Genomic DNA, 288,358 nt, shown 5'->3' with positions numbered 1-288,358 from the left:
AAGTATCTTCCACTCTTATTGGACTTCTATCATCAGAAGAAAAACAACAGGTAGCTCTTCTAGTAACTCAGTTATTTTAATACCACAGATCGATAGCTTGATTCCTGCATTTCTCAAAACTATGAAACCTAATAACTATAATAAATATTAGCATATGTCTTCTAAGCTATAATGGAATTTTATGAAGGTTTATGTGCACTGCTGTAATATGTAAGAAGAACTAGCTAACAAATGTCTTTTAAATCCTTACTTTCTGTTGAACAATTGTTAACACCACAGCTGCTCCAGTGCTGATTGTTGTTTTGAGCACTGACAACTATTTTCCAGATAAGCATTGCAGCAAAATGTAGGTAAAATTGGACATAGATTTATAGGGTTTATCACTATGTATTAGACCCTTCTATTGAATCTGGACAATAATGGAAGCTCCTGAGACAGACGAAAGCTTTTCTGAGATAGTCAAAGCAAGGGAGGGCTTAATACTGGCTTTTCTTACAATTGCCTCCACTAGTTTATTGTGTAACTTTGGGTAAAGGCCCATCTTGGCACTGCCACAGTTTCCCCAGATGTGAAATAAGAATAACTCTTAATCAGTTTTTTGTGGTGTTTCAAGATCCTTTCAGAAAATTGATGTGTTGCAAAACCACACCTGAGAAAGTTGAAGGAATTCACTCATAGAATGATCACTTAATTTCCTTATTTGTATAGTCTGAGGAGTCCTTATGCTAATGTATACCAGAAATTTTTCCTATACCCCTGTAGTGTTTACCAGATAGAAAACTGAAGTACTTGGTCTATGCTTCTTAGAAGTGTTTCTGTTCTTGTTATTCTTAAGTATTTTTGCCTTGCTTTGGTTTTTGTTAAATACTTTTAAGATGTAGCCTGTTACCAAAAGATTATATCTTTTCCTGAATTACAGAATAGAAAATTAAATTATGCTAAGTGCTAGCAATTCATATAATCTTTATATTGGAGTGAAAATAATTTTAAGAACACTGTGTGCAGTCTGGTCAGCAAGGTAATGGTACAGTGCTGCAAGATTCTTATAGGTGAAGGTATTATTTCAGTTTCGTGGGCATGTGATAAACTTTCTTGAGGCCTTGAGGGACAACTAAGGCTTGTTCTTACTGTCATAATGCCTGAAGACATGGGCAACTGCTTATTTCACTCCTCAGTTTCCTAAAACTTTTTAAAGTGAGCAGCCCTTTTTCAGTGGGGAGTTTTGCATGAGTGTCACTCCCAGGTCCTTCTTCCAGCAACCAAATTAGACACACATGAGCCAAAAGGATTACATTTTCTACAAATCTCTCTACACTTTTCTTTTTTTAACCAGAGCAGACAGGTTGACGCTGAATTGTAACACTAAGACCTTTTTTTGCTATTTCACGCATAATGTAGCATATCAACTTCCTGCTCATAACAGATTTTTACAAAACATGGGTATGTAATTCTAGGATGAAGGAAAAAAAAAAAGAAAACCAGGGAATGACTAGCTTTTGGTAAAAAACTGGCTGGATGTCTGAGCCCAGAGAGTTGTGAACAGAGATAAATTGATAAATCCAGTTGGCAGCTGCTCACGAGTGGTGTTCTGGTGTTCCGGTGTTCCCTAGGGCTCAGTATTGGGGCCAGTTCTGTTTAATATCTTTATCAGTGATCTGGGCAAGGGCATCAAGTGCACCCTCAGTAAGTTTGCAGGTGACACCAAGGTGGGCAGGAGTGTTGATCTGCTTGAGGGTAGGAAGGCTCTGCAGAGGGCTCTGGGCAGGCTGCATCGATGGGCTGAGGCCAATAGTATGGGGTTCAACACAGCTAAGTGCCGGGTCCTGCACTTAGGTCACAACTACCCCATGCAACGCTACAGGCTTGGGGAGGAGTGTCTGGAGAGCTGCCCGGTGGAAAAAGACCAGGGTGTTATTGGTTGACAGCCGGCTGAACATGAGCCAGCAGTGTGCCCAGATGGCCAAGAAGACCAACGTCATCCTGGCTTGTATCAGCAATAGTGTGGTCAGCAGGAGTAAGGAAATGATTGTCCCCCTGTGCTCAGCACTGGTGAGGCCACACATTGAATACTGTGTTCAGTTTTGTGCCTCTAAGTACAAGAAGGACACTGAGTTGTTGGAGTGTGTCCAGAGAAGGGCAGTGAAGCTAGTGAAGGGTCAGGAGAGCAGGTCTGATGAGGAGAGGTTGAGGGAACTGGGATTGTTTAGTGTGGAGAAGAGGAGGCTGACGGGAGACCTTATCGCCCTCTACAACTATCTGAAAGGAGGTTGTAGTGAGGTGGGGGTCGGTCTCTTCTCCCAAGTTACTAGCTATAGAATGGGAGCTAATGGCCTCAAGTTGCACCAGGGGAGGTTTAGATTGGATATTAGGAAAAATTTCTTCACCAAAAGGGTTGCCAAGCCCTGGAACAGGCTGCCCAGGGAAGTGGTTGAGTCACCATGCCTGGAGGTATTTGAAAGACATGTAGACATGGCACTTTAGGAGACATAGTAATGTTGGATTAACGGTTGGACTTGATGATCTTGAAGGTCTTTTCCAACCTAAATGGTTCTATGATTCTAGATTGCTTCAGTTTGTTGAAAGGAATATTTCTGTATGGGAGTAAATACTTCTTAGCTCCTGACAAGTAAGTCTGGTTCTTTCCGAAGTAACCTATACCCTGTTATCACATTGACTCATTCTTTTTGTGCCAGATCAGGGCATCATCTCTGTAAGCCTTAGTAATGGCATGAGTGTTATATTTTCTAGGGACATTTCTTGGTTATCCAATATAGCAGTATTTTCCAACACGGGTGTTGGATGTCCACAGATATACCTGCAATGCTGCCTTTCAAGGACATCTAAATCTATGAACATATTTACCCCCATGTGTGCCATTTAAATTTCTCTCTCTGAAGAAATTATTCCTTTTTACTTATATAATTCCAGTTGGGCTGCATATGAGGTAAAAAAAATTAAAATATGTCCACCTATAAAGTCAGTGCATTGTCAACCCCAGAAAACTTTGATCTGCATGGAATGACTGCACGATGTAGCAAATTTAACTTCCTTGTAGAAGGTTTGTCCTAAGTTTTCCAGTAGTCGGTGCCATTTTTGCCAGCCACAGCCCAGGACTCACAGCCTCTTTGAACCGTGAGGCTGAGGCAGTTCAGACTTCATTCAGTCAGACTTTCTATATTTGCACTTTCCTTTTATAGCTGAAAGTTAAAAATATCTTACATTTCTATGTCAAGTACAGCACTCAAACCCCTGTAATGCAGTTTTGCAGTTAAATTACTGTGTCTGGATTAACTGCAAACTATTAATTTCAGTAAAAGTGCAGCAGAACTTGCTATTGTCAGAAATAAATCTACCTTTTTATGATCTTGCTTTCCATTGTCATCCATTACTTTCACCGATGATAGATGCACCATTGAAATCTTTTCCAGTTGTCTTCTGTATTTCCAAAAATACCCGATCTAGCAGACCTTTGCGCAGCTCTCGTTCTTTTCATACGTTCTGTGGGTTTTATTTACAACTGATGCAATGGGGTGTTACATGTTCACTTTGGGCCTACAGTACTTCAGATAAATTCTCCTTATTCAGTGATGTATTTTCACCTGTCTCCACATAATAGAACACATTAAACCTTAAGTGACAGCCAGGTTATTATTTTTGTATTAACACTTTACCTCTCAGAATGTCAAAAGCAGAAAACAAAAAAAAAGTAACTCAAGGAAAAAAGAAACAAGTGGTAAAAATTTACAGCTTATGCACTTCTGGCATAAAAGTCTGAAATTATCTGTCACTGGGTTTTATTTATTTGTAGCAAAACCTAATTTGAAGATTATGACAAATACTGTAAGTAGGAAGGCTAATGATACTTCTGTTGTTATTGTCTATGTGTAATACATTATGGAGACTGTGGAACTACTCATTACTGAGACATGAAGTAAAAGGCAAAGCAGTAGGGTTTGGGACACTAATCTTGCAAACACTCACTGTGGGGCATTGTGCTTTCTGATGTGTTAGGCAGTGAAACGAATACAGGCAGACAAGTACTTACATGTGCTTGGAGTCACCACCCTTCCTTATTCTTTGGGTCATATACCAAAATTGGATGAGATGCACATGACAGGTACTGCTTAGAGGTAAGAGGGGAGTAGCTTTGGGATCAGTTCCCAAGAGGTAAATGGTGTTGTTTTCCCTGGGATCTCATCACATAAGAGCTAGTCAGGCTGGTAGCCTGGTAAGCTTGCAGTGTTACCCACATTTGTCTCTCCCATGGAGACAGATTCAGATGACCCCAAACCCCTGCTGTCAGACACCCTCCTGCTAATCTCATCAGCACGGGCACTGCACTTGAGCTGCTCAGTCCTGAAATGCCTTGAAAACTGTCCAGTTACAATTCTTGTTGTAGACATGGAGTAAGTTTATATAGGAATCAGAGAGCAGGGCACATGCTGTGGAGGCCACATTTGTCTGAGCCTTTAATTTCTTAATGGAAAAGGATGATGTAGCTTTTCTGTTCTGGAGCCATGGGAGAAAACCTGGTACTGCTAATAATCTTTGTAAACAACAGGATTTGCATAATTTCACCGATCATTAGATGGTTTAATTCCTGATGATAAAGAATGTTAAGAATTCCCTTTGGTTAAAAATAGTTTGCTCCTATGACTGGTTATTAATAGTTTACCCAGCGCTGATTTGAAACATTTTGATAAATGTTCAGAACTTATATTTGATCATTCTTTTTTTTAACTAAACTACTTAGTATAGAAGTAAGAATTTCTTCAGAGAAACAGCTTGTTTAAACTCTATCTACATAAGTTATTAATTAGAAGTGACTTGTAATCTTTTGGTATAGCTGGTTTAAAAAGTGTTCCCAAAAAATCCTTGCTGCATTTTTTTTCTTTTTCTTTTTTTTTTTTTTTTTTTAAACAAGTCATGCTTCCATTCCTTTTGGTTCCTTTGGAAAAAGGTCTCTTTCTTTTATGAACAGGCCTTTCTTTACCTTGTTTATACTTTTAAAATACCTTTTCATTTTATGTTGGCATAACTTTGTCAAGATTTCTGAGTAGGAATTAAGTAGCTTTACTTAATGGTGCTTTGCCTTCAGGCTGTTTATATGATAACAAATTTCTATTATTTATTTTTGCATTTCCTCCCCCACCTTGCTTTTCCTTCTGAATTAGCCACATATTTAAGTAAAAGAATTTTTGTATTCTTTTGCCTGATGTTAAATTCAGGCAACTTTCCATGCTTCTATGCTCAAATACAATTCCCCAGTAATCCTGATTCTGTGTCATGTGAGAGTTCGGATTCCACCCTTTACCCTACCACTGTCTTCTCATGCTTTTTTTTGGGAGGAAAACCCAGCTGCCCATTCCAGAAGGAAGCAACAGTGTGCTTTAGCCAGGTCCCCAACCTGAACAGACAGGGGCCAGGACCAAAGGACACCCCCAAAAAGGAATGGTTGCATAGTCCTCACAGAGCCTGAGTCTCAATTTATGCTGCTAAATAATTGTAATAATCAATTTCTCAGTCTGAGTCTCGCATAATCACAGCAGGTTGGAAGGAAGGAATTAAACTGGGTTTTTTCAAAGGTCTGTAAAATGTCATCACTCTGATAAGAAATACTGTGCTGTTTCTATCCCTACAGTCAGCTTCACACTCTGGCCTCCATTCCCTGAAGGACTGATGAGTTTAAAAGAGCAGTGTAACAGCCTTTTAAAGATGTTTGATTTAATATGACACGATTCTTTCCTTAAAAAAATGTATGGAGCCATACAATAGCAATAAAACAAATTTTCAGTTAATACAGACTTGACTAACAGCTCTCTAAAGAGCTGTTTCAAAGGAAATCACCTTACAAGGATCTCAGAAATCAGGCCTAACAATATTAAGCCTTATCATTGATGATTGCAAGGAAAAAATTTGAAATTATAATTAATTCATGGATACAGCAAACATTCACAGTGTGGTAAATAATGATGAGGTCAGAGTAAATAAAGTGATCTCACTTTTAATTTTTTGAAAGAACATTACTATAGTCAATGTTAAAATTATACACGTTGATGTAAGAAGGAAAGGTCATACATTTAGGCTATGAGATTAAACAGACTTTGTTGAAGGTCAAGGAGTTCTGACTATGTAGCTGAAAAGAAGCTAACATAACATAACCTTGGATTTAAAACTAGAGGGATAGGACTGTTAAAGAGGTGTCCTCATCTCTGTGCACAGAATAGACAAGATAAGCGTTAGGAAGACTGACAAACAATTCAAGGGTGGTATTGAAGAGAGACCCAAGAATTATCCTGTGCCAGAATGTGGAAATGGATTCAAAGAGGGGATGCTCCATGGTCATTCCAGGCACAGAGACAAGGGTGGCTGGTGTGTAATTCCCCAACACTTTCTCAAAGGTTTGTTAAAGTTAGCGTTCTCCAAGTCATTCCAGAAGATTGCATATACTACCTTTGCTAGGTCCTGGGGAGCTTGGTAGAGAAGCTTAGTTTCTATTAGCTGAATCAAGAAGTCAGAAAAGGAGTGACAGAATTAAAACTTTGTTGTCAGTCAAAATGAGATAAGAAAAAGAAATTGTAAGGCTAAATGGTCCAAAAGGTTAATAATAGGTTAACACAGTGACTAGTGAGTCACACTAACAATACTGTAGGGAAAGCAGATGAAAAGTGAAGGGAGAAATCCTTAAAGATAGCACAAATTTATTCAGGAAAATCAAGAGAAGATAGATTTCAAAGAGAACTAACAGAGCTGGATGAAGGTATAGCACAAGGGAAGGCAAAATTCAATACTGACAAGTCCAAGTGTTCTTGGTAGCAAGAAGTCTAAATTTATTGTGTGGGGGAAAGACAGGGACAGAACAAAAAGCCCTTATGGAAAACCCAGTAGGAAGATTTGCTCAACACTGTTGTAGCTAAAAAAGTAGGTAGAAAAAAATGTAATTTTTGAGACCATATAAATCCGGCCTAGAGTACTGAAAAAAATTTCTGATATTCATCTTGCCAACACGAGGCAGAAACAGAAAGATTTTTGGACAGAGGAATTAGAACGAGTTAAAAGATTTCTTTAGGAAAAGACAGCAAAAAGAATGGATTAAGTTTAGGAGCAACATATACAAAACTATGGGTAGAAATGTTACTGTCAAGTGCTCTAGTTAATACCTTTATAGTGCAAGAATGAAAGACTAAAATGACACAGAGAGGCAATAAATTCAAAACTGATCAAAATATGTGATTTTTAAACAGAGTAAGTTGCATATGGAGCTCATTGTCACAAAACAATCTGAAGGTCTAAAAGATCAAAAGGAATCAGAATAAAGGTAGACATTTATCTGAAGGTATATAAATCCTCGAGCAGGAAGGTATAATCCAAATGTCTACCTGACAGGAGTTAGAAAGTTAGTTCCTACTTACAGGTTATTCTGTAATCACTCATTATGTAATTTCATACATTTTCTTGTGAAACATTAGGGATTAGACCTTTAGTTGAGACACTATGATACCAGGAGCCATAAATTCAAAAATGCACCTCTGGACAGCATTGATGTGGAAGATTAGGAAAGAGGGGAGTGTTTAGGTCATCACCAAGCTGAAGACAACCATATCAGTGGTAGCCAAATATGGAAAGATACACAACATCCATTCCATACATTTTTGCAGGGCTATTCCAGCTTTGAAAACGCAAGGATATAAACAGCCAATGTTTGCAGGGCAAGAGAACTTCTATTGGGCCAAGTGGTACTGCTGGGGAAAGAAAACAACAACAGCAAAGCCTCTTTATGTGTTTAAACCTTTGTTTCTTCCAAATAAAGTCTCAGGAACATCATGGATTTTCTGTTCGTTTCTCAGAATGTGCCAACCAGTGTAATAAAATATATTAATTCTCCCTATAAAACTTGACTAGCTCATTTCATATGTGCCAGTTATTGCTCTAAAGAGAAAAAAAGCGGCTTTGCTTTTTGAAAGAATGATCCGACAGCATGAAATATTTCTTTCTGAGGGTTCATTAGGCTCCATAGTCATAGCCAGGCTGCTAGACTGGCCTCACTACAGCCTGAAGAGGAGATGATCCTGACAGCCCTTTCTAGTGATGTCTGAAGTACAGGCTTACAGGCAAATCCTTGCTATCCCCTTCGGTTTAAGAGACGAGTGATGTCATCATCTACTTGATAAATACTAATATCAGACTGGAAGTTAAAGTGACTTCTCTACCCCAGAGGAATATGTCTGTTGGAAGAAACTCTGGAAACAGTTGAATCAAATAGCAAAAATCACACAGAGATCAATAGAGCCAGAATTTCAGTCTATAAATTTAGCTACCTTCCCAGCTGAAAAAGGACATCAGAGGATGGGCTTTCTCCAACTGGCTCTGACATTTTCCTACAGCGTATGTGAAAAAAAGGGTCCTGGCATGTTGACTGTCATTATGTAGATATATTAATATTATATACCAAAATTTCTATTTTTACTGCTGAGCTTTTTCTTTTACATTTATTCCCAGATATGTCATGGAATCATAGAATACCAGGTTGGAAGGGACCTCAAAGATCACCTAGTCCAAATTTTGCTGGCAGAAGCACAGTCTAGACAAGATGGCACAGCACCCTGTCTAGCTGAATCTCCTTTTTAACCCTTTCACTATTTTAGTTAGTTATCTTATTCCTTTTCATTTTATGCGTCATATGAATTTCTTGATTCAATGAATTCTTTATTCTGCCACACCAGTGACAGTGACTCTTTCTCTGGTTCTTAGTGGCTCATGTTTACATTGCTCAAAGGAGAAATGTACAACAGGATGAGATAATAATATTCTACCATGAGGTTCAATTCTCACTGTGACTTTTTCTTTTTTGGACATCCAGAAAGCTATTTTAAGAAAATACCCTTCCATACTTTGTAGTTGCTTATATGCTTTATTGTTTAGCAGTCTGCCTGTCCCCAGTTTATCGGGCTGAGTATTTTCTCAAGCAGATTTTCAGCACTGAAATCCCATCTACATTGATACAAAGCCTTTGGCAAATGTATAGACTCCCTTTGTTTATTTCTGCACAAGAGCAATTTAATGCTCTATATCATTGCCATAGTCAGGCATAAATGTTTTACAGAAAAGACACTGCCTGCGATTTTGTTACTGAGTCCAGCTCCTTTTGTCTCTGAATATTTCAGTACTTTGTTCTTTTCGTTTTTCTGTATATTTTTAATATTAGGAAGCACTTTTTACAAACTTTGTTTTACAGATATCAATACAGAAACACTACAACACAAATCCATCTCCTTACTACTCCCATTGTCACCCAGAGAATGAGTTGAAAAGCAAGATTTGAGAAGCTAGATGAAATGGAGTCCTGAACCACAGCAACATCTTCCCTCATTGATACAAAAATTCAGTTTAAATGGAAAACAAAACCTTTAACAGACCATAGAATCATTGAATCATTTAGGTTGGAAAAGACCTTCAAGATCATCAAGTCCAACTGTTAACCCAGCACTGCAAAGTCCACCACTAAACCATGTCCCTAAGCATCACACCTCCATGTCTTTCAAATACCTCCAGGCATGGTGACTCAACCACTTCCCTGGGCAGCCTGTTCCAGGGCTTGGCAACCCTTTTGGTGAAGAAATTTTTCCTAATATCCAATCTAAACCTCCCCTGGTGCAACTTGAGGCCATTAGCTCCCATTCTATAGCTAGTAACTTGGGAGAAGAGACCGACCCCCACCTCACTACAACCTCCTTTCAGATAGTTGTAGAGGGCGATAAGGTCTCCCGTCAGCCTCCTCTTCTCCACACTAAACAATCCCAGTTCCCTCAACCTCTCCTCATCAGACCTGCTCTCCTGACCCTTCACTAGCTTCACTGCCCTTCTCTGGACACACTCCAACAACTCAGTGTCCTTCTTGTACTTAGAGGCACAAAACTGAACACAGTATTCAATGTGTGGCCTCACCAGTGCTGAGCACAGGGGGACAATCATTTCCTTACTCCTGCTGACCACACTATTGCTGATACAAGCCAGGATGACGTTGGTCTTCTTGGCCATCTGGGCACACTGCTGGCTCATGTTCAGCCGGCTGTCAACCAATAACACCCTGGTCTTTTTCCACCGGGCAGCTCTCCAGACACTCCTCCCCAAGCCTGTAGCGTTGCATGGGGTAGTTGTGACCTAAGTGCAGGACCCGGCACTTAGCTGTGTTGAACCCCATACTATTGGCCTCAGCCCATCGATGCAGCCTGCCCAGAGCCCTCTGCAGAGCCTTCCTACCCTCAAGCAGATCAACACTCCTGCCCACCTTGGTGTCACCTGCAAACTTACTGAGGGTGCACTTGATGCCCTTGCCCAGATCACTGATAAAGATATTAAACAGAACTGGCCCCAATACTGAGCCCTGGGGAACACCACTCGTGACCAGCTGCCAACTGGATTTAACTCCATTCATGACAAGTCTTTGCACCCAGCCATGCAGCCAGTATTTTAGCCAGCAAAGAGTATTCCCATCCAAGTCATGAGCAACCAGTTTCTCCCCACTGAATGCTGCTGGAAGTGGTGTCAAAGGCTTTACAAAAGTCATAGAATCATAGAACAGTTTGAGTTGGAAGGGACCTTTAGAGGTCATCTAGTCCAACCCCCCTTCAGTGAGCAGGGACATCTTCAACTGAGGTTGCTCAGAGCCCCATCCAACCTGACCTAGAATGTTTCCAGAGGTGGGGCATCTACCACCTCTCTAGGTAACCTGTTCCAGTGTTTCATCACTCTCATCATAAAAAACATCTTCCTCTTATCTGGTTTAAATCTACCCTCCTTTAGTTTAAAACCATTAGGTTTTGTCCTGTTGCAACAGGTCCTGCTAAAAAGTTTGTCCCCACCTTTCTTATAAGCCCCCTTTAAGTACTGAAAGGCTGCAATAAGGTGTCCTCAGAGCCTTCTTTTCTCCAGGTTCAACAACCTCAACTCCCTTAACCTTTCTTCACAGGAGAGGTGTTCCATTCCTCTGACCTTTTCATGGCCCTCCTCTGGGTCTGCTCCAACAGGTCCATCCTGTGCCATGCACAGCCTTCCCCTTATCCACTAAGCGGATCACCTTGTCATAGAAGGAGATCAGGTTAATCAAGCATGACTTGCCTTCCTGATGATCTGCTCCATAGCCTTCCCTGGCACTGTATTCAGACTGACAGGCCTGTAGTTCCCTGGATCCTCCTTCTGGCCCATCTTGTAGATGGGCCAGATACTAAATATATTTCAGGTTATAGAGCTTAACAAATTGAGTCTTTATCAGTTGTATTTTCTTTGCCTTTTTCATCAAATCAGTGCAGTAATAATATAGCTCTCCTAACTGAAATCGGATTAGGAATGCAATTGTCATTGCATGAATTTTTACGTGTAGTGCAGTTACACTATAAGCTATAGGATAGATGGAGGTTTAAACCCCAAACCTCCACACGTGAGTACAGTTAATTATTTTTGCAGTACTAGGGTTCAAGAGCCTTACTAAAGGTCAGAAAGGAAATGCCAAGTAGTTGAAGGAATCGAAACCAGGTTGCTAACATCCCCTTCGCTGTTTGAAACACTAGCTCCCTTTTTAGTTGACTTCTTAAAAGAAAGTCACTATGTCTTCATTTAACCTTGACTGCAAAGCCCGCATGTGGTGACACTATTTATAGAGCATTGCTCATTAATTTATTAGGGTCCTACTCAGACGATCCTTGTTTCTCCAAACCTGTGCGATATTCTTGAGTCTCTGCAGGTGACTGTCCTTGTTCATTTCTATGCATTTGTCTTCCTGATGCCCAAACCTCCCATTCACCTAGTAGTGGTGGTCATAACAGAGTTTTAAAGATGCCCAGCCCCTTTGAAATAATAACAACTGAACAAACCCACTCTCAAAACAGCAGTTCTGATGGCAGTGGAGGAAATTCCCCTTGACTTTCACTCTCTTTCCATTTGTATCTCCCTTAATAAGGACAACCTGGCTGAAGTCACTTTGATGTGGCCTGCTGAGTCTCTTTCAGTGCTACTTGGCAAGGGAGAACCTTCCCTGGCCTGTATTAAAGTCACTTCTGCTACAAGCACTCAGAGTCCAGTGAATTTCTGTTGACCTCTGGTGAAAGAGAACAGTTCTGTAATGCCTCCATAGCTCAGGAAAGGTCAGAACCTCTCTGTTCCCCACCTACCTTTGCCAGGTATTCATCAGAAAACCATTAGCCTAGCAAAGAACTGGAAGACACATTATTAAGGCAATAATACTCTCTTACAAATTTAATCAGTGCAACGTGATATGTTTGCAGGTGTAGGCTGTCATCATTTGATACCTCCCCATTCTTATCCTCTCTATAGCCTTTTGGTAGGCTCTCCTTAAGTTTCAGTTCCTTTTTCTTGTCTCAGTGGCAGCCACCTGGGCTGTGAACAGAAGACTGACTGACCTTGGTCAATTGCACTGGTTCACATGTGGTCTGTGGCTCAGAATCATTCGGGGTCACAACGGAGGACAGTCTGATAATGTGTCTGCCATATAACAAGAAATCAAACAACTTCCCAGATGTTTGAACAAGTTTTACTGTTGTGCTAAATAATGATGCAGGCATTAAGAAAGAAGAATCTTCTTGAATAGAGAAAAAAGATATTTCTTTACAGTCATGAAATTCCATCATCTTTTTTGCTAGTTAAGCAGTAGGATAAAAATAAAGAAACATTTTAGTCCTGTTTATGATCTTGTTTTTTTCACTTGTAGATCCAATTTGTAAAAAACCTTCATCTTGGACCATTGCAATTACCATCTGACTGGCTGTGTCTACTGTCAGCACACACGAGAGAACTCACAGAAAGAAATTTCTTTGCCTTTGCAGTAACTTCTAAAAAGATACTGAATGTCAGAGCTCCATACAAGCACACAATCAGGTGTCTGCAATATTTCTTAGCAGTTTCAGAAATCTAGAAGATCTAGATGTGCCTGTTCATAATTACTCCAAAAAGGCCATAGTCCTCAATTTCAGAGGACTGATCCTGGAGGATCCTCCACCACTTTACCATAGCTTTGCTTACTCATTAACATGCATAGAAATTAGTGGCAGCTCTTTTCAGTATGCTTTAAATAGAAGGAAAGTTCCCTTCCTTCTTGCACTCAAGAGCTCAGTCAGGGCTGCTCCGGAGGAGCCTCTCAGATGTTTCCCTTCTGTTCTGTCATCTCTTTTTTCACTCTAAAAGAAAACCAATCAGATATTCTGTCCACAAACAGTCAGTTGTCCTTCGCCTATAAAAGCAATAAGGGGAAGCCTTTTTCTTCTTGGTGAAGCCTCTATAATGAATGTAATAAAAACCAAACTATTGAGATTCTATGACACTTAAACAATAATCAGTAGAAATGGATGAGAAATGCTATCCTTTGTGTAATTATCACAACAACAGAGACTTAGTATATATGTGTTCTTTATAACACAGCTCCACATGAGAAGATCCATTTTTATTAATTCCAAGATTCCTGAGAACCTATTTCATACCGTTTATTGTCTTTGAACTCTTTCGTCTCCTTAGAAAACTATGGCTCAAGGGGGAAAATCCTTTTTCAAAATCATTTGTGAACTCTCCTCCTTATTTTTCAGAAATCTGGAATTTCAGTCCCTTCCAACAAGTTCTGCCTGGCACTATGGTCCTTCCTGCTTCATTCATTAAAAATAGCAATGCAGCAGCATGAATTTATCCTTTGGGATTTTACATTAAATACCAAGTCTTGCATCCTGGGCTGGCTTACATCTGTGTAGCCCTTCCGATGTCTCTTGACACACCACCGCAGCTGTCCCTCATAGTAGGCATTTGAATGGATTAGCACTCTTACTCCTTTTTTCTATCCCTCTTGCTCTCATGGCTGTACCCTGAAAGATTTACTGCACTTCAGAGGGGTGAGGCACTCTGTGGATGCTCTGAGGACAACATAATTGCTGAATCAAAATCTCCCATGAGAATGTGAGCTTTGAACTCTGCTTTCAAGATTTAAATTCTCTATTTCTCAGCATATGTATAACAGATTGTCAGAGAATAATCTCCTAATAAGATGCATGTAGATAAACAGAGGAAGAGAGAGAAAAAGTACCTTCAAAATATTGTCTGCTAAAATTCAGACAGTAAATCTCCAGTCCAGCAAGTAATTAAATACATAAATAGTCATCACATGAAGTTCACTGGGACTACTCATGTACACAGTTCTGTGTATAAGCATTTGCACTACTGGGATTTAGTAATGAAAATCTAATTAAACATAACAAAAATTGTTAGCAACTCAAACTGGGTTGAGTCACTGTTGGAACTGTGCTACAGTTGCAGACTGGTGCATTGTTATTCTGTACTGGAGATATAAATCAGAATTCCCTATTTCATTAGGTGTGGGTCCCAGTGTTTTATTTTGCAATATCTAGTGGCATTAACATATTTTAGGGACTATCAAAAAGAAGATTCTTAGAGGATCTGTGGTTGCTAGGAGACTGGTACTTCAGTCCTGCAAATCTTCCACACTGCAAAGAGCAAACTGGCAATAATCAGGTTTTCCTGCCAGACAGCACTCAAACTGAAGTTTACGGTTTATTTTTTAAAAATTATGATTTAACCTTAAATTTGTAGAACAGGAAAACTTAAGAGTTGTTGGATTTCTGCAAGTAGGTATTTTATTCTGTGTCTGTAATATGCCACCCTTAAATCCTTTTCTTAGTCAATAATAACTTGGGTGTCCAATAACTCTAAACTTTCAGTGCACTGGCAGGTTTCAATCAGCATAGAAAGTGCCGAGCTCATTTAAAACAGTTCAGAAAGAGATCTTTGCCACCCCCAGGCCTGCCATCTCCTTTCAGGTACATGCACATGATCTGCACCCTGAGAAGCCTCAAAACAACACTTTTACCACCTGCTGTGCCCTGCATCTTTGGGGGCTCCCAGCTTACAGCTACAGCAACCACAAGTGCATTTATCTCCCTGACACCTAAACATCTTGGGATCCATACACCCAGTGACGGGGTTGCCATTGTGGAGTTTGCACCACATTGACTGCATTTCCTAATTTTAACTTCATTAATGTCAATATCATATATCTTCTATATCAAAGTGGTTTTGTTACAGTGTCTGAGAGGGCACAGTATAAATCCTGGAAATTGCTGAGGTCTATAATTAATTCAGTGATCTTTAAAATTCTGTATTTTTTATGATCCAGGAGCTATGCTAAGCAGAAGAGCACACTATTTTCAGTGAAATAACACTTGTGATCAGAACTGCATATGGGTTTGGTGCTTTGCTGGATCATTGTCTTTAGTACTGTTTAAATAGGTTTACATTACAAAGGTGTTCATCTATGAATATGTCTATTTTCTCATTCATGACTTTTCAGTTTCTCAGTGTAATGTCACAATATTAAACTCTGACCTATAGCCCACTGGAGTCAGCCTTTTCATGGATTTTGAGCCTGATTCTGTTTAACTGCAAAACTGCAAATGCCTTCCTTTCTTATCATGCACCAGGATAGGATAATGTTCTGATCTCACCCTTCACTGTCTTCATCTAACACCACAGCCTAACTCTTTTTTCTTTCATGTAGCAGTAAAGAGATATGAAAGTACTCATGGGGACACAGAGGGCAGGGGAGAGGGAAAAAGGGCAAAATCCTAGCTGAAGTCAAAGTGTGGCGGTCTGCCATTCCTTTCAGGAGAACTACAACTTCCCCCAGAGTCCTTTGATAACCTTCTATTTATTCTGTAATGAATTCTGTAATATTCTATTTATTCTGGTTTGTAATTATATTTATGCATTTTATTATTTCAATCTAAAACCTGCCAGCGCCATGCAATTATATGTCCTGAATGTGGTATTTGTCCCCCACTATGTTAAGATTATATAGTAATAGTAACAACGAACATGGCTGAATCATTGACAAATTCAGCCTTAGCTATCTTCTATTGCTTGCCTTGACAACTAGACTATTGAATTCCAACAGGACGAAAATCTAAAAATAGCACTGCGTGAAGAAAGACTGCAAGCAAAGCCACTAGATAATACAGGCTCAATGCTCCTGTGAAATGTGACACGTGCAAAAGCCAGATGTAATTTTAACAATACAGCTTCCTTTTTGACAAAGGAATCTCCAGAGTCTGATTTAATGTCTCCACAGTAAAGCCTAACAATTCCACGTTTTGTGTGGGAGTAAGAACAGAGTTTAAACTTGCAGAAAAGAACCCCTGAGAAGAATGCTAATGCACAATGCAGTGAATAAAAAAAGAATAGACCTCTTATGACCCTGTAACAGTTAAGACACCATCCAAGTCCAGCACAGAAGTCACCTTATACTTAAAATTATTACAATGACACAACTGGACTCAGCAATGTTGACAGAGACCAGTACCACGGTGGCTTTGCATAAACCAAAATCACTGCAGCTAAGGAAGTGTTTTACTTTATTTAGTAAACAATATCAGAGTAAGAATCTGGGTGGCTTTTATGCAGGACAGCAGAGATGAGCAGGCAAAAAGAGCTTTTCTTGCTTTCATACCCTGCCTAAAAAGAGGTTAAGAAAGAGGTAGATTAAGTAGTTAGCAAATTAGCTGAAGCCTTGGGACAGTAAGGTTTAAGTCTCTTCTACCTCTTAACATCACCATCTCACCTCGGGACTCCCTTAAGGAACTCAAGCACTCTATAAAATAGGTACATCTCTAAGCCCTATCTTATTTCACAGATTAATTGGATGGTAATTAATATTCACCATCTTGATGCTCCCATGTATCTACATGTTATATAGATATATATTATGAATACATAATGGTCCCTCTTCATCCCTTGACCTCCAAGGTGATAGCAGAAGACACTAACGGCGAAAAGCTGAGGCATGCAACTTTTCAAGCCTGTTTTACAGATGCATATGCTGCATGTACCCTAACACCACTGAGGGCTCAGACATACAGAGTAGGTTTTGCACTGGTGGCTTGTGGTAGAAAGAAAACCAGCACCAACCAAGAACACTTCTAGGAACATGGTCTCTTTTCTACCCCATACTTAAATTTTCCTGGCACATAAGCCAAAGTGGCAACTGGAACCAGTTCCTTTGATTCAAGTAACATTCTAATTCCCTGATAGTCTGCTGTGGGTTTGGGGAGATTTTATTTTTTAATCTCATCCATAATATTATTAGGAAGATTCTATTCCTTTGGTGAAGGGAGAGAATGGTTTGAAGGAGGAAGATCAAAGCTCTCCTTAATATTATTCTCTGGCCTCATTCTTTTATTTCTTAAGTAAAGTTCTCTTCTTAAACAATTGCAGGCACAAATCCAAATGATCTGTCATAGGCCATGGCTTTTTATTCGCTGGAATAACCCTTTTTCTAGAAATAGATATAGCCCCACCCATATAACTTTGAAGAACCACACATGTTGGTTGGAAATGGGAAAAAAAATAAGGTGACTCAATAAACAGATATTGTTTTCCACCAGTGCTGTGTGGCAGGAGTGAAAGCTTTGAAGTTTGGCTCTTTTTTCAGGGAAATATCAGTGACATTGCCTGGTATATCGCTGCACGTTGTTTATTTTACTCTTCCCTGTCCACAGACAATCCGTAAGTGACAAAAACATGAACACAACTAACCTATTTTTAGGACACTCACTCAAGCCTCCAGTGCATGGGTCCCAGGGAACCAATGGCTTATGTTGAAGGCAGTAAAGCAGAGAACACATTCTGTTTGTTGGAAGAAATGTTTGCCCTGGTTTACATTGTCCTTTCTTTGGGGTAGCAGTCATAGTCAGAAAAGTCAGAAAGGACCATGAAAGGTCTCTAGCCTGTCCTCCCACCCCAAGGCAGGAAAGTTGTATGTAAATCTTTCCAAACTTTATGGAACATCCCACAGCTATTATGGACAATCCCCTCAGGTCATAACTATCCCCGTGATTAAAATATTCCCCCTAATATTTTCCCTAAATCTTTTGGCTCCACTTTGAACCTGTTACTTCCTATTCAGTCCACACCAAACATGGTAAATGGTTGGTTTCCTTTCTCTTTACAGCTATGTCTTCCCTGCTTGAAGACAATTATCTTTACCCATTTCAGTCTTGTTTTTGCCAGGAAGAGTTTTCCAGCTCTCTTAGCATTCTGGTTGCCTTCCTCTGAATGCTTCCTTTAGGGGTGATGCTGAAAACAGGGCACAAAACTAGTGACCATAATAAAAAAAATGAAAGATGAAGCTTTGTTTAACAGGACCACAGGTGATTATTCCTATCACCTAGATAGATGTAGATTTAATTAGATCAGAAAATGCATGTTTTGTAACAAACAGAGCTCTACAAGTGTAGGATGTAGGAATTTTGCAGTTCTGCTCCCCCTCTCATCTCCCTCTCCCACTTCCCATCACCAACATTAGCTAACAAAACATCTCCAGTACATAGAGACATATGTAGAGATATAAAGATGGAAACACAGAAATGCATAGGATCAGCTATGTTAGAATTCATATGCCACCCTGGCTCATGATGACCCAGGCTTTGGTCCCACTCATTACATAACCATCCTTAAGAAGTCAGGAGTAAGTGCTCCAGGATTTTGCAGTTACTCCTGTCTCAGATATCACTTTATATTAACTATTGACAGACAGGAGCTTTCGAATGGCAACTGCTGTGGCTAAATAATGTAATGTCAGTAATTGCTGTTACCAATGTCTGTAATACAGACACGCACATAGGTGTACTGGCAATGTGTAGTCAGTAGCGCCACATATTAGTTTAAGACACACAGACTCCAGTTAGTCAATTAGATTGCATTTGCCACTCACTCTCAGTCTCCGCTCCCTTACAATATTTACAGTTATACTGCAGCTGGTAGGGCCACACTGGAGTCAAGCTAGCTGGAAGTGAAGTGTACAGAGGGTCAGTTGGACAAGCAGTGTGGTTTCACCTCAATATTTTAACCTTTTGTAATTCTATGGCATTATACAACGCTGAACAAATGTAAAGAAAACATAATTCATCAATCCATTCTCACAAGACAAAAGTGCTGCTGTGCCTTTGCATCACATAAGAAACAAAAAATACTGCACGTATCTGTCTCTATTTTTTAGCTGATCTTATTGTCCGAGAAAGGCTTTCATTTTTGTATGAGGAGTTTGTACAGCTCCTAGCACCATGGACCCTCATCTCTGCTAATGGCTACAAGGACTATTTAATATAAATAAGCACTTTAATCACATTCATTATATGCACAGGTTCAAATCATCTAAGGAAAAGAGTACTGAACAATTTAAGCAGAGTCTTAGCTGTCATTTTAAGGCAGGAATCTTCCTGTTTTCGGTAGTCTTTGTTCAGGTTTCACCAGATGGTTTGCCAAGCGACACAGAGAAGAGGTGTGGGTTCTTTTGGGACTGTTTTTTGAGAAGGACTATGGCATTTCATGCTAGCTGAGAGTACTGGGTATGACAGTAATCGGCTTGACTCACCAAAACAGCCATTTAAGAGCAGACCCTCTAGTGGTATAAATCAGCAAGGCTTGACTTCACTGGAGCTCTGCTAATTTACCCCTGTTGGGAATCTGGCTCTGAGACTTTATAGAGTGAAAATGAAACTAAGGAAGCAAAACAAAGATCCTAAAATATTAGGAAATAAAACAGCTTGAGACTGCTATGTTTTCCCAAGCATGTGAAAGAGAAGCCTGTAGGTTATAGTTTCTATTTAATTTGTGATTATTTGATATGTGCTCATGCATGCAGTATGTGCCATGGAAGACTTAAAGGCCTATAGTGAGAAAAGTACCCAAGATTTCTTCTTACCTTATTTCTGTTGTGGTTATTCCCCAGTCTCTCTCAGCAAAAATTTAGTGAGGTTGGACCTTGCCAAGGATTTTTAAAAGACTAGTGCTGAAAATATCTTCAACCATACAGACAGAAAAAGGAAAAAAGAACAAAAATCTAGTGTATGCTGAAGGTCACACAGAAGTTGAGTACTTAGATGTGGTCCAGTTATTAAAGGGATACTTTGCCTCATCTTTCAGTAAGAATGCTAGTGAACATCAGAATAATTGTAGGATATCTGATTAAGAATGAGGAAGGTTTAAGAGACACTGCCATAATTAAAGTAGGATCAAACTAAGCCTATTCACCTTGGTGGTATCAGGTAATCCCCAGCCCAAAATCCTGATCAATTGACACATGAAGTGGCAAACTCAGAAACAAAACTTTTCACTGTGTACATTGGTACAGGAGTTGTATTTTAACTGGAAAAGAGAAAATGTAACATGAAGTGGAGCGAAGGCTTCATGGTCAAGCAAGCTGAGAAATCAAGGATGCAGAGAAGTGGCATAAAAGAGAACAGTTCTAGCAAAAGTAACTTTTTGTTAAGAGAACTGATTTCATACTCAAGAAACATGTCCTGATCTATCTAGATTTGCATGAAGCAGTTCATAAAATGCTCAGCTGATAATTACTGTCTAAAACTGGTATAATGGAGAGTAATTAAAGATTATTAATCTGAATGAAAAGTATGTAAAAAAAAAAAAAAAGTAGCATGTTAAAAAGAAAGCCTGTTGGGTTGGGAAGAGGTTATTGAACTCTGGAAGAAGTTTTTGGACACATCTTGCCACAGATACTTGTTACTCACCTTGAGTCAATAAATAGGTTTGCCTAAATGATAAAGGCATTCAGAGGTGCTGACAACAGTTAGGAAGCTCCTGTAAAAACTGTTTCATTTATAAGCAGAATAATGGAAACAGGATGAAATTGAACACAAAGCCATTCCCTTGAAGACTTCATGCTGTGGAGCTTATCATTTGGAAGCAGCAGAGAAATGGAGATCTAGGTGTATTGTTAGACTGCAAAACAGCTACGAGCCTCCAATGTGACAGAACCATGGGAAATCTGAGACAAGACTAAGATGCGCTGCAGATAGATTTTCTTTACGGTCACTGAAGCATTCATATTATTATACAAGGTACTGCCAAGGTGTTTTGTACCTGTTATACAGCTCAGAGCACCCACTTTCAAAAAAGATTTAAGTTAACTTGGAATATATCCAGAGAAGGGATACTGAAATGACTGAGGGAAAGGAGTATAATCTTCTGAGAGCAGTCAAAGAATCATGTCTTGTTTTCCCTCTCAGATAAAACATCTCTTGATAAATGCTTATGGGAATTTAAAAACAGGGTGGGAGTAATAAGCTTTAAACATAAAATTGGTACAAGACCTAATAGAGATAAACTGGTCATAAAAAATCTAACATGGTTAGAATCACCCTCTGATTTCAACCAGTTTAGTTGTGTTTGGGAATACACAGAGGGAAAAAATTCTAACTCTCTGAAGATGGAGCCCAGCAGCCTTACGACCACTGCATGACAGAGTAGTGGTGTTCTGGAGATGCACATTCAGGTATGGTGTGAAAATTTTGGGTGTTGAACTTAGTCAGCTGCTCTAAGAATTAAAAAGACAATTTATCTATTTTATTACTGAGTTGGGTCCATTTATGCCTTATCTTTGTTGTATGCAGTTAGTCGTAAACATCTGAGCTTTGGAGGATTTCTTCTTTCACCCTAAGTGTCAGAAGTTGGTCTCAGGTGGGGAGGGAAAGCTGGGAATGCTACTTTTTGTGGTGTTGAGAGATTTGGTATGTCTTACTCATGGATACTTGTGTCTAAACTGATTGACAGACGCTTTTCCTCAGGTCAGACATACAAAAACCCCACAGCTTAATGAAACCCTCCCATTCTTTCTAATGTGTGTGATCTTCCTCCTTCCAGGGTGAAAATATCCCAACAAGTTCTTTACTATTGCAGGGATATAGGATGTTAGTCTTAGCCTCTTCTGCCTCCTTCCCTCAGTGTTAACCCTCTTCACCTTTTATGTATTAACTGTCTTCAGATGGTCTGAGAATAGAGGAGGTGTTTTATGCCCATGGTGTGGAGGTATGCTTGGAAAAGGTGCTTTCTGAGGAAAATATCCCTTACAGTGGCAGCTGTGGAGAACTGGACTCAATTTTCTTTGTACCTACATGACAATTTCAGGCAAAAGTTTTACAGAAAGATTCTTATTTCATAAACATCTGTTAGATACATTCAGTACATGAAGCCAAATCAAATGCAGCCAAACACTTCCTCCAGCTCTATTAAAGTTTCTATAGATTAAATTTTAGTCTTTCTTCAGGCATCACTTGAGTGGTACTTTAAAGCCTATACAAAGAAATCTCTAAAAATTGATTAAGAGTCTAATTAAAGATTGATCCTATCAAATTATATAGTCTGTAAATATTATTAAATCAAATCTTTTACTCTTGTACCCTGTAGGGAAAAAAAGGGAAAACAGCCACAGCAGTTCCTATCCATAAAACTTTAGTACAACTGCAAGCACAAAAGAAATGCTGAAATGAAATACTTGTGATTGAAGACCTGTGGCAGTTTACAAATGTGCCAGGAGTCCAGACTACCTTAGTTGTGAGTGAACTCTCGTTTACAGCTTTCCTCACCACAGAAATAAAAGCAACTCCCATAATACTAAACAAGTCAGAGTAATAACAGGCAGACTAAATGAATGGGAGTAACTTCCTGCTAGTCTTTCTTTTCTCATATATTTAGTAGCAACTAGCCAACATGCCAATCCAAAGTCCACCGAACTCAGTGGGAAGACAGGTGAGCACTAAGCCAGGCTCCTCCCTCTAAAATGAAACATCTTTCTCCAAGAAAAAAAAAAATTTTAAAAAAAGGCACCTCCAGAGTATTCCTCCTTTTCCACATATACATTGAGAAGATGCAGAAGGATGAAAACTGTCCTTAAGGTCATGGGGAAAGGAAATTTCATTAGAAGGAAAATTCATTTGTTGCTTGTCCTTCAGAAAGTGATAATACCATAAAGGAAATAAAACATAAGCATAGTATTTTACCAATGCAGTCACCACGTGAACTGAATAAAAATTATATATAGACTATCAACATGAGTTTTTATTTTATTTAAAAAGGTTTTTATTCAATAATCAACACTATAGAATGACCATATAAGAAAAAATCAAATAATTGAATCACTATGTTAAGTTTTATATACGTCAATTACTAAGAATGTTCTGCCTTTGTTTTGAGGTTTTTTGACTTTTTAATCAAGCATGGGGAGATAAAAATTTAGGGAATTACAGTATTTTTCATTCACTCTGCTGCCTTGAAAACAACTGAGTTTGTTATACTGACTGAAAAACAGTAACCATACTCTAAAGGTAAAAAAGCCACAGTAAAATTTCCTGGGGTTTTCATTAGCTATCTTTGCTTTCATTCAAGCCAGCCAATTACTTTGTTCTCAGAGAATACCAAAGAATATCAACTTGCAATCTAGAATAAGCAGGGAGTGAAGGCAACTGATTTGCCTTTTGAATACCTGCTCCAAAATGGACTTTTAAAAGCTCAACACTTCCAGAAAAGGAGAGTTTTGACAGTTGTTCTGTGTTTTACACTTGCATTCTTCAAATACTTAGAAGCAGGTCAAGTTTCTATCAGTACTCTTAGGCATTGCCTGAAAGTGCTTCCAGGCAAAGTTGCCACACCAAGTACTTCTGTGAAAAGGAAAATCTTCAAACCAGCCCCAGTATTTTAAGTAGGAGACTGTATATGGAAATGTAGGACATTGAATTACTGAGGCCAACCTTTTTGCTCAAAGCAAAAAAATTGTTATTTTTAGGCTGATTAAATAAATTCTTTAGTCACACTGCATTGATATTGTTTAAAAAAACCCAGGTATTTAAATCACATCTGATATTTCTGTAATTAAAGGTAATTACTGATCTTAATTAAAAATATTTTATTAAAAAACATCATATGGCTTCAATCACACTTCCCAGTTCAGGCATCAAGAACCACCTGAAATGAATCAACCCAGAGCAACTTATGAATGACATACCATGAAGGACATACTTATACCAACCTTTACTTCATTCTTTCTGCTTGAAATAGGTCCCACAAGACCTTCAGGACAAGATTGGTCCTTAAAGTGGCCAATTCAGGACTGTTTAGAATATATTTTAAAATCAGTTCAGTAGGATATTTCACATAGGAGCCTTCACAGAGAGCAGTGGGAGGATGATGTAACCTCTAAGCTTCCTCAGGCTAAATCAATGGCAGGGATCTGGCTAGGAAACAGCAATTTTGCCTTAGTAAAAATGTCACCTTGTGAAAACATAGCTGTTTCAGAAAACCACAGACTTTTAAAATAATTTTGAGTTGCTAAGGCTTTTTTTTTGGAGGGAAAAGAAATGAAGAAAAACTTAAAAAGGAAAATGAAAAGGATGAAAAAAGGACCTCCCTAAAGAACAAAATTATCTGAAAAAAAAAAACTGTTTGGGATGAAAGCTACATTTCTACAGACACTCCTATCTTTTTTTTTACCATCTCAAGTTCCTGTATGCTCATTTGACTTGTCTAGCCTGAAAGCCAGGGCATTCCCCTGAAACACACTCAGGTTCTAGTCCTTTCATTTATTTACTAGAAGTGGATCCCCATCAAAAGAAGTAATGGAGCGTTGCAGTGTCACAGCCCAGAAAGGGCTCTGACCTGGGCCAGAGCATTCTCCTCAAGGAGAATTGAGCTGAACCCATTGCTCCCACATCAGGAAGGAGCCCTCTCTTCACTGCACAGGTTATGAGGGAAAGGCAGAGGAGAACATCCTTGCTGGTGCAAAGGAAAATTGGCCATGTTACACAAAACAAGCAGCTTTTGCTGTGAGGAGGGAAAAAAAATTAGCCCTACCATTAAAAAAAAAAAAAGTTAATAGTTCATACGGAAGTAATTGCAGCTTGGTTTAGTTTTCTGGTTTGTTTTGGTGTCAGGCATTTGCTGTGCTTTTTTTCCCCACTAATTTCCTGTTGGGATTGGCAGCCAGTGACTCACCTGCATTCACAGATGAGTATAGCCAGAAAGCCAGCCTACAGCTTCTCCATCCTGCACTTTAATCACACAAAACAAACCCCATCCTGACCCTGTGAGTACAGCAATATTCAAAACACTAGGCAGAAGAAAGGCCAGGCAGCTTCCCCTTATGTCTGTAGCTACTGCCATAACAGAAGGACTGAAATCAGATATTCCAAGTACTCTGTCTTCATGGGTGACTCCCACAGTTCAAGGCAAAGTAATAGTGAGTGATCCTGGAGAAAACTAGTTCCCGCCTCCCCAAAAGTACAGGAACAAGATGATTAGGGCAGTTTTTGGGAACTCATGTCTGGAAAACTAAACTGGCCTCTGTGGTTCATTTTCTGGACAGCAGTATTTAAACTATTTCCTGCATACTACAAAATACACATAAATTCAGCGGGTAGATATAAATTAAAGAAAGCAATTATGGGTCCCTAGGTTAGATTTTTAATCTCAAAATCTAGGATTTATCATGGGCAACCCTGTGCTTCCAACAGACAGGCAGGGACCACGTAAGATGTATATTACATCGAATACTGGGAAGCTGAGGAGGCCTTTTCCTGCAGCTGGCTTCTTGTGTACCAAGTTATCATGAATGCCTAAAATCCTTAATGTATGTCCTCAGAAATTATCATGCAAACATCAGCCTGACAGACAACTTATCTAAGGGGCAAATCAAAAGTAGATGAGATGAAGAGAAGATAGGTGACCCAATGAAGAACCAACCATTTGTCATTTGGGATGTTTTATTTGTCAGTTTGACAAATTTCCTGCTCATTAACTGATTAAATTTACATTTCCCTATTTTTAATCTTTATTTCACACTCAGATATGATTGTTAGCCATTAATCAATAAGGTTTAAAGTGCTCATGATTAATGGGCAGTGCCTTCAGTATAAATAAGAGATTTTATGCTGCTGGGGTTTATCTGGCTCTAGAGACTGCAGGATTGTTCCCAGTCCTCATTCCTTAGTTACAATAAAGTGGGACCAGGAGGAGTGATGAGCTTCTGTGGCAGTGGTGTGATAAAATGAAATGGAAGCAGCTATTAAGGATCTACGTGAGCTAATGATGAAAAAGAAACTAAAGGGTTAGCAAGACGATGCTTTTGATATAAGTAGTGTCAGAGAGATTAACGAGTCTCCGTGCTATAGATAAGTAGGGTTTTGCAGCATCTGTGCGGTAAAAAGAAAGCAGACGGAGTAATGAAATCACCACCTACAGCTCTGCCGGGCTGTAAAGATTCAGGGCTCCAGGAGTGCCAAGCTGCTGTCAAAGGGTTAATGGGAGCCTGGCTGCAGCAGCAGGCAGAGTTACTGGAGTTGTAAGCTGCAGCCTTCATATGTAGCAGCGAAAGGGTTAACGAAAAGCCTCCATGTATTGAGATGCTAATTGTCAAGATAGTGTATTACTTGAGGAAAGTCATTTGATTACTGGAAACTCCCACTAAGGAGGCAAGCTTGTGTCCCTTCCATCTGTCGGGCTCTGTGAAAGATGATGAATTGAACTCAAAATTCACGTGTGATGAAGTCACTGTCATTTCCCAGCCAGCAGAGCACTGCTGCCATGCCCACCGTGCAGAGGGTAGCACTGCATTTCAACTTTTTCTCTGAAACCCAGGAGGCACAGTAACCTGTTACTTGCTGCTGCTTGCTTTTTTTTTTGTTCCTCCCCATTTTCTGCCTCAGCGCTACAACTGAGTCATTCTGTTGCCCATGGCTCGTGGGTATACAGTGCTCCTGCAGCGTGCTGCATTATTCCCCAGTTCATCTGTCAATGTTATTTTCGGCTAATGCAGATGTGGGGTTCGCTTACCGCCGCTTTGTAGACACTTGTCGAAAACCATTTGGAAAGCCTTAACTATGCATAAATCTGCAGAGTGAATGTTTTCTTTCATTCACTTGCTCCTATTATTTGATTTCTTGTAGGCCTCTGCGGCAGAGATGGAGAAAATAAGGTAAGTGAGACAGTTCATTTACATCTCATTATAGAGAAGAAATGTTCTGTTGCACAATGGACGATACAGGCTCTTGGAAAATATTTTGCTTAATACAATCAGTGTAAAATACTGGATTGCATGGTGATGCAAGGGAAGCTGTGTTTTAGAGACAAAAGAAAAGGAATGTGGTTATTCTTGTAAATCTGTTTTGCAGGGATGTCAGTTCAGAAAGGGTGTTTTACACACAAACATGTTTTATTGCCAGATGCAGAGGATATTTGATTATATAAATGTTGTAGTCACTTGTCCATTTACTGCAAGAGCCTGCCATTCCATTTAACGAGGAAAGTGGATCAATAATTCATGAAAAAGCTGAAGAAAATATAGGCTTGACTTCAAAGCATCTAATTACTGTGGCTTGTTTCAATATAATGCTGTAACATTGGTGTTCAATTTTTGTTTTATATTGTATACCAACCAAACAAATCTTGTCTCCTCTGTGTTTAAAATGTTGTCATACTGTACCAGTTTCTCAGCACATCTCTCTGCTTTAAGCAAAAGGAGATGGCTTTTATAAACATAAGTTTTCCATCTCGTGTCTAAGTGCAAGTCTGCTTTGGGGGATATCACTTTTGTGTATGTTGTTAAGAAAGAAAATGAAAGAAGAAAGCATTCTAGCCCTTTTTTAAAAAAATGAATTTAAAAAAATTTCAAATCCTGTCTATTAATAAAATCCCCAGGTATTATCAAAGTGATATGTAAAAGCTGAACTTTTTACTACCCTTTAAATGCTTTATGAATCTTATTTTAATAACCTAAAACACTGGCCATGCTTTTATTTGGTTTTACTGGACAAGCCCAAATTCCATCTCTGAACTTGGTGATTGAGTTTGGTTAGTGACAACTATTTTCCAAGCACAACTTTTTAGATTCCTTAACTTTGGACTGGCCCTCCTGAGTTATTAGAAATGCAGAAAAGTTCTAAAATTCCGGAAATAACTGGGGAAGAATTGGCAAATATGAAAGAACAGAGATTTGACTGAGTGTTTAATGAATTCTGGGCTGGAAAAAAAATCCTGTTTTTTATCTGAGAAGAAGGAGGAGGTCAGGTCTCTTAGAGTAGACTTGAAGATACATGTCCAAAGGCTTCTAATATTATTTATAAAAAGCTTCAGTGGTATATTTTTTTTTGTACTGTCTCCTGAAAGTATTGTAACTTTTGAGCTGAAAGAAAAACCCTGTGCAAGGTATTATGGTTTTGATGTATATAAGCACTCTAATGTTAAAGCTGTGAGTTTTTCCTGAGTAAGAACTGAGAAAGCACCTCGGTATGTGGTCCTGAATTCACTAAAAATTCTGAAAAAGGTCACCTATGGTATGTGTGCACTAATGTTATGAATTACTCTCTTAGAAGATGCAAGCAAATATATATTTACACGTTTGCTTGATAAGCATGTGTGGACAAATACGATACAATACTTGTAATACTTTTCTGAGCGTGCCTTGGCCTCTGCTTTTAGCAGACAAGCTCTTGCCACATTTGCAATAACGGCTGCAGAGCCCAGGAGAATGAGCTCAAGAATGTATTGAAAAAGAAAGCATATGCTTTGACAAGAGTAAATAACCATAAGGCTCCATTTTCCTAGCACTCTAGTTTTGCACCTGTCAGGCATGCAGCAGTCCTTACCTCAGTACTCCTTGAGCACTATGTAGATGGAAAAGTCCATATCACCCCACTGAAGGAAGCAGGAGTTTAGCTGTTAACTCCAACAAGAGAAGGGTCAAGCAATGTCAGGAGTTTGTTAATTAAGTTTTCTGCTTACAATTCTTGTGTGTAAAAGTTGTTTGACGGACATTTGTCCCCATCAGCTAAGCCAGTGCAAGGCCAGTGCAAGGGCTCCCTGTGCTCCTGAGCAGAGCAGCGGGCCAGGCTGGGGGAGGACCCAGCACAGAAGCTGCGCTGCTCCATCCTGAACTTTTCCAGGCTCCCTGTCTATAGTCATTGTCTTGGGTGCAAACTGACAGAACCCTCAGCAGTTTAAAGAAACAGTTATCAATTCTGGACTCAATATTTTAAATACCCAGTGAACCCACAGACCTGAGAGAATTAGATTTTTCCTAAACCTATCCAAGCCTGGCACCCAGGTAAAAAACAGATTACCTTGTTTTTTAAGCACAGTGGCTTCAGAGAGGCAGTGAAGAGAGACAGCCCGAAGCCAGGGGAAGGAAGAAAGAAACAAGAGGTAAAAGGGCCGGCCAGGAGGATAGAGGTATTTTTGGTTACATGTAGAAACCAGTGTAACGGGAGAAGCCAGTCCCATGTAATATTCAAATATGTTCTGCCCTATCACCTGGGCCCAGCTCCTCCCCCACTCTCCTTTTGTAACCAGCTGAGGATGTACCATCCTGTATCAGCTGGCCCAAGGACTAGGGGGTGAGCCCGCATCACCTGTGGAGCTGGGAAGCACAGAGGGTACAAGACTCTACGAAAGAGGGAGGAAAAGGGGGTTTGGAATTAGCAACAAGGAAACAAACCAAAGCCCTTTTGGACAAACAGGAGAAGAGGGGTAAGTCAGATATCTATAGGACAACCTATGCAGCCGCAGCCAGGTTGAAAACCCTCAGAGTTAGAGAAATCCAGGTATGCATTCCACAGTCCACTTCAAGATAAAAAAGTCTTTTAAGTATGAAGAACAGGCCCTGTTCTTCAGATAATCACACTTTTCAGAGGAGCTGCTCCACACTGACTGTCTTTGGGATCCCACAGGGCCAAACACTTTAAAAAGGCAGGTCTGGAAGTTTTTGGGTGAGCTTTGCACATTCTCCATCCCATTGCATCTGGGGTACCCCCAAGAACTGGGGTGGCCAGGCCCATTCAGAGGGGCAAACAGAAGGAGCCTGCAAAATTGATCCACTGATGACAAATGTTTTATTCAGCCCTGAATTCACTGAGACAGGGCAGCACGAGCAATGGTGCAGCAAACTAACACACCTCTCAGTGTTACATTCCTGCACTCAGAATCTAGCTGGAAAGATGCAATTCATCTCACGTAACACAGTAATAATTCCCCTTGCAGACCAAGGAGCCGCTGTGACCTGCAATGTAACGTCCTGTCCTTTTCAGCAGCCGCTTGCCGTGACAGCATTACAGGTGGAAGGAGCAGTAGGAAGCAGAGGTGGGAGGTTATCAGTATTTAGCCTGACACAGGGACGACTTCCTCTAGAAGTGGAAACATGCTATTTTGTGCTAAAACTTCAACTAGAAGAATCAGTTACTGCAATGAAGTCTTCACACTGTGAACAATTCTTAGCAGTACATAGTGTTTATAACATCTCAAGGTACCAATATATTAGGCAGGAAGTAAGGCTAACTACTAATCACAAACCTCTTGAGGATCTGCACTTATGTAGGTTGGCTGTGTATGGTTATACAGTCACTTTAAACATTAATTACTTCTGACTACAACCTTTTAAATACAGTCTTCTGGATCTGGTTCTTTTTCATGTCTGTAAACAAGGACTGAAAATCTCAGTTAAGTAAAATAAATTTCAAATATACCTATACTATCTTATTTTGACTCTTAGCAGTGTGCTATCTTTGATGCATATACTCAAGAGAAGCACATTCCTTCCAAGTCTGAGGCCTTGCAGATCTGTGGTGGCTGGCACACAAAATTGCAAGTACTTTGGAAACTGTTCCTTTAAGCCAGATTGAATCCATATCATGGCTAGATGTGCAGAAAGACCAGTTCTGCTGCAACTCCTGTACAAACTCCTGGTAGCTTTTCCTTTCCTTTCATTTAATCTTGCTTGAAATACAGGCTATAACACACAACCTTCCAAGAGAAAATGTTGTAAGGTTTGACATAAGAGAGCTCCAGATATATTTTTGTACACAAATATTGACCAGATTCTGAGTGTTTCTTACACTGAAGAGTAGCTCACTCCAGAGGAAAAGTCAGCCAAGGTGAGAGATACTGGTCAATAAAGACTTCTCCTTTTTTTATATGCCCTCCTAAAATTTAAGTGACAATTCAGAAACTTTATAAATCAATATTCTTAGTTCTAAGCTTTCAAGATCCACAATAGGCTGAACTGTATATCTAAAAGTACAGAAAACAGAACACATCATCACCACCATGAACTGCTAGGCTCTCATAATTAGTGCTTGTAAGGAGGCTGACTTTCTACTCTGCAGTGTAGCCATCATATTCCCTAACTAAGGATATTACTTTGTTTTGGTAGCATCAGTAGTAGCACTTTACTAATCATCCAGGGATCTCTGTTAAAAGCGATCCATGTCTCAAGGAATCTGTGAGGCAACATCTTCATTTCATTGTAGTTCTTGCTTCAGAGCATATGAAAACGAAGTGATTTGTTTTGCACAAACAGCTGGTAGTAAGTCAGCAGCTCGATCCAAGTCTCTTGAATTTTCAGACTTGGACTTTTCTCAGGCATGTTTCTGTTCATCTGTGGTAAAGAAGGAATATCAGTCTCTTCAATAGGATCATCAGAGACATATGCAGTCCTAGGGAAAAGCTTCTCCTGTAGTTTAGTGAAAATGTGAATACATTCCCAAATGCCCACTAGATCATGCTGCCTTTCTTGTACTTGGTATAAATTTAGCCCTCTTCATATGCTAATGAACCCAGTGCAATTTCCTGTCATCCCCACCTTGTCCTTGTTCCTTATGTCAGCTTGTACCTACATTAATTTTACCATAGTTACCTGAACACAAGAAGATGATTTTTTTTCCAGAAAGTTAACCAACAAACATGGTTTACTTTACCCTAGGTCATGTCTTCACGTCCACAGCTGATGTGCTGGGAGCCACTGCTTTGTACAGAGGCACAACGCCACAGGACAGCAGCAGGGTTGTGCAAGTAGCAGCTCCAGCATCACCTGTGGGCTCTAGCTGATGCTGGGACTTGAAACCCCAGCTAAGGACACAGGCAGAGAGATGTCACGGGGCAAGCTTAGAAGAAACAGAGTATAGGGAAATGCTGGCATGAAAGGGCCGTGAGTTTGGGGTCATTAGCTGTTATGGTAGAAAAGTCAGCTAGCTGGGTGGATGTTGGGCCCATTCTGAAAGAGTGAAAAAGAAAAGGAAGAGAGCTGCCTACTCATATTCAAACAGGTAAAGCAGGTTCTCATTTTTCTCTGCTTTGCAAGATGTTTTAATCTCCCAGGCAGTCCCAGCAGCAGTGGCAGCCATGCAGTGCTGTTTTCAGCACATCTGGTTTGTTCATGCTGCCATCCAAGGTGTGACTGCAGCACATCTAAACCACACGTCTGTCCGCCCCACAGACTACGTTCAGCTTTAAGTATGGTGGTTGTCAACCATAGCAATGGGAGCACTGTACACACAAGGATATATTCACAGCCCCCAAGGGAACTATAGCCCTGGAACTGGGATCAGTTGGGGCACAGAGCCATGCTGATTGGCCTATACTGGTACCTTAAAGAATTTTGTTAATGCTACCAGGGGCACAGTACACTTGTGGAGCTTGTGCTGAAGTTCATCCTACTTCATTTCCACTGTTACTCTTACTTGTGCTAATCAGTCAAATTAGCACTACTTAGCGGAGGCGGGGGGGGGGGGGGGGGGGGGGGCGGGGGGGGAGGTATTGTTCCTTTGTTCTACAGCCCTGTGCCCTGAACTGCTCTCTGCTGCTTGGAAGAATGATCTAAAAGTTAGTGATGCTGGTATGGAAGGAATAATCTCCACTTACCTGCTGTAATAAGTGTTGTGTTATAATACCTTTACTTAGGTAAATATTGAGTGGAGTAAAAGTGTCCAGCAAACAAGAAACATGACAGAAACAGAGGGCAGATAGATTCAGATTGAATGAAACCAGGTATAGCTGCATAAAGTGGCCCGCAGGGACAAGTGGGAGCTGAGCAAACATCTGAAGAGACCAAGGAAGTAGGTAGGAGGAGATGAGCCATGCCATCAACCAGGAGCTGCAGTGAGTCATGGGGAAGAGGCTGGACCTAAGTAATACCAAGCTTACAAATAATGCTCTGCCTACGTCTTTCTTGCAAGTCAAAGTGCATCACTGAGCAATACTCTAAACCCCTCAGGAAAAAAAGTAGGGGGCATTTTTGATAAATATTTAAGAAAAGAAAAAATAAAAATGTCCATTTCTTATAGTGTTTGTGATTAGTTCAAAGACTTTGTAGCACAGAGAGTAGAGCTTCCAGAAGAGGGTTTTTTGATGTTGGGGTTTTTTTTTATTTTATTCCCCAAAAAAGTTACAATGATGCTTGATGGTCAGAAAATTCAAAGGTAGGAAAACTGGATGCTCTGTATTGCTAACAGCAACTAGATTTCAGTTTATGTAAGTGCTCTGACCAAAGCTATTGGGGAAAGTGTGCTGACCGTGAAAGCAGCGACTTACAAAGCAAACAGTGGCCATGACTGCAGCAGTAACAAAACAATCTTATCAGCTGAACAGTATAACAGGTTCCAAGCTGGAAATCCCGGATGGTTCAAGGGCAGTATAGTTTGCGAACCACACTTGAGTGTGCTCTGTAGTGAAATCAAGTACAATTTGAATGCTTGCTGCTGCTACAGTGCACAGACTGATGAAAGGAAGGAGATAACTTGTCTGCAATGCTTTATTACAGGCTTTTGCTATTGCCAGCTTCACTGCTGCTGGCATGGCTTAGGCAATTTAATTTACCAATCAATTCTTGATTTACACACAAGTGACTTTAGAATGCATTCCAATAAAAACTGTATCACCACATTGGATCCAATGTTCTTTAAAAGTCAAAAGCATCTGAAATATATCAAAACTATGAAGCTTTTCACATTAAAAAAAAAAATCAAAGAGGCTGAGTTGTCTTAATGTTTTAGTGATGACCTAGAGCCAGCTTAGCATGAAGTACAATGTTCTGAAAAAGAGGCAGCAGATAGTGAACTATAATAATGTTTTTTGGAATCCATTAATACACGGGTTGTATAATTTACAGAGCCCTCAAACAGGATAGCAGGATCATAAATGATTGTAGCTCCTTGCTAGATTTCTCTCGTGTGTGACCATCTTACTGCTCATGTCAGCTGCACAATTCTTATTATTCAACTCTTCCAGGAGTTACAAGATCCACCTCATTGAACAGTGCACAGAGTTTTTGCCCATGGCTTGGTGTCTAGTAATGTTTATACTGGAATAAAAAAGGCCTCCATATCAGATACAGTTATATTGCCTCTTAGAGCGTGACTTTCTTCGTATATGCATTTGCCAAGCTCTGAAAAGCACTGAGAAATCTAGCTTTCATCCTGAACTTGCCCAACAGTCACCATGTCAGGCAAACCATAACTGAGAAGCTGTGAGTGAGAGAACATACACACACCCCCCTCATGCAGCAGACTTGCATTGAAGGCAAATGGTATTTGAGGGCAATATTGTGTCACAGAGGCAACAAAGCAGTATTTGACTGGCTTATGTGATATACTAGGAAATCCTGACCACACAAATGCCGTTTCAGCTACTCAGACGAAAATGCAAATTTTGACAGCCTCGTCTTGATTTTACCCATTTTTAAAAGAGGAAAAGGAGGAGGGTATCTGTAGGGGAATAGACAGGGATCGGCGACCGGAAGATTACAGGATGTGACGGAAAGATAGACTCCTCCCCATAGGAGTGGCAGGAACAGGAACCGCAAGAGCTATATAAGCGTGTGACGCAGCTAAATAGACGGACATTTTGTATCCATCATATTGGTGTCTGTGCATCACTGTCCCCAGGGTGGGTAGAGCCCTGTGTCCCGGAGGTATGCGGCCCAAGATAAGTTCTCCCGTAGAAGTGTACAGCTACAGGTATCCTAGAAGAAAAGAGGAGCTTCAGACTTTTTCTGGAGCAGCTGAGTTCTTCAGGGAGTCCCTGCTCTGCTACAAAGACTCTCATGTTCACAAGAAGCTCTCATGATTCAACAGTTCCGAATTGCTGCCCTCTGTTCGAGAAGACCAAGTTTCATATCCAGTCAGAGAAAAGGGCCTTAACTTTGAAGTCTCCATAAAAATCAGGTCAAACAAATGAGCTCATTTTATGTTTCTGTTAGCTTTAACTGTCATTTTGACAAGAGGATCACCTTAAGGAGCTGCTCTATTTTTAAGACCTTCCTAGAGCTATACTGGAATTCCCGGCAATGAATGGCAACTTAACCTTTTCCCTCACCATCCCCCCAAGAGTTCATTCTTGCAGTAGACAATTTGAAGAGATAAGCAATCAGCACTCCTCTTTTCTGGGTGTTTCTGTTGAAAAGATGTTAAATCTTTGTGCTGCCATTTAACTCAGGGATGCTGGCTTAACCAAGGTACTGCACAAATTAATATATTTTTCAATGCCTCACTTGTACAGAGCAGTCCACAGATATAATTGTCTATGTATCTGTATAATTGGTCTTACTACCAAGAAGTCTTACAGATGTATGTGCTTGAAATTACATTTAAGTAGCACTAAATGCATGGCAAATGACTTTGCACACACATATTTAACTAAGTTTGTAATTGTTGGGTCACTTGTCCATTGAGATATCATTTCCTCTTGGTGTGAATCCTATTTCTGTCCTGTGACAAGGAAGTAGTATTTTCAGGGAGTTCATCAGAAACACTCTAGACCAACATGTACCAAATATATTCCAAAACTTAATGCAGATCCATGAATGGATGAAAAATAAATGTTTTGCAGCTCTACCCAATATTCTTAACAACTTAGTGGGGGACTAGTAACAAAGTACATTCATGAACAGAGGCACTTCCTTGATCATGGGGAAAGTGCTGCTTTCTATAGGGAAATAAAAGTTTTTTAGACTGCATACAATCTATAGCACTGAAACAGTTCTATCTGAATTCAAAATAAATTGTATGCTTAATTTTGACTCTCAGCTTGTGAATAGCAATGATGCTTTTATTTGTATTTGCATTCTGATTTAGATTGATGAGAGACCAACAATTAAAGAGTGAAAGATCAAGCAAGTGAAATACTCTGAAGGCTGGATAAAAATGAGAAACCCAGCAAACTAGCCCAAAGCAATGCAAGTAGAGTGGTGAAAGACAGAGCAGCAATGATATTTAAGAAAACTACTTGGAAAGCAGTAGCAAAACTCAACACACAGGGAAATGTGATTGTCCTAGTGAAAAAAACCCCAAAAGACCAAGAAGTCTTTACACAAGTCTAAATAGACCTTCAGTCTTACACCTTTCCAGTGCTGAATTCAGAGACAGGCTCTTGCTAAAAGGGGTCCATGATTGGCCTGACTTATTTTTGTCCAAATCTGCACAGCAGCTGGGCCTAGGTCACCCACTCTGCCATCTTCTTACAGCCTTGCAAACACAGTGCCAGGCAGAGCCACACAGGGAAGCACCTGGTTTTCAACCCACGTCATCAGCGTGACCTTGCCCATCTAAGCCACCACAGTTCCACTTCATTTCTGACCCCTCACAAGCCTTTAGGTTGAGGTCCTTACTGTACCAATGCCACCAAGTGCAATTGGTGTGTGAGGCAGGCTTCTGAGTGGATTTTCAGCCCACAATTTGAAATGCAGTCTAGGATAGCCGAGTTAATGCCAGTCTTTGCTCTGGAGCCTCTAGATACGTGGCAAGTTTGGAGGAGGGGGGATGCAGGGCTGAAGAAAGTCCTGTCATTCACTTTTCTGCCCTTTTCCCACTTGTGGAAGGCAAAGCAATACCCTTGTACTGCAGCTGGACTGCTGCGGCAGGTGCCAGAGTCCCCTTGCTAAAATGACATTCCCAGTTGTGGAGTCTCCTGAATGGTGTTTTCACTTTTCTTTGGTCCTGTTTTATTTCTTTACAAAACACACATTTTGTGTCTTGCTTTTATATTGAATGTTCTTTATTAAACTCTTTACTGCTGGAGAAACTAAAAGCACAAAGGCTCTAGGAGATACACAGTCCTCCCCCGTCCCATGTGAAGGAAGGACCAAATTCAAGAGTCTTGGCTTTTCCATAAGGAAGGTTAATTAGCCCTTTTTATAATTCAAGGGATAGGTCTGGTAACAGAGCATATGGGCGGGGCAGGGAAGAAACAAGTCACAGATAGAGAAGATTGACATGAGTTTCTTTGGGCCAAATTTAGCTGGCCTATAATGATGGGTAACAAAGAAACTTCCCCCCCCCCCTTCCCTCCTCCCTCAATATATGAGAGAAACCACAATCTAAAAGTAATGACATTTTTTTTTCAGATAAACTAGAAATACATGAAATTATAGCACTAACAGGTAATTTGTTAACGTTAGTTTAGAGGAGTAAAACTGTCTTGTCTATTGCATATGATGCAAAAAGTTCTAGGTACTGGCAACAGGAACGTTTTTTTTTTCTCTACCTTGACAAAGTTGCTGATGTAGATTTTTACAGTAACTGTAGGCTTCAACTTGCTTTCCTTTAACTGTGCTATGCTTTTTAATTTGACAAAGCCTCAGTAGATTCAGTTACTAGAACTGACAGGTTTCACATGCTGTGAAGTTCTGGTGGGTTTTCTTTACAAACCAGGACTTAATATCACCTAAATGTAAAAGAAAAAACCTCTGAAAGAGATGTCCCATTAACTCCAGCACACAGTGCACTGGAGCCATTTCAGAGACACAATGCTAATCTAGCCAGCCTTGTTGAATATACTTTGCTTTAAAGAACTTCTGTTCTAATCTAAAAACATTATTATTTTTTTTTAAATGCAGCAATAACCTTCCTATGCTTCACTGAGGAAAGCAACTTTTATATGTAGTAAATAAGTGACAACAGCTACATGTTACTTGGTTTCAAGGAACGTGGAAGGTTTCAGTTACAGTTTTAATAATAAAATTCTAATGAATGCTTTGTTGGTAATACAACGTGGGCTGGACTTCTCTGCTGTGGCTTTGCATTCTCATCTCCATCCCCTGAGCAGCTCTCCAAATCCTACTGCACAGTAAAAACAAAGTTTACCAGGATTTTCATCTTAAGGTTCCTATAGCACTGAACTACTAATTATCATGGCATGCTGAGCAAAGAGTTCCGATTAAATTGCCAGCCTGGATTTGTAGACCATCCCAAATCCTTATTCATCATCTCTATATACAGAACATTGGGAGACCATCTTAAGATACAAATAGACATAGATATGGTTACATGCTGAATTCTAAGTAACTGAATGAATCCATTACTGCACCCTTAGAGGACTCCAATTTTTCCCAGAACTACAACTCCTTTTTGAGTGTTATCTGCCTCATTATGCATAGATTAGTTACATTACGTATGGGTTTGCACAGACCACACAGAAGCTGAAAACAGTTAACTACAGTCTTGCAGAGATTAGTGGAATCAGAAAGAGACTCAAGAAAGCAACATATTCTTTTATCTAAAAGGCAATGTTGTTATACTTTTTTACATTCATGTGAAGAACAAAGCTCTCGCATGATACTTCTGTCACTCGTATCTAGAGTGTTGCCTGCTACAAGTCTGCATTAATTGGAACCGTAGCTGGTGTACACCTGCAGCGCGGATTCATGGCACAGTGCTACTAAACTATTTAGGGTTTTCCAAATCCATTTGGAACTTGTTACCTTGTACCTTTGCTATGAGCCACTGAACTGCAGACTAGTTAACTACAACTTTCACAATGACAGAAGGCATTCTTTTTAATAGCAGAATCAGTAAAATCAACAAAAACTGTTATCCCTTTATTAGTGACAGCTTTTTTGCAGAAAGCTATTAGTTGCATTTTCTATTCTTACCCTGACTATTTTCTTCAGCCCTAGAAATTAGGGCATTGGCTTGCAGAGTCATGCCCTGACTGCCAAAATTAAGGGCAATTATGCCATAAGAAAAGGCAGTATAACAGGTCAGAGACTGTACATCTGCTTGAAATGCAGGTTGTGAAGGTGCTGCCATTACCAAGTTGAAAACATGGACTGCGGTCTAAAGCTTTGAAGGATCTGACAGTCTTGTACTACAGACACGGGTTACAGCCACAGCCATTAGGATGCTCTCTGTAGCACTGTCAAGGTTCACAGGATTTTATTTTCCCCCTCTCCCACCTTTTTTTTTTTTTTTTTTTTTTTGAGCACTCTATAAGTCACAAACTTCCATCTCCTCAGGGGAACACTTACCACCCTTTCTAGGGTAATGAAGAGTTTCAGCTAGAAGCTGGCAATCTTTCATGGGCAATGTGCCAGACTGTATTTTTTGTTCCTAATTTAGAGCTTAAACATGCTGGTAGACAACATTGAGAAGCTGGGAGCCTCTGCTGCTCACAGATGCTTCTCTCAAGATGCTGTGGATCCCAAATCCTAGCCCTATGCTGACCCTGTCAGACTTGCAGAAATCCCCCAATTTCTGCAAACCACTGGGAGCCCCTCAGAAGGAAAATTTTATAAATGTGCAAAATACTGGTTTTTCTTCCCCCTGACTCACTCATTCTGCATCATTTGACATTTTAACATATTGCCATATTAACCACCAAAAGTCTGATCTGTGAGGATGACTTCAAACTTGTATTTACAAGAGCAGAGATGCAGCGGCATATGGACCACCAGCTGGTGAGAAGTAGGAATGGTACTTTGTGGAGCTTGAGTCACTAAGTGAATTACAAAAAAAAAAAAAAAAAAAAAGAAGAGGGAAAAAAAGGCCATCTTCTGTACAGCCAAAAAAGTGTGAGAGAAAAGCTTGGCTTCTTAGAACTGGAGTTGTTTGAAAGGACAACTGCAACAAGGCCAGTACCCAGAAAGCACAAAATCTGGAGGCATTAAATAAACCAGAAGCTATGTGTTTTATTATACGAAGTATATGGAAACAAACTGCTTCCTGCTAAGGCTGCAAGAAATAGTACCACAGAGGGAGTGATGTGAGACAGAAAAAAAAAAAAAAAAGAGATGGCAGTCTGTTTCTCTTAAACAGGAGGAATAAAAATCACTTTGAGGGTGAGGGTGACACTGGGGGAAGTGTCTTTTTATTGAGGTTATAACCACCTACATTCAAATTCAAAAGTCTCCAGCCTTTTTCCCCCACCTCTCCCTAGCCTGTGTCTATTCCTCAGGTGTTTGCCACCTCTTCACCTTCTGGAGAGATCCTCCTCATGCTCCATTGACAGCTTCACCCCTTCCCATCCCCAAATGGTGACTAAGGTCTGCAGAACGTCACCTCCAGACATTTCCCACTCCAGTAGCTTTTAGGAAATTATTTGCTTATTTAAGCTACCAAAGCTCAAGTCCTCCCAGGAAGTAATTCAGTTCTTCCTCACCCTGGTTTCTACCCTTGGACTGTTGGTTTTCACTGCTGTTACTCCAGGAACAGTTGAAAACTCTGTGCCTAAGTTCATGCAACATTAACAAAGATTTTCATCTAACCTCAGAGACTGAGGTTCACTATCCTCCTCAGTGCCAGCCCTATTTCATCAACCTTTTGACTTTACCTATTGCCCTAGAAGCCCAGGTGAGGAGAAACCCAGGTTTTAGAGGACAGTCCTATGGTCTCAGTCCATAGCACTGCCGAATGCTGCTCTCCCCTCACCTGCGCTCCCTTGCCAGCCGTGCCTGTTCAGGAACAGTTCCTGCTGCTTTCTCTGAGAGACACAAGAAGAGGGAGTCTCCTGCAGCTCCATCAATGCAGCTGCTAAGTAGAAGTTGTCTTTCAATAACTGGAGAAAGTAGTAAATAGAAAAAAAAATGCATTTGGCAAGGGGAAAGATTCATAGATGAACATTTTTTGTATGGGGGGGAAAATATAGAAGGAAAGGCCTGTTCCTTCAAAAAATACAATATTGTCTGGGAACTATTAAATAACAATATAACTAATTACCAATATAATTATCTTCATGCTAGAGCACCAAACAGCTGAAAAACAGAAGCTACTGAGAGCACTTACTATAGTAAATTACTGAAATGCTTCTCATGGTTTATTTTGCTGAATTGGGGTACGAAAAGAAGTGTGCTACATTATTTCTCTATTGACTCTTCCACATGTGATTATTTATTATTAGATTCATAAGTATGAATCAGACAGGAAGGTCAAGTTACTAATGATTCTGGAGCCTCGTCAGCTGTACCACACTATCTGCACTGTAAAGATAGATACATTGTTTACCTGCATAATGAGTGATGCAAGTAATCATTAAATTACTTGAACACCAGTCATGTAAAAAGAAAAAAAATAACCACTAGATCAGCATGCAAAACATTAAAATTGTAAATGTTGTATTGCAGTTGTAATGTAAAGGAAATACAAAGCATGTCTTTTTTGCCTGTCCTTCCTTGAACAAAGAGCAGAAGCATAGGAGAGAGACAGAGAAGTCTGAAATCATTACTTTCTGCCTCTGCACTGTGTAGGTTTGTTTGGCCAACAAAGGAACATTTGCACTTCTAGATGTCGACCAAGTCTCAAACCCTCTGTGGCTTCTGCCTTCTTAAGGGAGAGACTGAGAATGGTTACATGACTTCCCCAAGTTCTTTGAGAGGCTTCTGTCAAAGCCAGGGGAGTGCCTGCAAGTTATTTGCCTTAGCACAAAGAGGACAGAGAACGTAGAGCAAGTGAACAAGGTTCTTGCTCCAGGAGCAGAATAACCATTTCCAAAATGAGTACTTCCATTCAGCCAAGAAGCAGGGACAAGTTCCAAAGCAGAACATCCCTCAGCCAAATCAAAACTCTCATGGCACTGCTTGCTTCTTCCCTGTTTCACAAATTATTTCAAAACTTATCTGTGACTGCTTTTTCCTCATCACTATTTGCTTTCCACACCATGATAGCATAGACCCCTTGTGAGGAAGGATTCAGATACTCAGACTTGTCCTTAACTTGTCCCCAAGTATAAATAATCCCCACAAATCCAGTGCTACTCATTGCACGAATATGGGCTCTTAACGTCAGTTAGGGACACCGGATAAGCATCACTGCATACATTCCTGCAAGCAAAGTACTACCAGCAGTAGTTCTAAGAGCTAAATCCACCACCAGTGTGAGCAGACTCAACCGCATTCAGATCAAAATAGTTACTACAGTTTCTACAGGTGATGTCTTTGATTTATTTTTGTTTTCCTGTGCATTATAAAGAGATCAGCCAATAAGGAATAACAATCATAGTGTGAGATGAAGGCAATTAACATGACCTCAGTTTCAATAGCAGGTTTTTCCCCTCTGACATCACCCAGCTTCAGAGAGAGAAGCCCAACTCTAACTATCATTTCTATGCCCTTTTCAGCTTATGGTAATTGCTGTTGTGTGGCATCACAGTATTGGGGCCTCTGCCCTATCCTTCTCCCCACTTTGTGTAGGCAGCAGCAGGAGAATTTTCTTTTTGTTTTTTCTTCTAATAGCTTCAGTGATGTCAGAATATTAGAGCTGCCTGTTATCTAAAGGTTCCTTTGCAAATCCACATTAAATGAAAATGTAACTTTCCAGTCATTAATGCTCTGAAGCAAGTTGTGGTTAAAGGAGGAGATGGATGGTTTGGAAGCTCATCCATTACTTCTAAAAGCAAATTATCAGTGACAGAAGCTAGGCGAAACAGGCAGCAGGAGAAATCAAAAGACAGATTGAGATATCAATCAAAGAGACTTTCAGAACGTTTTCTTCTTCCGCAGGCCACTAAAGGAGGCATTTAGAGGGATGTAACAAAGCAAAGAACATCTTCTGTCACATGGGAAAAACCTGATGCATTTTTGCTGCCCAGTCACTGATAGTAATGCATGCTGCACCCACACAGGAGGAGCAGGAGCAAAGCAGCAGCTGTTGGCAGGAAGCTGCTGATACCATAGGGTATGCCACACAAACTCCTCCTTACAGGTCTGAAAGGCAAAGGCTGAAGAAACGAAAAGGGCTGTTTCTTAAGTGGGAACTTTGTACCCAAGCTGGAAACATCTTTGCAGGATAATTCTTGAAACAGAGGAATTTAAGAAATTTACCTTACCTCTCAAAAGCAACTAAAATGCAAATAGATACTGCAAATACCTCAGAGGGGATTCAAGATTTGAATGACCGTATGGATCTGACCTTTAACATTTTCAGGCCTCAGTTTTCATCAGGAAGATTCAGATCTGCAGAACAGTCATTGCACAATGAGTTAATGTTTGCCACTTGATGCTACATCATTAAAAGTTTATGACTTAGTTCAGTATTCATTAGATGAATATGGTATTGCAGTAGTTTCTGTGTAGTTTTTCATATCTTAAGTTATACACTTGCTTTGACTTGGAAAGAAAGAGTGCATTAGACTTCCTGCGATTTTTGTATCTTTTGCTCCCATTCTCAGAAGTACTGTTTGGACTACATGTTCTCAATTATAAACTGAATTCTTGATATGGATCTCCCATATTTAGGTGCTCTGATTGTTCAAAGGACTCTCCAGCTGGGTAGCAAGACTATTTGAGTGCTAATACAGTGATTGTAAAGAATGGGACATCAGTTCCCATTTTAGAACATAAATCTTGGCAAGTTTGAATGGAGTATATTCAAATGGGAACAAATGTACATTTTAAGCATGTAATTTAAAACAAAACATTCAGCACTTACTGAACAAGCTCAGTAACTGCAGATCCCCTAGCCCAGCATCTAAGAGCCTATGGGTGACAATTCCAAGCTCATAACCATTGGGTAGCCCATGAGAGCATCTGGTCCTGGGGTTCAGCAATGGGAACCTTGCACTCCAGGTCACTTTCTGTAGTTACAGCCTTCAGCTCTGCTTTCTAAGGCACTCACCTTCCTTCTTCATCTGAGGCTTCAAGACAGACACTCCTAGCTTCTTGTGGTTTCCAAGTGAGAAACTATCCCAGCTCTGCATCTATTCAAGCATCAGGCTTGGGTACATAGTAAATACGTATAAGTGCTTATACACACATCCATTTCCAGCTGCCGCTGGAGTCTTTCTAAAATGCACTTTAAAAAGTTTTTCCTAAAAATAACACTAAGCCAGAGCTGCTAGCACTCTGCAATGCTAACAGTCAGCCTTACCTTTCCAACCGGGAGAAGGACAGGAAAAAAAAACAACCAAACAAACAAACAAAAAATTTTTTTAAAAGTCTATGTGGGATTGAAGTAAGTCATTTGCAGATCAGGCTGCTTTTCCTCACAAGCATGCACTTTGTCTGCTTGTGGCATTTTGCTCTACCAGAGAAGGTGTCATGCATCCAATTAAAAAGATAGTGAAGGAGACAAGATTGAAATGAGAATGAATAAATGCTGCAGCTGTACTGGGAAAAGTTAGCTGAGAAGTACACAACCGGGAGAAAAACTGATCTCTTGATCATTCCTACAGTCACGCCAGTGATGATACTAAAGCACAAGAACAAAACTGGATTGTCTACTGCATGCTACAGCTGTCTCATCCTTAATCCAGTGTATTTATTGCGTTCATTGAATAAATTTTACATTCACTGAAAAAGTAGAGATTTCCAGCCTTTCACTATGCAGCAGCTCTTAAAGGCACTGAGAAAACAAGCATACAGGGATTTTTTTCTGATTCCCATTTCAGTAGTGCTCCCATCAATGCCTGCATAGTCAGATCCTAGTAACCACCTCTGTTATGCAATGGGAGAACCACCTCCACTGGGATCTCATGATAGTAAAGTTGCCACCCTCCCCTCAGTAGGGAAAAAAGCTGTAAGCCCTGCAGAAACTATTCAGACTGTCAGAGGAGAAAGCAAGAAACAAGCTCAAGACCAGATAAGTTGTTCTGGAAGGTTGAGTCTGCTCAACTAGTCATAGGCTGAGCGTGCCCTGTTGGAGTGTATCCAGAGCAGGGCCACAAAAATGATCAGAGGGATGGGCACCTGTCCTATGAAGAAATGCTGAGAGAGTTGGCTTGTTCAGCCTGGAGAAAAAAAGGCTGCAGGGAGACCTTATTGCAGCCTTTCAGTACTTAAAGGGGGCTTATAAAAAAGGTGGGGCCAGACTTTAGCAGGACCTGTTGTGATAGGACAAGGGCTACTGGTTTTAAACTAAAGGAGGGTAGATTTAGACTAGATAAGAGGAAGATTTTTTTTTTATGATGAGGGTGTGAAACACTGGCACAGGTTGCCCAGAGAGGTTGTAGATGCCCCAGCCCTGGAAACATTCTAGATCAGGCTGGATGGGGCTCTGAGCAACCTGACGTAGTTGAAGATGTCCCTGCTCACTGCAGGGTAGTTGGAGTAGATGGCCTCTAAAGGTCCCTTCCAACTCAAACTATTCTATGATTCTATGTCTACACTCAAGGCTATGAAGAATCATAGGAAAAATGAGGCTGGAAGGCGCTTCTGGAGGTCATGTGGTCCAACCTCTTGTTCAAACCAGATTCAGTCAGATCAGGATACTTAGGAGCTTGTCCTTTATACACTGGAATTCCCATTGGAGGGAACTGGAGTTTGAAGGGCAACATCTGTATCAACCACAGATGTATTTCATTTCAGTAGTTCTTCTTCTACATGGTTCAACTTAAGGACATAAGTATTTACTTTCCCCCCGTGAAAGATGGTGTTTTTGCAAATCTATTTTATTTAAAGAAAAGTGTTTACCAAAAAGAGACAGTGGTTCTATCCAGAAATCACTGTGGCAAGTTCCCTACTTTCCTTTAGAAATTTTAAGTTTTGAGCAGAGGTAGGCAGACATGAACACACACACATACACAATATGTGTGTTTGTAACTCTGGTCAGTTAGGTGACTCATTCATGTTCGTACATACCAATATTAGACTTCTGTGTAGTTCCTCATCATCATTGTAAAGATGAAGAGCCAAAAGGCTGACACTGGCAATGTAAGTCGACCCCTATTGAAACCAATACACTGTAAGAATATAGCTGAGAGCCAGAGTATAAACCTGGTAAGTAAATACCAAAATACCTATATAAAAGTTTTAATCACACAAGACATCAGAATATGGGTTGCTTAACAAAAGCAATTATTCAAAGTTATAACACAATTGAATGCAGTCTGTTTGGATGTATTCTGGCAGGACTCTTAATACTTGGCAAAAGGCAGGCTAGAAATAACATTAGCCCATTGCTTGATGAGAATGGTCACCTCACAAGCAGGGACATTGATAAGGCAGAGAGGTTTAATGCTTTCTTCACCTTGGTCTTCAACACCGATGGTGGGCTCAGGGTCCCTGAGAGCTCTGGGCTAATGAACCATGACTGTGGGAATGATAAACTCCTAATGAACCCTGAACCTATGCACTACTTGCTGCTCCAGCTGGATCCTTGTAAGTTGATGGGGCCTGATGAGATTCTTCTGAGGGTATTTAAAGAGTTGGCTGCTGTCATAATGAGACCTCTCTTAATGATTTTTCTTTTTTTCAGTGCTTAGAGACTTCTGTTGCCCTCCTCACTGAGCATCACGGTAACCGAACAGATTTGCAGGGAGAGCGGACTACTTTTTGGCCAGTGGTTTGCTGGCCAAAACCACTGCCTGGTTGTTGTTCAGAGTCAATGCAAAAAGCAGTGCGAAGGTCAGATGAATACTTTGGGCAGCACCCTCTCATAGCAGGAGGTCTCAGCAAACAAAGAACTTGCCTGGCCCTAAGGCAGTGTTCATAATTGGGATGAACTGAATGAAGGAAAGGAATGGTCTCAGAGGGGTCAGGAAAATCTTTTCCGGGACTGTAGGAAACCAAATGAGGGGGATGAATGCATGTACATGTTATTTTCATAGAATCATTTATGTTGAAAAGACCCTTAGGATCCAGTAAACCTAACTCTGCCAAGTCCACCACTAAACCATGTCCCTAAATGCCATGTCAACACATCTTTTAAATACCTCCAGGGATGGTGATTCAACCGCTTCCCTGTGCAGCCTCTTCCAGTGCTTAATGACCCTTTTGTCCATGTTATGCTAATTAATTAAAGGGTAATAAGTTTAGAAATATTTAGAAAAATCTTCATTAATCTTTTCTTGATCTGATACCTGTCTCTCAAGGGAAAATGTCAAGAGAGTGCCTCTACGAGTGCAGTTGTAGGTGCTTAAGATAACTATATGGAGTATGGGGGTCAGCATTTGTCCAGGGTAATGGGATATATTGTCTGACCCAATCTGAAGGCTGCTTTCTCATCTGGGGACTAGATCTTAGGGGCTTTAGAGAAAATAGCAAGGAACAGAGTAGCGAACAGATCACAGCAACAAACTTGGAGCCTCAGAGAGAAGGCTGCTCCAACCAGACAGTTTGGAGAGCAACTTATTCTCTGTCCCTCTGTGACAACCAAGGATGGAAATAGTCACAACAGTAAATGCCCAAGAAGCATCTAAAAGTCAAAAGCTGCCCTTGCTCTTGCTCACCAGTGCCTCACAAGAACCCTCCTGTCCCATCCCTGACACCACCATCTCTTGCAGTCCCTACCCAGCGTGCTTCCCATTCCCTAAGCACACTCTCTTCCTCAGGATGTACTTACATGGGAGCGGAAAAAACCTCCATTTGAGACCCACTGCCCAGTGGGAAGTGCTTTTCCAGCTGCCAGAAAAGCGCTGCTGCTGGGCACATTTGTTAATTGCTGTTCCCAAAAAGCCAGGTAAGCCAGGCCCCACTTTTCCCATGAACATGCAGGAGTCCTTTCTCAGAGACTAATAGGAACAGACTTGTGGAAATCTCTTGTGCAAGGCACATCAGGCTGTGCATCTCAGCCCATTACACATCACTAAATACTCACTGAAATAGCAGCTTGTACTGAATTGTACAGAATGATTTTCATTGATCATAATTACTCAACAGGAAGCATAGAGCATAATTAACCTTACTGTGGAACTCCATTTTAACTTAGTTGATCTAGTACTTCAGAATAATGTGGCTACTTGTCGATTAATTTTTGCTCTTTCATTTATGAATATGGATAGTTGGTATTTTCTCCAATTAGATAAATGAACATCAAACATTTCTAAACACCAAATCTGGAAATGTCTAAATGTTGCAGTAATAGGTATGCTGCAAATACATAGATTAGTTACAGCTCAGAGCTGGGGATAAAATTAATTGATGTGTAGCGTGCAGTTGTATAAAATAGTTTTTTCTTGGAACTGAACAGTGGCATTATTCATATTAACACAGACACCTTTTCCAATCACCTCTGCTAGTGTGCTAGTGCTGCTAAGGCACTGCCTTTACTACTAATAGACAGGCGACAGTGAGATTCAAAGCAGGGTTGTGAATGGTGTGGTTGCAGGCACATTTTTAAGTGCCTGATGCTGCAAAATAAAATAACAATAAAAAAACCTGCTACCAAGCTGTACACACCTACCCAGAATAGATTATTACTTGTAGTACATGGTGTTTCTTCAAGTTCAAGAATCCCTCAGAGCCCTTTGCTTTTATTCCATTACCCACATGCGCAGGCAAGAACCGTGCCAAATCATGGCTATAAAGCAGCCTGTGCAAAGTGGAAAATGATTAAACATACTGAACTGGATGCACTGCCCCATCAACAGGTCTTCCAGTATAATGTAGTCAGCCCGTCCATCACTGTGCCTTCTTTCCCTCTTCTCACTGTAAGATTTTCATATGGATTTCAGTTTATAAGAAGCACCTATTTGGAAAGCCAGAGGCTTCAATCTCTTCCTAAAAAGATCTTACAGTAACCCATACTGATTTAGTATTGTGAAGAAATTTTAACAATCCCTGCTCAGTATCCCATAACCCCTGCCAGCATATTTCAGGCTGCTTCAGAAGAAGTAAGTGTTTAGTTTGAATTTTGTTTAATAAAGTTTTCTCTTCACTCTGTGGCTTCACAAAAATGCTGTTTTCCCAACATGAAAAGCTGAACAACACTTTCAGTCTGTGAACACCCTAGTACTGGATTCAGCCTACAAGAGGAAAGAAGGTTACTTGGTTGTAGCACTATAAAAACACCTGCCAGAGGACTGAGAGTGCTACTAAAAACAAGCCCATATGAAGACCAGAGAGCAGCCTGGGAAAAAAAAAAAAAGAAAAAAGTCACAGGCACCAATGCCAAGGAGAGTTGTGTCACTGAGCACAGCAGTCAATGGGACCACTCAAAGCAAACACGTACAGCCCTCCACTGCCAGAATTTTGAACCTGTCCCAGAGGACTTCATTTTACCAGTGAAGGCAGAGAACTTAACACTAACAAAGGTCACAACACCACAAATTTATTGAGAGTATTTTGTCCAGCTCATGAGAATACATGAGAAGATTAAAGCTTTTCCTTAGGTCTGGAAGGGATTAAGTCACACAGAAGTACCTGCAAGGCAGAGAGAAAAAAAAAAAACAAAAACAAAAAAAAAAAAAACAAACCAGAAACAAACCCCAAAACCTCAGACTTTCCTTGTCAGCTCCTCAGCCAGGATGTATTACTTAAAAGAAACAAAATTGTAGCCCAAGCTATGAACAACACAGCAAAATACAAATTTTCCAGTGATTTGACATTTACAACACGTGTTCCTGCCATGGAGCAGGCTTCTTCCTTAGAAGTGCCTTAGCTCAAGCCAAGGGATGGATTCTTCTCTTCTGGGGGATCATGCAGCCTTATTATGCAGGGAACACGTTACTGTTTCAGAGGAATGATTTCTGATGAAACACTTTTCATTTCACTGCCACATCCCCAGGCCTGCCTGCAAAGCATGGCAAAGTCACGGACACCTGGGGAAAGGGGCACATCAGCATTTCATGGAGAATTCGGGGGCAGGAAGACCTTGGCTCCCACCCTGCCTCTGACACTGGGCCTTGAGCCCCGATCTCTTTGGCTCAGTGCTCTCATCTTTACCAGGGAGATGGTGCATTTAAAAGCCTCATTGCATTGTTACTGTGGTGATAAAGGCACTCTGAATTTGGGAGCAGTAAACAAACATTTACACCATTCATTTGGAGAATACGGGAAGCAGGGTGCCAACAGCAGCAATCAGCAAACCCTCTTTCAAAAACTGCTAAAATAACTATCCAATATTTATTGAAATTATGAAACTGCTTTAGTGACAACAGCAACCATCCAGAGTTCAAACAAAAGAGATCATTCTTCAAGATGGAAACAGAGCAAAGGTGCTCTTCACATCTCTTAACTCTTGGTCAGCCCTTTCCCCCCCGTACCCTGTCCTGACCAGCTCAGTCCCCTCTAACCTCACCCCATGAGATGTTAGGGTGCTCTTGCAGGCTTTCCTTACATTTCCCTTTGCTGGATTTATGTGATTCCTTTTTTCACAGAGCCAAATCTCACAAAGCAGTCGATATAACTGACTTAAGCCAACACTAGAAGGAAGACAAGGGGGAAGAAAAGGTCAATCTCCAAATTTACCAAACACCTCAATTACCTGGAGCTTCCTTGTTAAACTTCAATTATTCTCAAGTAATTTTTCTGGCTGCCTCCTCCCCAGCCCCCATCTTGTTCTTTATAAGTAGCCAAAAGGTATGAACAAGCAGAGATGGAGATGAATGCTTTAAGTTACAGGGCAGCACAGGTATAAAAATAAATGAGCATGAACTGAGTATGCATACATTTAGCCTCTCAGCTGAAAGACTATTTCTGACCATCAAAATGGGGCTAAAGACTAAACCTAGATTAATTTTAAGAAAAGTCCTGATCAGTTGATTAAAAGGGTTTATAGAACAGGATAGCAGAGAACATATCTCTGTAGCCCAAAGTACTCATTTCAGCCTTGTATTACTGTAAAATTTGTGAAACCTTCTTTAATTGTTTCTTTGTGCCTTGTCTTCCATTTAGATTGTCTGTGAGAGTTGATTAGGTGAGAAGCTGAGGAAGAGAAAAAAAGATAAGGTGCAGTGGCCAAACAGCATTTGATGGCAAATAATCTAGCACAGAGGGAGATAAACTATATAGCCCACAGTCTATTCACACTACACAATAAAAGGCAGATCTGATATACCTTCAAGCATGATCTTTCTTTACTCTGAACATTAAGAGAGAGGGAGATTAGGGCAATAAACCATTTACCTTTAGCATTGGCAGCAGTACCCAAGTAATTCGCTATTAAGCATCCATTAGACATCTATTGCTCTGCCTCATTCATGTAAAACAACAGGTCAGGAAGTGCTCATAGTTTGGGATCCTAATATTTGCCTTCCTTGCATTAGTTCTGGAATTTCAAAGCCTTAGTTCAACAACATGGTGGAGATTGGAAAAATGAAGCAGCCCTCTTGCATTCTGCAAATACTACCTGTGATATTTTTTGTAATTCACGAAGTAAAAGGATGAAGCATACTCTGCTATACTATCATACAGAAACAACCATAATTTGCTCCTTAGTGATTATAAACTACTTTTATGTTTGAAAAATAGGTAAACATATCATGCTGTATTCATTTTTAATAGCAGCAATATACTCATTCACTGGCCAACACACCAGTGCTAATTGGGCCCAAAGACCGTGCTTGCAGCCTATTCACTACAGTGCATATCTGAAAGTGTTTCATTTAGCTCATTTAGCATCTTCACACACCCAAAGAGCTTCAGGGCCAGAGAAGAGAAACACCAATACTGCATCAATCTTGTTAAGTACAGAGGTTTCCTCACGGTGTGACACAAACATAGCTTCCATGAAGAGTGAAAAAAGCACATAAATTGGGAAAAAAAATAATTAAAAGTCCAGCAAAGGACATCATTACTTGATTAAAACCTTTGTGTCTGACATTAACCACAAGAGAAATATTTTCTATCTGCCATCAACACTTCAGTATCAAAAACATAAATTTTACCTAAGGTTCTGCACATGGCCCTAATTTTAATCACCCAAAATCAAATACAACTTTTTATCTAAATTAGGATACTTGAGTACTTCACACCAATGAAACCTCATTGTAGAGTTATTGTTCCAAGACTACAGATACTTAAAATATCTCTACCTCAGATTTTTCTAGGTATTCGCAGTCACACTAAATAAACAGAATTAAGAACAAAACCTGAAGCCATAACATAATCCTTATTTTTAAGACAGCATGAAGTATCATTAGCCAAATCCTTACCTGGTACAAGTTACTGGAGGTTCAATAATGTCAGTCCTGCAAGTTGAAGTTTCAGCCAAAGATTTCTCTGCACAGGACCTTGGGTTTAGATTTTACTGGTTGTGTCAGGCTCTACAAGGGTAGAGGTCTCTGCTTTAGGAGGGATGGAGTGACCGATGGGGCTCACTCATGGCTCCTTTCCCATCTTGCAGAGGGCAGGTGAGGTTACAACTGCCCCAGGCAACAAAAACTCAGCTGTCATGTACAAGAAGGCACAGATACCTAGCAAATTGTTGGAAAAAGCCGTGTGTGCTCTTTTTCTGTCTCCGTATCTTCTCTCCTGTCCTTTAACCTTTCTACTTCAGTCCAGGCTCTCCAAATAGGGATTTTTCAGACCTTTCCCTATCGCAGGTCATCTGGAGCAGCACAGCCTGTAGGCTGCTGATAGCCTTCTCTGGAGCTGTGTGTCAGGCACCTCTTTCTGCAGCCTCCCAAAATCCTAGTAGTATCTCTCAAGAACTTTTCAGACAGTCTTCAGCAAATGCTAGAGGGAAACAATGCTGGGAATAAGCCTCTTTTCCTTGGGGTCAGTATCTACAGCACACCTGCACCAGGTAACCTGCAAGTCAAAGCCTCCCGGCAAAGCACTCCTATAGCCCATTGCTGTCACCAGAGTCTGATTATTTGGTGGCCATGTGTGCTGCTGGGACCGTGTGCCAAGACACTTGGCCTGCATTCTACCTTCCCAGCACTTGTGGTAGTTCACCTGTCTGCTCCTTATTTGTCTTTAGTGGTGTTATCTGTGTGTTTCCACTTTCTGAATTAGTAGGACTGTCCATTTTAACTAAAAGCTGTTATATTTCATATTTATATTTAAAATCAGTTTACAGAGGAAAGAACAAGTCTCTATTCAGATTTTCAGTATCTGTTATTCTGTGCTGCAGCAGACCCACTGATTTTAGAGTACATAATTTCCATTAACACATTAGAAGGATTTTTCTTTTTATTCATTTATGTGGTGTTTGACATACACTAGCAAGCCTGAACAGAATAAACGGCTCTAAAAGTAATAAAAAATAATTTCAACACCATCAAGTCTGCTCAAGAAATCCAGACAACTGCATTTTCTTTGCATCTACCTTTCCTGTTTCACTTTTATTACCAATTTACCTTGTCACATCCAAATGAAAAGTGTTGGGATACATACAAAAAATTGTTGCCTACCACAAAAGCATGAACCTTGTGTTTATAAAAATCTAGAGACACCTCACCTTATTTTAAATAATTTTTCTGACTTGTACTGCCATCATTCAACCACATTTGGAGGAGAGAAATGGAAATGGAACATATTGTTAATTGTAATCAGATTGACATCAACTTCCTAAGAATTCCTTCAACAAGTTACTGTCCTCTAAAGAACTGCAGAGCTGGAAAGAACCTGAGATTGAACATCAGTGAGGTGAAGATAGAAAAATCTATTAATGCTTTTAGCCTAGCAGTTAATCAGAGAGCAAGATTTGTCTGAAATGAAAGGACTTTTCATACCAGGATGTAAAACCCTTACAAACTGAAATAAAATATTTATTTTCCATAATGCTTAATGAAATATTTAGCAAAGGTTCAAATGGTCACACAACTTTCTACAAGGTGTGTAAAGTTTTCCTTTTACTCCCTCTGTTTCCTATTTTTGTAGCCTTATCTTGGTCTAATTGTCCAAGACAAATAGTTTGGTTGAAATGTTTCTAAAATATGTTTAGAAAGAAAAGAATGAAAAGGGGCCAAATATCAGAACATTCTAATATGTGGGGTCTTTTGCTAAGACAGATTTGATTGATATGAGGTAATAAAGCTTATCATCTACCTGGATTAGTCTTCAGGAGTCAGAAAGTAGCAGCTCATGGCTCTGACAGGGTATAAATATGTAAACTATTAGTAGGCAGTCACCAAGAGCATAAAGCTCTTGTCATATCATGAAACAGAAGCGTTAAGTGCTAACTTTGGCCACAGGTCTGGCCAGAACACTCACAAGAAATCAGAGAAAAAACTCAACCCCAAGTTCACACTGGCTCTTCAGAATTGCCTTCACCAGGGTAAGAGTTCATCCTAAAGTAGCCCTCTACAGCTACCTGAAAGGAGGTTGTAATGAGGTGGGTGTTGGTCTCTTCTCCCAAGTTACTAGCAATAGAACAAGTGGAAATGGCTTCAAGCACCTTCAGGAGAGGTTTAGATTGGATATTAGGAAAAATTTCTTTACTGAAAGAGTGGTCAGGCATTGGAACAGGCTGCCCAGAGAGGTGGTGGAGTCACCATCCCTGGAGGCGTTCAAAAAAACTTGTAGATGCGGCACTTCTGGGCTTGGTTTAGGAGACATGGTAACATTGAGTTGATGGTTGGACTTGACGATCCTACAGGTCTTTTCCAACCTTAATGATTCTATGATTCTAAGTATCAAAAGGTGCCTTGAAAAAGAAATTGTGGTGCTTCATTGCTAGATTCCCATGGAGCTCTCCCAGATATTGGTCAGTGATGCAGGCAGAGGGCAGGGCTGGGCCCATACCATTCCACCCTCTTACTATCCAAAGAGTTTAGCATGTCTGTATTCCCAGAAGTGCAGGAACTGCCATTTCTGTTGCACTTGAACAGAGCAAGGGAGAAAAAGAATAGGATTTTGCATTTCCCTTCCATCTCATTCATTTGACAGTCCAAGAAATACAGATACTGAGTATGCTTCTGCCCTCCTGCCAAGATGTCTGGAGCTGTTAAAGGTAGATTACATGAAAACAAGACAGGAACAAGACGCTGAGCATTAGACCATGAAAGGATGTCACTTCTCAGCAAAGAGGTAGTTGCCAGTAGGAAGTTCAGAGATGATGCTGAAATATACTTTGCAAAGGAGGAAGAGAGTCAGGAAGAAAAATGTCGCTCAGAACAAGCTATAAAGACCTTAACTGGATACTCCTATGAGTATTCAAGAAGATTGCTCATCTAAAGGTGTAAAACAGCTGCCAGGATCAAGCCTAAGCCTTTCAGTAGCAATGGAAGAATGCAGCTTCTTTCCAAAAGAGGATGGATAGATTGAGAGAAAGTGACTAGCAGCTGCTGAAATAACTAACAAGATGCACTGTTTAGCTATACTTAGAGGCAAAGAAATAGAGAAAAAGATGTTGTAAAAAAAATCTGAATTCTATTACCAAGAGTTCACCAGTTGCAACGGTACAGCGGTTAGCAGTGAGTCAGAGCCCCCTAGGATGATATTCAAGGTTGTCACACTTCCTGCAGAGTAGCTGCTTCTCAGAGAGAACAGAAATTTCAGTCCTTTCTGTGATCTTGTGCTGTACATAGGCAATATAAGGACATGGGAAAGTTAAACTTCTCTTAATTTTATACTCACAGAAAGTAATGTGAAGAAGAAGAAATCACAGGGTTGTTAGGAATAAGCAATGTACAAGCAAGGCCAATGAAGCTGAGGGGAGGTAGCCCTTCAGCTCCCAGAATTCTCTTTCTATAAAGCAAAGAGGAAAAGTCACAGCAAAAACAAAACCCAAACTGTTCTAACTACCTAGTAATTAACGTACTGTTTACACCAGAGCTACCTTAAACATGGCCATAGGGTTGTTCAACTTATTAAATGCTTCTTTCTCCTACAAACACTTCCTTTCCCATCTCACATTCCATGGGGACCCTTGCAGACTATAATGTTATTAAGTAGTCACCAGTTTCTTTAAATACCACCCAGCTGATTGGGGTGAGGGAGGACTATTACCTGTTAATCAACTGCTACCTTATCCCTGCCATTTTCATTAGCTGAGTTGTGGTGTCTGTTTATCAGGCGTGATGCTTTCTCCAGTTCAAAAGTCAAGCAAGGTAGTTGTTTTACCTGGAGACAACCCTTTAACCTACCCTGGTTTACTACAATACCTTCTACATTGTAGGAGCCAAGAGGCTGAAGCTCTGGTTTGGAACTGGCAAGAGCCTGAAGCTGGTATTTTGCAATGAGACAAAACACGTTACTCAGCTACTAAGCAGTAGCACATTTCTGGCAAAGCAGATGACAGCTTTTAGCAGGGACTGTAGGAAAGTTAGAGATCCAGAATTACATGAGAGTGAAGGGAGTACAGTCTGTTACTAACCAGCTCACTTGATCTCTACATCCCTAAAATACTTTGCTATATGTGCCAATACTCTTCCATCTCCTTCAGGACTGGCCCAGAGCCTCAGAATACATTAGGCAGGTATTACAATACTAAACTTTGGCTGAGATGGGAATTTGATTCAAATCGCTTATGGCAAGTAAAGCTTGCACAAGTAGGAACCATATTTCTGTGTCTTGGCCCCGTTATCATGCTGAAAATTCTGGCTTAGTATACATGTTTTTGTTTTGTTTGAGGGGATCATCTACCAGATCAGGCCTTCTGGTTTCCATGTTTGTGCAGTAACAAGTTAACGCTGTTACAAACCTCAGGCCCAACTAGCCATCAGTTGCATTTGGCAGCCAAATCCAAAGGAATGTATTAAAATTTCAATTATTTGCATAGCCTAGTTAGCATTTGCATGCTGCACTAAAGTCACACATACTTGCTCTTCTGGTATCTGAGCTAAATCATACTCTGGGCACAAAATGCAGGCACTGCATTGCCTCAAGAAGAGATCCCTTTGTCCAGAGTGGTCTTTCAGACTGCCTGAACAAGGAGCCCTGAGTCCTTAAACAGCTGAAGAAAGAGAGGAATATCATATAGTAATGGAAACAAGAGCTACAGAACTGATTTGGTTTTTTCTTTCTTGCTTGCTGGCTTCATGACTTCATATTCTTTGTTATCCAGTACCAGGTTTCAATGGAAGGCACAGAAATCTGTGCCAATAACCAACAAGGAAGGGTATATCCTGAGAAAAAGTAGAAACAGGTCTGAAGTCTCTCAAACTGAAACAAATCAGTGCTCCTGTACAAACCACCAAAAGCATGTGAAATATACCAACACCATCAGGTCCTTAAAAAAGGAGATGACAGCTGCTGGGCTCTGTGCTAACTCTGTACCGCCTGTCCCTATGGGCCAGGTGGGTTTGAAGCACGGTGAATGGGTCAAGTTCCTCCATAGGCCTGCACCTCTTGATCCGCAAAAGAATCACAGCAGTGCTGGGGAGCACAGCTGCACAGCCCAGGGCAGCTTGGTGTCTGTCCCAGGGCACTCCACGATCCCAAATGCAGGTGTCTGTGAGACTGATTAGAAAGAATAACCTTTCTGTATTCATGTTTCAAAAGCAGAACCTGCATTTCAGCCAAGAACTACTTCAGAGCCTGTCTCACCTTTAGTCCTCAATGCCCTTCCATTGAGAGGTGTATTCCCTGTCATTAAATTCTCACTATTATGCATTATTATTAATATCTCTCTAGTATTAAAAGTATACATGAGTTTGCTGTTATCATAGTTAGACATTGTCTATACTGAATAAAGCAATCTCGTGCCTGTGACTCACTGATGTACATCTGGATGAAGACTGAGTCTGTTTTCTGTAAAACAGCCAGTTCTGGCAAAAGAAAGTATGAAGAAGCACATGACAGGAGTTAGCCAAGCAGTAACAAGACTCACCTGAACGTGTACATTTTTTTAATTGCTAAATAAGACATGTTCCACAACAGTTAATATTTTTTAAAGGAGATAATTCATTCCATTCATAATAGATTTAATTGTGTTCTGATTGCTCACACCTGGCAATTTTGGTTTGCCGCACTTTTTTTTCCCCCCAAAGCACTTTCAAAGCATAAAATGGGCCTTGCGCCAGGTATAGTATATGAATCAAGCCCTGAAATAAATGGAATAGGATTTGCAGAGCCAGCTCTAGACATAGACAAAGTATGCAGTTGCTGGGGCAGCTGCCTGCTTTGCCTCTGCCAGAGACCTGCCACTGCTACTGCCAATGGAAAGGATGCTGTGAGTAGGCTGAAAACTTGCTCATCCCCCTTGCAGAAGCACCAGCCATGGCCCCTTGCTCTGGCACAAGCAGGAGCACCATGCCTGCTTCATCCCAGCACTGTCCTCTCCCCTGGCACCGCTCAACCATGGAGTCATAAAATTCTGTGTTATCTTTCCCTCTCTGCCTGCTCTGCTTCCTGCATTATTCTGGATTCAACCTTTTCAGTGATATTTGGCTGGTTTAAGGTGATATTGAGGATAATGAAATAATTTTCAAACCCTCCCAATAGCTCACCTGAAATTTAACCCCAAACAAATCTGAGAGTATTGGGATGTCTAAAACATCTCAAGGACTGCCAGATATTGTTCTTTCTAGCCTTTTTCTCGATTTCTCAAAAGACCCTCCACTCAAGTGATCCCACCAGGATCATCGTCTCATTTTCTCTTTACTGTAACACTTAAAGTCCCACCCTGAAATAAGGATTCATTATACTGCATGCTGTTCTCCGAAAATCCTGAGGGATTTCCTCTCCCTCAATGAACTCATACAGTAAATGGATAAGAAGGGGAAAGTGTAGGAGACCAAGTCGAGTGACAGAGAAGTGAGCTGATTTTGTCTACATTGGGAGCCATTCTGTTTATTTGGCATACCCAAGAGTCTGATGTAGCAGTGCCTGGCATAAATAAGTGTCTTCCAAATGAAGGTAGTATACCCTGTGACAACAGAAAACCTATCCTTTATAATGGAAGACAGATAAAACTATGAAGAATCCATTTCAAATAGCCCAGCAGAGTACAAGATGGACTGAGAGGACCCGCATGGATATACAAGGGGTAAACTCCATGCCAACAAACCCAGACAATTCCACTGAATTATTTCATCAGAGGTACAGTCAGTGATAAACAACTTCTTCACTAAAAGCAGAATTTAGCAAAAATAATCTAAATATATGGTGACAGGCAGGAAAGGAGGATTCAACTGGGTGTCTGAGCAGACAGAAAAAGAAAAAATTTCTGAACTGAAATCTAATCTCTCTTTTTTTAATTAATTCCTTCTTCTAACCTACCAAACTATAACACAAAAGTAGCTCAGATTATACTCTAGGGCAGTTGTTTACATGCATATTTACCAATTCTCCAGTGAGCAGATTTCTGAAGCAGATCACTCAGTGCTTAATTTTCTCGGCAAAAGGAACGTAGAAATCTATCCACAGTGAATGCACCCATGCTCTTCAGTGGCAAAAGATAAGGGTTATGCAGACAAACCAGAAGCAAAATATGAAGAAATGTAAAATACTCATCATTTCTGTTGATTTTAAGCTGCCTGGAAGCATCTCCTGGGAATATTTCTCTAGATATTATCTCTGTAATCATAGTATTCTCAATGGAAAATACAACTGCTCTGTTGCAGTGAATTTGTATTGTAAGGATGTGGAAGTGTTGGACTGCTAAATGCATTGCTAGCAGAGATCAAATGACAAATTCATTAGCTGCATCAGATTCTGAAAGGTAGAACTGGTTTTCTCAATGAGCTTTCTTCCATTTCTGACTCCTGTCATTGCAGTACTGAGCTGGTGCCTGGTTCTGTTCTCCCAAAAGTACCAATTTACTTGAATGTCACTGAACACTGAAGGAAGTAAGACTGGAAACGCTGAGATCCATTGTTAGAATAAATCTATTGACAATAGCCTTTTTGTGGAAAAGCAATTTAGAAAAAAAAAAAGACATTTAGGAACCTGGATATTTTGGAACAGTTATCTGCAGTTACAGGCAACCAGATACTCCATCTTCTAAGTGGTTTTCTGTCTGCTGATCTTACTGGAAGGTTGTTCCAGAATCATGTTATCCTGACATTAGAAGTCTTCTAATTTCCAGAGGAAAATGTAATCACTATCAGTTCTGTTCACTTCCTTCTTAAGCAATTGTCTTTCTCTAGAGGAGATATTTTTTCCTCTCCCTGTTAGGTTTAAAATGGCAGACATATCCCCACTCAGTCTTTCTTTTCTTGCCCTCATCTAGACCAGCTTTGCTTTTGATTTTGTTTTCTAAGATGCCTCTTAAGTCTCAGAAGAAGTCTTTTCTGTGCATCTCTCTGAGACTGAATCCCTCTCTTGAAAACATGTGACCGGGATTCTGCATAGCTGCCCTTTCCCTGGCATGCCAGCACTTCCCCTCTTGCTGAAACAGCTTGCACTATAGTTTACTGGTGCTGCTTAGAAAACAGATCTTTAGCCTATATATTCAGTGAGTAATGAAAGTTGTTGAGCTATCAGATATAATTTAGGATACTTCTTTGGGGTGAAAAGAGTATATTTCAGTCTAAGTGTTAGCTTTATTCTACTTACCATGTAAAACGTGCCATTTTAAAGGGGTGTCTTGTAATTAGTTCTTTCAGATTCTCTGGAGGCACCAGGCATGGGTTGCTGGAACCATGCAAGCACAGAGCTTCTCAGTAAAGTTAATTTTACTCTGTATTCAGTATGACTTTATTCAGACATTCACATGCCTATTTAAAAACAACATAGCAGATTTTGGGAAAGGTATGAAATATAAATACAAGCACAGCTGATGTCTGCAGTAAATACATCCATATATTTAGAAAAGTCCTCTTACATAGTCCACTCCTAGATAACAAAATGAGTCAGTGATTATCCAAAGCTCCCAAACTTAGAGGCTCCAAGGAAGACTGTGGAAAAATAGGAAAAAGGGAGAATTACACTGACAATAACGGAGCTAGAAGGTAGCTTTTAATGTATTACTAATTTATGCAGCTGGTACCTTAAGCCTTCTAATATTCCAAAACATCTTTTCTAATTCGTCTCATTAAGACTGACAAATATTCACTTCTAGACACACAAGTCTTCTTGGCCAGATGCTTACTGCCAGCTACCCCATAATGTTCCCCATGTTGAAACAAAGCTTTGTTAAGTTCACTCAGAGGGCAGTTGGAGCTGCGTAAAGTTGCCTGAAGTCAAACCATAAAAAAGGTGAAAAACGGATCTTTTGTTGGGACACTGGAGCAAAGCATTTATGATAGAGAAGATGTAGAGGGGAAATGATTCACAATGGCCTAATTATATTAGAAACAACACTTATTCAGGTAGTTGAAGAAAGAACCCAAGGGAAATAGAGAAAAGGATGGCCCTTAGGTCAGTCCAATATTTGTTTTCCTGAATGCGGAAAACCGTTCCTCATGAAAACTGAGTTCTGCCATTAAACAATAACTTATCATCAAAATAAATGCCTCATAGAAGCTGTTGGATGTCATCATTGGCAGCACTGGAGAGCCATTACTAATACTGAAACTTCATGAGACATATAAAACATATAGGCAAGTATAGTTCCAATGGGAAATGTTTACAGACAACAGGTATATTTTGGCACCTATACAATGCATTTATGGCTATTACTTCCCACAGGAAATAACAAAATGCATTTAAGCAGTATACAGACTATCAGTTGTCATTGAATTATATTGCAAAGATGATCTATAACCCTGAAAAGTGTGACTGTTTTTATTCTATAGCAATAGTTTATAAGCTGCAAGACAGTAAAGCTAGCTAATGCTTTTCACATTATGCAGATGATCAGTTTCCCAAATAGGAGACTTAAAATGAAATATTATTAACAATTTATGATTATTTCCATGCAGATACTGAATGACTAATTCCTATCATATTTTTCTGGAGTTGCAGGAGGGAGTGTTTCTGCACCTGTTTCTCTTCCCCCAAATCTAATCATCAGTAAAATTGTAGTCAACCAGCTGTTAAATTTCAGATCATTTAGTATATTTCATGCATTTAAAGACTGACAAAATATGCAGTCATATAGCCACAATAAAACACCACAGTGATACCAAGAAAAGTGATCACCAAGCTTGCGAAGTCTTGGATTTTGTTGTAATACCTAACTAGATTCAAGCCAATGGTGGAAAAATGAGGTCTGTTTCCACAGACTCTTTTCAGAGCTTAAACCAGTTGTTAATTATTAGAAATGTATGTAAACTGATTAGTTCATGTCATCTCCTTATCCACAGAAGGTATGCTGTCTTAGCATTTTGAGAACAGAAAGTTCATTAACTCAGTCATAACTCCTTACATTTTGTTGATACACCTGTATTGAACCAACTGCCTTGTGTCTGAATGAAACATAATTTGTATTTTGGCTACACAAGTATTTGAAGGCATCAACAAACAAAATCAAACATCACAAGTAGCTCCAATCCTACCAGAACTGCTTTGTCAACAGGCCTAATACACTGATAATTATTCATTCATTCATTTATAGTCTGAGCATGGAATTTTAAGGACTTTATATGCTATTTACCACATACATTTTCTGAAAATAGTGGATTTAAAGTATGTACATACATACATACAGATGTGTGTGTGCATAGACATACACATTTACTCCACAAAAGACTGCCCACCTGGTTTGACAAATATAGGTAGATAAATAGTTAGGTAAGGTAGATACGACAACCTGGTAGCATTACTGATTGTTGAGGTGACCCCAAATTTTCTGCTGACAGATTGCTTAGCACTTTGCAAAATTTTGGCTATATCAGTTGGAATGTTGCATGACATTATTTTTATGTTAAAACACCTTAGACATTCCTGAAAATATAACTAAGGAAAAAAATACGGGTTTCCTCATAGCAAAAAAAGAGCCAATGATTTTTTTCATTAAGAAGCCCTCAACCTACCTGCTTTGGATTTGGGACCTAAAATACTTCAAGGAGCTTTCCAGAGTGCCAAGAATTTGCACTATAACATTTTTATAAACATTCAAAGTTGCACACTTCAAAAGCATCTGGAAAAATAAAGAAGAACATAGCTGTTTAACAGAGACATATTAGTTTGGCAACTAAATCTCAAATAGGTTCGAGCTCAGTTAAATGTTCTTGATCAGAGAGTTTCAAGACTGAACTTCCTCCCTAACTCTGCCTGGCAGATGAAATTTTCTGTAGTGTCTGGTTTCCCAAGTGGGGCATGGAAGTGGTCTTCCACCTTCAGCACTGCAGCAGCTGATGCACCAAGAGGATCCAGTGGCCATACCACAAACATATTAGACGGGTTTTGCACAGATGGGCAAAGCTGGAGATGAAGAGAAGCCATGGCGGGAGCTTGTTAGAAGAGTGGGGCAAAAAAAGACAAGCAATTGGATGAGGAAAAAGGGTGGATTTTTGTGCCTGGTGAGAAAGATACTAAGAGGTGGACGAGCCAGCAGGCCTTTTGCCAGTGAAACACCCTCTCCTAAAATGTGTTAAACTGAGCTGGCAAAGCAATATTTCTAGTATTCCTGTACTGTCAGAAAATAGGTATTAACTTCACTGATAACAGGTGTCCTTATCTTCCTCTCTTCTGCTTGATGGACATTCCCAGCCTCCGTATATTCCCAGGTACTGTCAGAATCTGTGTCTGCACTGTGGAGCTACTGGTCCAGTCCCTGCAGATTACCCCAAATAGGGGGATGCACAGTTTCATAGGATCCTGTTTTTCAACTAGGGGATTATATTTAAAATATTCATTAAGATATATTGTTGCAGTCCCTGCAGCAGTTTTACATTATTTAATGCTGTGGTCATAGATAGTTCTGGGTAACTCCAGGAATAGAACTGCCACCCCCTCACAGATAATGGATTGTTTGACATTTTTATTACCTCCAGCCTTTGTTCTGTGGAGATGTCAGCCAGTTACCTACACTGGCATGACTGGTAGGAAAGTAGGTAGCAAGCACAGCTGACAGCATCTTGCAAGTCTGTGATGCTAAATCAGCATCACTGCCACGTGCCTCTTCAATGAGGACAGGATGTGGAGGTAGAGTCGTGACTGTATGTTCCAAGGTGTCCCTGTGGCTCTTCCAGCTTGCTCTGTCAACGTTTCATCTGGGGTTATTAGTGTTTATAAAAGCATGCCCTTAAAATAGCTGTATAGTGTTAATAGAAGCAAAAATAGCAGTTCTTGTCCTTAACTTCTTCATACTGGGGTAAAATAGGGCTAAATTGGGCAAGTATAAAAATCGTAATAGCACAGCCCAGTTTAAGGGTGACTTTCAAATCCCCTTCAGGTCTTAAAGAGCACTGATTTTAAGCTAAAATCAGACCAGGACAAATTCTTTCCTGCTCTACAGAAAATCCTTCTCCGTTTAACAGATGCAAGATTTCAGGTGGCTTTTGCTTAGAGATTGCTGAAGTCTATTCACTAATTGCTCCACTCACAAGTGGAGCAACCATGAAATTCTCCAACTTCTGAAAAATATATTACTTCAGAAAAATCATTCAGATTTGCGTTGGTATTTGTAAAATAACCATGTGTATCCTACTGTGGTGATATGACCCTGGCTGGACACCAGGTGCCCAGCAAAGCCGCCCTGTCACTCCCCCTTCTCAGTTGGACAGGGGAGGGAAAACATAATGAAAGGCTTATGGGTTGAGATAAGGACAGGGAGAGATCATTCACCAAACACCATCATGGGCAAAACAGACTCAACTTGGGGAAATTAGTTTCATTTATTACCAATCAAATCAGAGTAGGATAATGAGAGATAAAACCAAATCTTAAAACACCTTCCCCCCACCCCTCTTCCTGGGCTTAACTTTACTCCTGATTTTCTCTACTTCCTCCCCACAGTGGCACAGAGGGATGGGGAATGGGGGTTGAGGTCAGTTCATCACATGTTGTCTCTGCTGCTCCTTCCTCCTCAGGGGAGGACTCCTCACACTCTTTCCCTGCTCCATCATTGGGTCCCTCTCATGGGAGACAGTTCTTCACAAACTTCTCAAACGTGAGTCCTTCCCACAGGCTGCAGTTCTGCATGAACTGCTCCAGCGTGGGTCCTAGGGTCCAGTCCTTCAGACATAGACTGCTCCTGCATGGGTCCCCCACAGGGTCCCAAGTCCGGCCAGCAAACCTGCTCCAGTGTGTGCTTCCCATGGGCTCACAGCCTCCTTCAGGCACATGCACCTGCTCCAGCATGGGGTCCTCCATGGGCTGCAGGTGGATAGCTGCTGCACCATTAACCTCCATGGGTTGCAGGGGCACAGCCTGCATCACTATGGTCTTCACCATGATCTGCAGGAGAATCTCTGCTCCAGTGCCTGGAGCACCTCCTCACCATCCTTCACTGACCTTGGTGTCTGCAGGGTTGTTTCTCTCATATAGTCTCACTCCTCTCTCCGGCTGCAGCTCTGCAGGGGTTTCCCCCCCCCTTCTGAAATATGTTACCCAAAAGACGTTACCTCTGTTGCTGATATGCTCAGCCTTGGCCAGCAGCGGGTCTGTCTTGGAGCCAGCTGGCATTGGCTCTACTGGACATGGGTGGAGCTTCTAGCAGCTTCTCACAGAAGCCACCCCTGTAGCCCCTCTGCTACCAAACCCACCACAAACCCAATATACCCACCATAAAAAAAAAAGTGTTTTTGTGAAATAGCGTGCAGACTAGGGATCTTTATATGTATCAGATACTATAAATTTTACTTACCTATGAAAAATGGAGAGGGGAGTGTAAGGGGCATAGTGTTTAATTTTCTCATAATGGTATTTCTTAAATAGACAAAGCAGTCTGTATGAATCTACTTCAGGCACAGAGGATCAATCACCGTCTGCCACCAAAACTGATGAATTATTAGTTGCTCTTCTCTAGGCAGTGAAATAAAGTGCCGATCGTGTCTCACGGAGAAATCCACCTTTTTTTTTTTTTTAAATTGGCTATGGGTCTGTAAGTATCCTCTGTGATTATTGTCAGATAAGCTTCAGACAATATTTGAAATAACATACTGCATGTTCTAGGACAAGACAAGGGAACACAGACTATTATAACAGTATGTCCAAATTTGAACCTCACTTGACACTGGAGTCAGTCTCAATCACATGAGTGAGGAATAAGGGAAGCTCTGTAGAAAGAAGAGGAAAATTAGTTACTTTATCATGCTATTGCATAATAAAAGGTAATTTTAAAATTTGATAATATGAAATACTTTATCGTCATTTTTTCATGATATTTTTTCTAGAGTAAACTGTTATTTGTATTCTGTGACTATACAATATTCTTTTTGAATAGGCTTGGTTATTATTTTCAATACCTAAAATGTGTCTCACAACTGTTGTTTCAGAAAAGAAACAACACAGTAACAGAACTGGGAGCTTTTTCCATTTTGTTTCCTTTCAAATTTACAGTTGCTTTAGATGAAAATATGTGTATGTTTTTCTGATTTCTGATTTGCTAATGATAAAACAATATCCCATGTAAATTGCAGAAACCAACAAATTAATTTTTGTGTTTGTATATCAGGCAAATAAATAAATCTTACAGTTACTAATTATTTTTCAACCTTGCACATGAGAATGTGATTAGACTGTCTACAACTGACACTGATTATCTGAGACAGGATGTTATTAAATCCCTTTGGGGAGCTTTTGAAAGACCCACCACATTTAGAGCAGAGAGCTTTTCTCTGCATTAGCTCATTTATGGAGCAATTACACAGGACTTAGATGTCAGGGAAAACACTGAGCAAACAGCTAGAGTGGAATCCATACTCCTCCCTCCTCTGTTAAAACATGTCACAACCTCATAGCCTTAAAATATTTTGTCAAGATTATGCATAGCAAAGCTATTTGATACATATCGGTAAAGGTATGAGATAGGTTAGAAAGACTATGTGGAAGAGAGCTGGTAATAGGTCCAAAGACAGCAAAGATTTCTCCCTGCTCAAATAACTTCTTTGTTCCAAGAGCCCCAGTTTAATTAATTTTGTGGGCTTGAAAAGCCCGATGTTTTAATTTCATCCATCTCAGATTTTGCAACTTCAGTTATTTCATTAGAAAACTACTATGGAGGGTTTCTCAGTGAAGTGTGGTGAAATATGCAAAATGCAGTGGTTTGAAAAATCTTCACCGGTTCTGGAAAAAACTTTTTCCAAATTAATATTTCAAAGACTTGATTTTTAGGAGCAGTTTACAATTTTGTACCTAAAAATTTGCAGATACAAAATGGAGACCCAGGTAGAGACCATTTTTAGATCTGTAATCCTACAGTGGACTCTTTTCTGACACCCATAGTTGAGAAAGAATATACATATTAAGTACCACAGTACTGGTATGTATTAAATAAAAACATACCTATCGATTATGAGATTGGCAGTTTGAGAATATTAGCAAAGCTGTGAGATACATAATCTGAAGTAATACTGACAGTTCACTGAAGAACCAACAATACTGAGGTATTACAGATTGCAGAGATTTATTCTCATCTCTACTTTGATTTTAAAGCTAATATTGCTATAAATTCATGTGACGACAACACCTAAACCTCAGGCCATCTCATTTTTTCTGTCACCCATGGGTGTCTTCACATGCTTAATCCAAGTCCATTAAGGAAGAAGTTAAAAGATACTTAAATGTTCTTTCCTTATTTAGTGAACAGCGCAGTGGTACAACTACAGAAACATGCTGGAATTCACTTAGTGTTTTTCCTCAGAATGCCTTAAAGAGCATCACCTTGCTGCCAGTAGTTCTTGACATGAAGCTGATCCCAGGGTGGACTTAGAGCAGTGGCAAGAGACTCAGCAGAGTTCTTTTGTCCCATAAACGTTGACATTCTCTGCTGCTCTCTGTAGCACAGTTATCGCTCCTGAAATGTGTCCTGTATGTAAAGATCTGTTCACAGCCCAGAAGGTCCCTGCTTTGCAGTACCCACTGGTAACTGATGGTCAATACTGGAAGGCAGGATTTTCTGCATGTGTAGTGATCACTGATGACAGGGAAAGCTTATGCAAAAATTGTGGTTCATAGATATGGCTCTGCTTGAGTGAAGAAAAACTGATCTTTTATTGAGTTTATCCTTCAAGGCATGTTATGTTGCATTTCTGATATTGCAAAGGAACATAGCAATACTGTATGTGGTAGTCTGTGCAGCCAAGTACTGTAGTCCTTACTCAGATTTTACTCAGGAAAAACCACCTTTGACTTGAGTGAGAATTTGCTTGATTAAGGGCTGATCAGAATGTTTTGAATCTCACCAGCATTTCTTGATGCTAATGTTGGGCAACAGTTCTCATTGCTAATTTGTCTGCCTCCTTGGCCTTCTCCTGGGGTCTGGATCTGCTTTTGCTGTGTGTTATTCATAGCTTACATTGCTAGTTCAGACTCCTTCTCTTTGTGCTTTTCATTTCCAGCAAATATTTTGCAGCTATTGTTCTGCTGCTGGTAGATGTGCATGGAACCTGGTATGTGGAACTTGAACCTCAGCCCAGATTTAATTAACACTGTTAAACATGATCTCACTATGGTGCTCAGAAGGAATTTTGCTGACCCGCTTTTAATGAAGCATAAATTTGTTTAATCTGATGTTTTTACGTTGCAAAAATATAAGGGCTTGATTCACAAATCTTAAGACCAAATGCTTCCCCAGTAAAATAGATGGGGTAGCACCCATTTACAACGATCATAAGGTCAATTATAAATGCTTATTCTGACCTACAATAATCATCCAAGAAAATCACTAAATGTGTCTGCAGTAACATCACCTTGTTTTGTAGTCTTAATACTGCTTTAAAGTAAGATATCCTGAATAATAATTAGTACCAAATTATGCCATAGCCTTCTAATATGCAGCAAATCTAGCTAGGTTATCACTCGTATGTCTTATGAGCCATACCTAGCCATGGTTTATCCTCTATTCATGCTGCAGGGTACGAAATTCCTGGGTGCCAACCTGCCTATGGCAACCTAGAATTCTCCAGGGCAGGCTCGCAAAATCTTCACCTACTCTCTGGGACAGGTAACTAATAAATGATGTTATGTGAAGTTTTGCTTTCTTTCTAAGTTTCTGATGTCTGTAAAAATGTTTCATTTCTTCATGTCAGTCTGTAGTCTCTCATCATTCAGTTGTGCTACATTTTCTGAACTAGTGGAATAAAAGCAGATCTGTTTATTATAGTACTCTAGATGCTTGCTTCAGCCAAGCCTGTAATAATTGTTATTAAAGTGTATAAAAACTGAAAGTTGTTTAAGAAGCTACAAAATCCACAGCTGCCTACTATCAGTTAATATTTTTTTCTGATGGAGTAGTTCTTATAATAAAGATTCATTGCATTTCATTGTTGATGCCACAGATATCTGGGCAGCTCACCCACCTTTCTTAATTACTGGTATGTATGTATTCTCTCTCTTGTATCAGGTTTACATTAATCTTTGGTCTTCTGAAGTTAGGATTTTTTCAATCCTGTAGGTACAGGGATGTTGAAAGGATGGAGGAGTTTTGACTAATTCTAGTTTACATCCCTATGCAGCACATAATATAAGTTTAAGTAGTGACTCATTTTTCCATATTTTGCTTAGATTCTCTTCTACTTTTCTCCTGAATATACTCTTTGTTCTTTATTGCCTGACTTTATTTCAAGAGGCAGGTATGTAGAAGAAATGTCATTCACTGATCCTATAGTTTTCAATGACATATGAAATGCTGAAATATATGTCAAAGAATGAAATTAATTAGATAAAAAGTAAAGACAGGCTAAGCTTTAGATTGTCTTCTTTCAGTCTATTGATTTTCTTCTAATAATTGTGTGAATTTTCATTTTAAGAGTGCCACCAGCTTAGGGAAAGACATAAGAGAGATTCTTTTGGTATTTTTTGGCACAGCCTACACTCCGTGGAGTGAAAAAAACAACAATCTTGTAAAAGTGGTTTGCATTCCTGTTTTTCAGTCCCGTGGGGCTCTGCACATGCACTCTACTCTTTTCTGGGTTTAGATGAGCTTGGCGCAAAAATAGCTTTGCTCTGCTGCTTGTCCTTGTTAAAAACAGGGGATGACCAGTGAAGCAAAATATAATGAGGGCACATAAAACTGTTTTTCAAAATGTCTGACCCTGATTCCAGTTTGATTGACTATTTGGAAGTCTTTTAAAATCAGAACAAATTCACACAGCCACAGTGCAATCACTGAATTTGATCTTATGTGGTGGTTTTAAATGGATGTCCATGGGGAAATTCAGAGTCTTGGGATGACATTTATTAGCCTTTCCATAGGGATGTCTAAAAAAAAAATCTTTTTCTACCATCGCTGTCTATTTCTAGTTCTTACTTTCAAAAGAAAATAAGCTTACTTTTATGGAGGGTTATATCACAGTTTATCTCCAAGTATACCAAAGCTTCAAATGCACCAGTCCAGGATTTTAGCTCAAGTTATTTAGCCATTTCATAAAAAAAAAAAAAAAAAAAAGTCACCGAAAGATAATTTTCATTTCCCTCTCTGCTTTTTAAAAAGCTCAAAATGATCTAAAGTTTTAGAGAGATTTTAGTATTTCCTGAAAGCTTGCTTGTTTCTTTCCTGTTGATTAACTCAAATCTTAATCATACTGTTGCAACATATCTAGACTTTAAAAATTTATCTGGAAACTTGCTTTCCAATTATATTGACAAACATCAGCTTGCTGAAGAAACTAAAAAAACCCATTTGTTTGTGAAAATGAAAGACAGTGAGTATGACAATTGTCAGCACTTACAAAATGAGGAGAGATTCTATTTTATCCAGCCTGATGCACCTTAACCTTTAAAAAAACTAATGAGAAAGCAACAAAAATTTCAGCAAGAGAGTTTAAAAAAATAAAACAAGATTCAATTCACCCAGAATGCTAAAGTAGTTGATTTATAAGGAAAAATAAAATGTTGCCTGTGTTTAGGTAATCCACATCTCAGGGCACAAGAGGAATTTTTGGGAAAGTCTGTAGCAATGAAGCTGCTTCCTCACTCTGCATGGTTCTTCAGGGTGCTACATCTGCAGGGTAGGTGGAAGCAGAGGCCTCCTGGGTCCCCTCTGAAGCAGCACGTTGTGTATTCCTTTTTCACATGAATAGTGCAAGTGTCTTTTCAGCTGAATACCTCCTGCCTGATTTGGTCCCTCCACAGTTGCAGAAGCCTTCTTCATTTACTGTCTCACTAGAAAAACTACAGAAGAGCTAATGCCAAGGTGCTGGACTGCTAACGCAAGTTTGGAGGAATGCAGTCCTGTTCCCTCTCCTTCCCCATACATCCACCAAAAAAGGTGACAAACAGTCTTACACTGAAAAGCCAGTTCAGCTGAGGAAGCAGGATAAAACAGACTTGACTGAACTAATAAATCATGACATTAGTTTGGGGGGAAGGTTGTATGAAATGACTTCACAACATGCTGAGCAGTGGGGAACTTGCTAGAGGTGAACTCATTTATACTCTTGCAGAGTAGAAGACTTCTCAGTTAACGAGTCCTAAAATAGTGTGCTGCAGTGTATAAAACAAGGTAGGGCTTGAAATAATTAGCCAAAGATGACAGATGGCAATTCCTTTCTCTTTTTTTCCTTCTCTTCTTTTGCTGTAATATCAAGTTGATCAAAGAGCTGAGGATCATTTGTTATTGTTGGAAAACTAAAAATATCTTGAAATATTCAGGCAAAATAACTTCATTCAGATAACAGCCAGTAGCTCCCATTGTTCCTGTTCAACATCTTATACATGACTCTGTGTGTAGTAACAGTTTCCCTCAGGATCTGAACTACATCTGCACAGCTGAGAATCTGGGTGCCTCCAGGCTAAGGTGTATTATTTAATAAATGTATCAAATCAATTTATTAATTTATTTAATTTCATTGTTTATTGTGTTAACAAACCAATGATCTATTCTACTGCCAGAAAACCTCCCAAAGAGTCCCTAAAGCTCACCTGTGTGGCACGTTGCTTTAGTAGTGTCATACAGCTGTGTGTCACGGGGGAACTAAACGATAAACAAGGACTGCAGCTGAACTGCACCAATGGCTACTGAAAGTGTCTGAGTGGTCAATGGTGTGTCTCAGTCTAAGCAATAGCAGCATTCTCTCCTATAGTTTTAAGTAGTAATATCTGGCAAACGTCAGCATTTTTTTAAAGACAAGAACCTATGCCTTCAAGTTAGAGACACAACACAAGCTTCTTTCTCACAAAAAAGGATCAGAATACAACTGTGACCACATATAATTAAAAAGCAAATCCAGTAATTTACTCAAAGCAGGTAATATACACTCTTAAAAAGGAAAAAAGTAGTGGCATCCGCAGTTCCTCCTCCTCCCACGCCCAGCAGTAATTCCATCTAACTGGTCCTGTAGCCAAAAGAGTGTATTTAATTTTTTCAACTACGTAGCATAACCCTTCTGATGGGAAGTGCTAAGCCAGCCCACCAAAATGAGTCCCTTGAGCCAGACGCAGATGAATTTCAATCAGAGGAAAAACAAAAGGATTGGGAAAGGAAGGCAATAGCTATGGTGAGAAGAGAGATAACCTCTGTCCATCAACCTATATCTGGATGCTTTATACAAAAAGAAAAGGGAATAAAATTCATTCTCTAGTACTTAAGCACATTTCTTTAGGACTCCCCTACCCCATCTCCAACCTTAGTCCTTTAATAGAAAGAATAAGATAAATTTCAGCTTCCCTTTGTGCAGGGGGTTTCACCATTCTCATTACGTGTCCTGTTACAAATAAACAGCACAATTCAGGAGGTACCACATTCCTCTTCCAGCACAGCTTGATCCAGATGAATCAGGAAGGTAAACAGACAAAAGCAAAAGTGAGAAAGGTTTAATAACACAATTAAAATATAACTTTATAAGCTTGTGAGCTGATGTGGCAGGCTGCTTTCAGTAATTTCCAGAGGGAGTGCTTATCCGTGACTACAAACCAAAGCAATCTAGAAGCTGGCCACTCGAAGCTGTAAGGAGATCTGCTGCAACCAAAGGCGGTTTGCTCAATCGTCTGGAGAGCTCTTTTTGGCTTCCAAATCATAAATTGAAGTCTACCTCTAATTTTGCTACCTCAATTTCTCAGTACCTCTCTCTTTTTTTTTTCCACTCCTTTCTCATCACTGCTTAGTAGTCTGGATTCCCCAGTGAGGTGCAGTGCAGACTGCTAGGACTCTGCCAGACATTAAAAAGCAGGCAACGTCTGTTCAAAAACTTCAAATCACTTTCTGTGGGAGGCAGCCCCCCCCAACAGCCTTTGTTACAGCAAGAAGTGTTTCAGCCTTTTCTGCTGCTTTTCTTATCCTTCCATACCCTGCAACTTTACATTGTAACTCACCATTTCTCCCAGCCAAATGTTTTGTGGAAACATATCAGCCTCTGGAAAGCCAGAAAATATTGTCTCTTACAGACATGAACCTTCTTCTAGAGTCATGTCAAGAGGAGAGTCTGGGCAGCAAGCAGTGTGAAGATCCCTTCAACCCTAGGAATGGTCAGCATCATTATGCCTCTGCTGTCTTTAACAAACACTGGCTGAAGTTTACCATGCCAGAATTTAACTCCCTTCTCTCCCAGCTTTGCCAGCAGACACATTTCAGATGTGGTCCAGAGCACTAGGCAACATTTGGACAATGCAGACAATTTGGAGTATGGCATAAACATGAGCAGAGTCCTCCATCATCATGAGAAAATCTGACCTCTAGAGACTAAGTCAGAAAACATATATTACTCCTTGAATTGCCTGCTATTTTTCTTCACTTGCAACCTTACCTGTTAATCCCTTCATCTTCTTAGCAAGACAGAGGAACGAATAACAGGGAACAGTCCTTATGAAAACTTCTGCTTTTAAGCCACTGACTCTGAGAGTCTACCTGCAGGAGCTGAAATCAGTTGGTCCCCACAGACTTCAGGGATCATAACAGCTTCTACTGTTTGGCTCTGATTTAGTGACCTTTGAATTTGGGCACAAAGGTCCTGCTTTTTTGATGTGCACTGCATTCATTTCTCACATACGGCCAGCCTGACTACACTCAGGTATTTAACCACAAAAATGTCTCATAAGCAAAAGTGGTCATCTTGTTAATAGGAAACAGAAATGTATTTTGAAGACTCCAGATCCAAATCAAGTTAGCAGAAGTATTAAATCAGTCCTCAGAGCTCTGGCTCAGCTCTTCAGGCTCTGTGCAGCCCTGTACGAAGCCCAGCACTGGGCCAGCCAGTGCAGCTGCTCATGGTGGATGGTGCACATCTGGTTTGTAAGTCGTGTTCTTCCCTCTCCATGAGCTGCACTGCACCATTGATTTCTTAGTGGTCTGCACAATAACATGCTCCCTAGATGCAGGTCTGGATTTTCACTGTTCATTTTCATTTGCCCTTTATAGTTTTCAAGCACACTGGGGGAATCACAATCACCTGCTGAAGAAACTTCATTTTAAATTATCAGAACATGTTTAGTATTGATTTCTGAAAGCTGTGGTTTTATTAATGGTATTTCTATTCAATCCGTTCAGAGCCTTACATTATGGATGCTACCTTTAAATAAACCACAATTTGTATGTCTTTATTATAAGCATATTTCAAAAATTTTACCATATTCCACCAACAATATGGTATTCACTTAAGACAGCTCAGTGCTGACAGCTCTCCTCTAATGGATTTTTGCATGTCAACATGTAACTAAATTTTCATATCTTAATCACCTCATATTTTGGTTACTATTGAATGCTCTTGGATAGATATGTCTACAGGCTTTGGATATTTGTTATAGAAATCACCCCTACTGCAATGAAAGGCTGTCAGGTCAATATAACCAAAATATAATTCAGTTTTAATTTTAAGAGAGATCTCTCTTTTCTACCTCTTATGAATAAGCCCATCACAGTTTAGAAGAATTTACCATATAATATCTCTTGCCTGGTCTGAATTTTTAATTGTGAAATTATGCAACAGTCAGATACTCACGTACTAGGTAAAGAAAAGCTACCTTCCAAAATCCAGAGATACTTCTGTTTTAAGGTAGCTGTATCAGCTCTCCAGGTGCTGTAAATAAGTTCTAATGCAAAGGATCTGTCCCACAGCACTTAGAACTTCAACTGCTAAACATCTCTTTCTTCTTCCCCACCTCCCTTCCAAATCTTTCTCTTTAATGTTTCTGATAAAGCATCCTCTTCTCTGGTTTAAATTCTGCCAGAATGCCTGGAACCTGAGAAAAGGATTCTGTTACTTGTTTTATGTGTCCATCAGTCATCTGGAAACTATATGAGCTCCAGATTTGGATCACCCACACATTTGTTCTGAAACATATGTACAGGCCTTCCCTCTCACAATCCAAACCCATCCTCAGGTTGTTTATTTTGAAAATGAGTACTGGAAAGAAAATTCAATTGGTTTATTACTTGAAAAAAAAAGCCCTCCAAAAGCTGTCTATCTATATATGTGTGTGTGTATGTGTATATATATCTATAGGAAGGAAAGATCTGCATGCAATTTGACAGACAGACTGTTCAGACTCCAAGTGTAGAATATTTAACAAACTTCTTTGAAAGTAATGGAGAAATTTGGTGGATGTGCCGTAGTGAAAAAAAAACCTGAGACACCTTGGTGAAAATTTGCAAAAAAAAATAGGTGAGCTGAACAAAGGGTGTGTGAGCCTAAACTTGTAAGAAAATGCCTATTGGAGAACTTCGATAAACATTTGCCGAGGCATTTCTTTGGGTACAAATGAAGCTGCCTAATAAAGAACACAGGAGCCTTGGGATTTGTCGACTGGCTTCTGGGTCTGAGCTGCCAAAATGTAATCTATTTCCCCAATAAAACAAATTTCAAGTCTGTAGTTGGATTCTCAGAATCTGGATCTAGACTTTGTAGTTTGATCCCATCCCCCTCCTAATCAGATGGGGTAAGAGCAAGGTTAGCCACAAAAGCTGCAGACAGGGAAAATAGTTTTGGCATTACCCTTTTGAAACGGTGACCCTGAGCGTGTAACACAAAATCAAAACTTGATTAACATAGAAATCCAATTACTGCTTCATTAAAGATCTTTCATCAATCTAGAAAACACTTGTAAAATGCTTGGACTTGATTTCCCAACAACTATAAATCTAAAAACATTGTTGGGGGGTCAGATTCAATGACACAAATATCATCTCAAAGCTATTACTCCTAGGCCAAGGTATGGGTGCCTTTCTTGCAACATTTCCACCCTGGGCAGCATGTAGATCTAGTGTGACCCATGCCAGAGACATGCCCCGTGACCAGCAGCAAAGCTGTTCTGGAATAAAATGTCCTGGGTAATGTAGACCATCAGCCATGGCTCAGCAGGAGCTACTGAAGCCAAAATTCCCTGGTAGCCCCAAGATTAAGTTGGCAAGACAGTCCAGCACCATTGAGTAGCAATGCTGCTCACTGAGGACATGTTGGCATCTCTGCTAGCTGCAAATGTCCCCAGAGTTCTCTGCCACCAGCTTGCTGCTCCCTGGCATGTGAGCGCTATGTCGGGAAGAGGTCCCACAGGGCCTTGGACCTGGCTGACCGCCCTCATCTCTGTGATGATAGACTCCATTCAAAGATCAGAAACAAAACCAGGAATGTGTCTGTTTTCTCTTCCTGAGCCAAAGAGGCCATCTCTTTGCAGAGGCCCACAGCAGCCTCACACCTTTGGGAAAGTGCTTCCAGAAAAGCAAGTGCACAAACCTGGCCCCAGGCTCTCTGGCTGCCCACCTTGTTGCTGCTCCTGGCTTTCCAATCAGTGGTCTAATTGGCATGACATGGCTGGGCTGACAGGCAGTCCCTTGGCCCTTCCCAGAGACCCTCTGCTGCTCTTTAGATTTCTTCACAACAATCACCTGTGCAGGGCTGACCATTTTTTACTTTTCCTTAGGTAAAAACCCACAGGGTGGAAGAAGAAAAGATGCTATTTGAAATTCTGTTCCAGAATATATTTTTTACATTTCCGTCAGTGCTCCCAAATTCTGCTCCTATGAAGACTTTTTTAGAATGTGACACATCGCAGACATGAAACAGATATGATAAATGCTTTAAAAGTATTTAGTCTTTCTTTTTTGTGGGCCTCCACACAATCTAAGCAAACAAGAAAGGGAATACTATTACCTCATCTCATACATACGGTACTGAGTCAGGAGGAGGGGGAGTTATCTGGTGAGATGTGGTTGTCTACATCTGAGCTACTTGACTAGATTCCCTCTGTAATTAATGGAAATGGGTACTTCCAGATTTATGTCACCTCATCTAAAAGTAAGCTTCTAAAATGGGTCAGATTAATCTCATCCTGATAGTGCCTGCTGTCATGACTGACTGAGAATGGGAGCCACAGCAGACCAGCAGTATTGACATTCTATGATTTGCTTCTGGTCAGGTCAGTCTTGCCTTAACTCACTCGACCTATATTAGACATTTGGCAAAGCCAGGTACCAGACTCAGAGTTGCAAACCCCCAGACCAGGTTAGTCCCTACTTACATGTTCCTTCTCCCAAGGCAGGATGTATACCCACAAAACACAACTAGTTTACTCACGATTTCACAGCTTCACTAAAACATCTGTTTCACTGCCCAGAATTGAGAACGTTCAATATGTTTTTTCAGTATATTTGACATGGGCATCTATCTAGCCCTCATTTTGCATTCCTTTCACTGCTAATTTCCTTCCTAACGCCATTAATCATATCTTAGAATCATAGAGCCATAGAATCATAGAATCATTAAGGTTGGAAAAGACCCTTAGGACCATCGAGTCCAACCTCTAACCTATCACTGCCAGGTCCACTGCTAAACCGTATCCTCAAGCACCATGTCTACCCTTCTTTTAAATACCTCCAGGGATGGAGACTCTACCACCTCCCTGGGCAGCCTGTTCCATTGTTTGACAACCCTTTCGGTGAAGAAGTTTTTCCTAATATCCAACCTAAACTTCCCCTGGTGCAGCTTGAGGCCATTTCCTCTCATCCTCTCGCTTGTTACTAGGGGGAAGAGACCAACCCCTGCCTCGCTACAACCTCCTTCCAGGTAGTTGTGGAGTATGACAATGTCTCCCCTCAGCCTCCTCTTCTGCAGACTACACACCCCCAGCTCCCTCAGCCGCTCCTCATAAGATTTGTTCTCTAGACCCTTCACCAATTTCATTGCCCTTCTCTGGACACGCTCCAGCAGCTCGATGTCCTTCTTGTAAGTGAGGGGCCCAAAACTGCACACAGGTACTCGAGGTACGGCCTCACCAGTGCCAAGTACAGGGGCACAATCACCTCCCTGCTCCTGCTGGCCACACTATTCCTGATACAAGCCAGGATGCTGTTGACCTTCTTGGCCGCCTGAGCACACTGCTGGCTCATGTTCAGGCAGCTGTCAACCAACACCCCCAGGTCCTTTTCCTCCAGGCAGCTCTCCAGCCACTCCTCCCCAAGCATGTTTTACTCACTCCTAGAGCTGTGTGAAGGAATGTAATCAGTCCATTAATGGAGAATTTCAATAGTTCAAAAAATGGGTTTGCTCAGAATTTAAACAACATTGCAGAACCATCTACAAAGCACAGCCTTGGTGTGGCAGGCAGACATGAAAGAGCTACTGAAGCAGTTTGACCAGTCAGGTAGAGACATGGCGTTTCCAGGACGTTCCAGTGATGGGGCAGCTGCATAGGTGTTTACTCCTAGGGAGTAACAGCTCAGGGAGCACCCTCTTTGTGGGCTCTCTAAGGGTAATAATCTCTAGAAATCCTCTGGCACCCAGGCAACTGAACAGCCCCAACTTTGCATGCCAGCACTCCTCTGTCATCAGGCCATCTGCCAGGCAGATAAGCTGGCAGAAGATCAGACAGGTAAAATGAAAACCTGCTTGTTTTCTAGCACACCTTTCTCAGAATAGAGCCATTGCCACATGGATCCTAGCTTTGCCTGAAATGCTCTAGTGGAAATATGTTCACCTGGAGCTTCTCCAGCCAGCACTACAGATGAATCTGACCGATGGCTGCAGGCTGAGGGAGGCACACGGTGTCTGTCTGCATTCTGCTTGTCGGCCTGCGCACACTTCTCTGGGGATGAAGCTGTGCAGAGTGGCACTGATGCTCAGTTGAATGTACAGGCTCGCAGAAACCTCTAGAATAAAAAACTCAATTTTGACCACTCACTGCCCTTTGTGGACAGATGTCTACTGGAGAAGGGGAGGTGACACCAGGAATGCAAACATCTCCTTGCTTCAACTCTTCTGCAAGCTGGGACGGCAAAATTTTAAGGCCATGAAAGTAGCAGGAGTATTTGGTGATACTTGAACGTGCCTGTACAGCCTTCTCATCTTTCTCCTGTAAAATAGACCTCTTTTCACTAACACTGTGGGAGTGTTAACTCCCACTTGGTAATACCTCCCCTGAACAGCCTCTAAATTGTTGCTGAAGATCAGCTCCAGCAACAGGATTGAAGAGTGAGGCTCGGCATCTCTCTGTAGGAACGCTGCTTAAGGGAAGAGGGCTTCAACTCCCCCAGCAAGGAGCAACTCCGGAATTCAAACCGGCAATTACTGAGAGCATTACAATATTTGCGGGCACAAATTTCTGTGCCAATATATGTTTTCATATCTATTTTATATTTTCATTCGCATAAAGAGAGATAATTGGTGAATATAATACTTTGGAAAGTCTGAAGACCTGTTTTTAATAACCTTTAAAGCAGCTTCCCTGAGAGGTTTTCTTTCATCATTCTAAATATTTAATATTGTACTTAACTGTCCTTGTTTTTAGAGAAATATTTTAATGAAGCAAAATGGTTAATGACTTGCAAACCACTGGCTGTAACAGGAGCAGGACTTTGGAGATGATTAGAAGAAATAGAGAATCGCCCATGCAAAACATCCCACTCCACAGGATTTTTAATCCCGTCCTATAATTCCTCACTTCTCCCAGCTGTCAGAGTTTCAGGAAGTTTGCAAATAAGTCCTCTCTTTTCTCCTGGCTGTACTTTTTCCATCGAATTTTTTTTCTTAGTCTTTAAACTAAACAATTAATAATTATATACATATACATAAAAAAATAAACATACTTGCTGAATGCATATATATTCTTTATTTTATATATATAATACAGAACCTTGAGGGATAACTAACCATATAATATAAATGATGAATTAAAATATATTGATTTACCAGCATTAAAAAATTTGTGCAGTAAACTTCTAATTAATTGGTATGTGACAAGCAGAAAGAAAATGCAACTAGTTTGTGGAGTTTGTTGTTTTGGAGAAAAGGCAAAATGCAAAATGGTTGACTTCATGAATTTTGACTCTTTTTTTTATCCCTCTTTTCAACCCTGTCTAAATTACCACTACCAAATCTGCAGGGGTACACAACAAAATTAAATACTCCTTATGAAAATCCCAGCCTTCTAGAATAAAAAACAAAACACAGCATAAGAGAATTCAGGCATGGCATTATGTAATACCACTGGAAGCTAACAGTAAGGGGAAGGTTTTCAGAGGAAGAATATCTATTTCATGAGAAATGAAAAAAAAAAAAGCTCATGAAGTACCTTAGATTTGTATAAAACAAAAAATAAGCCTCTGATCCTGCTATTGAAGATACTAAATTTGACACATTGAATGTTTTCCTTCTTTCTACTGTTTCTCTTGCTTGCCTTGCCTTTGCTTCTTAGGTGTGCGTTCATACGTAACTGAACGCAAGAGAAAACAACAGGCTTTACCTTAAACCAGTAATATATCCAGATAAGGTTCAATTCATGCAGAAATCAAAACCATCCTGGGAATCCTGGGAAATCTGCTTACAGTGTTCCAGCTATTAGCACCCATTCAATGGTTTTCAGTCCCAGATTCAAGAAAATTTCCCTATTTGTGCCAATCATAAGCAAAAGTTTTCTTGTGTCATTGCTTAGTTATTATTTTTTCAGAACTTGCTTCCCTTAAGAAGGCTATTAAATGGTTTAGTGCTTTCCAATTGGGGGTCTTGTCGAGAGAAAGCAAGGACGGCAGGCGGGGCGGGACGGGCAGGGCGGCTTTCTTTTCTTTCTTTCTTTTCTTTTCTTTCTTTTCTTTCTTTCTTTCTTTTCTTTTCTTTTCTTTTCTTTCTTTCTTTCTTTCTCTTTCTTTCTTTCTTTCTTTCTTTTCTTTCTTCTTTCTTTTCTTCTTTCTTTTCTTTCTTTCTTCTTTCTTTCTTTCTTTCTTTCTTTCTTTCTTATTTCTTTTCTTTCTTTCTTTCTTTCTTTCTTTCTTTCTTCTTCTTTCTTTCTTTCTTCTTTCTTTCTTTCTTTCTTTCTTTCTTCTTCTTCCTTTCTTTCTTCCTTCCTTTCTTCCTTTCTTCTTTCTTTCTTTCTTTCTTTCTTTTCTTTCTTTCTTTCTCTTTCTTTCTTTCTTTCTTTCTTTCTTTCTTTCTTTCTTTCTTTCTTTCTTTCTCTTTCTTTCTTTTCTTTCTTTCTTTCTTTCTTTTCTTTTCTTCTTTCTTTCTTTCTTTCTTTCTTTCTTTCTTTCTTTCTTTCCTTCCTTTCTTTCTTTCTTTCTTTCTTTCTTTCTTTCTTTCTTTCTTTCTTTCTTTCTTTCTTTCTTTCTTTCTTTCTTTCTTTCTTTCTTTCTTTCTTTCTTTCTTTCTTTCTTTCTTTCTTTCTTTCTTTCTTTCTTTCTTTCTTTCTTTCTTTCTTTCTTTCTTTCTTTCTTTCTTTCTTTCTTTCTTTCTTTCTTTCTTCTTTCTTTCTTCCTTTCTTCCTTTCTTTCTTCCTTTCTTTCTTCCTTTCTTTCTTTCTTCCTTTCTTCCTTTCTTCCTTTCTTTCTTTCTTCCTTTCTTTCTTCCTTTCTTTCTTTTTGTTTCTTTCTTTTCTTTCTTTTCTTTCTTTCTTCCTTCCTTTCTTTCTTTTCCCATAAAAGTGGCTATAGGCTTCCTGCCATTCAGCATGTTCTTGTCAACATTATTTCTTTGTTTCTAAATTTTTACCTTTCTCTCTAATAACTTGTATTTTAATAATTTTTCACTGTTACGTATCTACTACTACATCTTAAATAATCCCATCATAAACCCGGTGTTATTTTTCCTGTCTAATAATAATAAATCCTCTTTAAAACAGCCAGCCTGTTTTGCGTGTATCAGATGAGTCAAAGTAGTGCTGGGACTTGTGGGTTTGGGAGGGTTTCAGGTTGCCACCCCATTTTTCCAGCTTGGGTGGAAATGAGTAGTGCTTTTTCTGAACTATGGTTTGCTGAATGAGAATAACTTTGATCTTTGAAGTTGCCTAATTTATGGCTTAGCCACTGGGGGGCTTTCTTATTTTCAACGAAGTTATAGCTATGCTTTACTACCCAAAGCATTATGTGGCAGACTGCATGTAGGTAGACTGTTTCAGTAAAGCTCATTAGAATAGGCTTGAATTTAATGAAATGAATAATCCCATTCTGAAAGCAAAGAATTAAGAAAACAAACATTTCAAAGTGAACTTCAAGGGAAAAAAAGGCTGAGCTTGAAGTTAAGTTTATCCTTCAAAATTTTGCTGAACTGGAGCCCTAACACAAGCTTCTGGCTGACAATGCCTGCTAAACCATCCAGACCTGAATCCCAATGCACATTTTGGCATCTCAGACCAGCACTGCCTTCCACCTGATGATCAATATTTACCCAGAACTCACATTTTGAACCCCAAATTTCCCCATATAGACAGGTATAGGCACACAGGTATATGAAAAAGCAACTTCATTTGAGGAGTCAAGTGCTTTTCTCCTACCTAATCTTCACACAACAGACCCAAAGCAAGAAGGTACCTACATGAGATAAAGTTATTGGAGGCCACAGACTTTCCTCTTTTTCCTCTTTTGTTAAGCAGTCTCCAGCTATTACTGACTTAAACATTCCTGACATTCCTGCTATATTTGTATCCCTACAGTCCCTCTTCCTCCCAGAGGTCAAACTCTGCCCGTGGCCAAGACTTCCCAGTGCAGCAGGATGTTGTAACCTCCCCTGACCTGCATTAACTGCACTTGCCCAGCATAGAGCAGCAGCCTGGGCATTTTTATCCAAAATCATAGCTGGAGGACTTTCTTTCTACTTTTTGTACAAACCCTAGTGGTTAGGTTTTTAGAGCAGCAGAAGACGGGTTCAAATCTTTTATCACTCTAAACAGTTTTAAAACTGTAACTCCCACTTCACAGAAGAAAATCCAAGTTGCAGGTTACAGGAAGAAAAACTGACCACTATTCTTTCCCAAGATGACTAGATGAGTAGCAAGAACAACAGACCAGAAGCAGAGCAAGTGAAAGGCAGTATGGTGTGACAGCATCATGAATGAGGACAGGCAGAAATGAGCAGCATGGGTTCAGATTCTCATTTCCCTAGATAATTTGGGGGGGTTATTCACCAAGTGAAATATAAAAACTTAAAGATTGCATTAACTGGAGCTGCATTAAATGTCTGAATTAGAATATATTATTTTAAGAGAATGAAACTACAAGTGGTAATCTAAGTATAACTGTAACCACGCAATATGTGTAATTGAAATAGAGCACTGTGTTGGCAAAACATTAGACTGTTTCCTAGCTCTAAGCTGCATGGATCAAGCAAGAAGCAATTGTAAAGCTTTTACATTAACTTACTGCAGCTCCTATCGCAGCTCGCAGAGGAAAAGACAGTCACACTGAAGACAGCTCAGATAAGTGTTGCTTGAAGAATGGCATGTTGTTCCCAACTCCATTGTCTAATTAAAGACCAAAACATTATTCTACTGAAGCTGATGACAGTACTCCCTTGACATCAAAGGGAATCAAGATTTGCCATTCTTTTATGAAAATAATTTTTATCATATGATTAAAAACAAGCAAGGCAATTCACAATACATCGCATGGTAGCACTTTCGCCTCAAGGTGATGGCAGACTCCAGCTCTGTAGTGCCTCAGAGGTCCTACCTGGATCCAAGAGATCAGCTCCATATTGAGGTTGCAGTATCTGAACCAAGTTACAGTCACCTCCAGAGATACCAGCTCTAGTCTGGAACCCCGTCCTGCTGTGCAACTGGCAGACATGCTAGAAGACTGAGGAGCTTACAAACTAAACAGACAAGGATAAAAGATCTCCATTGTGCAGATAAGAACTGAGGCAAGTGTAGACTGGCTCACCTGAAGTCACATAGTCAAGCTCCAGTAAAGCAAGGGAAGGATCCCCAGGTCCATAGGGATTATTTGGGTGCAGATGGCACTTTGACCTTCATAGTAAAAATTTTGCTTGGATCTCCTGGCTTCATGCTATCTTATGTCACCTCTAAAATAAATAGAAAGCAATAAAGTGAAAAACCTCCTCTTTCCAAATCCTATGCCTAATGCTTTCTTTTGTCAGTGTAACCGAAGCTAGCTTACAAGCAGGGCATGAGTTCTTTATGAGTGAAAGAATTGTGAAAAATCAGGGGACCTGAGTCTGGGAAGCCTTTGCTCCCAAATAAGTGGAAATAAGGGGAAAGAGTCATAACTTTAAAATTACTATGATATTAATTGATTACCATTCTCTAGATGAAATACCGAGTGACATTTCTAGCAGCTCTATGGCCAGGGATTTGGGTGGAAATTGAATCAAATAAGACAAAACTTTATTTCTCCACAAAATATATTATAACTTGGATTATTGGCAAGGAAATATTTTTGAAGTTTATTTAAAGTTGCTGCTGTACTGATAAGTGCTACTTCAGTCATAATATTTTAAGATAACTCTAAATGAAAGGCCCCGTGTGAAACCAAACTCTAGACTGTATTTTGTATTTTAATGAGGATTCTTTCACAAAAATATTCCATTATAGCTAATGAGATATTAGCAATGAATGCGCTAGAAAGGACAGATGGGAAGACAGTCAACTGTCGAAATCAGAAGATTTTCGAAGTGCAGTAAACAAGTTATTAAGCACACTTCTCTGGCTTAATGTCAACCTATACTGTAGGGAATTGGTCAAAGAGTGGATCATGAAAAGCTTTTTGTGAGCAACTAAATCCTACAGCTGTGGTCTTTGTTTTTCTAGTACTTTGCAAGAACAGAAGGGGGAATTACGAAAGCGTCTATCGTACACTACTCATAAGCTGGAAATGCTTGAAACGGAATTTGATTCTACACGTCAGTATCTTGAAATAGAATTGAGACGTGCTCAGGAGGAACTTGAAAAAGTAACTGAAAAACTGAGAAGGTTAGTTACTAACTTTTTGAAATGAACAGTTATTAGAAATTTACAGGTGACTGTGTTAAAGATATGTACGTAAGTAAAAATACAAGCACAAAGTCTCAAATATATATAATTTATTATTTATTGATTACACATTGTGTTTTCACATTGAGTATATATTTTCACTTAATATGTATTACATACAACAGGAAGTTATTTACATGTGATATGAAAGATGTGTCTGTATTGAAAGTAAACATAGAAATAGAAATATATGTACATAGGTACATATATGACTTTTACGTGTAAGCATACCGGTGGGTTAGTGCCACGTTGTGTTACACATAGAAAGGTTATAAACATACTACATATATATATTTTACCATATATATACAGATAGATTTTTTAATGCATTTGGCTGCATATTTTTCTGTCGTTACTCTCCATTGCACTGATAGAAGAAAACCAAATTCAGACCTCCATCACTCAAAGCTGAGACTATGTTCAATTCACGTAGTATTATGACATTTTGCATTATGCTATAGCAAATCGTTTGCTTTTTTTGTCCCAAGTAGAATGGAATGATACTGAAAACCTATTATTTAAAATTGTTGAAGCTGTGGTACAATGCTATTGTGAATGAGGGGCCCAGTTAATGTTAATGACAAATTATAACAAGCATGCACTCCTGACATTCCTGGCACTGATTAAAATGGTCTGTAATCTAGCTTTAAATTTATCAGTGATACTTAATATCCATTTTTTCATTTGTCTGCAAAACTTCTGAGCTTACAATTATCCATTTATGCAGGAATGTATTTGCATTTCTTGTAAGGACTTTCCTAAACTGATGTAGATAATTGAACTGTTTGATTTAGTTCATTGGATGAGTCAAAATGAAATTCAGAATGAATCATTCCAGGGCTATACCCAAAGAAATATTTTCAAGTCTTTACAGAAGCAGAAACCAAACCAAAACAAAGCCAGAAACCACCAACAAACTGAGTCAACCAAACTATTTTGTGCAAATTTTAAACAGAAAGTGGATGTAACACCTCAAATTAAGAAACATCCTAGTGTGATCTTATAATTTAAATGCTTCCCTAACTGGGGAGGTTTCTTAAAACAAGGCCAAAATCAGCAGGAGTCATGATGATATTGAAATCTACACATATCTATTAAAAGCAGTCTGAAGATTCTCCATATTGTTTTCTTGACAACAAAATTTTTCCTCTCACTTCCCTTAGGGCAGAGCTATTGAAAGTAACTTCGTTCTTGATGTAGTGTTGTTCCAATATATTTCAGCTTTAAGGACAGGGAATGCTGGCACTTTTTTCTCCTGAAACATTATTTCAGGCACGGCTGCCATAAATCCTGCATCTTATTTAGCAGAGGGGCTGACCATCCCACTTCTGTTAAAAATAAAAAGGGGCTTCCTAGTCAGTAGGAAGCCTCATATCAACTTCATTCTACACTGATGAGTTAAGCACCCTTCAAAACTTAGGCCAGAAAGTCATTTTTTTGCTCATGGCAAGGTCTAGCACTTGTACCAAACATCAGATTAGTAGAACTGACTTTCCAATATTCTAATGGAGCATTGTACCATATTATGAAGAAAACTTATATTAAAAATTATGTTTCAGGCAGGTGATTACTCCCCTGAAGACATATCATATTGGAAGCCCAAAATATTTTACGAGGTGAGCTTTAAAAATGTTTCTATTGAGAATAGCAAGGCATACCACAAGTTGAACAAGTAGATTTCTCAACCTGGAGAAGGATAATGTCTGAAACAAAACTGTTATCCAAAAGTGTGTCAGCAACACGTCACAGAGGAAGATCAGTGTGAGAAAAACAAGGAGCTAGAATTAGTTTCAATAATGTGCCTCTTGCTTTATTCACTGCACAGGGAGAGAAATTAAATCCCCCCTAATAAATAAGGCCTGTGTAACAAGATCCCACTTGCATACTAGAGAACATTTCTGTTTTTAAACTTCTATTACTGTTAAGTGAAGAATTCTTCCATGAGGCTGAATGGCCATCCTTTTCTGTTCTTTTCTGAAAGCCTTTATTGACTTAATTTATCCAGAATTACCTGTGTTGCTGCTAGGCCTCCCCTCTCTTACCCAAGCAGGGAGTCCATTTACATGGCTTGCTGGTCAAGTTTTCAACCTCTCTACAAATATTTAGGGGTGGCCTTTTCTTTTGGGCTCAGTGGGAGCAAGATCAGGGCAGCACTCAGTGGGTTTGAAAATATTAACTGTGAAGCATAGGTTCAGCTTTGAAAAGTGACTGAAAACAGATTGGGGATTTCATACACCTCACAGTGATCCCCTACCTGACATGATCAACATGGCTTTTTTAAGGTAAAATTTAAAAACTATTCAAATATCAGTCTTGGAACTAAAACTCATCTCCAAATATCACTCTGGATTTCCTGCTTTAGACCCCAGCCTGGGTAGCAACTTGTCAAGGTCCCCACCCTAGCTTATACCAGAGAGTAGAGTTATTTTAAGACATGAGAAATAAGCCCATACAAGCATGTATTTAACACTGAGATTAGCCCCCACAGATAATTGTTTCACCAAAAGCAAGACATTTCATGGATTGAAGGGGTGTTCCAAACAGGAATTCTGTACCTGTATTAGCTTTGGAATAAATGGGGAGAAAACTCTTTTGTTTTCATAAGGAAGATGGTGCAACTTGTGATAACAGAGAGGCAAAAGGTTTTCTGAACAGGAAGTTACTATTTTAACAGTCACCCTTCAAATCTAAACTGCACTCTGGGTGAAATTCTCTTCTTTAGAGAAAGTCAGCCCAAGCCTGTGCTTTACTTCAGATATATTTCATGGCCTTAGGAGTGCTTGAGACTGAGTGGAAGCAGAGAAACAGAGGCTTTTGCAGACTTCCTCTTTAGTGGTGATCTGCAGCCTTAGAAAGAAGTATGTTGTCTGCTGGGTTAGAGCACAGATATGTAATGTTCAATTTGGTCAGAATACTTTTCATCAGGCCCTAATTTATTTGAGAATCTAAACATTCATTTAATGCATGCACATATATGCACCTGGAGGCACATGGGTATCACCTAATAATATGGACAACACAAAAAGCTATCAAAAATTATAATAAGTTATTGATTCACAGGAGTTTATTCTTAAAACAGTTCCACAGAGTAGTGAAGCTGACCTATTCTTCACTTTATTTACAAAGAAGCCAGATTTACAACATTAAAATTTGTTTCATTCTTCACAAGGTTCAGGTTATCGAGGTGTATTTTTTCTGCAAACAGGGTTAAGTTACCATTTGCTCATGTGATCATTTTCAAAGTGGAATAATTTTCCCTACTCCTCCTTTATTTTACAGTGTTGCTTAAAGATTGATATGATTACCCTCTTCCTCTTTTATTCCTTTAACACTTTCTTCTGTATATTTCTGGGTCCACTTCTCTCCTTGCCACCCACATTTGCTGACACTTCTTTTGGCACAGTAGATTTCCAATTTGGGTTTTATGTGTATATGTGCATGTGTATGTGCTTGTGTATGTGTGCACGTGTTTGTGCTTATTTTGACTTCCTTTGCATAATGTTCTCAATAGAAACACTTTTTGAAGCTCAGCTTCCTACTTACTGTGGATTTTTTGTTTAGATTGGATTTGATTTTACTGGGAAGCAGTCAATTTTTTTCAGTGCAAAATGAATGTGTTAGAGAACTAGGGTTTGTTGGCTACTTTCACCTAAGCATACAACAGAGGAAATTTGATGGGCAAACACAAGAGAAATTACAAGGAGAGAAAATAGATTGTAATAAGCTTGTGCAAAATCCCTCTACCATCTACTGCATAGAAGTGTTGCCAGCCAGGAACATTTATATTAATGGTAACTGATCTTCCAGTTACCCATATCAAAACAGTGCCAACAGAAGCTGAGAAGCAAACCCATTAATGCATTGCCACCATCATAAGCCAGATATCCAAGTAACAATTACTGCTGGCAATTCATGATCTTAAAGATATGGAAAGGGAACCTTCAATGTCCCCTTGAGCTCTCCACATAGGTCTATATTGCAGAACAGACTGGGGTACAGAGAGACCTGAGCTAGAAAAGTCCTGAACCAATATTTTTTTCCCCTCTTCTTTCAGGAATTTATGCAGATGCTTTTGAACCTATGCAAACTTTTAGGAGGTTGCAGTTGCTAAAAGTTTACATCTGTTTTACACCACCCCTAGCTAAGCCACAAGCTGCCTAGGTGCAAAGTGTGCTTAACCCGTTCTATTTTGCCTTACTAGCGAAAAAGTGCAGCCTGTAACAAACAAGGTATCAGGGCACCTCTGGTCTCAGTCAGCAGTTCCTATCTTATTTTTCTAAATCCTTGTTCCCTGCGCCATGGCACGCAGCCTTACCAGCAAAACATAACTATGTTAGTGCTAAGTAGCTGTTTGCAGGCAAAGCCAGTTTTAAACCTCCTTGCTTCCACTGGTTTACCAAGATCATCTCTGCCTTCTCCTTTGCCATGAAAAGCTGGGTACAGGGTACCCTAAGATTTCTTTCTGTTGTGTTGACTCTGCTAAATAGCTATGAAAATCCCAGGAATACCTCGAGCTGCAGAAATAAATGTCTATACAGAGGCTTAGGAGCAAATGCTGCATGTAAGAGGAGCATGGACTATGCAGAGATCCATAAACTTCAGTTAATCCTTTAAGTCACCTGAACATCTATGCAATTTCACTGTGAGAACTGGTCAGTAATGACTAAGCCGTAGGTTAGTACAAGTCTCATAGATTTTCAGCCTATTTGTGTCGCCACCTTAGCAAACACTTTTTACCACAGATCCTCCTTACAGGGAGGAAATCTCTGCTCAGCAGCCCTGTAAAATGTACGCGACACTGAAACTTCCCCCCAGGCTCATAGTGCATGTTCGAAACGGCTGCCCTGAGTCTGGGCTGAACCTTGGTTACTCTGGGGAGTTACACCTGTGGGGATGTCATTATTTATGCCTACAGAGCAGCTGCTCTCAACATAGACCTCCCCTCCCAAGTCCATGCAGCAGATGTTATGGTATTACTGGGAGCCCCAGCAGGAGGTCTGCATGCCTCAGGAGGGACACCATGAACCATTGGCCTGCCCCTGAATGGAGAATCTTGATCATTTAACTGGAAAGAAAATCTCCATGGCAACAGATGCATGGAGAGGCCTGAACCATCACATCACTTCACTGCCATGAAGTGGAGGGCTGGACCTCTCGATCTGCAGCCATGGCAGATCTTGGTTCTGATTTCAACAGCCACTCCTAGCCATAGGATAAGCCAAAGAGATTTCTTTAATCCCAGTCCCTTCCTGATCTTCACAGAAACTACACCTGGATCCAGGCTTCTTGGAGGAAGTGGTTTTCTGCTGAATGAATTTGTAATACATCTCACACATTATTCCATGTATTACATTTCACTCTCTCAGTGAAAGTACTTGCCCATTACCTAAAAGCAACTCACCACTGAAAATACTTTAACCTACCCACCTAAGATTCTTGGTACAAACATATAGATGTGTTCAGGCAAACTTTTCACAGCTGAGCTTCTAACATTTGCTTTACATTGGTTATAAATCCTGCTGAGGTGATATGGTCAAACAAGAACAAGGAGGTACCCTCCTTACCTTCTGTGAAAAGAAAGGCACAGCTACTACCAAAATAGCAATGTTTTTCCCATAGGCTATGCAGCTTGTTCATTACAAAACCAGGGTTACCATCTAAGCAACCTAAAGATGTACAGGCTGAAATTTTTCTTTGGTGTATCGCTCTGGAATAAGGAGGGAAGTTTCATTTTTGTAAGTCCATTCAATCTCTCAGTGCTGATAAAAATAAATACCCATCTTTTCCAGGCTAAGCTATCTAAATGTATTTCCTGAAAAAAGAGGATATGTTTAGCACTAGAGAATAGGCAATTCTTTGCACTTCTGTCAAAAGAAGGAATATTCTAAATTATGTTGTGATGGTGCCTGCATGTTGCTTTTGCTACAGTCATTAGGTTTCTGCTGCAATTATCCTTATTAAGGGAGCTCCATAAATCTTCTTCTGTACTTCCTAAGCATACGGCTCAAGCTTACTCTCTAACATATCATTCCTGAGCCTGATGTAAAGCTATAAGCTCTTTGTGCAGGTTCCCATGCTGTGATGCATGTCTGCACACAGATGCAGACATCATTTCCTGACGGAATTTGCTGCTAAATCTAGCAAACAAACATGACAAAGAAGTTTTGCTTAGGAAGTAGGTAGTAATTACTATTTCAAAGGCAACCACTGACTGGCCACAGGAGTGATAAGAAAATAGACTTCAAGTAGTGCAAGCCAAGGTTTTGTACTGATGTGAAAATTACAGATTAAAAAAACAACATGAAAAACAATGCATTAAATTACATGATATCATCTCTATTTTAGGATACAAAACAATTACCTAGCCTTACAAAGAATTAATCAGGATCTGGAGGATAAACTTTATAGAATGGTAAGTTATCATAAGTGAACTTTTTTTATATATTAAATGTGGTTTTATGGTTCTTAAGTCATAGGACAAACACATACGTAGCTGTCACAAAAACCCCTCACTCACCAAATGCAGTATGCTGAAAAAAGATATATAACTTTATTGGTATCATGATCTAGAGCTGAAGCTGTGTATGACAGCATAGCTCCATCAATTTAAATGGAGATTGCATTGGCTGATGATCTGGCTGAGAAAATTGTACCTTTAAAATAATTCTAGTTAATTTAGTTAATAACTTCATGGGTTTTAAATATTTATGTTTTCATTAAGTAACAAATTTAAATAAGGTAATCCAAGGCTTTCTCATTCTTCTTAGAGACTTTCACTCAGCTTTTATTAAGTGATTTAATAGAGCTTGGATGGTCTGACTGTTATATGCTGTCATAACTATCAATCTCAATGTATTAATTCTGATCTGCATGTGTCTGCAACCGCAATGTCAATGTCACTGTCACAGGCCAATTAGTAATGGAGTGAGGAAATCTCTGTACCATTTATGGACTCCACATCTAGGACTAATATTACAAGACACAGCACCATTCATTCAAAATAGTTTGATATTAAAAAGAAATGGCAACGCCTTTAGTGCCCTGGCTCATTGCTAATGCTGCTGGGACCTCATACTCACTGTTGGGAGAAAATTTACAGAGAAATGTGAGGGCAATACTTAAAGAGGAAAGAACAACAGTTTTGAACTTCCACAGTTCTTTAGGTCATGAGCACAGCCTGAGCTGCTTCCTTCTCTCTCAGCTCAGTAGGATCAGTCATCCCCTGCTCCCCTCCTGCCCAGCCCCATAGTCAGCGTGGCCTGGGCAAGCACAGTGCATACACACAAACAGTCTATTGGTCCAGGCAGAGTCCTGATGTACAACTATAAGATGTTAGGATAAAACTACATTTTACATGTCTCATAAGTAACATTTGCACGGGTGGGCAGCTTGGAATGAGGGGAACAGATTATTGTGCTTTGAGAGTAAATAGGGACTATGGCAACATACTGGAGAGACACCAGCCTTTACTAAAAAACGGGAAACAAATTTTTGAAAATGTCATCATTCTTATCTCAGGAGCCTGTTTAAATAGGTGACAATGAATAGAGTACTCATGCTTTTGTAACTGGTTAACAGCAGGGCAAAGTTACAGCTGAGTTATAGCTGATGTTTGTTCATAAATATATGTATAAACACTGTACAAGCATAAATCACATTTGATCTCATGTTACTGGTTTTTTTTTCTCCACTCTTCTTTTGTTATTTTCTTTTTCATTTTACCCAAATCACTTCGGGATTTTGTCTTCATCTGTGGCCTAATATTTATTACATTTGCGCTACAAAAGGTAAATAAAGTAGAAGAATTCTGACTGGTAAATGAAGTAAAAAGATTAGAATCAGATAGAAGGACTGCAAAAAATCCATTCTTTTTCATCAGATATTTCAGATTAAAACAAGGAATATTTGAATGATATTTCAGCATCCACTTCAAACTCTGAGCAATGATTTCAGAGCACAGCACTGAAAGAAGGAAGACTGGTTCCATGGAGCACTGCACCTTTCTTTATCCCACTAGTATGACAGTCATTGAAGGTAGTTTTAGAGGCTTGAGGAAGATCAACCAGGCTCTGTACACCACTTAACTCCAGACTGCTTTGCCTTCTGAAACACTGAAACCAAAGGCACAAAACAAAACCAAACTGTCAGGTGGAAAATCTATTAAAAACAAAAAGATGGTGAAAATAGTACCATATTTGATTTAGATAAGACAAACCATTTGATTTTCAGGGCACTCTAAAAACCCTCAATACTTCAGAGAAAGTTGGGTTAAATAACAGCTGGTCTGTTTAATCAACAGCTTATGGTGGACTGGGCTCTTCGATACCTTTCCCTTTCCTGCTTAGGAGGAACAGCTGTTTTTTGGGGTTTTTTTTGGTCTAATTTAGTCAGTTTGTCATTCCAAAACCAAATGCCTTTCATTTCTCTACTTTTATACAAATTCAAATAATAAACCATGTGTTTACCTTCTCCCTCTCTCCTGTACCCTATCCCTCTATAGACATACGCAGCCATGTATACATGCACACACACATATACACACACCCAGATCCTTACACAAGTTTTGACCATTTAGTGTGTCCAAATGCAACAAGTAGGGAAAAGAAGACCCCTAGGGCAGTAGTCCGTTGCTCCATGTACCTGTGGGTGAGCTGGGATGCTCCCAGAAGACCCTTTTCTCCCTGTCCTTACAGGTGACCCACAACTCCCCCTCTCCCAGTGACTGGCCCCAGATCACCACCACTAATCTAGGACTCCACCTTGGTTTCCTTCTTCTAACGTTTTTGGGCATCCTGGATGTTAAAGCCTTTCATGTCTGCTAGTATAAGGGATATAAAAAATAATCATTAATTCATCAGCAGTCACAGAAAAGAAGCTGAAGTAGCAGTTATTTTTCGTCTAGGCTCTGCTTCTTTTTGAGTGCTAACCTATAAAATATTTAAAAATGTTTGAAAGCACAGTTCTGATCACAGCAAATTGTATCCAACTGAAACCTCTACCACATCAGAACTCAAAATAAAAATATAAAATACAAACAACAGTGTCTGTGTTGGGTAAGAGCTAAAAAATGCAATCTTGAAATCAGTGGAGAGTTTGCTTGCTATATTAAATGGGCAAGACTAAACACATGACACTGTAGAGGCACATGTAGCACAGAACTAAAATTCTGCTGTCACTACTGATAAAACTCCTGTTCTTACCACAGCTGGGGTCTTTAACTGGAGAAGATTTGTTTGGTCTTGTAAGCACTGGTGAAGCAGGGGAATATACAGGCTGTATTCTTAAATAGTTTAGATTTATAATACTTTTTTTCATTAAGATGTGGGGAAAGGCTAAGCAGAGCCCTTAAATTTTGCACTGTGACTGCATCACAGGACTGTTCAATTAAATAACTTTTTGTATCTACTTCTAATTGTCTTCACTTTCCCTGGCATTGGTCTGAGTTTCCCAAGGATGCTCTGCCATAGTCTTGCTGCTCACAAACAGCAGTTATAAGTAGATTATGCAAGTCATCCCAACCACATGTTAAGAAATCCTTTATATGATCTCAGTCCAACTGTATGGCACATGCAATCCTCACTGGAATTAAGCAACCTGTTTTAAAAAGCTTCTAAAGTTTTAAGGTTTTCGGTTGCGGTTGGTTCTGTAATTTTACCTTTAAAGCCATAAGCCAGATTTTTAATGGTGTCTACATTTAGGAATAACTGCTAGATACCTAATAATAGCTGCTTAATAAAGCTAACTGCTAATGAAAATCGCACCAATTTCTCCTCCCTCATCTGCATTTTGAATGTTCTCAAAAAACCTGATCTCAGAAGTCCAGCTGCAAAGAGCTCAGGAGACCATACTCTCCAGAAACATCCTAAAATGTTTTCTGTAATTCAAAAATAACCATTTGACAGAGGGACAGTGTGGTGGTATAATGCAGTCCCTCAAGAGGCCAGAATGTAACCTCTGCTTGGTCTAAAATGCATGTTGTCTGCATCTAATACAAAAGTACGCAGGCAGCACTGGAGGTGGACAAGGAAGGTGACAGCTCTGTGGTAAGGAACATAGCCCTCTGATGACCGGGGCACCAGCAGATAAAACAATGCACCCACTCTGTAAACCCTTTCTCCCACATAATCCTTGGTCTGCCAACCCATATCTCTCAAGACTGCTGCCAAACTGAAACCTCTGGTTCTTCAAAGTGTCATCCCCCAGTCCTGTTGGGTTTGGTTGCTGTTTTTAAGGAAGGAAATTGCTTTCTTCTCTCTCAGTTCAGGACCTTTCGGCAACATAAGCAATGCTGAATGCTGTCAGACAACAACAACGTGACTGGACTCCTACACTCTGCAGTGTAGGAGATGTTGGACAGCAGCTCCACCAGACGGGCCAGGCTCCCTGTCACAGCCTCAGCCACTGGGGCTTTGGTTCCCGCCTCTGCAAAGCCAGCATCATCCCTCTGCACACAGTGCATTATGCATTTTATCATCTGTCAAGATGAAACCGTTACATCGCATTAATGCCTGATTTTTCATTTACATTAAGGCAGGCTGGGGGGTGTGACTCAGCCATAAAGTTGGAAGAACTTCTTATTACATAAAACAGCAGTAAAAAGGGATTTCTCTTAAGGACGATCAGGTCTGAAATGCTGCACTATCTGAGCACTACACTGGTTTTTATTTTGTTTCTTCCTCTGCCTATGAGCTGGAGGAAGACTAAGAGGTACAGCAAATACCTTATGCTCAATATTATTAAGAGTTATTTATCCAGCTCTTGAATATCTGGGGCTTTCCAGTCTGCTGGCCATAATATATACCCAAGCATCTCCAGCTGGTGAAACCCAAAGTTGAATTAAATATGAGCTGAGCAATTTTCAGTGGTGCTCTGAGACTTTGTGTCAGGGGCATGTTATTTTAAAGGAAGCAGCTTGCTGGGTGTCCAGGCCAGCAACATAAAGAATATGGAAAGTGGATGAACAATTTCAGTAAGGTATTAAAAGCATCTAACTACCAGCACTTTGGCTTTGGAATTTAAACCAGTCATTAGATTGCACCTGAGTCTCCCATGACAGCTATCAGTCACCCCCCAATATGATTTAAATCATAAGTGAAAGATGAAGGCAATGGAGAAAAAGCCTATTTCTGACACAAACCTAAGGAAAGCAGAAGCCCAGCATGTTTAGGTTCCTGCATAGAAGATGACGACTTTGACAGTGACTTTGAACAGAGTGATTTAAAGCACATCTTTTTCATTTATGAAGAACAACTTGCTTTCCCCCCCTACCGTATGTACCACGAAAATCAAATAGAGATGACCTAAATATTCTTAAAAGGATTTGCATCCCAAAGACAAGAAAAGTTTAGTCAGCTCAACCTGACAGGCTCATTTGCTCACATTCAGTGAAGACAGCTGTGAATTTCAAGAGAAATTTATACTGATTGGTTAGTTAAGACAGAAGCCAGAGAAGGTCCATGTTTTGTGGACAAAAACAACTGCAAAACAACATTTCTAAGGAAGGAAATGACCATAAATGCCACAGAAACAAGTCATTTATAAAAATAACAGTTTAAAAAAATGCATTTCTAAGAGGCCTTTAGGTTTCATCTTTTTATGCTTACAGGAATTTTATACTAAAGATTTCCATCTCTCACTAACTGTTCCCACACTCATATCCCAGGTAAAAAAAAAAAATATTGTCAAATAGGCAATAAGACCAGCCTTTTAAACCCACACACATTAACACACAGGCTCAGACTGGGTAGATCCATCAGTTTTGCAGTCAAATAAATGAATCCTCCTGGGTAAGTTGGGAACACAGCTCCCCATTGCCCAAGCACAGCAGCGCACACAGGCTGTTGGACATCCTCAGCCCTTTCTCTCCCTGAATGGAGATTCAGTTCCCATTGTTATCCCATTGTTATGTGGCTGACATGGTCACCCTTCTTCCTGACGTAAGGCAGTCCAGCCTCTTCCTAACTGCTGTAGACGACTACATTGTGAGAGACTGTTCTGGAAACTACTTTCCTTTTTCCCAAAGCCATGGGAAAGCTTCTGCTCTGTCTCTCCCTCTTAGTAGGACATTTCCACAAATACCAGCAGCCTAAGGAAGCTGTAAAGTGACAATGGACATTTCTTACTCCAACAACCTGTCTGTTGCATGACAAAGCTCCAGAGCTCTTTCCTTCTCAGTATGTGTCTCATCTCTTGGCCACTGGTATGAATTTCCTGAGGTTTATGATCATTTTCTTCACCCTATTCTCAGTGGTTTGGCCTCTGCTTCTCAGGACACCTCCCAGAGCTACCACCTTGACCAGCTGGGAATGGAAAAAGCTGTTGTTTTCAAAGTAGCTGAAAAGAATAGATACATACTTCTGGGATGTGGGTATCTTTGACCTGCGCCTTCCTCGTATGTGCCTTGGCCTTTTGTGATTATTTGTCAATTCACCACAAAGAAAGGGAAAGCAAGAACAAGTAAGAATAAGCCTGAAAAGGTGTTGTGTAGCAAGCACAAGACATCTCAAAGTCCTTCACGAAAGCTGGCATTATCTGTGAATGTGAAAACAAGGCACAGAGAGTGAACTGTCTTGGCCAAGGTTATCAAGAAGCAAGGAGCAAATTTCCAAATCACTTCTAGGTCTTCTTTATTTAAATCCATTGCCTACAAAATGGATCGAAGGACTTCCTAGGTTCTCTTAGATCTAATTTACGATGCCAGCTACTTATCTCCTGCTTACAAAATAAATAGAAAATGACAAAGAGAGGCCTTATCACAATTAAAAAAAAAAAAAGGAAGAAAGAAAAAAAGCTTATACAAATGGACTATTGGTCCATTCGGTTTAGGTTCCTATAGGGGTTTTCTGTCATCCCTTTCTGTATTTTATTTCTAAATAAAGAAATTTACTTTTTGGAAATAGTATAGCATCTGTAGAAGTCAAACCCATATAATTTTGTCTGTTTAGAAGGGAATGTGGAATTAATTGAGATAATAAGACAATGAGTAGAGGGATGGAGAAAGACTGATTTGTATATTGTCTTGTTCTAATTGCATCCCTTATGCTCACAGAATAGTACTACAGATGTGTAGGGTCATCAACATCAGAAGACCTTTGGTCAATTTTATTATCACAAGTGGCCTGTACCTCCAGCAGAGTCCTCTTTGCTCACTAGATATGTAATATGTAATCTTGTACTTTTTTCTTTATCTTCCTTCCTCCAGAAACAAACATTTCTTTTTTCAACTTACTGTCACTAACACAGCCTCAGAAAATACTATTACATTGACTTCAGGGAATAAGCATCAATCAACACCATCTCTTTTCCCTCCAGCTATAATTTATTTAGCATTTTATTATCCAGCAGTGTTCTACCCTGGCAAGGCATGCCGCTGATGTGAAATGTGGGAGATGATAGGTACATAGAAAGGCTATAAGCACATTTTGTCAGCTTCATCTAAATTGATAGCAGAAAGAGCACAGGCTGTGAAGCTGACTAGCCAGCTTAGAAAGGCTTTTAATAAGCTGATAGGTAAGATATTTTTTTAAAGCATAATTGCAATGCTGGGAGACCAAGGAAGGTGATGGCATGTTAACCCCTCCCTCTGGCTTCTAACAAGTTGGTCCTGCTCTCAATAGGGTTCAGCAACAAACTGATTATGTTCAATTATAAACAGCAAATCCTCAGTGCTGCTGGTTTCCTAAAGAACTGATTCTAAGTCAGCAGGATAAATGAGTTAGAGACTGCAAAGAAACTTTTTGCCACATAAGATATCTGGTGCCTGGAGTAAAGTCCTGAGCACTTGAAAAAGGCGAGCAGCAGCTAATTCATGTTTAAAGGAGCAATCAGCATGTGCAGTGATACCCTGTTCAACCATCTATTATATCAAAGAGCATATCTAAGCAGAACCCAGGCCAGGAATGACATGATTTTTCCCCAGCCTAGGGGCAGGTTTGTTTGCACTCACTGAATTTAGATAAAGTATCCCTGTTTATAACTTAAATTTGGTGCTTAGATTTCAGTTCCAAAAGAGCTGGATAAGAGATGACAGCTGCCTTTACCCTGAGTTCATGAAAGGCAAAGGGTATTAATTGAACTGAAAACCTCAGGAATATTTCCAGTTGTCACTGTGACAGGAGGACCTTTAGCAGTAGGTGCAGATGTAAGCAGGTTTTATTATAATGTCCTTTTACAGAGTGCATGCCATGTAGGTTGGCTCTATTTCAAATAAGGAGCAAAACCCTACAGCTGTCAGTGATAAGTCATATGAACTGACATACTCTGCTCGGAAAGGCAATATTCCTATTGACCTTAGTCAATGCATGCTTGCCCCCTTGAAGAAACATTAAATAACAACACTAGTACTTTTTGTGCTGGGAAGACAAATAATCATCCTGCTTATGTTTTACAAATCACTTGCAAAGAAAAGCATGCCTTTACTTCACAAGCAGCACCTTGACAGCATGTCACTAACCAGGTTTCTTTCTGTGATACGTTATTAATTATACACCGGTGTTGATTTTTTTTTCTTTTGCTGTGATGGAATTATGTTTCAAGCCTGTGACATGGGGTAGTCAAGGAAACAAATCTTCGCAAGCCCTTTGCTGGTACAAGGTAGAATACGATATTAAGAGCAAATCATTCTTCAAGTGAAATGCCATAAAGCATGAGATCAAAATCCTCAAACAAAACACTATAGCCCCACAATGTTATCTTTAATAACATTATACTGTTTGGAAATCAAGAGGAGAAATCAGATTCTGCTCCAGGTCATTTTTTTAATCAGCAAGCAGTGTTGTTTATTAAAAAAAGATAAATCCTATAATTTAACTCTCATGGACAAATTAGATCAGGTCAGTAATTTAGATTTGAGGGAATACATGATTTATCAGAGAAAAAGATGCTGCTTATTTCCATAGCTCTGTTTTGCAGAATAAATCTTTTAAAGTGTTACAGACACAGAAGATGCATTGGTAGCACATCCATACATATAATTCCTGTGATCTATCATAAAAAGAAGAAAATGCCAAGCTTGAACATCCCACTAACTGTTGTATTCTTGTATTTTTCTTATAACAAAAGCTCCACAGTAATGAGAGAAAATTTTAAAAAGTAAACCTCTGTATGTCTAAACTACTCTCCTCCTCTTGCAACTCTCTTAGTAGAGGGGCAAAGCAGATTATAATAATTTCAGCTGAGAGAGAAATTTTTTCCTGACAATGCCTTTCTTGCTTTGTCTTTCCTTTAGTTTGTCTTCCTGAAATCCATCCCCAAATCTAAATAACTTTCCTCTCTCATACCAGACAGATGTTTTAGTCCTTTATGGCTTAGAATCTCCTTGGTGTTGGACTTGCGTCTTGGAAACAACTGACTAAGCATACACAAGCACATCAGAGCGTCTCAGTAATTTTCTCATTCTTCTCTTTTGTGATTTCCTAGCTATATCTTGGCTTTGTTTGCTGTGTCTTCTCTCTGACAACCTTGTTTAATTCTGCGTCGTCAGACAAAATATTGAGGAACAGGTAAAAGCAAGTGAATGTTCCTGAGCAATAGTACCCTCTCCTTCTTTGTAAAGGTGTTTGAGAGCAATTGTCTGAAATAGCTTGCTGGTCATGTAATATGTGGATTGCACTATCTGCTATATGAATCTGCTGGATTTTCTTAAAGCTGTTTCGTTCCTAGACATATTTTCAGTCTCACTGCCTTTACATTCTTAATTATTACAGAAGATATGTATCGAAAAATACATTTCTTTTTTTGGAAAATGGTGAATATCCCAAACATTCACAATGTGACTACAGATTTTTTCAATGAGCTTAAATTAACTAAATTCACACTTTTGACTATTCTTCCCTGATGTATCATAGAATAATCTGGCATGAGAAGGATTAGAAAAGACTTGATTTAATTATATGGTCTGTCTGAGCAAATACAATTCAATTAAGGAGGATGTGATTATTAAATCTAAAATGCATTAGCATGCATCAATCATCTGTATGAGCTTTATATTAATAAATAGTTCTTTTACAGTTCCCCAACTACTAGACAGAGAATCAGAAATAAAACCACTAATAAAATTAGCCCAAGTCTTTCAGTGCAATTTTTAAAGCATAATTTACTGAATGAATCTTTATGCACCAGCTCAATATAAGCTCAATGAAGTTTGTTCCAATGTTGGGTCATGTTAAAGTAGTAGTGGATTCAAAATGTATCAAATGTTTTCATTTCAAAATGTATTTTTTTGTGTTGCGGGACTAACTGAAGAAAGCACAGTACAATACATTGGGAAGTCTTTGTCTCAAATTACCTGATACTTTAAGGTTTCTTTCAAATTTCTACACTTTCTTGTTTAATTATTTTAGCAATTTCTCCTTCTGATTTCTGCTGCAGATAGAGAGATACCAAAGAATGCAGTGCACTCATAGACAAAAGTCATCAAATAAAGTAAAACTTCAATTTCTCTACAAGGAAAGCAGATTAAAGGCTATCAGAGATGTCTAAATTATCTATTATTCTTGATGAGATAGATTTAATTCCTTCCAATAGGGTGCAGTCATTCAATACCCAACAGAAGATGCTAATATGAGGTGTCTTAGTGAGGAATTCAGTTTTGTTAGATCTCCAAAAACAGCTGGTAAGAAAATGTAAGGAGGACAAAATATGCCCGTGTCAACCTGCTGTGCTAACATCCCCCTGGCTTTCTGGGGTTAAGATGAGGAGGAAGGTGAGTGAGCAAAACCGTCCCTTGGAGCCACCCCAGGAGTGGCGATACCTTTGTCCCCGGCTGGAGTCCTGGGACAAGCCCACCCCATGAGCAGGAGAGAACCCCCCACTGGATACTACCAGCAGGTCACAGAAAGCAGAACTTTTTCTCCTCAGGCTGAATGTCTCTGCTTAATCACTCCTCTTTTTTTCGAGCTGCATGTTTTTTCTTAGAGTGGAATGGGGAAGGAAATAGCTTGTAGGCAGGAGAGATGTCAACAGCCCCATGCTATGCTCTGTGCCAAGGAAAGCAGCTGTCTCCTCTTCCCTACCCAGGGCCACAGGAGAATTATCTCCCCTTTAGATGCCTCCCCAGTACCTGGTCTGCTCCTCAGTGAATTTTCATACTGTTATATTAATGTATCTATATCTCAGTGTTCCCAGTTACAGTGATGGAGGAGCTCAGTAAATATAATATCGCAGGGAGAATACTCATTTGAACAAGGCTTATTTTACTCTGTGGTGACACACATAATTGGCTTTATCTGCTGCAATGAGATTTTGATAAACCCTCACTACATGGTCTTGCCCAGCTTTCCATTGCTTAACTTCCAGGAATTTGTCTTCCGGGTAAATAGCCAGAGATTAAATTAAAGAGTATCATATATTCCATGAGGAAGAAGAAATATAGCCCAGAAGCCCTTTTGGAAGAGACTGCTAAAGCATCATACATCTGCCTGCTTCTTCCAACATTTTAACTTCATATACTCTTCCTTAAAGTGATTTAACACAATTCTAAAGGTTCAGAGATTAGAATGATGAATTTTTCTCATAATTTCCCCACAGGGGCTAATGTCAGCTAGATTTGCTGTCTCCAAAAGAAAAGATCCCAGTAGACTGCTGAAAGACAGGAGCCATCCATAAAATTCCTGGTCAGAGAGCATTCGTCTCTTACAAGTAAAATAAGATAGAAAGCAGGATGCCCAGGAAGAGAGCTGCGAACTAAGCATGTGGTTTTAGGTGGCAGATTTGTGCTCTGTGGAGTCCTCATCCATTTTCTACGAGGAAAAGAAGCTGTTTGGTTTACCCGTATTCTGCTAAAGCAGATAGGAAAGTACCTGCCACAGAAGTGGCAAGCTATACTACCCAGGCGACAACCTAATAAACAAAAAAAGGATTGAAAAGCAAAAGTAAAGCATACTCATTTGCCATAAAATCAAGGTGTCAAAGGTAAAACTGATCCAGTCACCAAGGGGTATGAAAAGACACTCTCTAGCTGCCTATATGCCAGCACTAAGAATCTATAAACTAGAAGAAGTGGAAACAATGCATGTGCATTGGTGCCAGACTACAACTGAAGGATTGTGTGACTAAAATTCTTAAATCAGCTTGTTTGGGATAGATCAAGTGGATTGCAGAGCTTGGGAATGACACTCTGTATTGTGCCTGGTAACTCTAAAATAGTAGTCTTGAATATTCCTGAACTATTAATAGAAGGCAGAGGCAGATCACAAGCTGGTCTGTGCCTTCTACAGACCATCACACTACAATGAGTTGTGCAATATGTCTATAAACAGCTATTTGTAACACACAGGAGAAGAAAAATGCCATCATCTTTGCCTTTAATGACCCAAGCTGGTGGTCACATACAGCCAGTATAAAACTCTTTAGAAGGGGATAAAAAAATTTAATTACTTTAAAATTATTAATAAGATAATTATTTTGAGCCAAACCATCTGGGAGAAAATATTTTAAACTCTTGTCAATCATCATTTACATTGTTTTGCTAAAACCAGATCTCACATTTGGGAATAAAAGAGAAGAAATCTATGATTAAAAAACTTTAAGAGAAGAAAAAATGGCTACGTAAATGGAAACCGTACAAGTAGAAAGTGGAAAAAAGAACTGATAGCAGTCAATACCAATTACAAGTCCTGAAATATAGAGAATAGATGAAGGAAGCAAAAAGATTCAGGAAAATAATTTGTAAGGTATTAGGTATAAGAATGCAGCTGAAGTTCACATATCAAGAAGAAATTTAAACAATCACTTTGGTATTTCACCTACTTGGCATGGTGGAGTGTGCATTGGTCTTAGTACTGAAATGGAGGAGAAGGCAAAGAGCTTTTTGTATTCAGGAAGATAAGGTATTTTTATATCATGAGATGACAAAATATTTTGTATTTTGTAGTAGTAACTGAGGATAATAGTAAACAGATAACTAAAACTGGATGGTTTTAACTTAGCAACTCTTTATAAACAGTTTCATGTTTTTAAATGACCATATCAAACATGCGTTTGAGGTTTTAATATATATTACTAAGAAATCTGAGAACCATGGAGAATTGCCAGAAGATTGAAAGAAAACTAATCTATATTAAAAATGGAAACACAATGAGCAGAGGTCTCATTATTTTTTCCTAAGAGCTTCACTTTTGGCCACCTACTGGATTTTCAACAAAGGAAAGTACAAGAACACTACAAGGAAGAACTAGTTGGAACTTAAGAAAAAAGGTGTGCTTCATGTCACCTACTATTAACTTATTGATTAAGTATAAGGGCTCAGCTAGTCCCTGGGCTCCTCTCTGGTCAAATAAGAGATAGGAACACCTCTACTATGTAACTGTGTCATCTTAGAACAGGTGCCTAAGCACATGGGCATAAACACCCTTTGGACATCTCTTCCACTGAGACTAGACAAGCAGCTTTATCCAGTGCTTTACTTCTAGATGGTGAGATGAGGTTAAGTTGTGAGAGATTAATACCGGGCTCCTGTGACTGCGATAATACTCTGTCATTCAAAGCTATGAACCCCTTCCTATGTTTACCCTGGATATCTATGTTTTTTCTTTTGTGTTCTAAAAGAGTAATACGCTTAAGATGATCCTTAAGAAAAAAAAAGACTGAAAACTTCAAAAGTTTAAGTAGAGCAGAAAAAAAGACAGCCCAATCCATTAAAAAGTTGTGCCATGAAATCTGATTTTCTTGAAAGCAATGTATCAAACTGGGAAGTATAGAAAAACAACTATTAAAAACAAGTCAAGAATCATTACTTAAGTATGCAGAGCTTTCCCCAAGGGCCTGAAGCATACTTCCTTTTCTAAACACGGTTTTCATATTTGCTGTGCTCTATTAAGCCAGGAGCATTGCAGATTTAGCAGATAGCTACCCAGTGCTAGGGCATTTATGATGAGAGTTTCAGATGGGAGGGTTTTTTGCATACATTATACATGCATACATCTAAACATTATACTCATATTCCTGGCATAATTCTCTAAGTTCAGTGTCAATAACTGTTTGGCAGTATGTTGGCGTGAGAGGATATGCTCTTGTATGGATGACTGTACAAGTAGCATCCCTAAATATCATTCTGTGTTTAGCAGGGTACAAAATCTCCTATTTTATTCTTTCCTGGCTTTGCTGTTCCTGTTGTTCCAACACTGTTTTTTAAAACAAAACAGTTCCTTTACTAAGGCCTGAGGGTTTTAAAAGCTTTGATTCATTATAAAGGGGAGATCAGATCTAACCTGAAGCGAACAAAGGCTTTGCACAACCTGATGGGAGTCTCTGCAGCTTAAAGCCTGTGGGTTTTTAAATCAAAACCTGATGAGTTCTAAGGGCTTAGATCATCCTCTCCTAAGGTCTCAAATGGTGGAGAAAGCCTTAGAGGAAGGTCATTTTTACAAAGATCCTCTTACATATTTTCTCAGCCTCTCCACCTACTCTCATCTTTGCTTGCAATCCTCCTTCTGCCAAACACACTAAAACCAGATCAGCTTTGTAGCAGCATATTGGGTTTAGAAGAGAGTTGCTGTATCCTGTGCTGCGTCATGAGTTTGCAGTGTGTCCACACATCTTTTCTCATCCTACTCAGGCTTTGTTCCCTCCTCCTGCATCAACAGCAGATGCCCTAAGTAATTCTGCAGAGATTTCCAATACTGCAGGATTGGAAGTTCTTGGTCATGATGATAAAATTCGCTAATGCAATTGAGAGACAGATTCCCGACACTGTCTTCTAAATCATTGACTTTCTTAGGACTTTCTATTTGTGCCATTACACTATCAAATGACTTTCAGGCAAGTATTCACCTGAAGAGGAAGAGTGACAAGATCAGGTTTAATAGTGTCAATGTAGGTGTCATAGTATAAATGCAATAGTTATTTTTAAGCATAACCTTGCATCCATAGAATTCAATAGCAAAACTCCTGGGGACAGATATAGGTACAAAAGTCAACTCTTAGCTGCTACTTTTTCAGGTTGAAAATGCCTCAGTAATTGGATGAACTTCTTTTGGACGAAAGCCATGATTTTCTATACAAAATACAAAGCTCCACCCTACACTTCTCCTTCTGGAGTATGAAATGATCTTATTGGCATATAGCTGCTGCAGAAAATAGTAGGCTGGGGGTGCTGTTGGCAGGAGGTTGTTGCTTTTTCCTGGTTTGTTGGGTTGTTTGGGTTGTTTTGTTTGTTTTTGTTTGGTTGGTGGTTTTTTTTGACAATACAGTTTGTTTGTATAGGCTCAAAAATCTGTAAATCCTTATAAAGTTACACCACTTCTTACGGAGTAGGAAACACTGTATTTTCACATGCCTCCTAGATCCGAAATGTATGCTGTATATTTGTCCTGGTAGTGCATAAAGAGTCATCTGCATAGAATACAGCTGAAGGTAGAGCATGAGGTACACAAGAAAAGTGGCCTCAGTAGTTGCCCAATTACAGAATAAGACCAGCTATTGTCCTAGAGAGGGCAGGGTGGGTACAAAAGTAAAGAAGTCATGCTTACAGTGGGCTGAGAGACTAGGATATCACCAATGGGGAAGAAAGCTTTGAGTCCAGACAGGGGGGTTAAATCCAAGAAGTCTTCAGATGATAGACAGCCTTAATGGGAGCAGGCTGGTGGTTGGAAAGTGATGGCTAGAAAGAAAAGAGGAATCGTTTATCCAGGACCACAGTTTGCCAGTGGGAGGTCTGGTCTTACACAGGAAGAGTGCAATAGATTGTGAAGTGGAAAGAAGTAACAGGAATTGACGGCAGAGATGAAGAAGGAGCAGAATGGTGGTATAAACTGCTGTCTTTATAACAAAAAGGGACCCTGGAGAATAACCTGTTTTAATGGATTTTCTACTAGAACTCCTGAAATACAGTCAAACACCTGCACCAAATGAAAGGTGCCAGGAGGAAGGGAAAATACTCTTTGTTGACATCTTCTATTTCAATGTGCTTAATAACTGTGTAGATGACTTCTGCACAGCTTGGCTCTGGCAGCCAGGATTATTTAGTACCATAATAGACAAGTTAACTGACGATTTCATAGAAAATATTAACATTGCAAATATATAGATTAGCAAGTTTGGCAACTTTGATAGAGGCTGTATCAATCATTTGTATTACTGTTGCACTTAAACTTTTCTGCCCTGAATCCCTGGGTACAGTTCAAAGAATTAAAATTCAGCAGTACAAATATTTAAGCATGAGCTAAGTTAAACAGAGGGAGGTCTTAAAACAAAACCTTCTCAGTAGGACATTGTTGTACTAGGAGAGAGTTTTTAAACTTGAAGGAAAAGCTCCTAACCTAAGGGACTTTATACAAACAATTAAGGATAACCAAAGGGCAACATTGATAGATATTAAAGCATAGCTTATTACAGCATACACTGCATAAGAAATTCTGAATTATATTAAATTGGGATGCCAAGAATTTTAGAGGAACACAGATTGTTTCACAGGGAAAGGATATGAAAAGTCAGTACAAGCAAGAAGGACTGGAGATATATCTTGGACATGGCACTTAAAAGAACTTTGAAGGCAAAATTTTATACATGATCTAGCTGGGTTCCAACAATTCTGTAAAGCTAAGCATATGAGCTAAATATAATAAGTCCCTCAAGTGATCAGAGTAGGGATATTATTTAGCACCCAACTGAGGCAGACAGAGTACAAAGTCTAGGAACATAGCTGCTAAAATATCACAAGCATCTGTCAATCCTGTCTTCTCTGCTGTGTCCATGGACAGCAGAATTGCTTTTCCTCTCTCTGCTAAGGTATCTTATAGCTATCTCTAATTATATTTATTGTAGGAAGACAGATGGTCTGACTTTTCAAAAATACATATCTCCCTTATTACATCACAATTGGGGAATCTGCTGGTGGAAGGAAGAGTTTGTATGCAAAACAGTCTGGATGAGATTCATTCCTAAATAAAATCTCTTCTGACAATAGTAACACAAAAGCAGATCTTACCCTTCTGAGCTATGAAAAACCTTGAACACACTTTAAAACTTGCCGGAGCCCTCCCCATTAAGCCTAACACATGCTAACACTATTCCAGTTAATCAGCAGATTCTGCCATCCATTCTCATTAGACTAAACCGGTTCCTTGGGAGATATCCCAATAAACTGGTGATCCCAATTAAACCCTTTCCAATTAATTTGCACTTCATGGAGGTTTTAACATTATTTCACTTAAATCCAGCCTGAGACTTTCACTATCCTTTGTGTGACTTTAGCAGCCTTTTCACTATAAATAAGGGCTACGGAATGCGCTCCAGAGAAGGGATATATCTTATAGAGATGCTAGTCTCTTTCTAAAGCACTTTCTGATATTTCAAAGTGTGGGTGTTGAATGGCAAAGTGCTTAACTGAATCTGAAGAGCCACAGCCTCGCTCACCAGTCCCATGCATGGTTGCCCTATCACTCCCCTGGACTCTAGGCTTAATTCTCCCAGGCAACTTCCACCTTTCTCTGTGTCCATCAGATTTCCTTCCCAGAGAAGACCTCTCCAGCTGCTGTATGCTCACAAAGAAAAATTACAACTTTTTCAGTACTTTTCAACTAGACAGTGCTGTGCTTACACCTCTGTTAAATGTGTTATATACAAAACCTTCATCCTTTTCTTAAGCATAACAGCGGTTACTCATAAGTCACTGTCTGTATGCTTGCAGCAATCTTCTAGGTTTAGGGCTGGAACTCAGACACCTGCTTTGCCATAATGAAGAACAAAAAATGTCCAAGATGGAAAAGGACAGTTTCTTGCATTTGCCAATCCCACAACTCTCAAATTTGTTTTTCAGCAATGGCTGATTAATTTAATATATAATTTTGGATTTTTTAACAAACAAGTGTAGAAGTCAAATAATTCAAAAGAATAAGCAGCCACGTGTCTACAAGATCAATTTCTTCATGGTAATTGAAAAAACACCTTACATTTGCACTATGAAAGAAAAGCATAATTTAAACATATTTGTACAAAAGACAAAATAAAGGGCAAGTAAATCTTATATTTCAGTTGTCAGGTTAACATGAACGTGTAACTGGGAAAATACATGAACCCATTAAGTATAGACCAGCTAAGGCTCTACCAAAAAGGCTTTTCTCTTAGGCCAGTAGTTACCATCCTTTACTCCCTGTAGCAGATGCCTTCTGTATCTCTTCAAGCAAGTATTGACTGATTCAGATATTACTTATGGCCTGACTGTAGAACCAGCTACCAGTGAGGTGCTCTTACTGGTGTTCCTTATACCTGGATCCTGTTACGTTCAGCTATACTCACAAGTGTATATTTTATTCTGCTATCATGTACATACAGTAACCCAGCAAACGTGGAGTATCTTTAACCACAGAAGCAGATTTACTGAATTTGCAGAATAGAATGACAGTTAATTCAGTGAAGAACAGCTAGAATTACAACAGAAATGTGTCTGAGATACACATGGCTTTCAGGTATATGATGTAACTTTTCCCCAAGAAAAAGGAGGACAGAATGGGCTTGTGGGATGGCAGATTTGGAATAGAATAAATAGATTTGGGCAGGTTTGGAATTGGATAGACTTGGAAGGGTAGACACAAAAGTCATTGAAAAAAATGATTGCATGATGTACAAACAAGAAGTTAAGTTAAAACAGCTGACTAAAAGAGAAGATGCCAGATACATTCTGCACAGGGAATAGAAGGAAGTTACATATACATACTACTGAAATAAGAAGGAAAAGGAAAATGGACACAGTAAAAATGAATCAGCAAAATGACTGGAAGTTAGTACCACTGACTGGAAATTAGTAAAGTCCTGCTGTCTAGAAAAGATTTGAAGTTTTCTGGCTTAGGAGGGGAGAACAAGCACAGTAAACAGAAGGGGACGTGGAGGGCATACATTTACAGTATGGCTTGCACAGGACATGGGACAGTAGTCACCACATCACTCAAGTAGCCATAGAATCCCTGCTGCAACTTGTAGTACCAAGATCACAAAGCCTTACTTGCCTGCACTCTCCACAGCTTCCTTTCTACTCCCCTTCCTGGCCTTTGTCTCTTCCCTCACAGTAGGTCCTGGCCTTAACCTCCTCCATCTTCCTTTTCCTCTCCCAGGAGTTAGTAAAGGAAGGAAGGAGACCAGGGTGGTTCCTGTGGGAAATGGTAGGGATTGTCAACTACATGGTGAGGAGAGCTGAAGTCCTATACTCCAGTAGAATGGGGGAAAGAGAGTAGGAGCCTCTTGTGTGGATCCCCACTGAAAACATCCTTGCCTGTTTCTACCCCATCATCTGCAGTTCCTCCAAAACCCCAATTTGGCCTACCTCAGTGAGATGCTTGGGCCAGTTTTGCCACTCGAATATGAGACGGGTCTCCAATTCCCAAAGGGAAAGGATGAATAAAAAGACAAGCTTGATGGTGGCTCCAGCTCCCTTTCTAGAAGTGTTATTCTCTCTCCTCCCTGTAATATCCTGGCTGGGAGAAAAAAATTTGTTATATTGTCAGCCTGGGAGAAGACGACATCAACAGAAAAACAGATACACAGAGACTTTCACAGAGGAATAAAACTGATGAGAGATGTGGTAGCAGATGGGAGCCAAGTCTGATAACTGCCCAGGGATGATGATAAATGCTCAAAATTTTCAGCTACCTTAAAGTTCTGGGGGCTGAGATCAACCATACATAGGGGGGAAATATAAACAAACAAAAAACAAAAACCCCCAAAAAAGAAATACACACAAGAACCCAAGGATTATTTTGACAGGAGGTACAACCATATTTGCATACATTATAGATGTTCATCAGCCAACACGTATTATTGGTCTTAGTGCAAAACTGGAATTCAATGAACTGATTTATAGATGAGATTATATTAGCTGATTTAACACCCTCTTTAAACCCTAAAATCTATGACTCAATCAATCTTACATATCCTTCATCCAAAAATAAAATATACTTTGTTAAAATATTTGCTTATACTTAAAGTTTTTCTTAATAAATAGGTTAAAATTGCTCTTTTGTTGTAGTTTACCAGAGAATAGAAGCATCAGTTCAATAGCCTTGTGATTTTTCTGCCCTTAAAGCAAGAGCTTGTCTGCAGAAATTATCACAGAATTTCTCCCTGAAATTATCCCCTCAGGCCACAACTAATGTAAACCTAAATAGATAAATCACTTATTTTGTGCTTTCGTATTTTAGGATGCACCACAAGAGAAAGAAATAAGCAGTTGTTGTGAATTTCAGTGACATAAACAAAGCTTTTTTGAGAAGTCCTTGCAATACAGTTTTAACTGCTCGACTTTAAAGTAGTGGTAGGGTAAGCAGACAAAAGGAGATTTCATTACCAAAGTCAAAAGAATTATATAAGATATTAAATTACAGAAAAGGCAATTACAGTACTATATTGATATCCATGGGGGTTTATACTTCATTAGATGTGCAGATTACCAAGGTAGTGCTGACATTTTTCAGAAGTCTTTGATCCCCATCATTTTACATTTACCACCTTTACCTATTTTTTGTAGAATTACACAGATCAGATTTATTATCATTTTTTACAGTGCTACGAAACAGTATTGTAAACCTTTGAATGACCTTGAAGACCCTAGAGCTTGTCCACTCATTACTGAAGTGGTTCATTCCATCAAGTACTGAGAAGATGCTTAGAGCTATTTTGGTACCAGATATGTCTCTAGGGCTGAGGATTTCTATAGTGAAATAGAAACACTCAAATACTCTATGTGGGAAATACACTGCACAAAAGCCTCATATACAACTTAAGCTCCACAATGATGATTAAAGGGGCTTGAAGGCAAAAGTAAACAGAGCTTTGTGCAGGCTCTTTGCACCTGCATGAACATTACTCTAATTGCTTAGGCTTATTTACTTTCCCTTTCACAGCCAGAACGTAGAGATAAGCTTCCACTGCAAATCAGTTTGAATAAAGCAGTCTGCACCAACAGCAGAAGGAAGTGAGTCCATGAATAGGTTCATTTTACTTTGCAGGCATGAACAGTCCACTATTACAGCCAATTATTCCTACTTCTTCTCCAACCAAACACTAAGCAAAACATGAAAATTAAAGCCTTCAAGTTGGCAGTGCACATAATCAGAATGGGATACCAGGCAGATGACTGGTGGATCCAGGAGCAGTGTCATAGCCTTTGCTTTCCAAGTTGTCTTCAAAAGCTGACGATAAAACTTCTCCAAAATAAAAAAGAATGGGAGTGGGGCAGGGAGGGTGGCAAATGACTATTATATGTCTAAACAAACTTGCTAACTCCAGATTCATATCTTCATACTTATTATTTGTAATTGCCTGCACCAGAAATATATTATGTGGAAGTCAAGGTACGTCCCTTGTAGTGCTTACTGACAACCAGAATAAATGCACTGAAGTTGTTATTGTTATAAACTTACTGTACATTAAACATATGTTCGATGTAGAAAAGGTACAGAAGACATGAGTGGTTAAATTTAAATTTTGGTATAACTGATAATGCTGGACATAATTTGGTACTTTCCTATTATTAAGCGATATTAAATGGTGGGAAATGAAATGTAAGTTTAAGTGGTCCATTTTGTCAATGAAGAAGAATGAGTGGCAGATCTGATCTCAGGCCTGTGCGTGTTTAGAGATTACCTGTAAGGGAGATGAACAGTGAGATGAGAGCATTCCCTAGTGGCAGTGAGCTACTCAGGGCTGTGGGGGTAAAAGGAGATTGCAACAATCCGCAGAAGGATTTCTGAGCAGAGTGACTGACAGCATGTTGAAAACCCAGCACTAACTTCACACATGCCCTGTGAGATTCAGAACTATTACCACTTGGGGGTTTGAGTTATAATACATTCTTCTAATAAAACACCAGCTTAAAACTATTCTGCATGTTATAAAGATTAAAGAGCAGAATAGAAACATCATTATGCCATAGCAAAAGTCAATGATGCATCCATAAGCTGACTATTGTATGCAGCTTAGGTTTTTCCATCTCAAAAAAGATATAGAAGAAACAGAAAAAAAATACAGCGACGAGCAACAGGATGAGAAAACTGTGGAGCGCATTCCATGCAAATACACAAACAGGACTCTTCAGCTTGTAGAAGAAATGGAAGAGAGAGGAAGATCCTAGAAACAGGAAGGATAGCTGAAAAACCATGGACAGCAAGGAAAAAGCAAACAGGAATGATTTCTCATCCCAGCCAATAAAAGAACCAGAGGGCATCAAATGACAGCAGCAACTGATTGATTCAAAACAAAAAAAAGAAGGGATGGCACTTTCACACAGCACCTAGTTAAAGTTCTTCCTGCCACAGGATATTATGGAACCTGTTGCTAAAATGAGAATTAGATTAAGAAAGTGAGAAAAAGATACTACTTTAGTATAGTATCACCTGTAAGTCAGGAAGACCTTAAATGGCAGGTTACCAGAGGCTGGGAAGATATTCTGGGAAATTATCACAGAAACCCAGGTTGGAAGACCTCAGGGATCATCTAGTCCAACCTTTCTGGGAAGAGCACAGTCTAGACAAGATGGCCCAGCACCAGCACTCTTAAAGGTGTCCAACGTGGCCGAGTCAACCACTTCCCTGGGGAGATTATTCCGATGGTGACTGTCCTCACTGTGAAAAATTTCCCTCTCGTGTCCAATCGGAATCTCCCCAAGAGCAACTTGTGTCAGTTCCCCCTTGTCCTCTCCATGTGACTCCTTGTAAAAAGGGAGTCTCCATCTTCTTTGTAGCTGCCCCTTAAGTACTGGTACATGGGGATGAGATCCCCTCTGAGCCTTTTCTCAAGGCTGAACAAACCCAGCTCTCTCAGCCTATCCTCATATGGCAGCTTCCCAATCCTTTGATCATCTTGGTGGCCCTTCTCTGGGCCCCTTCCAGCCTGTCCATGTCCTTTTTGTATAGCAGGGACCAGAACTGTACACAGGACTCCAGGTGTGGCCTGACAAGCGCTGGGTAGAGCGGGATGATGACTTCTTTCTCTCTGCTGGTGATGCCCTTTTTGATGCAACCCAGCATCCTATTGGCCTTCTTGGCTGCAGCAGAACACTGTTCACTCATGTTGAGCTGCTTCTCCACCAGGATCCCCAGGTCCCTTTCCACAGAGCTGCTCTCCAGCCAGGTGGATCCCAGTGTGTGCTGCACTCCCGGATTATGTTTTCCCAGGTGCATGACCTTACACTTCTCCTTGCTGAACTTCATAAGGTTCTTGCTGGCCCACTCTTCCAGCCTATCCAGGTCTCCCTGCAGAGCAGCTCTCCCTTCTGGAGTGTCTACTTCCCCACTCAACTTGGTGTCATCAGCAAACTTCATCAGGCTACGCTTGATGCCATTATGAATTACTCTGTTCTTGTACATTACTCTGCACACCTCTGCTCTCAAATGGGTAGTAGGCTAGATGCACCTCTAGCCTGATTAGTACAGTTCTTGTGTTGTTTAGACCTTTTATCCGTCTCAGTAAAATATTTAGTTTGGAAAATGTGGGCTGACGCACCCTACCAGAAGGGTAAACCATGAAAACAAAATAAATCTGAGAGAGTTTCAGCTTGAATTTCATTCCTTCCTGGTTAGAGACTTTACCAGGATATTTTATATCCACTTCTCATGGCTTTTCCTGCTCCATTCTTTTCTACCTAGCCCATTAGCAAATTGCTAACCCATTTATACCAGCAGTCTGTTAGGAGCTATCCCCAGCTATCTGTGACAGGGAAACACATGAGTCAAAGTATCAGTAAAGATTGAATAGACTTCAGATATGATTTAGAAATGTCCAAGACAGACATCCACAACAGTCTTTACAAGAGTAGATAACTTCAGCTTAGTAGAAACAGAGAATAAAAGCCTATAATATCTTCTATAAGACTGGTAGAAATTTTTTTGTTTAACTTTTTTACAGTGGAAAATTACCAAGTCTGATATTTGATCTCCAATATTATGATGCTGATTTTTTTTTTCTCAGGTGGTGTCAGATTTTTAAGGGCAACCTTCAGCTTTTTATTTAGAAAGTAATCAAAAGGTCCTCGGTTTGTAACTGCAAACTCAACTGAACACTCTGTGTCAGAAATGGCACTGAAGTGTCTCAGGGATTTGTCATTTGGGTCCTTGTCTCACTGACTTCTCTGCACCATCTGCCCTGAATGAACAACAGTTCCCATGAGGTACAGCAGTGATGCAGAGCAAAAACAGACTACAGAATACATCAGCAGACCAGGGATCCCATTTCACAAAGCAGAAGCATGCAGGAGCTATCTACACTGCAATTCTCTGGAGGGAGCACTTCTGAAATTACATTTTTGGCCAAAAGCAGGGATTTCACCTCTCTTCCTCATCTTTTATTTTTGCAGCACAAGTCCTGAATCCATAAGAGCCTAAATAGTTTGTCAGTGCTGCTAGACTTTTCTTTAAAACTTTGCAGAGTCTGGGTGAAAATCAGTGGCAGGCATAGGAAGAGTTAGAAGTGTATCTAGCAAGATTTCTCCACAATGACTGAGAGTCACAACATCCAAGCTTTTTAGAGCAGAAGGCATGTTTCAATGAAGCTTTATTCCTGTTACATCTTGCTGTTTTAATGCAACATGAAATCATAAAAGTCAACATATTTGAATCTGGAAACATCTAACAGCTCAACATGCTGAGCCAAATGTTTGTGTTTAAGGTCTTCTTCTCCCCACCATCAGGTTTTAAATATTGCAGTTGCTGATTCTGAACACTGCCCTTCCACTTTGCTTTATTAGTTAACATTTAGGTGCTAAGTAGCAAATAGAATTCAGTCCACTGGGGTTTGTCACGCTCTGCAGTTTAGAGCGGAAGTAGCTGAAGCATTGTTCTCAATAGTAGCATAAGTCCTTGTATGAGCAATAAAAGCTGCCACTTTCTTTATGAGGCAAGCTAAATGCTATTAAAATGATGAATGAACTAGTTCCATTTTATTTGTTCAGCCTTTCCCAGTACTATTCCCACAACCCTATTTAAATCACCAGTTTGTATTCTACAGAAGTTCCTATGTGCTTGAAATGCACAGACGCCTGCATAAAAGCCCTTCAGAATGGCAGTAAAGTTTTATTTTCTTTTCCAGTGAGCAAACAGTTAAAGAATTTAAATGGAGCTGAAATAGACAGGCAAGATTAGTCCCCATGTTCTGAGCAGCTTTTAAGATAATTTTCCAGGTAGTTTAAGAGACCATTCTGATTTCCAACCAGTGCCACTGGTTGTCCGTGGGAAGTTGAATTTCAGGCTGACCAGTCCCACCAAACTGTAATACAGAACAATAATGTTCAGATCAAAAGCATCTCAATCAAATAACCTAATTAAAAGGTACATAGAATTGGTGTTGTAGCAGATTTTTTTCCTGTCCTATAAGGATGAAAAGTCTCCAAATTTACCTTATTTTCAAAATTAAGAGTAAACATTTGCTTCCAGTGACATGTTGAAATCCCAGCCCTGCTTTAACACAATTCAGGGAGATAAAATCACCTTCAGCCAAACATCCCAAGGTAAAAATGAAAGAAATGTGAAAGAAATCAAACATGTCTCACCGAACTTTGGCTGGGTGATCCAATATGGATCTCCAGGGTGCTAGCTTTAATGCCAGTGGAGAGGAGGAAGGGAATAAGGAAGAAGGGAAGCAGAGGAAGAAGGAGCACGCAAGTGAGCATACCCGAGGAATTAAACTGTCAACCAAATAAGCTGTCAACCAAAGTCCATAACCCATGCTTTATTTTAAATGAGCACTTGAAACCTAGTGGTCAGCATGTGCTGAATATCACCAGTCTGCTCCAGGCCTTACCTGTACAGGAGGATTTTTAGCTCAGGTCTTGAGTTTTAAAGATCTTCTGATCAGTCTCTGGTGTATTAGGACAGACATATATGCCTAAGGAATGGGTTTAATTGGATAAGAAATAGTAAGAAAAAATAGAGCTCGGATAGTCATTTACTGTGGATAGCAATATAAATCTAACAAGTGAATCCCTAAATTTTCTAAGTTCTTTTGCTGTTACACACCTCATAATTTCAATGCAATTAGTTTAATCTAGTTGAAAGTCACCCAGATAGATGAACAAGATCTTTATAAAAAAGCCCTATTTTTTATCTCATTCTTCGCCCACAAAGCCAAGAGGTACAACTTTGTCTAGAAGGAGAGTGGAGAAACTGATGTTCAGGATAGCCCAAAAAGACGTGAAGCAAACACTCATGAAGAACAAAGCAAAAGGAATAAGTTGTACAAATGAAGATACGAAACAGAAAATTACCATGTGGAAACAGGACATGACCATGGTAAGGGAAAAGGCAGATGAACCATCGACATACTAGGGAACAAAAGATGCAGTTTTAAGGTCAGAGAAAGCCAATATAAGGCCTTTCTCCAATCAGTGATCATGTGCCCTACATAGTTGCATCAGCTGTGCTGCCATAGTGGGAACCAGGAAGCATACGAGAGAATGGATGCCCCTGAACCATTTTTGCAGTGCACACTACAAGGTATGTGCTGCATGTTTTTGGCCAGACTCAGCCCACCTAACCAAGTAACCCAATTTAGGAACATGAAATTCCTGTGTTCCTTCTATATTTAACAGGGAAAGATGGGTACTTCTAGCATCAGTTAGAACATGTATCCATCACAGCAATTGGCTGTGTTACTCCACTGACTACATGAGCGGCAAGGGCCCTGTGCTTCAACAGTTTGCTCACATATGTGCCCACCCATACGCAGGCCACAGCTATGCCCTCAAACTAATGAAAAAAAATCTGTTATAAATTAGGAATCACCCACTGGAGGTGCAAGAAAGGAAGAAAATTCTGGTTTGATTAGTCAATCATAGCTGTAAAAGTCATTTGGTTTCAGATGTCCCTTGTGAGGCATTTTTAGAGAACAAGGCCATCATGAGGCCATCTGGAATACAATATGCAGTCCAATATGCATCTGGGCATCCAGATGCAAGGAAGATTAAGTCAGTCTGTAACAGGACTGCGATAATCAAGGAAATGAAGAATTTATCTTCTGAAATTAGATTAAAAGATGCTGGCTTGTTTAGCCTAAGGGAATAAAAGTTGTAGGGATTCTGACTGCTTTCTATAAACTCATCAGTCTAAGTTTCTATAAACTTAGCAGAGGCTAAGAGCTATTTAAACTAAAAGACACCGCTGCTAAAATAACAAATGGATAGACACTAGCCATTGATAAATTTAGCCTGAATATTAGACAAAGGTTGCAAATCCCCAGAGGACTAGAACAACTTTTATTAGGGGCAGCTCCACTGCTTAGTTACATTGATGCTGAAGTGTGATCAGTTTACGGCTAGGATTTACAGCACAGCTGCCTGCGATAGAAAGGAGTGGGACTCATTAACTCACAGGGTCTTTTCTAGTGCAATGCACCCTTGGCTTCAAGCATTTCTCTTTCTGAACTGAGCATTTTCTCAGCATTGCTCTGTACTCAATGCATTTATATGTGTAGTGCCAGTTTTTCAAAACCTTCGTGCCTCATAGAGAGGATGGCCAAATTTTAGAAGTGAACCACAGTCATAGGGCTTCTCTGCTTGGATACACCTACCTGAATGTGTTTACTCCTCAGCAGATGACGACTTTTCCTTCTCATCATGTACTCTTTCAGGGGCCATGCTCTGTGCTGGAAATTAAAATAAAGGCTACCAAGGGCTTGCAACCAAAATAATCTAAGCCAGAGGGAAAAGGTCCTTTGTTCCTTGACACTTCACAGAAATCAGGGAGTCAGCTGAAAGCCAGCTGGCTGCAGGCTGGGTCTGGCTAAGGCAAAAGCTGGGGGTTTGCAAAGAGGAGGTAGTGGGGGTAGAGAAAGCAAAACAATGACAAAGACTAAGAGGACATACTGTGACTTGCCAACATACTCAGTTTTGATACTGTATTATTATATCCAGACAAAGACATAGAAACAGTGCCTAAAATAGAACATAAAAGGTAATTTCTCCTCTTCTGAATACCACCATGTAACCACATTTTTAGGTAAGCATCAGTGTCTCCTGTGCAAGACAGCAGCCCCCACCTATCACTCTTTGAGCATTGTTTATATAAAATGCATATAACTTAGGTGACATGTTAGAAACCTGTCAGATTTTCCACCAGCTGAAAAGATCTGAAAATGTGTGTCTTTGGCAAGAGTAATCTTTTAAGGATGAAACCAAAGGGATGATGCAGATGGAACAACACGAGTCCTAAAGTGTTCTCTTAATAAATGAAACCAGTCTCCTTTATACAAGAACATAGTATTTGGCTCAAATATGTTTAGGCGGTTCAGGTCTACAATGATCCCCACTGATGCTGGACTCTCTTCATTTTTCTTCTCTGCATGGCATTTTGCTCTTGATGGGGTCCTGGTCGGTGAATAAGGCTCCCAGGCACTACTGCAATACTATAGAATGCAATAATACCTCAGCAGTAAATTTCTATTCATTTCAGTGAGTGATCATTCTTGCAGTGCTTGTATATGCCATAACACCATATGGCACCTGCATTTTTAGTTCCAGTATTAGTGTCATAATTGACATTATTTTTAACTTTTCCTAAAGGGCAAAATACATTTTACTAGTCCTGATCTCAGCAGGCATTTGAGAAAGTAGGAGCAATAAGTAGCTCCTCAGCACTCTCAGGCCATTCATTTTCCAGATTTAATCACTAAAGTTCCTTTGTGCTCAACCTGAGGGAACAGGAGCATATTCAGTACTTGTTAACCCTTGGTTTTTTCGTAGTTAGAAATGCCAGAACTGTGGGCTTTTCAGAGTCCTGCACAGGTTAATATACAGAATAACTTAGTGTAACTTTGAGAATGGCTCCTGGTAGTAAATATCACCAAGAAGTACTGTTGCACGTAGTTGAGAAGCTGAAAAATAAGCACATTTTGTATTCGGACACAAGTTTCCATTCTGGTCTTATCCAGCAGTTCTTCCCAGTAGTCAGGAGGCGGCAGCCTCTGCAATCACTATAGAAACAGCCAGTCGTATTTTTTCCCCCACTTCCAGGAGAATTGAAAAGTGCCTTTAAAAATGAGATTTGGGAGAAGAGAGAAATTAACATCAGTGTTATGAAGAGGTTCAGGCTGGAGGGATTTTACTTACACACACACTTGGCTCTTTAATTTGGAGATTCCTGCTCATCTTTACAACAAGTGGTATGATAATAAAATGGTTCTCTCATCAGCTGTGTTCTGACACCGTATTTCCCAATGAGATTATTGGATTTTAATCCCCTTTTAAAAGAAATGTTGTGCATCTCATTCATGTTATGAGCACAGAGTAATGCTTTTTAGTTTTAAGCCCTGAAAGCAAATTCTATTTTAAAGCTCCATTTTGTCCATTGTATTTTGAAATACAAAAGAGAGTTTTTATAGTGATAATTTGAAGAAAATTTTTTAGCAATCCATGAATAATGGAAAATGGACTTTAGAGGGAATCCCTTAATATTTTTAAATGTTCAGCCCACTTTACTTAAGCAACACTACAACAAGAGACATACACATCTTCCGTAGATGTAGAAGTTGTTGAAGTGGTATGACATATGTTGTTTCTGGTCTGTGATATTCTGATTGAAGCTTGAAGAGAAGCCATAACTCAAGGTTTTTCCTGCATCTGCATCACACTAACATTAAAACAGCAACCCGAGTCAGGGTATAGGGCTCTGTCTTGGCAGATAGTTTAAATTCTTGAAAGATGCTGCTTCCACCTCTTCCTTCCTATTCACAAAGCACTTGAGCATCTTAACCTGCTGTTCTGATGCTACTCTATCTCTTCCAGACAATCCACTAGCATAGATCTTAGATATTCTTGAAATGTCTTTTCTTAGACTAGAAATGCAAATACAGTTCCAGCTTTCATTCTCCATAATTAGAAAGAAGTCACCATCAGTTCTACTATATTTTTAAAATACTGCTGGAGGCAGCCACAAAGCTAGATGAAGAAGAAAGCATACTGCACAAGTCCTTTAGTAGGACTCTTTCCAATGATTGCAATTAGAATTGGGGATTTGTAAAAACACGCCAGTGAAAAAGGGTGGTATCAATTGCAGTTACATAGCAGCAGACTGATATCACAGGACTCTTTAAATAATGCATAAAGAAGCTGAGTCACCTGTAATAGGAACACTTTAGGCTGCTGCATAATTCTGGAGCTTTTGTTCCTATAAAGAATACATTAAGATTTTCAATTCTAAACTTCTAACAGGTCCATGGTCACTTGACAGTGATAAATAGAGACAATTAACATGTAGAGTTTAAAGATCTCACTGTTTGACTTTCATTTTTCATTTCTATTTCTCCTACAGTCCTCACATTCCCATTTACCCTCATGTCAATGACCTGACTCTAGGCCCCCCATTCAATGGCAGCCTTTCTTCTCGCTGAGGTTGTTGTGGGGTGACCCCTGCCAAGGTTTTCCCAGGGAAGACCAGACAGGCTCATATGGTCATTCAGAGCAGCCCACCACAGCTCAAAGCTTTCACAAAATGCCAAACCCAAGGAGTAGGCAGGCTTCTCTAATAATGACCTTCAGCTACATGGAGCAGTGAGACACCTCTAAGGTGGTTCTTACTGCACTGGGACACACAGGCGACATGTACGGACACAGCCTTCTTCAACTAAGCAACAACCATCTCATGAAATATTAGCCAGCTTTCTACAGGATCTTTGGACAGTTACTCACCAAGGGAAAAAAAAATGGATTCTTCAAACACGGGAATTGCTGATTGAAATGTTTATGGCATGAGCTAGATGGATCAGATGAGTTGCTCATAGTGGTCTTCTTGCTGGAATAGAAAACCTATTAAAAAAACATGTTGTTTAGACTGTGTTGGCTAAATAATTTATGTATGCCTGGATTTTCGCACAAGACAGATCCAGGGGACCTAAAATCTGACATGGCACCTCATGCCAGCTCTTAAGTTCCATTTTTGTTAGCTATCAAATAGCAATTAGGACATTGCTTAGAATCAACCTCCTGTATCTAATCTGCTGGAAGATATGGACTTTGAAATCATGCCAGAGTGGTACATATTGTTTTTGTACCTTCCAGTAGTGCCTAGTTTTTATCTCCAGAGCAGTTAGCAGAAGCTGTGATGAGGTTTAAATAGTATAGATCTCCAATTGCCTGCAATGAAAGGGGGTTTTCCTCCTACTTGCCTGTATTAAATTATACCTTAACATATTTTTAAAAATCTGTATTGGTTATTTTTTCCTACAGCTATAAGAGGTAAATTGAGGGGGAATGAGCCACCTACTGGAGCTAGGTTCTGGAGCACACTAAGACTTTTCCCTACTACAGCAGGTGACAGAGGGTGATTTTAAAAAGTTTTGATTCAGAATGTATTTGACCTCCTTACCTCTAAGAATGACTCCAATGACTTCTGCTGAAACTTGAGACTAGTGCAGAGGCATCCAACATAATTTCTACCTGTCAGGTTGCCTGAAGGTTAGCCTCTTACTCCCCTCAAATATACTCACACATGGGGACAGTATTCATTCTCTTATTTTGGAGTGGCAGGACAGAAAGGATGTTTGTTAAGATTAGAAGCTAGAGCTAAAAATTAGGATAAAAGAACTTCTAACTTTCAGAGATTTTGTCTAAATTCTTGTCACAAATTTCTTATCACTAATGAGAATCAACACAGCTCTTCACTGTCCTTCCACATCAGCACATTTCTCTCAAAAAACAGACCTCAGTAGCTGAAAAGCAAATTATATCTCTACTCTTAAAGCATAAAATGTTATGACAGGAAGCCTTAGAAAAGCACCAGTAAATTAGATGTCAATTCTGAAGACAACTAGTACAGGCAATGTACTATGTTGTGTGGAAGATGCATTCAAACAGAACACTGGAAATACATGGAAAACAAAAGCTGATAAACTAAGTCATAAACAGAAGACATAAACCAAAAGTTGAGGACAAAGTCAGACTAATTAGATGAAAAGTTTCCCTGAATTTAAAACTATGTTCATATAAATATTTTTGAACAACAGCTAGATGGAGGGTAAAAGGAATTGGAAGGCAAGCAGCAGAAGGAGAAGGATACACACTTTTCTAGAGCAGGGCTTTGGGTTTAGCCTCCAACATTTCATTTTGGGGGTGTATTCTTTTACTAATATTTCCTGTTCCTTCCTAAACTTTATGATTAAAAAGAGTCCCCCTAAAGTTCCTTCCGAAGATCAGAGCTGTAAGCGTCAACCAACAGTGCTCTCAAGCACAAGTCTATTCTTTTTCCTTCCTTTTCTGACAAGTTCAGAGGCCTAACATCCTGCCCAATTCTTACATTTTCCATAAGCCAACAAAGTCTTACTCTTCACAGTGAGAGAGAATTTGGTTATGGCATCTAAATCTGATTTTCTAAATGCCAGATAATAGTTTACCTACCAGGATCCCAGGGCTTTTCATATTCCCTTGGCAGGAAGGAAGTAGCTGTCAAATGATATCAGCATCCATGACTGAAGGACCACCCCTTAGAGAAGGGAAAATCCAAATTACCAAAAGAGCAAATTAAAAATAATTCATTTTATCATTGTGCATTTACCAGGAAGTTCTGTGGTATTGTAAGGGTTTGGGTTTTGTTTTTTCTTTTTCCCAGAGAGCTGTGTCTGAAAGTAAATGAATTAGTTATAAGCAGTAATTAACTTTCAGAGCAATGTCACTCGACAAACAACGCAGTGAAAAAAAGAAGACAAGTGTGTTAAGGTCAGACTGAAAAGCTCATTATAAGCACAGTTTCCATCTCTGACGCTTTGCAGAAGAATTTTTCAAAATCACTCAGTGTAGCACCCAGAGATATACTAAATACTTCTGCTGTTGGGGTACCTCAAAACTCAGGGACAATAAGACTGGGCAAAGTGCCCCCATCTTGTCTCTGTGGCCCTGTGTTGTCCAAATGTGAAACAGCTCCCTCCTGGCTATACTATAACTGTATAACTGAGCTTCTTATACCAGTTTTGCAAAGCCACTATTGTAGGTTGCCTGTGTCAGAAAATGTCTCCTTCTGACCTAACTGGGGCATTTCATGTCACTTCAATTCCTTGCCTTTCCACATGGGCCAGAAAACAGATGACCGTCTTTCCCTCTTCACTCAGTTACACTTAGCAGGAGGCAGAGCTTTTGTGCCACACTTTGCTTTAAGCCAGAACATTTTTTTACTAATGGTTGCAATCCAGCTTTCAAATTCAATGGAAACTACAGGCAATGTTAAGCAATATTTCTTAGGGAACACCTGCAAAAATATTTTTTTAAAAACAGCAGCTTACATAACCTTCCACCTAACAGTCCTAAAAGAACTGGCTGAGCAGATTCCCAGCTTCCTACTCCAAGCTAAATTAAAAATACAAACTAATGTGTTAAGCTGGTGTTTATTTTAAATAAGTCTCTGAACGTTGGGATAATTCTGAGAGGTTGAAAACAATGTTTGTCTGTACCAACATCCAAGAGGTCAAGCGTAGAATAGGGTAAACAGAGGCTGTACAAAACACAAAGTGGTTGTTTATGATATTCAGCTACTAAAAAACTATATCACAGGAGTATAAATAATGGAAGTCAACACATTTTTATGAAAAATTGTTAAATAAACCACAGGTTTTTTAGCAAAGGCAATATTTGGATAGTGAGACATGATGAGTACCACTTCATAGGACTGAGATTATAAAACGACAGTCATGGTATCAAAAGCAGTTGTAGGTGGGTTGCAAAATTACTAAAAGCCATCTCAAAAAGTAGCAGGCACTGGGGTATTTCCATTATAAATGAGTCTTTTCAGGGGGCTGGATCAGGACAGCCCAGTGATTGGTAGAGTTCTCAGCATTAATCAATATTTACAATAGTGTTCTAAAAGTAAACAGAAAATTATTGCTGATGAAATCAGATAAAAAGGGTTAGCAACATTGTTAAATGTTGATATTATTCAGAATTTTGAATTCTGAATTCAAATGTTGAAATTATTCAGAGCAACCATCGCCTTTCATAAGCAGTGCCCATTCAGTCAAAATATCTTTTCCCACAGACACCTAGAAGCATAAAATCTATTAAGGTGCTTTGCATATCGAAAAAAAGGGAAGGGGGAAGGGGAAGGAGGTGGTCTTACTCTGGAAAGCAGAAACTCTGGACAGGTCAGTGACTCTGAAAGTCAGACAATTCAACATGAGCTCCCAGCAGCGTGCCACGACAGATGACAAAAGCAGTATTTGTATAACTATGGAAAAAGTGAATAAAGTGATGATTTTGCAACAGTTTCAGACAAGGGAAAATCCAATTTGAAGACAGTGGCTGAAGTTCTGATACTTACCTTTTTTGGAAGGGTATGGAAAATCATTCAAGTTGCTCGACAACTGAAAAATAAAGAAGCTGCCTCAGCAAGAGACACAAGGAGCTCTCTTATTTAGTGTAGCGGAGATGACTGACTTGTATAAATGTCTACACAGGGAGAAGATGCTAACTATCAGACAGCTTTTTAATCAGACAAAACAAGACCAATGACTACACTCAGGATCCAGACCTGTTCAAATGAGGAAAAGTGTTTGCAAATGCAGAGACATAGAGCTCCTGTTACCCAGAGAAGTAGCATATTCTCCATTTCTTGAGGCTTTCTTATCAGCACTGGCAACAGGTCATTTCCAGTCAACTTACAGCAAGCCTGTCTCAGCTAGATTTACATTAGTTGCAAAACCCCTTCATGCTACTTTTCCCTGGGGACAGTTACAGACCCAGAAAAGTGACCTTCCCATGACTTACAAGACTTACATCTTGGGAGATATGGATTCAGTCCTTGCCTCTGCCAAAAATGATTTGTATGCCATTGAGTTAGTTAAAGTAAGCTTCATTTTACATAGTTTTAGGTATCTAAAAGCTAGATGTCTGTTTAGCATGTAAATGTATGTCTGAAACATTTTTATCCTCAGCATCTCTGTCAGCCAGTGGAGAGAAGCAGGCACTGTTGGAGAGCTGTTCCTCTGACAGTTCTCAAAACAATCACTATACAGTGAGGAATTTAATGCTTTCAAGAAATCTCTATGCTAATTGAAGGAAGGTGACGGGCTTAGACTTGGACTGCAACACTCTAGACATAAATAAGGGAAGGTCTGCCTTAGCTTCTTCTGAAGAAGATACTTATTAGCTACTGTGAAAATAATACCTTAGAGACTTAATATTATTAAGAAATATATTAATAGCTATGATAAATGGTATCAAGAAATCACTGTGTTCAAATTTTTACAAAGCTCTAGGGTGAATGAAAACTGAATCTTGTGATAGTATAGGACAATATTCAGTCTGTGAGCCAGATCTCTGAATGCCATGAAGAAACACTGAGGGTATTGAATCCATGTACATTTTCCTTAATGGCAAAGATAGCTTAAAAGAACTCTTTCCCAAACAAGGGGGGGTTTTTTCCATTTTAAAGGGTCATTTCTCACCAGCCAGGCTTTCAGCGTGGCAACAAAGTCATGCCAGCACAGCTGATGGGGCCATGAACTGCTGTGTGGCAGCAAAGGTCTTTTAAACCAGATTCATGACTGAAAAAAATGACTATGGAGTTACAGTATAATACAGAATAGTTAAGGAGGCAAAAGAAATTCCAGCATAGCTCTGAACGGGGGCAAAGGAAAGTAGAGCTGATTCAAGTAGGACAGTTGATCTTGTGACATGGAAGAAAAGTTATGACATTTCTCATGACCAAGAGGTAGGGTCTCTCTCATCTACACAGACTCTGGAGGCACCAGTGCAATTGACCACCCTGAATAGCAACATAAGGAACATACAGCAGTGAGTTTCCTAGCTGCTTGTAGGAGCAGATCCTTTCATAAAAATATATCCGTGTGTTATTTTCTTTGGATTTGATCCCAGCAGTCAGATGGGGAGGAAGTGTTGCGCTTCCTTTATAGTAAAGCTTAATCAGTACATTGAGAGATCCGTTCTGCAGCCTTTCCTTATACCAAGAGAATTTACTCCTCAAATGCTAGTCAGCAGAAACAGTGGCTCTGATATAAGGATCAAATATGACTATATCTAGCAAAACCTCATGTGACCACAACCATGCAGCAAACCACTCCGGCCCTCCAGCACACTCCTGCCTCTCCCTCCACCTAAGGTTTCTCAGCAATTCCAAAGAGCCATAAAAAAGCACTACAACAACAACCTCCAAAACAGCTCTGCCGAGAACTGCATTAGGAGGCAGGGGAGACTTCAGTAACATATTAACACAATTGGAAGCAAAATTCTCTCTTTGTTCAAGCAATTTACATAATGAATCTTCTCTTTTTTTAGACTTTTTTTCACACTACTTTATTAATATAGTCATTATACTTGGTTATGGCAGTTTGAATTGGGATGCTGCCAAAAAGACACTGTTTAGCAGGGTCTGAGGGGCTGGATATTTAGATAGAGCATTTTACTTTAATGAACTTCCCCTGCTCTGCCTTGAAAAGAGCTTATAGGGATTTTCTCACAATGTTCTCAAGGAGCTGGGGTTGACTGGGGGCAAAAAAAACCCCACCAAACCTTAAATAGCTTTACTCAACATGAGATCTTACAAAGTAAATAGCAGGGATACTTTTAATAAAAAAGGAGGGACTAATTCACAAAGGAAAGACACAAGAGCATTATGCTTATGCCCTGTACTACACTTAAAATTTTTCAGCCAGCTTACCAAATATTTCCAATCAATATCCCAGTTGATGTTTCACTGCATATTAAACAAGTTTAAGAGATGAGGAGAGCAGAATATAAAGGCATACTGATAGAGTTAGAGCTGTTGTGACTAAAACTTGTTGCTCTGGGGGAGTAAGAAAGGCTTCAAGACAAGAAGCACCTAAACAAAAATTTACGACAACAACATTTGACCTTAGAAAAGCAGATGTACAGAACCATAAATATAAGGAACTGCAAAGCAAACACTAAACCAGAACAGATGATCCCTCAAAGACAGTGTATATGTGATCTCAGAACTGAGTTTGTGTGAAAGCAAAAGTTAACTAGCGGACAGAGTGAGGAAGAGTATGTCCTTCATCCAGAGACCCCTGACAACCACCTGGAGGCACCAACAGGCATGCACAAAGGGCATTTGCATATGATAATGAGTTCTTGGAAAATTGATGAATACGTATATATTTTCTCAGAAAACTAATGAATATGTATGTAAAGCTTGTATACGTTATGCAACTAGCCCTGTGCGGACACGCACATTAGGAGGAACGATCCCCTGTGCATCCAGTGCTGCAATAAAAAATACCTGCTTAATAGTCATTCAGTCTATTGGGTCCTGATTTTGGCTTTTCACAGCATCAATACACACATTAGATGTGAACATGTTTTTAAGGATCAAATTCAACAAGAGGAAGAGCCCTAGATATGAACTGGGGTGGTCAGGAGGCAGAAGCCTATATGATAACAGTAATACAGCAATAAGACTAATAGCAGGATTACTATTGTGACAAGACTGCAGGGAGAGCAGGCCTGCTGGGGCTGGCTCTGAGCTGGCCAGGCACCATCAAGCAGGGCTTGGACACAAATCTCGCTCAGCACAAGTCTTCGCAGTGAGGATGGATCTTGTGCACTCAAGTGCAAGTATAAACCTAGAGAGGAAAAGTCAGCCTTGCCACAGGAGCGTGATAAATCAGAGCAAACCTTTCTCAGAGAGAAGTGGCTTAACTCCCAAGAGAGACCATTTAGCTAAACAGTTATTTTAAGACAGCAATTACAAGGGGAAGGGGAGGGGAGTTTAATTTTTCTTCTACCCAAATAATTATTAAGAAAAAATGTCAAAAGGTAACAGGAAATGTGAACTTAAAAATTCCTAGAGCAAAACAAAATATTAAAGAGCAAAGTACTGTAAATAGTCTAGCACTAGTTTTGTTATTTGGTTGGGAAATTGCCCTTGCTTAGGTAGCCAACTCTAGTTAGAATTCACTTGCATATTAAAATGGTCTGCAGTTAATATGAATGAATATTAGATTCCAAAGTTTAGAATTCCACATTTTCTTTCTTAGGCCATATGAATTCTTTACTCAGAGAAATTAATGCAACTTTCTCTTACCAGTCCATTTAAGTAGAGTCGAAGCAATATCCTGTCTCCAGTAGTTTCTCCATTTCTACAAATGAACCTGTGTGGCTAGAAAGTTTGAGCACCAATCAGTTATTAGAGTGACACCTTCAAGCTGCGAGCCTCATGAGCCTTCCTTGTGTGGCGTGCAGTAATGGCACTTCTCCTTTTCCACCCACTCGCATAACTTCTTTTTCTTTTTGCAGAATATTTCACTCCTTACCAGTAGCTCAGACCATATAATTCTTTTTAATTATTTTGATGAGCTCCTAGGTAAAATTACAAAATCAAAAAAACTTAAGCTATGGCAAGAGCAGACAATCTAGTCTCTTCCTGAGCCAACCCAAGGCTCATACAGCTGTCACTTCCTTTTACCCCCGTGTTCGTCATAAGAAAACCCTGTCACATTGGAATAATGTTCTTGCCACTATCTTCTTCATGTGGAAGAACTCCAACATGACATAGATTTTTGCAGTAAGTAAGGCCTCAGGCACAAGACACATCAACAACATATCTTCTCTGACCCTCCTAGAAAAGTAACCATTTTAAAATCCTTAATGCCATACATTTTTCTCTGAAGAATGCAGTCTTGCCTGCACCCTTGGCAGCTTAGGAACAGAAAATCACTTTAAATAAATATCTAATACACCATGGAATAAATATAATGAATTAGTCATTACTCCTTACTGTAATGTAATGGCATTCCTGAAAGCCAGGCTCTGGTAGCATTATGAACAGGTGTTGAGACGAGGATGGGTGTCCGGGCAATTACTGTGGTGGGAAGTAAAGATGAGACAGTGGTACATCATGAAGTGCAATCAGGGTGCTGCCACAGCCTCTGCATCCGTCCCTACACAATCCTGTAGTTCTATTCGTAACATGACAGATAATTACCTAAAAAATTAGGTAAGCGTTTGGCTCTTGTTCTCCACTTGCTTGTAAAGATGTACATTCTTAAACAGACTTGTAGGTTCAGTGAGTCTGTAAGTGAATAATTCCTTTGGATAATCATTTTACTGTTAAACCAAAATAAGATTGTTATACAAAGAAGTAAAGCCAAAAATGCTACATGTATACCATGGTGCTCTCAAGCAATGATCGGCACCAAACTCTGCAGCCCAAGGATCATGTCATGAACTGGTATCATTTGATACGGTTTCATTATTTATTGAAATGTCTTTCATCGTTCCTACTTGTTGTTCACATCTTGTCAGGTCGCTGTTTTTATTACAGTTTCTGCCCATGGGTGCAAGCATGAGTAGGGGATATTCAGAGCTAGGGTCTTAACTGGCACATAAACTCACATAGCTCCAAAGAATCCATAACCATGCACATACACAAATGCGTAATCTGTCATAATAACATGAAGAACTGCAGAGCAGAAACTAACATGCAGTAATGCTTAACATCATGAACTACTACAGAGAATAGCCAATAATATCTGCAAATCTAAACCATATTTTGCCTTTTTATGAGCCAATTGATAAAACATATGTTATGCATATGGTCTACGGGGAAGTACTGTAAATAGAACAGCTGTTAACTTTAAGAGTTACAATAGGAAAAAGGTTTTCTTTCCACCACAAGTTTTCTCATTCGTGTTTTCTTTACATCGTCAGATATGCCTTTAGCCCAGTCATCCCTCCCCTCCCACCCCCCACCACCTCCTATTTAGGACTCTGACAGCAAGCTAAGAGGTCCCTTGGTTCAAACACTGTATTTCAAAACTGTGCCTTGCTCAGCAGATACCATGACACACCTGGGTTGGAAGAAGAGTACATATAAAACTTGAACTAAGCTACATTATTGCCCTCTGCAACAGTGAAAAGTTTCCACACCAGGTGGAAGAGACTATTGCATATTCTCCCAACCTTCAGTTCCACAAGGGATGACTGTTTTTATTTATTTCTCAACAGGATATGAGATATGCCCTGACAGATGCTATAAAACAAACTCATCCTCACTCATCATTGAAGTATTGTCATTGAACAACCACTGAGAACGTATGGAGCATCTGAGTGTCCCTTCTTTGTGATAGATAACACACTCTCATCCTCCATTATTAATGTAATTATCAGCAAGAATTAGATGCCACTTCACTGACTCCAGAAGACATGCATTCACATGCACCAAGTCTAACCTGAGGTCTATTTGAAGTCTTGATGGAATACCAGGGAGAAACATACATGAACTTCTACCATATTCAATGCATACTTGTTCCCTATTTTATTAGAACCTAGAGATGTGTTAATTATATATTAAATCATCTTTCCATAACAATAGAAGCATTTACTTCTATGGCAGTATTTGCTAATAACAAGATTTTAAAATACCATATATCATAACAACCCCAGATGCTGCATGCCAGTTATCACAGCAGTCAAGTGAGGTATGGTAGCCATAATTTGTTACAGAACTCCCAGAATCACAGAATGGTTGAGGTTTGAAGAGAGCTCTGGAGGTCATCTGGTCCAACACACCTGCTCAAGCAACTAAAGCAAGTTGCCCAGGACTGTGTCCAGATATTTTTTTTAATATCTCCAGGAATAGGAAGTCCACAACAACTCTGGACAACGTTTTCCTGTGCTCAGTCACCCTCACAGTAAAAGTGTTTCCTGATGTTGAGATGGCACTCTTGTGTTTCAGTTTGTGCCATTGCCTCTTGCCTTGTCACCGGGCACCACTGAAAAGAGCCTGTCTCTGTCTTCTTTGCATCCTCCCTTCAGATATTTATACACATTGACAAGATCCCACTTGGGCTTTATCTTCTCCAGGCTAAACGGTCTTCCTCATAAGAGAGATGCTCCAATCCCTTAATCGTCTTCCTGTCCATTTCTTGGACTCTCTCTCCAGTGTGTCCATATCCACCTTGCACAGAGGATCCTGAACTAGACACAGTGCTCCAGGTGTGGCCACACCACTGCTGAGTAGAGGGAAAGGATCACCTCCCTTGACTTGCTGGCAACACTTGTCCTAATGCAGCCCTGCTTATCTTTGGCCTTCTTTACAGCAAAGGCACACATTGCTGGCTCATGTTCAACCTGATGTCCTCCAGGTCCTTTTCTGCAAAGCCACTGGGTGGCCACCAGCATACCTTGGTGCTTAAGGTTGTTCCTCCCCAGGTGCAGGACTTTGCACTTCCCCATGTTGAACTTCATGAAGTTCCTGTCAGCCCATTTCTCCAGCCTGTGGAGGTCCCTCTGGTGACAGCACAACCCTCTGCTCTATCAGCCACTCCTCCCAGCTTTGTGATCTGCAACTGCTCTGTTTCATCCTTCATAAGGTGATTTCAGTGAGATTATAAAATACCACCTTAAAATATACAGATCTTGTTTCAAAAGTATACCCCCACAAGCACTTTTTTGCCAACTACAACCCACAGAACAACAGTAAATACATTCCAGTTGCTTAGCAGATACCTTACAGTACCTATTAATATTTGCAATGAAAAGACCATGACTGGTGTTCTGTGAGGAAAATATTGGGTTAACAGTGTTACTCTGGTCCAAAAAGGTGGGAAATTTCTCCAGTGGAAGTGCTGTCTTCCTCCTGGACAAGCACAGTAGTAAAGAAAAAGGGGAACAAAGATCTGCCTGTATACCACATCCAAAAACATCGCAGTAAACCTCTGTCCAGGCATTCAGGGTGGGATACCAGTGCCACTTTGGTGCCATATGTAACAGAACAAGTCTCTCTTTCTTTCCATCTGTCACTCAGACATTACTTATTAAGCAGTGTTTACAAAGGAATGCTGTTGGCCACTAATACCTTGATGGTCACCACTACTATTATATTATTCTCATGGTAGGATTGGAATGCTATCCATTGAAATGTTCCTTATAGGAACACCAAGAACACATTTACTTTGCCATGTTTGAAAGGCTGACATTTACACAGACCAGCACTGCTCATTTGCAAAATTGAGGCTGATTTCAAAAGGTCTATACACTTCTCAAAACTCCCACAGGACAGCAGAGATGACAGTAAGCCTAACCTTGACTAATAGGCTGACACTGCTTTATGGTAGGACACTATCCAGCTGCTGGAAAGCACTGAAGGGAGACTGAAACATTACCAGAGAGGCAGCCGACTTTTAGGCTGTTCCATTTCTGCTGAAGAACTAGAGTAGAAACCTTTGTGGATTAACTAATATGCAAGAAAAGCAGATCTTCTCACGCAGCTTTTGTTACTTTCCAAAATACATTTACTATTAATTATTTTATGCTGTATCAACCTACCAAAACTCTTTTTACCCCACTTATACCACAGAGAACAGATGCAGGGACTAGATGCTACCAAACGCTTTCAAAGTTGACATCTTATATTTTTATAGATCTGTAAATATATGAGGGATGTTGTCACTGTGATAGATACAAATTATAAGAAAAACAAGGTTCCAGACAGAGTTGATATCTTTTATTGTGTCATTTGAGCACTTTGTGAAGAGCAGATACCCAATTCCTTCATCAGATTTGAGAAGAAAGCAGTGAGGCTCATGCTAAATCCAGGCTAGGAGCAACGGCTCCAAGCACTTGGTTCCCCCAACATTGATATCAGCGCTGTGCACTGCTGGAGTCACCCAGCAGTATGAATTCAATCTGACTCAGACGTGGGAACATGATTGCAGTTCTCTTGCATTAGTCAGACACTATGGAGCTGTATTCTTTTATGCTGGCTCTGTCCCTGGGGAGGAGGCAGGGGCAAGATGCACTGAGCTGACTCAACAAAGATTTCTGAACAAAAATCCACCAGAAGCTCAGCCTGTTGCAGCCTATAGCTATGGCATTTTGGATTGCACTTCAGGAGCCCTCAGCCCCGCTGCAAGATATTGGCATATCAATAATGCCATTAACTTAATCTGTTAGTGAGTTTTGAGAGATATACAGAGCAGAAAGCACTGCTAAAAGGAGAGAGGAGGGGTCACCAGCCTTATGGAAGAGCAGGAGGACCAAGCATCTAGAAGCTACCAGAAACAGAGGGATCTTCCAAAAGCAGTAATAAGTAAAATAAGTATTTCTATTTGTAAGTCACAATTACAGCATTGATATTATGATTCCCATCCTCCTTTCATTCCCACTCGGACATCTATACCTGATGCTGAAAATATGATTGTCCAACTGCAACTGGAGAGCTCAAAGTTGCAGTCCCCCAGTAAACAAGCAATCTTTTTAATGCAGTGATCCAGCACTAGCATACTATCTCTTCCAGCTGCACCATTTTCTCAAGGTGGTGGTGGTGTCAGGATTAAACCTCTGTATTCTTGTTGCCACCACTGGACCACAGTAACATCTGGCTGAAGCCCTGAACTCTTGAAGATAGACACACGGTATGTGGTCAATATGCCAAAACCTTTCAGGGTCCTGTCCACTCTTATTTTGCCACAGTGAGACAGACTCTTTGTTCATGTCAAAAACAGTGATTTCAAGACCAAGGTGTGAACATATACTTGTGGAGAAGACTGGGACTGGCTTTTCCTTCTCATTCCCCCTCCTCCACAGCACTGCTGAGATGTTTATTACTTCGGTGTTTTTCTGCTGAACCGTGTAGTATAAATTTGGACTGAGGTAAATTTTACAGTTCAACAAATATAAAATATTTTTTAAAGTCACACCTGGTCTGATACAAGATCTGGAAAACATCAGCCCAAAAGTTATCATAACTGAAATAAAATGAAACCATAATTCGGTCAGATTCAGCGTTACTCAATGCAATGGAAAGTACTACTTCCAAAGCCTGAATCTGCTGCCCTTTTATAAGTTTCTCTCAGCTGAAGACTATAAATCCTTGATCAGATGATCTTTCCTGAAGTGTAAAAATATATTGAGTTAAGTTCAATTTGGCTAGGCAAGAGCAATGCTTACTGAAATCAGAGACTTCGAGCAAAAAGGGTCCTACAAATCAGCCACCCTGGCATTGACAACTTGTCATACAAGGATTGGTAAAATCTTCAATACAGATGGTTATTTGGAAGATTAAGTCTGTACTCAGTGGACCTGGTTCCTTCAAAAGCATGAAGTGACTTGGAAAATTGAGGGAACTCATTTTCCCTAGGTACTTAGGTAGTCACTTGTCTACCTCATTACACAGCTAAATACCTTTGAAATGTAATCTTCAGTCATACTCTTAAAGGAGACAGATTTCTAGAGGTCCGCAGATGTCCAGGAGGTTTACAAAGTGCCTAGTTGTTTAGTTCACAATAAAATCAATAGGAGTTAAGGGCTTCGTATAAAACCACATAGATCTGCCTAATTAAAAAACACAGCCATTAAGATCATGTGATTTGTCAAAATTATTGAGGTTGGAGTTCTTGCAAGCTCTCAGAGCTACACATTGGCTTTCCATGGTATAGTCCCCAGGCAGCTAGCAAGCTAGCAGGAATACCTAATCAATAGGAATGAGGACAGGAGACGTATCAAGCCTAAACCAGCCTCCAGGCAGAGCTAGGCTGTCAGGATGGAGGTCTTGCAACAGTGGGGAACAGAGAGTCTGTAGAAAAGCTGACATTAAAACAGGCCAGTCCAGACTGGCACAAAGACAATTCAATTATATCTGTGCAGTTTAAAGCAAGCCATGGGTTTGTTTAGACCATTTGAGAAGGTTTTTTTCTTTATATAGTGACTTAGGATGAGAGTTGCCACTTCCACTTTAATCACTTTCCTTTAATATAGCCTGGTGCTTTGCAGTTGGATAACTAACCTTGATATTCATTCAGACCTCAAAACACACAACTCCCATTGCTGTCAATTAGCTGGCAATGTCGAGTGTGTATTGCAAGATTTTTGTGTGACCCAGACAATATGGCATTTGGGAAATTTCAGTAGCTAATACAATCATCCTGCAGGAGAAAGTCCTTCACAAATTACTCTAGTGATTTTAGAATGGGAAGTGAGATTGTGAAGTTGTCACTGGATTAAGTTCACTAAATAAAACAGATGTACATTGAAGTTTACCCTACTTTTTGTTCTTATTGCAACGCTGCTTTCTAAAAGATCCCTCTAGATAATTGGCAAACTTCTTGTTATCATGGCCTTTTACAGCTCTGAGCGCAAGGAAGATGCCTTGATCTCAGCCAGAGCATTCAGAAGCTACCATATTTTTTAATACTAACGTAAGGCTGGAGGCAGGTTTATGAATGATTGCTACAAAATATTTATTTATATATGAGGTGGCGCAAGAAACACTGCGATATGAAAATGGGAAACAGTATGGGAAGGGCCAATGGCACTTTACTTTTCCCGTTTATTTCTTTGCATTTATAATAAAGAGTTGCAGCCTTCTGATAACAAGATTAAGTTAGTGGGCACCAAGAAGTTTGAATCAGACTATTTTCCTGTTATCCCACAGTGGGTCACCTTCTGCTAATGAGTGTTAACCCTGCACTCAGGCAAATATTCATGTTTAGAAATGAACAACTTCATTCAGGGCTTTTAAAGCAGCCAGCACAGTCAAGAGCTAAAAAGAAATTAGCTCAAACACACTTACCTTCCTTTTTAAATGTTGTTCTTCCTCTCTGATGAGAATGGGAGCTCATGGCGTGAGTGAAACACTCTTGTATCAAAAGCCGAGAGTAGCCCAAGTCCCTTCCAAGTCAGAAACCCTGCCTTGTGATGAAGAAGGAATAGCTGGGACTCAGTTGAATGCTTTTGCACAGATTACCTAGAGCCTTTTGTGAAAGTTCCTAACATGAGATGAATTTGACCTCCATATTTTCAGAGTACATTGCCTCATCTGTTGAGCGAAAACAGAAAAAATAGAAGAAAACAGAAAAAGAAATATTGGTCTGTTGTGCTTTTTCCTGGATTTGAGAATAATATCAACTTTTGGTCCTTTTTCTGAAATATTCTGACAGTAGAAAAAATAATGACTACTCCATTTTCTACACAGGGTCAACATTATGAAGAGGAAAAACGGGCATTGAGCCATGAAATAATTGCACTCAATAATCACTTAATAGAGGCCAAGGTGACAATAGATAAGTTGTCAGAAGATAATGTAAGTATTTAATCATGGATACATCTTGAGATTATATTCAGAAATGAATTATGCCATGCACTTCCCATGGAATTATAGAATAATTTCTTATTGTTTACATAAAATGTAACTTGTCACCTTAAAAGTTAAAATTCATGCTTGATGTTCCCATCATTTTGTAAGTTCAGCTCTCATTAAGCTATGAGGTTGGGGTGAGACTTTTCATTAATAATTTTTTCCTTATGTCTAACTTAAAACTTCTTTTAAAAATATTTTAAAACATGGCAACATTTCCACACTGATTTTGTAATCAGTTTCAGTCTAGTACAGCTGACTGGTGGAAGCACGCATGGAGTGAGGCTTGATCATAAGGACTTTAGGCCTAGTGTAGAGCCCTACATTTCCTGCAATTCCTATGATCTTTTGGTCTTTGCTTACCGAAATGGGATGCCCAGCACATGTGAGCTCTGCTAGCAGAAGGTAGGATTGACCCAACCTGGTTGCTCAGATCATTGCAGAGAGTGAGAGCCAGGTTTTCCCCAGCTGTGGTTCATGTGTAACAATTTACCTGTCTCTGTGTGGAATGAAACAGGGAATATCTCTGGCAATTGTCACCCTGCATCTCATTAAACACTGCTGAAAACTGGCATGCGTACTGCAGCTGGCAACCGAGCCTGTGAACTCCTTCCAGGGACAAACCTAAAAAGACAGCAAAGGAAGGAAGATTGCAGGCATCTAGTTCATTATTGTGCCATTCCTTAGATAGTTAATTAAAAATCCATCTATAGAAGACATGCTTCTGTTAGCACTTACTTTTCAGCATCTTACATTCAATCTTCCCATATTTCATATGAAGTCTTACTCATAGCAGGGAGCATTGATCCCATTAATAAGCCTGTTGATGTGAAATGTGCCTATGCGATTAATAGCTTTCCAACGGAAACAAAGAGTTCACTATCTGACCCTCTACTTTTACAGAAATTGTGCTGAAACACCAGTTACTTCATAACTCTAATAGATGTAACTAACAAAACGTGGTAAATGCAATGGGTTACATTTAGGTTTTAGAAGCACAGGCATGCATCCAGACTAACTCAGCTGAAATCATTGGAGTTATTTCAGATTTAAAATAGAGGGGGGGGAAATTGTAAACCTCCCCCAATAAGCATTCATGCATTTACACTTCTTCATGGAGTCAGGTTTGAGCCCACATTTGAAAAAGTGTTTTCAATATTCACAGTTTTTAAAAGGCAGCTTAGACTGCACTGGAGTACTGAGTACTCTTCTTCCAAGAATTATTCTGAACTACTCTGAACATTAGAATATGGTCCAGAAGCCTCAAATAAGAGTGCCAGTTATGCATACTTGAGGTCGATTCACAGACAAAATTCTGCCCTTAGTTATGCAGCATCACTAATGAAAATAAAGGATAAATTCCAAATTTTAAAATAAATAACTATGAAACAAACCATTAATATTTTATCTAATAAGTAGAGGCGGTGTTAAACTGAAGAATCCTACAGGGGGAGAACAAGTTTTTGCCTTGCCAATATTTCTTCCTTCAATTATATTTCCCCGTACTCTTCTGGCAGATATATCAAGTGATGCTTTTGATGCAAAAACATATTTTAGACTATCAGATGTACTTTTGGCATAATTTGCCGATTATTGTTCTAGTTGCCACAGATGTGGCTTGTTTCTATTCAGCTAGACATTAAAGGACAGAAAGTCACTCCAGTCGCATGGCCATGTCCCAGCATTATGACAACACATGGGACATTTAACTCATGTAGTTTTTCTGCAGTAATTTTTAAAGCTGCTAAAAATAAAGTGTCAGAAATGCTTTTTGTATTCTCCATGACAACAGCTACACAGAAGCAGAGGCACAAAGCTTTTGAAGAAAGGATTAGATTTTGGAGTGACTTCATTTTTTGTGCCTAGTAATGTCATATGGGACTTGGAGTACTTGTCTGTGCTATACATTGTGCAGCGATATATTGTGTGTTTAATGCGCATGTAATATGTCAGAATCACATGCATATGCAACAAATTTTGCTTCTAAACTGAATTCTTGGATTACTGCTCTTTGCATATGTTTTCAGGAATAAAAATAGTGCATACTAATATAAAATGTAAGACCTACATAAGTGAATGTATCTCCCCAGTACATTTAAGGCAGAAGTGGCAAGTATAAAAGTTCAGGCAGGCACAGAAAAACCCCACAAACCAAGAGTATCTAAAGATCCTTGAATATGAAGATATAATGAACTAATGCTCATAGGAAAACTACATTTACTACCCCCATGCCTCACAGACTCTCAGGAACATCTTGTTGTACCTGTTATTACAGAATACCCTTAAAATGGTATTTCAAAACAGGGAATTTCAACCTTTCCTTTTCCTAGAAAATGTCTTTAACAGGTTTTAAGAGGACAAGTGGAACAGTAAAATTCTGCATGCAATAAAATTATAACATTAGTGCCACAGAGAATTCAAATCATTTCAGTATTCAACACCTTTTCTGTATAAACAGTTTCTAATTTTTACAGGTTAACACAGCCTCGTGTCTATAGTACCTTTCTTTGTCTATCTTATCTATGCCCACATATAAAGTCAACCCTAGAAGCCAACTTTGTTTTTAATGGCATCTAGATCAGGAGAAGCAACATACAACTCTTACTTCCAGGGACCCAAAGATACTGGTTGAAGGATACAGTTACAGTCATGTGCACTAAATTAGATTTAGATGAAGGGCAAATCTATGTACTGAATTTTCCCATTAAGTAGGCTGTGGGAGCCATTCAATACAAAAATAGTATAAGCGACTCGTTTAAGTTCTTTTTTTCCTTGTGTGGAATTCTCATGGTAATTTCTTACCCAGCAAAAATATCCTCTTCTGCAGCATCAAACATTTGCAGTGAGATTTAATATATTTGTATAGATGCATTCTGTAAGATACGAAAGGAACTAGGAACCAGCAGGAAAATTTCATAAGGAGACAAAGGCCTTCCTTTTAAAAAACTATACAATTTATATCTCTGCAATGAATTTCTCCCACAGTCTCATAAGATTATTTAAGCATTTTCTAAGCAGTATCTTAGTGCTAATCTGGATAATACTCAGTAAAAATTGTCTTTTGTTACATTTTCTTTTTGCCTAAAAGATCGTGTTTATTTTAGCCTTCATAGTATCATGCATGTTAACAGTATAAAGTCCAGTTCCTAACGGTAAGTATCCATCTTTTGTAATGCAGATTACTCTTCTGTAGTAACAGTTCTTAAAATTTTCTTTTTGGTAATTTTATCAGCCCTCACAGAGCAAAAGGGCAAACATCTCAAGACCGTGCAAGAAACACGGAATCTTAATGGATTTAGAAGTTAAAATATGCTCCAAATTTCCCCAAAGTCAATTTTTAAAAGATTGCTCAGGCATGGGAGAAAGGCTGAAAACCACAAGCTATTTGAAAACTTTAAAAAACAGGCTATTTTTTGTTTTTCTAGGAGCTCTATAGGAAGGACTGCAATTTAGCTGCTCAGTTGCTCCAGTGCAGCAAGAATTACGACAGGGCACATAAGCTTTCTGAGGTAATGTGACCGAACTTGGTGAATATTCAAAGAAATAAATATTTTATGGAAAACAGGTTATTTTACATGTATCAATTCCAGAACTTGTTTGCCCTTAAGGCTTTGATTTCCCCCCAGCCCCTTTAAGCAACTGGAGGGCTTGTGCACCTGCTGATATTCTGTGCAGCTGAGGGAGGTGCTGACAAAAATCACAGCCAGTGTGAGAACTTGGAGGTACTCTCTTCCCTAAAACCTCTGCTACCCAGTAGAATGGGCCTGTGCTGAACATATGAAAAATAATAGTTTTAGAAAAATCAAAGTGCTGAGAACTCTAGACTGTCAAATGTTGGGAGGGAACGGGGGGAGAGCAGGGAAATGACAGGCTGCAGGCATCAGAGATTCTGAACAATCAATTTTCCTCCTGAAGCTATTTTCCAGTCCAGCTAATTTCTAAACCTGAATTTTAAAATGGACTGACAGAACAAATACCTTTTTCTAAAGCAACCAGAGCACTGAAAGATTCATTTCCAAGGTGTAAACTTAAATTAATAATCCTCGCTTCCAAGGAAACTAGGATTGAGAAACAGACTCCTTAAAGGGGAGGCAAATATTATCTTAGTGAACAAGACTGTCTTTAGGGATGCAGGCCCTACACAAAGTAATATCAACTTCCTCACATGCATTGCTTCAGTGAAGGTCATGAAGAAAAGCCTTCTCTTCATCAATCCCGTCAGGCCCATGTCCCCCTCAAATGGTCGCTCCTGTGCAGCTCTGTGATGGCATAATGCAAAATTGCGTGTGGAATGTATAAACCATTTCAAAGCCAGTGTATTGCTTCAGAGCATTAAACAGCCCTGGTAAACTAGGACAGGGCAAGACTCTTCTGTCAAATGGGCAATGATTTTCTGGAACTGAGACAGAACTTCCAAATTGACGTTTATCCTGGTCCTGTTATTTTTTCCTAGTAACTCAATTCCCTTAGCAATTCATACCCAGGAGTTACCATGACATTATACTTGAAAGCACCCTACCTGATAGCAAGAATGAGGACCTTAAAAGTACTTAGTGGTTCACTTGCAGAAAACTATCACAAATGTGGGATCTTTCCACAAGTTCCCAAGCTGTCATACACTCAGTTAAATAGGCAAAGTCTCCACTCATAAGTCCAAGTATTTATTAATTTAGCAAGTGTGAGTGTGCTGTCACAGCTAATAAGTTCTTTACAAATGCAAATAGTGCCTGACAAAGTATTGTGTATTATCCAGAAGCCTAAACTATCGCACAATATAGCAATGTGACAGCAATACCATTTCAGTAATTTGTTTCCAGTGCAATGCTCAGAAAATAATGTTCTTTTTCTTAACACATTTCATAATCTAAATAATGTATATAAAACAGATCAAACAGTGGTGTTACAGGATACTAAAATAATAGCTGCCCATACAGCAGTTTCACATTAAATTAACTGTATTTCTTTTCTTCATTTCTGTGGCAATTTATAGCAGCCCTATTTTGCAACCTGTTTAGTTAATCTTTGTTACATCTGTATTTACTATGACTAATATTGCTGTCTGCCAGCAGGTTGGCAATCATACTCTTTATTTCCAATGGAAGACATATGAGTTAATTAACAATGTAATGATTAATCCAAAATATCCTGGACGGCCTGTTGGTTGAAAAAACACTCATCCTACTCCACATTAACAAGAATGCCATTTCACAACATGCCATATTTCGAATACATTGAGTTCTGGGGATTAAACCAACTTTAAAAACTTTCCAGTTAAGCTAAAAGAGGAGCTCCATATCTTGTACAACGTGAGATCATTAGAAGGAACAGGGACCTTAAATTTCTCTTGCCTAAAATAGAGGAGGCAGGGAACACGACTTAAGTATTTGTAGGGTTGTCTCCTCTACAGAAACAAAGTTAAGGCAGGAACGAGATCGTTAGGGCTATAAGGGTAACAACCAATTATGTCATAAAGAGGAACTCGATTTCTAGTTATAAAATGAAAGCACTGAGTAAATCAGAGTTCAGCCAAGAATTCAGGGGCTAAATTCTTAAGTGGTGTAAATCACCATGGATATCAAAGGAGCTATCGCAGTCACAAACTCAAAACTTGGTCCAAACTTGGGTTCTTTTGATTTCCAGTAGGAAATACTGAGAGAAAATCATCATGCAGCACTCTCTCATATCCCTGTCCGATCATACAACTCTGAACTGAGCAATGCAGATAAAACCTGACTGGCAAGTATGCTTGGTGATACCTGCGTGGGCATTACTTACCAGACTTTTGAGCCACACCAAGGAATGAGGGCTCTCATTCTCTTCTGGTCGACATGATAGAATGGCAGGTGGAAACACCATCCATAGAGCTGATCCTAACTTCTCCAAAAACTATATGTCCTCTGATGCATAACAGCCATGTTGATTAATTCTGACTAGTCTGTCACAGGAATCATAATGCAAATTCAGGTCTTAGCTCTTATTTCTGCCAGTGTAGTAAGAAACTAGAAAAGCCCTCAGGTAGCAGCTGCTGGAAGAGGGGAGCATGTTGAGGTTTATAAGGACAGTTGATCTGACAAGCAATGTCCAAGTGCTGGGGCAAGGTAACTGCTTTGATTTGCTTCTTCCCAGCACAGGAACACTCCTGTTGTAGTAGCCAGTACCATCGCTTTAAGTGTCAGTGAAACCAACTTTCCTGCCTCTCCAAAAGGCATTGTTTATCAAATGTATCGCTGAAGGGCAGGAACAAATTTGGCACTGGGTTGGAGGCAAGACAAGCTTGAAGGAAGGCAAAAGAAGAACAGAATAGCTCTGACCTCTTACTCCTCCTTCCCGACCTCAGCAGGGACTTCTGCACCCCCCGACTCCAGCTGCAAATAACACCCATGAATGCAGTCTGGAAAGTGTTGCTGTAGGCTGTAATTTCCTACCTGCCTTTTAAAGACTCTTGTTTGCTGCATTCTTTACATCATTCCTATCCAACCTGAATTAACTTGGAAGGAAATATTTCACTTTCGTAGTGTTTACCATGAGGGGAAGCAGATTAAGATTCCCAAATGTTAATAAATGAAAGTCATTTGATTAAGTTTGTTTTCAGAAATGCACAAATATTGTGGCCATCACATTAGTTCAAAGAGCCATGTAGTGTCATAAACAGCACTCATCTATCAATGTTGTAGAAGCCCAAGCAGACACCAGTATTGACGTGCACCCTTTTCTCCTGACCCCTTTGCCACCTTTTTATGTTACAGTTGCCATCTGACTTTCAGGAAAGAGTCAGCATCCATCTGGAAAAACATGGGTGCAGCCTGTCTGTCCCCTTGTGCCACACATCTTACGCCGATACCATACCCACTTGTGTCATTGCCAAAGTACTGGAAAAACCAGATCCGAACAGCTTGTCTTCACACTTGTCAAGCCCATCTACAAGGGATCTCAATTTTCTGGACTCTGCCGGAAAACTCGGACAAAGGCCCCAGTACAAGTCAGACATCTACTGCAGTGACACCGCCCTTTACTGCCCCGAGGAGAGGAGGAGGGAGAGAAGGCAGAGTGTGGACACACAAGTCAAAGACGCGGGGTTCTTGAGGTCTCAGAACTCCATGGACAGCACTGTCGAAGAAGACGGTTTCCATTCCAGCTTCTCTCACGAAGCCTTCCCAGAGTACATTGCCTCTCTGCCGACCTCCAGTTCCTATTCCAGCTTCAGCGTCACATCCGAGGAGAAGGAGAACGCTCAAGCCAACACTCTGACAGCCTCTCAGCAAGCGATCTACATGAGCAACCGAGACGAACTGTTTGAAAGAAAGTCACCTGCAGGTTACGAGCATCAGGGAAGTCCTAGGTTTGCCAAGCCCAAACCTGCGCAGCACATGGAGCTTGCCAATGACAATGAGAACTCGCCCACTTTTACTAGGACTCTGCCTCCTTATGCAAATGAACCTTTTCATTTCTCAGCCATAACACCACAGCAGGCTTTAGCAAATCAGAAAATGAGGAACGAGTGCAGGAGCACCCACCTTTCAGAAGAAGACTTGCCTGGGCGATGGAGGCAGCTGAGCGTGGAGGACATTGGTGCGTACTCTTACAGGAACACTGGCAGGCTGTCACCCTGTAGTTTTTCAGAGCAGTACTACAGCAGCCCTATTAAGAAGGAAGATAGTCGAACAAGCCCCATCTATGCTAGTTACAAGGCAGATAGCTGCTCAGAGGGAGACGATATCTGCCAAAGCAGACTTGTGGATTCTTGCTTCCTGAGAACAGACAGTGGCCTGAATATTGACATCAGCACTAGCTGTAAACAGGACAAATTGCCCACTTACAAAACAAAAGAATCAAGAGACCAAAAAAATGAAAGGATCACAGTCCAGTTATGCAGCAGCAAAAACATCGAAAATAGCCCAGTATTGAAAAGAGAATACGTGGACGTGAGCCCCAACAGCTCAGCAGAGTCCCTCAATCAGAGTTCAGTGGAGGCTTCAGAAATCCACCAGTCTTCCATGGAGCAAGGAAGCCATTTGGGTATTCACAGCAAACAGCAGCAGTTTCAGCGGACTGGGAGTACTGGTTTGAGTCGGAAGGACAGCCTTACAAAAGCACAATTATACGGAACCCTTCTGAACTAGGCATCTTCCAAAACCGCAATAAGACAACAAAGGGAAGTGAACAGCATTTGATACTTCTAGTGAACAGTAAGGTTCTAAGAAACAAGATTATTATAAAATATATATTCATAATGGTACTATATGTTTAAAACAAAATCTCTTCAAAAATGTTATACAGCACTTTTCACTTAACATTCTTTCCACGTGGGAGACCGTCCCCTCCCCTCTTTTATAAACCTGAAATATTTTTATAAACAAAATGGTATTTATTAGACTATCCTAAGCTATTTGAGCAGAATTCTTTTCCCTTCAAGCAGGTTTCTTATTTATTTTTGTGCATGAGGCCATCTGTGCCTAAACTCTTGGAGGAAAAGGGTAAAATCATGACGGCGGTGACAAAAAAATAAATCCACCTGATAAAATACCATAAAATGTCATGTGAAAACAAAACACACAAGAATGGTGAGTTTGAAGAAGTAAATTTTTTAATAAGAATGGAATTGTATCTTATTTCATACAAATGTATTTATGAGTGACTAATGTATGCACAAAGTGATACTAATATTTTGTTCTTTTAATCCACTGTGTTTCTGCTTTCCTATTTTACCTTGTATACTACCTCAAAAGTAATTGAGGGTTTCTTTGTCACATTTTCTGTAGGCTTGCATTTATATTGTCTAAAATGCATGCAGTGTCATAATTAATACTGTATTTTGCATTACTTAATAAAAGACACCAGTGGAGATATTTTGAGGGTTTTTTTCCTTCATTAAATCATACCCTGGATGATAGAACATGGGATTGCTATGGGTGGCATCAGTCCAGCAAAAGTTAATGAGTAAAGCTCCAGCTTTAGATTGCTCTCTAAAGGAATCTTTTTCTCTGTAAGCTCCAGAACAGTGGTTCTCAGTCCCCGGCCCCTGGGTGTTGAAGGACAGCTTCTCATCAGCCTGTGAAAAGTAAATGAGGAAAACAAACTGTTTATCAACAGGCTTAAATTCACTAGGCAGGGCTATGAACACTGAAAAGAAAATTGAAAACTTGTGACTTAAGCTCCTCTTCCATTACACACTTATGTGACACAATCTTTTAGGTCTTTATGACTGTTACCTTCCACAGTTCCACTTTTTTCATATGTAGCTTAGTATTTCTAACAAAGAGATTTTTCCAAAGCTTAAGGAAAGTCTGGCCTTCTATAGCATATGGGAATTTCACCCCTGGCTCTGAGAAGCCACAGTTTTACCTGTAGTTTTTGCATTTCCTCTATAAATTTTTCTGTTTCTCACCATTTCACCACTAAGGAGTGTACAACTTGGACAGCAGCAGAAGGAAAAGAGCAAAAGGAGGAGAAAACCAAAAATTCTATTTTTATTGCTGCTTGGTAACAGGCAGAATACAGCAATAAATATTTAATAATTCTTTTAAGTTGTGTTCATTGAACATGTATCCTATACTTGAAATACTGACTTCTACTAGCTCATGCATGGGGAAAGACCTTACTTAGTGCCATATGTGGTAGTAATTAGTGAGATAACTGTGGAAGTCTAAAATAGTTCCTTATGAAGCTAAAATAATGGCCTGCCAGTCAATATGTGTTAAAAACATACATACTTTCTGCTGATTCTCTGAAAGCAGTCACCTGGTGAGTAAATATGAACCAGGAATATAGAACTGTTCATTCCTCACATACGTATGGGGATACCTAAGTATCTTAAATCATGAGGCCACAGATTCAATGCATTTGACATCAACAACTCCCACTGCTTTCCATATCCTTCATGGATAATATAAAAACCGTTATTGATGTGTGTAAGTATTTACTGTGCTGTTATGAAGATCTGGCATCAAGTGCCTACAGTTCCCCCAAGATCTGTAGCAGCGCTGTGGAGGATAATGGTAGTTAATAATATCACACAGGTAAGGCACAACATAACTCTAAAGAGAGGCTCATTTCAGTACAAAACCTATAACACACCTTGTGCTTTTACACTCCCATGTTTGCACACAGTGAGTGTGAGTGGCAGGTCATGCCACAATAATTCCACGAAGTCCATAAAGAACACATAGAATAAAGTTCCCCAAGGCCAACTGCTTCTTATTGCAGAATCTGACCTGCAATAAATAGACTTGGAGATCCAAAAAAGTTGTTATTTCCCCTTCAAAACACCAAGATAGAAAACAGTTGTGAAAAAATCTCACTGTTGACTCATTCAGGTATACAAAATTTAGACAATCTCTGAAGCAAGACATTCATTTTTCTGGTCAATTAATACAAGGATTTGTATGCAAGAAGTGAAAATTAACTGTTATCTCACCTAAGAAAATATGTAAGCTGTGGAACAATAAATCGTGACATCTATGAACTGGAACACAGTATCAGACTAATCCTTTTATAATATCATTCATTATTTGACACTAAACTGCTATTTTGGCAATTACAAAAAATTAAGTTTCTGCTAGATGTTATATATCTGATTATTTAATATCCTGTTCTATTATGTTCTTTCATACTACTGCAGTTTCAAAGTCTGCTTCTATGCTTCACTTGACTTTTTCCCAGTTTATGTGCACTAATACGTAGATTGACGCCAGCCTTTGCAGCCAATTAGTGTGGGGTTTTTCTTTGTAAAATACCCTATATCTTCATAACATTTTTCTGTAACAAATTCTGCTACAGAACAATATGTAACCCTGTAATGATTTTCAGCTGAATCAATCAGAATGGCTACAAATTTATTCAACTTCATGTTCAATTTCTTCTTAATCAGAAAAACTGATGGTAAGTTTCCAAATTTTCTTTGAACATGAGAAAAATTTTAAATAATTCACAAAAAATTTATAAGATTTTCAGGTTTAACTATGGTTTGGTTTAATTTTTCAAAACAAAAAGACATTTTAAAGATTATAATAAAATATTCCTTCTTTTTTTTGGCACATTCTGTGTTGGTTTATTGAGACAACCGCAGAGAGACCTGAGGTATAAGACTAGAAAGACACTATGTGTTTTCACAATAGATTTATGTTTTCTCTATGGTGGTGTTTTAATTTTTTGCTTACCTTCAGTTTTCACACTGGGAGACAATAATTCAGAAAATCCTGTCATGGAGAAGATTTTTAGAGTATGTCACCGGAGGTGTTTAAAACTGACTACTCACTTTCCTTCACTTGCTCTCTCCAGACTTGCTAAAGTGCACGGTGACTTTAGGGGGGCTCTGTTGTGCCACCAGACATGTTTGGCCTGAGTACAGATTTGATGGTCACTGGGGTTTTAGGAAACTGGACCTGGTTAAAAACAGACAAAGTAGTAGAGGGTGGGAAAGCAAATCAATACTATCTTGTTCAGAAGGAGGAGATATGCTTTGATCCAGCTGAAAGGAGTGGTAGACCTGTCTTCCACAACATTCCTCAGAGCATTTATTTTCTGTAGGACATTTCCAAGGAAGAGCAGCATCTAAAACATTGTCCTCAGAACAACTTACTTACATTTGTCATTCAAGCAGGTGTGGTTTGATGAACTTGACTCTACTTTCATGTTCATTTAATGACAAGTGACTCCAGAACTGCAAAACAACAGACCCTCAGCCAAAGAAAAGTGCTGCAGAGCCCTCCACTCCAGTGGCTGAGAATTTTCCTCTAAATACCTTTACCCAAGGACATAAATGCCAAATTTTCTCTTAAGCATTACAAAAATAACAAGGTGTCCTCATGTTGCCACAAAACCGCACTTTTCCATGTGACATCTGAAGTAGTCAAATTCTGTATGCAGGGTTTGTAGGCAACTATAGCAGGATTTTTGCTTTGATTAATTATTTCATTTGTCAAGAGTAAGAACAGAGAGGGTGAGGAAAAGAAGTGGCAAGTCCTCAACAGTGCAGTGAAGCAGAAGATGAGAAATGTCATTTTAATGAATGAAAACTGAAAGCAAAATGTACATGACACAGAACACTGATCAGGGAAAAACAAAGGGGGCTGGAAGAGATCGGAGTGAGACATATTAAATCACATACTAAAACAGATAAGAATACAAAAGAGATACCAGGGAAATAGGATACAATTCACTAGGAAGAAATGTGCATAAGTATTATGAAATCACAAAAGGCAAATCCATTTTTTGAGATGTGAAAATAGTTTTCTCATTCAAATTAAAGCTAAAAAAAAAAAGCAATGTCTCAATAATTTTGAATAACACATATAATTTTCTTTTAAACTTTGTAGAAGTCTAGAAACAGCTAAAATTTCTAAGTTTAAATCATGGCAAGCCACAAAACAGGGAGTTTTCAATTCAACAGTTTCTAACTTCTCCAAAACTAGAAAATTTATCAAATTAATCCTTTCCCCTTCCAGCATTTTTAATTAAAAAGAACTTCCACTCCAACATCTGTCACAGAGCATGATTATACAGCTACTTAGATTAATTTCCCCTTGTTTAATTGTAAAATACTAATTGACATCCTTTGGACTTTCATATAAAATTATTATCCCCATTCATATTTACAATCTTGTAATCCTTACAGACTATTATGATATCTCTCCTTAAAAATTCCTTAAATTGTGCAGATGTAGTCCTCTCAGTTCCTTGGAAGTACATTACCTTCAGGGCTCTTTTTCTAACTCTTTTCAAGCAAGGAACACCCTCATTTCTACTTCTGAACACCAGAATATTTTAATATGAACACTGAGTTGTTCAAACCCACTGTACAAAAAAGCAGCACAAGGAAGGGAGGGGATTACACAGATAAGAGACAATGCATGTGTGATGCTCCCAGCACTGAAATTCTCAATAATTGTAGGTAGTTGGTCAGAGACCAACAAAGCAAAGCCTCACTCAAACAAAATGTATTTTCATAGAGCCAAATTTAAAGGTTTGAATTTGGATGCAAAGAATGCCATGAGATGTTTCTAGAATGGCAGCTTGTCTCCTGGAAATCAGTGCATTTGAAAAACAAGTATTTTTCATGTACTCCCTTTTCATGTTGTCTGTAATTTCTTCGCACTTATGCAGGTAGCATGCTAGGTGTTCGTGAGGAAACTTTGGGTTTGCTCATGATGGACTTGAGCCCTGTAGGGCTGATTCTCATTCTTCATCTTCCATTACTGGAAATTTGAGGATTTGTTTTCAGCTACACCATTTTCAGGTCCTGCACAGAGTTTCAGTTGCAGGTTTGCTAGGCTCTAATGTCTCTCCCAAAACCAGTAGACCTGATGCTCCTTAGTACCACGTTTTCTAAACCTGTAATCCCCATAGAGCAGTTCCATTTCCAGCCTTAGAGATTTATGTCTATGTCACTTTTCCCAAACTTTCCTCCATGTCTTTTTTAAAAACCTCATTGTTGTAAAACAACTTAAGCAATTCAGTCATTCTTTAATAGCCTGTCACTCATTCCAGCTCCTCTCTCATGTTATTTTCCCTTTGGTATTTTCTTATGACTGTATTAACAAAGTTATTCTTAGCTGCTGAGAGTTTTTGTTTAGCTGAAGCTAAAAAGAATAACGTGAATTCTCATGAAATGAAAGGCTTTGCTGCTTGTGCAGTGAATGCACTTCCACTGACATTTAGTCTTGCCCTTTTCACTTGCTGGATGTACACTTTTGTTCTGTGGAAAAATATGTTTTCTCTCCCCTTGCTTAAGAAGGCTTCTACTGCGATTCGTCTCCACTTTCAGTATAGGATCTTTCATAACACTTGGATCCAAGGGCTGTCTCCCTTACAAAGGCACAATTACCACTTCTCAGTCTATCTTAATTCCTTCACATGTGTTTTCTAAATGAAGTAATAAGTGTTTGAGGAGAAACTTGACCTTAAGAGTGTATACTTAAGTGCTCTGCTGAACAAAGTCCTATATGATGTGGCTGGAGAGTGTCTGTAGATCCACTATGTGCCATGAAATTTTGCCTAAGTATGAGCAATATACTCTAATGCTTTACAACAGTAGTAAAATATATATATACTCTGTCTCTAATGAATAGCTACTAACCATTTTCATGTCAAACTACACTGACGTTGAGCTTTAACTACAAAAGCCCATAACCTCTTAATTGCCTGTAAAGAGTTAAAATGACATTTCCCCACAGTAAAGCAATTTTAACAAACAGCTCTTCAGTTTAGGTTTCAAAATGCAAACAGATTTATTAAGATTTTATCCTATAAAGTCTTACTTTCTGAAGTAACTTGTCTAATAAAACATCCCCAGATATCCACAAACCCAAATCCCCAGAAACATCTGATTAGCCGGACAGAGCAGATTCCACCCTTTCCAGGAATCACAGAGAAAGAGGATCCTAATGTCATATTTACTGCCATGTAACACTAGGACAAAGTTTCCTAATGCCTTGAAAAGTGTGACTTAAATTGCAGCTAGCTATTAGAGTCAGAGTCCCAGAGATATCCAGGAGTAGAGTGTCCATCTGCAACAGGGGTGGGCAGAAGGCTCAGCTAGTGACCATCCATCAGTGGTCCCAGACAGCTTTTTACTTCACAAGATCTGCTCAGACACCAGATTCATGTCTAAGGCCTGGCCCTGTCTTCGTGCTAACCTCCTCACAGGTTTTGGAAGGCTGCTGTTCAGAGCCCCCTGAGCTTTCCCTGCTCCAGGCTTCTGCAGCACCCATGCTGCAGAGAAGTGCACCCTGCTTTCTGCCAGATGGGAGCTCCTCAAGGCTGCCAACAGCCCCACATCCTACACCTGTGGGAAGTGTCGAGGTCCCTTCCACTCCCGCTCCTCCTTTGCTGAGGCAAAGATCATCCCTGCAAACAGTTATTACATCCCAGAATAGGGAGAATGTCTTTATCTGCAAAGGCCAAAACTGGGATTGATACAAGATGCAATCATTGGAAAAGATCCCTGATGGGAGTTAAATGCCTTCTCAGAAACACATCGTCACTGACGTATATACATTAATACTCTAACTATGATTATGCAGACAAATTCTTATTTTTGAAGCCAGCTGTAATGAATTAATATTTAAATTTATCCACCCATCTAGATTTTTTGTTTGTAATTTATGAATCAGAGCAGACACACATATGAGCTGCAGAACCACAGCAATATTTACTATACGTAGTTGAGCAATGACAGCTCTATGATTTGGAAGAAGATAAACAGCAGCAAGGCCCAGATTAATTAAATCTGTAATGGCAATGCCAGTCAGCATCCTTTCCTATTGCATTTCTTCACATGTGACATCATAAAACAGATCACAAGGAATAAAAAGTATTCCTAGCACACAAGGGTTATGAATTTCATTGGGCTCCCAGTCAAGCCCTCATTTAGCTTTTTCCTACAGTAGAAAGCCTCTTAGTCTGGACACCAGTTGTGTAGTGTGGTATGAGCTGGAAGCCCTATACTGAATGTCCAGGCAACATGCAGCCTCTCACGGAAACAAAGTTACTGTGCCACTGACCTGTGGAGGTGGGGACAACAGCAGCAGGCACCTCTAACTGAGAAATTATGACTGTTAACTCTGGTGGGATTATTTCTGGCAGGGAGATAAATCAGCATTTATGATCTACTTGACCAAAATTTGACAATATATTTCAACTGACCTTCAGCATTTATCCTCCACAAGTAAGCAAAATGCTTTTATCCCTAAAACCCAGAGTTCCACTAAGAGGAGATGCCTAATCCCAGCAAGATAGTGAGGAGTTAGCTACTTCAGATTTTAAGGATCTTGGCCTTGTGTTTATGTTATAACTTGAGAAATACATAAGGAACAAAAGCTCAAGTTCTCAAGCTCAGTCTTAGCACAGGAACTGAATCATTGTTTTCTGATTCATCCCCACTTACCTGCGCTTTCAGAGTGCACAATAGCCTGAAGGTGAGGAAGGTAAGACCTGAAACGGGAAGAAAGAAAATTAAAAATAAATCTGTACATCTGAAGTATTAAAATACCAAATAATTTCTAAGACGTTAGTGCTCATGTATGATAAAACAGGTTTTTTTCATATTTTGCCCAGGGAATACACAAAACATTGCTGCCCAGAGAAAATACGTAACTGAGCTAAGAACTTGCATCTTGCTGTTTTGGACCAGCTTGAATTTACCTGCCAAGCTGCAGGATAGATAAGGGAATGGAGGCAGAGCAAGGATGATGGCTGTGTCAGCACAAAATGCAGTAAAACGTTCCAATCACAACATTTACTCTGTTCCCCTGATCTTTAGGGTACGTTATGAAAAAGTCACAGGAAAGCTTTTAACAACACAGACTATTTTCTTTCATTCTTATTTTGCCTTCCCTTCCCCCCCCCCCCCCCCCCCTTTTAGAGAGAAAAAAACCCCAAGTCTTACAAGCTACAGCAATATGGGATTTTTCGTTAGAGCTGTCAGTCCTGCCTACAGTGACCTGACTTGTGTCAGTAGGGGAAAAGAATCCTGAGACTAAAGCAGTTTAACAGAAACTCTAGGAGAAATGGTCTAATTGAAAAGAATGTCAGTAAACAGCTCATTACTGAGATCTCAGAGCACAGAAAGCCAAGGTGTGGAAACACAACAAATCCAGTAAAGTCACACTTCACAAAGACCCTGAACATCTGTTTTATTTTAAATAGGTTTAGCCTGCCTTTTACTTTTCTTTCATTCTCTATTGATGATGAAGATGAAATGCACTTTTTGGCACTCTAGACAGCACCAATTAAACTTGATTTCTTGCTTGAGCACCTCATAACTCCACTTATCTGTCACTTCTAAAGATTATTTTGTTTTGAGCTGTAAATTTCTGCTTTGTTTAGAGAGAAAAGATTGCTTCTACTCAAACAACCTAACTTGTAACTCATGAAAACAGACATACAATTCCCAAGCTGTGCCAAACAGTTAATTTGTCCAACATTTGTATTTTATCCTTATGAAAAGTTAAGATAATTCCTCTATCCTTTTATCCTGTAAGCTTATGAAGGATGGATTGCCTCTTATTACCTGATTATACAGTACTTGACATAATAGTCTCTTGATTGTAATTGCATAGGCCATGTACGTTGCATTACCTGCCTAGCTTTACCAAATATCCTGTTTTCTTATCCTTAGTTCTTTTCCCCTTTGGATGTGAAATCTAAAATTTCCTGCTCATGGGCCAGTCCCCAGGCTACAATACCTAACTGCGCGGCTACACATACCTCACACGTTGGATGAAGTTCAAATAGTCGCCTTCATTTCTCTGAGATCAAGAGCAAATATGGTGGACTTTCAGCTTTCTGAGGCCAAGCGTATGGATTAAGTCTGAAAACAGCAGTTATTCAGCTACATGCCTGTTCACTTCTCTCGCAGACCCACCTCAGCTAGAATTTCTTTCAACATGCATGTGGGCTGCTTACACTTCAGTGCCCCCAGGAAACTGCCCCTGCCTCTGAAGTGTCTTTGTGGAAACCACTCTATCACCTGTGAGCCCGACCATAGTCCTTCCAGTCCCCTAGGCTTAGCAGAAGACAAAAGCCAAAGCTCATCAGAGCCACGGGATCTGGCATTGACTTTTGACTGCCCTCCAGTATCTGCAGAAAGTCCATTACTGTGAGCCATCCCTTTCTCTTGCCAGTCCTTTCTCCTTACAAAGCCCTCCAACCGAGACAGAGCAAATGTCTCAGCACACAGTATTCATAAACTCCTACAGAGCAGCTGGGCTCCACCTCATGTTTCTACAGACACTGACGTTGCATGTATCATGTTTTTTAACACTCTAGTTTATATTTATACTTGCTTGCAAGCCAAAGCTGTTTATCAATCCACGCAAAAGATCTGTTAAAAAAAGGCACCACCCTTGCCACAGACTACCTTGACACATCTGTATCTTCTTCCACTAGTGCCATCCACAGTAGCTAGACATCAATACTTACAGATTGCTTTGAATCTTTTACTATTCCCCTGCTCAGTGGATACTGCTTCACACACCTGTTGGAAGAAATAACTTCCTGGAAAAAAAAAGGGAAAACTTCAAAGAGGCAGGACTGTGCAGGGAATTCATTGGACTGGTACAGCTATTAGCAAGGCAACAAGGAAGTACCCATCATCTGAGAAAGACTTTCCAGAGGCACCCACTTCATTGCAGAGCACACTCACTCTCTTCAGCAGGTGGCTAACTAGCGAGAGTCTTGAAGAAGCCTCATGAATGTAACATTGCTGACAGATGGCAACAAGCAAAGTTTCTTTTTCAGTAGCTCTTTCAGAGGCTGGTGACAGTCAGATTTTGATCACATTTACACCACAAATCTAGGATGCTTCCTTTAAGGCTCTCAGTTGCTACACAGATGCTGTAGCACTAGTTGTACTCCGCACATTAACATTTCCTCATTACACCAGTGATAAAGGTACCATGGGCTGTCCAGGCAGGTTTTGTCATTTGTGGTATGCGTAATGCAAGGGACTGCACAGCTGTGAATACTGAAAAAAAAAAAAACAAACCTTAAAAAAAACCTTAAAATAAAAAAGTGAAAAATAAGGCAAGAGCACAAGAGGGAAAGAGGTATGTTTACATTTCATGACTTGGGGTATACAAACCTAGGCTAGGATTGTACAGCAACAAACAACAGAATGAAGTGACATACATCAGAGGACAAAGGAGAAAGCAGCAGCCAAACCTGGGGACTCCCCAGACTTTCAGGATCCAGGCTACAGTTAGATTTAGCATCATGATTGCTGGGCCTGCTGCCTGTTGACCAGGCAATAGAGCCTGGAAATCAGGAGAGATCAGTTCCAAGTCTTCTCACAGGGTAGGCCTGAGAAAAATCGTGTCTCCTTGTGCTGTAGGCCCACATCTGCAGAGCACACAACCAGGGCAGCAGCTCCTCAGAAATGTAGAACAAAGATGAAAGACATAGCATAACTTGATTTACCTCTCAAAATTTTTCCTAACTAATGGTGGTGTCAGCATCAGGCTTCTCCCTCACTATGCTGGCTGAATTAATCAATTTTTCTCTGCTCCAGCCCTATGCGTGTCAGGCAGGAGTTACCCACTGCATTCAAATGCTATAATTTTGACATTCATCAGTGTTTTCTCCCCTCTCTGAGCACTAGTGAAAGTTTTCATGCTGTAGTTTATTTACAGTACATTCAATTCATGCCTCTAGCCATCCTAGGGACATCCCACACACCAAGTCTTATAAAGGCTGTAGGGCTCATTTTAAACCTACTGATGATACGCAGACTGTGCTATCTGGCTGTGGAGAGTCACATTTAATTGCCTTACACATTTGAATCACATTAGAATTATTCATGAATTTAGACAAATTAGAATACAAACTGCCAATAAACTACCCATCTTGATCCTTGTCAGCATAAGCCCCCCAACAGCTACAGCAACCTCCTCTGAATTCTATTTAACAAATGAATTTCCATTTGACTGCTGTATTATATTGTTTGCCTAGAAAAATAGCAGAGATTTTTGCTGGGACGCTCATTTATCTTTGCATGTATGCCCACACCCTGATTAGGATTTCTACCATAGAGCTTGCAAACTTACATGTGTTATTCCTGATACTTAAATTATGACAATTCCCTTACCATTAAAAACTTTTTATTAATAATTTAGATGAGTTTCAGCCATACAGCAAGAGCGTTTGATCTGAAACCTGAGAAGTAAATTGGCTGCATTATAGAAGCTAGATGTACATTTCTTACCCCAGCCACAGAAGAGACATTAAATGCAGGCCACTAAGACAAAAATAAAAGCCTCTTTTAAAAACAGAATATAACCAGTATGCAAAACTGTACAACAACATTACAATGAGGAAAAAATTTGTTGGTTAAGCAGTATAATTTCTTGAAAGATGAGGAATTTGTTCCCCTGGAACACTCTCCTTGGAGAAGGCACTCCTACCTGAGACTGTTGCCAGTTGCAGTGTGGTTCTTGTGTAGCCCACAGCAGAGATTTCATTATGTCAGGCTGACATCTGGTGTATTCAGCCTCCTGGAGTATGGGATCTACTGATTATTTCCCTCTTCATAATAAAGGTGCAAGGCAACCTATTAGCTCTACTTTTATTTACTGCATGAAATTGTTCAAAACACTTCCTGAAAACAGTATTACGATACAAAAGTGCATAGCAGTTTGCTTTCCTTCCCAAGATACTAGGTTTCTTCTGTGTCACAGCATTTCTGAAAGGGGACGGTTTTGTCACAGGCTTAGATGGGCCAAAGATCGACCTCTTGGTCAAAGGTATTGTAAGGAAATCCCTCACTGCATGCCTATACCTTGGGACCCTGCTGACTACGTGACTAGTGGGGATTACGAATGCCAGCAGGGCTTCTCTGCAATTCCACATGAATATGTGTTGAATATTTAGTCCAGGGCCTGCTCATCCTTTGAAAATGTCTGCTACCAAATCCTCCAAAACCCAGTAAGAGCAATTTCCAAAGCATAACTTGAGAAATCCTATACAAATGTGCTAGAAAGACTTTTGATTATAAACTACTTCAACCAGCCCAGTGGAGGCTCTCTCCCCTGTAGCAGCCGCAGGAGTATTTCAGCTGCCTGACGATGCAGGGGAGTGCTGAGCACTCAAAGGTGTCAACCATTCTGGAGCAAAAATCATGTTCACTGCACCTTCTAGCCTTCTCTGGTTCCCCCTTTCCTTCACAGGGCATTGCACAACAGTGAGGAGCCATGCAAGAGCTGTCTGTTCTGGGGATAACACATTGCTCAGACAGAGCTGGGGCTCTGCTCTTAAGGGAACACTGCTCTGGCACACAGCCTCCCAGCACAAGGGACCTGAAATGAAATCCTGCAGCTGGGGCTCTCCTAGGAAGTTACAGAGAGAAGTGGCAAGTGCATTAGGCATTTCTCACCCTGAGATCAAAGTGGTCCTCTGTGAGCAAGACTTCAGGCCCTCCTGTCTATAACCAATCCAATAAATAGAATGTACACTTTTTACTTTTGCAGTGTGTTACAGGGAGAAAGTAGAAGAGGTTCAAGCCTATCGTCTATGTCCTAGATGCATCAACAGGTCAAAGAGGTATTAAACTAAAAAGCAAGGTTTAGCATCTCACTGATGCATATGTCATACCACTAGAAAATGTTCCTAAACAGCTGCCAGCATGACAGGCTGTTCTGAAGGCTAATTTCTGGAAAATTGGCACCAAACCTAGATGAACAGAAAATAATTTGTTTCACGTACGCCTTTTTCACAAATCGTCATATTATTTGGTTGATGAAAGATGGCATTCAAAATAGATCAATGATGCCGCTGTTGTGTTGATTTGTGCTTAATAACTTCCCAGCCACAGCTACTGCCACCACACTTTAGCATGTTCTCTATGGACCAGATAAAACCGACGGCTGGAAGTCTTCCAGCATCAGGTTTCTTTGTGGTTGTGCCCATGATGGGAAGGACATGCTACAGGAATTTAACAGTGCAGTCGTCCTTGTCCTGAGGAGCTGTAAAGGTCTGACAACCAGGGAAATAGAAGTGGAGGAAAAAGTAACAGCAAAACTTGGGGCAATATCTTGAGATATGTGGCAGAAGTTATATTTAGAAGCAGAAAGAAGAGGTTTATGTAGGAGCTTGTGAGGGTTAGACGCGCGCAGTGACGTTGTGTGGAAGCCTTTATTGGAATTCCTGTTGAGTCATCTATGACTGACAGTGACTTCAGCATGGATGGGACTGTGCCCTGTGTGAATGCAAAAATAAATCACCCAGATAATGTAGTAACACTTCAAATGTACTTAATCGTCATGAATTTTTCTCACAGACATTTAGAGCAGTACTTGCTCAAAAGGGAATGATTGCAGAATTTGAAATGTAAGCATTCAGAGAGCAAATTAATGTCTAATTATGAATGCTAAAAATAAAAACAGAGATATTAATTTCAGGAGCAAATGATGAGTCCTTATGTTATGAAGAAAAATAACATCCCTCTAGAAAATATCTGAAGAGTCCATTGATATTTTTACCATAATTTACTCAAATTACGGCCAAAATTTTCCTCTGACAAGTTCTCTTATGAAAATATTTTGTATTCCCTCATACAGTCATCACCTTCCAAGAAGATCTCAGGTTCAGGAATAATTAATGCAAAACTAATGGAAATTTATTACATTAGAGTTTGGTGGAAAGTTAAGTATGGATGGGCTTTCTAACCTGAATAAAGGTGCTACTCTCAGATCTCAGTGCAGATTGTGAAGAATATGATTTCTTTCAAAGGTCTCCCTTGACAGACACCTAAGTAAAAGGCAGTTTAAAACACACTGAAAAGGTCAATATTCTCTCTTTTTTAGGACTGCAGCCCCCAAGGGAATGTTTCAGCATCCTTTAAAATATATGGAAAATGGGAGGGTAGAGGAAAGGAAGTCATCTCAGGGCTACCTGTTATTTGTTCCAGCAGCAACATAACGTGAACAGAAGAGCAATCTCTCCAATGCCAAGGCCCAGACACACTGAACAGTCATACGCAGCAGGAAAGTAGTTTTCATTCGGTGGAACACCAGTTCCAAAGGCCACTTTGCATGTTGTGTATTTGTTCGAGCGCATCCAAATTTGAACACAGGATTTTTGTATTAAAGACCCGTAAGTATTGGCCAAAAGGCAAGCATTTAAGCCAAGGATTGAGGACCTGGTTCATTTTTGTTTTGTAAAAAAGGACGTATTTTCTGTTATTGCAGTGACATTTAGTTCATTTGCACCAAAGAGAACTTGCAACTTAATATAAGTAATTGGAAAAGTAAGAGGAGAAATTGCCAGTTCCCTCGGAGAACCTTGTCAGACTTCTCACTTGCAAACCTCCCTCTCCGAAGGGCATTCAAAATGCACGAAATAGCAAAAATCCCTACAGGCGCATCATTAATTTTGTAGTTCAGCTAGTATGTTGAAAACCAAAGAAAAATTTCTATACATCATTAATAAAATCATTATTAAAAATTGCACTTCTGAAGTAGAGACTAGAAGTCCAAATGTAAATTATATCAGAAGCTGGAATCCCAAAAGCATTGTCTTTATTTTAATAACAGTACAATGTCTCCACTGCCTTCTGTGTAAAGCTCTCAGAATGGCGATTACCCAAGGAAGAACACAGCTTCTCAGGTGAACTTTGCAATTCACCTGACATTGAAACAGCCATGACCAGACTGCTATAGCAGTGCCAGAGTTTACTGATTGAAAACTAAAGTGCTGCAGGGTTGTCCTGCAAACCCAGCCACAAACTTAGGGCAAATTTGGGTTGTCCTTTATAGATAGGTGCAGTATGGGCTGAAGAAAAGCCCTCGACTCTGGCTAACATGGCAATACAGCCTTAGCAAGCAACACCAGCCGAGGCAGATCTATGAACTAGAGGCGGTCACTAGCCTACTGCGGCTCCACAGCGGCCCCGCTCTGCTCGCTCCACACCCCAGCCAGCCTGCTGCCAGGAGGCAGTGCTCAGCGGCATGTACTTTCCCAGCTTCACTGACTTCAGCTTGCACAGCCCCAGCCTGTCAAGCTTCCTGAACAGCCACCCCCTTGGCCAAGGGCACAACAGGTCCTTCACTAGCAGACACCCATCTAAAGGTCTTCCCAGAACTAGATCCTCCGCCTCTTTTATTCATGTCTCATATTTGTCCTCGCTTTCAGAGCCGGGCCCGTTCCTTTCCGTGATACAGCCGTGCTGCGTACGCTGCTGTGAATAGAGCCAAGCTCTTCACGTCTCATTCTCATGTTCCACGATTAGCCACATCCGTTCTCTGCTCTCATCTCGCCTTTTCTTATCTTCTTTTATGCTATTTTTCACCTGACATTGCTGCTGATCCTCCGAGCACATTCTCCCTTTTCCTTCTAATTTCCTACTATTCTATAAAGCTTTTAAAGACTGTGCTTCCTACTGTGTGCTGCCACCCTTCCCTCCCACTCCAGGTGTGTACCTCTGAAGAAAGTCATGCACATGCTAAATGTAAGTGCTACATAAAAGTATTGCAGAACTGACTCTTCGACTATAGGATTTTAGGGGCTTGGTATTAGCCTTTGGTTTATGATCTGTGATAATCAAATGGCACCTGATTAAAAAAAAAAAATAAGAAGAATTTTGTATATATTCAGATCTCTGCATACCATGCATCCTATGAGGAGTATGCAATGACTCGGGTTTCTTTTTACATTAGGGTGTGATTCACCTGAGAACTCACCAACAGCCATTTAGTTTCTGAGGCATTAAAAATTAGGAAAGAACCCAAAATGAGGAGAGTCCGAGATTACAAGTGAACTGAACTGAGCTGTTACTTCCTTTGTACTCATAGAAGGAAGCCCATGTCTTTTCCCTCACCAGTATTACAAACTGTCATGAATATTTTTTTTAAAAACTCTCTCAAGTTTTATATTTGAGAAAAGTAAACATCTGTAGATGAGTTTCTAGATATGATCAAGATTTCACTTCATTGCTTTTGCCCAGATTCAGAGAACACATATCTGGTCAAAATACTATCTGAGGTCGCAACAAAGAAAAATTAGTCCATGTCATCTCTACAGTTCACAGATTGCATGTTTCATATTAATGGTGTAACAAGCATTTTCATTTTTGTACTAAAAGCAGTACACGACTTGAAATGGTTTCTGCTTGTCAAGTAATTGCATGTATTAAAACAAATAGCAAAGATGTGCAAATTAACCATCCAGACTGGCTGGGGCTAATGGATCTTTTATGTTTACTTATAAGAAATTCTCTTTAGAAACAAGATGAGCTTGCCTTAGCAAGGATAAACAAAGCAAGGAATGGGAAAGAATCAAAATAACTCATTTGCTTTATAAGGTATGACATTCTTTACCTAATATTCAACTTAAATCTTTTTCTATGCACCATGAGGTGGAAGGGCTCTGGAATTTACTTATATCACTTAACGAGAAGGTAACAAAGGAGGTGGTTATGCAGGAAAACATTAAAAATAACATAGTTCATAGGTGAAGATATATCTAAACGATATTCTGAGGCAATTCTTTGCCACTTGCTTATAAGAGAGTGGTAACAATCCAAACACAAGAAAATTGCTTTCTCAAGGTAACAAGGTCTGTACCAGGGATGGAACAATTACACACAACTTGTTACATAAATGGCTCTTCTGAGGACACACTTCAAACAATTTGTTAGCATAAATCTTATTCAGAACTAGGAACGATACCGGAGTTTTGTGGCCCTGCTGATGGAAATTGGAGACGAGAGGATCTAGCTGAAGCTGTCTGGACTGTAAGTTCAGGCATTTTCAACCTTGAAGAACTTCAACATTCTCCAAAGAGTTCCTGTAATAGTTTTTAGTTTGATTTTAAGAGGCGTTTATCCAAAATGGTGAATATGTAGTGAGAATTACATTTGGATGAAGCTTTATCACTTCTGTGCAGTACCTAGATAATTTCTGGTATGCTTCTAAATAAGCTTGTGTAGAAGGACATCCAGGGACTGGGAAAGGGAGGTGAATAAGCTTAATTCCTTTAAACCTCCACCTAAAACCAGCAAAGGGAGCCCTACTCCCATCTAGGGACACACCATTCCCATTACAGACTAGGCTGCTCTGTCCCAGCTCGGCGTTGTTCCGCACACATGGCAGAATTCATCAAGCTCTGGGCAGGGGCCAGCTTGTCCTCCTACCACTGGAGATCAAGTGCTTCTAAAGCCACTTTCTTTTCCCTTCATAAGTTAATTTAATTTCCTGCGTTTCCCCTCTTTGAAGTGTGAAAACATCAGAGGTATGACCACTCTGCACAGAGTGGTGAGTCATAAAGACACAGGTGAGAGATTTATCAAAGAAAGGGGAAAGTGCCAAAGACTCTTTGAAACTCCTGAGGCTACGTTTATGTTAGCAAGTAGGAAGGCCCAACAAGAGTAAATTTGTAGAGTTTGTCTCACTTCTGAAAATGCAGCATCTAACCTACGTGACTGGGGGGGGGTGGGGGGGGGGTGGTAAAGGATACTCAGCTCTCTCCAGTCTAGTCCCACCAGCTGGGACATATTAAATACAGTCTTGGAGCACATCTCATTTAAGTTCATTTGAAACAAGTGCAGTTTGTGTGCTCTGTGAACCCAAACATTGTAAGTGGCAATAACTGGGAGATTTTTCTGTTATTACAATTTTTATTATATTATTTTATTATTATATGATGGTTTTTATTATTATTTTTCCCCAAAAGTGCACTCCTGACAAACTAAAACATTGATGTAGGTACATCTTGTAGGAGTGGCTATAATAGAAATTATCTGCAAGACAGTAAAGCAGTAATCAAAGGTAGAAAGAGAAGTGGACAGACAAGAGGCTAAGAAAGAGGAGAGAACCTCCAAAAGTAATAAGCCTCATTAAAACTGGAAAACGGAGACAGGCAAGAACAGAATGCAAAGTGCTCTGGGCTGTCTGGCTACCTTTCTAATGACAGCTGGAATGAAAGCCTGAAAGCCACAAGTCAGAGCACGGCGAAATGAAATTTATTGATGGGAAGATGAATGTACCGTAAGCATATAGGCTAGTATACATTTAAATGCAAAGGACAAGGTGCTGAAGCAAGGACAGAAAAACTGAAAATTAAATGGTGAAGATGCGAGCAGTGGCTAGGAGGAGCTGGGATTAAGAGAACGAGATGAAGGTTAGCCCAAGGAAGCAGAGCAAATATTTTCAGTTGAATGTAGTTCAAACCCATATATCAAGATACCAGGAAATTTCAGATCCCATGATTTTTTGATCTTCCTGTTTTGTTCTGTTCTGCCATAGTCTTGTGGCTTTACGTTTGCCTGTCCCCTATGGAAAGAGTCATCCCGTTGTAATGCCATTCCTTATTTTTGTGATTAGGCTTGTTGAAATATAGAGTGACTCACCAACAGTATTTCAGCTGAGTGAACACAATGATCGTAATAACTGTCTGCTAATTAGCAGGTTTCTGAGATAAGGACAGTTGAATAGCTTGCATCCTCTGACACCCCAAATTAATAACGCTCCAGTAGCAAATAATAAAATGGTAGAGATTGGCATTATTACTTTCTGGTACAGTACAAAATAGATTTAAATGAATCTGGCTTGTTTATCTACGCAGCCTAGACCATTTCAAAATGCTGAAGGTCTCTGCCTTGGCTCTAATATATGGTGCCCTAGAGAGCTCTATATAAAGCTAGAAGGACTGCTCCTACAGCAAGATTCAAAAATTTCTAGATTACAATTTTATGAATAAAATTAATTAACCAACAATTCATTACATTCTAAAAGCTTCATCTGACCATAATAATCCTTGTTTGCAGCCCAAACAGCATTTGGTAATTGCAGAATGATGGAGCAATGTGGATATTTTTGATTACAGTTCATTACATAAGATTACATGGAAGAATTCATCTTTGAATCATAATGAAAACTTAATTGACACCACAATTCTAAAATATTTCCAATGATTAAATTTCAGTCTGTGTCTTAATTAGTTTTGTATTAGAAAGATATTTTAACAAGATAATGCTGTGAACATAATTCCATTGCATTATAAAAACTTTGGCTGGATCTCATAAGTAATTAAAATTCAGCCACCTTGGAAATCTGACACAAATGCAATTCTAATTTTAATATTCTTTAAGATTACACAGTTTCAAGTTTCTTCTATTTTTCTCTACTACCTTTAATCAAATTTAATCTTTTCCCTCCCCCACTACAAATAGTCTGAAATTTAGACTTGCAAGATAATTTCAGGAGGGATAGATGCCAGACACCAGAAACAAGCCTCAGGATATAAGTTAAACTTAAGCAACAACTCGGGTAGTATTACATAATGCAGTTACTTCTCTATGCAATATGTGTAATGATTCCCAAAGACTGCTCTCTTGGATCTTTCACTCTCTCCAGGGGTGCTCTCAGCTGAGGCTGAGCGTGCTGAGAGCTCATTCAGATGTAGAGCAGTCTCCACATAAGCTGGGGCCTCATCCAATAACGTCTCTACCATGAGCTCACATTTGTTTCAGAGGCCTTTCTCAACACCGTATTTAATAAAATAGCAGACAGATAATCTCTTGTGGAGATAACAGGATGCACCCATCTTACGACTCCAGCGCTGCCCCATCCTTCATATAGACACCACTGCTTGCCAGAAGTTTTAAAGTGGCAACAGCACATTTTGAACTAAAATACCTGGAGGGAAGGACACAGAGCCCCCCTCCTAGAAAAAGCTGTGCAGTTGTGCCTCCGCCTGCCCAGTGACAGGCAACCGCTACTTCTCTTTCAGCTGAACTCCTTCTGACATTTATGAAGATCCCACAGCTTGAATTAGGAGTAACTCATCAAATCACTGAACCAGATGTCATTTAAAGGGTCCAGCTGGCTTGTATGCTAGAGGCACAGTCGAGAGAAGTGCAAAATTCAGGCTCCCGTCGAACAGCTAATTGCCGAACAAGGAAGCAAGAAATTAAGAACAGTCTGGGGGTAAAAAACCAAAAAAGTTTCTTGCGCTACATTGCATGGTTCACTAAAATTTAATGCCGTGTGTTAAAAACCATCATAACTGTTGATAAGCTGATTGAAACCACACAGCCACAATCTCTCGGCCCAGACTTCAAACAATGTAACTGTGGATCCACATTCTTGGTACCGTCTTATTTCTTATTACAAGCTATAAGGAACACAACCTACAAACCAATGGAGTACATTTTGCTCATCACTTAATTAAAATCTGCCATTTACAAGAGTGTTCTGAAAATTTTTTTCTGAAAAAGCTGTTTTAACTAAGTACGTGAAAAATTTATTAGAGACTCTTGTATTTGTGCCAATAAGAAAAAAGCAGAAAAACAAAAAGATGCTAGAGGAAAAGTTGCTATTATACATGACTCTGGATTCCATGACAGACGGTTTACTCAACACGATTATCCTGTGTACGTTAAAATACCTTTGTAGACTAATCAGACAAAACATAAGCCAAGCTTATAGCACTCACTACAAGGTAGCACATATTTATATGGAGTCAAGGTCAAGAATACATATGGTTTGTGTGATGCATAGACATATATTTTTCAGTGATACATATATGTTTACACATACACAGAGGTATAAAATGGGTAACAATTTCTAGAACCAAGCAACACAAGTGCAGGGAATGTTGAATAGCCCAGCTCTTTCTTGCATCTCAAAGAAAACCTCCTGCACTGAATGGCATCATGACAATTGTGTAAGTGACATCAAGAAGAATAGAAAACTACATGTGTGTTCGCAATAAATTAGGGTAGCATACTGGTTTTCCCCCATCCTGGTTTCAGCTGGGACAGAGTTACATTTCTTCGTAGTGGCTAGCATGGGCTATGTTTTGGATTTTTGCTGGAAACAGCGGTGATAATGTGGAGATGTTTTAGTTGTTGCTAAGTAGCGCTTACACTGGTCAAGGACTTTTTCAGCTCCCCGTGCTCTGCCGGGTGCAGCTGACCCCAACTGACCAAAGGGATATTCCATACTACATGACGTCATGCTCAGTATATAAAGCTGGGGAAGGAGAAGGAAGGGGGGACGTTTGGAGCGATGGCGTTTGTCTTCCCAAGTAACCGTTACCTGTGATGGAGCCCTGCTTTCCTGGAGACGGCTGAACACCTGCCTGCCCATGGGAAGTGGTGACTGAATTCCTTGTTTTGCTTTGCTTCCACGCGCAGCTTTTGCTTTACCCATTAACTGTCTTTATCTCAACCCATGAGTTGCCTCACTTCTACTCTTCTGATTCTCTCCCCCGTCCCACCAGGGGGGAGTGAGCGAGCGGCTGCGTGGGGCTCGGCTGCTGACTGGGGTTAAACCACGACACCCCCCAGGTGTCAATTCCATGATAGTCTTAAGTACTAACTTGTCAAGAATAACAGGAGTAAAATAGCAAAATACAGGCACCATGTATGTAAAAAAAAGTTTATTTTTACATTAAAAATATTTACACATATTTTTGCTTTGTTTATGTACGGTCATAAATGTAAGTATAAAACTCAAGTTTAAAGATAGGGATTTTGAGAACTCAAACTTATTGACTTCAAAATTAGCTTCAAGTTATCTGGCACACCTTTCAGTGGAACCATATTTTACAATAAGCTGAGCTAATAACAGCTACCCATTTCCACAAAAAAGCAGTCCCACCCACCCTACAATCTTCCCCCTTCTTGTGCATAGAAGCTGTTTTGCCTTCAACTACACTATTGCCATCCAACCCTTCAGTGATCAGGTCAGGGAGCTAAACTAGTGGAAACTAGTTTGAACTAGTGAAAAAAAATCCCAGGAAGATCAAATAGGCGTTAATTGATCTGAACATCATCCTCTGTTAAATAGTAAGTCCTCACCAAAAGTTGGTGAGGACAAGAGGAAATGGCATCAAGTTGAGGCAGAGGAGGTTTAGACTGACTATTAGGAAAAATTTCTTCACAGAAAGTGTTGTCAAGCATTGGAACAGGCTGCCCAGGGAAGTGGTGGAGTCACCAGCCCTGGAAGTATTTAAAAGACATGCAGATGTAATACATAAGTGCCTTAAGACTTAAAGGCCTTCTTCAACCTAAACGATACTATTATTCTCTAACAAAACCTGGTTTAAGAAAGCTGCATTGAAAAGCTACATTAAAAAAGCAATAATTTTCTTACGTTTAGCTACTCAAACCAGGGTGGGGCTAGATGAGCACCTGCAGATTGACACAAAACGGGCAGAAATTTGTCACCAGGGCCAAGGGAGAGAGAAAGACCACTTCTTTGCTCAGCAGCTAACTACAAGACCATCTTACCTGCATTATGAAAACATACACTTAGAGGTCATAGAAGAAAAGACAACAGTTTGTCCTGCTTACAAAACATCACAAGATTTCACATTGCATAACATGGTTTATTTCCTATGCCTTTGACAGACAAACAGGAGACATCCTGAAAAGTAACTCTGCGTGTTATTGCCAGATCTTGATTTCTCCAGCCCAATCACATGTTGCAAGGAGTGATGGCAAGACTGGGTGAAATATTGCACTCACACAAGCTTCTTTATGTGCAGACAAAGTGCGAACAATCCTAGCAGTATGATAGTTGTAGAAAAATACTTTGCCATCTGAACTTCCCGTCACCAAAAGTGTTCCATCTGGAGAAAATTCACAGCCCACTGCAAATCCTTCCACCTGTGAAAAATCAATAACAGCGTAACTCCTGACGTTGATCAGAAAAGTTCTTTGTGATATACTGAAAATGAATGTAGTGCGAAAAAAAGATTGTATCTTTAAATAAATATACACTAAGGACTTCTCCAGGTGTTTATTAAGACACAGTTATAACACAAACTTATTTAATCAAGCTATTAAGTATTCATAAAATCTAATAACTATTTTCTTCAGAGTGCATATGATTCAAAATAGACTGGCACATGGGAAAGCAAATGAAGCCAATTAATATCTATCACTGTTTTATAATCAAACACTATTAGCAGACATATTAAAAAGCACAGGTACTTTGCTCTCTATCTTCCTTCTTGTCGTGGTTTAGCCTGAAACTAGGACACTTCTAGACTTGGATACTAAGTTCTCAGTGAAGAAGGATACCTTATGTCCTTCGTATCTTTTCTTTTTGTTGATTCGGTAAGGTCGCTGGGCAGAAAACAAAGCCATGTAGTTCCCATTCGTCTGAGCAACAAACATAGACTCTTTTGGGTGCAGAGTCAGACTCGGGCAAGTGTAACGCTCCTGAAAATAATTTTAAAGATTTATTTGAAAGACCATGAAAGGCAAGGTGTACATAAAACATCTCCATAGTATTCATTACACACAGATGCTTAACTCATTACAGTCCACTGAAAGTCTTACACCAAGACAAATACTAAATCAAATCTCCACCCCAATTTCCTAGATACTGACCAAAATCCCATCTCTCTCTGAACCATAATTATAATTCAGAACAGCTGGTGGCACTCAAACATCTCCCTCCTGCCCAAGGAAAACTGAAGCTTGAATGGGAATCCTCTTCTCCCATATCCCTTCCTCCACAGCCATACTGTGCCTTCTATGCTACTTTGTATAGTTCTCAAAACCTCCATCCTCTCCATTCTGGCCACACTGACAGGAATAGAAATCACCCTATATAAACAGACAACTTTCCCCAGCCCACTCTTATAAAAAAAGAAGAATAAAAAGGACCATTATTAGCCTAATAAGTCAGAAGTTCCTTATGACAGTGATTTGTCATGTAGGCTGCTGCTGGCTGTAAATTCATAAATATCTGCAAAAATTAATAACAGCTGGCTTTACTCTAGTGTTCCTATTTAAGACTGAATTAAGATTACGTTCAAAACTCTGCAAGGTGACTGCATCACAAATCAACAGCTCTCACGATGTTTCAACAAGGTCCAAACCTCTTCTAGTTTCAGACTAACCTAAAGACACAGTGCTGAATTTTGATGCCATGAATACAGCTTAAGAGAGCTTTGGCTGTGGGACGCGTCTGCATGTGAAGGAGACCAGGCTGACAGTGACTGCTGCACACGATGGGCTATGTGGTAAAGCGGGAAGAACATCAGACTCGTTTTGTTCTATGGTTTGGAAGTGATGAACTGGGAAGGTAGTTCTGGGTATTGTAAGGTATTGGGCACAGAAAACAAAACAGGGTTAGGCAGTGTTCCTGGTTAGGACTGTGCTCTGTGGCAGAGCGCTGCGTGCTTCTGCAGAGAAACTGGGTCTAACAGTAAGGGATCAGAAAGCACAACACAATCTGCAGACGCGCTGTGCTGTTATGCTGGGTATACTGTTGTATGGGTTATTTTAGAGCTCTTAATTATTCATTTGTTAATGCAGACAAGCAATAGATCAAGACCTGTTGGGATCTAATCTTTCTGGAGAGCTCAGGGGTTGTCTCCCACCTTGAAGGGTCCAAAGGTGAAATTCAGGAAAGTGAAGCAGAGCTCCCAAAATCACCACCAAGTATTCTTTATTTGCAGTGCAGAAAAGGGTGAACACAGTCCATTTCAGAGAAGCTGTAGTCATGAGAAGGTAGGCTGGGGGGTGGGGTTTGGTTGGTTTGTTTGGCAGGGGATAAGGAGGAAAAGTTGCTTGTTTATTTTTTACTCCTTGATACTGAACCTGACTGGTCTGTACTTTATATATTCACAGTTTGTTGTTTTTTTTTTTTTGTATTGCCTATCCAAGATGTTGATAGATCTAATATTGGACAAAGACATAACTGCGGAAATTAAACATGAAGCAACCCCATTAGATCATCAACTACATGCCCTTGTCAGTAGAGAACTGTTCATTTCAGCCAAAAAGCTTCTATATACAACCCAATCACCCAATCATATTATATTACATAGGGTATCAGACTTGGGTTTTCAAAAAAGACCCAGGGAATTGGGATTATCTATTAACTTCCTTGGTAATCTCCTTTGAAGCTGTCAGCCTTTCTAGACAATTTAGTCTATTAAATATCTTGCCTGGATAGATTACTGACAGAAATACTGCACCTGTACTGATAAAAGTAAATTTTGCCTCTGTGATTATGCCATACTAGATATCTCTATGCATGTATTAGGCTGCTATTACTATGTGAATATTAAACTCAATTTGCCAATAGCCCTCATTGCAGCTGATGAAAAGTGTATGAAAAAGTGTGGGAAAAGAAGCGTGGCACTATAGCAACTACTGCCATGCACTACTGGCAAGTTAGAATGACACTGCAGTCGCCTCGCCTAAACATAGCTTAGATGTCAGTGAATGAGCACTGAAATGCAAGTATTTTTAACACAAGGAGACCTATCAGTCTTCAAGGTCATTTTTTAAGAATAAGTATTTTTAAAATATAAAAATAAGGCAAGCCATCAACTTACATTAAGAGCATTTTATACATCCATAATGATCTTACAGAAAATCTTTTTACAACACTGACAAGCATGAAATATTAAATCATGACCCAAACAATACTAGTTGTTAATCTTACATGAAAAATCTGATTGGAGATTTTCGCAGCACTTTGAAAGTCCCATGCAATAATGGTACGATCAGCTGAGTCCCGGCTTACTGCATCTGTGCTTGTAAGAAATTCTCTTCCTTCAGGGAGAAAGAGTATATCCAATGTCTGTTGTACTGAAGCTTTGTACAATCTTAACACCTAGTGGATAAAAAAGTTTGTTATTTTTTGACAGATCAGAAGAACATGATAACCTATGTTTTCTCTCTTTGCATTAATAACTATCTCCAATAACTTATGTATTATTTTAAAATTTAAAAAAGTAACTAATTTTTAAATGTTGAAGTTCTAATGTATCACATAGCTTGTTAATGTATGTAAACAGTCCACACACAGGAAAATTAAATGAGACAAAAGAAAGCATCAGTTTGTATAATTTATGTATTTTATATATATACACGCATAAGATTCTGTTATAAATTCCCAGAAAGAGCTTTAGACAACACAATATTGTGGAGCTGGGTCTACACAAACTCCCTATTATTTTATGTGCTCTCCTTGATTCCCTAGAAGAGCCAAGGGAATCTTTAGCAGCAGGGTGGCCAACTTGGTGAGGCAGGACTCACCTGAAGGACTCAGGGCAGGGTCCAAAGTGGCAGTGCTACACCGTTGCAGCCAACTGGGTATAAGCCAGGCCAACCAGAGCAGTGACAAACGTTCCTTAGCTGCCTCCCAAGACAAGAACCAGAAGACCAACCACCTCAAATGTATGTATACCAATGCACGCAGCCTGGGGAACAAACAGGAGGAACTGGAGCTCCGTGCCCAGTCAGAAAGTTATGATATCATGGTATCATAGGATTAACTGAAACATGGTGGGACAACCCACGTGACTCGAGGGATGCAATGGATGGCTGTAGGCAGGGAAGAAGAGGAGGAGGAGTTGTGCTCTACGTTATGTTGAAACTTGAAGATATAGAAGTCGTCTGCTGCGATTGTTGAAGCCCTATCAAATGCCCCTGGGGCAACATCAGAGGGGTCATGTTCAAGGGGGACCTTACAGCAGGAATCTGCTACCAACCTCCAAAACAAGACAATACGGCAAATGAAACAATACTTTGCTTGCTTAAGTAAGCTTTGGGTCAACAGAACCTGGTCCTTATGGGTGACTTAAACTACACTGACATTTGTTGGAAACCAATACAGGAGCTCACATGTCATCCATCAAGTTCCTGGAATGTGTAGGGGACTGCTTCCTCATACAGATGTTAGTTGTGCCAACCAGGTATGAGGCGCTGCTGGACTTGCTACCCACAAAACAAGAAAACCTACTTTGTAATATCTCGGTTAGTGATCACAATATTGTGGAGTTTGGGATCCTGGTGAGCATGCTGAAGGTTAGTACTAAGACAAAGGTTCAGAGGTTTTAGATTTTAGAAGAGGAAGCTTCAGCTCACTCAGAAATCAGTTGGAAGGGATTCCATGGGATGCTTCCATGGAGGATAAAGGAGCTAGCAAGTCCTGGGAGTTTTTCAAGAATGCTCTTCTGCATGCACAAAAACATGAACAAAAAGTTCACCCCCTTTAAAGGTAAGGGAAGTAGGCAGAGCAAGAGACCCCCTTGGCTTAACTGTGAGGTTTTGAATCTGCTCAAAACCAAAAGAAGCATACCAGAGATGGCAAACTGAATGAATATCTGTTGAGAACTACAAGGGCATTGCCAGGGCTTGAAGAGCTGCAGTTAGAAAAGCAAAAGCTCAGCTTGAACTGAAATTGGCCATAGATGTCAAAAACTACAAGAAAGGGTTCTTCAGATATGCAAACAACAAGCAGAAACAGAGGAAAATATTGGCCCACTGTTAAAGAGGACAGATGAATTAGTCACCAACAATGCTGAAAAGGCTGAGGTTCTCAACACTTTCTTCACCTCTTTACCATCACTGTTGGGCCCCCGACCTTGGGGACAACAATCCAGGCTGATGCAAACACAGACCCACCATCAGTGAAGAAAGAGTTGGTATGTGAAATGTTACAGGAGTTTGACCCCTTAAAATTGATGGGCCCTGACAGTATCCAGCCAAGGGTGATGTAAGAGCTGGCTGAATTAATTGTGAGGCCAATCTCCATCATCTTTGAGAAGCTGTGGAGATTGGGGGACATGCCAGAAGACTGGAAGAATGCTAATATCACCCCCATCTACAAGAAGGGCTTAAAGGAGGACCCAGGAAATTATAGGCCCATCGGTCTTACTTCAATCCATGGGAAAGTTATGGAATGAATGCTCCTGGGGGCTATCAAAAGTCACATGAAGCACATGACTGGGAAAAGCCAGCACAGATTCACCAAGTGTAAATTGTGCTTGACAAACCTGATTGCCTTCTATGACAAAATAACCTGCTCGGTTGATGTGGGGTGAGCAGTGGACACGGTCTACCTGGACTTCTCCAAAGATTTCAATATGGTTTCCCACAGCACTCTTCCTTGAGAAACTGCTGCAATATGGTCTAGACGAGAGGTCTGTGCGGTGGGTGAGGAACTGGCCGACAGGTTGCACCCAGAGGCTGATGGTAAATAGCTCCTCTTCCAAGTGGCAACCTGTCACAAGTGGAGTCGCCCAGGGATAGATATTGGGCCCAATGCTGTTTAATATCTTAATAAGTGATCTGGATGATGGGATCAAGTGTACCCTGATGAAGTTTGCTGATGACACCAAGTTGAGTGATAGGCTGGAACAGTAGGCTAATAAAAACCTTATGAAGTTCAACAAGGACAAATATAAGGTCTTGCAGTTGGGAAAACAATCCAGGATTGCAGCACAGGCTGGGATCTATCTGGCTGGAGAGCAGCTCTGTGGAAAGGGACCTGGGGGTCCTGGTGGACAGGAAGATCAACATGAGCAAACAGTGTCCTGCTGCAGCCAAGAAGGCCAACAGGATGCTGGGTTGCATAAAAAAGGGCATCACCAGCAGAGATAAAGAGGTCAACATCCTGCTCTACTCAGCACTTGTCAGGCCACACCTGGGGTACTGTGTTCAGTTTTGGTCCCTGCTATACAAAAAGGACATGGACAGGCTGGAAGGGGTCCAGAGAAGGGCCACCAAGATGATCAAAGGACCGGGAAGCCTGCAAGAACTGGGTTTGTTTAGCCCTGAGAAAGGAAGGCTTAGGGGAGACCTTATCACCATGTTCCAGTACTTAAGGGGCAGCACAAAGAAGATGGAGACTCCCTTTTTACAAGGAGTCACATTGAAAAAAAAGAAGGGGTAATGGGTACAAGTTACTCCTGGGGAAGTTCCGACTGGACGCAAGAGGAAAATACTTCACAATGAGAACAATCAGACTTTAGAATAATCTCCCTAGGGAAGTGGTGGATACCCCAACATTGGGTGCTTTTAAGATTTGGCTGGACAGGGTGCTGGGCCATCTTGTCTGGACCATGGTTTTGCCATGGAAGTTTGGACCAGATGATTTCTGAGGTCCCATCCAATCTGGTATTCTATGATTGAACTCAGAGCACTCTGAGGATCAGCCTAAGGATCTCTTCTTCCTCCTTCCATGAAACTTCAGAAGTGTAAGTATTTGGTCCTTTTGTTCTCAAAATCTTCAGCTAGTTATAGAACCAGGGAAAGGAAAGTAATTAGGCTAGTGGGGATTTGAAGGTATGAAAAGGACATGGCAGGAAGTGAATATTCTTGTTGATCATTCCAGACTTAATTATAAATCAGTGTTTATGACTAGGGATGAGTAAACTTGATGATTCAAGGCTCTCCCAGTCCCATGCTGCTGTGTGTCATTACTTAACTTGCAAATCATGCGATCCTGGTGTCAGGACCATACAGCAAGGGATAAAAGCTTGTGTACTTAGTCAGAAGCTGCCTATGAGGTCAATGTGGACATGCTCAGTAGAAGGGTACACCATTCACCCTGCAGAAGATACCTCAATCCCATTAAGGACTCAGTCTGACACCCTCCCCTGAAAAAAGAAATCTAACCGAGTTTGCTCTTTTAAAGTGCTGCTAGAAAGGGAGGGATTGAGGTACCAGGACCGCTGCTGTCAAACAGTTTAGTGCTTTAAGGACTCAGCCAGGATCCTGCCTTGGTCTATGGGCATTCAGTCCCACACCTCCCACCTCATCTGCGTACCAACTGTCCTGGCAAGAGGCAGTGTCTGCTGCTTCTGCTGAAGCAGGGGCTTTTTCTGTCACTCTACTGATAATGCCGGGCAGCAGGAAAAGAGAGAGTCATCAATACTCCAAAGCATGCCTGAGCTCAAGAGTAAATAATGCGGCTCATCCACTAGTTCCCATCATGTAATTAACGCCTATGAACAATCTCTAAAGAAGTTTGGGATGTAAAAGGAAAAACCAAATTTCCCAAATCTTATTCCCAAATAAAAAACATCAGAGTTCCCCACTCTAAATCCTCTTTCAGGACTTTGGACACCAGAGGGAAACTTTTCACAGTGAGGACAGTCAACCATTGGAATAATCTCCCCAGGCAAGTGGTTGACTTGGCCACGTTGGACACCTTCAAGAGTTGTCTGGACAGGGTGCTGGGCCATCTTGTTTAGACTCTGCTCTTCCTAGAAAGGTTGGACTAGATGATATCTGAGGTCCTTCCAACCTGTGATTCTGTGACTTATACCAAAGTGGGTTGGATCCACACAGAAATGGGTCCTCAGCCACAGGATTCTGAATATTTCAACAGCCTGTGAGATAGATCTTAAAAGTAAGAGAGATTTTGAACTATTCTAAGGAATATATGAACCATTTAAATTTCCTTTCTTTCCACCTTTCTTCATGAAATTATCATCTACGTTGTCTACTATGAATTTTACAAATCAATACTTTTTCTCTGATTTGCCTCCAGTGAAGAGAAACTTCAAGGCAAGTGGCCCGATCAAAGCAATCCACCTCTCTGAATATGGTGATCCTTAAAACTAGGACACTGGAAGACTCCTAGTTATTAATATCTAAATCTTTCTCTCTCTCCAAGATAGCAGCCTGCACATCCAACAGGGTGTTCAGAGGTTAGTCCTTCTTCTAATGTCACTGGAAAAAACAAGAGAGCAGAGAGAGTGCTTGAAGTATTATACTGAAACAGTTCCCAACTTCATGAGGCAATTCAGTGCCTACTTTACCCCGACATAGCACATGGCTACTGACTTCAGGGCTCAGAGCTTTTACAGATACTGTAAGCACACACATTTTTTTAAAAATTATTTTCAGCTGTCACAGTGAACTATCCTGGCTTATCCTCTGTGTTATAATGTAACCAATAAAAGAGAAGTCATTTCAAATATCAAACACAACATGAGAACTTCTTGATTTCTTGCCTCAAGCTCAAAAACCTATGACTGTTTGGAAATGTTCAGAACCAGCTGATCCTGCTTTACAGTGGCGATATACTACATGATGTCCTGAGGTCCCTTCCAGCCCTGCTTCCTGTGATCTCGGCATGGAGAAGGACAGCAGCAGCAGCTGCCCCAATTACTTTTCACAGGCTCTGCAAAATGTACAGTTTAGAAATGTGATGTCTGCATTCACTGAAGAACCTCAGTCATGCAAGCACCCTACACACCCTGTAATAACACCAACAAGCTGCAAACCTGCAGACTCAAAAAACTAGCACACTTTTCAGCAATCTGCCTGCATTTTTAAGATAGTGAATATAGAAATGTGTTACTTGCTTTCATCAGATTTTTCAGCCTAGAAATCTGCATAATATACAAAGCAATTAAACTTTGTAAAGCCAAAAGTGATATTTGCATATTTATAACCTCCACTTTCTCTACGGAGAAATCACCACACATAGCTATTTCTTCTCAGAGTTATAAAAGGAATAGTTCCATAGTAAAGCAGAAATTAAGCTATTTTGTAGGAGCAAAAATAATAAAAAAACCCCACCCTGCAAAATATAATAGCTGCCTGGAATGAGAAATAGGAAACCATACAGAAACCTGACAGCTGTAGGAATTGTAGGAGAACTAAAATAAAGTTGAATTGAGAGGGGGGACGCAAAGGGCTCTACCATCCTGACATATTGAAGGAGGCAGCTGCTTAGCAGCAGGCACCTTCACGTAAGTGACAAGTCCCAACCAGAGGGTTGGCAAGATCAGAGCGCAGAGCAGAACAAACGTGTAGAAACAGGGACAGGGAGGCAGAAGCAAAGGCTAATTGGTGCTGGGAAGTGAAGAAGAATGACATGGAGCAATAAATGAAATAAAGTCCCAAACAGTGATTCATGGTAGTAATTCTTTAATATTTCCTTATTTTAAAGATTAAAAACTCCTACATACTGTTTGGGTCTTCACCTTCTAAATATAACCTTGTGAAATATATGTAGGTATATATCCATACATACAATATGTCCAGCACTGTTAAGGGATTAGGGTTTAGGTTTGGGACTTGTTTTTAACAGGTTTTGGAGCAAGAGACATCTCTCAGTAAGGAAAAAGAAGAGATTGTGAAGTTGGTAATGTGCACATACTTTTAATTTTTGATGAAATCCTGTTGAGCTCTTACATAAACTGCCACTATCAATTTAAACATTTTCACTGCTAATCATTAAATATATTTGCTTGTCTGTTACTTATCAAGATATCTAGCCAGATTACCTGTGTATCTTAGCTCTGCAACAGGAAACTGCCTTTATAAAAATTAGTAAAAAAGACCATCTCTTTCTGTATGTTTGATACATACCTCAGAAAAACTGTGCTATTTAATCTTCAAACCACATAGTAAGAACTGACTCAGAGAACAATAAATTAACACTTTGCATAGCAGCTGGGAACTTGATATACATAGTATTTAAATTGCTCCATAAAGATAGCTTTCAAAAATAACTAATTGCAACACTCCCGCTCAGTAAAGTACTCATAATTAAACCTGCTTTGTTCTACCTTAGACAATCAATTCATGACATGCCTGAGGAACTTGCCTGGGGAAAGCACCAGTTTCCCTACCCTGCTGGCGTTAGTTTTTTTAATAACAGCTTTTGCTCTTTTTCTATTTGCAGATTTATCACCCATAAGCATTGGAAAACCACAGTCCACTTCTTCAATCTCAGCATTTTCTGGACATAAAAGAAATTGTTTCACAGGAAAGCCTAATAGTTTCTGGTGTCAACACAATCCAACATAATAAAGCTTCTCCACTAAGGCAAGAGTTCATGGCTGCAGGCTTCAACAAGAAAGGTAATTTAAGCAAACTAAATCAGTTTCAAACAGATTCTTATGGTTCTGGTGATTTGAAAAGCAAGCTGTGATGCTGAATTCAACGAATGTATTTCAGATGGGTATTCTATAATACTTCTCTGCATAAGGAACATGCAATGCCTGGTATTTTGTTTGTCAAGAAAGCTCAAAGCCTCCACACAAGCAATTCAGAAGCTGCTGCTCATCCCAACTCAGTGCTGGTCACCTGTAACCTACGTGCACTGCTCTTTCCTAAAGTCCCCTCAAGCTTTATGCAAGTGATGAGAAGGAAACATGCTTTTATAATCATTGCTCTAAGCATCAGGAGAGAAGGTCTCAAACAAATCTAATAGGACTATAGGCAATCTGGATGGACATGGGAAAAGTCCGTAATCAGTCAGTGCCATGGCTTCCAATCTGTAAAATGGCCATATTTTTTTCTTCCACTTCTTGTGCTACATTTTTAGACTGAGTGCTTTGGCATGCAACTGCCTCTTCTACTCAACTACTGGCGTGTTGGGTAATTAATGCAATGGGGGACTGATTTAAGTTTCCTCTGTGAAATAGTACTACACCATTACTAGTAAAAAAACAGTGCACTTTAACTTAAAAGAAAGCTTATTTTGCACAAAATAGACGCTTTTTCTATCTACTGCAGTGCAAGCCATTTGCATTGATCTATTCTAAAGAGTAAGGTGTTGAGGCAGATGACTACTATTTTCTATGAATTATGAACATGAGCTAAATGTTCACAACAAAACCACATCCATGCGACAAATCCAATTTATGTCTCTGATCTCCATCTCAAAACTGTAATGGCAATTTTAATAAAAACACATGACATTATCATAGACAAGAAGATCAAGTGTGCTACAGTCTTATGTTCTCTTAAAGTCTTAACACGACTGCTGTATTTATCTTTATGTAATTGAAAAAATATTTTGCTTTTCTATTTAAGTTTTTTCTTGTTTTTAACTGCTCTGTTTTCAGACACAACTCAAGATTATCAAGTGTTCTTGAGAACAATTAAAAGGAAAGGGAGACCAATTAAAATGAAGAGCTGGTTGAGCTTAATCTGGTATTGATCTATAAGACTTTAGGTACAAACAATGTACGACTTTTTTTTAAAGTCACTTTCAGATTGCTTGAGAAGGCAACAAGAATCTTGTGATGGAAAGTGTAAAACATTTACTAGAAAAAAAAAATATTTTCCCATCAGATTTTTTATTTAAAATTATCTCCCCATCTCAAATAGGATAAGAAGTGAAATCTGTACATAGGAAACACAAGGAACATCTGAGATACAAAATGGATTTTCTATGAGGAGCAATAATCAAGGACTTTGACACAGAAATGAGATGACTGAGGGGAATTTGAAAGGACTGGAAATAAAGTCTGAGCAGGATGGAGAAGGTGAACGGTTTCTTCCATTATAAGAATTTAGACTCCAAACTAGAAGAAGGCAGCTTCAAAACACACAGAACGAGATGCTTCTTCACACAATACATATTGAAGTTTAATTCCTTGCTACAGGATGTTGCAGACATAAAAAAAATCAAGAACAACCAATTCCACAGCATGAAAACTGAGAGAAAGACATGGAAGACAAAGACGTTACCTGAGGTACAGAAAGTCTCCAAACTGCAAGTTAGAAAGGTCTGGGTAACCATTGCTGGGAATTGTGATAAAGCAGTTTGCTATGCTTTCACACTCTTGTTTTCCAAAAGCATACTGGTCACTGCTGCAGGTGTAAAATTTGTCTAGAAACGTGCTGAAACTGGAACGGCTATTCCCCAACAGCTTCTCACTTGAACACTCACGCTCCAGAAGGAGGCATGTTTTGTTCCTGGCCCATTTCAGTCTCTCCAGGAGCACTTGCTCCAGGAGAGATTGTATGCACAGACAGGTCTACAATTCTCATCTGCGATATCACCGTATGAGGCTTCCAAATAAACACAGCAGGATTGCTCATGTACGTGATACAGCCTCATAAAATGTGCCTTCACACTCAGAAAGGACCCCTGAATGTTAACATTTAAAAACAAATGCCACTAGACAAGTACAGATGTACCCCCCACCATATTTCTTTAAACTTTTTGTCCATAGATTCAGTAAGGATTTCTCTGACTGTGAGAAGAATAACTTCAGTTTTCTAAAGCGCTGAATAAATCATCTTATTTTAATTACATTGTTCTTCCTAATACCACCAGTACATGACAATGTATTGGCTGTTTCTATAGAAACCAGAAGTGCAAGTAGCACCACCAATTTCTACAGCCTTTTTTCATATTTATATGCTATCCAGAGACAAATTCATTAGGTCTCCTAAATACATGCTACTTAAAATAACTGCATCTCATCTGAAAGAAATTGCAATAGAATGTTTCCAAGGAAACAAATGCACTGCCCTTGCACTCTAAATTTATTAATTTTTTAAAATGTGCTTTAATGACTTATTTCTTTATAAACTCACGTATGGAGAAATAGCTCAACAACATAAAGAGCACCTCTTCCATTTTTTCTTTTTAAGCATAAAGCTATAGATGATAGTTGCAATTTTGTAGCTAAACAATGTTCAATCCAGAATAATAAACCAAGATGGGGAAAAAGAACCCCTGTTGTGCCTCTGCCTTGGCCTCTGTTAATAATAAAAATTCTGCAGTGTATTTCTAGACTAATTTTAAAAGCTCAAAATAACTGCTTTCACCATTTTTCTAGTTAATTTGTTCTATAGCTTATTCAACCTCAATTTCAAAAATGGGAATTTTGTGTAAATCTTCAAATCTAAGTTTTCCTTAAATTTGCCTATCACTCCAACACATTGGCTTTGTATTAATATTTTCTGAAATCTTCCTTTTGTCCTGAAAAAATTCTGTTATTAATCCATAAGGGCTGAACCTTTGTATTCATTTGTACTCTTCCCATTGTCATTGTCATTGATATTTTTCCTGCATGATATTCTATTCCTATTTTTTTTTGATTGTGCTAGCACAATACTTTCTGTAACACACATTTTTCGAAAATAAAATAATAAACATTGTCTCCATTTTGAGCCCTACCTAAAGCACTTCACTAAATTCCTCCCAGTTTCCTTTCTTAAGATGTCCCCTTTAGCTATTTTTCACATTTTACAATACCTAGGCTGGTCCCTGTCTTCTCCAGCTTCTGCAATTGCTCTATCAAAGTCCAAAATCATAGCGGGAGATCAAGTAAGCTTCACGCAATCAACATTCACTTAACTCCTATAATTTATTTTTTTTTATAATTTCATTTATTCCTATATCTGTAACTAATCTTTCCTTCAAAGTCTGCTCTGTGGCTGTGTCAGGTCATACTACTGGGTCCCCACTGCCTGAAACCCTTCCTCTCTTTCCCTCCTTGTTTAAATAAGCAGTGGATTTGCATTTATGGAGGTCTAAGAGCTTCAAATATTGCTTAAAGATCAGAGCCACAGCCCCACTGCCTTCCACTTATTCCCCTCCAGATTCCTGCATGGTGCTTCGTCAGGGCTTGCTGTTCTGACAGCTAGAGCAGACAGCTCTTGCCAAAGCTCCAACGGGCCTCAGTGCTTTATGAGACGGAACACATGAACATCAGCAGACAGGAGAGCAAAACCAGTATATCCAACAGCTGAATAAATTATTCCTCTATTTTTAACAGAGCCCAAGGAAACATTAGTGACCTCCCTACCTTTAGAGTTCCTTGCTTTTCTGTATGCACATACAGAAAGAACCAGTTCCTGAATGCTTACAAAATGTTAAGTATTTTATCAATCAAAGCAGAATGTAAATATAAGGTAAAATATGCAAAACTCAAAAATAATTATATGGATACATATAGAACATTTAAATGAGTACATTCAGATGCAAGTTCTTGAGTGCTGTATGTCCTTTCAGCAGAGCTAATAGCATCCCTGCTTTACACTGTGGAAACCTTGCTGACACATGCAAATAAATCTTTTCAATTCGGTTTGCCAATTCACTCATGGTATAAGGAACTTTAGCTCCTTTAAAAGTACTATCAGTACAAGACAGTTACAGCTGTAGTCTTGGTCTGATATTACATCTGTGTAAGCTTAGAAATCCATATTAAAATGAAAAAAAAAAAGCCTGTAGTTATATTTTCTTTTGTGAACACAATAAAGTCCTTACTGTTAAGCTAGAGGATACAGTCTCAACCCTTTGTTCTTTTTGTATTTCAAGGAATATTAAAATTTCAGGTAGACTAAGTGGTTGGAATATATATTGTCTCTTGTCTGAAAAGCTAATGTAGATCAGTCAAAATGGAAAGTGCCTGTGTAATTCAACTGGCTTGTGCTGAACATCTTAAGAAATTCTTCCACAGCTCAGAGAAAGGAAATACTTCTAAAATACATAACTACTTTAAAGTCTCGGTGTTACTGCACAATTCTTTTTACAGGGCATTTTACAGGGTTTTTCTAGGTTCAGCTCTGAGGCCCAAAGATCCCATGGAGGCTGTTCAATATGATGCTCTCTCTTTGGCTGACACTGTAGAGATTTTTTTGTTTTTGTTTTTTAAACATAGCAACTCACTTCCAAGTTTTCTGGTCTTTTCATAAAGTCTCTATAAACATTTAGAGAATGTTTCATTAATTTAATCAATTTGTTATACATCAATGTAAGATCTCCAGAATAATCTCTTCACCAGAGAGAAAACTGGGTTTAACACAAACAGAAAGAAATACCACTATAATAAATCTCTACATGCTATTCAACTGCCTCTTTTATTCTTTTTTTTTTTTCCGGCTTTGATTACTTGTCTCTGTAATTTTGAGACGCCTGTATACTTTACATTTCACTGAGCACTTAACAAGCTGTTCCATCCATTCATTTCTCTGAAGTATATTGCTTAGCTTTATCTTGAAGATGTTAACTCCCTTATTGTTCTTTCATTCTTTATCTTGCTCAGTACCCAATGCTACATTTGAAATAATTTTGCCTATTTGCTCAACAGAATAGGAATAGCAATAAATGTCATTCAACATTCCTCCTTTTTTTTTTTTATATCTGCCTTTCTGATTAATAGCCTACTTTACATTTCTCCACATTTTAGTAGCTGAAAGGCTGCCTCAAATCCATCTTCATAGATTTTCTCTGGGACTTAGAAATTCAATTTTTATACCACATTCAATACATGAATAAATATCAGTAATTTATGCTCATAAATTTATGCTCCTGTTAAAAATTAGTTGCCCATCAAAATCAAAGCAAGATTTCCAAAGTACTAATTTGGAAAAATACCACTATCAGCTATTTTATGCCATTTTCCGTCAGCAGAAAGCACCAATAAGGCACACTGGCATAAAGCAGCCCATTTCAACGACTGCATATGTATGTGTAATTGGACAATATTTTTGTTATTAGCTGTTGTCTCTATTTCTGTGATGCTTAATGCTTTGCCCTGAATTTCTACCAAAAAAAAATCCCTCATTTCCTGATACACAATTATCATTTTGCCTCACATAGTTAAGTTTAAGATGTGCAAGTGGATAGCCTGTTAAAACACAGGAGTAAATCCTACAGAACAACCTCTGAAATTGAATTACCAATGAATGCTGAAATTGAGTTTTCAATGTGCTATGAGTAACGAGATTCAAGCTCTTGATTTAGGGTGCTCACTCTATTGACAAAAATACGCTGCAAAGCCTGCAATGACTATCAGGAGTATGATGATGGGAACAAAAAGAATCATTAGTTCACCCACACATGGTTCCAAGCTGAATGACAGGTTAATACACTTGAAAGAACAGGAAAAACAGAAAATCTTGTAACGAATTAGGATGAAAGCACTTGAAACATATTAAGATGGTTTGCACCAAAACTAAAATGAAGTGGCAAGAGGCCTCAGGCATCTGTTTCAGTTAAGAACAAATGGCACTTGTTAGAACAGGACAAATTTCAAAATACTGCTCAGGACACTTTATCCAGTCTTGGATATGGCCTTAACTGTGTAAGATGGAAAAGATAGAAAGCATGCTGGCTTTATCTTGTGAATAAAGATAATGATACAAGCTGAAAGCACGAATACCTGAAGAATCCATTGAAATCCCCCAAACCAGGGAGAATCAGACATGAGATACTGATGATATTGACAATTCATGCCTAAGCAACACATGCCTAAGCCACTGTTCTGTGGCTGAGAGTTTGAAATGTAACTACGTTATTTTGCAGTATTGATGCATAGGTAATACTCACCATTCTGCAAGAAGCCGCCATATGCAATCAAATCAGTGTTTGATATTTTTCCATTTTTACACTCAGCTATGACCTTCCACATTCACTCAATACAAACACACACACAGAGTTCTTTAAAATTTAAACCCAATACAAATGTAGGTGTCTAACAGCTTACTCCCATCACTGAGCTACAGCTATCTCAGATGGGGGGGGACTTGGGGGGTGGGCAGGAAATCAAAGGATAATAGAGGCTCTCTGTCCCTTTTGGAAATGTTTCAGAGTGAGAGAGTAAACCACACTGCTGCTTTCAACAATCACGGTATGTACAAAATTATGGTTTTCAAATGAGCAAACCTGTCAAACAAAAATAAGAAAAAAGGATCAATATCTGTTACCAGGCTAAACCCACACCTTCTACTTTCTAACGTGATTAGATACTGTTCATTATTAAAATTAACGTTCCTGATGTGCGACTGACTTAGTTAGTTTTCCAACTGATGGAATTCTACATGAATGTAATTGTTTCCTAATGAATAAAGCAGGTAAGAGCTTCTAAAATCTTCCAGAGACAACCCAGTACAGGATCTGTACAAAAGAAACAGGCTGGGGATTTTGTTTTACCAAGCCTAAAATCTTTCCTATTTTACCTATTAGAATACACATTCATTCCCTTATTTATTCTCTTGGAAAGTAAATTATTTCCTTGTAATACAGTGGGATGTTTCCCTTATCTCTTCATTAGCATCAGTGTACGGAAATAGAGTTACACACAATCTTTCTAAGCACTCAAGTGTCCTGCAGATACAGAGACAACACTGTGTGCATTCCTCCGTGGTCAACAGCTCTTTAAGGCAGGTTCCAAGGCTAGAGCTTCAGCATTGCAAAAATAAGTGTATGGTTAGACACCAAGACAAAAATGATTTATTCTGTTGGTCTCATTTTTGCTGTATATAGCATCCTGGCCACAGAACACAGTGCCTTTTGAGAAATCACATCATAAGATGGGATCAAAGGATGTCACAGCATGCAATGTTGTGACATATTGCACACAACAGCAGTACTCTCAGTCAAAAGGAAAAAATTCATAATGTACCTATCTTGAGTATCATCTACTCTGGCAGCAGAATTAAAAGTGGACAGGGAATGGCCCAGGGAAAGACAAGTACCTCATTGCATCCACTTGAAAAATGCACCGCACCCAGATCAGTAAGCAAGGAGGCAAAAATCCACAGCTGGGCAGTAAAGCATAAAGGTACAATAAAATACTGTTTGAACCTCAAAGATAATATACTCCCTAATTAGTAGAAAATGAGGGCTGTTTTAGACTCAATGTACAATCAAATTAATAAAATGTTAAGTATTCATGTTTCTCTTCTACATAGATATAAATAGCTTTTACAGTGTCTGTCCTCTGGAAATGGACCATATATGCTGCCACCTAAAGTGTTCACTACAGACGCACGTGCAGCTTATATGTCAGCCCCTGCAACCTACACAGAGGTGATCCCAGGCATAACCATTGTTTCTTATGTCTGCGCAGTGGTAAAGCAATGAAAATTGCAATTTTCCCCTGCAATTTTGCCAGATGTAGTTTACACAAAAGTTGCTATGTCAAAACATCCTCTCAAGCCAGGGTACTGGTAGTCAGAATTACAGAAGATATGAATGGGTGGACTATTAAAATCTACAGTTTATTAGTATGGGTTTGCTTCTTTGCTTTCTTCCAATGCATTTTACAAAGGCCAATACCTCACAAATTGCACATTACCCTTATCTTTTCATCTTCTACTGCAACCTCCAACTCAACGCATTTGTCTGCTCCTCACTGTAATAATGCCTCATGCAAACTATATCAGACATATCAATTGACAGTTTAGCTGTGGTTGAACTGAGCCACCAGAATTTAAACCTAACAGGAAGAAGCTGCATCTGGTACAAAGATAAAGCACTACCGAAACTGAAATTTCACAAGGGAGAAAAAGGACCAAGAACAGTGTTTTTCAAGTAATTTGTCTTGGTGCCACTATAACACTGCTCAAAGATAAAACCAAAATACAGGGACTGCCAGAAATACTGATAATAGGAGAGCATCAGACTCAGGAGATTACTCACAGAATCACAGAACGGCAGGGGTTGGAAGGGACCTCTGGAGATCATCTCATCCAACCCCCCCTGCTTGAGCAGGCACACCCAGAGCAGGGGGCACAGGACTGCATCCAGGCGGGGTTTGAATGTCTCCAGGGAAGGAGACTCCACACCCTCCCTGGGCAGCCTGTGCCACTGCTCTGGCACCCGCACAGGAAAGGAGTTTTTTTCTCATGTTTAGCTGGAAATTCCTGGGTTCCACCTTATGCCCATTGCCTCTTGTCCTGTCGTTGGGCGCTATTTGAAAAGAGTCCAGTCCCACCCCCTTGACACCCACCCTTCAGATATTTGTAAGTATTGCTAAGGTCCCCTCAGCCTTCTCTTCTCCAGGCTGAACAAACCCAGGTCTCTCAGCCTTTCCTCATAAGGGAGATGCTCCACTCCCCTGGTCATCTTGGTAGCTCTCGGCTGGACTTGCTTGAGCAGCTCCCTGTCCTCTTAAACGGGGGGGCCCACTTTCATTAACTCAGAATTAACTTATCTAGCACAAGCATTAACATCTGTTATTTAGCCCTTTAATTCTACTTGAGACAATGCCATTTTTGCATTGTCCTCAGGTTTTGTCATCAAAATCCCTGGTATCAGAACTGTGGAAAAAAAAAAGATCTTGTTGAAGCATAAACCTTGAACTGTAAATTCATTTTCTACTTCCTTGAAACTGAATTGCCTTCTCCACTATCAATATTTGAGATTTCTCCTACTATCTATGAAAGATTTCTAACCACATTCCTCCATAACTGTAACCAACAGTAAGCTACCGTTTCACACAGGCACATTTTTGCAACATGTCATTTAGGTAATTTGTTACTATAGAACAGAATCACTTACTGTTTTCCATCTGTAGAGACTGGGCACCTTAGACACACACAAGCTGGAGGTGTTGCCATTTTTGGCATGAACATACTTATCAATCACAGTTTATTTCAAATCTAGAGAAAAATCATCTTTACAGGATTCTTGGAGATAGTGCCTCAAAGACATACATAGGCATAAAATCCATCATAAAGAAGCTACAGGGGGTGAAAGACTGTCGTTGACTTTGTACACAACAAGACTATCATTTGACTGTGTATAACTGCAATATCGTTCACAGGAAAGCTTATTGCACCAAGTCAGAAGATCTCAGAAAGAATGTTTTGCCACCTACATCTGCCATCTGCTCGTTGACCTGGACCAAGTATCTCAAATTTGACCACTACTGTCAACAATCTTTAAGCCTTAGAAGATTATACCCATTTAGTTCCTGAAATACTTTTTAAAGGAATTTCAGCCTACCATAACATACAATGTTCTTCTCTATGTTAAAAAAGACAGCTAAGTGTTCAATTACAGACTGCATCTCCTCCCCACAGTTAAGGTCTACTGTTACGAGAATCTCAAGAACGAACAACTGCATTCCCTGCCTCATTTGCATGCTATGAAACCACTGACCCTGCTGTTCAGGAGAGAAGATCTCTGTTAGTCTTTCTTCTCCAGCCCACTGCCAGAGAAAAAGTAATGCTTTTGTTCTACAGTAAATTTACAGGGTAACCTCTGATCACCTGGAAGAAACACCCTTTGAACTGGTACTACTTCCTATTTGTGTGGTACATGTTTTCAGTTCTGCAAGTTGCCTATGCTAAAGACAGTATACCAAAATCACTTATTGGCAACACCAGAATACTGTACACCAGTGCAAGGCAGGGAGAGGGAGGGAAGAGTTATTATGGAGGATTTCATAAAATCATAGAATCATTGAATCATTAAGGTTGGAAAAGACCTCTAGGATCGTCAAGTCCAACCGTCAACCCAAAACTACCATGCTTCCTAAACCATGCCCTGAAGTGCTGCATCAACATATCTTTTAAATACCTCTGGAGATGGCAACTCAACCACCTCTCTGGGCAGCCTGTTCCAATGCCTGACCACTCTTTCAGTAAAGAAATTTTTCCTAATATCCAATCTAAACCTCCCCTGATGCAGTTTGAAGCCATTTCCTCTTGTCCTGTCGCTAGTGACCTGGGAGAAGAGACCAACGCTCACCTCACCACAACCTCCTTTCAGATAGTTGTAGAGAGCAGTAAGGTCTCCCCTCAGCCTCCTCTTCTCCAGGCTAAACAACCCCAGTTCCCTCAACTCTCCTCATACAACTTGCTCTCTAGAGTAACTTTAAAAACTTACATAGATATTCTTTATCATAAGTATTTACAATTTTGGCAATCTAAAACTAGAATCATCTTCCTTCATAGAACTGTGCTTTGAATATCTCTTCATATCCTTATCAAGGAAAACTAGCCATCATGCAAGCATGATGGATGGAATAGATCCCATCAAACTTTTTACAAAGGTTTTCATGCTGACATTGTAAATCAAACTCAATAAATTTATTTTGAGAGTAGGCTCAGACTTGGCAGTCTTGATATGTACTTACTAATATTTTTCTTGTAAGAACTTATGCATGTGAGGGAAGCCTGTGGTATAGATGCTATGCAATTAAATTATTTTCTCAAACATCAGTGACAAATCCAAAGGAACAACTGCAGCACAGGAATTAGATTGTTAATTGCACAATAATACTGTGTTTCCTTAATAAAGCAACTCCTACAACTATTTCAGAGCTCTTCTGTTAGAACCCTCATACCTGAAATGCATCTGCTTACATCTCTCACTTATTATTCTTAATCCATCAAAGTCCGAGACAAAGTATGGATAAGCAATCTTATCTTTTTCAGATTCCTTCTGTCACCCTCAAGAGCAAACAGATGGCTAACTACGATGAGTAGGATCTACCCACACAGAAATTCAATGGAAAACAAAGAACTACTCACTTTACAGTCACTGCTGCTCTTTGAGCTGTTCTGTGCATGAGGGTTTCGTCTTGCCTTATGCTTCCACTGGCGGAGTACAACTCTGGTCTTACCTGAGCTCTGAATGGCAGCTGGGAGCATGCTGTTGTTCATGGTTCATGATAAAGTAAAGGCAGAGGCTATACATGCCTCTCTGTGGCCCTTCATGAATGTAATGTACGCACATCCTGAGCCACCCATAACAGCTTGAAAAGCAAGTTAGCTGTACTGCTTCCTAGTACACAACTGCCCTTTTCACAGTCCTGAAGCGAGCTATTGGCTTTATTTTATTCAACTATGTTACTCTTATTTACATAAACAAAAAAAATCGTATTTTTTGTGTACAATATTCCTTAGTGCTCCAAAAACATTACAAAGATTCATATTAGCAAATGGCCACACAATCAATGACAGATGCAAAATACTTCAGAATAACATTTCATTGAAAACCCAGTACATCTAGCAGCTCAGTAATGCAAAGCCCATCCAACCCAGGAAACATTCTAAAAGAGAAAGAGGAAAAAGATTTCTATTACCTTAGAAGTCCTTATATCCCAGGCTTTAACTTCTGGGCTGAACCCTCCACAAATGAAAATATTTGACTCCGTAGGGTGGAACTTCAGCACACTGATCCTAAATTCATTTTTGCTGCTAAATACCTGCTTCCCTAAAATAAAATGAGAAGCTGAGATGAAAATTTGAGCAGAAAATTAAATACGTTACTCATTTCAACCTAGTTTCAAAAATATCAAGGTTGTCAAAGGTGAATACCTTCATATTAACACATTTCAAGTATCTAGGACTACTCTGATGTTCTGAAGATACAAGACTGAACTAATTAATTTCTATCCACATGAAATTGCTTCTGCTTATGGGCCTCTGCACCACTGACTGCTTCCTACTGAAAGGAGAGTAAAAGGGGTTTCGCACACTAAGGAGAGGAGCTCCACCGAGGTCCCAGTTCAGTCAACATGTAGGACTAAATCTACAAATCTAGTGGTAGAATGTTTCCCTCAGAGATGCCATAGTCTTTCTTTCAGTGGGATAAAAATAACTAGAACAAAATATTGTCTGTACAGAAATACCACGTCCCAAACTACACTACAACTCTTGAGTTGTTTACTTATCTTTCTGTGAAGGTAGGAGTGAAACTTCATCTTGAAAGTAGGAAATAATTTGCATACCATCATATGAAGGCAATAACTGTTCCCACAGATACACTGTTCCCAACATTTAATTGTGTACACTAATCTCCACAGGATCCTGTGGTTTGTATCAATTGGATGGTTCACAGTTTCAAAGGCAATAGAATTCAGCTAGGTTAATTTATAGGACTTTTCCACAGTCTGCTGCTTCCTTTCATCCCAACAAATTAATGATATTAATGTACATGCACTGAAATATAATTTTTGGAACAGCAGCATGGACCAAGATAAATACATTTGCTCAGCTTCACAATTTCACTTGTGCTTTACATTCTACATATCACATATAAAGATCTACATTAAATAAAGTTACTGCTTTAAGCCACAGTGAAGAAGGTATCACAGAAGTAAAAAAAAAGCCAACCCTTAAAATACTATGACAAAAGCTTCTTAAAATATTCATTAATCTACACTTTCAGCAAGTAAGAGTTGTATTAAGATAGTCTTTCTTAAACAACTGAAAATACCTTGAGCTAAAAACATTAATGACATGTAAATACTTACTGTTAGGTGAATGATACTGAAAACCATTCATATAGATTTTTTTCGTTCTTTTTTCATGATCTGGAGGCAATTTATTTTATTTTTGTGATCAGTTCCATTTTCCCCATCTGCTGAACTCAGCTTACACAGTCAAGAGGCTAAGACTTGTCAAATTATATATTTATTCATTTTAAAGAAGAAAAGATAGAGACTTTACTGCATCACACATGCTCTTCAAGCTGGCAGGGGCAGAGCAAATAGATTGCAGGGACCATAAGGAAGGGTTGAGTGTTGTTCTACATGAACTCTGGTTTTTGTGGGGTTTTTTTGTTCGTTTTAAAAAGATTCTCCACCGATTACCCATGCAAGATCTAAAAGGCCTCTCTCTCACTACTGAAAGTAAGACTTAATTTAGTCCATAAGTTCCTTCCCCAAAAAGAGAAAAAAGTCATAAAGGCAGCAGAGGGTTCTCTCTGCAAGTCCTATGCAACAGTGACCATCTCTCACCATGGGAGCTTTCAGTACCCCAACAGCTACAGAAGGGAAAAAAAAAAAAAAAAAAAAGACTCCAACAGGGAAGGAAGAAAGTATTAAAATCACCAGTTATAGGAGCAACAAGATATTTCTCTCATGTACTCCACTACCAGGCATCATTTGCATCTTACTCCCATCCACAGCACTTAAGAAAATACTGAATTTCCCCATGGAGGTTCACTAGTCAGTTTAATAGCACCTTGCTCCCAAAGGAATTTGGTTCCTACTAGTACCTAATTTAATAAATGCTCTGGGAGTATAATCAACAAGTTTTTAATGGCACTGCAGCCAGAAATTAGCAAAACTGCAGCCTACCTGTACTAATCCTGTCAAACAGCTTTATAAAGGATGCATCAAACTGTCCATAAAGTATGTTGTTCAAATATCTTTAAACATATACATAAGTGATCCAGTGGAACTCATCGTCTAACCTTCTGACAAACATTAACAGTTTAACTGTCTTTCTTAAAACATTCTTTTTCCTCAAATGTCTCTTTTTGGAAGCTCAGTAAACAGTGTTCTGGAGAGTTTGGTGTTATTAGATGCATACGTGAATTTCATTCACTGCTATGTCACAGAAAATTAGAAAAAGGCTGGAATGCAGAAAAGAGGAGGATGGGAGCAAAGAAGTGGCAGATACCATACTCAGAAGGGCAGGATTACAGCAGTACAGCAAGGAAACGCTCCTATTACTAGAACTGAAATTTATGCACAATACAGAGAACTGCTTGCCATACAAACATGCCTGAACCCAGCAAAATGAACTTTCCTAACATCTATATGAATACATCCCTTAAACCCTTACCTTTAAGTATTAGGACTGCAGGGCTGAAATGCTGAGGCACATTCTCTACAGTTATGAAACCTCTAACACCGTAAATCATTCAGAACCTCAGAAACTTAGGAAAAATATGCATCTGAGAGATGGTACAGGTCACTGTGGAAGATGATGTGAGGCAAAATAACTCATGCAATTCAGTACATTAAAACAATTAATTGAACTCTTAGCTCCTTTCTGTACAAACTTTATTTAGTGTGTTTTACTACTATGAGCAGATTTGCTGCTTCCCATGCTATAACCACACTGTGACAGAAACTATCCCCATAGCTTGGGAAATCCAGCTTCAGTGTTTGCTGAAGACCCTGCTCCACCTTTCTGGAATTTCCTATTTACATTTATTTGTATTTTTGTCTACAATTATTCAGTTTATTAACATTAAGCATTCAACTTTTGGGGGCCTTATCTTACATACTGCAAAAGATGTCCTTTGAGGAGAAGACTCCTTTACCCATAGCAGAGTACAACGGGTGTAAATCAGCAAGCTTGTATATACCTTTACTGTGTATATATTTATTGTATTTTAGTTCCTAAAGGCAGCATAACAAAGATTCAGCCAGTTCATAGACTGTAGAAAATTACATCTTCTGAAAATCTATTTGGCTAATTGAGGCAAAATCCATACCACATATCATTTTCCTGTGTGAGAGGCTGTTATTCCAAAGCAGAAAGCAAATGTTTCTCTCAATCTTTAATTTTCACAATTTCAGTAACAATATCTACTACATCTTTGTAGTGTGTCTTAAGTGCTTTAATTCAATTCTTCATTCATTAAAGGCTCACCAGTAACATACACAGTATGAAAAAAAACTGTTAAAAGATCTTGAACATATGTTTCTGCTCCTTTATTCTGCAGCCTACTGTGAAACTGCTCAACTATTAAATCAGATATTTTAAAGGCTATTTAACATTGTGAATTTTTCACAGAACATCAGCACAGTCATTGAGCACAGGATGCTTCTGTAACTGTGTTTTGTGGTTCTCAGGTTCACACCCTTACCTGCTTAATCCAAAAACATTCACTTCCTTACACTAATCTGTAAAGGAAAGTGAAGCCTAAGACTTACAAGGACATGACAGTGATCTTGCTAATCAAAACAAATTTCCCTAGAGTATTTACAAAAAGACACGAGACAATATATATATAAAGAAAAGAATCCCATTAGAGTCACAATCTCTCTTATGTGCAATAGTGAGAAAAAATTAGACTGATCAGACATAATTTGTTCTTAACAAATCTATGTTGGCTGTTACATATCCATTTTGTCTATAGTTATACTGACTATATATGCTTCCTAATTTTTTTCCCAAAATAGTCACAAGTTTCTGGCATGCAAAGGTGCTTGAAATATTAAATCACTTTATCGTTTACCCTTCAAAATGTCCCCAAAATAAACATTTTTCTTTCTTCTTCCTGCAAGGACTTTACATTAGTAGAGTATTAAAAGCAAAATGCTGTTACCTCCTGGATGGAGAGTGACCACTAAACTATGTTCAACATATTACTTAAAACTGCTGAATTTTGGGGGGAATCTTGAGATCTCAGCTCAAAGATACCTGTATGCATTCCAAAGAAAAATGATTTTTAAAAAATCACAAAATCACAGCTTGGAAGGGACCTCAGGGATCATCTAGTCCACCCTTTCCAGGAAGAGCCCGTTCTAGACAAGATGGCCCAGCACCCTGTCCAGACGACTCTTGAAGGTGTCCAACGTGGCCGAGTCAACCACTTCCCTGGGGAGGGAACTTCCAATGGTTGACTGTCCTCACTGTGAAAAATTTTCCTCTTGTGTCCAATCAGAATCTCCCCAAGAGCAACTTGTGTCCATTCCCCCTTGTCCTCTCCATGTGACTCCTTGTAAAAAGGGAGTCTCCATCTTCTTTGTAGCTGCCCCTTAAGTACTGGTACATGGGGATGAGATCCCCTCTAAGCCTCCTTTTCTCAAGGCTGAACAAACCCAGCTCTCTCAGCCTATCCTCATATGCCAGGCTTCCCGGTCCTTTGATCATCTTGGTGGCCCTTCTCTGGACCCCTTCCAGCCTGTCCATGTCCTTTTTGTATAGCGGGGACCAAAACTGTACACAGCACTCCAGGTGTGGCCTGACAAGCGCTGAGTAGAGCGGGATGATGACCTCTTTCTCTCTGCTGGCGATGCCCTTTTTGATGCAACCCAGCATCCTGTTGGCCTTCTTGGCCACAGCAGGACACTGTTCGCTTATGTTGAGCTTTCTGTCCACCAGGACCCCCAGGTCCCTTTCCACAGACCTGCACTCTAGCCAGGTGGATCCCAGTCTGTACTGCACTCCCAGATTATGTTTTCCCAGGTGCATGACCTTACACTTCTCCTTGCTGAACTTCATAAGGTTCTTGCTGGCCCACTCTTCCAGCCTATCCAGGTCTCCCTGCAGAGCAGCTCTCCCTTCTGGAGTGTCTACTTCCCCACTCAACTTGGTGTCATCAGCAAATTTCATCAGGCGACACTTGATGCCGTTATCCAGATCACTTATAAAGATATTGAATAACATTGGGCCCAATATCGATCCCTGGGGGACTCCACTTGTGACAGGTTGTCACTTGGAAGAGGAGCTATTTATCACCACCCTTTGGGTGTGGCCTGCCAGCCAGTTCCTCACCCACCACACAGACCACTTGTCTAGGCCATAACGCATCAATTTCTCAGGAGGAGACTGTGGGGGACCGTATCAAAGGCCTTGGAGAAGTCCAGGTAGACAATGTCCACTGCCTGCCCCATGTCAACCAGGCAAGTCACTTTGTCATAGAAGGCCACCGCGTTTGTCAAGCATGATCTGCCTTTAGTGAAGCCATGTTGGCTTTTCCCAATCATGTGCTTCAACCAACTGGACTTTTTTCTGAGGTGTCATGTAAAACCTTCATGCATATCAAAGCAACATACTATATACATAGTACTAGAAGAAAAGAGGAAGAATAGAAGGAAGTCACAGCTCTCCTGAGGTGATGTTTACGTATGAGCACTAAAACTCTATGTGAACAAATACAACTACATAAACAATAATAATATGTATAGGATTACCAAATTAGAATCTGAAAGAACATATAGAAAAGCAGACTTGGACCATCCTCTTGGAGGTACAAAATGTTCCATTAAGAAAGTCTCAAAATTATGTAAAATAAAACAGGTTAAAAAAAACCAAGCCAGATTTAAGTGACCACATTATATATAGTCTGAGCTTTCCTTCAAAACCAACAGCTTAATTTCAGTACCCTGGCCCTGTTAATGAGATAACATTCAAAATAATGGTGAATTTAAATTCCCCATTATAACTCTGAGGACATCATATTTGAAATCAAACTCAGACCATGAACTCAAATACAACTGCAGCATTTGGCAACATAGGAAATGTGCCAAAATTTCTTGGAACCTTCCCTCTGTCATAATATTAAAGAAATTAAAAGTATCTACAATATGCAAATAGTATCGACCCAGCCAACGTTCTGCCTATGCTATTGTACCAATTCATTTGTGACTAATGAAAAATCCACTGATGAATAAAATACATACTCCAAAAAAAAAAGTTATAAATAAATTTTAAAAATACGGTTACCGTTCTAAACTTGGTAGAGCACATCCATTACATCTGGATGTAACAGAAGTTAAATGTCAAATGTACTTGACCTAGAACTGTTTCAAAAGCATTTTTTCAGTACTTTCTGAATATACCACTACTTACTACACTGTAAACAACAGTGTCTGAACTATCACCAGTAGAAAATAACTGCAAGTGTGATGTTAGTAGAGATGAACAAAACCAGGGAGTTTCACCAGTTCAGACTGCTTCATTATTATTACATTTGTGAAACCTTTAAAAAAGTTTTATTTTTATAAAGAAATAATGTATATAAAATAGGACAATAAAGAAATCTATTAACCACTAATCTTTACAGGCAGCTCAGCTGCATTTTTTGGATCTACTAACATTTATGAAACCCCATATTGCAGTACTGAACTTGCCTCATGCAAACTGTAGCCACAGAACCACTCACATGAATGACGCATTAATAACCTTGTGTTCCTTGAACATTTTATGCATATTTTAGATCAGTCCCATACTCCGAATATGTACAACATTTTTCAAGATAACCATATTGTGGAGAGTCCTAGCTTGACATTCTGATGTTGGGACGATGGATGACCATTTAGGATAATAAATGACAATCTAGAAAAAATGAATTTAGAAAAAGAAGACTTATACAGTGACATCTATTTTCACCAAACCAGGACAAGTGAACCCCTTGTGCCTCAATAACATGAATTCTTCTCTTTCTCTGTTCTTCATCACAGAATCAACAAATCATGTAGCTGGGACCTCCAGGGGTCATCTAGTCCAAACCACTACTCAAAGTAGGTCCAGCTGCAGCAGGTTACTTAGCGGTCTGTCCACTGAAGTTCTGAGTATCTCCAAATATAGAGACTCCACAGCCTCTCTGGGCAGCATGTTTTAGTGTTTGATGACCCTTCAGTTGAGCCAAAAAGTTTCCTGTGTCCCTATATTTCTCCTTTGTCTCTCATCCTTCCACAGCACATCTCTGAGAAGAGCCTGGCATCATCTTCTCTACGTACCAGGTAAACACTTGCTAATATGACCTGGGATGAAGCTGACCTTCTTTGCTGCAAGACAACACTGCCGATTCATGTTCAGCACCAGGGCCCCCAAGTATTTTTCTGCAAAGCTGCTTTCTAGCCAGTTTAGCACCAGCCTGTTCTGTTGCACAGGATTACTCCATTCCAGATGCAGGACTTCGCACTTGTCCTTATTGAACTTCATGAGGTTCCTATCAGCCCATTTTTCCTGCTTGCAGCATGTTAGATCTTCTTATATATAAGAACTTTCATTAAATACACACAAGGGGAAGAAGTTTGATGTTGTAAAACTGCAGGATAACATTTCATGGATGTGTCTTCTACACTCGCATCAGGATTTCTATGCCAACAACTAAAATTCTGCTTTGTGATTAATGAGATTTAAGTATTTGTTTCTATTCTGACATTGTTCAGGTCACAAAGATTTAAAAAAAAAAAAAGGAAATCACTCCAGAAAATGCAATATCCTAGGACAAAGGATACCAAAACTTAAGTCTAAGCTTAGAAACAAAATTTCCTGGAGAATTTATTCTAGCACCATTTGTTACAACAATGCCTGCACTTTCCTTTGAAGAATCTCATAACCAGCTGTCATCAGACCCAGAACCAACTATCAATTAGACTACAATTTTGATTTAATAGGGCATAAACTATGCTTCTAAGAGAAAAACAACACAAAATAACAAAAAGAGCCTGAGCCGCTCAATACCACACATGTACTAAGCTGTATTTGCAACCTTTGCTAAATTTTTCAAAAGTATTTAAATTTTAAACTTTAAAAAGTAATTATCTTCAGACCGTTTTTATAACACAGATATATAAAATCTACACTGAAAACAAAGATAAGAAAGATCAGACTTTAGCAAATATGACTAGAAAAATGTTGAACCAGAACAACATACACAAAAGACAAGAGCACAGAGCCTTAAAGACAGCATTATTATTTATAGAATCCCACCAGCATGCATTTACTGCATTTAAACACACTGGCAGTTAGTTCAGTCTAGCAATGGAAAGTAATTAAGAGCAAAGTCCAAAAAAGTATCTAAAAGTCTTCTGTGAAGGAACACTTCTAACATCTATCTGAAGTTAATCAAAGAAATCATCTCAGCACTGATGAAGAGTGAGGAGGAATGAATGATTCAGTGAACTAATGTAAATGAAAATCTTATAGCTGCCTTAGTGTTTTTCAAATGGAAATGAGGCTTTTTATATCAAATTGATCTGGATTCCAGAGGCAAACTGCTTGCCCTGTTTCTCTGAAAAGAATTGACTGAAATGTATGAAAAAAAGAGAGTAACTTTACAACATAGAAGGAAATCAGAAACTGGCCTGCATGCATAGAGAAATCAGAATAAAATTCCAATCACTCATATCATACTTTTCCAAATGAGGTGTGTATCACAAAGTCAGGTCCAAACATCAACATTACAGCTGCAGTTCACAGGAGCTACAAGGAATCCTGTGTCCTTGAAATAAGGCAATAATGAATATCTGATATTTTCAAGGATTATAAGCATTCATTTTGCCTTTGCACATACAATTTATTTAAGTAGTTAGAAATACTATGTAACTCACAAGTCAGTAAGGAAAGAACCATTTATAAGCTTATCAGTTTTGAAACTTGGTAAGTATTTGTTACTGTTGTCATTGCCTAAAACACTAGAAATACCTTCTTTCAAATGAACCACTACAACCAACTTAATCCACACTACCGTCCCATTACTGGATAGTTAAGTCAAAGAGAAATTAGAAATTAAAGTATATGATTACAATTCCATATCTTTGGAATTTGTTCTATGATTTTAAAAAACAAGATTTCCCCACATCCCCACATTTCCCCACATTATGTGCCTGAATGAGTCAGGCACATAAGACCTATTCTACCACTATAAACCCCATTAATAGCAGTAGCCATTCTGTTTAGAATTTGTAAGCACTACAGTCAAAATTAAATCCCCCTGGATTAGTAAAATTCAGTTATATACGAGACCGGAAATGAGAAGGTTGCTGCAATGAGACCAAAAATAATAAAAAAAGAGAAGTCGTCTGATGAAATTAATAGCTTGGTGTATTAACCTCATGTACTACTACTACATGAGATATATAAAGCTGTTTTTCCCATTACAGAACCTGAATGTTCTCAAAACATCAATATTCCTTAACTGTATCACGTTTCACATTTCCAAACTACAACAGCACCCTTCCAGCCATCACTGAATTTAAATACTTCTGGCATGACAAATGTTGAGAAAAATAAATTCTTAGAGCATGGAAAAGAATCTTCTCTTCATAAGAACAATATCCACAAATTTCCTTGGCTACTTTCCCAGGTCATCTGAATAGGACTTCTGCTCTCCAGATATCTCACATACATAAGAGAAAATCCTCCTAGACAAGAACTTCTTGTGATTTTTGTAAGGATTCTTTTTTGTAGTCTTACCAAAAAAAATTGCACCTTTGCAGGCGTTAAACATTAAAAATTAAATTCAATGGAAAAAATAAAATTGCATCTCTTCAGTTGACAAGGTACTAATTTAGGCCTAATCCTTCATTTATATGCACACAGAGGTACTCTATTATGTACAGCCCCAATGAATGCTGCCTTACAAATGCTGATAACATAAATAAAGGAGAGAAGAAATATAGCTGATAGAAGCACTTTAGTTTGTGAAGGAGACATGAGGAGAGAGAGCATTCAGGAAGTTAGTTCTTAAGGTCACAACAATTAAATCTCAGATCAAATTCAAAACTGCATCAAAGCAACACAGGTTCAGTCTCAAGGTTTCATACCAGAATTGAAGTTTCTATACTCCTAATTAAGGTCCTCCCCTGGGGGGGAATCACCTAATTAACTTTAAGCACAAACTCAAAACCAACCCAAATGAGAGTGAGGTACAAGCCTATATTTAAATTAACCATATGTATAAATGTTACCAAAGTCAGCCTTAAGAGGCTCTTCAAACACTTTAATGAATGATTACAGCGGAACATAAAAATTACATTTCATTCTGTTCATCTGCACAGTATCTGACAACAGAAATTCATGCAATCATGAAGTTAAAGATATTTCAGTTTTCTTAAATATCTCCAACTACCCATAATTATTGAGATTTTTTCTTTTAGTGAGTACATGTTTCAAGATTCTAACTTTGACTTGTAGATTTTATTTGTGGTTTTAGAAGAATAAGGCTAATGAGATCCAAAGTTATCTGAACTCAGTAAAGATAGGGCTATAACGCATGCTTACGTGACCTTTACCTGTTTCTACATCTGTTAAATGCAACATGGAATCAAAGCCTCCACTGAGGATCCTTCTTCCACAAGATGACCACTGGGCAGCTCGAACAGCACAGGAGTGACAAGAATATGTTTTTAAACAGCGGCCTGTATCTACAGCATCCCATACCTTAAACAGAAGGATAAGGACAACTTTATAAAGAATCAAAATATTTTTTTCAATGTACTGATAAGTAGCTACAGCAATTCATCAGAGCTGAGAAAGCTTTGAATTCTGAAGTTGTATCTGCTGAACTGTAAAAATCTGAAATAATTTCATGGTTGATTAGAATTAGGGCATTTAATTAACAAGGCACAAATCAGTGATACATTTTTATGACTTGTATTATTTCTTGAAATGTCTACATTCCTCTCAATGGCAATTCATGTCATACTATTCCATTCATAATGCGGTCCTACCTGTGTGCAGGGATGTGCCCAAATATATTTTCCCTTTAAATCATTTTTCTTCCAAATTTTTGCCCCTGACATATCTTGCTTTCCATTGAGTAAGAGGAACCCTAGCAGATTACAGATTTTCACATCTGCCTATAGATAGGCTATTATCATAATTTCTTACTCAGTTTGTAATTTTAAGTAGAATTTTACCTTAACCTTACGAGAAGGCAGATAAGAATACCATCACACATCTACATGGAGATTTCTAAGAACTGCTCCGAGTCTTCTCCTTTCTCAGTTTCTTCTGGACAGAACTAGGTTGATCCTGAGCACTTCTGAAAATCATATTCTACTAGTTATCCAATTATTTTTAAGTATATAACAGATAATATTTTCAGAACATAGATAGTCCTGCTTATATTTTTTAAATAATTTTTAAAGAGAAAGGCAGTTGTTTCCAAATAATATAATATAGAAAATAGAACAAGACTGAATTATAATTTCAGTTACCAAATATAGTTCACAATAATCAAAAGCACATCCTTCTCACGGTGCTCTTTTTGTCACAGTTTTAAGATAAAATTAGACGTTTAGGAATAAATGACCCATATAAAGATCCAGTATGCTCACTTCAGTGAGAAAAGGCTAAATATCAAAACTATTTTCCCTATGAATATTCTGCTTCAATAAAAGCTAAATTATCAAATACCTTATGACTGTACAATAAAATACCTGTTGAGTTGTCTAATAAAATGGATACCAAATGCTACAACCATTTCTTCTAATATTAGTAGCACAAATAAATCAACTATTTGACAGTGCTTCATGATAGTTTTATTGCAGTTTCAGTAAACTCAAGGCAGTTTATTGCTTTAAAGTCACCATTTTACTTCATGGTACTTCTCTTTGCGATTAGTCATCTTCATCCTGCAAAAACTTGCAGGATAAAAACAATGCTGCATATGAGCTTAGAAAGTATAGACTAAATTCAGAATAACCAATCAATTTCTCAATTCTAAGACTGCTTATATAATGCTGGAAACAGACTAGGCAATTAACAGAATACAAAAAAAAATATTTTTTTTAAAGCGAGATCAAATTCAACTTTCATGTAGGTTGACACGAGCAATGAAGTCAGTACCAAAATAAAATTGACTGCATGTTTTTGCATTTTAAAGGATGTTAAAAACAAAAACAACTCAGTAAATCAGAAAACATAAGTAGATGTTTGCTTTCTTGTGGCAACAGCACAATTCCCAGTGCAGGGGAATAATAAAGGGGGAGAAAAAAGCATGACTTCTGGTAACATATTTTTATCTTCAATTATATTTTCTTCTTACTGGACAAAAAGGACTTGCTGACAATATCATTATATATCCATACTCAGAAGACAACACTCCATTATAGAAAATTATTTCACCAAAGTATCTTCTAGCACAGAGCGCAGTTCTGCAATGCAAAGCAACCAATTATCATTAATTACTTGAATAGTCAGTGAAGACTGGAACCGTGATGGTCATACTCTAAGTATTCTACCCTACCCACAAGAAGAGAAATCAGGAAAATTTTAATATTAAACTGCTTCTGAAAGCAAGTTTCTCTGCTTTAATGAGTTTTAATGATAATTTCAAGCTTCACAGTATTAAAAAAGGGTTAATTGTGTCTTGGAGGGCTTTTAATATGAGGAAGCTAATGAATGAGTCAAGATGAAAGGAAAAACAGGTGGTACATGCTTTGGATATTTTTCTGTCATGTTGTAGTGATTAAGTAGGAAAACTCAATTTTCACAAGAAGATGAAGTAAAGCAGGTCCAACAGCATTTCTGAGTTCCTCCTTGATTAAAAAGAGCTGTATAAATGGAAAAAATGCAGCCCTAAAGCTACACATTTCCCTCCATTATGTGAAACAGAACAAATTATCTACTCCTGTGGATGAGACCACTGACCATGCACAAGGACAAGTTACCAAATACCATGTTTCTCTCCACTGTTACGCATTCCATCAGCTCTTTTTGCTCAGGTAATGGTTGTCTTGCAGTTCCTTCTGGAATTAGAACCACCTGGGCAAGGCAGTCTTGACTGAGAAAATTCACTTAGTTTATTGCCAATTAAGATAAATATTTAATTACAGATTCAAGTATTGAGGAAAAAGACCAAGAGTTAAATGAGCACTTGGGGTGCACTTTCCCTCCCCAGGACCCACTTCAGTGCAGCACTTCTCCCCTACTCCTACCCCAGCTTCCCCTGTTTTCACCAGGTGTTATGCTCAGTCCCTTCCACATCCCTTTGGCAAGACAACGGCCATTGCAGGAGGCTGGGGTCAGGGCCTAGAAGCTTCCTGTTGGCCTCATCTTGCATCTTACTGTTTTCATCCCGTGCTCTTTGCTTCTTACTGCTTCTCTGCTCCTTCTCTCCAGTTGTACACCTCTTCCCCTATCTCCTCTCACTGCCTTCTGTGTGTGTCTTCACACACAATCTCATGTTCCCTCATGTGTCTCCTTGTGTCCTCTGCCCTCAGCAGCTGCTCTTTTTCTTCAGTAGGCATGAACGGAGGCACCACATGCGTCTCTGAAGTTCTGTCCCACAGTGAGTTGTTTTCATCCATTTCAGAATGAATTGAAACCAGCTGTAGCAGCACAGGGCAGCTCAAGACCTCCTCCCACACAGGAGAATTGTGCAGCCCATGCTACCAAACCCCACAGTTTATGCCCAATACAAGCAGTTGGTTCAATCAGAAAGATAGGACAGACCTCCATCAAGATACAGTTCAGTGCAAATTCACTGGACCCCACAAACATGCTTTTAAATATCACTGAGCTGAGAGGTGCCACTTCTGCTGTGGCTTCACAGCTTAATGGACAGAGAAGTCGAACAAGGCAGCAGCAGAGGGTGGCAGACCCTGTCCTGCTGTGCAGTGGCAATGCTCTGCAAGCTTCATCCAGGTGAATTCAAACCTACATATGGTTCCAGATGACCTGCCTGAGATTTTTCCATCAAGTCTCACATCTGCTAAATTTAGCTCAATGTAACCTTGACAGATTAGTGTGTGCCCTACTGCAAGGGGGATGCTGTGCAGTACATCCCCAGAACAATTTCAGAGTTTTAAGTTTCAATAGTCATCTTCCACAGGGAAAGGGAAGCTCTACTTGCTATTTGCAAGAAGTGGTATTTGGTATTTACAGTTAGCTCTTCAGCAATCACTTAAGAGATGCAGCTATGCCCACAGAAAGTCATATAAAGGTGAGCCATACCGAGAAACAGAATCGGCTGTGCAGAACGCAAAACAAGGCTATTAAAGGACAAGCTATGCACCGTCTGTACAAATAAGAAATTATGAAAAGGTGGGAACTATGAATACTCAGCTGTAACAGAATGCATCTGTCCCAAGTTACAAACACTGTTCTGTCTCTAGAAGTGGCAGAGATGTTAACCATGTTACACCAACAAATGGAGTATTTCGCTACCAAGGAAAGGTGCTTCAAATTCCATCAACGGATCATCACAAAGCCACCAACAAGTCTGCATTTTCTCAGAGATTCTAAGTAGTTTCCCATTCCTGCAGTATGGCATTTCTACTGGTTAATCATAATAAGGGGAAAATGTGGTTAGGGGGAAGTTCCAACACACTCTATCCAAAGCCTCAGATGAATGTCTACTCAGTAGCTGGTGCTCACTCTGTATAGGCAGCTGCTGTCATTAAAAAAAGCAGGAAGGAAGCTGCAAAGGGATGAGTCCTTTGTATGTGAGTTTGCCTCTCTCTGCCAAACACTCAGATACCAGATTAACAGATTCTCCAGGATGAAAGTCATTTCAGGGTTTTTCTTTCAACTGAGATAGTCAAGTACTTCAAGAATACAGTTAAATAAAAAATACACAGGCTGAGATATATGTCTTCCTTCATAGGCATTTAAACATGTGTATCAAGTATTATAGGACTAGACGCTATCATGCATCTGCCTGAAAGGAGGACAGATTTATATTCATTTTTACCAAGAGATCAACTGTTTTAAGCATTGTTGCTTGACATCAAGACTCAGATCTTACAGACACTCAGTATTATTTCTAGATGAAATACTAAATTCTCATTAAACCTTAGGTTGTTCTTTCATCTTGTGATGTCAGATGTGATTTTAATTGCTCAGTTAAAAAGTTAAAAGCACACATTTCAGCCTGCTACTCTGAAAATACTGCTTACTGCCACACATTCAAGCCATGCTTTACGTTATTAACAGTAATCAGGTCATCCTTTCCCTTTACAAAGAATCCTGAAATGAATGAAATATGCAACTGTTATTAGGAAAAAAGACACATATTACTGTATTATCTCCCCTAAATCTAGGATTATGAACTAATGAATTCTCCAATATTTGAAAGAAATAAACAGCCAAGACTCAAAGCTTTGAAATTAGCTAGTTATTTTCAAATATTTTCTTCAATGCTTTTCTGGCATTAAGGTATCATGAACACTTTAATTGCATTTTTCTTCAATTTTATTAAAATTGGCTTTAATGTGTAGAGCTACTTCATATTTCACTACTAGTTTTATCCCTCTGTACTTCACTATTTGTAGCAATGGCTTTCCATTTCTTTTCCATCAATTGCTTTCATTTCATTTCCTCTCATATTATAGAAAGCATGGTGATTACATAGTTATCTGCTAGGTTTAATATATGGGGCCAAAAAGGCAGGTACAATCAGCCAAGTGACAAAATTATACTAGAGATTTCTTTACAAAAGCAATTTTCTTTTCTGCTTTCTCCGAGGCATGATGTAATTCAATTGCTCTTTCACATTCTTCATAATATTTGGAAATAAAGGCTTTAGAAGTTGCTTGCTTTCCTTGTTTAGCTTAGGAACGTTGTGAAAATACTGCAACCAGCACTTTAGGTAATATAACCAGACCTCCTTATCCTCAAGACCAAAAGTTCACAAATCATGTAAGCAACTAAACAATGTAACAGATGAGATTTATCATAGATGATATATTTCCAGATCCTATTTTCTGACTGAAAGCTTTCAGGAAAATAACCCCTGAAAATTGGGGCTTTGAGTTGAAGATAATAAAAACTCTCTTAGTAAGTCACAAAAGAAAGCAGGCGAGGGTAAGCACTTGATACTCAAGTAAACAGCAGCCACAGAAGAATGATCAGGGGTCTGCTATGCTATCAACCAGCAGCCGATAGGACACAAAATAAAGGCTTTTATCTTACTGACCATCCAAACTAGGCATTCATTCCTAGAAAAAAAAACTCACAGCAACATAAGCAGAGTAACCAAAGTAATGTGATATGAAGACTGCTAAATTAGGAATTGAATATGTCTCTTCCGTTGTCATTCTATGATTATCTATAATGCACTTGCCTCCAAGCAAATTAGATTGCAGAAAAGAAAATATACCAGCCTTACTTCTAGAAAGAGAAAGGTGTGTCTATTCAAACAGATAGTCACTAATTGCACAGTGAACCCAAGAACAATGATTCAACTGTGATAAATTAGTGGTTGGAAGCAAGTATCAGGAATTAAATTGTATGTATTTTGAATTCACACACATAAAGGAACTACAGCAGAGCCAGTCAAGAATACTAAACACGAAATTAATTTCTGGAGTAGGCATAACAAAATTAAAAACTTTTTTAATGGATCGATTCCGTTCCTTTCAACATAACATCCATACTAAAATAACAGAACGCTTCCCCCTCAATTGAGACGAGTTGTGCCATTCTTCTGTAATTACCAACTTCCTCTGTCAATGGCTCTTACTACATGAATGCCAGCAAGAAATTGTTTCCAACTCCTTGATTAATCTAAATACAAAGATGGCATTTAAGAAACAGCCCCATTCAAGGATGATATGGGATAGTACTGAGTTACAGGAAGCATGAAGAATTACAGTGCTTTGACTAGAACATAGGCTGCTTCCTTCCAAAGCATGCTCAGGTTGCTCCACAGACTTATGAGGCTGAAGAGACATGACCCTCTCCTTTCCCTTTCTGGAATAACATTGCTCCCTGGTGTGACTCCAGGAGAAAAAAAACTGATGGTTTTCTTTTTTTTCCTTTTTGTTTAAATGCAGAACTGAATTCATCTCTGAAATTTGAACATGTCATATCTGCTAGCATGCATAGATTCAAGGGAATGGTACTTCCTGACTGCTTTTCTGATCTCATCAGAAAATTTAAAAAAAAAAAAAAACAACAAACAATAAAGAAGGAAGCCCCACACTATCTACAGAAAATGTCTTTTCTAGCTTGCAAAGCAGGCTCAAAACTGAAAAGGTTCTTCGAAAGTCAATGGGCCAGAGGGCAGAAGTAGTCCCACAAAAAATTACAAAATTCTGCTTCTTCAGAATCCCCACCTGAACGAGGTGAAGCTTTGGGCAGGATTGCAAGAATTAAAACTGCCCCTTGGGTATCTCCAACCAACAGCGGTAAGGATAAAAAGTAATTCACATGCACAGGTACAGTCTTTTGTTCATAGAATTGAGGCAAGAGAAAGCCAGGAAAAAAGCAACAAAGGGCTGAAAAGCAATAAATAGCCAAGCATTAGAGTTGGTAGGTGTGCCTAAGCCTCTCTAAGGCACTGTGTGACTGAAAAACTGTGATCTTGAAAAGCCATGTAATGTAATATGTATACATTTCTAGGAATTTAATAACTAGTAACTACAGGAAGATTTCTAATGTTTTATTGTTATTTCAATTACTGTCTTCTCAAAATAGCGAGCTAAATATTATAGTTTAAGTAGAAGGTAAAATTTGTTGAAAGGAGAATTAGAAAATGGATCAGTCTTTGCACTCTTTGTCTAAACATGTAGTTAAACTGTGTAAAAACTAAGAGCTAAGGTCCAGGAAAAACTACGAGCTAAGGTCTAGCTTAGTGTATTACCTGTAAGTGTTAATAAACTTATTTTCATACAGTTATGAAGGATGTAAATAGACGTTCAGATTGTTACATAGATTATGGTTAGTGACATTTTGGGCATATCAGCTTAAGTTGTAAACCAAGTGTGCCAAAAAAGAGTTTTCAGCAGGATTCTGTAGAACCAGATAAAGCGAACACATTTTCAGATGTGTTGAACACTTGCTCCAGGAATGTTTAAAAGTGTGCTAGGGAACATATTTTAAATGGCATCCATCTTCCTAATCTAGACACAGTATAAGAAATATATATCAACACTGTCATTTGAGCAAGCACTTACAGATTACCACTGGGGTTTTTTCTTGAAGCAGATGTAACCCAAAACACTATTATCTTACTAATCCAAAGCATAGGACTACTGACTGATAAAAAAGAGAGAACTTTATTATTGCTTTAATCTCCAAATAAGAGTTTGTATTTGGATAGTTTGTTACTAGACTAGTCTCACTACTGTAGAAACAAAGAGAATGGAAAATAGCAAAATATAATAAATTCAAGTAGCTGAGAAAGCCAGCATAAGGGCTTACTTCATTTTTTTGTTTCCACCAAAAGTCTTAATATGAACATGTTTCAAGTACATTTATCAAACCAACAAGGTGGAAAATCTTCTCTTTTACAAAAAAAAAAAAGATCAATACATTAGATCTTAAGATAGCTCTTATTTTGTAGGGTGCTTTATTCAGGCAAAAGCATTGTAAGTTTTAATAATAGTAGCATACTGGTAACCAAGTTAGCAGCACTACTAGAAACTAGGTGGTGGTATGAAAACTGATTTGCAAATATGTCAACAAGCTTTGGTCCTGGTGAATCCAGCAAAGGCTGAGTTAAGGACAAGCACTACATTTAGCTTCAGGAGGCAACACTAACTTACTAAGCATGCCTATGAAATACATTTCCAATTATTCGGTGTGGTTTATTTTAATCTTCCCTCCCATAGAAACTCAGCAGACCTTTCCCCAAGGAAGGCTCCATAATTGTTAATTGCAAAGCTTTGTTTTGGTGGTTTTGCCATTAACAGGAAAATAAAAACCTACTCAAAAGCATACTTTGAGCTGCCAGCAGCCTATAAAATGATTTTAAGAAAACACTAATAGACTAAGGTAAAACATTGACATTTTCAGCTGGCAAAGGGAGAGACAAGGTAAATAAAAAAAGAGAGTTCTGTAAAAAGAGAACACAACCCCCACACCACTATGGCGAGAGCTATCCATCTGATTATGCACAATAAGGGGATGTTCTTAGCAAAGCTTGAATAACAAGAGCTACTACACTTAACCTAAGCTTGTTTGTTGGCCATCCACATCTTGGAAATACACCTACAGCTCCGTACTTCAAAAGCAAACTTGTAGCCCTAGGAAAATCTAATCAGCCAATAAAAACTGAAAACATAAATAATTTTGAAGTATACAAATTGGCTGGGTGTGCTGGGGTTTTGCCAATATAAATAATTAAAGCAGTCTCCATGGGAGCCTTTAAAGTCAAAACTGGCAAAGAGTACTCTTAAGAAAGATGCAAATTATTTTTAAAAAAAAGGGTAATGGTAAGAGACTGAACAAGACTGATATAAACATTTCATAGACATTCCTATTACAGAATTTTTAAATTATATATTAATATTGTATTAAAAGCTAAAGTTTTACCCCACATCCTATATTTTTCTCAGGACATACTAATCTCACCTGCAAATAACTTTTTCCCATCCCCTCAATTTGGAAATGGAAAAAGTAAAGAAAACATGGACACTAGTGAATTCCTATTTCCTGGATGTTCATGTCTGCAATTACAGAAAAACAGACAAGATGGATAGCTGGGACAAGACATTATTTCCATTTGCTGGTTTTCAGTATTATTCCCCTGTTAATTATATGCAGTTTCTGGACAAACAAGCTCGATCCCCCAGCATTTCACAACCCTCTCAAAGGGAGGGCTTCGCTTGCAGTTGTTTGGATAGCACATACACACGCATTTCACATCCGGATGAAATGTTGTTAAACATTGACAAGTAACACATGCATGGATGTCGCAACATGAAATAACAGAATACTAATAACATATTTAATTGCTCAATTAAAGTAAATAAATGCTAGAGTATTACATAATTATTCAGAAATAGGTGCTGCTGCTTTATAAACTGAAGCTACAGATTAGAATTAGTTTGTTTATGAATGATGCTTACCCGAAACTAACACCTCTGTGATAAGAACTGAAATAAAATTGTCAGAGTATGAACAGGGTAAAATGTTGGCCTGCCAGGTCATTTACATGAAAACACAGTTAAAAGTTTCAGAGTTATTCAATAGCAGTTATATTTGAGTGCTTTCATGACACAGCAACTAATTTCAAAATTTTCTTTTCATTATGGGATATCTGTAGCTGTGCCTGTTGAGCTGAAGTTGTGCCAGATTTATAGTGAACTATTTCCATTCAACACCTGGGCTTCACAAAAATAACAAAGCTGAACAGACACCTTCTTTCAGGCTATTTGCTCAGAATAGCATTAGCACTAGATATGTAATAATCTACTACTTCATAACACCTAGTTTCTGAGTCACACATACACATGAAATAAAGAGAGTATCTTGAGAAATTCTCCTCTTGGACAGCAAATCAATTCAATATACACTTATTGTTATTTCATCATTTAGATAAAATTTTACAAAAATCAGTTACTACCTTATTATTGCTGAGACAGACGAAGTATTTGGGTGTGGAAGATATACTTAATACAACAATTTAAAAAATCTAATACTTCTTTTATTTAAGAAAAGGGTAACTTAGAGGGTTTATTATATTTAACAAACCAATGAAAAAATTAAGGAGACCTTAAATTGTGCTGCTACAGTCCACTATGAAATGCAATTATGATAAGGTAAAATTATTTCAGTGCAAGTCCTCAGAGAGGCCATTAAGGTGCCATTAAAAGACCATTATAATATTTAACTTCAAGAGTACATCTACTTCATTACAAGTCATACCCCCATTTTAGAGAGGAATGCAATACTCACCAAAAAGAGGTATTCTAATTCAAAATAACTACATCATCCTCATTTTAGCTCTTTTATTTGCAATTTTAAAGTTTGTTAACCTTCTGCTTGCTTATGTAAGAATTAAGATCCAGGTCCAATTTCCAGGTGTATTGGCACTTAAGAAGAGTCATTAATGCCAATGGAAGTTGAGGGCAGGGGGTTAATAAATGTTAAGTTTCAGATTGACTTTCGAAATTTGGATTTTAATCTCTCAATGTTACAGCATCTTCTATAACTTGCCCTCCTAACTGAGGGAATATTACCACCGCTATTAGTTTCTGATTAAGCAATTAGTGGTTTCATACAAATGCTGCATAAGTATGCAGTTAAGAGCAATTAGACAATATATTTATGACCACCTGATAAGCATTTGGGTCCAGAAAAATATCATAAAATTACTTTTACGCTCAATAAATACATAGTGATTCTTCACCTTTAGGCACTGAAAATGGCTTCTCTCTTCAGTCTAGAGATTCTCTAATCTTTGCTGCACTTTTCACCAGAAAGATCGTTTCCCTCAAAATCAGGATAAGTCATCCCTGCAAAAGTTTGGGTTATTTCAGGTGCACTTACAAGGCTAATCTAGCAGTTATTCTGACATGGCTCTGCCACAGCAAAGTGACTGAAGAACAGTTTCAAAGATAGGAGACATGTCAGAGAGAGCTGTCAGGGCCTCAGTGTGTTGTGACAGCACAGCACACACGATGCTTACAGAGCGGCATCCTCTCGCCACGCCAGCACAGCCACGCCACAACATGAACAATTTGTGGCTGAACACGGACCAGACACATCTTCCTACAGATGAGCAGGGCAGAATCTGACACAGGCACAGCTCAGGAGAACAATAACAAAACATTGTTACTAAATACAGTTCTAAAAGGATACTGTTGGAGAAATTAAGCAGCGATAATCAACAGCACCTCCAAAAAAATCAGTACTAAAGTGGCTTTCAATCTGTTTCAGCTTCCAGAACTGAAAGAAAGCCCCAATGGGGACACAGCCTATGCAGCTACCTTAAGCTGACTGTCAAGTAATGCACTTTTCTTAATCACTTTTTATGGATCCCATAGACATAATCTGCGTTCCCAAGGATCCAGTAACTGCAGACTTAAGACATTACTACTACCTATGAAATAGTATTTTTAGAGTATCATATTATTAAAGTATGATTGCTACTGTGCAAGCTTTGACCTATCATCTGTTATAAAGGTACTCCAGCTTTGAACATCTCACTCAAAATAAAGGAAAATTAACTTTGACGGTAGTTGATTTTTCAGCTCTGATAATTACAGGCTAAAGGCAGGAGCAGGGTAAGACTTGGAACCAGCGCATCTACTTGAAGAATAAATGATTCCACATGATTTAGAAGTACAAAATTTTTCCCCAGCCAACTCAAAATACACGTTTCAGAGTCAAAGTACTAAACACCTACATATACACACACTATATTTAAAATGAAACTTCAGAGCATTTTTAAATGCTGGAGTACTTCCATATTCACTTGAAAATAAAACCAGTCTACAATTCCTTGTTTGAAGGGGGTTTGGGTGGTTTTGTGTGTGTTTGAGTGAGTTTTATAAAACAGCCATGGGCCATCTGACTTCAGTTTGTTGGTTTTTTTTTTGCAGTGTTTCCAGTGAACCTCTAGTTAAGATATGGCATGAAGCCTTGAGTTTTACTCATGTACAGTGTATGTGGCAGAGAATTTTGTTTTTTTAAAGAGGGCTGAGGGCTACAATTTTCACATATGCATTTATTTTTAGTATCACAGTGGAATACAAGGCACATTTAAAAGGCGACAAAATCAGTTCCAACAAACTAAACACATATACAATACAGGAGCGATATATCTCACTTGTTTAATTAATAGTATTAGCAGCACAGGTTCCACCCCCACTAAAATAAAAGTATTAAAACAAGCTCAGTAAGATGATCTTGTTGTTTGAAAATATTTCCATCCAGGGAAGCAAGCAACAAAAAGAAGCACTAACAAAATTCAGTGTTCTTTACACTTCATCTGAGTTTCTCTACAGGAACGACTGCCATCCTGCGGGAGAAATATAAACTGAAAATTGAGGAGATGTGTTGAACAACCAGAGAACTATCACATTTTATTACCTATTTAAACAACAATCAAGATGGGCAGGTACACAGAATGGTGTGGAAAAGCAGCTTAGTTTCCGGGAATATGTATTAGAGCTTTAGTTCATATGTTAGCTAGAACCTATGGTACAAATTTGTTCAAACCAATCATTGTGCCATTGCTAGCATTTTTTTATTGGATCCATTTCTTCACAGCATTAAAGTTGAGAGAAAACTGACATGTTTATTTTTGTTACTTTTATGGATTTTTTTCTACATTGCCAAGTGAAATCTTCACAGTCCTATTTTCTTGCTTGAAACCAAAACATCATTATTAACAAAATTCTCCTGAAACCATTTTACCTTGCCTGCTCATTTAAAAACTTCAGGGAAATTACACCGATAGACTTTCAAAACACATTGATTCCTTCTGTAAAAGCATGTATTTGTTTGTTAGAATGTTTTATATCACATGTATATTTTAAAAGACACTAGAAAATTGCAGCTGTTTTGCAGCATAAATTCTTCACATTATGAGATCAAGACCTCCAAATAAACTGATACTTCTTTTGACTTTTATTTGGGCAGACAGCTAGAGTTTTCCCAGTTGTTCTTTGTTCTTAAAAAGGAGAGATTCCAAAAGAAGAGAGATGCAATAGAGGGAAGAGCAACATTCTTTCCCTTTTCCCCTATTCCAAGATTTGGGAAAATACTTTGCTTTTCATTGACATCAGACCACTCTGAATACAGCCCTGTAGGCTAAGAGCCCTTTAAAGGCCAGGAAGACACTTGTGGCACAGCAGTGTAGCTGGCAGCAAATGCCCTTGGACAGACATGCCAGCTCTTCAGACGAGTTCAGCATCCTCTTTACTAGGTAGCTCCCTCCACTGCTGGTTTCAGCATAAACTCTGCAGTACCAAGACCTCAAGTGAAGGCAAGTGAATTGGTCACATTACACACAGCACTTGCTTGTGTCTGTAAAAGGCAGGGAAGCTGCAACCTCTGGAAACTATACTAATCTAGACACATTGGAAACTGCAAAAATTTGAACGTATATTAAGGTGTAAGATCAATGTTAACATGGATTTGAAGAAAATTGATTTTGGCTACATATTTTAATATCCAGACAAATAGTTAATTCAGGACTGCCCACCACAGCTTGTAGTAGCAGTTTACTGAAGCTGTATTACACAATTAAACAAGCTGGAGTGATCTTTACCCTCAGAGGAAGAAATATCAGAGCCACCTGGCAGCCAAGCAACAGCTTGATTCGTTTCCACAGAAATAGCCTTATCCTGCAAGAGCTCGGAAACACGTGAAAAGATGGCTGCAAGCCCACTATTTGATTAAGTTCTTGCAGTAAAGGTCTCGAAGTAAGAGAAGATTTTTTCATTTCTCGGAGTGGAATATGGCTTGAGAAATACAACAAGTAGGTTGATCATTTAAGTGACACTGAATATAAGACTAAACTTCAGTTGTAGCAGAGAACTTTGTACTAGATTCAGTTTAACCAGGGCAACAAGACAGCACCAAAAAAGATAATTTATTTTGATAGCTTATTTAAAATTATACCAAATATTTTTAAACTCCTCTGAAGAATACACCTGGGTTGAAGGCCTAGATTTTCCTTCAATATTTTTCTCCACAAGACGTTATTTTAGCAGGACAGATGTACAATATAGGAGCTTCCATTTGTTCAAGTTATACCAGGGACTCCCAGACTGAGAACCTTTCCTATTTTTCTTGTGGAAAACATCCTGCTTTATAACAATTGTCTGTACCATTACTGAGCTATTATGATTTTTACATGTCTTTAAGAACTGGGGAAAGTAATGGGGAAAACACACAGGAAGTTTATGATCCAAGTGACAAAGGTGTGTGGGTACAAGGTTTGGTCTCCTGCGAATGCTCCAAAAACCTCAGGACTTCTCAAAGGTTCACATTTGGCTCCCAGGATATTCAGTGCACCCTATAAGATCTGCTGACTCAAAGCAAACAGTTTGCACCACAGATGGGGGTGGCTGTCTTCCATAAAGCATAGGTTTTCTTTAATGTGTGCAGCAGCACACAAAAGGTATTCCCTCAATGTATTCCTGACATTTAAACGTAGTAGATTGTTCCTGCTCTGCAGTGGCTACCTAGGAAACAAGCTAGTTGTAAAGCAACTTGCCCATTTTGCAATTTCCGTCCAAACACACACCACAACTTTGTTTTTTTCATCCAGTGCATCTGTCACCATAACTATTCCTTAGCCCACTGGTGGGGCACTGCATAGTTGCAGGGCTGGTAAGCATGCCAAGAAGGTTATTGTAACCAACAGAAGTCTCACCTTCCCTTCCAGCTTCCCGCATGTTACAGACAAAAATATTTCACTTCCACATTTATCTCCAGCATGCTGGGGCCATTGCAGTGATTCCTGCTCTTCACATCTGTGTGTCTCTACACTAAAAAGAGAGGTACAGTTTTGTTTTGTTTCCCTAGTGGTGAAGCCCCCACCAACATTACACCAAATGTCTCAGGTCAACAGAGACTTGACTAATTCACAGTAATTTTAGTGCAGATGTACATTGGCTATGTCACCCTATTTTCTTTTTAAGTATATTCACTTTTCAAGTGAAGTGATTACAGCAGCTCCTCTTCTCCAAGCAATTTATACAACATCAACATGCATCATTAGAATACTTAGTTATTTTTTTTTAAGGAACTCAAGTATCTACATATTAACAGCTTTACATAAAACAAAACTGATTAGCTTTTGTTATTTCTCCTTTGCATATCTATGCAATCCATTAGACAGAAAAGGCCCTGGCATTCATATGACAAATACAGAAGATTGCAAATACGTTTAATATTCCTCTTTGTAATATAGATCAGTTCCTATAACATCATTTAGATTGCCCTACAGAGTTTCTATACTTCGTACTTTATACCATTTAATCTCTCTCCTGCGAAATCTTGAAGAACAACCTATTACGTAAATCAACCCAACAGTAAGTTACCGACAATTACTTCATGAAGGCCTTTATCCCAAAGGGCATTGGTAGATAATTTGCAAACCTATTGTACATCTAGTCAGAGAGGGTTTTCTGTATTCGCTTACATTCCTATAATGTAGTACAATGATACAGCAACCTGAAGTTGAACAACAGTTCTTTGACTATGTTTTTCATTAATACAAAGCAGAGAAGTTTGCATCAAATTTTAAGATTCAGAAAATTACTTTGAAAGAATGGCTAGCTATTTCTTTCACATCCTCCAAAAGACTTTGACATTAGTGGGCTGTTTAATAATAGATTCAACAACATTAAACACAGCCTCAATATTAATTTTAAAAAAAACACACTTTTTTCTTAAAGCTGATAAGCATCTAAAAATTGTGTATTTATTTTACTTGGCTATCACATGGCGAGAAAAATGAGAGCAATTTAAGATACAAGAAGCTGTGCCTTCGAGAGGGATTATTATTACTGTAGTTCAAATGTTTCAAAGCTATTTTCCATATATAATTAATTTTTTTTTTAATTTAAACTAGTAGTACAGCTCAAGTGACAAGTCCTGCTATAAAAGTGTGGGTAAAAGACTCTATAAATACTTTTTAACTTGTACAATTCTGAGTATCTGCTATATTACTCTACAGCAATAGTTTAGAAAGCAAGTAAAAAGCTTGCATAATTATTGTGGTTTTGTCATATTAAGATGACAGTATTACTAACTTTCATTTTGCAGGTGGTACAAGAGCATACCTTTGAAGCCGGAAATGAAAATAATGTACTCCATACTAAAAATGTAGAAAGCTAGTTTTTAACCTGGTTCTCCTATTTGGACATTGACATGAAACCATGAAGCAATGGCAATACAGACTTATCAAGGAGCAGATATGAACACACTCATGCTTCCAATCATTGCCTGGCATTTACACAGGACCCAATTAAGTTAGTTATAACTGTATAAGCAAATGTAATATCTAAATATTTTTAAGATTACACACCACTGTCCCTCCCACACAGGCTTTTTTCCTAAAGCCTGATGAACACATTTCATTTTAGCAAGCAATAATGCATAATCATTTTATTTTATCAGTACAGGCTGGCTCTGACTACATTCACATAGCACCAACCTACACAACCATCACATCAGTGCAGTGGTACCATGAGACATCCAACTGCTAACCTCAGCCCAGAGGAATAACTACCTAGCTCATGAGGGCATCACACCAACCCTGCTCTACAGCTTCTAGCACCAAGGCTGGCTCAATTGCTCCATGCAGTGCAGCACTGAAACATGCACGTAAATTCAAAGTAACTTCCATTATAGGTCCCAGGGTGCTCGACTCCTTAGCATTACCGCAATACAATCTCACATCAAGTAGGATTTGGTTCGGCATTTCTCACTGCTGTATGACACACCTAGAGGAAGCATTACTTCACTGATCTAAGTATTCCATTGCATTTACTTCACTATCATTGCAGAACTACAGAACGAATGATTTAAAAAATAAAAGTTAATGTAAATATTTTGGGTTTGGGTTACTTGAAAATTCTAGTAGCATTACAGGCTTCTGCGTATTACCAAAATTTAAGGATATTAGTGGCCAGTTTTGAACATTTTTTGGGAGAATTTAATTCCTATTTAAGCATATAAAACCAGAACAATTTCTAAGAAATACCTGCTAACTTGTAACATGTGTTAAGTGAAAATTTTGTAACAAAACTATCAGTTTATTATTACAACTCATAATTGTGCTTATTGCCCTGGCAATAAGCAATTATAAGCCAAGAGGGCCAACCATGTCCGGGGGTGCATCAAGCCCTGCATCGCAGCCGCTCGAGGGAGGGGATTGTCCCGCTCTGCTCTGCGCTGGTGCGGCCTCACCTCGAGTGCTGGGTGCAGTTTTGGGCACCACAGTACATTAAGGATACAAAGCTACTAGAGAGTGTCCACCAACCCTTCACTAAGTCGGTGAAGGGTTTAGAGGGGAAGCCATATGAGGAGCAGCTAAAGTCACTTGGTTTGTTCAGCCTGGAGAAGAGGAGACTGAGGGGAGACCTCATTGCGGTCTACAGCTTCCTTACATGGGAAGAATTGGGGCAGGCGCTGATCTCCTTTCTGGTGACCAATGACAGGACCTGAGGGAATGGCAGGAGGATGTGCCAGGGAAGGTTTAGGTTGTATATTGGGAAAAGGTTCTTCCCCCAGAGGGTGAAGCACTGGAGCAGGCTCCCCAGGGAGGCAATCACGGCACCAAGCCTGGCAATATTCAAGAAGCACTTGGACAATGCCCTCAGACTCATGGTGTGAATTTTGGGGTTGTCCTAAGCAGGGGCAGGAGTTGGAATTAATGATCCTGTGGGTCCCTTCCAACTCAGGACAGTCTATGATTTTATGATTTTAAAATAAACAATCATAATGTCAGCAGCTGCATATCAAGGTTTTGATAAACCAGGCTTTGAATCAAGATCCTCAAAAGCAGATTTCTCATCAGTCTTTACAAAGAAAAGCGAAGAGTCTTTCATGTATAAGGGCGGGGAAAAAATTAAGCAATAAGTGTTATTTTGCTTCAACCCATTTGACATAGCAGATATATGGGTGAAAGCTTTTTGACATTCAGAATATTACCATTCAGTTAGAATGGGTCTATGATGTTCTCCAAATACTTAAAATCAAACCCTGTTAATTGTGAAAAGCTTGTTTCTCCAAGTCATTCTACAACTGAAAATTATTGGGAAGTTTCCCCAATGAAGTGCTTACCACTTCCAACACTATTTTCCCACGACATGTTGAAGACCCTTTTCACAATCAGATCCATGTTATTATTTCCGCTGCTTCTTCATCTGTGGTGCCAACACTAAAAAGCTTTTGCCACTCCAAACAAGATTCATAATTTTCTTGGTTATGCCTTCATGTACCTTCAGTTATCTCCACTCCCTCTGCACAAAGCACAGATAATTAGTTTAATTAATCCTCATGACTGTTTCTAAATTTTCGAGTAGCTTTTCTTGCTGTTCTCTGAATTAGCTTTAAATTGATGTCTGAGAATTGAAACATCTGTTTAGCATGTTTTAAGTGCTGTCACAAATTAAAAACTTCATTGTAAAGCATTTACTGTACTTTACAGAAAAAAATATTACAAGTTATATATTATTACCAGGATTTCAATGGACAGCTCATTCACACAGGTGAATTGAGCGTGCAGGCAAAAAGAATATCCAGTCTGTAAGTACAACTAATTGACAATAGAGGTTTCCTGTTAAAGCTCTTTATTTTAATATATATATATGCAAACATGAAGACTATCATTGAAGACAGATGTATTTTTTAAGAGAAGAAACTTGAAGGGAATCCTTTGACATTTCAATTAAGTTTCTACATGAAAGTCAGAAGAATGGAAGAAGGAAGCTGGAAACTGGAACATAGGGAGGATTTTCTAGGATCTGTAAGGGATTTTTTTGGTCACAGTGTAAGCTGTCTTGGGTTGCATAAAGCTCTTTGCCAAAAAAGCCATCCTTACTGAGATAAAAAACATACTGAGCAGAGGTGCTATGACTGAAAAAACCCTTCTGGTATTATAAGCCATATTTCTTTAGCTGAAGATGTCAACACACCTTTGTAACACCTCATGATTGATCTAGACTGCCAGTCTAATTTGCTACTGCTTCTTGAAGTCTTCTTATTCTGCTAAAAACACAAATCAACTGCTTGCCTTTTTTAAAAAAGAAAAAATATATATATACAGCATGGTTCAGGTGTTAAAAACACTGCCCAGACGTAGTGGAGCAAATGGAATGGAATAACTGATTCTTCATGCAGCAATGCCCAAGGTAAAAAGTACAGAGGGCCTACGCAACAGTAACACTTTAAGAATTAGTAAGTTAAATCTGTTTTTAATACTGCTAAACCTTTAGAAGCAAAGTACATTTTTTTCGTAGTTGGTAAGAAATTCCAGAAACATAAGTACTACCTTGAGCAATTATTGTTAATTAACTAGCAATGAGGCACTATTTCCAAATGTGACATTTAAAGTACATAATGTGATTGTGAATATTCACAAAGATAATTAAGTTCATCTGCTTCAAGTCCTTGATTTCAGCGCATCTGAAAATACCTCTTAAACTATCATTAGACCTGTAATCAAGTATTTTCTTGCTCAGGAAAATTGGATACCTTTGCTTACCTGCTAATATAGTGATGTGTGTTCAAATGCAAGTACATGGCTTTTGTTAAGGAATTCTCCTTCAGGCAAAAGCTGAGAAGAAACACTAATTCTGATTGTTTTCTCAGAAGAGACAGTTAAAAATAAATTCCTCACACCATCAGATGGAAACAAAAATAAAAATGACTGAGCTTCTTTACTGAACTCAAGATCACAAGACTGACATGAGGGATGCTTCTCTGAAAGTATGCTTCATCAAGCCAGGGGTACTACTGCTGTGCATACTAAGGATACTATCCACATTAGGTTGTATACTTTCTTCCATCTTGTTTAAAGTTAAGTCAAATTCATTACAAAAAGAAAAATTCAGTGAAGTTACAGGGATGAAATACAATATATAATGTAAAAGTGTGAAAAATCAGAAAATGCATTGACATGATTCTATTGGAAAAAAGTTATAACCATTACTGTCTTCAGAGAAAGGAGGAGGATTTGACCATCAACATTGTTCTTGGTTTTGATCAAAACTTCTTGGAGAAATAAACTCTGAAAATAGGAAAAAACTGACCCCAAGAACAGGCTGTCAAAACAATCATGCCTTGGTAATTTATCCTTTATTTTTTTAAGAATAAACCTTCTTTCCACTAGGAAAGAGATTAATGAATAGTGTGCTCTAAGATGGAGAAGAAACATTTAGGCAGGATTCTAAGATACAATAGATTAAGTTTACCCTATTGCTCTCCAATTGTTTCATGCGAGGATTTTAATCAGTCAAAATAACAGTGATTAATTGTATGTTATAAGGATGTCCTACTGGTCTTCATCCCTCAACCTAGTTTGACTAGCAGTTTTATTCTATACCTGAGGAGTCTCTCCTGATCAAAGTTCTGTCAGGAATTATATTTGGAGAGAAAAAAAGTGAAATCTTTCTTAAAAAAAAATCAAATGTTCTGAAAGAGTGTATAGTGCCAAGAAACTCCTGACCTTGCCTAAAAGACAGTTCCTGCTGCTGCCTAGCTGTGTAAGTGCACGTTTAGCAGTCTGCTTCAAAGGAGCATCGCAAGCACTGGCAATGCTGACTGCCCAGAGAACAGAGAAGGGTACGAGACATTCCATGGTGCAGGTCATTAACCCCCAAGTCTGTACCCTGCTTATAACAGGAGCCAGTTGGACTTTGCTTGGGAGGATGTCATCCTCGAACAAAGCATTGGTCCTTTTTTCATCAGTGAAAGGACAGTACCTGACCCTAAGCAGCACATAAATCTCAGGCTCCCAGGTTTGGGAAGAACATCTTCAACAGATCTACATGTTACCCACCCTGCCCAATATCTGTTTTCTTAAGCTGTAAATCAACTAAGAAAGAAATTTTAAAATGCTGATAAAGTCTCTGGAGATGAACAACAGTGAGAATTAAGTCCATGTTGCCGTACTCCTACTAAAGACACAAGTTCACATAAAAGCAATCTTCAACCAAACTAGTCAATAAAATCACAACTGTAGTTCTCCAACAAGTGCTCAAGGCACGTTTCAGAAAAAAACAACCTACTCAGGCTTATTCAAAGAAAGAAATACAGTGGAGGACCAAAACTTCATATAGGTCTTTCTTGTCCCTCTCTCTATTCTGTGTAAGAACACAAAAAATATTGTTGAAACACTTTCTTACAGTCAAAATTCAGTAACAGTCACTTTTGGAAAGTTTCATAGGAACTAATTCTGTTCCCATATAACGTGATCAGCAGAATAAAACGGGCAGTGGGACGTTACTTTACACTAACATTACCGAACATAAATAGGTAGCTTAAAGCAAGCCAGGTCACCAAACAGACATTAACTGAAGGCCAACTGCCATGGTACATGTCCTCAAAGCTACTGCAGATTTTAACCCTGCCAGAGCAGCTGGGCACTCTCCAAGGGGTACTGATTTTTAGAACAATACAACCAGGGAACAGAAGGAAAAAATAGGAAGCAAAACTATGTTTTTAGTATTGTTCTCCTATTTTATTTCTACGGACATATGACAAGATAATTCCTTTTGACATTTCAGGGGCATAAATGTGTATGTTTCAGATGCTCATCACTGAAATTACAGCAAATTAAGAGGAAAGCAACATTTTAAGACATGCTTTTCAACTGAATTAATCTGCTCTACAGAGATAGTATGATGGTATTAGACCATATACATCATAACCCAATGTGTAGATTACACATGCTATTTTCTCAAGCCATTTTAAAATCCAAGTTAAGTATTCTCTGAACTACTGCAGAGATTTGTACTAAAAGAGCCTAGAATTTAACACCCTATGTATTAGGCAGTCCAAATGAAACATCAGAAATGCTCAGCCAAAATATCCAAGTTACAAGAATAGTTGAGGCAAATCAGACCAAACAGTAAGATTCATACTATCAGAGACTTCATCCAATAAAATATCAGATGACTAAAACAGTCATCTGTACCAATCAATCTTTTTTAGCTAATTCCCACTACTTGCAAAAGAGGTATGCTTACCAAATGCCAAATATGGCAAGCTGTCAAGGGAAGGGGGGGAGGGGAGGGAGGGAAGAACCACCTATTAAGAAACATTATTTTTACTCTGAAGACAGGCAACCTTTACATTAGAAGCAAAGTTCACAAAAAAGGCAATTTGTAAATAAGTACATATATCCAGTAAAGGATAATGAAAATAATCTGTTAGCAGAGACTCTACCCTTCTCTACAGCAAAGTGTTTCTGCCATCAATTGCCATCTTTTAATGTATTGTGTTCTTTACTGTGCAGAAAGATTCTGGGATAGTCACGCCTAGAGCTAATCACAAATTCTCCACAAACCATAAACTATAAGGAAGATGCTCATACAGATCACATTTTCAGTCAGCTAGAAGTTATGAGCGTGACTAGGGGGGGTTTTTGTACCTACAAAATAGCAATTGTACATTCATGCTGGGCAGAGAGAGCAAGAGAAGTAACTTCCCACACACGCCAAAATAAAGGGAAGAATTCCCACCTATTTTGCAGTTAACCTTTAAGTGTTTTGTGACTAATCACTGTAATATGGCTAACCCCGTGGATGTACCTCAAATGGTAAGTTCCTGAGAAATGAAGAAATAAAACATGGTACAATATACTTATAAATCAGTTAGTGATTTAAGCTACGGTTTGTTGTACAATATGAAAAAAATCAGAATTATTTTAGCAGAAGGCGAAGCCAAGTATGGCAGAGATACTTAAATCCCCACTCCAGTTGTATATTACATATATTAAAATTTTGCCTTCAGAAAAAGCATACACAAAACTTTACTTCAGATAAGTTATCTACTTCCTACACAGTACTACACATATTTGGGACATGGTTAAAGCAAAGTCTGATGCACATATTTAAGTAATTAAGAGAAACCAATAAATAGTGACAGGTAGCTGTCAAGAATTACCTTTGAAACACTAAATTTTCTACTGCTGAACCTATATGGAAGAAGAATAACAAGGCATAAATTTGGCAGTTTCTCATCAACTTCATGGTGTAATAGTAGTGTGTAAAGAATGATATAAACATGTTTAGAACATCTAAAAGTACAGTCACAGTAGTGGTTACTAGTAATTAGTATTTGTGCCAAAAAAACACACTAAAGCAATATCTTAAGAGCAGGAAAAGGAGAACTTCAAATGTATTACAACTCCCCAGGACATAATTAGCTAAATTACTGTAGCCATTTATTAAATAATCTGTTTTTCCCTTCACCTCTATGTATCATATTCATTAGCATCAATCACTTCCCCAAGTCACATATATTTATGCAATATTAAAAGTGGGGATTCCTTGTAAGTGTTAAACACCTCAATTTCAGACTTCTAGCACTTCGGAGGCAAATTGTGGTAGGTGTCCTCCACTCCTACAGGTATCTAAGGATAGATACGTTCACAAAAACGTATCCCAGAGATACTTGCATCCCACAGATTTTGAACATCCACTAGTAAAAAGCACTGCTCTATTCAGAGCTTAAGTAGAGTCTTAGCAACTGTACGCCCCAGCTTCTGAAACACTGTACCTATTTGCTGTTGACCTAAGACAGGAGGAAGAAATCCAACACTGACCAACTCTTTTTTAAGTTAGGGTTGGTTTTTTTTTTCCCCCTTAACCTTCAGTTAAACAGTGGCTATCAGTATTCAAAACATATCTATTGGAACTGTACCTCAATATTATCATACCTTTTTATATTAAAATTGTGAATCAGCTAAGGCCACTCATGCTTTACAGCATTATATTGATATATGTGCATATAAAAAAAAAACCAGATAAACATCTCTATTCACACAGGCAATAAAATAAATAAGCACAAACACAGCAAATTAAAAGGAGCAATTTAAGTGCCTCATTATTGCACATTATCCACTGGGAGAATTTGACACAGCAGCGACAACAGCTATGGACAAGCTCTGACAACCCAACCGTCAGATGACTGGTGGCTCTTCTGCAGCACAACGCAGCACATGCACCATAAGCAGGTGCACAACTGGCAGCACTTGGGCAATTCCGCAGAGTAACACGTGGCAACAACAGTTCTAAGAATGGTAAACAGTTGTACTTAAGGACAAATTTCTATCTGTAAGAAATAACCTAACCCAAATTTACAGGCAAATTCTGTCCCATCCCCAACATTAACCAGGTGGCTTTCTTATTTTAAGTAGTTATTGCAGCCTTATTACCCACACTGATTTGAAGTAATACCTAACTGTGAGGGGCAGTATACAGTTAATGATTTAGAACAGCTATCTGAAAACCTGAACTTTAATGAATCTTGCATTCATTTATCAGTGAGACTGGGCAAATAACATTTTCTTTACAACTCTTCACTCTCAACTAAAAATAGATTGTTTTTAGTTCCCAAGGCTATTGAGAATGTTCATAACTGCAAAAAACCCAAAAGATGAAAAATCCTAGGCTATGGAAAATATAGATGCAGTCCCAAACCCACTGATGTCAGTGACATAACATAGTCTTAAACAGGAGCAGAACTAGGTATTTAATTATGAAAACAATTATGTCAAGCAGCTATGTGTTTTGCTGGCAACGAGGGCATTCATAACTAGTACTATTTCAATACTAGCAGAGTAAGATTGAACTACTTAATAATTTTAATTTCTTTTGCATTGTTAACAGAGTGCTAGCTTTAACATATCTGCAAGATTTAACATGTTTATGACGACTGTGTCACCCCTAACAGCTATCCTTTCCGCAGAGAACCAGTTGTGTCCCTGCCTCATATAATAATATACAATTCCAGCCACTAGTCACAATGTTCAGAATGAGAAGAATTCTTTTAACAAGGAAATCATAATCTGGAAAAAGTCAAGATTAGAGAACAAGATGAATTCCAAAATCTGACTTCAGAAAATAAGGTGTTACGCAGTTGGCACATGCCTAACATACAAACACAGGCAGTCTTTGCTATCTGTCATTCCAAATATCGTTAATCCATTAACCTACTGAAACATTTAAGAAAGGCAGAAGTTTATATAACAACATTTTTGGATGTGTCCTAGAAGAAAATCAGTTTTCTTTCAATCAATCAATAAAGAGCCCCCACAAGCACGCTGAAGGTAAAGCTCAGTCATAATATCCTAACCAGCCAGCCAGCACACACATATTGGAAAGACAAATCAAATGCTGTTCCAGACTAGCCACAAAATGCGTTTTCATCTAAGAGGGGGGATTACTGCAGTGAAACATGATATGTATGATAAAGGACAGTAAGTCATTAGTTCTATAGTAGTGAAGCAACTTCTCTAAATAAGTTAGAGAAGTTTTTTTTAATGTTTCTTTCCCCTTTAATTTAAAGGGAATCTACAACTAACAATTGCCTTTATAGCATAAATATATAGTAAAATGTCATTAAAGTTCTTTCTGTCAGGTGTCATCTAAAGATCAAGTGTCAGCAATCTTTGGTACATTCACCAATATTATGACCTTAAAGATGCAGCTATTTCACACACGCTAAAAATAAAATCTGCTTTAAAAAAAGGCAAGGACATGAACATACTGAAAAGAACATAAACCCCAAGCAAATTGTTTCTACTCCTGTTGTTGGATAAATCCTACATAAGTAATCTCTCTATAGAACCTGAAAAAGTAGAGCAAAGCTTCTCAAAATTTCATTTCCTTGACAACATCGACAGACCAAGAGAGGTATGGAATTGAAGTCATAAGATGCCTTGTAGCTTTGAAGTTAGACTTCTAGAAAAGAAGCAGTTAGACTGGTGCTATTTATATTTTTAAACAGCAAAAATATTCAGAATTTCAACGGTTAAAAAAATTAAGGTGCTCCCATAATGTATTACAGGCATGTAAGGAGTTAAAACTACTCTAGTTCAGTTTTTCCCAAGCACCAAAATCTTGACTTTTTCACCAGCAATCTCACTGAAGCATCCAGAAGGGGGTAACACCACCCTACATTTATCCCACCTCAGGTGACATTCTAGCCCTCACAGCAGCTACCCACAGAGATCCTACACACAATAGAAGGGCTTAATTTATTACATTATCAGTTAAGATTCATTAGAGACTACTTCACTGACAACTCTAGCCCTGACTTTTTCTTCCCTAGTAGGCTGGCTATGCTGCGGGGAGAACAAGGTTGCTTATTTCTCTGCTGCAGGCTACTTCAGAGACACTTTGTAAACAGCTGGAAGAGTTCTCAGTAGAAAGGAAGAGCAGCTCTCAGCCATTCAGGACAGAGGGGTTTCTAAGAAAAGAGTCAGCTAAACACCTAATATTCTTGATATTTTTTGTAAGTAATGTCCCAGATAACCAACTCTGTTTAGGTAACATGAAGAAACAGAATCTGTTCTTCCATGTCATTGTTAAGGATATCCAAAAGTCATTCTTCATCCTTTTGGATTTCTGCAGAAAGGTTTGTGAAGTAACACTGTCACAACAGCCATGTCCCCTGTGCATCTCACCTGTGGTCACTTTGCACCTACTGGTCAATCTGAACCAAATTTCACAGAGGTGTCAGTGTTTTTCTCTCAAGACTTAATCAAGCTAAGCAGCTGAATAAAAGGGAAAGAGACAGCAGAACTCCAAAGGAGAGAGAAATTTGAGAGGATCTACAGCCCTTGGAAGAACTTTATTTTCTGAATTTTTCTTTTAACAACTACTGGTTTTGGGGGGAAACACAAGCATGTTAACTATGCCATGGAATACCCATCTTCTCCTGCTCTTCTACCCCATAGCTACATCCTCTATCATGGCCATAAAGCAGTCAAAAATGCTTTGCAAAACTACTTGGGGTACTACTCTAGTATTCTTGAAGGAGATCCTAATTCAGGACACATTTCCAAGTGTAAAAAAAAACTAATGCCCTTACAGAACTGAAAACCTAACCCAGAAGCTGAGAGGTTCACTGCATTTTTGCCTCCCTTTTTTTAAATGTCAGTTTTCACACAAGTGTTAACATAAATTCTAATGCAAACTAGCACTGAATTTAGGTTGTTAGTGAAGAAGGAAAGAAAACAATGGCCTATCAAACAGCACAGAGAGCAGGATGGTGCTATTTATACTCAAAGAAACATACTCCTTTGAAAAAATCCTTTGAGGCACAAGAGTGTGTCAACTACCAAGAACATAATAAAAATTATACAAGTCATCTCCAGCTGTGGATTCTGAGAAAGTGAACAAAGGCACTGCAAGGATTTCTGTTTCCTTGACAACAGCATTGCTGGAAACAAGAAAATAATTAAAAAAAAAAATCCCTATGTAACAGTGATCTCTAAACGTATCTAGGTATTAACATCCTAAACGTGGAACAACTCTTACCCACACATACCTTTGGGATGAAGAGACCAAAATCCACCACCTTCATGAACTGTTCTTTGCTGACCTGTGCTAAGGGCTTTCGCAGAACAATTGTGTGAAAGCTACCTATCACATCCTGACCTGTATTATCATCTAGGCATAAGGACAATCAGAAGCTTTCATTGATGGTCAAGCACATTCCTTCCTGCATGATGCTCTTTTTCTTACAAAATAAGCATTATGGAGAATTCTTCTCATTGAAGTATATGAAATAACTTTGTTAGAAAATGATCAAGGTATAGAAAGAAGCCCTTCCAGCACTCAGGAAACTGGTATTACTATGCATATATCTATCAAATAATAAGTGTACTTCCATCTTAAATATCAGCAGGCTTGGGAAAAAATACACATAGTTCTTAATAGACAAGGGAAGAAGGTCAGAACAAGGCATCATAAAGAAAAGTCAGCTTCAGTATTTCACAACAGCCTATTTAGTAGCCTCTTCAACAAGGAAACAGCTATGCTTTTTTCACATGTGCAGATAAGCAGCACACAATCTCCAGAATACGAATGTTTTCTTGCCACTTCCAAGATAATGGGGATAACTCCTTGTTATGTTTAAAATTGAATATTAAAAGCATACTGACATCAGAGACAACTTTTCAAAAGTATTTCAATTAAAGTGGAATATACGTGTTAAATAGGATGACTCCCCAAATTCTCATCTTATGCATCAGCTACAGTTAAAGGAGCATTGCCACAATTAGATTTTAAAAATTAATCTAAGAATTGCAATATTTGGGGTACTGGCAGCACGATACCTAGCACTGCTCAGTGAACAGTTTGAATCTAGCCTATAGCCATCCGACAGTTAGGCATGAGTTTATAGGAAATATGCTGGCAGCTTAATTTCTTTCCATCATAAACAGACACGCATGTGAGAGAACAACAAGAAACACTGCTGTTTTCTGATGAACTGTGTGCAGAATTGTTGAAAACTGAACCATTAGAGTTTGTTACTCTGAGGCAGTTTAACAGCAGTATCTAGGAAATCTGTGTTGCTACCATCAGTGCTACACACATTATAGGGATGAATGGAGGCTATCATGTTCCATCACTTTCAGTCCAATCCAACAGAATCAAGAATAACAAATTCCTGGAATACACTACTATGCTATTTTTCTTCTAATGATCACACAGCCATGAAAGAATAAAAGGTTTTGAAAATAGGAATAAAAATGGTATTTCTTGTATAGTGCTTGATATACTCCAGGAGGCAAAATCCATACATTACATTTGACCAATATGAATAATATACCACTCTAGAGGTAATGATCACAAGAGAGTCTCGTAGGAGAGATCTCTTGAGGTAGCAAGTTAAGAAGATTAACTACTTTGGAGCTCAGAATTCCCCTGACTTGAAAAAAAGGAGAGACCTGAAGAGGACTTAAAGGCACCATAAGCCTTTGACTTGTTCTTTTTCTCTAAGCAGCTACTTATGGACTCTACTAGAGACTGACCAGTGGGCTAGACAGAGCCTTGGTCTGAACGAGCACAGCTGTTCTTGTGTTCTTAATCATGAGAAGTAGGCAACACCTCTGTTCAACAGGCTGACATTATTAAACTAATTTTAAAAACTTTTACTTTCCTTGCATAGATTCAGCTGTGACTAAATGGAGATATGTTCAACCAGGCAAGTAGGGAACAAAATGCATAAGAAAAAGCTTCCAACAATGCACTACAATAAAAGTCATCCCATCAAAGTGCTATTTATATACACGTTGCATACCAAAGAATCACAGTACTTTCTTTCCTTGATCCTGTTCATCAACAGAGGGTGAAAGTGCTGAAAATGAAGAAATGTTTTGCAGCAAATAAAATATCTGCTATGATGCTCTAAAGAGAAAAGCAGGACACAGAATTAAAAGTTTACAGATGCTTATATAAAGACGTTACCTTGAATTAGTTTTAAGACAAAATAGGAAATGCAGAATAATGGCATGGGAAACTTGAAGTTATGAACAATTGTTAAGAAGCTAAGTCCAGTGTAAGTACCTAGCAAAAATGGTTCCCTGGCTCTGCAATTACAAGGTCTTCCAAAATAAAAGACACCAGCAATGTGAATGCCATATAGTGTTTCTGCAACTGGTAAACAAGTCTTTCAAGAGACAACATTTTATCTACCCTGCTACCTAAAGTAAACAGCTGTATTCAACAGTAACCTGTGATTTTGGATTCTATATTTGGGGTTCTAAACCAAAAATACCTAAACAATGTCTGAAGTTCAGAAAGTGTTGAATATCCGCACTATGGAAACTAGGCACCTTTAATAACGGTGCTGATTCTCAAAATTTATGCAAAAAATACTAGATGAGATATTGAAGTCACAAACACTGTTTCAATGTTTAGGTAGGCAAAACCAAAAATGACCTAAATTTAATTTACAGCAGCTATTCAAACAGAAAATAGAGAAGTGTTATCCACAGTAAACAACTTTAATTAGTTCAGACAATCAGTGTTTCACAATCCTTAAAATACAGACTTAAACTAGAAACATAAGCCACTGATAATACAGTTCGAATGTAATAGTGAAAAAGAAGCCTGCCACAGTAAGAGGTCCCAACAGTTCCTTCCCTAACCTGAATCAGGTTTCCTGCCCCTTTCTCTGGCTACCTGGGCTAGAAGTACTAACAGCTTCTCCTTCCAAAGGGGAAGCTCAAAATCCTAAGAAAATAGAGGGTAAAAGACCTGCCAAAGCCTAAACCTAAGCTTTCACCACCCCCGCCCTCATTTCTTACAAATTTAAGATTTAGCATGAAATCTTATTCTATTAATGCTCCAGATTTTAAGACCTGTGGGTAATTAATCTGCAATACGTATCACTTCCCATACAAGGTTCTATCTTACTTTCGGGTCTCTGTGATGTTTTCCTATACGCTTTGCAACACAAGCATAAACTCTCGGGTTTGGTCTTTCAATGCACAACGTAGAGGCCAACATAGAAGTCTTCCAGCCTTTAGAGGCAGTTTAGTTACCTTTTCTAAGATGCTGAAGAGCCCCATCTGCTGGTAGAAGTGTTAATCTAGAGAACTACACCCCTCAGCGGATAACTGATTTTTTTCAACTGTATCATTTGATAACTGTTTGGTTTTTTAAAAGGCAGCCATGCACAAAAAAATAAGAGCGAACACTTTTAATGAAAGTTATTAAATCCTCTGAAACAGTGCATTCCTTCCTAAATATGCAAGATATTTATACAAACTGCTTCAGGTGACCTTTCCTGACACTAGGCTGTTCTTCAATCAACACAGACTGAAAACATCAACTCATTTTTTGCAAACATTTTTACATAACTTAGACTGATTCATAAAGAAGATGGTAAAGTGCTTGTTGGCTAATCTGGGAGAACATAAAAGGAAGACTGTTCTTTTCCCAATTTAGACAAGACACATAAGCACACTTAAAAAGTAAGAAACCACATAATCAGCTCTAGATATGTATCTTAGATATATCTGTGTGTGATATGGACAATTTAGTCATAGCAATTTACATGGGAATAAAGAAATTAAGATCACTAAATTAACTAAACGAAGGGGGGTTTTGGCACGGAGAAGGAAGAAAAAGAAAATCCTTTCCTAGAAATAGAAATTCTTAGTTTGTAATGAAAAATCTAAGAGGAAAATATTTAATCATATAAGAACAGATAAAAAGATGCAAAGCTGTTTGCCTAAATACTACAAAAATTACATATGCCTATAAATCTTTTGATTTAAGCACAACTTAAACTACCACAGTCAGCCAGATCTGCTTAGACAGAACTCTCAGTTCTGAGAAATCTCCACTAATATTGGACTCCTCAAAAGATAAATGTCTTAACGCATAGGCTGAATGTAAGGAGTGAATCCAAGATATTTACACATAAAAATATTCAGTTATTCACATGACTAACTGAAAGTACAGAGTTTGGAAGCTCTAGATTGCCTACTCTGTCTGATTACACAAGGATTTTAGGCTCTAACAGTGCTTTGAGTTTTATCCAAATCAGATGTTCAAAGTAAATAGTGCAAACATCCTGAGTGTCTGCATATTCCCATTAAAGGGAAAGAGAACATGCTTCCACTGCCTGGATTTAAAACCAGCAATTCCAAGCAGGTGTTCTTGGAGCAAAGCAACAAAAATAAAAGGCAAGCTGTAGGAAGATACAGGATCTGGAAAAAAAAAAAAAAAAGTACATCTCCATCTGCATTTTCAATCAGCTGTTTTATGCTTACACCAGAAAACAGAGAATTTCAGGCAATGGTAGACAGCCAAAAAATCCCCAGAATATAAACTACTGCTGTCACAGTCATTAGGAATTCATGGGCTGGCTTGTGACCCTAGAAAGTTAGTGAATTTAGTTTCATAACATCAAATCAATCCTTAATCTAACTGTGCCCTCTACTGGCCTGAAAGGTACTTGTGTAAAGGCGCGAACTCAAGATGCTACTGCTCGTAAACATTACAGGCTTCAATTTCATTAAGAAATAACAGTAAGAAGCATTCATAGGTATTCTCTACAGACTACCTTCCAAAACACAGAAGTGTGTTTTAATATACTTTGTAACGGTTACATTATTACTTTATTACTGCCTTAGACTCACATGCTCTGAAGTGTTGCCAACATTAACATATTCTATTTACATTGAATTCCCATGGTTTGGGGCACCTAAAGCAATTAGCTTTCTTCAAAAACCAGCTTTACTATTAAAGACTACTTCCAGTCAGGGGTGGTAACACTACTTTAGAAGAATAATCTTTTTTTCTGCTTAGAAGACAAAACAGACAGACTATTATTTCCAATTTTAAAAAATAATTTTACATTGCAATAACAACTTTGATTTCAGATTGTTTTACCAAATTTAACACATCCATAATTTCACTCATCCGTAAAATAAGGCTCTGGAATAGTAAACAAACATTAAGCATGTGGTGTGGAAGTTTAAGACAAAAAGTCAAATTCAGACACATTGAAGTCAGAGGTGCATATTGTTCTGTACAATCCAAATTTAAATTGCTGCTTACCAAAAACACCCATCAGCACTTTTTTCTTATCCTAGTCTTTTCCTGCTAAGTCTGTTCTTCAAGTAGCAGCCAAGAATTACGTTATTCCATATATTAAAGAACACTTGCAAAGAAAACAAAGGTATGTTTTTCCTCCATCTAAACTTTAAGATAAAGATGTAAAAAAAACTTGGGACAGAAGGTGAAGGAGGAATTACCCACAGTTCAAAGTATTAAGACTTTGATGGTGTGATAGTTATTCTGACTGCAGAACCAGTGAAGTTGTTATAACTTAAGAGAATAAAGGATAAGCAATTGAGACAAGTAAATTTTATTCATGCTATAGATCTAGGGTTTTCTCTTCCGTGAGTACCACTGCTTTAATAGACATTAGGAGAAAGAAATCAAGATCTCTGTCCAAGATTCAAGAACATCACTGCTTCTAAGATGCAAAGCTAGCACATACTTCATGAGGCCCCATGGCAAAACTGGGGAAAGAGGAAAGAAAAAAAAAATTCTAAGATAAGAAAAATAATACAAAATCCAATCTAAATGAAACCCAATTCTACATTACAAATTAAACAGCAAAAGAGTAAAAATAAAAAACCCTCCGTTTTCATAAGATTTTAAGAATATTTTTTCCTACATGAAATCACAATTCAAATTCAGTTTTAAAGTTCCCTCCTCTCCTTTGGTTTTAGAAGTATGCTGATACAATGGCTTGTTACTTAGTAAGATGTACTTGAAGGCCTACATTTTAGAATCAAGTTTTAAAATTGTGCCTGCTATGTGAAATACATGTTAGATACAATAAAGCATGCCTTCCACCAGAAAGGACATTTTCAGTGTGCTCTTATCAAAACTATGTTCCTGTGTAAACCCACTTCAGAAGACTATCATTTGAACCCAGATGTGGCACTAGCCCTATATCTGGGAAAGCATACACATAAAATATTGTCATTACCCATTGTTAAAATACGACTCATTGGACTGACTAAATTAACAAAGAACTGAAGCCAAATTCACTAAAGCTAGAAGGAAGATACACTTGAAGTATTGAGCAATTAGCCCTTGAAACAAAGTGGGAAGATTCCTTAGATCATGACGGCACACCTTTCTGGGATGCAAGACCTGCCACACTAGTTTGGATGAAAAAAATCTGTCTGATCTGACATACCTCCTCCAGCAGTAGTCACTCAGGCCTGTCAGAAAGGTAAAGCTCCTCAAAATATTATTACAGTGCTGGCAGTTAGTTTTTTGATGACTTAAGGCAGAATCTGTATCCAGACCGTAGTGCTTATGGCCATTGTGACATTGAAGTAGGAAATAATGAAAACCTAACATTAATACAGATTACAAGAAATGACCTAGTAGAAATCTAACTTTTTAAGTTAAGTTTAAAAACACCGATATGTCTAATAAAAAAAACCAACAAACACCACCACATTGAAAAGTAATAGAACTGACTGTAGGTACAGTGAAGGATTAGGCTGCAAGTTCATAATAGGGTCTTACAGTGCAAAGCATCTCCTCGAATGCCAAATACACACAAGCATGGATGTTACTCCCAGAAGATCATTATTCAATACAGTATTTTTAATTTTGCTGATTGGTCCACAAAGCATCTTGTTTTACATTACCTTGATTGTTTTATCCATGGAAGCTGAGAGCAGCATGTGACTTTGTTCTCGTACAGGACACCACTGGATTTCATTTACAGGGCCACTGTGTTTAGACATGTAAAATATTAAGCTTTTGGGGACTTCAGTTAATTTATATTTGGATCCCAAATATGGTTTAATTAATTCAGAGATCTTTCTCAAAGTCTGCTCTCCTGAGATGCCTAGCTTAACATCACAATCTGAGCTCTCTCTCTGATCAGATTCTTTTTTTTCAGGCATACTGGAATTTTCTTGACGCAATCTTTTAGGGATATATGGTCTAATTCCTTTTGTGGCAGTAGTACTGTCTTTATGTATTCTTTTCTGGGAAACACCATTTCCAGAGTTTGTTGAAAAGCTTGATGTCTGTTCGGAGTTTTTGTATGACATACATAATGCAGTACGGCCAGAGTATGCTCTCCTACAATAAGATGTTAAATCAATGTTATTATTCTGTGCATAATGCTCAGGGGGATCTTCACAAACTGTGCTTGTGCCAGAACTGTCAGTGTTCTCAGTAGGCTGCATTTCATATGTAGATTTTGTACCCAAACTACCAGGTGCAAAGTACTGTGGATCATGTTCAGAAGAAGTTGGAAGGCTTGTTTGTCTGCCAGAGGTATTGGGGGCTTCAGCCTTTTCAGTTTCTGCCTCAGAGTCTGAATCATCATAAGCAACTAGTGACGAACTCATTACGACTAGACACAGCAGACTCCAGAAATCTCAGTGCTGGAATCCTCCAAGATGATGATCTACAACAAAGAATTGATTATTCAGAGTACATTTCATTACAGAATCTACAATCTGAGTAATTTATGGATATAAATATGATTTTCTCCAAAAAAACACCATAACTTTTATTCCTGTTTATCAATGGATTTTATTCCTCTATTATGACACAGCTGTACATTCAATTATGCAACACCATTTCCCTCTAAGCACTATGCATACATTTTTAATGCATTGCAGAGATACATTTGCATACCGCAAAACAATGAAAATGAGCATGAAAAGGAAAACAAACTTGTGACATTAGTACTACAAATCATTTTAACCTTACTTGCAGTAGCGCTTCCCCACACACACGCAAGAGAGGGTAATTAATTACACAGTGGTTTGGTAAGTACATTTATAAGAATACAAATATTACAACTACCTCAGAGCTAGTCTAAAATACCTATTAACAGTACACATGACTTGAAAGAAGTATGAAAGGGCTCAACTGGCAACTGAAAAAGTTTTGCCCCATTTTTGACCCGTTCAGCAGTCTTGCAGTATGAAGAAATTTTCCAACTACACCCACAGAGGAAGTTCCACACAACCTTTTCAAAGTGCCCGTGAGAAAGAAATCTCATGCTGAGACTGCCTGTGTAACACATTGAATAACTCACCACCACAATAATACCACCAAGCTTCTTCCAAAAATTTGGACAGAGCATGTGGAGTATAGGGTTAACAACATTCAAACAATTGATGTGTCTGCAAAAATAAACCTTCAACCTCTACTGTTTACAGTCAAAAAGTACTCCTGTCCTTCAATTCCTAACATTGATTAAATGGGACATTTTATTTCTGCTTTGTTTCCTTGCACAGCTATTGGCACTCACCATGCTAAAGTGATTTAACCCACAACACTTTCAGAGCAGCAGCTGAAATTCTTGGTTTATGTCAGTGAAGAAGTTGCCCTCAAAAGCATCTTGATTAAAATGGCAATGCTGTATGAATGTCAGAGCCTACATAAGCATTTGCAGAACTGATGCTACAAATGTGTGTCCTACAAATACTACCGCAGGAGTACTACACCAGAACTTGTAAAGACTACTCATCTAACTTCAGAATTAGATCTATTTGAATTAAAACAAGTATGTTTCTTTTAACCTATAGAAGCATTACATTACAGGCTACAGTCTGTCTTCTGTAATGAAATTTCCAAGACAACAGGTTCCTATTGAGACATGCACATTCATCATCACAGATCCTTTCCAAGATTAGTGATCATGATGTTTAACTGGAACAAGGTGACTAGCATTTTTGCACATAGAAGCATCAAGATCTCCCTCTAGAGGACATTTTGTCTTTATCTGAAGTTTGTGACAGCAACTAAGAGAAAGGGAAAAAGTGGTTTTTTTAATAATACAGCTTAATTTTTTAAAACAGCATTTCACTTAAACAATGTCAAGGCAAAAAAATGAAGCAGTGTTTCAGGAAAACTTCACTAACATATCAATTCAAAAACAGTAAACTGAGGTTTGTAGCAGTAAACTGAAACCCCTTATCAAATAAATAGTAACTTTAAAGGACTGCATATCAATAATTGCAACAAGTGGTTACTATTTGTGCTGCAGTGCTGAAAGGCCCCAGCCAAAATGCATCACGTTCAAAGAACAAATACAGTAAGAAGTTGGCTTCTGGCTGAAAGTTATAAACGAAGCTACACAAATGGATTGGGTTAGACTTTCAAAGTTACTTTACTTTCTTTTAACACAAAAAAATGAAACTGAGATTCAGAGGTAAGTGCAAGATGGTGCCTTGCACACACCAGGTTAAGAAAGTTTCCTATGGGATATTGGAAAGAAACTACCCCATGACATTTGATCGGCGTAAATCGATCCTGTCACACGCGTCACCCATAAACCTTAGTAATTTTGTAAAAACAAAGCACCTCTGTCACCTTAATACTTCCCGTTCTACCTCTCTTTTTAAAGAGGCACCACCGCAAAGCTTCTAATGCTGCCCCAACTAAGGAAAAATGCAGAGAGGAAAAGACCACAACGTGCTTTGCTGGGCACATACCGTACCTTGACTGCGAACTTATATCGAATATGATTTACACCGCACTGAGCCAACAGGGAGACGGACAGAACTTTTGTCTTTCTTTCGCCTTCTCACGACGGATAACTGTACCCTTTAAACCAACGGGCGGCAAGTTGGACGCGCAGAACCCCACACCCTCGCTAAGTAACCGTAAGCGTCAGCAAAGGCGTGATATCGAAGCTGAGGGACTTCCCTGCCCCCGGCGCCGGAGCCGCTGCTGCTCCCCACATACGCGCGCTCTCCCTCCACTTCCCGGGCACCGAGACCACTTGAGGGGGCCGCCGCCGTTACGGGCCCCATCCCCGAGCAGACACACACCCCACCCCTCGGCAGCAGGACCCCGCCCCTCGGGTACCTCCACCGCCTGCCCGGCCGCCGGCAGCACAACCCGGAACTCACTAGTCGGCCCGCGGAGGCTCCGGTTTTAAAAGCGCGCCGCGTGGAAACAAGACCCGACACCCCCCGCTCAAATGGTTCCGTGTATCATGGTCCGCCCGCAGAGACAGTGTGCTGGGAAGGGTGGGGGTTAGGCTGCAGCGAGATGGGCGATCTGGAGCCCTTCTTCCGCCGCTGCGGACGGTGTGGAGAGCGCTTCGTTGTCTTGGTGGCTGTAAGTGGAGGGAGGGCAGGGCGAAAAAATGGTTCCGGTAGCATGCGTTTCCCAGTCGGGAGTCGTGAGTGTCGTGCCGCTTGAGGGTGATGCAATGGCAGTGACAGAGGAGTGGTGAGGAGAGTTGGGCTGAGCCGAGCCGAGCCGGGTCGGGCTGGGCTGGGTCAGGTCTCGGCGAGCGGGTGAGCGCCGGGCCGGGGATGGGGCTTCGGTGAGAGGCCCAGTCGGGTGGGAGAGGGTCTCGCCGGGAGGCTGCGGGGGCTCTGCGCGGCTGCGGGGGCTCTGCGCGGCTGCGGGTCAGCCATCCCCTTGCAAGACGTCGGTGCTGTTGAGGGCTTTTTTCTCCGTTCCGTGCGGGGCCGCAGCCCCTGTGGCCACATCGCCAACGTGTCGGGAGAAAAAGCGCTTTTCCCTGGGAGACGGGGTGGGGGGCCCTGGCCGCTGGGGAACGCGGCCCAGCCCGGGGAGGGCAGAACTGGCGTGGCACTGCCCGCGTACGGGTGGGTAGGGAAGTGTTGCAGGGTTCCAGAGCTCGAAACGTGAGCTTGCCGGTTAATTTTATGCATAACTGTTCCTGCACAAGAGTTTAGTTCTTAACAGTGGCAGAATCATAGAGTGGTTCAGGTTGGAAGGGACCTTTAGAGGTTATGTAGTCCAGCCCCCCTGCAGTGAGCAGGGACATCCTCAACTAGAGCAGGTTGCCCAGAGCCCTGTCCAACCTGACCTTGAATGTTTCCAGGGATGGGGCATCTACCACCTCTCTGGGCAACCTGTTCCAGTGCTTCACCACCCTCGCTGTAAAAAATTTCTTCCTTATATCTAGTCTAAATCTACCTGCCTTTGGTTTAAAACCATTGCCCCTTGTCCTGTCACAACAGGCCTTGCTAAAAATATTGTCCCCTTCTTTCCTGTAGTCCCCCTTTAAGTACTGAAAGGCCGCAATAAGGTGTCCCTGTGGCATTCTCTTCTCCAGGCTGAACAACCCCAACTCTCTCAGCCTGTATTCACAGGAGAGGTGTTCCATCCCTCTGATCATTTTTGTGGCTCTCCTCTGGACCCACTACAACAGGCCCATGTCCTTCCTGTGCTGAGGGCTCCAGAGCTGGATGCAGCACTCCAGGTGGGGTCTCCCCAGAGTGGAGTAGAGGAACAGAATCGCCTCCCTTGACCTGCTGGCCACACTTCTTTTGATGCAGCCCAGGATACGGTTGGCCTTCTGGGCTGCGAGCGCACGTTGTTGGCTCATGTCCAGCTTTTCATCCATCAATACCCCCAAGTTCTTCTCTGCAGGGCTGCTCTCAATCTCTTCATCTTGCAGCCTGTATTGATATCAGGGGTTGCCCAAGCCATGTGCAGGACCTTGCACTTGGCCTTGCTGAACCTCATGAGGTTCTCCCAGGCCCTCCTCTCCAACTTGTCCAGGTCTCTTTGGATGACATCCTGTCCTTCTGGCATGTCAACTGCAGTATGGTAAAGTATAGTAAAGATTACAGTATAGTAAAGATTCATATTGGGCTTTCTTCAAGTGAGAGTGGTTATATTATCATTTCAGGGAATCACCTTGCACACTTATATTGTATTTTCATATGTAAATTGATTATTACCACAGCTGGGAAGGTAGGTCTCCTATGAAATGCAGCCTACATTGCAGTACTTGCCAAAGCATGTTTCTCCCAACATCTGTGTGCATACTACCTGCTTTAATTTCACTTTTAATTTTTTGTTTTGTTTCCAGGAGGCAAAATGGTTTTCAGTGCTGTTAGACTTAAATTCACATTCTTTCATTTGTTCATGAAAATTTTTTCAGAACTCTTGTATTACTGTTGTCTTTGGAAGTCCTGATGTACCTTTGTGCAATGTTTGTCATGAAAGAGCTCTTATTAACATAATGTGAAACCCTCTTCTTCAGTTCTCAGGTCTCTAACTTTACCAGATCAGATAGCAAACAGTGAGAATTATCATAGATCTGTGATTGTCATCCACCTGGAAAGAGTTGTTTTCTGGTATCAGTTGTTTTCTGATACCTATGCCAAGGGTTATTTTTGAGCTTTGTCTTGTGGTGATTTAATATTCTGAAACAGTCACAAGAGCAGTACCTATCGCAAGTTACCATGCATTGTGTAGATAGAAAAGGCACACAGTTCTTGGCTTTCAAGTTCACACTGTGAAACTGAGGTTCTTAAGTTAACCCAAGGCTGTGGTCCTCAATGGCTTAGTATTCCATTCTCAAGTTCCCATGTATCATTTTTTCCTCCAAATCTGTTTGTATACAGCACCTAATGTGTCTGAGACTCTTAGTTTTCATAATATCAATAAGAAAGCAAGAAGAAATGCCCTGATAAAATGCAGAATATCCAGTCATTTCTTTTAAATGGTTCACAATTGTATTTGTGAATTTCAAAAGATGAAGACCTATTTTCTGTATTACTGAATTCCTGTCTTGAATTCCATCAGCTGTAAGGGCAATACTGAGGTAAATAAAGGTAAGTTTTAGGTAGCAGTCTTTTGCATTATATAATCGTGATGTCCTCATCTCTTGTTGCAGTGACTAGATCACTTGCTCAGCTTAAATCCATAATATTCCGAACCTTTTAAAAAGTCTTTCTGTTACCTGCTCTCTAGTATGTGCACTCAGTCTCAGCTGAGCCTCCGTTTCAGCCTTTCCAAATGGAGGCAATCTATCAGGAAGAATGTACATTTAGGAATCAACACCAAGTCACACCACATCACAATTTGTCCTACACTACAAAATGAGTCTTGCTTACCTTTTTCTATTTTGTAAGATTTGAAGCCAGTAAATGTAACTGGCATATTCCTACAGATAGGGTGTGGGTTAATCTTCATAAACATTTTATAATGTGAATTTACCCTGTCTACTTTCTTTTCCAGTTAAATATCTTGTTCCCATGAAAAAGAGGAAGATACCAGTATCCAAATAAAAGAATGTAAGTAAATTGTAGGAATACCTCAGAGAATTATTTGACATGCTTCAGGTTACCTCTTTTAAAACAACACTGTCAAACTGCAAATAATCAAGCCTGAAGGGATCAAGATTAGGTTAAAAATTTAAGTATTACTGATAATATGTTAGTCAGTCTTATGTTAGTCAATTATGTAATCTAAGTATGGTATCAGTGGTAGCAGACTAAGTGGATTAAATGTACACGCTGCTCTGCTTTCTCAGGGTATTCAGCTGAAGCTGAAACCTGGGAATATTGCAGCTGTCTGACAAACAAAGCTTTAATGATAGGTATGTTTTGGGAACAGGCAATTTACCAAAGCAACCTTCTTAAGTTTTCCAGGCAGGTGAAGGCTTTTTACAGTTGCAGTTTAAATACATACTATGTAAATATAACCAAGGTTGTGATTTTGTAGGAGGAAGCATTTGCAATACTGCTGAACAGCTAATGCAACTATTACACACTTTTGTTTCTTCTTTTTTAATTCTGGGAAAATGGAGCTAAATGAATGTGGGTTTTTTATGTATAGTTTTTATTATTCACTTCAGTTAAATATGTGTCTTGTAAACTCAATCTATTCATGCTTCAAGTGTAGCAGTGGATCAATAATATGCTAGGGAGTCTCTGCAGAGAGACACAATCCTTTGCAAGTCAGTAGGACTTTACATAGGCACAGAGTTCTTCCTTCATGGACATGGGCACGGCATGACAGAGAATGCTTACGGTGAATGCTGCATTTCCAGCACGCCACTGTTTGCAACTCAGGATGAAGTTAATTTGCTCTTTCAACTTGCATTGCATTTGTCAGTATCACGTCTGAATTCAGTGCATGTAAAATAAGCATCAGTTTATGAATCAAGATGACATCACTTTCCACAAGGCAAAAAGCTATACAATAGCTTGGGTGATTGCATAAATCGACCATGTCTGATTGTGAGGCAGCACTTCACAACCCTGGCCAAGTTGCAATGATAGTTTTAATGGAAAATTTACTTTCCACTCAGTTCACTTTTGTCATTAGGATCTGCACTGTTGTCTCACTTTAACAGCCACAGGTTTTATTAAATTCTTTTATAATTCTCTATGTGCTTCTCTGTGTACCCTGTTACTGTGGTATGTTCATCCTACCAGGATTCATGTGTGATAGTTGCAGTTTCACTTACAATGTTGTTTTTCTGACAGATGGTGTCCTCCTTTCCCATTCTTAGCACTTATTTTCTTCTATGTAAATATGGCAAGCTCAGTACAACCAGAACCATAATGGTTTTAAAACTCTTCCCATATCAAGTTAATGCTTGTTTATCCTCAGTTCTGAAGTTAAACAGCATGATGCTTGAGTTTGTACAAAAAAAATTATTCAGAGCATATGTACTTCTAAAGACACCATGATTTTGTACAGAGAGCTGCTGAGCATGAATAATTTTTGAAAATAAGGACTTCCTAAAATAAGGAATTCTGCCTTTGCAGTTGAAATGAGTTTTCTCTCATGGCAGGTTGATAACAGATTCACCAGATTTCTTAGACATAAGTAAAACTCTGGGTTTAGATCAGAGATTATCTGAGGACAATTTATCAGGTAATTTTAGAAAAATTAGAGGAAGAAAGTGCTGGGGTACCATGAATTGTTGTGCCACCTCTATGGGAGGCATATGTAGCAAAGTATGAGTTAATTTAATGCAATCCATGTTACAGGAGTCTCCTGTCTTGGAAATTACCAAGAGGTGTTCAGTGTATTCATTAAGTACAACAGAGCTTATTTATAACACTTTAGATTATGACTGATGGGACAAAGATCAAGATATTTCTGATGTAAAGTGAAAAATATTTTAATGCATTTGATCACAAAAACTGTATACTTACTAAACATTTTAATAGCATTATTTAATTTTCTGCACTTTCTGTGTTAGCGTACTATGAACTATGCAGTTGTAGTTTTCCAAAGTCTTGGTTGCTGTTCATTAATAGACTGCTAAGAAAGTTCCAGATGATGTTATTGTTAATATATACAAGGATATAGATATTAGCCTGGGAGAGAAGCCCGTGTGTGGAAGCAAGGGCACACTCTGTGCTAGGAAGCTCCAATGATAAAGGTACAGGTTAGGCATAGGAAGACTGCTGTGTTATTATTCTCGGCCATCTCATTATCTTAATCTGTCTCCTAGAGTTATTTTTCCGATGTACTGCTGAGAAACAAATAGTTCCTTGAATTTAAAGCCTATTGCTTACCCAAGGATTGATTGTTCTTTAGAAAGCAGCATTTCTCACAAATCATCAGTGTGTTTTGTAACATCTGGAGGAACGCAGTAAAGATGACTAAGCTTTTCTCTTGTATATCTTTCTTTGGTCTGATAATATATATAATATTATATATATAAAGATAAAATTCTATATGATAGTTATAAAAATATTATTCAGAATTTTCAGACAGCGTATCAAGTAGTACAAAAACATTAGCTAATCAGGAATCAAATCATCTCCAAAGAGCTGGTAGAGGTTCTCTGAATCAAACATATATTTAATTGCTTTTACTTTTGTCAGGATTTTGACCTTGAAAAGGTGTTCTAGTGTTAAATACGTAGACAAACAGCATATAAGAGTGATATCTTAATTTATTTAGTACTCTTGTCAGTATCAGTCCATTTCTTTATGTAACTGAGGCTCATTGTGTTAATGTCTCCACATTTATCAATCGGATCTGAATAGAATTAGATATGGGGTCAGTATAGTTTTTATATTCTTATTCTGTTCATCTAATCTTCAAGATATACATGAAAGAATAAAACATGCTATTTTTTTGCCCTACAGTTCTCCTTGTTGTTGCTGCTGGTTTGAATCTACAAGCCAAAGAACTGGGAGACCTTAATTTTAGTTGAATTGTAAATAAACAGATCGTTTACAGTCTGGTAAAATGGCTGATAGTCCGAACTGTGATTTGAAATCTCTGAGTCCACTTCAGCTGTTTGAAAGAGTAACTGAACAAGGAGAGAAAGTCAGAGCACTGAAAGCAGGAAAAGCACCAAAGGTATTTCCATTTCATGTTTTGAAGCCATCCTTTTTCAAGTTAGATCTGTCTTTGAGTGCTGAAGAATATGATTTTTCTGAGGTATATTTTGTATTGTAGTAACAAAAATTTTGTTAAAAAATATTTATGTCCATTTTGTGGACTGTGGACATACTTGGAGCAAAGTTGTTACTACTGAAGTAAGAATGGAGAGTCATAGGCTTAGAAGTGTGCTTCAGCCAGTTGCCATGGTACATGATGGGATCCAAGGTATTTGGTTTTCAAGTGAAATTTATATCACTTGTATTCTGCCCTGGTTTTAGATTCTTTGTTAAAATCTTTTTCTCCATGCATGATCATACATGTTAACAGATATGTCTTCCTGTAACTGTACTGACAGTCCCTGCTTAACCTCCCTTAATTAATTTAGTAATTTGCCATTAATTTCAAGTTCCCTATTCTGTCATCACTATATTGGCAAAGAGAGCTCAGTTTTAATACGAGCTCTCTCAGTGTATTGCCTGTGGAAGTAAGCCTCAAAAACTGTGAGTCAAATAAAGTGTTGATCAATTTATTGCTTGCATGAGATGTTACAATAGCTTTGTATTAAAAAGGTCATAACAATGAAAGTTGTAAAGAACTTATTGTTCTGGTTTGGTTTTCAAGTCTGTCAATGAATTGTGGTGAATAACAGTTGGACTTGATGATCTTAAAGGTCTTTTCCAGCCTAAATAATTCTATGAGCAAACTATTTTCAGGTGAGCCACCAAAAGCAATATGAAGTAAATTAGATAATAATTTAGATTATATACCTTAGAAATTTGTGCTTAAAATGTTACGGTTGTTATACTTCTGAAAAGCAGGCAAGCATTTTTTTTTCCTCAGGCAGAAATTGAAAAGTGAGGCTTTTCTTTTACCTTTGGCAGTGATGCTGTGAACATGTAAATAAAAGCTAAGTTTATGATTAATGCAATTCAAGTCAAAGCACGGATGCAGGATTTTGAAGGGTTGGGGCATTAATGCAATTGTCTAAGTATGTTAAGTCAAAGACCTTTTTTATCATTTATTCAGGATGAAATTGATGCAGCAGTGAGGATGCTATTATCATTAAAACTCTCATATAAAACAGCAACAGGGCAAGATTATCAGGCAGGCTTGCCTCCAAGAGATCTTGTATTAATAAACAATGGTACAACTAAAGAAGAGGATGAGGATTTTGTGGACCCCTGGACTGTGCAGACATCGAATGCTAAAGGCGTGGATTACGACAAACTCATAGGTATAACACTTTCTTCACTGCTCCTAAGAAATTTATGTCAAGTGATCCAAATGACCACAAAACCAGCAAGGGTTCATAACAAATCATGATCAAAGCCATCAGAGGTATCATTTATTTTATGTCTAATCTTAGCTTTCATATGTCTAAAGAATTTGCTGTAGGAATTGAAAATGTCCCAGCCAGGGATCTGCTGTGGAAAACTTAAATACTTTGCAAAGAACTCTTCAGTTTAAAATAAAAGTTTTACAGTTTCTTTTTTGGCATAAGAACTGTTATTACAAGTTATGTTAATGAAGACACTGTGACTAAGTATCTGCATCTTCAGTGGCTGTGATGCAGAACAGCTTGACCTAGACCGCTCTGACTAGGCTGTAGGATTCTTCATGCCATCTCTCTGCATCTGCCTTGACTTCAGAATTAGGGAGAGCACAGATGATCCAAAACTAATGCAGCAATCCATAAGTGTAATGACTCCTTCACAAGCCACACTCAAGTAGTCAAGTGCTAGCTGGGATGAAAAAGATGCAGCACATTCAAAAAACATGCACATAATGGAAAACTTTTTAGACAGGGATGTTACAAAACTTGCAAAGTTTTGTAATTTAAGAAACAGGAGTTTAATGAATTTCTGTATTTGTTTTACAGTCCACTGTTTTTATAGCTTGCTTGAGTGTAGCGTAGAAACAAGTGAGAGACCTATTCATTAATTTTTACTATTTTTGCTTTATTTTTCTAATTATTGTCAATCTTCAATCCACATTTAGTACCTCAGTGAAAATTCTTTAACAGAGGTATATTGCTGGTGTCTGCTTAGTAGCTTGTTTTTCACAAAAGAGCATACATGGTTGTGTGGCAGTATCCATATATTTGGTTTTGGGAGCTCAGTTGCTAGAGTCACCATTTTTTTAATTTGGTGTGATGTTATTGTAAGATCATGTTAAATGTATGTACAAAAGGTAATAGGAGAAAGAAGAGTTGGAAGGGGAGAAGCGTGGAAAAAAAAGCACCAGGGGAGGTTTAGGTTGGGATTAGGATTAGGATTAGGAAAAATGTCTTCACCAAAAGGGTTGTCAAGCCCTGGAACAGGCTGCCCAGGGAAGTGGTGTGGTCCCCATTCCTGGAGGTATCTAAAAGATGTGTAGACGTGGCACTTAGGGATGTGGTTTTGTGGTGGACTTGGCAGCATTAGGTTTATGATTGGACTCGATCTCAAGGGTTGGGCTGAAAGATTTTTACTTATTTACACTGCTAGCAGATTGGAGAGTTTGGTGGATGAGTCATTTGGCTTGTTCTCAGTCATGTGTTGGAAATTTTTCAAAGAATGATAGGCTAGCCATTTCAGGAAGTGAAACAGTTACTGCTTGTTATTGATAAACTTCCTCCTCCTCCTCCTCCTTTTAAAAATAATAATAAAACATTTTGTCCAAGAACTTGACACCTGATAAAGCTCAGCAACCCCAGCTCTCTCAGCCTCACCTTGTATGACAGATGCTCCAAGCCTTTCATCTTCATGGCCCTTTGCTGGATTCACTTAGTATGTCCATGTCACAGAATCACAGAATGGCAGGGTTTGGAAGGGACCTCTGGAGATCATCTCGTCCAACCCCCCTGCTTGAGCAGGCACACCCAGAGCAGGGGCACAGGAACGCATCCAGGCGGGTTTTGAATGTCTCCAGGGAAGGGACTCCACAGCCTCCCTGGGCAGCCTGTGCCACTGCTCTGGCACCCGCACAGGGAAGGAGTTTTTCTTCCTGTTCAGGTGGAACTTCCGGTGTTCCAACTTGTGCCCATTGCCCCTTGTCATTGGGCACTATTGAAAAGAGCCTAGTCCCATCATCCTGACACCCACCCTTTAGATATTTATAGGTATTTATAAAATCCCCCCTCAGTCTTCTCTTCTCCAGGCTGAACAAACCCAGGTCTCTCAGCCTTTCCTCATAAGGGAGATGCTCCACTCCCCTGGTCATCTTGGTAGCTCTCTGCTGGACTTGCTCAAGGAGTTCCACATCCTTCTTAAACTGGGGGGCCCAAAACTGGACACAGTACTCCAAATGTGGTCTCACCAGTGCAGAGTAGAGGGGGAGGATAACCTCTCTCGACCTGCTGGCCACACTCTTTTTAATGCATCCCAGGATACCATTGGCTGCCTTGGCCACAAGGGCACAGTGCTGGCTCATGGTCAACTTGTCCATCAGCACTCCCAGGTCCTTCCCAACAGAGCTGCTTTCCAGCAGGTCAGCCCCCAACCTGTACTGGCACACGGGGTTGTTCCTCCCCAGGTGCAGGACCTTGCACTTGCTCTTGTTGAATTTCATCAGGTTCCCCTCGGCCCAGCTCTCCAGCCTGCCCAGGCCTCGATGAATGGCAGCACGGCCTTCTGGTGTATCAGCCACTCCTCCCAGCTTGGTGTCATCAGCAAACTTGCTGAGGTTACGCTCTATCCCATCATCCAGGTCACTGATGAATATGTTGAACTGTATGTCCTTCTTATGCTGGAGCCCAGAACTGCACCCAGCGCTCCAGGTGTGTCTCATCAGTACTGAGTAGAGGGGAAGGATCACCTCCTGTGATGTTCTGACAGTGCTGTTCCTAACACAGCCCATGAGGCCATTGACCTTTCAATGACACAGAGGTGCATTGCTGGCTTATGTTCAATTCCTTGTCTAGCAGGACCCAAGGATGCCAAGATCCTTCCCTGCCAAGCTGGTTTCCAGCCAGTTGGCCTCCTGCTGGTACCAGTGCACAGAGTTATTCCTCCCCATATTCAGGGCTTTGCAATGCCTTTTGTTGAACTTCATGAGATTCTTGTCAGCCCATTTCTCCAGCATGCTGTGGTCCCTCTGAACTGCAACAAAACCATCTGTGATATCAGTCACCCCTCCCAGTGTTTCATCTGCAAATTTGCTGAGGGTGCACTCTGTCCCATCATCCACACCATTAATTAAGATGTTAAACAGTATTGGCCCCAGTATCAGCCCCCTGGGGAACACGAGTAATGTTGGGCTCTGGCTGGACTTTGTGCTGCTTGTCACACACAACCCTTTGAGCCTGACAGTTCAGCCAGTTTTCAGTTCACCTCCACTCACTGTCCACTTTATCTAGTCCAGGCTTCATGAGTTATCTATGAGAATGAGATGGGAGACAGTGTCAAAAGCCTTACCAAAGTTGAGGTAAACAACATCCACTGTTCTTGCCTCATCTGCAAGGTTAGTCATATCATCATAGAAGGCTATTAAGTTGGTTCCATTCATAAATCCATGCTGACTGCTCCCAGTGACCTGCATGTCTTAAATAATGTTTGGGAATAGTTTCCATGATTATTTGCTCCATCACATGCCCAGAAACTGAGGTGAGGCTGACCAACCTGTAGTTCCTCAATTCCTTCTTCTTGCCCTTCTTCTAGGTGGGAGTAGTATTTACTTTCTTCCAGCCCCCAGGAACCTCTCCAAATTGCCATGACTGTTCAAAGATTTTTGAGACTGGTCTGGTCAATAAAGTTACTGTATAACAGAGAGTAGGTTATTAGTTTTCTGTATGCAAATATAACATGGCAATGGCAAAGAAGGAAAGTACACAATACATTTTCAGCAAATGCAGATATGCATTTGAAAATGGCAGCTCTCAGGACTTCTTATGTACAGCAAGTTGAAAGCTGTATTTTGGTAAAGGCTAGAACACTAGAGATCAAAAGCACACTAGGAATTTTTTAAAAGCTTGTTAAGGAGTAGAGACTGTGTCCTTGTCAGAAGCTGTTTAGGACAGCAGATTCTTAGTGGATAGTCTAAAATGCATTGAAGGTCCCCATAAGAGGAATAAGAGGAAATAGGTAGGGGAAAATTATCCCATTTTTTAATAGGAAAGATGAAGATGGACAAAGAAAAAGTTGTGCAGTCTGTAAATGCATTTCTAGTAAAGTGTTCTACATATCAGAGAGCTTTTAATCACTTTCTGTGGCAGTATGCAAATATTTCTAGGGTGCTAGCTGCAGTTAATTTGGGGCATTCTCATGCTTTCTGTTTCTGTAAGATTAGCCTTGTAGTACTTGCCATTGTTCTGCTGAATCAAACATTTTCATGTTCCTTTGGTCTCTTTAGCATTCATCTAGATTATAATTACTTTGCCATTTTGTAATGCATTTTATTTGCTAGGAGGAAATTAATTCAGTAAATAAGGTTTGCTTAGGACGAGCAGATGCAATAAAACTTGGAAAACATATGGATTAAAGCAGTGGGTGCTGAACCATGAATCAGCATTCATCTTTTTTAGTGACACTTTTTTAAATGGGTCAGTAGATGGGCTCAGTGCTTCCAATATCCTGCTTGATTCATCTGGAGTGAATTAACAGTTGCAAGCAGGAACTTCTTTCCCATTGGATAATGTTGCATAATAGGCCTAGTTTTCCCTCCCATTTAGAAATTAATTCCTACTATCTTCAAGTTTACTGACTATATACAAAACCTTGTAGTAATGCTGTGCATAACCAGTAATTCTAGAAGAAAATGAAATGGGTATAGGGGGTCTGGTACAGCAGAAATACCTCCAAGATGATGTTCAAATTGGATACATTATCACTTTTCTCTCCTGTCAAGACTGAGTCTTCACTTCAGTGGGGGCTCCTGATTTTTGTTTGTGAAAGGCTGTTCAGTGAGTAGTTCACATAACAAAATAACAATTAGTTCTGTAGTTCATGTAAACACACATCCCCATTTTCAGCCAGAGTGTAGGAGAGGAAATCCCTGTACACGGGGCTTCTCAGCATCCCGGTGCTCCATGTAGGTCTGACTCTTCTGTCCCAGCCTTCACAAATCCCTTGTGAGCACTGCAGTCTCAATGATTAGGAAGGCCATGGTTTTAAATAGTCCTTTTTGAGATGTATGCAAAGCCTTGATAGACTGAAAATAGCCTCCTTACTGTGCTTTGAACACCTGCACTCTAAAGGTTTGGAATGCCTCTTTCCTTTCCCTTTTCCAGGGAGTGATAAGTCTAGTCTAGTATAATAAGCCCAGGGTGTCTGAATATCAGCTTTTCAAATTACCCCAGTGTGCGCAATACTCCTTGCTGCCCCTGTGGGTTAATTTTTGTAAAATGAGTTGCATTCCCAAGGCAGTACATTGGGTAACCAACGCAGATAGAGAGCTCTGCCTCCAGCTGAAATCAGTCTCTCTGTTGTCCAGTGGTGTAAACTGTTACACTGTACAGCTAAGAGTCAGTACTCTGCGCTAGGATGTAACATTAGAAGCTCACCTGCTCTAGTAGGACGTTGTAGTCTCTGGAAGGACATTTCAGTTAATTACACTAGTCCTGCAGGAAGGCTTTTAGTATGTTACTTGCTTTTGGCTTAAAAAAGAAACCAAAAATTTAAAGTGGGAACGTGCATAAGGAGGCAATTCAAAGTAAACCTGATTCGTGTGGGGCATTAACAGTGATTGTGGTGTTTTCCACAGGGCAGCAGTATAGTAGTCATGTAAATTATAGTTTATTGGCTGCATAATGAATGGTTTAAAATCAATTTTTCTGTTCCTGGTTTCCTTAGGAAACTCAAGATATTTGAAATTTGTCAAATGTCATGCATATGTTCCTGTAGAATGATTATTTCCTGTTACAGCCAGGAAGACCCTAAAGTGCTTATCCCATATGGAGATGTCTCTTATAACCAGGGAATTTGCCAGTGTAGTCTCTTTTTAATAAGATACTCAGAATACGTGGGTGTAGATGTTATGTACATATAAAATGTATTTTTACATCCAGAGTCCGTTTTGTTCTCTGAATACTTTGGCAATCCCACTAATTAAATGTGCAAGTTGTTCTAATGCTGAGTAGAGCAGAATAGTAGCAAAGTGTAGATTCTTGTCTAGATTTCTTGGATCAAGTACAAATGATGGGGCATTGACCTGCTTATTAGGGTCCAAGAATTGGGATTGGAGTGTAGGAAGCTTTACTGGAAAAACAAAGGATTTCCCCAGTTCAGTTTCATTGGGAATAGGAGAAAGTACTGCTATTTCACTCTGTCAAAACTTTTCTTCAATGAAATTACTACGTCTGAAAATGATGTATTAATCAGCTGATTTCCTAAACCACCAAGTAGTAAGCCGTACTTGATTGCACTGAAGAGTATTATGCATTACCTTTTTAAGCCTCTTGAGGGGAGCAGTGTCTGTAATTATAGCCATATAAAAGAAGAATGAAGTTTACAGAAGAGTATTTGGGGTTGGAAAGTGAAAAAACATGTGACCTGAGGGCAGAAAATTTAGATATCGTGAAAGGAACATTCAGAGTCACACAGCCATTTTTATCCTGTGGCTTACAGAGGCCAAGTTATTGACCTAAATATGTTTCTTTGGAATGTTTTTTGTTCTGAGTACCAATAGTCCTGCTATAAGGACACTGCGATTATAATTAGTTATGACTGGAGCAATACTACAGATTGTGAATAGACTGGCCCTCCTAGCATAGAGTTAGTATTAGAGGTGACTGCTGGGACTCCAGGCAAGAATCAGGAGCATGTAGCCATTTTACATTTTACCTGAGACTTGAAGAAGGAATGTCCTTTTTAATCTAGGCTGAATTGGTATTTTCTTGGTAAATCCAAGATCTGGTTGTAAATATGCTATTCTTATGTTGGGTTTTTTTTTTACATTTTATTATTATAGTTCGGTTTGGCAGCAGTAAAATTGACACAGATCTGATCAATCGAATAGAAAGAGCTATTGGGCAAAAACCTCACCGCTTTCTACGTAGAGGAATCTTTTTTTCTCACAGGTGAGTTTTTCTTGGTTTAAAATTCAAAAAGGTGCAATTAGGTAGACTTGCTGTGAGCATTACTGGGAGAAATCCATGACCAGCAAAAGACCTCATCCTTCTATACCAAGGTAAACCAACTGTGTCATTTGAAATTAGCAACTACTGCAGGTTTACCCTGGCAACATTTGAAACCCTTGGCTGTATCAGTTTCTGATATGTCCTCACTAATCCCAAATTGAAAAATAAATGTGCAGGGAATCTTTGCTTTGTACAGGTTACATTTTTGACATTAGCAGCCAGGCAGAGGAATTGGCAAAGAACCCCAGGGCTTAAATAGTATCACTTCTGATTTCAACAAGGCTCCACATGGCCTGTAGATGTATGCATATGTATTGTTACATAGGAAAGGCTCAGGGAATTATCTTAAGCACCAGCTTGCCAGTCATCTACACTGTGTAATTGTTAGCATGCACGGGCTTTTGACCCATGGCAGCTAGCACTTTTCAAATAAGTACCTGAGCGTGATTCAGGACATAATTTAACTTTTCTTTCAGGCTTTTTTTCATGGAGACTGAAGGAGACAACACTTTTCTTAAATTAAATAAACAAACAAAACCTTTTTACTTCTAGGGCCCTTAATGTAGTCTATTTTATTTATAAATATGTTTGGCTTTAAAAGCACTTAAATTTTGAATAGAAGGGTTTCACTGTAGATGTTTCTTCCTAAAGAGTTGCATCATGTTTTCTGTTTTTTCTTTAGAGATATGGACCAAATCCTTGATGCTTATGAAAATAAGAAGTCCTTTTACCTCTATACAGGCAGAGGGCCATCCTCTCAGGCAATGCATGTTGGTCATCTTATCCCATTTATATTCACGAAGTAAGCTATTCCTACCATTTGTATTAATCAAAACATTTTTTTTCTAAGGAAATTTGGAATGCTGTTTATATAACTGCCAAAATGATACACTGCAAGGAGTTCTCTTTATTTGAGGTGAATATTAATGAACATAAATGATGAATCTTACCTTTTCCTTAAAATGCTCACAATCCCTGCATCACCATAAAGCCCACTTCCTTGCATCCTCAGCCCTGCGGCACTCTTGAGAAATTTCATTCTACTTAAAAACGAGTTTGTGATGAGACTCAGTACTGTATAATGCGGTGCCTGCAGCAGCAGGACACAGAGAAATTGGAAAAAGTAAGACACTGAATTCTGTTTCCATTGCAAATGGTGACTGCTAACACATGTACAGGAAACAATAAGTGTGAGTCTTTTTTCTAGGTAAGTTATCATCATAATCTGTATAAAATGTTTAATTCTGTTCACATAAACATAATTGCATATGCATACAAAGAAAAGAGAAGCAGATCTTCTGTTTAAATGTATAAAAATATTTTAGCTGCCTGACTTGTGTCTTCATTTTAACTTACTTTGAGATAAAATCTTTCTGCTTTTATTAGGTGGCTGCAAGAAGTATTTGATGTTCCCTTAGTTATACAGTTAACTGATGATGAGAAATACCTTTGGAAGGACCTGACAACTGAGAAGGCATATGAGTATGCTAGAGAAAATGCAAAAGACATCATTGCATGTGGTTTTGACATCAATAAAACCTTTATATTTTCTGATTTAGACTATTTGGGGTAAGTATAAATTTATTTAGGGCATTGAAATAAAAAAAAAGTGTCTGTGTTTTCTCTCCAACTTTGACAGCCAGCAATGGTTTAATAAACGTATCTAAATTTGAAAGCTTCAAGACAAGTTTTACAACACTTAAAATAGAAACTTATTAATTTTTCAGCAAACATTTTATATGTACTATTGTCCTTCTGTTGTATAACATATGAACAAATACTTGTATGTGCAATGCTTAAATTTAAATTATAAAAAATACATTAAACCAGCTAAATTATAAAAATACCTAAACCACCAAGATGCTTCCAGATCAATTTGTTTAAGATGGTATCATGAGATGTGTTTACACTTTAGCTGTATTAACAAAGGCATTTCAGCAACTTGTTGTGATCAATTAACAGCACGGCATGAAAAATTATTATTTGAACTTTGAGTAAAGTTTAAAGAAGATTAAGAAAAAGAAACTGCTATTGGACCTGCCTTCTCAGAAGGAGCTTCTATGGCAGAGTTCGGAACTGAAGTTGTGGGCTTTGTTCTTCCACGTGGGGTGGTGAGCTTCCTTAAAACTTGGATGAGAGAATGTATGTGTTAGAGATGAACTAGCCCCCAGACTGTGGAGCCTACAAAGCAATTTTTCCTCCTTTCACTCCCCTGACTTCCCTGACATAGAAAAGTTGCATTAACACAGATCTGCCCTGCAGCTGAATGAGGGCAGGTCAGAACTCCTGTTTCTTTTGCTTCAGCTCTTCAGCAGAAATAAAAAAGGAAGAAGTTGCTGAGCTATTTTTGTTTTGGAAATGCCGCTGCTGTAGTTGGTGACAGAGAAAGTCCAGCCAAGGAACTTAGCCTGTAGAAAATGAGAATTTGGAGGATTTGAGCTACTCTTCCTTTGGTGAACTGCAGTGTCCTGTATGGGATACACACCGGGGACACCAATCAATAAGGATAAGTAAACTTCAGGCTGAGTGAAGCATTTCGGCACCATTTCCAAAGCAGACTATTTCTGGGTTTAGACAGTTAATTGTGACAAAAAATGTTTGCAGTAAATGTTGAGGGAGGGATAAAATTCTTGTTTGTAAATAATTTTCCAGTTATCATCTCAATGGGCCACAAAAAGTCTGAAACAGTGAGATTTAATCCTGCAGGTTTTTTGACATTCTCAGCTTTTGGAGAAAAAGTTTCTACCTACACTTTTCTGCTCTTCTCGTCTTATTTTTCCCCTTTCTTTCTCACAGGGCAAGTACTGGATTCTACAAAAACATTGTCAAAGTTCAGAAGCATGTTACATTTAACCAAGTGAAAGGAATCTTTGGCTTTACAGACAGTGATTGCATTGGTAGGAAATAATATGAGTTACTAGAAGTGATGTTTGCCTTCACTCTCTGTGTCACTATTTAAGTAACAATTTAGATTGATTAGTATCTGCCATTCATGAAACGGATAAAAAAAGCAAGAAGATCTATGTTTCTAGGCTGATTCTAAGAGGGTGTTATTGTGGTTCCTTCATTACAGAAAACACTTCACAGTGAAATTTCTAGCATGTTATCTACCTTTTTGGCTTTAGTATCAGCAAAGTACAAAACACCAGTGTTGAAGTGCCCAGGATAAAGAACTATTCTTTTTTTTCTTTTTTTAATAGTGATTGTGGCTATAGTCAATTTCGCCTCCTAGAAATTTCAATGCCAAATTTGTATAGAAGTTTTTCTCTTCAGAAAAAGTTGTATTAATACACACACACATCTACATACAGGAAAAAAATTAAGGAGCGCTCAAAAGCCTAATTATCAAGGTGCTGCGTAACTCCGTCTTCCATTTACTTCAATGCGACTGCAGGTTTCTATCACATTGGCCAAAAAAGGATTCTGTGTCGAAGATGACATGAAAATCTTGGTGTTCCTGCACGCTGACATCATTCTTTGACCAGTAATAGGGCCAGTGACAGCTTTTCAACCTTCACTGTAACCAAGGAACAGATTCCTATGTGTTTTAACAGTGATCTAATAAAAGTTGGTGTTGTGGTAATGGCTTCATTACATGTTTGGAAACATCTGCTATTTGCTTTCTGTTCTTGAAAGGATTTTGATCAGGGAAGCAGGACGGTCAACCTGTGATTAAGCACTGTATAAAAAAGAAAACAAGACACATCTGAGATGCTTCACAAGTACAGCATGCATATAGCAATGATTCGAAGATCTTAGAGGGGAACTTGCCTGATAAGTAGCTCTATAGTCATTCTCTCAGAGAGGAAAAAAACCAAGCAGCTCAGAGTGATGATATAGTCAATCGTATTTCTAGGAAGAGTGGATAGCTCAATGATGAAGAGACTATGTGCTGATGAACCTTTTCTGAAACCTTTGTGACCACAGCCTGCCTTTTTTCATCAGTTTCTATGTTGGTTGAAGGTTTGTTGACATCATAGAAGGTGAATATTAAAGTTTCCTCAGATAAGGCAATGCTGCTTGATAAAAATAGATGTTGGTCTTCAGCTAAGTATCTGAATGAATCACTTGTGCTCTTTACATATTTCAAAAAGTTCTCTCTATTTATCATTGCTTATATTGGCTTCTCAGCTTTTCCAAACATCATGTTTTCTAGGAAAGATCAGCTTTCCTGCTATTCAAGCTGCTCCATCCTTCAGTTCATCATTTCCACAGATCTTCAATGGCAAGGAGAACATTCAGTGTCTTATCCCATGTGCTATTGATCAGGTAAGAAAATCATATTACTTAATTTGGTTCTCAGGGATTTGTTTTAGTAATGTACCATTCAGGCTTCATGGTGGTACATTGAAACATCTGTAAAACATTCCTGCAAGCACCTTTCTGGGACAGAAGCTGGAAGATATAAAAGGATGTTGTGCTGTGTCCTGACAAAGATAAAGGCTTAACCCAACAATCGTGTATTCACATGTTACTCGTTCTTGCCAGTCTTGGATCTGTCTTGATTTCAACCCAGTTCACAGTGAGATGACATCTATGAAAACGAAGGCAGTAAAATCTATGCAAAAGTATACTGACATGGGTGTAGGAAGAAACTTTTGGCCATCTCCATGGTAACTAGGACAAGATGTAATGAGTTTAACTTGCAGCACAAGAGATTAATGTTGAACCATAGGGAAAAACCTTCTACCAGTAAGGATAAAGAAGCATTGAAATTTAAATAGTTTGTGAGAAAGGCTGCAGAACATTAACAATTCAGATCGTATAGAAAGGTTGGAAGAACATCAGATACAAATGACAGTAGTAGTGTTGTTACTTTAAACAATACTTCAAACAAAACTGTTTCTAGGAATCGAATTCTGCACTATCTGAATCTTTAGCTATTTTAGTCACAGGGACAGTCACTGGAAGATGATGTAATTGCATTCATCAGCCATAATATTATGTAGTAATATTACTGCAGTTGGTTTGAGTCAGATCACCAGCACTGCCAGCTTGATCACGTATTTAGTTCAGATTCTGTGCTGGTTGTTAAATGCTTTTGGAGGATGCTTGCATCTTAGTCTGCATCCATCTCCAGGCATGCTAAGCATAGCTTTCACAACTATTTGAATTCATGTAAATCTTTGTAAATATGCCTATTAATTGAGGGAAATCAGAGTGTACGGAAAAACTATGGAAATTTTAAAAAGGGATTTTGTTTCTTTGTTCCTCTGGATGAACTGGATTAGAAGTAAGTTCTTGAATGTTTTCTGGTTGATTGGTTGGTTTGTTTTTTGAGACCACTTGTTAAGGCATGAACGAGTCAGCACTAATCAGCTTTTAACACATTTTTCAGCTTTATTCTGTGCTTTTATTGATGGTTGTTCTAGGATCCTTATTTTAGAATGACGCGGGATGTAGCACCTAGAATTGGACAGCCTAAACCAGCCTTACTACACTCAGTCTTCTTCCCAGCCCTGCAAGGAGCACAGACAAAAATGAGTGCTAGTGACCCAAACTCCTCCATCTTCCTCACTGATACACCCAAACAAATCAAGACAAAGGTAAGGACCTGCAACACCTGAAAACATAAAGCTTTATAACAAAAAGGGGTGGTGGTCCTCTTGGTTACAACAGCAATTTTTTACTGTTTTCTTTGAACATATCTGAATCCTTTTTCCCATACATTTCATGACTAAGCATCTTCAGGAGTTGACCAAGTTATGCAAATTTAGCTAGACTATCAAATATAATTTTTTCCTTGCCAACTAACAAGTCAAAAACTTGTTGTCTAACAGTCCAAACATTAGCTAGAATAATGTACAAAACATCATGTTTGTTTATCTGATATCTGTAGAGCAGCAGTGTAAGAATAAGAGCTATGGAGGCGCATGCTCTAAAAATAAATATTATGTTGCCATAGTTTTGAAATCTGACAGTGCATGATGTAAATCAAATAAACAGCTCTTTCTCTTGACTATCTCTCCATGCTGGGAGCACCAAGTGTTGTACAGTGTCAGTTACAACACAGGTCAGACTTTTCCTGCTGCTTGGGGATCTGCTGCTGCCGTGCAATCCTCCCTCCAATTCACAAATAAATGTTATGTTCAGTTTCACCTAAGCTTTAGAAGGTATTTTCTCCTATCTGAGTATATTCCTAGGGCCCTTTCTAGGTCAAAGGCAAATCCCTCTTATCCAGTGTCAGATGGTATAGCTTGGCAAAAATTCACCTGTGTTGTGGTATTAATAAAAAAAAAAAATCAGGTTTGGAAACTGATTTATAGGCATGATAACCATCATAGAAATAACTATCTGTCAATAAAAGAAAAAAGATATATGAGTTGTTTCTGCAGGGTGGGCTTGGATTAATTCTCTTATGGACATGTATAGATCAGATTCTTCTGCAGCCATCTCGTAACTATTCATTATCTTATGTACAACTTGATTCAATAGTACTGTTTTGATGAATTGGAATTCTTTCTATGTTAGATTATAATTCCATTTCATTTGCAGAGTTATGCAGTTGCTTTTTTAAAAAGCTTATAATTTCAGAATGGAGGTCACATGTTTAGTGGCAATGATGGTAACATTCTTGGCAAGTAGCTGGTAATCTGCAGAGAGATCTAAGATGCCTTATGTCCAGTAAATAAGTCCTATTTTTCCTATCTTTAAATCAGTTGGAAAAGTAACAAAATTATTCTAGCAACTTTGAATATAAGAGCTATAAAGAGAAAATTCTGAACATAATGTCAATTATAGAGTAATGGAGGACAAACAGGTCTTATGGAAATAGAGCTTGAGCAAAAGATGAAATATTGTTATGGCTGATAATAAAAAAATAGAGCAGGAAGGGTGACTTCCAGTGAAGAATAAAGGTCAAAAAGAGAGTGCCACTGCTGTACAAAAAAAATTACTGCTTACGAAATATTTCAGATCACTAGTGCGTTGCAAAGTAGTGAGATTCAAAACTTACAGGTAATAGAAGATGAAAAATTACTGGATATTGGGAAAGGCTAAGAAGCTTCTGGGAAATCCAAGAAGGTGAATGGCAACTTTCTTGTAAACTATTCTTATTACACCTATCAGCACCAAATTACAACTCAATTATTTGTTTGCTTCCCTAGAAACTGTTATTTAGATTTAAAGTCTGTTCTAATTCAGGGAAATCAGTGCATCGCTAGATAAATCACTGAAACTCTCAGTCAACAAGTAGGTGCTAGAATATCTAGAAAATGAACTTCAGATTAGTATAGGGAACATTTTGTATAAAACAATAACGTGCCTCCACGTGCTATATTTTATTTACCCCCTCTCACCTTGGTAAGTAGACAAACTGTAGAGATGAGGGACATCAAAAAAATTTCATACAAAGACTTTCAAAATCTAACACAGAGAGTGATGAGGGGAAGTGCAAAATAATATGTAAAAGCTTAGTTTTACACGTACTGAAAGAGCCATTCAGACTGTCCCTACAGTATAAGAATAGATGTAATATGACAGATGACAGTTTCTTTTCTTAAAATGTTGCACTGATGAATAGCTTAGTATGTAATTCATTGCCACAAGACATCATCTGTAGCATGACAGTTAGAAAGAGTCAAAAAAGCACTAGACAGTCATGCAGTAGTAAGAATGTTCAGAAATTGTAAATATATAACAGCTCCTAGATACCAGAACTGAAAAAAACTCAACTTCACGTGCGCGTGTCTCTCTTGGCTGGTTGATGGTGATATCTGAAAAGATACAAGAGCCAACTGGAAGCTCATCTTATGGTTGAGAAATACTTTTTTCCCTCTTCTTAGCAATTTAATTTTTTTTTTAATTTGTAGGAAGATTAGCATCCTCTGAGATCTCTAGACACATGTACATTTTTAAAACAGGCTAGTGGCTACTGAATTTACTGGGAATGCGATTAGCAGGTAGACCTACTCACCAGTGCAGTTCATCTTCCCACAGGAAGCTATGCTTAAAAAGAGGGAGAGTCAGCAAGTATTCCATTTTTAGACTGAACAATTGGGCATTTGTCTAATATTAGCCATTCTAGCCAGAGTTTTGTAATCTTTAACTTGGCTTTCTCTTGGTTTCCTTTTCCCTGAAAAGAGGAGGAGACTAGGTTGTCTCTAGGGTTTCTTCAAAATTTTCCATGCTTTCTTCATCTTTTTCAAAATTAATTTCTTGATGAGGTGAATATCGTATTTTTTCTTACATGAAGTACACTTCCTGTAAGCACAAATTCTATGCAACAGACCACAGCTTCAGCAAAATGGATTTAAAACTTTTTTTGTCTGTATCTTGAGAGATTATTTTTAATGTTTGCTTCATTTTTGTTCTGGTTATGCAGCCTGAGCAGTTTGTGTGTAGCCGTTTTCCCCTGCTGGATTCTAATGACCTCCTTTTGCCTCCCTGCCTCAGTCTTGAGGCTCTGCATTAACTTGCCCCACTCACCCTTCAGCTAGTCCTTAATATAGAATTTGGAGGATCGTGATACACCTCTGTTTACAAAATAGTAATCCAGAATCTCATAGAAATTATACCAGAACATCCTTATGTTGTTTCAGATTAACAAGCATGCCTTCTCAGGAGGCAGAGATACTATTGAAGAGCACAGGAAGTACGGAGGTAACTGTGATGTTGACGTGTCTTTTATGTACCTGACTTTCTTCCTAGAAGATGATGACAGGCTTGAACAACTGAAGCAGGTAAGTAACCAACTTGAAGATAATATTATTCACTCCTTATTGTGAGGACAAAGCTGTAACTAAGTCCTTGACAAAGCTGTAACTAAGTCCTCTCATGAACCTTCTCCAGGAAGGTGATTCTGGTGTTACTCCTGCACTCTCCATCCTTTGCAAGTTTCAATATTAGGGCCTCTGTATTTGTTTGTTTGCAATGTTCTTCTTTCTCACATCTCTTCTTTAAAAAAAAAATTTAAAATTCCCTAGTATTTTCATAAGGTTCTCCAACACTAGGTGTAGGACAATATCTCCCCCACCTTTCAGTTGAGGATACCTTAGACTTAGTGTTGTTTTAATTGTATAATACACTCTGCCGGTTCCTTATGTGCAAGGTACATAAATTCTCTGCAGAGCTACAAAAGCTCAAGTCTAAAGCCTGCTGGTTTTTGTTTTTTCTTATCACAAGACATGTAACAGCTATGAGGAATTGAATCACTGATCCCAAGCAAAAACTGCTTCATATAAGTTGCATTTTCCTTAAGCCTGTCTGGCAGACGTTTTTCGCCAGCAGTGGTAGCAAGACATTTCACTGCCTTCAGCTCTGTGAGCATCACCAAAACTAGGCAGTATGGATCCTCTGGAACACAGTATCTGCAGTTGATAGTGACCATGTCATATTGGTTTATCAGCTTTCTCCTGCTGGGAACAGCTGCAAGAAATTCAGGAGCAGCAGATTCTTCTCCAACCCTCTACTCTTTCCCACACAAGAGCAGGGTCAGATAGCTAGTAATCCCCATGCAGACTGGTGTAAATTCCTTATGGAAATAGAATCATAGAATGGTTTGAATGGGAAGGGACCATAAAGATCCTCTAGTTCCAAACCCCCTGCCACAGGCAGGGATGCCTTCCACTAGACCAGATTGCTCAAGGCCCCATCCTACCTGGACTTGAGTGCTTCCCAGGATGGGGCACACACAACTTCCTGGGAAACCTGTTCCAGCATCTCAACACCTTCACAGTGAAGAATTTCTTCTTTACATCTAATCTAAATCTACTCTCTTTCAGTTTAAAGCCATTACCCCTCGTCCTATCACTACATGCACACGTAAAAAGCCCTCACCAGCTTTCTTGAAGGCCCCCTTCAGGTACTGGGAGGTGGCTATACGGTCCCCCCCAGAGCCTTCTCTTCTCCAGGCTGAACAACCCCAACTTTCTCAGGCTGGCTCCTTAGGAGAGGTGTTCCAGCCTCCTGATCAACTTTGTGGCCTTTCTCTGGGCTTGCCTCAGCAGGTCCATGTCCCCCCAAGTCCTTCTCTGGGCTGCTCTCGATCCGTTTTCTGCCCAGCCTGTATTTGTGCTTGGGATTGCCACAACCCATGAACAGGGCCTTGCACTTGGCCTTGTTGAACTTCATGAGGTTCACACGGGCCCACCTCTCAAGCCTGTCGAGGTCCCTATGGATGGCGTCCCTTCCCTCCAGCACATCACACCACACAGCTTGGTGTCATTGGCAAACTTGCTGAGGGTGGCACTCAATCTCACTGTCCATGTCGCTGACAAAGATGTTAAACAGCACAAAGATGTTAAACAGCACAAAGATGTGAAACAGTTCTCTGAGGAGCACCACTCGTCACTGGTCTCCACTTGGACATCGAGCTGTTGACCACAACTCTGAGTGTGACCATCCAGCCAGTTCCTTATCCACTGAGCGGTCCATCCATCAAATCCATGTCTCTCCAATTTAGAGGCAAAGATGTTGTGCAGGACAGTGTCAAATGCTTTGCACAAGTCCAGGTAGATGGCATTGGTTGCCCTTCTCTTATCCACCAGTGCTGTAGCCCTGTCATATAAAGCCACCAGATTTGTCAGGCATGATTTGCCCTCAGTGAAGCTGTGTTGGCTGTCACCAATCACATCCAAATCTGGAGCACATTTGACTTTAGTGAGCTGTTTTCCATTAGTCCCCAACCACTGCACAGTATCAGCCTACTTCTGCTACAGAGCACGAAGCCTAGAGCACAGCTAGCGGCTTGGTGCAGTGCCGCCTCACAACCAGATTAGAAAACATGAAGTCACTGTTTATAGTGGCATTAGTGGAGCTGTTTCAGTTGTGGTACCAGAGGAAGAAACTTTCAGAAGTGGCTGCTCTGAGAAAGCAATATTGGTGTTTTTGTAACAAGCAAACAAAGAACAACAAAAAAAACACCATCCCAAAAACCACTGAAATTACAATTCACTACATTCTTGTTAACACATCTTACTGTTGGTGAGTGAGCATCAGCAAGAGTTACACCTTGAATTGGTATTACAAATGGCTTGATGCCAAAGGGAGGTAAGATTATCATGTTTATTGCCCTTTCAAGTTATAGTTAAACTGCCCAGGCCATGGTTTTTAACCAAGGCTGAACCACTCAGCTCTTAGCCTGTGCTCCTACCTAAAGCATTTTTGTTATCAGAGCAACTGAGTGAATTACCAACTGTGAATATGACTACTAGTGTGAACATAGATTCTGAGTATCTTTAGTGCAAAAAAGGATACTTTAATTGCATCTAATCTCCTACCCAAATGCAGTGAGAGGGAAATATGAGAATTTGTACCTCTTATTGCAAAAAACAGTTTAGGGTGACTGTTCTTTTGAACTGGGATTCTGGGGAGAACAATACTGAGTTTCCTGCAAATAATTACAGGATTTCCCAGTTAAATTCTTGTGAATGTAGCTCATTCAGTCCATATAACTTGGCACATATAAAATTGCCCAGCTGTCTTAATCTTTTAAAAGGCAACAAGCAATTCTGCAAGTTACGTTTTTAGAGTGATTCTAAATGATCCTCTAAGGCATGTGCTTATTTTTAAGACATCCAAATCTGTATTTGCTAGGGCCAGGCGTTTAAAGAACTACTTGTCACTGAGCCTTTTTCCATATAGCACCGTATTAAGCAATAAACACTTTCTTGACAGGCATACACAAGTGGGGAATTGCTCACAGGAGAGCTGAAGAAGGTTCTTATTGAAACGTTGCAGCCTTTGATAGCAGCTCATCAAGAGAGACGGAAGCAGGTCACAGATGAAATGGTGAAGCAATTCATGACTCCACGGAAGCTAGCTTTCGAATTTTGAAGAAATGCGTATGTAACTTACCAATTGATAAACCAAAACTGAGTAATTGTTGTCTTCTGTTGTATGTCATCAGTCCCTAGGTACAGCCTGCAATCTGTGCTTTATAAATACTGCTTTTAATGAGTTAATTACAAGGAACGTCAGGTACAGGAAAAGCTTAAAATAGGACTTGTATCTATTTAAAATCAGAACACACAAGATGGAATTGCCCAATCCTGCAGAAAAGCATGTCTGTCAGCACAACACTGTATTTTATTGTATTTCCTGTTGAAAATATAAATAAAACTTCCATTTTGATGATAAAGCCTAACTTGTAAATTCATTTAGATACGTTGATAAGAGGTCATATCTCAAACTAGTAACTAGTAGCTCCATTTTCTTTTTTCCTGTGTACCTTGGTTTACTAGACTGCATGTCCTTTTGGGCTACTGGAACATGTTGCACACAAAAAGATAGTGAATGTTGCAAAGTAGATTACACAGTGACTTAGGCCTGGCTTCAGCGCAAAAAGAATGGAGATATGTGAGCTGAACACGGAGGAAGGAATATCAGGCTGGTTTTGCTGTCGTCTTCCTCTTCTGCGACCTGGGGCAAGTCACAGAAATCTCACTGTACTTCTGATTTTGTAGCTATTTAACTGGTCTGACTGCCTCTGGAGGGAGGAGGTTATCAGAAGGTTATAAAGCTCCTTCATATTCTCAGGTAGAAGATAGTACAGAAATGCAAATTTTTGTTTCTAGTTATAAAAAATACCAAGTGTTAAATCATGCTGTGAAAATGAAGTTGCTGCTGGATACAGGGATACTTCTGGTACTAGTCTAGCCTGTTCCGTTTTACTGCACCAAGTCATTTAAACTAGGGGTACTTATTTTAAGATGTATTCCAGTGAGAAAATATACTTTGTTAAAATACTTCATGTAGTCTTTAATGATCTAATTTCTTAAAAAGAACTTAATCGTGTTTTCTATGATTTATGAAAGCAAAATTCAAATTATTAGCTAATTTGTTTTAATGTGTACAGTGCTGAATGCAAACTGTTAGATCTGTCTTGTATTTATGTAGAACAGAAAGTCGCTAGCCCATACGTAGTCTTACCTACATCAAATAAAAATACAGGTGGGTATTGATGTGTGGTATAAGGAAGGCACTTGAATGAGGTGTGAAAGATTTAAACTTTAAGAGGTTCTGTACTGTGGGGCCTAGTGGACGTGAATCGACTGTAGCATTCTGTAAAAAAAAAAAAAAAAGAAAATTGAAAACCAAAAATGCACACTCTTAATCTGACTGTAAACCCCTGACATCAGCTGATTACACTTGGGCTGAGGGAGAAGCTTAAAGGGTGAGACTTCTCACTGACTTCAGGAGACCTTGTTGGATCAGCCTGCCAGTATATGAGAATGTGCCAGACTGTTTGTGCTGCCTGGAGTGGTGCTGCTGCCTCCCCACCAGCAGCAGTTCTGCAACACAGCATAGACGTCCTCTCCAGCAATGACCTTGCATTTCTGAGATGGAAACACCTGTGCGCCAAGCTGTATGTGAAGTGGCCCTATTTGTGTTTATGCAAAGAACTGAGGAAAGACTGAAACGCAAGGCAAGTTTAGCCCCACTGCATGCATTTCAAACTTGTGCTGAAAATTGCAATGCTTAGTTTTTCTCTCTTTACTTTTTACATGAGCTGGCATCGCTAATCTCATGCCATTGACTTTAATGTATTAAAGTAAATGTTTACCAGCTACTGTCTCTCTGTAACCCACAGGCATAGTACCTCAGTGCTAACAAGTGTTTAACAATCAGTAGAAAAGTTTTTTTTTAAAGTGGTGGAGCAATTCTGCAAAAAGAAAAATAGCTTCCTAAATTCAATAGTAAATAAACTAATTCTAGGTTACTGTAAACTTTAATGATGACCTTCCTGTTCTTTGTCCACTCTTTGTCATTTTAAAGCTATATATGAAATATAAGACATAAATCTACTTTTAAAAGGCTTGTACAAACTCATAATGCAAGCTACTACTTTAAAGTATTATATGCAGATCTGTCCTGCAAGATCTATTTCATTTATTCAGGAAGGGGAAATATGCTGTAGGAGAAACAGTAGTGTGTTCTATTCTAACTAAGCATATGGATTAATTTCATAACACAGCAATTAAAATCCATTTTGAAAGTTGTAGAACGGAAAGTGATAGGAAAATTATTTAGTATTGGTTTACCGAGCAAGCACCTTACTCAAGTGCTCTCAGATTCTTATAAAGGTGCTTCTGAGATGATGCAGTTTCTCAGAGGAGTCTTGGCAAATTCCTAAATCTGTTGTAATTACAATTCCTATCCCAGAGGTATTTAAAAGTCAAGACAAGGCAGTCTTTAAAAGCACACATGAAGTGTCTATGAATGTTATCAGGCAACGTTCGTTACATTTTACTCAATTTGTTCATATTTTGTCCATCTCACTGTAATAAAAATGTAGACAAAAGTCTCTATCAAACTACTTTGATTTTCTTCTTTTTTCATTTTTAAAAGGCTTAATATATACTTTATTTTTGACCTCTCTTCCTACCCATTTAGGTGTTGATTTAGTCATCTGATGGAGCTGGTCCTTGTTTTGATGTCCAGTGCCTTTCAAGTAGTGAAATAGGGTGCCTTATAACCCACTCTATCCAGTCCTACCAGGTAGGCATCGGATTGCTCCAAAAGCGAGGTAATGAGGGTCAGTTTTCCGAAGATTAACTGGTCGCAAGCAAGTCTGGATGTTGAATTTCCCAGTGTACAGCAGCCAGCTCAGAAGTAGGGGAAGGTCATCGCGACCCGTTTACAATGATGCTTCAGTAGCTTTGGCGTAGACTGGTACTTAAGTGGGAACATGATGCTCCACAATTGCTGTTGTCTGAAGAGCACAGATTCTGAATAGCTTCACATGGCTCTTCCACAGTCACCAAGAGGCATGCTGAAATGGCATGCTGAAACCTACTTGGATATTCATAAACATTGTCAGAGAAAACAGGAATTATCAGCAACCTGAAAACATGAAGCAGCATGTGCCTTCTGAAGAAAATTTTCTCTTTTTTTCAGGGCTACCAACTTTGGTACTGAAAGAAATCATCTATAAAACAAGCTGCACTCCTTATAGCAACATAAACCCAATGTCAGCACAGCGAATGTGGTGTCTTTGTTCTGTTAGCTGGCCTTCAGTTAGCTAATTTATTGGAATAAATAGTGCTGTGATTGTCAGAGTAGCTGAAGGTCAAGTCTCTATGAAGAAATCAGAAAATAAAGCAGTCAAGTTCTGAAATCCAGAAGCCAAACACTCAGCTTGGTGTGTATGTAGTGAAGTACATGATGTGTACAATCTGTCATGTCATTAAACAAAAATTGGTTCATATTTATGTGCCTGTGTTCACAGTACTTATACAGTCAATTCCTGTACCTGTTGATAGTTTGTATCAGTGTGAATTAGCTGTGAGTTCTTGCTCTAAGAATGTGTCACCCGTACACTGTGTATATCTTTTTTTCCATAATTTTTTTCCAACCCGTGAACAGGCTGGATTGCAAAGCAGTTACGTGCCTGAAATAAGCTGCCTGAAGATACGACCTACCTCTCATGTAGCGTTTGTTCAGGCCACGTGACAACTGCTTTTATATGGTGCTGAATACCCTGAGGCTTACAGTTCTCAGGCAGTCGCACTGGCTTCCGCAGTTGTTCCCACTCACTTTTACAATTCATCTGTAATTCCTGTTTCTTGAAACGAGCTGTATTTCAGTTACACCCACAGGAGGAGACATTTTTAGTCATCTGAATGTATGAGCCTATTAGGAAAGGTGAGCTACTTCATTTTCAAACCTTGGGCTGACCATGGATGGTATCAACACTGCCCTACAATATATGGTTGTTTAGTCAGATTTGCACATGTTATTTTACTGTCTCTGTTCAGAGGATTTAATGTCTGAGAACAAGGTCAGCTGAGAATAATACAGGATAAAGGAGTTTGATTCCAGGAAACATCCAGGCAGAGCTGCGATAAATCACTACCCGGCTGGGACAGCACTCAGTCAAATGTGTCCCTTGTAGAAAAAGGTGAGGGCAATAGACTGTTAAGAACCACAGTAAGAGGAACCCTAAATCTTGGGGACTTAATTAAATCTTCTGTCATAAGGACTTTCTGAATAAAGGAAGTTTTGTGCCGATGCCCCAAAATGTAGCTGGGGATGGTAGGTTGCTGAGGCAATAAGCACTTTGGGAGAGAATCCCGTTCAGCATTGGGTCTTTAATTTTCGCTCCTGTTTAAACTGACATACTCTGCACCTGCCTGATCTTTCAGCCCTGCTCTTGGATCAACTGCAAGAGCTGGATAGACTCTTGAGAGAAAAATTATGACGGTTGTTTCATAGCATGGCTGTGAACATGTTTAAAAAGCTAATTGAAGGCTTAGATTTCCGGAGGACAGTTCTGTAGCTTTGTACCAGTCTCTCTCTGGAACAGAAGAGGTCCCCATTAGCTACTAATCCCCCTGCAGACTGTTCTAAATTCCTTATGGAAATAGAATCGTAGAATGGTTTGGGTTGGAAGGGGAGTCATCTTCCTCCCAAAAAAATGCACTTTCAACAGAATCTGGCAGGGGCTGGATCCAGTCTGCTCCAGATGGCATCATCCAGGGATTAAAACGGAGATAGAAAACATTTACGCTGCTCTTGAGGTGGGATGAGCAAATTAAAGTATTTCTGGTTTTAGGGACTTTCCTTCTGAAGCAACAGTGTGGGTGTTGATTTTTTTTAGCTGACACGTTGATGAAACTTTATAACTTTGTGAAAAAGAAATAGTTGTTAGGAAAGTCAGACATTCTATCGAAATGGAACTTTGACAAAAAAAAAAAAAAAAAACCACAAAAAAAAACCACAAACAACAAAAAAACTTTTGGCTGCTCCTACCACTGTGGTTAAAGGTGAAAAGAGTATGCCCATTTAAAGAGTAGTAAAACTTTAATTACACCCTACAACTTTGCAATTCTCCTTTAGCTTGCCTTTCTCCTTTAGTTTGCCTAACCCCCAGTGCACAGATTTTATGGCAGCCTTTCCTTTGGGAAGCAAGAAGGTTTTGCATCTATTCCTACCCTCCTTCCAGGATGAGAACAGGTTGCCTCCTAAGCTGTGCCAAGCTCCGGAGAGCCGCGGTGCTGTCAGCCTCTGGGAGGGGATGGATACCGCAGAGCTCCAGTTGCACAGGGAGAAAATCACACGACTTATCGGAACCGTGCTTGGTTTCACTTTCAGTGAGGCCATGAGCCTGATTATGTAAACAGACCATATCTGCCATTTCATTAAACAATGGCAGGAAAAAGCAAGGAGATTCATATCTCAGCTGCTACCAAAGGGATAAAATTGTAGAGTACTTTGGGAACATTACAGCTAAGAAGAAAAGTTGCAGCCTGAAGCACGAATACAGACGTTACTCATTAAATGCAGTATGGGTATTACGTGTAAAGAGCACACACTGGATGGTGCTAAATCTTACACAAACTCCCCCCAGCCCTTGCCTTGGTTGGGAAGATCACTTCCTGTGCCAGCAGAAAACACAATGAATCCTTTACCACAATCTGATCAGACAAGCCAGCTTTTTAGAACATATATATTTGCAAATGTTTCAAGACCCTAAGCAGCAGCGACAGCCCAAATACACTAACAACATAAAGGGGAGAGAGGCTGTGTATAAGTCCAACACTCCCTGATGATTTTGTAATCCTATTCTTATAGGATATAAAACAAAGCTGTTGGTCATCCAGCTTTGTGCTGAAATGTCTGTGCTTCTTATGCTGTCCATCAAAGGAGACAGTGCTCAGCCCTTGTTTGTGGATGTTGTGTTACAAAAAAACAAACTACTCTGCTGAACAGAGTGGCACAACCTATTTTTTGTTTGTATAATGACCTGTAAATCTCAGTACAGCCTCATACGTTACAAACACCACCATGTTCACAGGAAAGGCACGAATGCAGTTCAAACCCAGTCCTTTGAAAAGCACTTTTGCACCCTCCTTTCTCACACTCTCTCTCGCACAGTGGATGAGGCCTTTGTACTTGTGCTGGTCCAATTCATCTGTTTGCATCCGTGATTTGATGACATCCATGGGAGTAGCTAATCCCCAGGCCAGGACTCCAGCAAAACCACCAGAAAGCAGCACAACAAGGAAACCTGCAGGAGTGAAGGGGGAGCAGGTAACTCGAGCCTTGCACTGGTACAGCTACAAGCATCTCAGATTTGTTAACTAAGTGGGTTAGCTTTCATGTGTTTCAGCTGTTATTTTGTCCAGCTCTTGCAGTTCGGTTTTCAGTGATCCCACACAAACCGTGCAGCATCTCGATTTCACAGCATACTCATTTTTGCGTACATCACACTGGCTCATGCAGAGGCAGCATCTATTTTAACACCACACGCTCAAGATGTGATGCAGTCTGAGAGCACTCACAACATCTTCGGCTGGCTCAACTTATTTTTATAGTTCTCAGGAAGATGCTTTTTGTGGAATGTCACCTATTTGGCCTTTTCTCAAAGTGGATAGTTGCTTTTTGGAGTCAAACCAACAATGGGGAAACTTAAGTGTCTTTACATTCTGCATTTGGACTTTATTTTTGAGCTCTGGACTGACCCTGATCTGTGCTCCATGATAGCTCCAGCGAGGACCATCCATGTTTCATTTCTAGTTACATATCCCGTTTCTGCGTTAGGAGGATTTCATCACTGCATAGCAGGCACCACAGCATTCCCGCAGGGAAAGGAGTAGCTGCTGAGGGACAAGGTTGTGCCTGCAAAGCCCTTGCACGCGGGCTGCTGGTGCCTGTGCCAGGAGGGCACAAATGGCCCCATGATGCCAGGAAGCAAACACACAGCAACCCCACAAAAGGACCGGATCTGGGTGGGGTTTTATAGGTACTGGCTGATGTTTGCTGAGAGCCTGGTTTCCCTATTAGCGTGGTAGTAAATAAGCTGTTTTTGTAGATAATGCCAGCCACTTTCCGATACCTACCTGGTTTATTTTTCCCAGCTGGTGTGAGCCAGTCACAGAGAGCGGAATAGGTAAGGAAATAGATTGCAGAAGAGGCGCAATCCCTGCAAAGCAATGCAGAGCAGCCCTTGTAGAGACCCCCAAAACCTTCCTCCTTGGCGATCAGCTTCAGACAGTGGAGAGATCCTCGGTACTTTGGCTTGGAAACAGGCTGGGGAGATGTGACAGAAGGATGTGGCTTCCTCTGAGTCTGCATGCGAACTTTAGCCACTTCACTAGGGGTCATCAACACAACCTGGAACATTAAAGGATGGTATTTTAGCCCTTCACATTTAAACAGTGTTTAGATCCCCCTCCTGCACATTCCTTGTCTCCAACCTTTACGTATCCTGGGATCATGCACTTTTGCCAGGCAGCATCACTTGTCAGGGATGCCCAGTTGAGTTTTGAGTCCTGACAAGGCAACGTAGTCTATTGACCATTTCTACAGCAATACCAAACAGCTCCGCAAGCAGTCGCTCCCTGGACCCTTTCACCATCCATACCAGGTGTGAGCTAATTTTTCTGGGCAATGGGCTGCTCCTGCTGCCCGTCACCCCACAATCACCAACCCTGCCTCAAAAGCTGTGGGTGATGAAATGCCTTTTTGTCCTTTTTCAACACCTTGGTACATAAGGCAACCCTTGGCCACACTGACCTGCAGCCAGCCAACCCTCTCCCATCTCTATCTCCACCAAAACACCAGCCTGTGCTTTACACGCTGAATTACGTCTTTCTTACATAAACACACCGTCAGAGCCACTTGGAAAGCTTGCTGCCCAGGTTGTTTTTCTTCCTTTTTTCTGCGTTTCTTGCCAAGGTCCACGTCATTCCTAACAGCACGTTCTTAGGTGTTTTGGCCCTCTAAATGAAATCCAGCACGAGCTGCCCAGCAGGACTTGGCCATGCTGTGGACCCTACCAGAGAGGGGGCAGCATAGGCAGAGCGTGACCTGCCCTGCAAAAACAAACCCGCCAGGCTGTTGCAAGCTCCCCTGTGGGCTCCCAGACAGAAAACACTCACTGCTTTTCCAGCCTCCTCTGTCTGTGAACAAGACCTCTTGTTGCGCTTTCCCTTTCAGCTGTTTACCTACCCGGACAGCACCAGCAGCACCACCGGCAAGGGCAACATCCAGCTTGGACGGCTTCGCATCTGCAGCCCCGTATCGCAGCTTGCAGATGGCACAAAGGAAGTTTTTGTACGTGCCAAATGAAACAGAAGAAATCACCGATACCGTGAGGACAGATGCAGACACGCCTCTGTAAAATCCCCAGACCTAGTTGGGAAGAGAAGCAAGAGAACACTTTGAAGAGGGAATGGCATGGGAAAACACTGGCCATACACTGCTGAGCCAAAACTTACTCCCATCTTACAGCTCATCGACAAAGCTAAACTTCATCCTGACCCTTCTCCCAACAAATGGTTCTATGTAACTGCTGCCCGTCCTCCCCAGACTGAGAGAGGCAGCTCTGCTTCTCTGAAACAAGGCATCTGTAACTGTATCAGCAATTCTGATGAGAGTTACCTACGTTTTCTGTCCTGTATGTTTCCTGAATGCAGTGCCAAATCCCATTGTAATGCTTCTGGGTCTGAATTCTCACCTAGGAATACAGGGGCAACTTTAAAATGCAGGCATCAGATTACGGGGGGGGGAAGCAAATGCCATAGCAGCACACTAGTTAATTAACCAAAAATTGCATCCCCAAACAATTTACCCTTTTTTTAAGAGAAATACAACGCAACCCAATAAAGTGAAGTATGCTGATGTAACAAAGACGAAAGCACTATCATGGGACTAGTTTTTTAAAAAGGGGAGGAAAAAGCAAAAGGGCCTGTTTGTTTTCAGTCTGTAGTCAAGAGATAAAGCTCCAGCCCGTACCTTGACTGTGTCCAGCGGATAACCCACTGCTGTGCTTAGACCACCTGAAACAGAGAGTGTATTGCAGATGGTTAACAGCACACATTGCGACACACCATTTTCCCCCATTGTGGCAAGTAATTAGGGGAAAGGCAGAAAAATGCAGCTTCAGAGCTCTGCTGTTCTTGGCACCAGACTTCTCTCAAGCTCCAGCAATAACATTTGAGCCAAGAATGACAGAGCAAAATGCGCAGATTTCTCTGCATGACCAAGGCACGCTCAGAGGAGGAATCTGAGTGTCAGGGGAAACTTATCAGGAGGAATAACACCGCAGTGAAATCTGGGATGGGGAAACACAGAAAACACTGCTGCAAGAGAAGCTCTGTGCACACCACCGGCCCTGTGGGCTTTGAGCACCCCTCTTTCAGGGAGACTCGGACTGTTTCTGTTCCCCTTGTAGCTTAGGCAGTACAGCATCTTTGGCCTGTGACCAAGCACCCTCTCATGAGGTGCAGAGCATCCCCACTCACACGAGGGGCCCATGGAGCAATTTGGGCTCTCCATGCTTGACCTGGAAATATTAAGGAATAAAACAACTCCTTGAGCAAGTCCAGCAGAGAGCTACCAAGATGATCAGGGGACTGGAGCACCTCCCTTATGAGGAAAGGCTGAGTGACCTGGGTTTGTTTAGCCTGGAGAAGAGAAGACTGAGGGGGGATTACATAAATACCTATAAATATCTAAAGGGTGGGTGTCAGGATGATGGGACTGGGCTCTTTTCAATTACAGGACAAAGGGCAATGGGCACAAGGTGGAACACAGGAAGTTCCACCTCAATATGAGAAAACACTTCTTTCCTGTGCAGGTGCCAGAGCAGTGGCACAGGCTGCCCAGGGAGAGTGTGGAGTCTCCTTCCCTGGAGACATTCAAAACCTGCCTGGACGTGGTCCTGTGCCCCCTGCTCTGGGTGTCCCTGCTCAAGCAGGGGAGTTGGACGAGATGATCTCCAGAGGTCCCTTCCAACCCCTGCCATTCCATGATTCTGTGATTCTGAAAAGCAGCAGCCACAAGGACGTGAATAAAAGAGGAGCGGTCTTCAGGCATTACAGGTTCTCAGCAATCTGCCCTCTTCCTTCATGAAGGCAGGAGAGGTACTGCTGCTGCCTTCTGCACACCAGGGACTGGACATATCTTGGCTGCACTTTACAAAGCACATCTACAGCCCTGGGTGGGGAGTTCGGGTCCACAGCACCATGCTGGACTAAGGTTCTGAAGTGCGTCTCCTACGTGCACTGAACACTGCTGCAAAAAGCAGAGCAAGGAGCAAAAGCATAGGTTGTTTGGAGCCCTGGCAGGCCGGTGTGACACCGGGGCCAGAGGGCACGTACAGGCGCAGCACGACAGGCAGCACAGCTCTGCAGTGAGACCACCCACCCTCTGCTGCTCAGGGCTCAACAGGATTAAGGGGCAGTGAGGGATTAGCGCCGGGCATGCACAAAGCCAGTGTGCTCAGCAGCACACCCCGCACACCAGCTGACCACCACTCCCCGCCTGCGGCAGTGACAGCATGCCCAGAGTGCTGGGGGGGTTTGTCAATCCTCTGTTGACACCCAGGCTCATTTCAAGACCCTAAAATAGCAGCTGGAGCTGGAAACACATTAATCCTGTGAGACAAAGTTACTGCCTTAGTGGCAGATAAGGAGAGCAACAGCACTCCAACATGGACTTCTCTTGGTTGCAGTAACAAAGAGTAACACAGATCACGCACCGACCCTGCCTTTACTTCCACTGCATTTCTCAACTCTGATCTAAAGGCATCTGTTGGCAGATACAACAGATGATAAACGGACTGACCAGCTAACTTCCTCCAAGTACTTCAACTGCCAAGTTATCTGAGAGGCAATCAGGATGGGGGATGATGGAGCTGTATCCATGCAAGTTATATAGACAGAGATTGAGTTCATAAAAGCGCAGGATGAGCCCTTCAGGGAGCCAGGCAGTCATGGCTCACGGGTCAGAAACTGCCTCTCACTGAGTCCTTCTTTGAAAAAAAAAAAAAAGGTAGATACTTAAAGATGTCTTGGTTGCTGTGATTATTTAATTAAGCATGTTCACCTGTGATTACATGGCTGCTTGTGAGCTCTGGAAAGCTCTACTACGTTGGGGAATAAAGCAGCAGCTGCTGGAGTGAGTCACTGGGAGACAATCCCAAAGTGCATTATTCAGAAGAAAACAACCAACAGCATCTTGCCTGAAGAAAAATGAGATTTGTTCTGCAAAACTCTCTATCAAATCCACCACCAGATAAAGAGCAATGAAGATTAAAAATGGGCCAAGCCACTTCTGTATTCCAAATCCAAAATGAGATCAAATTGTAAGAGAGATGGCGACAGGGAATGCACAGGCAGAGTAATATGTCTTGAAGGAGCAGTGCTTCTGGTCTGAGCAGAGTAGCAACACAAAAAGTCACCCGGGGCCACTGTCTGAGATTCCCGGCCATCGGCCAGAGGCAGACTGCAAACACAGACCTTGCCAGCCAGGAAAGAGCAGCACATAAGTCAACGTCAGCATGACTGTGCTGACCTCAGAGGTGAGGTCACCTGGCCCAAGAACCTGTCCCAGACAGGAGGATTTGTCATTGCATTGGTTTCAGACTTCCTGAACCTTAGAGGCAGCAGATGCGGGCTGACCAAATGCTGGCAATGGGGGGTCACCATGTGCCTCACACACCTAAGCCCTGGTTTGCTCCACCAGCTCAGGAAGGTAGGAGTCTTGGCTCATGCACATCAGGTACCAAGGCTGATTTGGGTCAGCATTAGATAAGAAGTGTCCTCCCTTCTGGAGAAATTGGCCAGATCATGCATTAAGATGCAGAGACAGAACCAAAATAAACCTGCAGAATAAAGCAGGTTTGCCCCAAACAAGCCTATTTCCCATTACTTTGCCGTTCTAGGGCCCACCTTGGTGCCAGCAAGGACCAAACATCTCCACTTGGGAGGAGACCATAAAGGTAAATTCTTCACTGTTCCCACCAAAGTGGAGATGTGAGCAGTCCAAATCTCCAAACTACCACAGTCCGCTATGAGCTGCACTCCTTAAGAGTCAAAGCACTCCAAGCAGTTACGTTTTCAGAGCTGAGGAGCTCAGCCAAGTCCATCAAAGGCTGAGGAAGAAAGGCTCTGCACAGTGTCATGCAATATAAATAGCCTGGGACAAAGATAGCATGACCCACACATGCCCTGTTTGCACAGCAGAATTGAACATGGCCAGCAATGTATAGCGTGCATACAGGAGAGGGATCCTGTGGGACTTCTGCTGCATAACACTGCACCAGCTGTGATGAAAATAAATGGCAAAACTAGATGAATTATCTTTGTTGGGTTGTAATGAACCATTTTTTATGCCTACTTTATCTGAGGTGTTCTCGGATATTGTGCACAGGTTGCAGCATCCCCTACACGCACACACTGCGTACAGGTACAAAACTGTCACAGTACTCTCAGTCTCTTCATGGGTCAGGCCACTTTGACCACTCAATTCAAATAAGGAGTGATCCTGGCAGCGTGGCACCGCAACAGCAATCAGCAGAGAGCGAGCGCAGCCATACAGAGCCCACTGGGCTGCAACAGCTCCAATCTGTTGGCAAATGCCTGGCTGAGAGACCCAGGGAGAAGCAGGGATTGTGGTCCATGTGCTGGATGGGTAGACAGCAACTTCCAAAGACTTTTACTTTGTGAAGAGATAGGAACGCAAGAAGCGCCCCGTATCCTAAACAAGCTGAACTCCTTCCAGTAACGTGACCCTGGCAGAGGCCAGCAGGAGCTGCTTTAGCTGTAAGGACAAGGAGACAGCATGTTCCCTCCACAGGTGGACTATTTTGTCTCCCCTTGGACTGCATGTGACTGGTGTGTAACCTTGCAGCAAGATGTGGAGAAGCTCGGGCACGCTGCAGACCCTGCTGCTCTATCATTACTGGCTGAACCACAGCTTCCCCTTCCCAAACCTAGGGAAGGCTATATCCTCTGCACGAGCCAGAAAGAATGTATCAATCCATACTGAGCTCCCAAGAAAACACACAGCCATCTGGGTCTCTGGCTGCAGGGAGTGCCACCAGCTTGCACTGGAACCAGGTGGCAGTAGAGGGAACAGCTGTGTATGGTGTGATCAGGTGGACTATCTACGTGGCCTGGTGGCAGAGCTAAGAGAGGAAGTAAAGAGGCTAAGGAGCATCTGGGAATCTAAGCAAGAGACAGGCTGGTGGAATCACACTCTAACCTCCCAGAAAACTGAACAGGGACAGCCACCAGGAAAAGCCTGCGGATCCAGTATCATCCCCCCACCAGGATGTAGGCAGGGTCTTAAAGGGAAGCAGCGAGTGGAAACAAGTTCACAATCGGGGCAGCAAGCGAACCCTTTCCTTGTCCACCACACCTCCCCAGGTGCCTCTGTACAACAGGTATGAGGCTGTAGATGTGGAGGACCACTCAGTGGACAGTGTGGGTGTCAATCCATCTACACCAGAGGAGTCACCAAGACCAAAAAGACCTACCCACCCTATTACTACCACCTTCTGAAGGAAGAAAAGACAGGACATAGCTGCAGGAGACTCCCTCTTGAGGGGAACAGAGGGTCCAATATACCGGCCTGACCTTCCTCATAGGGAAGTCTGCTGCTTCCCAGAAGCCTGGGTTAGAGATATCTCTAGGAAATTTCCTAGCCTGATACAGCCTTCAGACTACTACCTGTTACTGCTTTTCCACGTGGGTGGTGATGAAGTTGCAGTACATAGGCCAAGGGTGATTAAAAGAGACTTCAGGGCCTTGGGATGGTTAGTGAGGGAATCTGGGGCACAGGTTATTTTTTTCTCGCTCCTTCCAGTTGTGGGCAGTGACACTGGATGGAACAGGCAGACCCTATCTATTAATACATGGCTTTGCAGCTAGTGTCACCATCACAGCTTTGGGTTTTTTGACAATGGGATGGCCTACACAGCACCAGGCTTGCTGGTGTCAAATGGGAGCCACCTTTCCAAAGGGGAAAGAGGGTCTTTGCTCAGGAGCTTGCAGGGCTCATTGACAGGGCTTTAAACTAGAGGCAAAGGGGGTGGGGGAACATATCGAGCTTGCCTGTGACAAGCTGTGGGATGATACACAATGGTTAGAGGGACCGGCTGCTAGTATGAGCCCTCAACCTGTTGCCCAGAGGCATACTGGGGAGATGGAAGCACAGTCGAGGTCTTGTGGAGGTGACCTGAGGTCTCCTGAGGTAGCAGGAGCCAACAAGGAAACTTCCATGAAGCACCTCAAGGGGAAAAAGGGGTGTTCCACTAAGAAGGTTACATAGCCCACAGCCCAGATGAAATGGCTCTACACAAACACCCACAGCATGGGAAACAAACAGGAGTTGGAAGCTACCATTCTGCTAGAAAGCTATGACCTGATTGCCATTACAGAACCTTGGTGGAACGAATCCCATCCCTGGAATGTGGCTATTGATGGCTACAGGCTGTTCAGAAGGGACAGGCAAGGAAGGAAGGGCAGAGGTGTTGCCCTCTACATCAAGAAATTGATACAGTATGAAGAGCTGTTACTGAAGAATAACCACAAGCAGGTCGAAAGCTTATGGATAGGAATCAGACACAGAGGCAACAAAGGGAACCTTGTGGTTGGTGTCTACTACAGGACACCTAATCAAGGGAAGCCTACTGATGAAGCTTTCTTCCTCCAGCTCCAGGAGGCTTCATGCTCGCAGGTTCTCATCCTACTGGGGGACTTCAACCACCCTGACATCTGCTGGAAAAGTAGCATGGCGAGCTGTAGGCAATCCAGGAGATTCCTAGAATACATTGAGGATAACTTCCTAAGCCGGGTAATAGACACCCCTACCCAAGGGGATGCAATAATGGACCTGATGATCACCAATGCAAGTGAGCTTACCAGTGACGTCGAGACTGGAGGCAGCTTGGGCTGTGGTGATCACATATTGGTGTAGTTCACACTCCTGAGGGATATGGGAAAAGCAAGGAGTATACTCAGGACCCTAAAGTTTAGGAAAGCAAACTTCCAGGTCTTCAGGAAGTTAGTCAGAAGGACTAATGGGTACATCAGAAGGTAAACAGTCCTCGGGGACAAGGAAACAGAGCAGAGCTGGCAGATCTTTAAGGATGCATTCCATAGAGCACAGAGGTCTCAGTCACCAGGTGTAAGAAATCAGGCAAGGAAGTGGAGACCAGCATGGCTGAGTCAAGACATGCTGGTCAAACTAAAGAGCAAGAGGGAACTGCACAGGCAGCAGAAGGCAGGGACAGGTATCCTGGGAAGAGTATAAGGATGCTGCCCTGTTGTGTAGGAATGGGGTCAGGAGGGCCAAGGTGCAGTTGGAGCTGAATTTGGCAAGGGAAGCAAAGAATAACAAGAAGGGCTTCTACAGGTACGTCAACCAGAAAAGGAAGGTTGAAGAAAGCATAGCCCCCAGATGAACAAGAATGGTAACCTAGTATCAACAGACAAGAAGGCTGAGGTACCCAACAACCTTTTTTTGCCTCAGTCTTCACCGGTAACCTCTCTCCTCACCCCTACTAAGTCTGTGGACCACAAGATGGTGACCAGGGGAGTAAAGCCCCTCCCACCATAAGGAAAGATCGAGTTTGTGACCATCTGAGGAACCTGAACATACACAAGCCTATGGGACCTAATGAGACGCATCTCAGAGTCCTGAGGGAATTGGCTGATGTAGTTGACAAGAATCTCTCCATGAGATTTGAAAAGTCATGGCAGTCAGGTGAAGTCTCCGGGGACTGGAAGAAAGGAAATATTGTGCCCATCTTTAAAAAGGGTAGAAAGAAGGACCCAGGGAACTACTGACCTGTCAGCCTCACCTCTGTGCCTGGGAAGATCATGGAATAGATCCTCCTAGAAGCTATGTTAAAACACATGGAGGAGAGGGAGGTGATGCAAGGGAGCCAGCATGGCTTCACCAAGGGCATGTCCTGCCTGACCAACCTAGTGGCTTTCTGTGATGGAGTGACTACATCAGTGGACAAGGGAAGAGCTATGGATGTCATCTGTCTGGATTTTGTAAAGCCTTCAAGACAGTCCCTCACAGCATCCTTCTCTCTAAACTGGGAAGATACAGATTTAAGGGGTGGACTGTTCAGTAGATAAGGAATTGGTTGGATGGTCACATCCAGAGGGTAGTGCTCAATGGCTTGATGTTCAGATGGAGACCAGTGACAGGTGGTGACCCTCAGGGGTCCTTACTGGGACCAGTGCTGTTTAATATCTTCATCAATGACATAGACAGTGGGATCAAGTGCACCCTCAGCAAGTTTGCAGATGACATCAAGCTGAGCGGTGCAGTTGACATGCCAGAAGGACAGGATGTCATCCAAAGAGACCTGGACAAGTTGGAGAGGAGGGCCTGTGAGAACCTCATGAGGTTCAGCAAGGCCAAGTGCAAGGTCCTGCACATGGCTTGGGCAACCCCTGATATCAATACAGGCTGCAAGATGAAGAGATTGAGAGCAGCCCTGCAGAGAAGAACTTGGGGGTATTGATGGATGAAAAGCTGGACATGAGCCAACAATGTGCGCTCGCAGCCCAGAAGGCCAACCGTATCCTGGGCTGCATCAAAAGAAGTGTGGCCAGCAGGTCAAGGGAGGCGATTCTGTTCCTCTACTCCACTCTGGGGAGACCCCACCTGGAGTGCTGCATCCAGCTCTGGAGCCCTCAGCACAGGAAGGACATGGGCCTGTTGTAGTGGGTCCAGAGGAGAGCCACAAAAATGATCAGAGGGATGGAACACCTCTCCTGTGAATACAGGCTGAGAGAGTTGGGGTTGTTCAGCCTGGAGAAGAGAATGCCACAGGGACACCTTATTGCGGCCTTTCAGTACTTAAAGGGGGACTACAGGAAAGAAGGGGACAATATTTTTAGCAAGGCCTGTTGTGACAGGACAAGGGGCAATGGTTTTAAACCAAAGGCAGGTAGATTTAGACTAGATATAAGGAAGAAATTTTTTACAGCGAGGGTGGTGAAGCACTGGAACAGGTTGCCCAGAGAGGTGGTAGATGCCCCATCCCTGGAAACATTCAAGGTCAGGTTGGACAGGGCTCTGGGCAACCTGCTCTAGTTGAGGATGTCCCTGCTCACTGCAGGGGGGGCTGGACTACATAACCTCTAAAGGTCCCTTCCAACCTGAACCATTCTATGAATCTATGAAATCTTTATGCCTCACACAAGAGTCAAGTCATCTCCTAGTCATCAATAGCCACCCCTGCCATGGCTGCGGCTGTAGCAGGGCTAGAAATCATAGAATCATAGAATTGTTAAGGTTGGAAAAGACCCTTAAGATCATCGAGTCCAACCGCTAACCTATCACTGCCAAGTCCACCACTAAACCATATCCTCAAGCACCACATCTACCCTTCTTTTAAATACTTCCAGGGATGGCAACTCAACCACCTCCCTGGGCAGCCTGTTCCATTGTTTTACAACCCTTACGGTGAAGAATTTTTTTCTAATGTCCAACCCAAACTTCCCCTGACGCAGCTTGAGGCCATTTCCTCTCGTCCTCTCGCTTGTTACTAGGGAGAAGAGACTGACCCCTACCTCACTACAACCTCCTTTCATGTAGTTGTAGAGAGCGATAAGGTCTCCCCTCAGCCTCCTCTTCTCCAGGCTAAACCCCCCCAGCTCCCTCAGCTGCTCCTCATAAGTCTTGTTCTCCAGACCCTTCACCAGCTTCATTGCCCTTCTTTGGACACACTCCAGCACCTCGATGTCCTTCCTGTAGTGAGGGGCCCAAAACTGAACACAGTACTCAAGGTGGGGCCTCACCAGTGCCGAGTACAGGGGCACAATCACCTCCCTGCTCGTGCTGGCCACACTATTCCTGATACAAGCCAGGATGCTGTTGACCTTCTTGGCCGCCTGAGCACACTGCTGGCTCATGTTCAGCTGGCTGTCAACCAACACCCCCAGGTCCTTTTCCTCCAGACAGCTCTTCAGCCACTCCTCCCCAAGCCTGTAGCGTTGCATGGGGTTGTTGTGACCCAAGTGCAGGACCCGGCACTTGGCCTTGTTGAATCTCATACCATTGGCTCCGGCCCAACGATCCAGCCTGTCCAGGTCCCTGTGTAGGGCCTTCCTGCCCTCCAGCAGATTGACACTTCCACCCAGCTTGGTGTCATCTGCAAACTTACTGAGGGTGCACTCAATCCCCTCATCCAGATCACCAATAAGATATTGAACAGGACTGGCCCCAACACTGAGCCCTGGGGAACACCGCTCATGACTGGCCGCCAACCGGATTTGACTCCATTCACCACCACTCCCTGGGCTCGGCCGTCCAGCCAGTTTTTAACCCAGAGCAGAGTGCACTTGTCCAAGCCGTGAGCAGCCAGCTTCTCCAGGAGAATGCTGTGGGAGACAGTGTCAAAGACCTTACTAAAGTCCAAGTAGACAACGTCCACAGCCTTCCCCTCACCCACTAAGGGGGTCACCTTATCATAGAAGGAGACCAGGTTATTGAGGCAGGACCTCCTTTTCATAAACCCATGCTGGCTAAGCCTGATCCCCTGGTTGTCCCGCACATGAAGCGTAATGGCATTTAAGATGATCTGTTCCATGACCTTTCCTGGCACCGAGGTCAGGCTGACAGGCCTGTAGTTCCCTGGATCCTCCTTCCGACCCTTCTTGTAGAGGGGCATCACATTCGCTAGTTTCCAGTCATCTGGGACCTCCCCGGTTGACCAGGACTGCTGATAAATGATGGAGAATGGCTTGGTGAGCTCCTCTGCCAGCTCCCTCAGTATCCTCGGGTGGATCCCATCTGGCCCCATGGACTTGTGAATATCCAAGTGAAGGAGCAGGTTGGTGACTGCCACGTCTTCAACAACTGGGACTTCGTTCTGCTTACTATCTCCATCTGCCAGCACAGGGGCCTTACAACCCTCAGGATGACCAGTCTGACTATTAAAAACTGAGGCAAAGAAAGCATTAAGTACCTCAGCCTTCTCCTCATCTTTCCTGGCAAGGTTACCTTCCAAATCCAACAAAGGAGGGAGATTCTCCCTGGCCCTCCTTTTGTCACTGATGTATTTATAAAAGCATTTTTTGTTATCTTTACTGCTGGCAGCCAGTGTAAGTTCCAACTGGGCCTTCGGCTTTCTAATCTTTTCCCTGCATAACCTCACAACATCCTTGTAGTCCTCCTGAGTCACCTGCCCTGTCTTCCAAAGGCAGTAAGCTCTCTTTTTTTCCTTGAGTTCCAGCCAGAGCTCCCTATTCAGCCAAGCCAGACTCCTCCCCCACCTGCTCGACTTACGGCACATGGGGACGGCCTGCTCCTGTGCCTTTGAGACTTCCTTCTTTAGTAACATCCAGCCTTCCTGGACTCCTTTGCCCTTCAGAACTGCCTCCCAAGGGACTCTGTTAACCAGACTCCTTAACAATCCAAAGTCAGCCCTTCTAAAGTTCAGGGTAGCGGTTTTGCTGACCCTCTTCCTTACTTCTCCAAGAATCAAAAACTCTATCATGTCATGGTTGCTGAGCCCAAGACAGCCTCCAACCACCACATCATCCACGAGGCCTTCTCTGTTCGTAAACAGCAGGTCCAGCGGGGCACCTCCCCTGGTTGGCTCGCTCACCAGCTGCGTCAGGAAGTTATCTCCCGCACGCTCCAGGAACCTCCGAGACTGCTTTCTCTCTGCTGTGTTGTATTTCCAGCAGATATCTGGTAAGTTGAAGTCTCCCAAGATAACAAGGGCTATTTCCTATGATCATGCATGGGAAAATAAGAAAATTCAGGCTGGAAGTTCTCAGAGTTTCTGGGAAAATTCAAGTTGGAAGGAATCTCAGGAGGTCTCTAGTCCAACCTCCTGCTCAGTTTTATTGGCCAGGAAGGACATCCTTACAGATGAGCTGCTTTCCACTACATCCAGCCTTATTTGGTGGTTATTGAAAGTTTCCACAGTCACTAAGCATGGTTCTCTCATGTTTTTTCCATCTGGAGTCACAGCAGGTCACTGTTTCTGAAGATGCTGAGCTTGTCCCATGGCCACAGAAGCAATAGCTCACAGGAGATGCACAATATTTGTGCAGGTGCCTGAGCCAGGCTGGATCATTACATGGGATTCAAAAGGGCAGCGACTCTGCTGTTTTTCAGAGGTGCTTAAGCCATGCTTTCTCCAAAACACTGTGAAAATAGATCAAGGTCACAAGAATGTAATTTATTAAACCGAAACTCTGTTACTATCTGTGCTCTTTGTTATTATTTTGCATGTTTTATGAACTTCAGCTGGGTTTGCAGCCTCCTTGGGAATGCAAAAGCAGCTTTAGCTCTAACAAACACAAGCCATGAAATAAACTCAGCACCAAAAACATCCCAGTTCTCACAGGAAAGCTGTCCCACCCCTGGAAGCTGTGACATGTCGGGGTAGGGACCACAGCCCTGAAGTCCTGCCCAGGTACCTCGCACATGTCTATGTGCAAGCTCCCAGCAGGGAACCGCATGCCAGAAAACAGGCCAGTCTGACAGTGAAAAGTTGTGTTATCCATTTTAGAAAAGCCCTGAGCTGGACACAGTTGACAGGGTGGAAAATCTTGCTCTCTGACACCTTGAGGTCAGCAAAGTGCATTAAAACAAAGACATTGCTGGTCCCAGCTGGAGCTCCACAGCCTACATCCTCCCAGGCTGAGCCTGTTTCCAGGGCACCCATGGGAGACCCTTGCTGCATGACTGGGCAGCACATGATGCTAGTGCCCAGACAGGGCAGCACCACACAAACCACAGCCTTGCATGGGAGCCGGGACAGAAGGCTGAGGAGAATGGCCACTTCAAAACTGTGTTTTCAACTCTCCACATTCCCTTGCAAAAGAATTTTATCCTTAAGTGGCTCAGCTCCAACTGTACCAACAAAAGCAAAGGAGTCCAAGCAGCACCCGTAATTGTTGCTGCCCCACCATTAATGTGAAGTCTCAGAGGAGTTTCAGTGAATCCCTCCAGGATGGACATCCCGCTGCCAGCCCCAGCACAGGGGTCCTATCTCCACTGGGTGCTCTGAAGTCGGCAAGGAAAGAAGAGGAGAAAGGCAAGCTGTCCTGGAGGGGTTGGTTATATCCCACTCTCCCAGGCAGGATCCTTTCTGAGCAGGGTCCCCCAGCACCTCAGGAAGACCGACACCCCAAGCAACAGGCACCTCCAGGGCTGGATGCCACTGAGAGGCCAAATCTCACCCTACTTGCACATTTTGGGTGACAAGCAATAAGGGGCTGCAGGGTAAAACTCATCACGGTCCTTCCCAGGAAAAGCACATCTGCACCAGCACCACAGGCTGCTCCTGGGGAAGGAAACTGCCAGATTTCTGCAGGTATCAAAGTGAGATCTGACATGCAGGCTTGGGCTGGGCATCTCAGCATCTGGCAGGTTTATCTGGCCTTTCTGGCAGTGATGACCCTAACGCTCTTGTCTTGGTATTTGATAATTCACTAAATCTGAAAAAAATTCAGAAAAGAAATTAGACCAGTGGCTACATTTTGTTGTTTAAAACAAAGTTGGGTTTGAGCAGTACATGCTCTAAAAATGTCTAGAATTAAATCACACTTTTATTGTTTTACTTTTTTATATACAGCTAACCTGCTTTCTCCCAGATCAAAGCCTGATACATAGCACGCCTGCACTGAAATTACCATCGCAGCTGTAAATATGTCTTAACCTAAGATAATGCAAAGGTCGTTCGCTCAGATCTTCTTCACTGCAAAAAGTCATGCCTCTACCCTCCCATCTCACAAATTGTGTCCTCAGCCCTCCAGAGCCCCGACAGGCTGCCAGACACCAGAACCCCAAGGCACCAGCCACATGAGATTTTGCTGTCCAGGCAATCCTTGCCAGTTTGCATCTGCACACAACATATTCCACTTCGTCTCTTCCTATCTGAGTTTTGCCCTGTCCTGCTGCAATTAGACTGGAGGACATTGCAGGGCAATGACCTCAGCCAACCAAATTGCACTGCTGCCTCTCCAGTAGCTCTGCGAACCTGCTCTGATGACATTTTCCATTTAATAAAGAAGAACGCACTATTAACAAGCAGCTGCTATCAAAAGACTCTCAGCTCTGTCATTAAGACCTGCCTGTTAGCCAAACAAAAAGAAAACACGGCAATCTGCTTTCAGCAGCAATCACTACTTTATGTATTTACCTCCAATGGCCCCAGCAATGAAATCCATCCAGACTGAGTCTGCTGCCTTAATCACCCTTATTAAGCGTTAAGGAGGTAGAAGAGAGGATACCGGTTCAGTCTTTCCAGAGCCCCGCAGGTCCTTCAGAGACAGTGTGACATTCAGTATGAATCACCTTCTCTTTACTCTGGGGATTGTGAGCCTTGTGGGTACTTGATGAATTTGTATGCTGGAGGCAGAGCCGGGAAGCCTGGAGCTGTTCCAGGAACACAGTGAATAAGTAATCCTGTGAAGCCCGGCAACGCTGCGCCAAATCCACTGTTCTCAGTGCCTTTCTGCTTGGAAAATCACAAGGGGCGGTGCCTCGCACAGTAATGCTGGCTATGAAGGGGCCATTCCCTGTTGTACTTATTAACCCCAGAAGACAGCCTTGTACACTTGCTTGCCAGTGGACACTATTGCCCTGGGCCATGGAGAAGCTGCATGGGTGTCTGTGTATGAGACACCCATGCCCAGCCCAGCCCAGCCCAGCCTTCCTCCTTCTGATAGAGCAGACCCCCTTCCCATCAAGGAAAATTCCTTGTGCCCTTCCCAAGAAATTTTCCTTGGCTTTCCTATCCCACACAGTTGCCCCTAAACCTCTACCCAGATCCCAACAGATTATTACCTGCTCACTGTATATAGGAATGAATCCAGAAACGAATCCAACCTTCCCTTTCAGGCTGCAGGGTAGTTTTCCTAGCCCCTGGAGGAGCTCTGCTTCTTCACTTCTTGCTCAGTCTCCCAACCCCCTTTTCAATGTCAGCTCCTTGCTGGGGTCAGCAGTGAAGCAGGAATCACTATCGCTGCTTCCTATACTCAGTGTTTTGCCCTGCAAGGGAGATGGGAGATGGGAGATGGATTTGCCGGGAGACTTGTCCAGCACTTAATTTTTTCTTCCTAATTTACACTCAGCACAGGGTGGTGATCTCAGCAGGGTAAAGAGAAAAGCACAGAGAGAGTCCTGCTGGTCAAGGGGAACCAAAAGCTCAAGAAAAATGCCATATTGCCTATTTTTGCACAACAGCCCCATACCAGAGGGCTGTGACATCTATGCGGGAGAGGTTAAGTTTTGCCCAGAGTGAACGTGGAAACCAAAGTCCTGATGCAGTGAAGGCCTTCCCAAGTCATGACCTGAATTGTACTCCTCTTGAAGAGGTTTCCCTGGGTCAGAGCCAAGGCACATTGGCAGCAAAGGGAAAAGAAAACTTCACGGCTGCTGCCCCCCTGGGTCGGCTTCAGAGAGGAGCTGAGGACTTTAGTCCCCAGTGCTGTCTCCTGCACATTTCACAAGAACATATTTCTCACTGAAGTGCATATTGTGGATGGGCTGATGTGTCAGTGACATATAGCACAGCTCAGTGTGAGGGCTTAGAGTTTCTGGGAACTGAAGATTAAAGGATTTTTAGCAACTTGCTTCCCATAATTTCTCACACGTCCTTCCCTGAACACATTCTGCACTGGAGAGGACAGTTTATTCCAGTGTAACATCATGCAAGGACAGCAAAAACTTAAAACCAGAAGTAAAATATTATCTAGAGAGATAGCAATGTAACTGCTAAAACACACTGGGTTATTCAGTAGCCTTTCCTCGTTACACCTGGTGACCATACAGGAGTTATTAACGGTTCATCAACAGTCTGTATGTGCCAAGTGCAGGGAAAGGTGCTGTTTCCACTTCTCCCACCAGCCATTCCTAGCTGCTGTCCTCGCAGGCCCCCCTCCAGCAGCGGGACCAAGTGTGGGACCTGCCGCATCCGTGACACATGGACAAGGACACAGTCCCCTGTGGAGGGGCAGCCCCAAGGCCTACAGCCTCCTGGTTCCTGCAGGGATCAGGCAACCTGCTGAGCCACTCCGGCCTGTGCTGCAGCAGTCACAGCCACCTGCAGGACCACTGCTTAGACACCATTGTTTAATATTGATTTTCTGAGAGCTGCTTCCAGTTGAAGTGAAGAAATTCATTATATTCCCATAGGAAAGTGTCACCATGTGTTGCCTCCCATCACATGGCTGGGGGTGTCATCTGGGCGGGGTGTTTCTACACATTGCAGTGACTGGTATGATATCAGCAAGAAAATAGAGACTGGCTGGCATGTCACACTGGCTGACTAAAGTGTCAGGGCTCATAAATATTCCCCATCAAATGCCACAAGACCAAGCAAAATTTCTACCTTCTTCAGCTGAGCTGAACAGCTCAAAGGGAATCTTCCTCATGAAACCTTCTGTGACTGTAAAAAAAAAAAATAACCAAACAACCCAAAAACCTTCCCTTTGCAACAGAGTATTAACCTTTTCTTTATTATTTTAACCTTTGCTCACACCAACACTTCTATCAAAATGTTAGTTTACTTTGTATAGCATAAAGCTGATTCCAGATTCAAGCATTTTGATAACCTTGTGATAATGGCTTTGGTTACTTCAGTGAGGTATACTGGGAGAAATAATGTTTTCCACTTGACTGGAATTGCTCTGCAAAGGCCATTCAGAAGGTGGCCATCTGAAAGAATAATATTTGGGGGCTTGAGTCATTTCACCTTGTCCCATGAAGGTGTCTCTGGAGATATACCAGTTCTCAGATACCAGCCTCATTAGTAATGCTTACCAGAATTAAGCACTCCAGTGCCACACGTCAACAGAGACAGCCCAAAAAATCCAGTCCAAAGAAATCTTGAATTACCAGAAAGATCTTCAAGATCAAATATAAGTCATTCCTGTCACCCTTTGATACAATGTCCAAGGACTGACAGAGATCACTGCTAGTTCAGCTTGTAAAGAAACACCATGGTCCACATCTACACAGGGATGAGCAAAAGTGCTTGGTCTCAACCCAGGTGGTCTTCTCAAAGCATGCCCTGGGAAACGACACACGAAATGCATGCTTTGAGCCAGCACAAGGGAGAGTACTCCACTAGAAATAGCTCACAAGTCCTTTCCTCCAATAGCAAATTGTTTAAGAGATATTCTTTCAAAATAGGTGAATTTCACAGGGGATTTTGAGAAAGCAGTGTGTGGAAGGTGCTGTTAGATGAAAAGACAGATCTGACAATCTGCAGATCTGAAGGAAATTATGAAACTAAGTGACAGAAAAGCAAGGAAGGCCTTAATTTTGCACAATGTGTGATGGATGAGACACTCCATTTGCTTCACAGGAAGAGGCAGCTGTCTGCCCACCCAGGCAGAGAGAACTGCTCTATGG

General features: G+C 39.9%; 4 protein-coding genes across 13 annotated transcripts; 2 read left to right on the top strand and 2 right to left on the bottom strand.

The window, feature by feature from the left end:
• The first annotated feature begins 26,541 nt into the window (after positions 1 to 26,541).
• On the top strand, positions 26,542 to 145,307 carry BEGAIN (brain enriched guanylate kinase associated). The gene is made up of 6 exons (XM_064459994.1): positions 26,542 to 26,827; positions 84,317 to 84,478; positions 90,884 to 90,950; positions 136,387 to 136,494; positions 139,974 to 140,057; positions 143,295 to 145,307. The coding sequence occupies exons 1-6, from the start codon at positions 26,814 to 26,816 to the stop codon at positions 144,666 to 144,668; spliced, it is 1,809 nt and encodes a 602-aa protein (XP_064316064.1). The 5' UTR covers positions 26,542 to 26,813; the 3' UTR covers positions 144,669 to 145,307.
• Positions 145,308 to 166,404: 21,097 nt separating this feature from the next.
• Positions 166,405 to 237,049, bottom strand: WDR25 (WD repeat domain 25). 4 transcript variants are annotated; one of them, XM_064460768.1, is made up of 8 exons: positions 236,971 to 236,988; positions 236,600 to 236,706; positions 233,781 to 234,553; positions 199,726 to 199,873; positions 189,319 to 189,449; positions 170,451 to 170,621; positions 168,068 to 168,208; positions 166,405 to 167,650 (listed from the first exon to the last, which is right to left on the bottom strand). In XM_064460768.1, exons 3-8 carry the CDS (start codon positions 234,492 to 234,494, stop codon positions 167,429 to 167,431), a joined length of 1,527 nt encoding a protein of 508 aa, XP_064316838.1. In that variant the 5' UTR covers positions 234,495 to 234,553; positions 236,600 to 236,706; positions 236,971 to 236,988; the 3' UTR covers positions 166,405 to 167,428. The 4 variants fall into 4 exon arrangements, with proteins under 4 accessions (XP_064316838.1, XP_064316837.1, XP_064316836.1 ...); XM_064460767.1 differs by lacking the exon at positions 236,600 to 236,706 and having other exon boundaries at positions 236,971 to 237,049; XM_064460766.1 differs by lacking the exon at positions 236,971 to 236,988 and having other exon boundaries at positions 236,600 to 236,941.
• Positions 237,050 to 237,286: 237 nt separating this feature from the next.
• On the top strand, positions 237,287 to 263,363 carry WARS1 (tryptophanyl-tRNA synthetase 1). Of its 2 annotated transcripts, none has more exons than XM_064460770.1 (12): positions 237,287 to 237,339; positions 240,115 to 240,170; positions 242,991 to 243,207; positions 244,258 to 244,465; positions 251,116 to 251,224; positions 251,967 to 252,086; positions 252,671 to 252,853; positions 254,081 to 254,181; positions 255,441 to 255,553; positions 256,657 to 256,830; positions 259,825 to 259,965; positions 262,901 to 263,363. In XM_064460770.1, exons 3-12 carry the CDS (start codon positions 243,094 to 243,096, stop codon positions 263,057 to 263,059), a joined length of 1,422 nt encoding a protein of 473 aa, XP_064316840.1. In that variant the 5' UTR covers positions 237,287 to 237,339; positions 240,115 to 240,170; positions 242,991 to 243,093; the 3' UTR covers positions 263,060 to 263,363. The 2 variants fall into 2 exon arrangements, with proteins under 2 accessions (XP_064316840.1, XP_064316841.1); XM_064460771.1 differs by having other exon boundaries at positions 237,299 to 237,407.
• Positions 263,364 to 268,659: 5,296 nt separating this feature from the next.
• SLC25A47 (solute carrier family 25 member 47) lies at positions 268,660 to 285,469 on the bottom strand. Of its 6 annotated transcripts, XM_064460772.1 has the most exons (7): positions 285,141 to 285,469; positions 282,269 to 283,138; positions 271,964 to 272,007; positions 271,614 to 271,685; positions 271,178 to 271,360; positions 270,067 to 270,340; positions 268,660 to 269,234 (listed from the first exon to the last, which is right to left on the bottom strand). In XM_064460772.1, the coding sequence occupies exons 2-7, from the start codon at positions 282,477 to 282,479 to the stop codon at positions 268,948 to 268,950; spliced, it is 1,071 nt and encodes a 356-aa protein (XP_064316842.1). In that variant the 5' UTR covers positions 282,480 to 283,138; positions 285,141 to 285,469; the 3' UTR covers positions 268,660 to 268,947. The 6 variants fall into 6 exon arrangements, with proteins under 6 accessions (XP_064316842.1, XP_064316843.1, XP_064316845.1 ...); XM_064460773.1 differs by lacking the exon at positions 282,269 to 283,138 and having other exon boundaries at positions 285,141 to 285,467; XM_064460775.1 differs by lacking the exons at positions 271,614 to 271,685; positions 282,269 to 283,138 and having other exon boundaries at positions 285,141 to 285,468.
• Positions 285,470 to 288,358: the final 2,889 nt, after the last annotated feature.

The sequence above is a fragment of the Phalacrocorax carbo genome, chromosome 9 (assembly GCF_963921805.1).
Source record: "Phalacrocorax carbo chromosome 9, bPhaCar2.1, whole genome shotgun sequence".
In the NCBI taxonomy this organism is placed as follows: domain Eukaryota; kingdom Metazoa; phylum Chordata; class Aves; order Suliformes; family Phalacrocoracidae; genus Phalacrocorax; species Phalacrocorax carbo.
The sequence above is the reverse complement of the archived record's forward strand: the minus strand, read 5'-3'. Positions and strand labels throughout refer to the sequence as shown.

Bases quoted from the DNA above. Each gene is read 5' to 3' on its own strand.
- SLC25A47 (XM_064460772.1), bottom strand. From the start codon at position 282,479: ATGATAGAGTTTTTGATTCTTGGAGAAGTAAGGAAGAGGGTCAGCAAA. The intron at 272,008-282,268 runs GTAAGTCGAGCA...TCTCTGTTTCAG, and splicing joins GCAGGCCGTCCCCATGTGCC to GTGGTCTAAGCACAGCAGTG. The intron at 270,341-271,177 runs GTAGGTAAACAG...TTAATGTTCCAG, and splicing joins GTGCTGCTGGTGCTGTCCGG to GTTGTGTTGATGACCCCTAG.
- WDR25 (XM_064460767.1), bottom strand. From the start codon at position 234,494: ATGAGTTCGTCACTAGTTGCTTATGATGATTCAGACTCTGAGGCAGAA. The intron at 189,450-199,725 runs GTAAAGGTCACG...ATTTTATTTTAG, and splicing joins TTTAACAGATGTAGAAACAG to GGAAGCAGGTATTTAGCAGC. The intron at 168,209-170,450 runs GTAAGATTAACA...AATTATTTTCAG, and splicing joins TCTCCAATCAGATTTTTCAT to GAGCGTTACACTTGCCCGAG.
- BEGAIN (XM_064459994.1), top strand. The intron at 84,479-90,883 runs GTTAGTTACTAA...TCTCTATTTTAG, and splicing joins GTAACTGAAAAACTGAGAAG to GATACAAAACAATTACCTAG. The intron at 90,951-136,386 runs GTAAGTTATCAT...TTTTCTACACAG, and splicing joins AGGATAAACTTTATAGAATG to GGTCAACATTATGAAGAGGA.
- WARS1 (XM_064460770.1), top strand. From the start codon at position 243,094: ATGGCTGATAGTCCGAACTGTGATTTGAAATCTCTGAGTCCACTTCAG. The intron at 254,182-255,440 runs GTAGGAAATAAT...CATGTTTTCTAG, and splicing joins TACAGACAGTGATTGCATTG to GAAAGATCAGCTTTCCTGCT. The intron at 256,831-259,824 runs GTAAGGACCTGC...ATGTTGTTTCAG, and splicing joins CCAAACAAATCAAGACAAAG to ATTAACAAGCATGCCTTCTC.